General features: G+C 45.7%; 11 protein-coding genes and 1 non-coding gene across 21 annotated transcripts; 6 read left to right on the top strand and 6 right to left on the bottom strand.

Annotated features, from left to right (window-relative positions):
* Positions 1-25,963: 25,963 nt before the first annotated feature.
* Positions 25,964-32,817, top strand: LOC142401406 (uncharacterized). The gene is made up of 6 exons (XM_075486799.1): positions 25,964-26,008; positions 28,100-28,252; positions 30,790-31,254; positions 32,303-32,368; positions 32,605-32,655; positions 32,742-32,817. The coding sequence occupies exons 1-6, from the start codon at positions 25,964-25,966 to the stop codon at positions 32,796-32,798; spliced, it is 837 nt and encodes a 278-aa protein (XP_075342914.1). The 3' UTR covers positions 32,799-32,817.
* A 20-nt stretch (positions 32,818-32,837) lies between these two features.
* On the top strand, positions 32,838-55,973 carry LOC142401405 (uncharacterized). Its single transcript, XM_075486798.1, has 50 exons — positions 32,838-32,925; positions 33,024-33,314; positions 34,111-34,185; positions 35,298-35,345; positions 35,479-35,541; positions 35,639-35,731; positions 35,810-35,872; positions 35,994-36,038; positions 36,165-36,569; positions 36,812-36,844; positions 36,940-37,623; positions 37,730-37,762; positions 37,858-38,244; positions 38,351-38,383; positions 38,479-38,973; positions 41,779-41,811; positions 41,907-42,380; positions 42,516-42,548; positions 42,644-43,033; positions 43,126-43,155; positions 43,482-43,634; positions 43,950-43,982; positions 44,190-44,381; positions 44,494-44,538; positions 44,900-45,019; positions 45,124-45,171; positions 45,326-45,379; positions 45,619-45,705; positions 45,860-45,883; positions 46,608-46,628; positions 46,848-46,874; positions 46,963-46,977; positions 47,087-47,110; positions 47,240-47,284; positions 47,365-47,586; positions 47,732-47,908; positions 48,010-48,057; positions 48,138-48,185; positions 48,345-48,587; positions 48,659-48,937; positions 49,023-49,061; positions 49,271-49,879; positions 49,989-50,015; positions 52,184-52,540; positions 53,243-53,302; positions 53,602-53,667; positions 53,831-53,881; positions 54,012-54,035; positions 54,241-54,306; positions 54,706-55,973. The coding sequence occupies exons 1-50, from the start codon at positions 32,838-32,840 to the stop codon at positions 54,747-54,749; spliced, it is 7,044 nt and encodes a 2,347-aa protein (XP_075342913.1). The 3' UTR covers positions 54,750-55,973.
* An 8,893-nt stretch (positions 55,974-64,866) lies between these two features.
* Positions 64,867-72,822, top strand: LOC142401554 (LIM domain kinase 1-like). The gene is made up of 14 exons (XM_075487023.1): positions 64,867-65,160; positions 67,186-67,324; positions 68,322-68,431; positions 68,505-68,678; positions 68,833-68,938; positions 69,027-69,280; positions 69,354-69,630; positions 69,939-70,070; positions 70,143-70,202; positions 70,285-70,350; positions 70,436-70,622; positions 70,733-70,788; positions 70,967-71,124; positions 71,533-72,822. The coding sequence occupies exons 1-14, from the start codon at positions 65,117-65,119 to the stop codon at positions 72,071-72,073; spliced, it is 2,304 nt and encodes a 767-aa protein (XP_075343138.1). The 5' UTR covers positions 64,867-65,116; the 3' UTR covers positions 72,074-72,822.
* Positions 72,823-79,876: 7,054 nt separating this feature from the next.
* On the top strand, positions 79,877-103,835 carry LOC142401553 (septin-5-like). Its single transcript, XM_075487021.1, has 12 exons — positions 79,877-80,126; positions 80,748-81,110; positions 81,204-81,300; positions 83,761-83,847; positions 83,929-84,052; positions 101,101-101,235; positions 101,390-101,507; positions 101,649-101,750; positions 101,834-101,930; positions 102,078-102,228; positions 102,973-103,075; positions 103,172-103,835. The coding sequence occupies exons 1-12, from the start codon at positions 80,079-80,081 to the stop codon at positions 103,241-103,243; spliced, it is 1,497 nt and encodes a 498-aa protein (XP_075343136.1). The 5' UTR covers positions 79,877-80,078; the 3' UTR covers positions 103,244-103,835.
* Positions 103,677-114,408, bottom strand: LOC142401552 (max-binding protein MNT-like). Of its 3 annotated transcripts, none has more exons than XM_075487018.1 (6): positions 114,051-114,408; positions 111,258-111,903; positions 111,122-111,163; positions 110,752-110,863; positions 106,753-106,945; positions 103,677-106,641 (listed from the first exon to the last, which is right to left on the bottom strand). In XM_075487018.1, the coding sequence occupies exons 1-6, from the start codon at positions 114,319-114,321 to the stop codon at positions 105,905-105,907; spliced, it is 2,001 nt and encodes a 666-aa protein (XP_075343133.1). In that variant the 5' UTR covers positions 114,322-114,408; the 3' UTR covers positions 103,677-105,904. The 3 variants fall into 3 exon arrangements, with proteins under 3 accessions (XP_075343133.1, XP_075343134.1, XP_075343135.1); XM_075487019.1 differs by having other exon boundaries at positions 103,677-106,638; XM_075487020.1 differs by having other exon boundaries at positions 111,258-111,852.
* Positions 114,409-117,443: 3,035 nt separating this feature from the next.
* LOC142401550 (lissencephaly-1 homolog B-like) lies at positions 117,444-131,852 on the bottom strand. 2 transcript variants are annotated; one of them, XM_075487017.1, is made up of 12 exons: positions 131,687-131,852; positions 125,075-125,208; positions 124,572-124,819; positions 122,729-122,813; positions 122,549-122,623; positions 121,421-121,627; positions 120,564-120,732; positions 119,917-120,019; positions 119,579-119,807; positions 119,043-119,144; positions 118,816-118,972; positions 117,444-118,675 (listed from the first exon to the last, which is right to left on the bottom strand). In XM_075487017.1, the coding sequence occupies exons 3-12, from the start codon at positions 124,601-124,603 to the stop codon at positions 118,602-118,604; spliced, it is 1,233 nt and encodes a 410-aa protein (XP_075343132.1). In that variant the 5' UTR covers positions 124,604-124,819; positions 125,075-125,208; positions 131,687-131,852; the 3' UTR covers positions 117,444-118,601. The 2 variants fall into 2 exon arrangements, with proteins under 2 accessions (XP_075343132.1, XP_075343131.1); XM_075487016.1 differs by lacking the exon at positions 125,075-125,208.
* Positions 131,853-132,996: 1,144 nt separating this feature from the next.
* LOC142401549 (clustered mitochondria protein homolog) lies at positions 132,997-151,507 on the bottom strand. Of its 5 annotated transcripts, none has more exons than XM_075487013.1 (30): positions 151,290-151,507; positions 151,005-151,073; positions 147,109-149,397; positions 146,490-146,638; positions 146,233-146,404; positions 145,126-145,266; positions 144,919-145,049; positions 144,676-144,830; positions 144,141-144,266; positions 143,905-144,052; positions 143,723-143,815; positions 141,888-142,127; positions 141,624-141,796; positions 141,237-141,545; positions 141,035-141,153; positions 140,166-140,267; positions 139,951-140,051; positions 139,711-139,863; positions 138,490-138,552; positions 138,158-138,405; positions 138,000-138,084; positions 136,950-137,103; positions 135,995-136,134; positions 135,759-135,839; positions 135,537-135,662; positions 134,772-134,893; positions 134,599-134,692; positions 134,372-134,506; positions 134,220-134,293; positions 132,997-134,101 (listed from the first exon to the last, which is right to left on the bottom strand). In XM_075487013.1, the coding sequence occupies exons 3-30, from the start codon at positions 149,390-149,392 to the stop codon at positions 133,984-133,986; spliced, it is 6,036 nt and encodes a 2,011-aa protein (XP_075343128.1). In that variant the 5' UTR covers positions 149,393-149,397; positions 151,005-151,073; positions 151,290-151,507; the 3' UTR covers positions 132,997-133,983. The 5 variants fall into 5 exon arrangements, with proteins under 5 accessions (XP_075343128.1, XP_075343126.1, XP_075343130.1 ...); XM_075487011.1 differs by having other exon boundaries at positions 151,010-151,073; XM_075487015.1 differs by having other exon boundaries at positions 141,888-142,106; positions 151,010-151,073.
* Positions 151,508-153,269: 1,762 nt separating this feature from the next.
* On the bottom strand, positions 153,270-157,656 carry LOC142402038 (coiled-coil domain-containing 92B-like). 2 transcript variants are annotated; one of them, XM_075487487.1, is made up of 4 exons: positions 157,364-157,656; positions 156,940-157,116; positions 156,301-156,348; positions 153,270-154,434 (listed from the first exon to the last, which is right to left on the bottom strand). In XM_075487487.1, the coding sequence occupies exons 1-4, from the start codon at positions 157,401-157,403 to the stop codon at positions 153,683-153,685; spliced, it is 1,017 nt and encodes a 338-aa protein (XP_075343602.1). In that variant the 5' UTR covers positions 157,404-157,656; the 3' UTR covers positions 153,270-153,682. The 2 variants fall into 2 exon arrangements, with proteins under 2 accessions (XP_075343602.1, XP_075343603.1); XM_075487488.1 differs by having other exon boundaries at positions 156,940-157,112.
* Positions 157,657-158,882: 1,226 nt separating this feature from the next.
* On the bottom strand, positions 158,883-167,620 carry LOC142401546 (F-box only protein 40-like). The gene is made up of 9 exons (XM_075487008.1): positions 167,570-167,620; positions 166,793-166,815; positions 165,022-165,577; positions 164,323-164,807; positions 163,381-163,560; positions 163,038-163,279; positions 162,039-162,170; positions 159,274-159,589; positions 158,883-159,184 (listed from the first exon to the last, which is right to left on the bottom strand). Exons 2-9 carry the CDS (start codon positions 166,793-166,795, stop codon positions 158,978-158,980), a joined length of 2,121 nt encoding a protein of 706 aa, XP_075343123.1. The 5' UTR covers positions 166,796-166,815; positions 167,570-167,620; the 3' UTR covers positions 158,883-158,977.
* Positions 167,621-168,128: 508 nt separating this feature from the next.
* Positions 168,129-181,203, top strand: LOC142401547 (F-box only protein 40-like). 2 transcript variants are annotated; one of them, XM_075487009.1, is made up of 7 exons: positions 168,129-168,234; positions 168,316-168,348; positions 169,635-170,789; positions 178,568-178,854; positions 178,986-179,117; positions 180,202-180,520; positions 180,777-181,203. In XM_075487009.1, the coding sequence occupies exons 2-7, from the start codon at positions 168,346-168,348 to the stop codon at positions 180,993-180,995; spliced, it is 2,115 nt and encodes a 704-aa protein (XP_075343124.1). In that variant the 5' UTR covers positions 168,129-168,234; positions 168,316-168,345; the 3' UTR covers positions 180,996-181,203. The 2 variants fall into 2 exon arrangements, with proteins under 2 accessions (XP_075343124.1, XP_075343125.1); XM_075487010.1 differs by having other exon boundaries at positions 168,139-168,189.
* A 22,130-nt stretch (positions 181,204-203,333) lies between these two features.
* Positions 203,334-221,486, top strand: aifm5 (apoptosis inducing factor mitochondria associated 5). The gene is made up of 19 exons (XM_075487486.1): positions 203,334-203,352; positions 203,487-203,574; positions 204,906-205,015; positions 211,488-211,597; positions 211,675-211,719; positions 211,863-211,944; positions 212,385-212,497; positions 212,586-212,672; positions 212,772-212,863; positions 213,356-213,486; positions 214,532-214,647; positions 214,731-214,802; positions 214,887-214,950; positions 217,913-217,989; positions 218,131-218,248; positions 218,650-218,748; positions 219,026-219,101; positions 219,199-219,303; positions 220,615-221,486. The coding sequence occupies exons 1-19, from the start codon at positions 203,334-203,336 to the stop codon at positions 220,646-220,648; spliced, it is 1,638 nt and encodes a 545-aa protein (XP_075343601.1). The 3' UTR covers positions 220,649-221,486.
* A 3,342-nt stretch (positions 221,487-224,828) lies between these two features.
* Positions 224,829-224,900, bottom strand: trnaw-cca (transfer RNA tryptophan (anticodon CCA)). Its single transcript has one exon. It is a non-coding gene; the product is annotated as a tRNA-Trp (tRNA).
* Between the last annotated feature and the right edge of the window lie 200 nt (positions 224,901-225,100).

The following is a 225,100-nucleotide window of genomic DNA, read 5'->3' as shown; positions in this document are numbered from 1 at the left end:
CACTGAAAGGATCGGATTATTGGCTGAATTCCAATCAGACTGAGTTATTAAGTGCATGTAGACACCTTAATCTGACTAAGAATTGGATCGGATCGGATTCAGACCCCGAGATAACTGGGTTGAAAGTCACTCTAAACCTGCTTGTAGACGCTGAAGCACGTGGTGAATCAGACTTTGCGTTCTGCGCATGCTCCAGATGTTTTCCCGGGGTCGTGACCCGGAAGTCAAAGGAGACGATATTCCTGTTGTTGTCGCCGTCAGAAAGAAACAAACAACGCGATGGAGAATGCTCCGTTGGGCATCGTTTGTGCAACAAGCAGCTCATCACAGACCAAATGTAGAGGGACGTAGCTTCATCTGGCTCTGCGTTCTCCATCTTTCTCCAATGCCTGAGTTTGATTCGATTCATTTACCGCCATATATCCAAGGAGAATTACCCTCGCTCAGATAAGGAGCATAACCCAACTATAGCTGTAATCACATTAATGTCACCATGTAGCCCCACTGAGTGAGAATAGTTGTGAAACTGCTTGGGGAGAAGTCATGGCTGCATTGTAAGTGCTTGGAAGGTAATACCCAAGATCCCCTCCTCTGTTCAAAGATGGCTGAACAGGTAAAGTGAGTAGTGCTGCTTGTTATGGTAAATTTGATGTCTGCTAACCACTTGTCTTTTAAATGACACCTTGTTGTAGACCCAATGTCTGCAGACCATGTGTCTGCTGATTAACACAGAGACAAGAATCATTTCAATGACCATTGTTACCAGATTCTGCATCTCCCCAAAGTGCAAGACCGTCCCCGGGGGGGGGGGGGGGTGGCAAGGAGACAGTTGAAGAATACACACCTGAAAGAATCAAACCCTTCCTCCTGTATAAATGCATCGTATTTCCTTTGTCCTGGGTCTTTCTCCACCATGAACGCTGACTGGTGTTGACTGACCCTTCTGCAGAAGAGAATAAACACGTGGCCGGCCGGCAAAAACGATAGAGATCTCGATATTTCATTTCTCATCAGAGGTATTACGAAGCAAGGGAAGATTTTTTACCATGACAGTTTGGCGTTGTTTCGGCAGGACTCACGCACAATCGTTCGGGACGAGACACGGGAAGCGATTGGCCGTCCTGAACGTCTGTTTAGTTTTTAAGACGGGAGGGCTAACCGTGTAGTTGTCCTGAATCGTTGCCGCTGAGATTCCACGAACATAAGTCAGCGAAAAACCATCTGGTGAGTACTGAAATATTGACTTCTAAATTATTATTTCAAATTTGGGTTTTAGCATTTCCATTTCTCATGATCTTAGCAGGTGGCAAAGTTTTTACTGCTTGGGAACTTAAGAAAAATAAAGCAGGAGTGAATGTGTTTGTATATGTAGTTTTTTACTGCTTGTAAACTTAAGAAAAGAAGCAGGAGAATAATCAGTCGTATGACGCTTCCTAGTTAGGGTGGGAGGCAGGGTCCCCGTTGAGGGAGCGCGGCCTCCGGGGAGGGCCACTTGTTGACGTTATGAGAAAGAAATGTGGGGGAAAAAGTTTAAAATATCTAAATGTTTGGACGAATGAGTTTGGGTTCCCAATAGGGGGATCCTTTATTTTAAAAGACATATCAAAGTTAGAAGAAAAAACTGAAGAAAAGGGAACGGGAAATAATAAGACAGAACAAAATTCAGGCCCACACATCCCACTAGAAAAACACACATCAGATAGTTGGGAAGATTTAAGCCCCGTTATGAAATCATGTAAGCGTGCAGCCGATTAGCAAGAAAATCTGATCAATCTGTTTTCCTTTTTCTCACCTACGCTGCAGTGGTACAAGAAAGAAAGAAAAATAAAATGAAAAAGTGATATCTATGTGCACGCCCAAAGGAAAATCCAGCTGGTAACTAAAAGCACTTCTAAAAAACTTTTGTTGTTTGTCCAAAGAAAACACTGTACTCAAACAGCCTTACAGGAGGTCCCCAAGTCACTGTGGACCGTCGGTAAGTATGATGTTTTTCAAAGTTTGTGAAAATGTTGTCATCACTCCAAAATCAGACTTTAAACTTTGTAATTCAGTTAAACAAGACGCCATCGATAGAATACCACCATTCTTTGCGTGTCTTAAGACAGCAGGAGTCATTGTCCCAGATGATGATTCTCCAAAACGCACACTTTTATTTCCTGATAAGAAGATCAGAGATAAAGATCAGCCAACACAGTGGCGTGTTGTTTTTCAGGGTCTGCAAGCAGGTGATGCAGCCAATTAATACAAAATTTGTTTCAGTGGTCAACTTTTTCAGACATCTACTCTGAGGCTCCAGGTTTACACAGGAAGCTAATTCTGGTTTGCTTTCAACTTCAGCAGACGAGGCCATACATTCAGACGTCTGTTTCAAGAATACTGTGAAAGCCAATGAAGCGCTCAGACAGTCTTGAATCCTTTGTTTTCTCTCCAGACACTACTTCGTTACAATATGCTGATGACCTAAAGATTTGCATCCCACTTTGCAGGTCTATTCTCATGTAACTCTCCTGGTCCCACATGCTGTGTCCAGGATTTCACTTGAACAAAAGACTTCCCAGCTCTTCACAGCATGACGGCTACAATACAACACAATGCTTTTAGATAATCTGATGACAAACCCATTTTTCCATCATGACAGAAATTTCAGGTTGCAAATGCCTTGCTCACACTAACAACTCAGATCCTGTCTCGCTAGGAAATGTAGGCGCGGATGCCGCTGGCTGCAAACAGAGCGACACTCCAACACACTGATCCTTTATTTGTATCAATTCCTGTTACTATTCCCAACTTTCTTACAGCATCACAGCCCTTCGCCACACCACAGGAAAAGACGCTGCAGTGCCACACAAAAGGAAGCTGTGTGGTGTGGACCTGACGATAAATCTTTCCTGCCTAAACATTTCTTTCCTCACTTTGCATAACTGACACATGGGTTGAACCATGTGTCAAAAGGGGGGAATAGGGAATAATGGATGCCATAACCCAACACTGTTTTCACTAAAGGATTTTCAGATTTTCTTCAAGTTTCGTCAATCATGAATGGTTTGTGCAACGCATAACAGCTAAAACAAAACAATCACACCCACTCACCCACCACAGACAGACCATTTGAACACCTGATGATAGATTTAATAATTGCTTAGTAATAGATCGACATGTGGTCGAACTGAATTAAAGTATTCCCAGCAAAATACCAAAAAAAAGGCTCTGCTAACAGAGATTATTCCCAGAAGGGGAATACCAACTAGACTGAGGAGCGATAATGGCTCTCACTTTGTCAATTCTGCAATAACCCAAATTAATACATTTCTTGCTATTAACCTCAAACAACATTGTTTATAACACCCAGCCAGAAAATGACACTCTAAAATCAAATTAGCGTAGTGTTGTGAGGAAACGGGACTGCCATGGACAAAAGCCTATTGTCCTTATGCATATTAGAATAAGGAAAACATCTAACATACACATGAGACCCTTTGCAATTCTTTTACACACAGAGTCTGTAACCAGGCCACTCCATTCCACTCACACAAGGAAATATGTTACAATATTGCAAAACTTATTCTGTCTCTCTGTGTCAGCAGGTAAAATCACCACCAGCTTCCACATCACGCCATGACTTCCAGCCTGACCACTGAGTGGGGATGGAGGGCCTGAGAAGGAAGCACCGGCATTCCAAATGGTAACGAGATCCATTCCAGGGCCTTCTGATGACGCATACCGCTGTGAAGATGGCAGAGAACGACACGGGTTCACGCCAACCACTGAAGGAAGATCCCCGAGCCAACGGAGGAGCCAAGCTGCCAACCGGAACGACAGAGGAGGAGCAGATGACACAAGGACGAACGACAGAGGACGAACGACAGAGGAGGAACACACGCCGAGGATGAACAACACGAGGACGAATGGTGCAAGGACGCACAGACGCCAGAGAGGACGACGCAAGGAATCAACTCAATAAACGCCAACTAGACGTGTTTCAACAAACTACACCATGGCACGTATTGGTGTGGAATTAAATATCCAAGCTCGGATATGTACAAACAACTCAGTTATAGTCAATGGGCCACCCGACCCACATGACTCCCAACTTAACATGCTGTTAAATTTTAAGACGGTCAAGCGGACCTCTGGAACTGAAGACAACCACTCTGATGAATATGAGAACATTACCAGCATCATCAAACATATGCAAGATGCCATTCAACCCCCACCAGCAGTGAATGACTTTCTAGGCTAAAATCTTAGGGCCAAGGATGGCCAGCACGGTTTTTAATAATAATTTTCTTTTTGCTCTGCATCTTAATTCCATGCGTGTTAAAATGGCTGTTTGATGTGCTCATATCAAAGATGATTTACTCCTCCATGTATGTTCATGTGTATGCCAATAATGCCGACCAAAGTTCAACCTCTGTTCACATTCCTGACACCAAATCAGACTCTGATGATAACATTTTGTAAATGTTTATTTTTATTTTTATTTTTATTTTCTTTGTTTTGCTTTGTGTGGGTTTGGTTTGTTTGTTTGTTTTTATTAGGCCCGAGCAGCTAAGCGCTGCGAAGGCCTATTGTATCTGTAGGATTTCACTATTATTTTTTTTTTTTTTTTTCTCGCTTCTTTTCCGCGCGGAATCGCAAATTTGGAGGCCTGAACGTATTCGAAAACTCACCAAACTTTGCCCAAAATTGTCCCCCGCGTGAAACTGCAGGATTTTAATGGAGTCAAAAGTGGGCGTTGCCAAACTGCTCTATAGCGCCACCTAACGTGAGATAGCCCGAACCGTACGTCGTAGAGATCTGAAACTCGGTATGTATGTAGATCGCCTCACATCAAGAAAAAAAGTCTCTTGGAGGTATGCTCTAAAACGTACAAGGAGGCGGCCATTTTGGGTCAAAGGGCAAATTTTGGCCATTTTTCATATTTACACACCTCGCAGGAAAATTTTCACGCCCCAGGGATTTTGAGCTACGGACTTCATTTTTGGTCAGTATGCAGTTAAGGGATGGGGGCACAAAAGTTATCAGAAGACTTGAGTTTTTGAGCATGTTTAGGGGGCTTGGCCAAGCGGCGAACTTGGCGTACTCGCCAGTGTAAACGAAACGCTATATCTTTCACCTAAAAAGTTTAAACTGCACCAAACTTGGTATGAGTCATCCATGTTGGATGCATGTCAATCCTATGTGGTCATATGCTGACGTCATCTAAGCCCCGCCCCCTCAGAACAGGAAGTCACTTTTTTTACTTGGAAAGCTCCATTTCTGGCCCCCTTCACCTAATCACCATGATCTTGTGTCAGAATACAGATAACAAGTTGGTCTAACTTGCTTTAAAGCACCAAAAGTTTTCAGTTGAAGGCGTGGCTATGGCTGCTTGGTGAAGTCAGACATCACGCCGTTACCATACGTTTGGCTCTAAATTCTACAGTTTTTAGCCGAGATGCACCAAACTCACTGGGATCGATCCTAATCCACCCCCCAACAGGTGTGCAGTCCAATATTTGATGGGCGTGGCCTAATTCCTCCACAGCGCCCCCTAGTTCTTTTTCTTCTCCGTCGGGAATCGCAAATGGGGACACCTGAACGTATTCGAAAACTCACCAAACTTTGCCCAAAATTGTCCCCCGCGTGAAACTGCATGTTTTTAATGGAGTCGAAAGTGGGCGTGGCCAAACTACTCTACAGCGCCACCTAACGTGAGATAGACCGAACCGTACGTCGTAGAGATCTGAAACTCGGTATGTATGTAGATCGCCTCAAATCAAGAACAAAAGTCTCTTGGAGGTATGCTCTAAAACGTACAAGGAGGCGGCCATTTTGGGTCAAAGGGCAAATTTTGGCCATTTTTCATATTTACACACCTCGCAGGAAAATTTTCACGCCCCAGGGACTTTGAGCTACGGCCTTCATCTTTGGTCAGTATGCAGTTAAGGGATGGGGGCACAAAAGTTATCAGAAGACTTGAGTTTTTGAGCATGTTTAGGGGGCTTGGCCAAGCGGCGAACTTGGCGTACTCGCCAGTGTAAACGAAACGCTATAACTTTCACCTAAAAAGTTGAATCTGCACCAAACTTGGTATGAGTCATCCATGTTGGATGCATGTCAATCCTATGTGGTCATATGCTGACGTCATCTAAGCCCCGCCCCCTCAGAACAGGAAGTCACTTTTTTTACTTGGAAAGCTCCATCTCTGGCCCCCTTCACCTAATCAACATGATCTTGTGTCAGAATACAGATAACAAGTTGGTCTCACTTGGTTTAAAGCACCAACAGTTTTCGTTTGCATACGTTCGGCTCTAAATCTCACATGCATCATCCGATTTGCACCAAACTAGATATGAATGACCTTTGTTAACATCTAAAGAGCCCAATAGGATTATATTGTACTGTGACTCCAGTGCGCCCCCTATATCATTTAAACAGCTATATCTCCTTGAGATATCATCCGATCTGCACCATATTTTTTCTGCATCATTACGCAGCGGCGCTTGACACGTTGGCGTGGTACATTTCTGACGTCACTAAACCCCGCCCCCACAAAACTGGAAGTGGCGGTAACTCCTGTCTGGAAGGTGAGATATCGCTCCAACTTTGAACACGCGCCACTTGTGTCGTACTGTCGTGGACTGAAGGCGATTTGGGAGATTCGTCGCACGCTCCGCCCGATGGACGGGCGCGGGAGACGCGTGACTGCGTCGATGACCACGTCGGGACGGCGGTGCCGGCACTCAGGCGGTCGCAAGGCCGGAGCTGCGCTTGGCTGCGAGGGCCGTTATCACTGCTTGCAGTTCTTGTATTCCCATTATTATTTTCTCTCTTGTAGACAACCGCCAGGATGATATATTTTTCAATCTGTGTGAATTAGTGATAATCAGATACTTAAGTTATGACTATTTTTAATTTTGTTCCCTTTCATTTTTTTTATTCTTTTTTATTTTTCTTTAAGGTTGTTTTGTTTTCTGTTAGTGATTAGTTCTACTCAATTGAAAGAAAGTGGTTGATGATTTATAATTTTTATCTTTTTAAAATTCTATTTCAATATTGTTTTCCTTTAGTTTTTACATTATTTCATTTTATTCATTTTTTTTTTCTTAAGATTGTTTTCTATCAGTGATTAATTCAATCAAAAGAGGGGAATGTTATGGTAAATTTGATGTCTGCTAACCACTTGTCTTTTAAATGACACCTTGTTATTTATGTTGTTTGCCATGTGGACAGGGTAGACATAGCAACGGACTGCTCCGGAAAAATTCAGCCTTTTAACTAAATTCACCCCACAGATAGCTATTTTTACGCCACCCATCAATACAAAAACATCTTGGCTAGTGCTTTAATTATCTACCCACTAGTGATGGCCGGTAGGAGTGCGAAAGGAAGTAAGAAGGAGGACGCTAGCTTAACGCTAGAGGCTATCACCGAACTGCTTCAGCAGCATGGGGAGGATCTGAAATCTGAGTTCAAATCTTCGACCAACATGCTTAGCTCAAAGCTGGACCAGGTGCGGCAGGCCCTGGAGTTACAGGCAGAGCGAGTCTCCTCTTTAGAGCTCGCAACAGAGGATCTGGGCCAGCGAGTGGCTTACCTCGAAGACTCGTGTGCTGCTCTCCGTGAAAACAACGCCAAGCTAAAAGACAAAGTGACGGACCTGGAGAGCCGCAGCAGACAACAGAACATCCGCATCCTCGGTCTGCCCGAAGACACTGAAAGTGAGCGCCCTACTCACTTTTTCTCCAACCTTCTCTGCGAACTATTTGGGAAAGATGTGCTCCCGACTCCACCAGAGCTTGATAGAGCGCACCGATCTCTGGCAGCTAAGCGGCCCGTGGGTCGTCCACCTCGCCCGGTGATCCTTCGCCTGCATCGATACCTGACCAAGGACCTCATCATTCGAGAACCCAGGAAAAGAGGAAAGCTCGACTATAAAGGTGTGTCTATTCGTATTGTGGAGGACTACAGCCCAGATGTCCTGGCCCAACGTGTGGAGTATAAGGACACCATGGCGGAGCTTTACAATGGGGGCTTGAAGCCGGCTCTTCTCTTCCCAGCCCGTCTTCGCATTACGCAATCCAGCGGTGCCAAAAAACTTTTCGGTTCGGTGGAGGAGGCTCAACAGTTTATCAAAAGGCTTCCAAAACCACAGGAAGACCAATAAAGGAGCAACGTTCTACCGAGGGCTTACTCCAGAAACACAGGGGGGCTGCTTTTCCTCAGGGCGCAGCAGGTACTGTGAATATAGCCGGTTGTCATATTACCTTATTTCTAACTGACTTATTCTAGCCATCCTTTTGGTTGGTATTTGGACTTTATGTATGGAACAATAGCTCCATTATTACTTGTATGTTTTGTCCCAACACTATCTGGAGCCTCTCTCCAGGCTATCCCTTGTGGTTGCTTTAAATTGCATTACATTACTATTTTTCTATAGTGTTCGTGAAGGCTAGTAAAGTATGGTTTAAAAATCTATATTACTGTGGGGGGTCTACACCTACTTCATGCCCACTAGGAGCAGTGGTTAGTTTGCTATAGGTTAGTTATGTTTTTCTGACTCCAAATTGTTAGTTACTGGAAGAGCTTGCTGCCACATTGTTGTTTTTTTTTGTTTGGCAGCTGTTTATGTTTGGGGGGGATTTTTGTGGGGAGGGTAAGGTCATGGCCACACTGCCATCGCACCCATCAAAGTAAAGCTAACGCACAAACTCTGAAATTATGAGTTGGCATTTAAATTTTTTAAGTTGGAATGTCAAAGGTTTAAACCACCCAGTGAAGAAAAGGAAGGTTTTTTCCCATATTAAACGATTTAATACAGATGTGGCGTTTCTGCAGGAGACCCACATCAGGAGCTCGGACGGGGGTCGTCTCCTGGCATGCTGGAGGGGACAATGTTTTCACTCCCATTTTCAGACTAAGGCACGAGGGGTCTCCATACTGATTAGCCAGAATACTTCGTTTGAGGCCGAGAATGTGATGGCTGATAAACATGGCAGGTTTATTATAGTGAGTGGAAAACTGAACGGCACTCTGGTCGCCCTGGTGAATGTTTACGCTCCTAATATAGATGATGAAAATTTTTTTAAACAACTATTTTCTTCCTTACCTGACCTCAATATATACTCACTGGTTCTAGGGGGCGATTTCAACTGTTGGCTGGACCCAACATTAGACCGCTCATCCCTTAAAAGTAATGTCATAAGCAAGTCTGCATCAGTCATTCAAACCTTTTTATCTGAATATGGACTGTGTGATGTGTGGCGTACCTTAAACCCCGACAAGAGGGAGTACTCATACTTCTCACATGTACACAAAACCTATTCAAGAATCGATTATTTTATTACAGATACTAAATGGCTGCAACAGATACGTTTCTGTGATTATCAAAGCATAGTTATCTCTGATCATGCCCCACTCACTCTGTCCCTGTCCCTTCCTCACTTCCCACTAAGAACTGGACAATGGCGTTTCAATTCAACCCTGCTGTCGGATGAAAACTTTGTAAAGTTTATCCAAGATGAGATACGTTTCTTTTTTGCTACTAACTCTTCCCGAGAGACCTCCAGCCTTGTTGTATGGGATACCTTTAAGGCCTACATCAGAGGCCAGATTATTGCCTACTCAGCAAAAATTAAAAAACAGTCCACCTATGAACAGAACAACCTAATTCAGCAAATCAAAGAGGTAGATGTAAAATATGCTCTCAATCAGTGTCCTGAACTGTTCAAAAGGCGTGTTGAATTTAAAACAAGGCTTGACCTATTGACAACGCACTCGGTTGAACGTCTGCTTTTACACAACAAAGCCAAATTTTATGTGCATGGCGACAAATCCGACAAACTATTAGCAAATTTGCTCAAAGGCTCCAGGGCAAGGCAAACTATTTCTAGAATTCGAAAACAAGATGGCAGTATAGTCACAGATCATGGACAAATTAATGATGCATTTAGGGACTTCTATGAGGAGCTTTACAGCTCCCAATCACAAACCAATTCTAACATGACTGATGACTTTCTAGCTAAACTTCACATTCCTGCAGTTTCACTAGAACTTAAGAACAAATTAGATGAACCCATCTCCCAGTCAGAAATCTCCCTAGCAATAGCCTCAATGCAATCTGGCAAATGCCCGGGTCCGGATGGTCTCCCCTCAGAATTCTTCAAACAATTTTCAGAATTGCTCTCTGTGCAGCTCAGCTCTACCCTTACCGATTGTTTTAAACACGGATCCCTCCCTCAGTCATTTTACGAAGCTTGTATCACACTTATTGCAAAAAAGGGCAAAGATCCAGAGGAATGCACTTCATATAGACCTATCTCTCTCCTAAACACAGATGCCAAAATTTTAGCCAAAATTCTTGCCCGTAGACTCGAAACTGTTCTACCATCAGTTATTTCAAAAGACCAAACCGGTTTCATTAAAGGTCGGTATTCATATTTTAATATTAGAAGGCTGCTTAATATTGTTTATTCCAGCGCCACAGATTCGGATGAGTGTGTTGTCTCTTTGGACGCTGAAAAAGCCTTTGACCGGGTTGAGTTTGATTATCTTTTTGCGGTCCTTAGTAGATTTGGCTTTGGAGAAAAATTCATTTAATGGATTAAACTATTATACCAGCAACCGTCCGCCACAGTTCGTACCAATTTTCAGACCTCAAAACCATTTAAATTACAAAGAGGCACCCGTCAGGGCTGTCCTCTTAGCCCCCTGCTTTTTGATCTGGCCATAGAGCCCCTCGCCATTGCACTTAAAACCAGTGAGGAAATATCCGGCATTTGGAGGAATGGCATGGAACATAAGGTGTCGCTTTATGCAGATGACCTTTTACTTTTTATTTCTAAACCATCAACCTCACTGCCTTTTGCTCTAGATATACTTAGCCAATTTGGTCAGGTTTCTGGGTATAAGTTGAACCTTACCAAAAGTGAGCTTTTCCCCATAGGTAATAAAGTTGATATGTCAGATTTAGCTAATTTACCGTTCAGAATTGAAAGAGAAATATTCACATACCTGGGTATTACAGTGACAAAAAAACATAAAAACCTCTTCAAAGAGAATCTGATTCAACTGTTGAACCAAGTGAAGGGATCCCTCAAAAAGTGGACGCCCCTTTCCATGTCCCTTGTGGGACGTATCAATTCAATTAAGATGAATATACTACCCAAATTTTTATACCTCTTTCAGGGATTGCCTATTTTTATTCCTAACACTTTTTTTAATGAGCTGGACTCCATTTTTTCATCCTTCATTTGGCAGGGTAAACGCCCAATGCTTAATAAATTACAACTTCAAAAACCTAAACATCAGGGGGGGTTTGCATTCCCCAACTTCCGGTCTTATTACTGGGCCGCCAACCTTAGATGTGTAGTGTATTGGTATTTCTACCATAACCTGGACGGCTGCCCCGACTGGGTGGATATGGAGCTGCGCAGCGGCAGCAATATATCCATCCCGGCAGTGCTCTGTTCCCCACTTTCACTTACTACACTTAACCTTATTTCAAACCCTGTGGTGAAACACTCGCTGAAAATATGGGGCCAGTTTAGGAAACACTTTGAACTCTATGATTTTTCCCTCTTAAGTCCAATCGAACTTAACCATTTTTTTAAACCATCTGTTCAGGATGGGGTGTTCCTAGAGTGGCACCGGAGGGGGCTTATTCATTTTAAGGACCTTTTCATAGAGAAGAATTTGGCATCCTTTGAGGAACTTAGCAACAAATATGGTTTACCTAAATCACATTTTTTTAGATATTTGCAAGCCAGAAACTTTATTCGGTCTCACTTTTCAGGCTCAGTTTCCCTATCAGAGTGTACATTGTTGGAAACCATCCTATTATTGAACCCGACTCGTAAAGGGATGGTTTCGTGGCTTTATAATAAAATGCTGACCATGAAGGAGACCTCCTCACATAAACTCAAAACTTCATGGGAAGAAGACCTGCATATGACTATACTGGATGAGACATGGGCCTCTATACTTAAACTGGTGAATACATCATCTCTGTGTGCGCGCCATTGTCTCATTCAGTTTAAAATAGTACATAGAGCCCATCTCTCCAAAAGCAAACTATCCTGTTTCTATCCAGAAATCACCCCATACTGTGACAAATGCAAAACTGCCATAGCCACATTGGTTCATATGTACTGGTCCTGCCCCGCTCTTGGTCAGTTCTGGACAGATGTTTTCCGTACGATGTCCGGGTTGGCCGGAGTTGCCGTAACACCTGGCCCTCTTTTGGCTCTTTTTGGCCTCAGTTATGAGGGGTCGCCTTTACCAGCCTCTAAAAGACAGGCACTGGCATTCTGCTCATTGTTAGCGAGGCGTACAGTTCTGACCAGGTGGAAGGGTGCTGTTCCTCCAACTCACAAGCAGTGGTTATGTGACCTCATGTCCTGTTTGAAATTGGAAAGAATTAGATGCTCTCTTCAACACTCAACTGGTAAATTTGAAAAAATATGGGGGCCCTTTCTTAACTCATTTCAAAATATACAATAATCCTCTAGATCAATGTATTTTATTAAAGTGTGCTCTGTTTCTGTTTGGGATAAGAATGTAGTACGTGGACCTATTGGGCAGTGACCTGGGTGGGCTAAATGGGATTACTTTGTAGGGATTAATTATTTATTTTGTATATTATTTTATGTCTGTGCCAGATAAACACTTTGTATTCATAAACTGTATGCATAAAAGGAAAAAAACTTAATAAAAAGACAGTGATTTAAAAAAAAAAAAAATGACACCTTGTTGTAGACCCAATGTCTGCAGACCATGTGTCTGCTGATTAACACAGAGACAAGAATCATTTCAATGACCATTGTTACCAGATTCTGCATCTCCCCAAAGTGCGAGACCGTCCCCGGGGGGGGGGGGGGGGTGGCAAGGAGACAGTTGAAGAATACACACCTGAAAGAATCAAACCCTTCCTCCTGTATAAATGCATCGTATTTCCTTTGTCCTGGGTCTTTCTCCACCATGAACGCTGACTGGTGTTGACTGACCCTTCTGCAGAAGAGAATAAACACGTGGCCGGCCGGCAAAAACGATAGAGATCTCGATATTTCATTTCTCATCAGAGGTATTACGAAGCAAGGGAAGATTTTTTTCCATGACATGCTCATGGTGTTTCCACGCATCATCCCTCCTCTAGGAGGGCAGTGGGCCCGGAAACAAACTGCTTAGGACCACAGTAAAGAGATGGAGGTGTTCATCCGGCCACCAAACTACACCCAACCCACAAAGACTGCATCCCACAGTCATCCCAACGATCTCACATCCTGGTGGCAGACATCCTCAGATGTTCTTTGTCCCGACCGCTCAGAGCTTCTCTGTTGCTCTTTATGAATGTGATTTTAAAACTAGTCAAGGAAACCAAATTATCTAAAGCAATAAGTTTAAATATAGGTGAAAACCCTGCATGTCAACCAGAGAGTCCACCCACTGGAGGCTTTCTCTAACCATTTATGATGAAGGGCCCAGCCGAGCAGACAGCTCAGATAGTCTATAAAAAGATTACAGTAACTTCATTAGTTTTATTTTCTTTATTGCTTCTAAGAAACAGCCATCAGCACTGCTCATAGTTTCAGTATTTAGGTCAGCCTTTCAGCAGCCAAAATGTCTCAACTCAGTGTTTATATCACGGCTGCCCGATTGTGTCTGATTCTATGTATGGTCAGAAGGACTTATTGCAGGTATGCACCACAAGCAGCGTTCATATGTTCAGCTGCCAGTGTTTGAGTGGCAGCTTGCTCCAGTTGTCTCACGTCTTTCCTTTTGTTTTCCCTCACCCTCTGCAGAGTGATTCAACTTTCCTGTTGTGTTTTGGCCCAGACTCAAGGATCAAACTCCTTACAGTCATGGCTTTGGCATGCGCTGGCAACATGCACGTTTAACGTACACAGTTCAGCGCTTCACACACAGCCTTGTGTAAGGGAGAAGGCAGCTTTCAATGTGTACTTCTTGGGTTCAGACCATCAGGGTGGACAGAGATGAGTGTAATCGCAGCATTTACGCCATTAGAAAAGTTATGAAGCACAAATATAACATCATTTCTAACTTTTGGCAAATAAAAGTGAACAGACTAAATTTTCCTTTGTATTTGTCATTCGGCTGTCCGTTTACACTCTTCAGATTTGTCACTCAGCGAGCTGTATGCATTTTTCTGCAGTTCTGTGCATACTGGATGATCTTTTCCAGATAAATCCCTGACTGACTCTGACTCTGACTCTGACTCTGACCGATCATGTCAGACCTTTCCACATTCGAGCATGTCTCATGCACTCTGACAGCCATTGATGAGATGTTTCAACAGCACGATCCCAAAGCCCTTTTTTCACATGTGCTGCATGTTTTATTTCTCGAAGGCAGGCTTTTACAGTCCTGGTAGTCAAACATTACAATGCCTCTCTATGTTTATGCCAGAATCCCAACACCTAATGAAATATTTGTGATATTTCTGGAGCAAACACCACTTTGTTCCAGTGTTGCCTCTCACTTTGTTGGCCCGCAGTAATGACTGTAATTACTGTGTTTGCAGAGGCGTCGTCATCACACGGGTCAGTGGTGAGCTTCTCACACACAGACACAACAGCATCCTTTCTGTATGATACTCAGATGCAGACTGGCATAAACATATGGATGTTATGAGGCCTGTAAAGGCCTGGAGTCGTTGTTTTAAACCTTTTCAATTAAATGACTTTATTTGGTCTGATGGCTCTAATGAAAAGGACATTTGTTTGTTTCACTCGGCCCTCTTCAGGATGGACGCACAGGGCTAACACATGTGGCTCTAATGAGGCTGATGGTGAGGTAAAGATGGTCAAACATCACTTCAATGTTTCAAATCTAGTCCTTTTTTAAACCTAACCTTTCTAAGTGTCAGTTTTTAGTAACACAGCTCTGCCTGAATGAGCCTGATGAGCACCCACAGCCACTGACACACACTGCTTTGCTGTCACCAAGGCAGCTTTTTACCATCTCAGAAACATCAACAGAATTAAAGGTTTCCTCTCCCAAAAAGACCAGGAGAAACTCATCCATGCATTCATCTCCAGCAGACTCCATCACTGTAACGCTCTTTTAACTGGACTTCCCAAAAAGAGCATTAAACATCTGCAGCTCATCCAGAACCCTGCTGCTGGAGTTTTAACCCGGACTAAGAGATCTGAACACATCACAGCAGCTTTAAAATCTTTACTCTGGCTTCCAGTCAGTCACAGAATAGATTTTAAAAGCCTGCTGATGGTTTACATCTGTGATATGTTCAGAGAATATAAAGCCAGCAGAGCTCTTAGATCCAAGGACTCAGGTCAGCTGGTCCAGTCCAGAGTCCAGACTAAACATGGAGAAGCTGTTATGCTTCTGATCACAGTATTTATATTAAGGTCAAATGTTGCCCGAGGCCAAGTTTTTCTGCCTGACTGGTTTTGTCCCATTACAACAGCATGGATCTGCAGGGACAGTGCAGGTCCTAACATGGCCCGCCTGCAGTCCAGACCTGTCACTGAAAACATCTGGTGCATCATGATTTATGACAAATAGGTCCTGAACTGTTGAGCATCTACTGCATGAAAAAATGGTTCAAAAGGAGATGAGGAGAACACTTTTGTGATGCTGGAAGCAGATTCAGAATGAGCACATATTTAAAATAAATAGATTTCTTGGCATTAACCTCAAATAAAAGTTTTATTTATTTGCCAAGCATTACATTTAGTTTTTATTTAAATTTCCACAGCATCCTGCATTATGGAACTGTACAAAAAAGCAGAAGAGCCATCCATAAGAGGACAGAGAGCCATGTTGGTGCAGAGTTCTTCATTAAAAGCATTTAGAGTCAGTCATTTAATACCTGAGGTCTGCTATAAACCAGTAACTCAGCCTCAGGTATTTACTGTACAGGCTGAATCAGTGAGTCACCATGGAATAGATCAGTGATACAGCCCATTAGGTCTCATGTTATGCATCACGAGCGGTGGATTGATGGCATGTTCGAGGCTGAATTTATGACGTGATGATTGTTATTCTTATAGCCTCAGTGCAGTGAAAAATGTTTTCACTGAGCAGCCATAAAACAATGCTCGCTGAAATCAGCATGTTCACACAAACATCTGCTGGTCTCACATTACATGAGTGATGGACTTCACCTCTGCGCCGAGCTAAACAATTAAGCCCAATATTAGCTGAGGAACAGCACTCATGTGTGCGAGGCTTATTAATCATCTCACTGCGTGCTGTCAGCAGCGCTTCATTATTTACTGCGAGGGAGCAGAGAGCTGAACGTGCGCTCTCCATCAGAACTGCTCAACGTGTCCCTCTGCTAAGGAGATATCAGATCGGCAGCTTGTTTCCTTGGTTTTGATTCATAGTTTAAATCTTAATTTTTATTCTTATTCCAACCTACAAAGCCGTTTTTTTTCATGGTCATTGCCTGGACAATTTATCAGCCTGACATCTTACAGCATGTTGGACATCTCTGACCTCTTCATGATAGTTTATACATTCATCTGCGTTCATAGCTTGTAAAAGAATCAATAGTGCCATACATTTTTAAACTATACTTACCAGAGCGATTATTGGCTATCACATGTCACATGTCAGCGTCTGCCTCATTCTGCCTCTAAAATGGAGCGTTTGAGGGCAGTTTCCTGTATCTGGTACAATTATGCTCTCGCTCCTCATGAACTGCACCACAGTTCATTGGAAATGGACCAAGAGCTACGTTTTTTAGGTGGTGTAGATAGAATTTGATTAATCATTTTTAATACCAGAGCAAATAAAGAGAGCCAATGGAGAAAGTAATATCAACTGATAATGGCCGTAGACTCAAAGCCAGACTGCATGCTAACACAAAGAACACACATGAATGCTTGGTTACAGACCTAAACAAGGTAACCTCGTCACATGAATGCTTGGTTACAGACCTAAACAAGGTAACCTCGTCACATGAATGCTTGGTTACAGACCTAAACAAGGTAACCTCGTCACATGAATGCTTGGTTACAGACCTAAACAAGGTAACCTCGTCACATGAATGCTTGTCATGATTAGCTGCATCAGGTTCTCAGAACACCATCCGACGGATGAGCCTGTCGTCTGACTGGAGCCCTGTGATGATGTCAGCAGCACAATGAGATGACTTCCTCGCCATAACTGCCTCCATCTGGTCCTGCAGTTGTTGTTGATGATAAGGATATACTCATCTAGATTTGTCATCTTGGTTCACTAACTCTCACTTTAAGGAGATAAATGACCTCAGATTTCTCTGTGGGGGTTCTTATTGTTGAGGTTCAGTGTGTGCGGGCAGTTCCTTTGCATACGGGTCTGCCACTGAATCTGGTGGAGCAAGAGGAAGGGCAGGGGTGAAAGGGGAAAACTCAGGAGCAAGGAGGAAGGTTAGTCCATATTTAAGAAGATGGCACTGATGAAGTCCATCTTAAGCGTGTTTTTGAGTTGTTAGGCAAAAGAGAGGTGGGTGCTGGTCCATCCTTCTACAGTCACATTTAAAAAAAAGTACATTGTCACTCATTTCTAAGGTTTTATGTATCAGGATATATGTATATGAGCACCTCTATAAAAGCAGGAGGAACGACATCAGCACCGATCTTAGAGAAGCAACTGCTGCTGCCAATCAACCTGGGAAGAGTCGGTACAAATTACAAATGCTTTGGAGTCCATCGTTCTACAGAGAGAAATATTATTCACAAGTGGGAAACATTCAGGACAGCTGTCAGTCTGCCCAGGAGTGGACGTCCCAGCAAGGTCACCCCAAGGTCAGAAACCCAAGAGCTACATCTCAGACTCTGCAGGCCTCAGTTAGCATGTTAAAGGTTAAAGGTCACCGCAAGGTCAGAAACCCAAGAGCTACATCTCAGACTCTGCAGGCCTCAGTTAGCATGTTAAAGGTTAAAGGTCACCCCAAGGTCAGAAACCCAAGAGCTACATCTCAGACTCTGCAGGCCTCAGTTAGCATGTTAAAGGTTATGACAGCACAGTTAGAAACAGACTGAACAAGTATGGCTTGTTTGGAAGGGCTGCAGGAGAAAGCCTCTTCTCTCTAAAAAGAACATGGCAGCACAGCTTAGGTTTGCAAAGCTGCATCTGAACAAACCACAAGACTTCTGGAACAATGTCCTTTGGACAGAGCAGACCAAAGTGGAGATTTTTGCTCAGAATGCACAGGAGGAAACCAAAGCGTTCCAAAACCTGAATTTGCCCTGAGGTCTCTTCCTAATTGGACATGCCCAAAGTACTACACCTGGAAGGTGTACAGGAGCTTCCAACACAGATGCTCCAACTAAATGGCTGTTTGATGCAGAGGAGCAACCCTCCCAAATGAGCTCTGCCCTGTTCTTTAAGGGCTTCAGAACACGAATAAATCACATAATTGACAGCTTGTCACTCTCCTCTCTGTGATACTCTACTTGAGGCAACAATTTATCTTTCAGTCGCCTCAAACTCAGCTGCAAACTGTCATACAGCAAGCTGGACGTAACTTCTTTCTAAGGCCAACAAGAACCCATCATCTGCAAAAAGCAAGGATTATCTGGTGCTTTTTTGTGTTTGTGTGTGTCTGTATTCATGTGCAATATCAAAGTAGGCCTGGCACGAAGTGAAACGTTGACCTCACCCCCCCCTTACATCAGTCTGCCTGACAAAGGTTCAATGCAAAACATGTGATGGTGAGAGTGACGCACACACACAAACTTATCACTGAAGTGAGGGAACTTGGCAGGAAAAAAGGTTGGTCTCGTTTTCATGTGCTGGTATCTGAAATCCTATCTCTGACATCACGGAGAAACGGCCTTCTCCTTTACGCTGAGTTCACAGCCCCACTGCGAGCATGTGGGATTCTGACATTCCTCCACAATCTTAAGATTCTGGACTTCAGTCACATTATCAGAGTGGACACAAAACTAACACTGCTGATCCCTTACACACACACACACACACACACACACACACACACACACACACACACACACACACTGACTCAAAGTGCTCTGACCCCTCAGGTCTCCCACTTTATGTTGCACCAAGCTTTTCCTGTGACCCTCGTGTCTTTTTTTCTGCTCACTGCACACTGATGGATAGTCCCGTATATCCATATATCACAGCCCTGCAATGTTTATGTAAGGCGCTGCTCTTGATTTTGTGTTGTTTCAACCTTCCAGGGAGGCGAAGCCTCTCCCCTCCGTGCTGCGGGTCACCATGAGTCATGAGAAGGAGCTGCTAGTGTTGTGCGACAATGCTCTGCATCTGATGTGACGTTCCTCAGCTGTACTTTCTGACTAAAACATGTATTATCCTCTATTTATGTGTGTATACAAAAAACAAAATTGCTTGTTTTCTTTGTGTCTGTCTATGTGAAAAACACATTTGAGTTTTCCCATGTTATCATGATGTAATTCTGCCCTAATTACTTAATTAAGCCACTTAATTAAGCCACTTAAGTAAAGGCTTACTTTTTTCAGCTTTAACTGCCTTCAACATGTGGAATCACTATTACTGAACTGGAGATGAGCTACCCAGTGTCCATGTGCTGTTTGTCTGAAAAAGATCGCATGCAAGTCCACAGAGACGATTAAACACCTTTTTCCACATATACTGTCGTCTGTTTTATTTATCACAGTTGTCGTGAAGCTCGCCTTTTTCTCCGGGTAAAAGACGAAAAGTGCTGTTTCACTTTCACTAAAAAACAATAAAACTAGGGCTGGGCAAGTTAACTCATTAATTATTTAACGTCAATGTTGCTCACAGGCTTTTATTCTGTAAAAGTCTGTTGCTCACAGGCTTTTATTCTGTAAAAGTCTGTTGCTCACAGGCTTTTATTCTGTAAAAGTCTGTTGCTCACAGGCTTTTATTTTGTAAAAGTCTGTTGCTCACAGGCTTTTATTTTGTAAAAGTCTGTTGCTCACAGGCTTTTATTCTGTAAAAGTCTGTTGCTCACAGGCTTTTATTCTGTAAAAGTCTGCTGCTGTCTGCTGTGGAACAGGAAAAGAAAGTAATTGGCGGATCCACCAAACATGGAGAAGGGTACGGAACTTTTACTCGGCCGTTTTCATGTTAAAGTTCTTCCAGACGGCGGAGTCGACAGAACCAAAGTCATCTGTAAACACTGCCAAGTTGAATTGTCTTCTCAGCGTAGTAGTTCCAGTCTAAAATATCACTTAAAGGCAAAACACACAACTGATAGCAGCAAGTCATTCAAGGAAACAGACAGTGGAGCGAGGCTTCTACATAAAAACTACAGAAAGATGCTGATGTTAAAAGTGTGTTTGCACAACAAATGTTATGGCACTTTCATTCATATGGCAGCACATTTAAAATAAAGCTAAATGCTAAAAGCTATACACTACTTTTGGATTCATTTTTGAATTCAGCATACAAATGCGATTAATCGTGATTAATCAGGGAAATCATGTGATTAATTAGATTAAAGGTTTTAATCGTTGCCCAAATAAAACATCCATTTTCTATACCCGCTTAATACATCGATCGGGTCGGGGGGGGGAGCCTATCCCAGCCGTCATCGGGCCAGAGGCGGGGTCCACCTGGACAGGTCGCCACACACACACTCACACTAACTCTTAGGGAGAACTTTAGAGACTCCAATTAACCTAACATGCATGTTTTTTGGACAGTGGGAGGAAGCGGGAGTACCCGGAGAGAACCCACGCAGACACGGGGAGAACATGCAGACTCCACACAGCCGGGAGTTGAACCTGGAACCCTCTCGCTGACCATCACCCCACCGTGCAGCCCCCAATAAAACATGTCCTGTAGATGTTTTCTGTCGATATTATCTTTCAAACAGGGTGGCCGTGGCCCAGTGGTTAGAGTGGGTCAGATTGGTGAAAGATTGGTGGAACTGACAGCTGGAGGGGTGTCAGTCCACCTCTTTGTCACGGCCGAGGTGTCCTTGAGCAAGGCACCGTACCCCGTGCTCCCCGGGCTGTGAATGGCTGCCCACCGCTCCAGGTTGGCATCTGTCTCTGAGTGTGTCAGCAGGTTCCAACCTGGACGGGTTAAAAGCCGACGAGAATTTTGTGTTTGCATGACAATAAATCTGATCTGATCTCAATCAAGTTATTGATTTCTGATCAAACACAGACACAATAATCTCAACATATGTGCAAAGCGAGCTTCCATTGCCAAGCCTCTTATGAACCAGTCAGACAGCTGCATGGGGAAGGTCACGCTGACTGAAACATATAATTATGGTGTTAGGCTTTACGAGGAGGTGAATAACTCCCAGATGCACGATGCACCTGGCAGCATCCCACAGAGCGGTGGAAGATGAAATATTTCCAGGATGACATGTTTCTAAGGATGTGCACATGGGTGGGCTCATGTGCTAAAATGAGACTGTGAACGGCACCAGCAGCCTCGCTGTGGATGAATTTCTCTCAAACCAGTGCACATCTCCATGTTTCAGGCTGTCCTGCAGCTTTCCAGCAGCTTTCCAGCCTCCCTCTGCCTCTCTGCTTCTGCCTCTCTGCCTCTGCCTCTCTGCCCCTCTGCCTCTCTGCTTCTGCCTCTCTGCTTCTGCCTCTCTGCTTCTGCCTCTCTGCCTCTCTGCCCCTCTGCCTCTCTGCCTCTCTGCCTCTCTGCCTCTCTGCTTCTGCCTCTCTGCCTCTCTGCCTCTCTGCTTCTGCCTCTCTGCTTCTGCCTCTCTGCCCCTCTGCCTCTCTGCTTCTGCCTCTCTGCCTCTCTGCCTCTCTGCTTCTGCCTCTCTGCCCCTCTGCCTCTCTGCTTCTGCCTCTCTGCCTCTCTGCCTCTCTGCTTCTGCCTCTCTGCTTCTGCCTCTCTGCCCCTCTGCCTCTCTGCTTCTGCCTCTCTGCTTCTGCCTCTCTGCCCCTCTGCCTCTCTGCTTCTGCGTCTCTGCCTCTCTGCCTCTCTGCTTCTGCCTCTCTGCTTCTGCCTCTCTGCCTCTCTGCCTCTCTGCCTCTCTGCTTCTGCCTCTCTGCCTCTGCCTCTGCCTCTCTGCCCCTCTGCCTCTCTGCTTCTGCCCCTCTGCCTCTCTGCCTCTCTGCCTCTCTGCCTCTCTGCTTCTGCCTCTCTGCTTCTGCCTCTCTGCTTCTGCCTCTCTGCCTCTCTGCTTCTGCCTCTCTGCTTCTGCCTCTCTGCCTCTCTGCCTCTCTGCTTCTGCCTCTCTGCCCCTCTGCCTCTGCCTCTCTGCCTCTCTGCTTCTGCCTCTCTGCTTCTGCCTCTCTGCCCCTCTGCCTCTGCCTCTCTGCTTCTGCCTCTCTGCCTCTCTGCCTCTCTGCCTCTCTGCCTCTCTGCTTCTGCCTCTCTGCCTCTCTGCCTCTCTGCCTCTCTGCCTCTCTGCTTCTGCCTCTCTGCCCCACTGCTTCTGCCTCTCTGCCCCTCTGCCTCTGCCTCTCTGCCTCTCTGCTTCTGCCTCTCTGCCTCTCTGCCTCTCTGCCTCTCTGCTTCTGCCTCTCTGCCCCACTGCTTCTGCCTCTCTGCCCCTCTGCCTCTGCCTCTCTGCCTCTCTGCCTCTCTGCCTCTCTGCTTTGCCTCCATTCTCCTCTTCATCTTTTGCTCTCAGCGTTCGTCGCCCAGAGGGGTTCGTTGGCAGTCTGGAGGGGGGTGAGCAGCCCCTCGGCTCAAAGACGCCCATATATAGACAGCAGACGTTAGGTAAACGCTAGGTAGACGTTAGGTAAACTGAAAACAGGCCCACTCAGTCAGCTGCTCTGTGTGCAACACACTGATACGCTTCAGGTTGTGTGGATGGATGGAGGTGGACAGCAGGTGGATGGGTGAGACCGGGCCAGCTTGCAGTGATGATGCCTGTCAGACTTCATATGAATCACACTATTTACACACATTACCACACTGATGCTGTATTCATGTGAAGAATAACACCTTCACTTTGTTGAAAGGATTGCTGGCAGTAGGGTCTGTATTTCTGTGCCCAGTCTGGGAGAGTGGTTATTTCTTCTTATTCCTGTGGGACAACGGGCCAAATTCAGACAACATGATGTCACGTCTACAGGTTTGCACTCTAACTACAGTACAATAGAACTGCATTTCAACACTAATAACACAGATAATCCACTGATTGTTTTTCAAACTTCATAGAACACTAACCAGAAGAGTGTAAAGAGTGAAGCAGGTGTGGACTCCTCTGGATGGTCAGCTCACTGCTGCTTTGTCCCACATGTGTCACCAGCAGCTGAATGCATGAAGCTGTCTGTTGAGTTACTGAGGTCCATTCATGCTCCATACCTGCTTGTGCAGGGGGAGAGGCTGGAGCCCAATGACAGCTGGAGCAGACAAGCTCTAAACTCACACAGTTGTAAATGTGGTCATTTGTAATCACTCATGAACCTAACATGGCTTTGGATCAAGCTTTTGTGTCATTACTAAAACAAATAACGAGGGTTTGCAATAGAAACATACAGCTCCGAATCAGAGGGAAGCTGGGCCGATAGGAAGAATCCAAGATAAAGAAATAAACACTAAAAAATAGAAATAAATGTATATCCCCTTACACTTTGGGCCTCCAAATCATGAAAAAAATGTAAAAAATTGGGAATAATATACTTGAAGGAAATGAAGGAAAGGGCATGAAGGAAACCAAGAGATGAAGTGCTTAAGCTGCACCAGAGTGCTGAATCAGGAAAAAACTACCTCAAAAACAAACCTTTGAATTAAGGGTTCTGAAAGCTTGGATATTTTCCGGTTTGTCACCGTTTTCCACCCTGTTTTTAATTGTTCTGAATCAATGTAGGACTTCTTTAACTTTGAGAACACGAACAATAGTCTGATGCTCTCTCAGAGCTGATCACAACTCAGCCGGACATATTCTAACATTTATTTAGGAGGATCTGGGACCCATCCATCACAGGACGAGCAAACTCAAATCTACAGTTTTACAGTCCATCTCCCCAGACTTTCATGCCACACACAAACACTGGGACGGCCCGATGCGGGGAAAACAACAGCAGAACTCATGGCTGCACCGAACATGTTGGATTAATGTAAGTGAGTGTGATTACATCATCACCGTGAGGGGCTGACTGTAGTGGAAAGGTGCCCTCAGGATGCATAAACAAGTCGGATTTCTCTCTGTGTAGAAACTAACATGCTGGTTCCTCTGACACCCTCCACTGTTGGAGGCTCAGTGGAACATGTGTTACTTCTCATTTCACACTCAGTCTCAGGTTTAAGGCTGAGGGAATGGCTTGAGATTTGACTTCTTAGGCAAAGGATCAATTCATCTTTTATGAGTATGCTACAGGGGACAAACTGTAGTTTATACAAGCACTGGGCTCCAAATGCAAGGAATTTGAACTATTTAAGTTACATTTATAAATATAAATAGAATATCAAATACAAAAGTAACATATGGCTTGGATTAGCAATTCAGGGGGATCATAAGTCTGTTCTGTGCTTATTCTATGCCTTGACGTCACACCTGTATTAATGAGCACGGGATTAAAGCATGCATATGGCTTATGTACTTTTCATTCTCCCGTCATTCTTCAATTATTATTACTTCAGCATTAGTTCACTGCATACCTATGTAGTTCCATCAAACCCAAACACAATGCGTACCAGGTCCGAAAATGGAGCAATGAAACGACCCTTTAAGACCAATTATGGGGTAGCACTGCCTCACTTTCTGTATGACACACAAGATGTTCTGAGCCAAATGTGTCTGAGTGAAACTGATTCAGACTGTTCAGGTGCGCTGCAGCTTACCTGTGAGAAACTAATGGATTAGTTTGATTGGGTTTGATTACGAGGTGATTCTCATCAGCTACTTCTGGCTTATAAACTCCACTTGGATAGCCTTGGTGTTCATGAGCTATCAGTTTTAGGACTAAAAAGGATTTATTCAGACCTGATACTCTTATGCTCCCCCACAAGGTCAGAAAAATGTTAACTGTCCACTTAAAAGCTGTGAAGCTCCATTTTTCTTCCAGAGCATGAGCCCAGCGGTCTCCACGGGAGGATTCGAGTGTTTCTCCCATCCTCAGTCTCAGTAAGTGTGGGGGTATCGTTAGCTCATTTACCCCATCTGTTTCCAGGCTCATTACCTCCAGAGAAAGAAAATGTTTCAGCGCTCCTGCCAGACTCAGACTTCTGCCCTCAGGAACCAGGACAGGACCAAGCAGTCCAAACATGGAGAAAAAGCCCCAACAATACCACCAGTGGAAATAAAAGCCCTGATTGCTTCCAGGTATCCTGAACCGTGTGTCTGTCCAGCAGCTGGGACAGCTGGACGACCAAAGAAAACAACCATTTGTGGATCAAAGTGCTCTGGTCCTGACAGTTTACTCTCATTGGTTTTGTGACCTTTGCCCCCCCACCCACCACCATTCGTGACCTTCTCCAGGGTCTTCTCTCCTCCTCCCCCCTTATCCATCCCACCTGATCTCATTAAAGGATGTACTGTCAGCTGTCCAGGTATTGTCTAACTTTGAGGACGGGATGATTGCCAGACTGCTTTCAGTGTCAATGTTTTCTTTTGAATTAAACACGACACTACTTAGAAATCTGAAACACACTTCTGGCTCATAGTTTTTATGTTAGTGATTTGTAAAGAAGGAGAAAAGCAGTTACACTCTGTTTAGTTTTTAATACATAACTCATAGACCCTCTCTCTGAGCCCCCATCCACGTATAATCTCTCTTCTTGGCTGAAGCAAATCAGAAAAATGCAGCCCGACAGTCACTGGAGGGTTAAAACAAACCATTTCTGTTTAATAAGTCGCTCCAGTGTGTTTTCTCTCCCCCTTTCCTTGTCCATCTTTCCCTGTGCACCTCCTAACCAATTACATAGTATCCTGTTTTGCATCCTTGCACCCCTCCCCACCTTTTTTTTGTGCTCTCACACATTTTCCCTCCTTCTTCCTAAAGGCCATGTTGAGCCCTGATAGGCTTGCTGGGGATAAAACCTGAGGGCTGTGGGAGAAGAGGGACACTTTGGAGCGAGATGGCGAGAGGGACGGTGGCCACATACCTGCATGGAGTGCTTCTCCTGGCTCTGTGGAAACCCTCACTTCAAGGAGGTAGGTCCTCCACACTGCATGTGTGCACAGCTCTGCAGCACCTGTGGCTCACCTGACACATGCTGGCAGACACTCAGACAAAAGTTCAGTATCTTTTCAGTTTAAATTTGAAGGTGAAATTCGTCTCTGGACAGGAATCTGTGGAGGATGATGGACTGAGGCTGCAGCAGACGAGCCTTCCTTGTTACCTTCCTTCAGCTAAAGAGCCAAGACTCTAAATAAATATTCATTAGACATCTTTGTAAATGGTGCTGCTTTAACTTCCACATGCTTATTCATCTTTATGAAACTCTAGATGTTTTTCAGGATGAACTTTGCCCACTCATGTCCGTAAAGCTGTAAAACTTGTTCTCTTTGACCGCCCAGGTGTAATTTTCACATCAACTCAGTTGAGGCGTGAGTTCTTTTGATCCGGTTCTGTTAAATTGTAATTAGAAGCATGTGCTTCAGACCTCACGCTTCCACATCTTTATTTTATAGACTTTTTGGGGTTTAAGCTTTAAAGCGGATTGATGTGATCCTTTCAACACTTCCCGTTTTTTTTAGAAAAGATCTGCTGGTTTAAGAATGGCTTCACCGTATAATGTAACCAGTGAATAGCTGTTTAATTCTTCCATTTGGTTTCACTTAAATGCCCCGGCAGAGTATTTGCTGTGGAGTACTTTTATTTCTCAGTCAGTTTAAATTAGAACAACAGCAAGAATTACAGACACTTAAGTTTGGGAGGCTTCACAATGCTATCAGCATGCCAAACCATCTGGCCCATTGGCACAACTTTCCCGCTTCACCAATAACAGCAGCAAGCCAAAGTGCAACAGGTTATGCATCTGAGCTGCTTTCTGGGCGAAGTTCTGTCTTTGTCCTAATTAGAAGGAAGACAAGAGTGGAGCAAGCAGGAAATGAGATTCATGAACAAAAATATCTGACTCTGCAGTTATAAATGTCAGGATTTTATTTCCGTCATCCATCAGGATCTTCAATATCTGAGTGGTCATAACACATCTGTTGGTGAATCCATTCAGGTGTTTTATCTAAACACGATGAACAGTCCACAGAGCCACACCAGCAGCTTGGTGATGCTTGTAATGAAAGCCAAACTCATGGATGCTGTGTAAGTCATGATCTTTACAAACACAACATCTTATGTGATGGTGGCACACAAGGTGACAAAAGCAGCTAAATTGAAAGCTCATTGAAATCTAACAAGTAAAAGACACATTTCCATCTGAACCTTAAGCAGAAAATTAGACATATTTTGTCATTTCAATAATATCAATGAGATAATAATGATGATGGAGGAAAAACACCCCACCAGTGAATGTATTTGTTGGTGTCCAGCAGTGGATCCAGCCTGCAGAGCGGAATGACTGAGCAGCTGAGTTATTTACTGTGTGCTGCTGATGGACATGGCATTACAGTGAGATCAGTAACTCACATTCTGCAACAATCCCCACAGACGGACTGTGGGTTCTTAACAAACTTTTCCTTTTATAGACCTTCACTCTGCGTGCTTCTATTTTTAGCAAGCATGATTTGTGGGGCGCAACATAGGTGCAGAAAAGTGTGAGAATTCTGAGCAGAGACGCATGCCTTTTGGGTGAATCAGTGTTTGTTATCGGCTGCTGAGGAGCTCTGAGCCCAACGCAGAGCTGATAAGCACAGACGCACTCTTGTTCCCTGTGCTCGTGTGGCATCTGGGCCGATGTGTTTAGTTTAATCCTTCTGATTTTGACACATTAGATGGGTTAGGTGCAGGCAGAGAGCCGAGGATCATACGTCATTACCTCTGAGTGATTCTGTCATCTGTTAGGAGCTCAAAAAGAAAAAAAAACAGTAAAACACCAAACTGTTGTGTGTATAGAGCTGATACAAATGTCTGTCATTCATAACAACTGAGGTTTTTTATTGGGTTTTCATCTACATAAAGTTTACTGAAATTGATTCTGCCCCCAATAGGTGATGTATAAAAATTAATTATTTGAATACACTTTCCTGAAGAATGGCTGCATTGTTCAAGCAATGCCTTGAATCACGTTAAAGTGCTTTGTTTTTGCACATTGTGAACTCTAAGCTGGTCTCTGTGTGTTTCAGGTGTATTTGTACCAGGTGCCGCCGGAGCTGGAGCTACCACAGGAGCCGGCGCAGGACCTGGATATGGACCGGGTGGGACTGGAACGGGATTTGGTCCTGGAGGAGCTGGGACCGGTTTTCAGCCTGGTGGTGGAGGCGGACCAGGAGGGACTGGTGCTGGTCTAGGACGCTTTGGACCAGGCGCTGGAGGGGGTAGATACCGACTGTGTTTTCTGATTAGTTTTACCGACCATAACTGAAGTCAGACAGACAGAGTATGAGGGCTGACATGTTAACTGCTCCAAAGAAGACCTTTGAGATGCTGCTGTGCTCAAATTATACTGAAGTGTCAGTTGTTGGAGGAGTTCCAGGTTACGAGGCAGGCAAAACAGACAGGATGCTTCGAAGATAACTCATTCGACATGTCAATTCCAACCACAAAAACAAATACAAACGTAATATGTTGCTGTTATTAGTTTTCTGTAATGATGTCTGGTTCGTCTTCATCTATAATAAATTGGGCCTGATGCAACAACTGTTCGTACGAACAGATTTGTTCTTAAATCTTGATTTATTTAAGAACAAAGAGAATTTAAGAGAATTTGCGCATTCACCAATTTTTTTCGTATTTTATGTTTTCTTTCAGGTACGAACAGAATTTACAGTGATCCAGAGCTGTCGTAGGAGATTCTTAAAATAGTCCACTGTTATTCCCATCAAGTTTGCTTGACTAATGGATGGTATATTCAATTACTTTGAAGCAAACATAAATAAATATACATTTACCCCATAATCATGCTGACATTATTCTGTTTGACTTAAATTATGCACTAATTGAAGGTTAATTTGACTCTGTATTTAACAAGGTCAATGGGAAGTGTAACCAGCGGCTGACTTGCTACTTTTGGATGCCTTAGTGCATCAGGCTCTTGGAAGAGAGCTTGTGTTCCGAGACCGTGTAGATATCCTGCGGAAACAGACAAATGGCTGACATCGCGATTTAGATTGCCAAGGACTGTGCTGCTGCAAATATGCAGCTTGCTAGAGCCACAACTCCAGAGAAAAACACGCTGATCAAACCCAATTCCACCACACGTCCAGGTCATCATAGTTTAGTAAAGAGGCTATAAAAGGCAGAATAGGATATTGTCTCGTGTTTTTCATCTGCCATGGAACCAGACACTGTTTAAGCCTAAATGCAAACGTTGTGTATTTGGTGTAAGAAATGACAGTGGCCTGTAGGTAGGCGTGGGCGTTGACAGAGAAAATAATCTCTCACCACCCTCCACTTCATTCTCAGTTCTCCTGGTTGCTTCTCTGTCCCTGACTCTCCTCTGTGAGAATTTCCTTGTGTCCATGACCACGATGACGTCAATCCATCAGTGTGTAGTGTAGCCTACTACCCTTCGATTGGCAAAATGTGTGGGCTACTATCCGCTGATAAATATGACGTGCGGGCCGCAGTATCTTGCCTTCCACACGGTCCATTCACTGGACATGCACAGACGCACCCAATGCCTGCAAATACAACCTCTTCACTCTTTGGTAGACCTATGCAGGCTAATGTAGGTAACATGGTTGAAATATGGAAAATCGTGCCTATGTTATTCTTCCTTGGCACATCAGTCTTAGCGTAGTCTGAAGGATGTATATGGGAATATTTACAGGGGCACGTGGCCCAGTAAAAAGTGTCTGGTGCCTGCCACCAGCCTTGGATTTTTGGCCACTGGAACCTTTCAGAGTGAGATTGGAGACAGATCGGGGGTGTCTGAGTCCTCTGTGAGTCGTGCGCTCCCCTTGGTCATCAAAGCTCTCATCAGTTTATCACCCATCACATTACCATACACCGCTGTCCAACAAGTACAGACTAAGAGGGACTTTCATGCCATGGCTGGACTGCCAATCATAATCGGAGCAATAGACTGCACACATATACGCATCAAAGCCCCCGTGAGCTGAAGCCCAGGTGGGTGTGTCTCAAACTGCTCTATAGCCCAGAGAAGGCATGCTGCGTTTTGCACAATATTGCCATGAATGAGGGTCTCCCACTACCTGAACCAGCCCAGGCAGACAACATGCCAGAAGACCCCCCCTCATGGACCACCCCGTGAACAACTGATTGCACGGCTTTAGTTGCAGTCATCGAGCGCCTGGCCATGGCGAGACGTTTTTTTTAAGCCATTTTCATATGAAACCATTTCTTCTTTATTTCGGTGACATTGCGAACTACAGGTGACACGGAATTAACAGCACTCGTAATAACTTTCCATTTCTTGGCTTTAGCAGGTCCCGTAATTCCACTGCTGACACTGCTGAAAATGACAGATTTTCCTTTTTGGATCTCTGAAAGCAGAACTTCAGTCTCAGAGCCCCTAAAGTTGTTCTTTTTGCACCTTGATGCCATTCTCATGACTCAACACTTCCTGGCACAGGAGTGAGGAAGCACAGCCTTATATGGTATCATTTTGGGCGTGGAGTATATAAATCTACTATCCTCGTGCACATGCACTTAAATACGCACGGTTGGCATTCATCATTTACGCAGGTCGTTTACACACTTTTTCCAAAGTTAAGAGCGTTTGTTGAATCTGACGTGGCGTGTTCGTACGAGACCTTTGTACGAAAAAAGTGAGAAATTTAGAATAAAAATACGAAAATGTTCGTGTATGAGGCCCAATGTGTGATTTGACTCTTACTTCATTCATACTCAGGAGGCTACGGCGGACAAGGACCTGGGGGTGTTGGACCAGGAGGAGTTGGACCAGGAGGAGTTGGACCAGGAGGAGTTGGACCTGGAGGAGTTGGACCTGGAGGAGTTGGACCTGGTGGTGTCAGACCAGGAGGAGTTGGTCCTGGAGCAGTTGGACCAGGAGGGGTTGGACCAGGAGGGGTTGGACCAGGAGGAGTTGGTCCTGGAGGAGTTGGACTTGGAGGAGCTGGACCAGGAGGGGTTGGACCAGGAGGAGTTGGACCTGGAGGAGTTGGACCAGGAGGGGTTGGTCCTGGAGCAGTTGGACTTGGAGGAGTTGGACCAGGAGGGGTTGGACCAGGAGGAGTTGGACCTGGAGGAGTTGGACCAGGAGGGGTTGGACCAGGAGGCTATGGAACCGGGCCTGGTGGAGCTGGTCCGGGTGGTTTTGGACAAACAGGCACTGGTTCAGGTGGCCAAGGCACAGGTATTTTTCTCATAGACAAAGTTATTCATTAAATTTAGACCTCCCTTTCCGTGATAAGATTAAGTTACTGGGACTGGTGTCTCTTGCGCTCAGGAGCTGGTATAAAACCAGAACCAGTCTATAAAACATGAACTGATCACACACACAAACCCAGAGTGTACAGTGGAATACAGTAATGTAAATTAAGTTTCAAAGTAACATGGGATTAACTAATTCCAGCTCCTACTACAGACTAAAGAGTATATTTAGACCAATAATGCACAAATGGATAATTACTCTTAAAGGCCCAGTCATTTATTTCATGGTAAAAGTCATGAACACAACCAGCATTTGAAGGCACTATTCCATTATTAAACTTAACTCCGATATCAACTTACATCATCTTACTCTCAGCGGAAACGCTCTGCTCAGGATCTTTTCTCATATGGTTCCGTGCTCTGCTCCAGCACTGTAAATATTGTTCCTCTGTCTGCTCAGAGCAGCAGGATAAGAGCCGCTTACACGTACCATTATTTCATTTCCTCATTACCTCAAGCTTATAGGCTATTGTTGTGGGGCCACCCATCCTTACAAACGATAAAATATGGCGATAAAAGCTAATGCATTAGGCATGGGACTCCCTTGATAAAGGACGGAAGTCATCACGTCAGGCAGAAAGACTGATTTGCTTTGGAATTTAAGGCTTCTCTGTTTTTCATCCCCAAAACATGCAAGTTGCCCGTGCAGGATGACGAATACCTGTGATAATATCCAAGCGATTCGTAGAGGTTAAGCCTTGGCTTTGGGAAACCTTTTGAAATCCACCCATTGTGTCAGTGGATAGAAAATGGGTCAATGTAAGCACAGGAAACAGATTTGTATGTCACATTTTCCAGCTTACAAAAAGTCTGGCAACCTCAACCAAACCCATTTTTTTAAATTCAAATGACACAATGATGTTCACCCATTGAATGCGCCAAATAGTAGAAGAAGTAGTAGAATGAATGATTTACTGTACTGCATTCACACAAACAACTAAAAGAAGCACTCTACTGCTTCTCTTCACAAGAATATGGAGGCCTTGGAGCAGGGGGACTTGGGACTGGTGGAGGTCAGGGAGCTGGAACAGGCTCAGGTCAGTGGTTTCATTTGTCAACATATGTTGAGCCTCTTGTGCAACCTCAATATACATGTACGTCCTGGTTTGCTGCTGGATCTCTGGGAACCCTATTAGCACGATTTGCCTGAGCAACAAATAATGCACAAAAAACTCCTTATGAAGCAGTCCAACAGATATATTCATAGTAAACACACAAGAATATGCCTGCAATGTGATTCTTTTTAAGTGGTCAATAACCTTACCTGATTTAGGTGGCTATGGAGGATATGGAGGTGGTTATGGACAAAAACCTCCTAAAACAGGTACTTAGTATCTATATATTGGTATCATACACCTTTAATCTGTAAAATATGGGTGACCTTTCCATCTTTTTTTTTTTTTACCTTAGGTGGTGTGGGAACATCACTTGGAGGAACAGGTTATGGGCCTGGTGGAACTGGGTTAAGACCTGGTGGAGCAGGGGTTGGGCCTGGTGGGGCAGGATATGGACCTGGTGGGGCAGGATATGGGCCTGGGGGTGCAGGGGTTGGGCCTGGTGGTGCTAGATATGGACCTGGGGGTGCAGGATATGGGCCTGGTGGTGCAGGGGTTGGGCCTGGTGGGGCAGGGGTTGGACCTGGTGGTGCAGGGGTTGGGCCCGGTGGTGCTGGATATGGACCTGGGGGTGCAGGATATGGGCCTGGTGGTGCAGGGGTTGGACCTGGTGGTGCTGGATATGGACCTGGGGGTGCAGGATATGGGCCTGGTGGGGCAGGGGTTGGGCCTGGTGGTACTGGATATGGGCCTGGTGGTGCAGGGGTCGGGCCTGGTAGTGCAGGGGTTGGACCTGGTGGTGCAGGGGTTGGGCCCGATGGTGCAGGTGTTTGGCCCGGTGGTGCAGGGGTTGGACCTGGTGGTGCAGGGGTTGGACCTGGTGGTGCAGGTGTTGGTCCAGGAGGAGCCGGAGTCGGTCCTGGTGGAGGTATTGTCCCAGGCAGTGTATATAAAACATACATTATGTACCTAACAAATATTTTACATTCTTTAAAAGCAGAAAAACATTAAAGTCTGAATAAAGTACACATAAATCTTGTTCAGAATTTGCAACATGAAAGAAAATTATTAACTGCTCATCCAAAAATGAATGATACAAATAAGTCACTAAGTAAATAAACTGAGGTCTCAGAATCATCTGAAAATGAAACACTGGGGGCATGTCTGCAGAACACTAACATTTAAACATCTCAGAGCAGCGTGAATGAAAAATGTGTGCAACCCTCAAACTCCCAGAATGCATTGCTGGGAGTGTAGTAACTTCAGTAAGTACATGCACATACAGTTTTGTAACAGCAGCAATATGAGATTGTTGTCTTGGTACTTCAATCTATCATGCATAAGTCAGATTCTTTGAGATCTGTGGTGACGGGACATTTCAACTTCACTCTTGTTCTTACATTTCTAAAAAATTTAAGAAGACAGCGCTCATGTTCTGCAAATTCTGGCACCCAGAAAAGATGCATTTCTGCGATTAAGGCAGAACCATTCCCTAGAAACTTGCTCGCCCAAAGCTAACACACTGCAGTAGGCATATTTCTAATGTTCCAACAGCTCTGCTGCCCTTACACACTCAATCCCACTGCCTGAAAATCAATGAAAATTTGTTTAACAGCCCAACTTCACGATACAGTAAAAATCAGTTATTGACCTTTTAATGTCTTAAGCAACCATTAACACATTTATGTTAACCAATAAGATTTTTTTCCCCATTTCATTTCCAGTCCTGCCACAGACTGGTACTACTGGTGGAGGACCTGGAGTTAAGAGTGGTGGTAAAGCTTCTAAACAAGTTCCAGGTGAAACACTTCTTAAGATCACAATACATTAATCACTGCAAATGAGTTAAGTTTATAGTCTTGACCCTAACCCAGACTAGGTTGTCACATTACTAAAATATATACTCGAGACCAATTTCAATACAGCGGAGGAAAAAAAGACAAATCAAGAGGCATAAAATGTTTTCATAAAGAGCTTCCGATTAACTTTTTTCATTTGGGGTTAAATCAACTATAATATAGTAGCTAAGAAAGAAAAAATGGACAGACACATCTTATTGTCATCATTACTCTGGGACTGTCTTGCCACAAGAGGCTCTGAATGCACATACACAGGTAGATGAAGAGGTGTGCAGTTTTATTTGTTCAGCTGCTGTAGGAATAGATTTCTGTCAGCGGATGGGGGAGAGATTCTGTGAGCAAACCTAAAAACCAATGCTGTTGACAATCCCACTCCAGACACAATCAGTGGGGTCGGATTATTGGCTAAATTACAATCAGACTGAGTTGCTCTTTATTTGAGCAAGGGCAATTCTCCTTGGATATATGGCGGTGAATGAATGGGATCAGAGGCACAAAGCGTGTCATACCCCGGTATGATAGGTGGCGCTGTACCCATTCCAACTGTTGCTAATAGAGCCCCTTCCTGTTGACCTCTTCACCACCAACAACAACAACAAACTCAGGCATTGGAGAAAGATGGAGAACGCAGAGCAAGATGAAGCTACGTCCCTCTACATTTGGTCTGTGATGAGCTGCTTGTTACTCGATGCCCAACGGAGCATTCTCCATCGCGTTGTTTGTTTCTTTCTGACGGCGACAACAACAGGAATATCGTCTCCTTTGACTTCCGGGTCACGACCCCGGGAAAACATCTGGAGCATGCGCAGAACGCAAAGTCTGATTCACCACGTGCTTCAGCGTCTACAAGCAGGTTTAGAGTGACTTTCAACCCAGTTATCTCGGGGTCTGAATCCGATCCGATCCAATTCTTAGTCAGATTAAGGTGTCTACATGCACTTAATAACTCAGTCTGATTGTAATTTAGCCAATAATCCGATCCTTTCAGTGCCATGTATCCCCACTGACTGATATTTTTGGGATGTACTAACTGTTAGTATGGTGTCACGCAGGCATTGGGGTGCCTGGACTCTATCAAGGTGGATTTGTCCCGGGTCAAGGTGTGTTGGAACAGAAGAATCATATGGCAAACTAACAAATAAAAATATGTATTTAGCAATACAATTGTACATCACAGTGATAGATGGTGCGCACATACAGAGAAAGTTGTGTCTTCCAATATATTCTGGTCAGGTTTTGGAGGTCGTGGGGTTCTGCCTGGAGTCGCTACAGGTTCTGGACTTGGAACTCCGACTGGTGTGTAAGCATGCCCTACATTGATCAATCCTGATACAAAACATTTTGGGAAGGCAACGCCAACTAAATTCAAAAAGTGCAGTCTTATCTGTCACAGGGTCAGGAGTACTGGGTCAAGGCGGGGCAGGACCAGGAGGGGCAGGAGGAGCAGGAGGAGCAGGAGGGGCAGGAGGAGCAGGAGGAGCAGGCAGTATGTGTCCAAACTAAGTCCAAAATCAAGTTCACAAGCAGATCTCTTGCTCATTACCTTTAAATCTGCTCATCTTAGATGGTCGTGGACAACAGTTACCAGGGGTTTTCCGAGGTTACCCTCTCATATCACCAAAATCAGGTACACCAGAACCAATAACGGCGAAAACTCTGCATATGCATGTTTCAGTACATGATTATAATGATACATGTAAGGAGAGAAGTCTTCCAAAATATAAGTATATTCAATGTTTCCAATCTAGGGGCGGGCAAATCAAAGAAACCAGGCAAAGCTGCAGCTAAATATGGTAGGACATTTTAGCAAAGGTGTCAAGCTCATTTTCATAATTTGGATTACTGTCATTTAAAAGGTAAATACTGAATGTTGACATTTTTATACACTGACCTCATGTGTTTTGTTTTGGTTCCTCCAGGGGGGGCTAGAGCTGGAGGAGGTGCACTTGGTCAAGGAGGCACTTTAGGGAGTGGAGCTGGAAGACTTCCTGGAGGAGGAGTAGGAATCACACCTGGAGTGGGAGGTGGAACAGGAGCTAGACCCGGCTTTGGAGGAGGTGTTGGAACAGGAGCTGGACCTGGCTTTGGAGAAGGTGTTGGAACAGGAGCTGGACCTGGCTTTGGAGGAGGTGTTGGAACAGGAGCTGGACCTGGCTTTGGAGGAGGTGTTGGAACAGGAGCTGGACCCGGCTTTGGAGGAGGTATTGGAACAGGAGCTGGACCCGGCTTTGGAGGAGGTATTGGAACAGGAGCTGGACCCGGCTTTGGAGGAGGTGTTGGAACAGGAGCTGGACCTGGAGTAGGCAGCAGCATACCTGGTTTAGGTAAATCTTGAGATGTCAAAGGACATTAAGAGAACCATTAAAGAACTTTACCCTATAATAATGTATTTACAATTTCTGGAATATTTTTTTATAAATATACCTTTCACTTTCAGTCTTATATTTTAGCAACTGTACCCTAATTAGTTTTGAGAATAAGACAGTAAAAGCTTGAGCTTGTGCATTAATTCACGTTTTATTGCATTACCAAAGGAATGGGCCTTATTTCTTTATATGTATTTCAGGGTATGACGCCAATGCCAAAGCGCGTAAATATGGTAAGACTAATCTGATAATTCAACACCTTTAAACCACTGTATTACTATAAAAGAATATCACAGTAAATAAAACGTGACGGTTCTGCTCTTAACAGGTATGTTAAGTGGGGCACTTGGAGGGCCAGGGTTGGGAACTGGAGCAGTAAGGCCAGGAGGTGCAGGTACTGGCTATGGACCAGGTGGAGTTGGACCAGGTGGAGTTGGACCAGGTGGAGTTGGACCAGGTGGAGTTGGACCAGGTGGAGTTGGACCAGGTGGCGCAGGCACTGGTTATGGACCAGGTGGCGCTGGAACTGGCTATGGACCGGGTGGAGTTGGACCAGGTGGAGTCGTACCAGGTGGCGCAGGCACTGGTTATGGACCTGGTGGCGCTGGAACTGGCTATGGACCGGGTGGAGTTGGACCAGGTGGAGTCGGACCAGGTGGTGCAGGCACTGGTTATGGACCTGGTGGTGCTGGTACTGGCTATGGACCAGGTGGCACAGGCACTGGTTATGGACCAGGTGGCGCTGGTACTGGCTATGGACCAGATGGAGTTGGACCAGGTGGCGCTGGTACTGGCTATGGACCAGGTGGAGTTGGACCAGGTGGAGTTGGACCAGGAGGCGCGGGCACCGGTTATGGACCTGGTGGTGCAGGAACTGGTGCAGCTGGGGGTCCCACAGGCGGAAGACTGGGAGGTGGAGTTGGCCTTGGAACAGGTGCAGGTCCTGGCTCAGGAGTTGGTTTTGGTCCAGGTGTTGGCACTGGATCAGGAGGAGCAGGAACCGGAGCTGGAGGTAATTAGTTTTGAGAATAAGACAGTAAAAGCTTGAGAATGTGCATTAATTCATGTTTTATTGCATTACCAAAGGAATGGGCCTTATTTCTTTATATGTATTTCAGGGTATGACCCCAGCGCCAAAGCTCGTAAATATGGTAAGACTAATCTGATAATTCAACACCTGTAAACCACTGTATTACTATAAAAGAATATCAGAGCAAATAAAACATGACGGTTCTGCTCTTAACAGGTATGTTAAGTGGGGCACTTGGAGGGTCAGGGTTGGGAACTGGAGCAGTAAGGCCAGGAGGTGCTGGTACTGGCTATGGACCAGGTGGTGCAGGCACTGGTTATGGACCAGGTGGTGCTGGTACTGGCTATGGACCAGGTGGCGCTGGTACTGGCTATGGACCAGGTGGAGTTGGACCGGGTGGAGTTGGACCGGGTGGAGTTGGACCAGGTGGCACAGGCACTGGCTATGGTCCAGGTGGTGCAGGAACTGGTGCAGCTGGGGGTCCCACAGGCGGAAGACTGGGAGGTGGAGTTGGTCTTGGAACAGGTGCAGGTCCTGGCTCAGGAGTTGGTTTTGGTCCAGGTGTTGGCACTGGATCAGGAGGAGCAGGAACCAGAGCTGGAGGTAATTAGTTTTGAGAATAAGACAGTAAAAGCTTGAGAATGTGCATTAATTCATGTTTTATTGCATTACCAAAGGAATGGGCCTTATTTCTTTATGTGTATTTCAGGGTATGACCCCAGCGCCAAAGCTCGTAAATATGGTAAGACTAATCTGATAATTCCACACCTGTGAGCCACTGTATTACTGAAAAAGAATATCACAGCAACTAAAACGTGACGGTTCTGCTCTTAACAGGTATGTTAAGTGGGGCACTTGGAGGGCCAGGGTTGGGAACTGGAGCAGTAAGGCCAGGAGGTGCAGGTACTGGCTATGGACCAGGTGGTGCTGGTACTGGCTATGGACCAGGTGGAGTTGGACCAGGTGGCGCAGGCACTGGTTATGGACCGGGTGGTGCTGGTACTGGCTATGGACCAGTTGGTGCTGGTACTGGCTATGGACCGGGTGGAGTTGGACCAGGTGGAGTTGGACCAGGTGGCGCAGGCACTGGCTATGGACCGGGTGGTGCTGGTACTGGCTATGGACCGGGTGGAGTTGGACCGGGTGGAGTTGGACTAGGTGGCGCAGGCACTGGCTATGGTCCAGGTGGTGCAGGAACTGGTGGCGCTGGTCCCACAGGCGGAAGACTGGGAGGTGGAGTTGGTCTTGGAACAGGTGCAGGTCCTGGCTCAGGAGTTGGTTTTGGTCCAGGTGTTGGCACTGGATCAGGAGGAGCAGGAACCGGAGCTGGAGGTAATTAGTTTTGAGAATAAGACAGTAAAAGCTTGAGAAGTAAAGTAAAGTAAAGTAATTTTTATTTATAGAGGACGTTTAAAACAGTTTCCACTGACCAAAGTGCTGTACATATGATATGGCTAAAAAATAGAAAAATAAAAGCAAATCAGAACAAGCAAAATATAAAAGCAAACACAAAGAGAGTAAGAAAGACAAATACAGAAATACAATTGACAAATAGACAGCACTAACAAATGAATAGCAACAGAACAGAAGACACTTGAATATAAAGAGAGGAGAGAGATGGAAAGCTAGGAAGCAGGGAAGGCCAGGGAGTATAGGTGGGTCTTGAGCCTTGATTTAAAGGTGGTCACAGAGGGAGACAGTCTAACATCTGGGGGAAGACAATTCCACAGATGTGGGGCTGCTACTGCAAAAGCTCTATCGCCTTTTTGCTTGAAGCGGGTGCGGGCCACAGAGACAAGACCCTTGTCGGCAGATCTAAGGGACCTAGATGCTGAGAGGGGATGGAGGAGGTCTGAGATATATGAGGGAGCCAACCCATGCAGTGCCTTATATACAATCAGCAGGACTTTAAAGTGGATCCTAAAGCTAATGGGGAGCCAGTGTAAGGAGGCCAGTACAGGGGTGATGTGTTGATATTTTTTGGTGCCAGTTAGCAGCCTTGCAGCTGCATTCTGTACCAATTGCAGACGAGAAAGTTGGGACTGGGGGAGACCAAGATAGAGGGAGTTGCAATAATCTAACCGGGATGTAACAAATGCATGAATTACTGTTTCTAAGTCCTTGGGAGACAGGGAGGGTTTGAGATGGGAATTAATTCTCAGCTGATGGAAGCTACTCTTGATAACAGAGCTAATCTGCCTTTTAAAACAGAGCTCTGAGTCAATGGTGACACCTAGATTTTTGGCATGTGGCTTGACAAAAGGGGAGAGGAGGGCTAATTGTCCTTCGATCAGGGGCCTAGCTTTAGGAGGGCCAAAAATGATGACCTCTGTCTTACCATCATTTAGCTGAAGGAAATTACTACTCATCCAGCGCTTAATATCCTGGAGACAATCCAGAAGAGGCTGAATGGAGTTATCAGATTTTAGGGGCAGGTATAGCTGGGTGTCATCGGCATAAAAGTGAAAAGAGATGTCATAACGCCGGATGATGTCGCCAAGGGGGAGCATGTATAAACAAAACAGCAAAGGGCCCAAAATGGAGCCTTGCGGGACCCCATAAGAAACAGGAGCTGAGGAGGAAGAGGAGCAACCAAGGGATACAGAGAAGGTTCTGTGTCTGAGGTAGGAGCTGAACCAGAGTAATGCTGTCCCCTTTATGCCTACCCAGTCCTCAAGACGGGATAGGAGGGTGTTGTGGTCCACAGTATCAAACGCTGCACTGAGGTCCAAAAGAACCAGGATCGCATTTTGACCTGAATCTAAAGTGAGAAGCAGATCATTGGTGACTTTTAGCAGAGCCGATTCAGTACTGTGGAGTGTTCTAAAACCTGACTGGAAGGGCTCAAGGATGTTATGCTCAGTCAGGAAGGGAAGCAACTGGGCCAGCACTACTTTCTCCAGTACCTTGGAAAGGAAAGGAAGTTTAGAGATGGGACGGTAATTATTTAAAGAATTTGCATCCAGGTTGGGCTTTTTAAGCAGGGGTTGGACCACTGCATGCTTAAAGCAGGCAGGGACAGCGCCAGATGTCAAACAGGAGTTGACAACTAACTGTATGGAAGGGCCCAGCACATCAAAAGCATCTTTAAAAATAGAAGAGGGGACAACATCACCAGGGGAAGATGTGGGTTTCATACAGAGGACTATGTCCTTGAGATCTGCCAGCGATACATCAGCAAAGTGACTAAAAGTAAATAAAGGGCCTGAAGACACCTTAACTGCGGGGGAAGGCAGAGGAGGGGGAGAGAACAGTGCTCTGATGATTTCAATTTTATCAATGAAAAATGTCTTAAATTTCTCACAAGCATCAGCATTTGTGAAGGGAGCCGGTGATAGTGGAGGGTTGGTGATTTGATTAATAGTGTGAAACAGGATTTTGGGTCTGTTAGCATGTTGATTGATAATATCAGAGAAGTATTTAGCTCTGGCTGCTTTGGCAGCTGCCTGGAAGGATGCTAAAGTAGATTTAAAAATGTCATGGGAGATTGTAAGACGGTCTTTTAGCCATTTCCTTTCAGCTCTCCGGCAGGCCTGCCTGAGTGAGTGGGAGGCATCATCTAACCTAAATTTTGGGCGCTTATGACAAAGAGGAGCTACCATATCCAGAATGGCTAGGCAGGAGGAGTGGAAGAGAGCAACAATATCATCTGGGCTGGATGAGACAGAAGAGGCTGAGGACATGGTAGTAGCAATGGACTCTTTGACAAAAAGTCAGAGAACTGAGCTATTGACTGAGAATTTATACAGCGAGAGTAGCGGCCAGTAGCTTTAGCCGCCTGCACAGGGTTAGAGATGACAAAGTTAAATAAAACAGGTAGATGGTCAGAGAAGGACATTTCCTCAACCATAATATTGTCTACAGAAAAACCATAAGATAAAACAAGATCAAGGGTATGACCTAATATGTGGGTGGCTTGATCAATATGTTGACTGAGACCAAATGCATTCATAGCATCACAGAACTCTTTTACCATTGGCTTATCTGGGCAGCATACATGAATATTAAAATCACCCAGTACTAGTAACCGGTCATGCAATGACACAAAATGAGAGAGGAAACCTGAAAATTCAGCATTAATTCATGTTTTATTGCATTACCAAAGGAATGGGCCTTATTTCTTTATATGTATTTCAGGGTATGACCCCAGTGCCAAAGCTCGTAAATATGGTAAGACTAATCTGATAATTCCACACCTGTGAGCCACTGTATTACTGAAAAAGAATATCACAGCAAATAAAACGTGACGGTTCTGCTCTTAACAGGTATGTTAAGTGGGGCACTTGGAGGGCCAGGGTTGGGAACTGGAGCAGTAAGGCCAGGAGGTGCAGGTACTGGCTATGGACCAGGTGGAGTTGGACCAGGTGGAGTCGGACCGGGTGGCGCAGGCACTGGTTATGGACCAGGTGGTGCTGGTACTGGCTATGGACCAGGTGGAGTTGGACCAGGTGGCGCAGGCACTGGTTATGGACCAGGTGGTGCTGGTACTGGCTATGGACCAGTTGGTGCTGGTACTGGCTATGGACCGGGTGGAGTTGGACCGGGTGGAGTTGGACCGGGTGGCGCAGGCACTGGTTATGGACCAGGTGGTGCAGGAACTGGTGCAGCTGGGGGTCCCACAGGCGGAAGACTGGGAGGTGGAGTTGGCCTTGGAACAGGTGCAGGTCCTGGCTCAGGAGTGGGTTTAGGTCCAGGAGAAGCTAGCACAGGACCAGGTGGAGCAGGAACCGGAGCTGGAGGTAATTCATTTTGAGAATAAGCATACAACGGTCATTTTAATATATCATCGACAGTAATAGCTTGAGAATGTGCATTAATTCACGTTTTATTGCATTACCAAAGGAATGGGCCTTATTTCTTTATGTGTATTTCAGGGTATGACCCCAGCGCCAAAGCTCGTAAATATGGTAAGACTAATCTGATAATTCCACACCTGTGAGCCACTGTATTACTGTAAAATAATATCAGAGCAAATAAAACGTGACGGTTCTGCTCTTAACAGGTATGTTAAGTGGGGCACTTGGAGGGTCAGGGTTGGGAACTGGAGCAGTAAGGCCAGGAGGAGCAGGTACTGGCTATGGACCAGGTGGAGTTGGACCAGGTTATGGACCAAGTGGTGCAGGCACTAGTTATGGACCAGGTGGAGTTGGACAAGGTGGTGCCGGTACTGGCTATGGACCAGGTGGTGCAGGCACTGGTTATGGCCCAGGTGGTGCCGGTACTGGCTATGGACCAGGTGGAGTTGGACCAGGTGGAGTTGGACCAGGAGGTGCCGGTACTGGCTATGGACCAGGTGGTGCAGGCACTGGTTATGGCCCAGGTGGTGCTGGTACTGTCTATGGACCAGGTGGAGTTGGACCAGGTGGTGCTGGTACTGGCTATGGACCTGGAGGTAAAACAAAAGACAAAAATACATTTGAATAAAGAACAATCTAACTTCCAACAGATCCTTTGTCACTTTTAAAAATTGTGATGTATTTGCAGGTTATGCGGGTGCCAAAGCACGGAAATATGGTAAGATGCAACTTTCACTAAATCTGAATTTTCATTAAATCTATATCAACAGACAAAAATGTAGTCAATTTGAGCTTACCGCCTGTCCAGGGTGTTCCCTGCCTCTCACCCAACGACAGGTGGGATAGGCTCCAGCCCCCCGCGACCCTAAAAATTGGATTAAGCGGGAATATAAAATTAATGAATTAATTAATTAATCTGAGTTTACAGAGCTATGCCCATCAAATCCCTGTCCAGCTATAATGAATTATTTCATTGAATGTTGTTCACTGGTACAGTCCTGTGTGGGTAGTTCATTTTGTTTCACCAGTTCTTGATGTATGTAGGTGTTCCTGGGGGAGCAGGAGGTACCCTTGGTGCTGGAAGACTTGGGGGTGGAGCTGGGCCTGGTTCTGGACTCGGGGCAGGTGGGAGGACACCTGGTTCTGGTGTTGGAACAGGAGGTGGACCAGCTGGCTTTGGACCAGGCAGTTCTGGAGGTACAGACAGAAAATCTTTTTTCCTCAGAAACTATACATAAAAGGAAACAGAAGAAGAGATTGAAGACGGAAAAAGGATTGCTATACTTAGTATGGACGTGTACACAAACTACTCACTAACAGCAAAGACTGAGGACTAATTTGCTACATTCCACTTCTGCCAACTGCTTTTCCTTTTAGTAGATGTGTTTGATAAATGTCTTCATTGTTTATGTTAAAAGTTAAGTTAGTTGAGTTTTAAGAACTTATGAATTGAGCGTGTCGAAGCACTCTGTAATGTGTGTATCTTATAATTCTCTGGTGTTTCTTTCACAGGATATCCTGGGGGAGCCAAGTCTCTCAAATATGGTGCGAATTCCACATTATTTTAGAATAAAACCTGATTAATGTATATATGAAATGTATGTTAGAGTGGGCACTGTCTCTAAAATCAATAACAGATGATGTTCCAGGTAAAACAATTCTCGGTCCATGTTTTTTCAGTGACAGAGTGAGACTGAATATATTTAAAACCTTTGACAGAGATAAACTTCTCACACACTTGCTCCTCCATAGGGCTTCCTGGTGGTGGTGGAGCCCCTGGATCTGGTCTGGATGGAAGATTAGGAGGCCCAGCAGCAGGTGGCTATGGACCAGGGAGTGGAGTAGTCTTAGGGACTGGCAGAGGATACGGGCCTGGAGGATACGGACCAGGAGCTGGATCAGTGGCTGGAACTGGTTCCGGACCAGGGACTAGATATGGAACAGGTTCAGGGGAAATTCTATTTGTCAAGATACATTTTCTAAGCTTCAGCTAAGCAAAATGTTTGACATTCATAAGAGCAATTCAAAGTATGTCTTTTCTCATCTAATGTTACAGGTGGCTATGGACCAGGAGGCTCCGGGACTGGCACTCGAGGTCCAGGTTGTGTTTTCAAAAGTCTATTTCTATCAATTTGATTCCGTGACATTAAAAATCTTAAACTTATCTAAATATAAATTGATCCTTTATTCAGCTCCAGCAACAAGATTTCTTGCTTGAAATTCAAAGAGGGAAATGTGACACTCTTAATCTTTGTTTTCGTCACCTAACTGTCATATTCTCCTACATCTTATTGTGATCCTCAGGTTACGGTACAGCTGGATCTAAGGCTGCTAAATACAGTACTGTGAAGTGTCACGTGACTGGGCCAAACAGAAAATAATGTTTACCATAGTATGGTAGTTTGTATGGGAAAATAGAGCTGCTTTTTAACATCATAAAAAATGTGTTCTATAAAACGTAGGGCAACCTGGTGCAGTTGTACCTGGGGCGGGAGCAGGGACCGCCTCTGGTGTTTCAGTGAATGGCACCAGCACCAGCACCGGCACCGGCAGCAGAGCAGGGACAACAACTGGACCCAGTGGTAAGCCTCGGCTTTGTTGATGGAGGATACCCACTGCAGCTGCTGTGCATTTACAATTATTAATCATATGATGGATGTGTGGTAACCTACCTCTGTTGGATCAGGAGGAGGACTTGGAGTCACAGGTGGCACACCAACACCAGCATCAACAGGTAAAGTATCCGCACAGTGTGACAGTAAACACGCAAACAAACCCAAACAGGGCCCATATCTCATCAATACGGTTACTCATGGGTTTGAAGCCCAAAAGCTGTACCACCTGCTGTTAATTCATTACATAACATAAATATTTGCTCCTCATTCCAGGTGATGGTGGTGCTGGCAGTGTGATAGAGGGGTCTGGAATTCCTGGAGGAGAAGGTAGGCAAACTTTTCTGGATTCTTGAAAACTTTTTCTCACCTCCAAAATGTCCACAGACTTAACTGAGTGACTAAGTAATTGTTATAAACCTTCTAACGACCTGACGAGATGGCACTTAGGCTCTGTGCCCTTGACCTTAGAAAAAAATAAATAAATAAAAATTTAGATTTATTTGAAAATATCGTGCTACATTTCACGTTAAAAAGTGTCCAAATGTGGCCCGTCAATGTTTGAACAGGAGGCCCTGGTGCAGCTGGCAGACCAGTGGGAGGTGAAGGAGGTGGTGTGAATGGAACAGGAATCCCCATCAGAGGAGCACAACCAGGTACTTTCATCATTCACACGGCCTCACAGTAACAAAATACAACTGCAGTGTACGCTAACTTATCCATATACAGTATTAGTGACACATGTTAAAAGCAGCTAGCTCATGTGTTTTGTCTTCCCTCTTTTTCTTTTTGACCTCCTTTACAAAACAGAACTCAATGGGACCACATTTCCAGGTGAGAGACTCAAAAAGCTGCCTCTCTTTGCTTCCTGTCAGATGGACATAATGTAGATTTCACTTGTATTTGTTGCATTTCACCCGGGTGGCGTTTGTCAGACAGCGCCACCCTGTGGGATCTATAAAGCTCGTCACTTTTTCACTTACTCCTCCCTATTTTTTAAGGTGTAGAAGAAGATTGCTGGAATCCATAGATATATTCCGCCATTTTGGATTATTACGAAAAGCTTTTTTTTCTCCCCTACAAAAATTTTCCTACAGTTTTTTTACTAAAATTCAGTGACAGAAATGTGTGTGTTCATTCATTCATTCATTCATTCATTCAGTGAATACCACACATGAAAAGGACTTTTGCAAATCACGAGACCGATGCACATTTGAATAGCTGTGAAAGTCACCCATGAAACACCTTGGTACAACACACAAGCATTTACGCTGTGTGTTACAAAGCATCCACGTTTAAACACATTCAGCTCACACCTCACTGGTGCCATTTTAGGGCGTAAATAACAATGGAAAAAACAAAAAACCTACATTTTTCCAATGAGTACGGTATTTTTACAAAGTCATAATATCCCCACTGCAGTTTGATGACATTAAGAGGAATCTGAACTAAGTTCTTACAAAACATTTATTGAAATGTCAGCAAGGGATCAAAAAAATGTTCTTCTGTATGTCCTGGAAAAAAACCAAACCGACCCTTTTGTTCTGATATCCTGCAGGTTCCACAGGAGCTACCCCGGGTAAGTTAGCATCGAGCATAATGAACACGTAAAGTACAGCCTTATTTCTAACAATAAGAGAAGCTGAAATATCATGGGCATCATTTGAAGAGACACGCTGTCAGAGTTTCTCTTCCTCTTCCCTTCACAGATCTTTCATCAGAGGTTAAAACATAGCAGAGTGATGCTAGTTACTGACTGAAGTACAAATATAAATCATATACATTTCTGTCTTTACAGCTGGTGGTGAGGCTGCACAACCAAGTGGTACGTGAACCTCCATCAATCATTAAAGTAAAGTAGAGATGTTTGCCCAGATTCCTCTTAACAATATTTTTGCTCTTGTTTCAAACAGCTGGGACAGGAGTTGGTAAGTCAAGCTTTGAGACTCACTTTAAAAAACCAACATTAGCAGCGGCTGCCCTGTAGTTTCTATTGAAATTACTAATATACTGTCACTCTGGCGTCTCTGAAAACAGGTGGAACGAGAGCTCCCCCTGGAGGTGAGATTCACCGCTGCACACTCACAGTGCTCACTCATTCACGGCTTATACTCTACACTGCTTTGTTTCAGATTCAGCAAACAAACCCAAGAACTAACTTTCCTCGTTTCACTTTCATCATGTTTGCAGGTTCTGGTGGTGCGCTGCCTGGAGCCAAACCTCTCAAACCTCCTGGTAAGTGAACTAAAGCTTGTGTTCAGGTTTTAGGAAAATGAACAACAGGTAGGGTGATCATTTGGTCTTCTGTCTGAAAGGTGTCCCAAGAGGTGATACACCAGGTGAAGGAGAAGGAGGACCTGATGGAGAGAGAGGTGGCACAGCTGGAAGACCAGGAGGAGTCGGAGGGAGTCCTACCACCGCAGGGGCAGCAGGTGGTGTAGGCGGAGTGGGTAGGGGAGACAGTCCTGCCACTGGAACTGGAGTTGGCTCAGGGGGTGCAGCTGCTGGAGTAGGAGGAACACCCAAACCACCCAAAGGTGCCGTGTGGATGTACATTCATAATTAGCAGCATAGCATCTACCACACAAGTCCAGAGAATAGACAAACAAAAAGTGATAAAGGATTGAAAATCTTCAGCCACTGAGATAAAATACATCATCTGAAAAAAGTCCTTTAATGTAGGATCTGAAGGGACTGCGTCAGGAGGTGCAGGCCGTGGACCTGGTGGAGCTGGTGGGGTGGCAGGAGGAGCTGGAAGTGGACCTGGGTCAGCTGGAGGAGGTCCTGGAGGAGCGGGCTCGATACCTGGAGCTGGTGGCCCCGGCGGAGTTGGAACAGGAGTCCCAAAACCTGGAAAAAGTGAGCCGCAGTCACGCTTTGATCATCAAAATGAATTTGAAACGATTCTATACGCCTACAAGCTTTTATAATTTCTACATCTCACACACTATCTGTCACAGGTTATGGAGCAGGTGGAGCTGTCGGAGCTGGAGTTTTACCAGGTGGAGGTATGCAAAGTAAGACTCTTAAGTTCCAGCAGGCGGACGGCTTAAACCTTCTAACAGAATATTTCTTGTTTCCAACTCAGGCACACGCTATCCCACTGGAAGACAAGGAGCAGGAAAAGCAGGAAAAGGTTGGATATAATAACTGATCAAATCATTTATAGAAATATAATTTCATTTTCAGATAAATAAAGTAGTTTTTCATTTAATTTTATAAACTCTTAACAGTCTATTTAGGCTTCAGCAGTAAAAGCAGATTTATAAAACACTGTTTTTAATCCATTCATCAGTATATGGGACTCTTGGCACAGGAGGCCAGGCAAGGATTGGGCCTGGAGGTTATGGAACTGGGCCTGGAGGTTATGGAACTGGGCCTGGAGGTTATGGCACTGGTCCTGGAGGTTATGGCACTGGTCCTGGAGGTTATGGAGGCAGAGGCATTGGTGGTCCTGCAGGTACTGGGACTCTTGGAGTTGGAACTGGTTCTAGATATGGCACTGGTCCAGGAACTGGAGCTGGAAAACCATCAAAAAGTATGAAAAAGCTGAACAAATACATATTAAACTTCATAAAGATCACTGAAAATTAACAGTATTTCTTTTAGGTTATGGAGCAGGACCTGGTGGCATTGGGGTTGGGCCTGGTGGCCATGGAACTGGACCAGGGGGAGCTGGTACTGGTCCAGGTGGGTTTGTGCCCGGTGGTGCTGGTGCTGGCAGTTACGGACCCGGAGGTACGGGCCAAGGTGGGTTTGGGCCCGGCACAGCAGGCACAGGACCAGGTGGTGTCGGAACTAGACCAGGTGGATTTGGACCTGGTGGATTAGGGGGTGTCTATACTGCTGGAGGTCAAGGACGGGGGACAGGAAAACCACCAAAATCAGGTCTAATAATAATGCCTCTTATCACTTTATCAATAACATTTAATAAATTCTGTGACATATTCAAGCTATGAACTTCTTCTGATAGGCTATGGATCATCACTGGGAGGAGCTGGCTATGGACAAGGTAGGACGCCCCTTTACACAAAATGTGAAGAAAGATATTCATCTTTAAAGGTAGAACTATTGGAACTAGCTTGTTGCTAAAAAACTGAGATGGGTGTGAAAGTTTTGAAAAGAACACGTCAAACAACAAGCAAACAACCCTTAAGTTGTGTAGGCAGTACAAAACATCTGGACAGGGCCCTGTTAAAGGTCCCTATGGCTGTTTTTCAGGTGCAGGAGCTGGACCAGGTGGAGCCGGTACTGGACCTGGCAGATATGGACCAGGTGGTGCTGGCACAGGAACAGGTGGCTTCGGACCGGGTGGTGCTGGTACTGGACCTGGCAGATATGGACCAGGTGGTGCTGGCGCAGGAACAGGTGGCTTCGGACCGGGTGGTGCTGGTACTGGACCTGGCAGATATGGACCAGGTGGTGCTGGCACAGGAACTGGCGGCTTTGGACCGGGTGGTGCTGGTACAGGAACTGGCTTTGGACCGGGCGGTACTGGCACAGGAACTGGCTTTGGACCGGGCGGTACTGGCACAGGAACTGGCTTTGGACCGGGCGGTGCTGGTACAGGAACTGGATTTGGACCGGGCGGTGCTGGCACAGGAACTGGCTTTGGACCGGGCAGTACTGGCACAGGAACTGGCTTTGGACCGGGCGGTGCTGTCACAGGAACTGGCTTTGGACCGGGCGGTGCTGGTACAGGAACTGGCTTTGGACCGGGCGGTGCTGGCACAGGAACTGGCTTTGGACCGGGCGGTACTGGTACAGGTACAGGAACTGGATTTGGACCGGGTGGCCAAGGATTAGGAAAAAGGAAACCCTCTAAATCTGGTGCGTTGGGGATCTTAAGAGCAGAACTGTAAATCAGGTCTGAATTTTAGTTTTAAATAATTATTATTTGCAGAACAATGACCAAACACATTTTCCTTCTTTTTTTCAGGTTATGGGGGAGCTGGTTATGGAGCAGGTGAGGTTTGTTTGTTTGAATTTGAATCTGCAAATAGGCCGGGGAGGCTTGGGGCTTGGCCCAGGCAAACCAGTGTGGAGTAGAGCAGGTCCCAAGGAGAAGAGAAAGCTAGTTGTTGAGCAGGTTCGTAGACAGGAGGAAATGTTAAGGCGTGCAAAGGCAGTGGCTCAGGTAAGGAAGGACGGTGGTTGAATTGGGAAGGTGTAGAGAAGAAAAAGCTTAGTTGGAAAGAACTGTGGAGTATGGATGAAAGGAGTATTAGATTTTTGACAGGGGCAACATATGATGTATTGGCAACTCCCCAGAACCTAAAACTCCAGGTAAATGGAGACCCGTTATGTTCATTATATTAAGGTACTGCAACTCTCAGGCATATTTTGTCAGGTTGTAAGATTAGTCTGTCACAAGGCCGGTATACATGGCGACATGACCAAGTATTAAGAAGTTTAGCTGCAGGTATTGAAGATAAACGAAGGCAGGTAAACTTAGGAGGGTCTAAGGTGAAGAGTTGCAATTCAGTTTGTTCAAGAGGGGGAGAAAGTTAATAAGACAATAAGGAGGCACGGCAGCTTGGAGGATGCTTGTGATTGGGAGATGCAGGTAGATTTAGGAGATAAGCTTGTTGTTCCCCTGGAAATAGCCTCTACAAATCTAAGGCCTGATATAGTCTTGTGGTCTAGGAGTAGAATGAGAGTCTATTTCATATTTTCCTTAGGAGGAATTAGTAGCAGAAGCCTATGAAAGGAAAAAGCTTAGGTATGTGGAGTTGGGGGCAGAAGCAGAGCAGCGAGGATGGAAGGTTAGAATCTGTCCAGTGGAAGTAGGATGTAGAGGATTTGTTTCAAAGTCTGTTGTCTCATTGTTGAGGGAGCTGGGTGTAAGTGGACAGAGTGTGTGGAAAATAGTGCAGGAAGTGTCAGACGAGGCAGTAAAGTCCAGTCAGTGGATTTGGATTAGAAGAAGCAATAGCAGCTGGGGCCCAGCAGGGGCAGCACTTAGGGTAAACAGACTTTTGAAAAAGCAAAGAAGAAGTTCAAGATATGTAAGTGGAGGGTGTGGCCCATGTGAGCCTTTTGAAACCAAACGGCCATTTTAAGTGAGTTGGCCTGTGTGGCTTTTTATTTTCTGGCATTTTTAGTGATTGTAGGACTGTTTAGGTGAGTTTGTCTGCTGAATCTGCTAGTGTGTCTTGTCCTGCCTCCACCTCTGGCACCCTCTATACTTTCATTACCCCCTACCCTAACCAGGGTTTGCATCCCCACTCCGCTGTGACTGGTGTGCAGTTGGTGAGAGACTGGGGTAGCTTGTGGTTGTGAAACATTTTTTTTGTTGTGATGTGAGGAGCAGTGTTGGCTGGCATTAGGGGGGTGACTCTGGGACGCCAGTGATCATTGGCTGTGTTCGAAACCGCCTACTACATACTACATACTTGCAAACGGCATACTCATCGATCAGACAGTATGCAGAGCGTTTACACACAGTGCACTTCACTCCTGCCCGAGCCGAAATCAGCCAGCCTGAAAAGCTGATTTTGCTTAAGCTATAAACTCTGTAAATATATAACTTTAGCAACATTTGAAACATTTTCAGGCGAGAAAATAGTCATTTAGACCCCCAAGGTGTTGAAAATCTGACAAAATACCGGCTATTTACAATTTTGTTCCCACGAATTCGGCGCTAAAGCTAGCCGCAGTGAGCAACGCACTTCCGGTTATGCCGTTTTGACTGCTCTCGTCCCGTTAACGGAATTTGACTGTTCAAATGGCGATGGGCGACGTCACGTTACGTTGCATCTTGGGTAGTTTGAGTGTGACAAGTAACCTCATGATGAATATTCAACATTTCGGTGAATCTAGTATGCATCTAGTGTACATCCGGGAACTTAAAAAAGTATGACTAGTAGGAATAGTAGGAGAAGTAGGCGGTTTCGAACACAGCCATGGTCTAGCCTCCTGGAGGTGTCGTGGGCCCAACTAGACGAAACACAGATGAAAGGAGGTTCCTACCTGATAACCCCAATGACACGTTGCTCACTGCTCAGAGATCTATATTATAGGAATTATATGGAATTATTCACTGACTCTGGTCCATTTTTTCTTTAGCACAAGTTTCTTGTGTTTACCTTAAATGGAATAAAGCTGTTTTATATATTTAAATCTTTTGGCCAGCAGGAGGCTTGGGAGGAGGAGCTGGTCCTGGTGGAGCTGGAGCTAGGCCTGGAGGCTTTGGCCCAGGAGGAGCTGGACCTGGAAGCTTTGGCCCAGGAGGAGCTGGACCTGGTGGAGCTGGAGCTGGACCTGGAAGCTTTGGCCCAGGAGGAGCTGGTCCTGGAGGCTTTGGCCCAGGAGGAGCTGGACCTGGAGGCTTTGGCCCAGGAGGAGCTGGACCTGGAGGCTTTGGTCCTGGTACTGGAAGTGTCTCAGGAGGTTTTAGACCTGGCATGGCTGGCAGATATGGACCTGGTGGCCAAAAGCCTCCTAAATCTGGTTATGGTTCATCTCTGGGTCGGACTGGCTATGGACCAGGTGAAATTCTCTTACATTATCAGAAAGGTTTTGATCATTTTGTTGCTGGCTTTTAATCCTTCCACCTTCAAGGTAGAACTGCTTTCTTTACAGACCATCAGTAGGTCAGGGTGATGGCAGGAAGATCCTGACCGACAAATATAACTCGGGCTTTGCCACACATGAATCCCTGCTGACAGTGTCATTTTCACACATGCACCACTGTAAGACCTGTTCCCACAAGTGAAAATACATATATATACATACACATCATCAACAGTATTAATGAAAGAGTGCTTCAGACAATTTCCTGCTCTAATCACACATGATCGGATTATCCCTCATACTCTGTAACAGGGAGCTGGCAGCGTAAGCTCAACTCTGCACAAATGTTCCGTCTGGACTCAGATATTTTGTGTTCCTGCGTACAGGTTAACAGCAACAAAATATTTCATGGCTGCAGTGCATGTGTGAAAACAGCTGAAGTAAATCTGTTTGGCAGCATGCCTGTGAGTTCTGCACTAGATGTACTCTGACCACAGCTCTATGCTGAAATCAGACACCCTCAAAAGCAGTTCCTCATGCCAGAATTGATCATTATCGTCGTGAAGTGTTCAAAACAAATACTGCATTACTATGCAGATACATAAAAACCTTAAGACTAGTTAAGAATTCAAAGTATTGATCAATCTAGTATATATTAAACATGTCTGTGCCCACCAGGAGGTGGAGGAGGAGGTCTTCCTGCTACAGGAACAGGAGGTGTCACTGCAGGAAGGCCAGGTGAGTTTAAAGAAAAAAGCCATAACTATAAACGTATAACGGATCACAATGTTTAAATAAAGCGTGGGGACACTTCACATTAAAGCAAACTCCGCCATCACCCAGTTATTCAGATTATTATTCCCTTCCTTTATTTATAGAAAAGGACGTACAATACAAGCTTCCCCTCATTTTCTTGGTCTCTAATCTGTAAAAGGTTGTAAAATGGTGTATGACAATGAGAATCTGCTCTGCTATGCTTTATTGATGTCTTCTGAGCACTTGAACAGTTTCTTATCAGAACTCACTTGTTTGTTGAGGTGGTACAGCAGGAGGTCCTGGAGGAACAGGCCAAGGCATAGGAGGGGGAGCAGGTGGCCTGCCAGGTGAGCTCAAACAGGGCACAAAATAACAGTCACTTATATGATGATACCTGCATTTTTATATGCTGGGGTTTGTAAATAACTACACTCACACCCTGCCTGTCTGCAAGTTCAGACAGAAATCAATAAAAGTGTGTCCCAGACTGTAATGCATGCATTGTTCCAGCAGGGGGTGCTGGCCCTGGCTATGGTGGCGTGGCTGGAGGAAGCTATCCAGGTAGGACTGACTTTGTCCACATCACATGCATGTTTACAGACACACGAGAGGAAACCTGAAAGCACTCTCATTCAGTCCAAAAGTGTTGCTGTGCGTTGTAAGACTTGTCTTTCCTGTCACTGTCCTCTAGGATATGCAGGGACTGGACAAAAATGTAAGATCACTCACTTTGTACTTTGAGATTAAGCATATTCCGACATGTTTGAGTGTGCCGACACAAAAACGGACCCGTAATGATGAAGGAAAGCACCTGGTCTGTTCCGGCTTATTTTAGATCAACTAAAAATGACCACAAAAAGATTGGTCTCAGTTTTTTATCATGCTCGTTTTATATGACTGTTTATTTTCACGTCCTCCAGCCAAAGCACAGAAGGCCGCCAAATATGCAGCCATGCAGGCTTTACTTGGAGCTGGAGGCTACAGAGGTAAGAAAATCCCACAGACTGCATTACTTAACAGCAAGCCATGCTATCATTTAGACCATTTGAGAACGTCCTCCATCTTAGCATCGAGCTCTTCTCACTTAGAAAGTAAAAAAATACAAAAACACAGCAGTTTGGCAGGTTCTCTGAATCATCAATTGCAAACATTTTCTGCAGAACTGACATGTTAACACCTCACCACATGGCCATAAAGCCACAAATACAGGAGCTTTGTGGCTGGGCAGATATTCTAACTAAAGATGGAGGAAGACGAAACAGCCGGTGACTTCTCTTTGCAGAATGGGAGCATGCTGCCGTGTTACAGACATCGTTAACAGCGTGCACGGTTCCATGGAAGTGGTGTGTCATGTCAAGGATCATTTTCTCTATTCTGGTTTGTAGGTGGCGGCTGTCAGGGTAAATTCTGTGGCCGGAGGAGGAAGTGAGCAGGAAAGGAAGTGACCTCATTGAAGCAACAGTGGTGCTACAGCCTGATCACGGACTATAAATGTCTTGCCTGCCTTCCAGAGCCAAGGCCTCAACACATTTCACACGTCACATGTCCAGGCTCTCTTTTATCATGAGAGCTGGTTCTCAGCCTGTTGGGAACCTCGGTTCTTTTTGTTATCCACACAGATGCTGAGGGGTCACACAGTGACGAGTTGTTATGAACATTTGTTTTAAAAAGAATCCTTTCCCCTGCTGAATCTCCTTGTAACTCTGTGTGAATCCTGGGGACAGAAGGAGTCAGCTTTTTCCTTTTCTTATCAGTTTGTCTTTATTGTTGCTGCATGAAATATGAGAGGAAGCGCCCGATGCCAAGGACTCCCTCAGGGCAGCTCCTTCAGACCCGCCTGCACGCTGACATGCTGTTTAGACCAAACTTTGGGACCCGTTACACTGAGTTTACCTTTGGTTTTAATTTGTCCCAGCAATAGATTCACCATTGATGGCTTTTACGTCACACCTCACACTTGGATAATCTTCAGGGCACAAAAACGACAGACAGCTGGTATTTTTAGGAACAATGAACCAAAAGAAGAACATGGAGGTTTTTTTGGGTGTGGTGTTTTGACTGGTCCTTATCTGATCAGCTGAAATGCAGCCTGCGTTCTGACCTCTGTCTCTGCATCCACTCACATTTAAGACTGGTTTATAGCTAAACAACACAAAAGAGTTGGAACATTTGGGTTCCTCTGCTGTTATGAGGATGCATTTGTTCTGAGAGAATGACGTGGCTTTGCTTTAGCTTTCACATTTGCTGTTGATAAAAGCCTTTATACTAAATGTGGGATAATATGACATGATGGTGCAGTCCAATGACATCTGAAGAGTACTGATTGCTGTGTTTTTCTTCTTTTGGTGTGCCTCCGTAAACACTGTTGGAAACATTGCTCACGTTTACTAGACTTTTTAAATTATGCTGAGAAATGTATTTAGTCTTACTTCACTACTTTGTGATGAACAGAAGTGCTTTGTTTTCTACATTGTCCTAAATGTGTGGCAGTCTGTGATGTCATGAGGATTTAAAAAAGCCTGTAGCTGAATCTCATGTCTATTTGAGCTTACATTTCTGTATGTGTTGTGTAGCTCAACGTGTTTTTATGATGTGGCCTATGAAGAAAATGATGCACTTTTTGTACTTTTTCTCTGAAATAAAGAGATGACCGACAGTGTTCTGTTTCAGCTTATTGTTTTACAGCTGCCAGAATAATCTACCACACTTGACATCAATGTGAAACAACAAGGGCTTTTGGCTAAAGGAAGGGGAAGTATGCAGAAGTTTGAATGAACATATCTGTCTGTAGGGGCCTTTTAAAACCACAGGTGTGGATAGGAAACGCAAAGCTGCGATCTGGGCATTCAGAGCCCGTCTGTTTTCACGGTGACTCATTTCAAGCAAAACATATTTACCTACTGCTGAATAAAACCTGCCGCAGAGGGCTGCAGGTTCATGTTTGGGCACAGAGATCGGACGACACCAGTTGGTGAGAAAGAATCCGAACTTAATGCAAAGCCTCGGTTTAGTTCAATGTGAAAGAGCGTGTGACTGCTCTGAAAAGGGATAAATAAAATATTATTTCATTTCATAAAATTAACAGAAGCAATGACAGTGTGACGGTGGTTGGACAACTAAGAAGGCTGAATTAATTGTTGTTCAAAGAATTAGGCTGCAAACATTTTGATGGAGCGTTCCAGTGTAGTGCAGCATGATGGAGGAAAGGAGTGGGTGACGAATGACCAGTTCAGAGGTGGAGACTTCTTGAGCCAGTATATCATTATATGCTTGATGTTTGCCGCATGGAGGCAGTAACCTTTGGAAAAAAAAAATCACCGGATTTTAAATAAACAATTGTTCAAATGCGTTCAAATTGACAATATGAGTTTGAAATGCTCTGGACTCTCACTGTTGGTTGCGACAGCTACAATCAAGTTAAATCCATCCAGTGTTACACCTGCAGTATTACAGCTGCAGTATTACACCTGCAGTATTACACCTGCAGTGTTACACCTGCAGTGTTACACCTGCAGTGTTACACCTGCAGTGTTACATCTGCAGTGTTACACCTGCAGTGTTACATCTGCAGTGTTACACCTGCAGTGTTACACCTGCAGTGTTACACCTGCAATGTTACACCTGCAGTGTTACAACTGCAGTGTTACACCTGCAGTGTTACACCTGCAGTGTTACACCTGCAGTGTTACACCTGCAGTGTTACATCTGCAGTGTTACACCTGCAGTGTTACATCTGCAGTGTTACACCTGCAGTATTACAACTGCAGTGTTACACCTGAAGTGTTACACCTGCAGTGTTACACCTGCAGTGTTACACTTGCAGTGCTACACCTGCAGTGTTACACATGCAGTATTACACTTGCAGTGTTACACCTGCAGTAATACACCTGAAGTGTTACACCTGCAGTGTTACACCTGCAGTAATACACCTGAAGTGTTACACCTGCAGTGCTACACCTGCAGTGTTACACCTGCAGTGTTACACCTGCAGTGCTACACCTGCAGTGTTACACCTGCAGTGTTACACCTGCAGTAATACACCTGAAGTGTTACACCTGCAGTATTACACCTGGGGGTATTCCTAGAAGCTGGCTTAGCGGTAAGCCTGGCTTATTTCGCTACTTCTGGCTAAATTTAGCGAGAGTTCCGTTCCATAAAGGTGGTTTATTTGAACGCCCGCTGAGTAACCATGGTAACTTATGCTGCTGAACTAGCCTGGTCTCGGGCAGGCTAAAGTTAAGCTTAGCTTAGCTGCAACTCAAAAAATGTCCGAACGGCTGAAACGGACTCCGGAAAGAAATGTTCACCAAGAATTCTGTGTTCCCGCAACTCATGTGTTGTCTAAAAAACGAAGCAAAAACTGTGGTTATCATATCACCACTTTCACTGTCTGGAAAAATCAATCAGTCGGTGCCAGTGCAACTAAAGAAACGCAACTATACACACGCATTGAACATGAAATTAAATGAGAGAGAACATGGTATTCATTAAAACTAATCAATACCTAACAAACATCCGATCCACACCCACGTAGGACCAGACTCAGAAACATGGGGCACAGGTAATAATGTTAATGATACAAATTATTTGTACAGTCAAGGACTGTACAAATAAGATATTAGATAAAACGCAGGAATTAAAACATCTTACCATATTAAAAATATGACCTCTGTCCTTTCAGGCTGCTGCTCCACATTTACAGTAGCCGATAATGTAAAACAACCTACTGGCTGAAGGATTTGCATTAAGTTCATCATCTCCCTCAGGCTTCCCTAATGTTATCGGTGCACTACACTGTACCCATGTACGCATCCAAGGCAAGGCAATTTTATTTGTAGAGCACAATTCGTACACAAGGCAATTCAAAGTGCTTTACAGCTACACAAGAAGGCAATAAAATCATTCCAAAAAACAAAAAAATTATTAATTAATTAATTTAAAAGTGAAGAGTGCAGATAAAATACTTTCAGGTGTCATATGCTCATCTAAATAGAACTGTTTTCAGTCTAAATTTAAATATTGTGACATTGTCCAGGCCCCTGCTGGACCCGTGGAGGCTGACTATGTAAACCGAACATTTTTCCATATCCTAAATGTACAGGTACACTTGGGGATAATTGTCCATAGACTCTGAACTGGATTTCTCATTTTGAAAAACACCACATCAACCCCTTTGAGTAATGCTGAGCAATGTTACATTTATGCCCTGTGAAAGCTCATCATTGACTCCTATCCTCCGAGCATACAGATGATCTGTGATGGAGGTCATTTCATTTCCAACATTGAGGCTAAATGGCCGGGATCAGTTCATGATTCTAGGATGTTCCGAGCATCCTCACTGGCACAGAGGTTTGCACAAGGCGCAAGAATTTTACTTACCCGAAGGAGTGTACTTTGAAGTAAGGTGTAGCATAGGCAGAATTTTGGTAATGTAATGAGAGGTCAGGTGTAGAGGTCATCTTAAGGAATTTAAAGTGCTCGTCATACTTTATTATAAATAGCCATATAAGGCACATATTGCATCAAATTGCCTAAAGTCTTAACACATGTATATCCATCCAACATTTCTCTTATTCTGCAGGAGAGTTCAATGGTGTCCTGCTTGGGGACAGAGGCTATGCATGCTGGCCGTACCTCCTCACGCCATATCCTGATCCAGGAACAAGGGCATGCACATGCACATGCACATGCTAAAACAAGGGCACGGATAGAAATGACCTTTGGCCAAATTAAATACAGGTTCATTGCTTAAAGTTCTCAGGCACCATGGCTGACTTCTGACAGAGCCATCTTAAATTAATAGTATACTTCATATTTTATACATTTTGTCTTGTGGACAACTTTTCAGGCTCAAGTCTTTTCTTCGTTGAGTTCTAGTGCCTGAAAGGACTCAGTTTCTCCTGACACAGTGAGGGACCTATATACAGGGACACATATTTCCTTTGATCCTTATTGTTGTGTGAGTTAGAACTTCTTTTCATAATTTAGCATTGACACAGTAGCAGTTTAAGTCAGAGCAAGTGTAAGAAGGCTAAATGGACAGAGATGATTTATAACTTTCCACACGTCAGGTCATGGCACCCCACTGTGAATATAAATGGAAAAAACACATTTCTAACACGTTGCATGAACCGCACAATAATGACAAGTTTGAGTTCAAGTTGTGTTGAATTGTTTAATTATTATTACATGTTTCTCAAGCTGTGGAGAGAAAACAGAATTAAATACAGTTCACAACACGAAATTCTCCTTTATCTGAATTTATACTAACATCCCTCTCCAGTTTCATAATCTCTAGCTTGATCTTTTTTATTTTCAGTTTCTTCCATATCTAGTTCGGTGCTCTCTTTATTGGACAAACACATTTCTTCAAAGGCTACTTACCACTCTGAAATATGTTCCTGTACTTTACCTTCACCTGCTGCCAGGTACGCTTTTGGCTGTTAAGATTGTTCCTGTTGAGATGTAACAGAGAAGAATTAATATGTGGGTCACACACTCACGATAATATAGTCACTACAGTATGATGATGCGTGTCGATTATTGGGTTATTAATAAACTGAGCAGGGCCAGTATATTTGTGCTGTACATCTCATACAGAGACAATTCAGCATGCTTTATGTAAACACATTATAACACAAAGAGGAGAGTATAAATACATGAGGAAAGTAAAATGAATGTCAATGGTATGAAACTTTCATAACTTACGCATTTAGTCTTTTTGCAGTTGTTAGCCATGCCGTTTCTTCGCTTTATTGATCGCAGCTGTATTACCATTTCTGGTGATGACCCTTAAAATCCTCATACAGCTCCATAAGCATTATTTGTTCAGCTGACGAAAAAATAACAGCTCTTGTCTTGCTCTTTTCACACAGATCTCCGTTTTTGCAGGTGTATTACTCGTCAGGGCTTCTTACGTTCCTCGTGAACTCGCACTAAGCTAGGCTATGTAAGCCTCGCTTGGATTAGCCTCACCGAGATGCAGCTAAAATAATTTCGGGGAACGACTTGAGGCTTAAATGGGAGATGGCGCTAGTTCAAGCGACGCTTTCCGGCTATAGCCTGGCTTTCTTTAGCTACTTTCTAGGAATACCCCCCTGAAGTGTTACACCTGCAGTAATACACCTGAAGTGTTACACCTGCAGTGTTACACCTGCAGTGATACACCTGCAGTATTACTCCTGCAGTGATACACCTGCAGTGATACACCTGCAGTGTTACACCTGCAGTGTTACAACTGCAGTGTTACACCTGCAGTGTTACAACTGCAGTGTTACAACTGCAGTGTTACACCTGCAGTGTTACAACTGCAGTGTTACACCTGCAGTATTACACCTGCAGTGTTACAACTGCAGTGTTACACCTGCAGTATTACACCTGCAGTGTTACACCTGCAGTGCTACACCTGCAGTGTTACACCTGCAGTGCTACACCTGCAGTAATACACCTGAAGTGTTACACCTGCAGTGTTACACCTGCAGTGTTACACCTGCAGTGATACACCTGCAGTATTACTCCTGCAGTGATACACCTGGAGTGATACACCTGCAGTGTTACACGTGCAGTATTACACCTGCGGTGTTACACGTGCAGTATTACACCTGCAGTGTTACACCTGCAGTATTACACCTGCAGTGTTATACCTGCAGTGTTACAACTGCAGTGTTACACCTGCAGTATTACACCTGAAGTGTTACACCTGCAGTGTTACACCTGCAGTGTTACACCTGCAGTATTACACCTGCAGTATTACACCTGCAGTGTTACACCTGCAGTGATACACCTGCATTGATACACCTGCAGTGATACACCTGCAGTGTTACACCTGTAGTGTTACACCTGCATTGCTACACCTGCAGTGTTACACCTGCAGTGTTACAACTGCAGTGTTACACCTGCAGTGTTACACCTGCAGTGTTACACCTGCAGTGTTACACCTGCAGTATTACACCTGCAGTGCTACACCTGCAGTGATAAACCTGCAGTGTTACACCTGCAGTGTTACACCTGCAGTAATACACCTGCAGTATTACACCTGCAGTGTTACACGTGCAGTATTACACCTGCAGTGTTACACCTGCAGTGTTACACCTGCAGTGTTACACCTGCAGTTTTACACCTGCAGTATTACAGCTGCAGTATTACTCCTGCAGTATTACACCTGCAGTGTTACACCTGCAGTGTTACACCTGCAGTATTAATTCAATTCAATTCATTTTTATTTATATAGCGCCAAATACAACAAATGTCATCTCAAGGCACTTAGATAGTAAGTCCAATTCAAGCCAATTGGAATTCAATTAATTAATAATAATCATAATTCATAAAATAATCCAATTCGTTCATATAGAGCCAATTCAAAAACAATTTCCTAGCTAAGAAAACCAACAGATTGCACTGAAAACTTTTTGTTTTTCGGTCCAATCTCCCGGCCTGAGCGTGCCAGAGGCGACTGTGGAGAGAAACGACTCCCTTTTAACAGGAAGAAACCTCTGGCAGAACCAGACTCAGGAAGGGTGGCCATCCGCCTCGACCAGCTGGGGTTTGAGAAGACAGAAAGGGGGGGGGGGGGGGGGGGGCACCGCGACGGCGGCACTGTAACACCATTCAAAGGATATCTGTTGGAACAGGGAAACACGAGTTAATGACCACAATAATATCACATATACATAAAGAGAGTAAAGTGAGGAAAGGTGTGTCAGATGAGGCCCCCCAGCAGTCTAGGCCTATAGCAGCTTAACTATGGGATGTTTCAGGATCACCTGAGCCATCCCTAACTATAAGCTTTATCAAAAAGGAAAGTTTTAAGCCTGGACTTAAAAGTGGAAAGGGTGTCTGCTTCCCGGACATTTGCTGGCAGCTTATTCCACAATAGAGGGGCCTGATAACTGAAGGCTCTGCCTCCCATTCTACTTTTAGAAACTCTGGGAACCTCAAGTAAACCTGCAGTTTGGGAACGAAGTGCTCTGTTAGGAAAATATCTTACAATGAGATCTTTAAGATATGATGGAGCTCGGTCATTAAGAGCTTTATATGTAAGGAGAAGAATCTTAAATTCTATTCTGAATTTAACAGGGAGCCAATGAAGAGAAGCTAAAACTGGAGAAATATGATCTCTCCTGTTAGTTCTCGTCAAAACTCTGGCTGCAGCATTTTGGATCAACTGAAGGCTTTTCAGAGAATATGTGGGACAGCCCAATAATAAAGAATTACAGTAGTCCAATCTTGAAGTAACAAATGCATGAATTAGTTTTTCTGCATCACTCTGAGACAAGATGTTCCTGATTTTAACAATATTACGAAGGTGAAAGAAGGCAGTCCTAGAAACCTGTTTTATATGCGAGTCAAATGATAAGTTCTGGTCAAAAATAACTCCAAGGTTCCTCACTGTAGAACTAGAAGCCAAGGAAATACCATCTAGAGTAACTATATAGCTAGACAATTTCTCCCTGAAACGCTCAGGTCCAAAGATAACGACTTCAGTTTTGTCTGAATTTAGAAGCAGACAGTTCTGAGTCATCCAGGTCTTTATGTCTTTAAGACATGCTTGTAGTCTGACCAACCTATTGGGTTCATCTGGTTTTATAGATAAGTACAGCTGAGTATCATCAGCATAGCAATGGAAATCTATGCCATGCTGTCTAATAATGTTACCTAATGGAAGCATGTATAAAGTGAAAAGAATCGGTCCAAGCACAGAACCCTGGGGAACTCCATGACTTACTCTGGTGTGTGAGGAAGATTCTTCATTTACAAGAACAAACTGAAATCTATCAGATAAATATGATTTAAACCAGCCTAATGCAGTTCCTTTAATCCCAATAACATGTTCAAGTCTGTGTAATAAGATACTGTGATCGACCGTATCAAATGCAGCACTGAGATCCAACAGGACAAGCACAGACACAAGTCCGCTATCAGAGGCTAAGAGGAGATCATTGGTAACTTTCAGCAGTGCAGTTTCTGTGCTATGATGCACTCTGAATCCTGACTGAAACTCTTCAAACAGATTATTTCTGTGTAAATGATCACAAAGCTGAGCTGCAACTATTTTTTCAAGAACTTTAGACATAAAAGGGAGATTGGATATAGGTCTATAATGAGCCAACACTTCTGAATCAAGAGTAGGTTTTTTAAGTAAAGGTTAATTACAGCAACCTTAAAAGTCTGAGGTACATATCCTGTCAACAAAGACAGATTGATCAAATCCAATATGGAAGTGTCAATTAATGGGAAAACCTCCTTGAACAGTCTGGTTGGGATTGGGTCTAAAACACAAGTTGATGGTTTAGAAGAGACTATTGCTGTTGTTAGTTCAGAGAGATCAACTGGGCAGAAGCCGTCTAAATACAAATCAGGTTCTAAAGATACTTCTAAAGCTGCTGTACTTGATGATACATCACTGATAATAGTGGGAAGGACTCCATCAATCTTCTCTCAATTAAAGTATTAAAAGTATTACACCTGCAGTGTTACACGTGCAGTGTTACACCTGCAGTGTTACACGTGCAGTGTTACACCTGCAGTGTTACACCTGCAGTGTTACACCTGCAGTGTTACACGTGCAGTGTTACACCTGCAGTGTTACACCTGCAGTGTTACACCTGCAGTGTTACACCTGCAGTAGATGTTTTTTTTAAACAACACTCCACATGTTACAGTTTACAGTGTAGGAGCAACCAGTCCCTCTATCAGTCAAGTCTTTGAAACACAAACATGACAAATTACCCAACGATGGAAACTGAAACCACATGAGACCCGTAAAGGAAACTGACACAAAGGTGCAACACTGAAACAACAAGTCGGGAACATCTTTTGTAGGAAAGGGTCTCTGGTGACATGTCCTGGCCCAACACTTCGGACGCTTGATGTTGATTCTTCCTTTAATTTGTCATTGGTACGTAAGTTTTATCACACGGCCTTCTGAAGGGCCCGTCCACACACATGCACCAACACCTGCTTCTGTCCGTCAGTTTGCAGTGAAGGCTGCCCGCACCGCGTCATCAGAAACTGTGCAGCATATGTGCTATACCTCTGCTATTATTTATAGTCTGTAGCCTCCACCAACTGTATCAGTAACTGGAATCAAACAAAAAAGAGAGAAAGAAACAACAACTGTGCTGATTATGTTCATGACTTTGCTCTCACGTGGACGTGTGGACGACGAGAACTGTACACCCAACAGTATCAATGGGTTTGTTCTTCTAAGTCTGAGTAGTTCCCCATTCTTTCACTATATTCTCCCTCTTTGTGTGATGAATGGAGTCCTTTACTGTGGGATCTGGACAGTGCAGTAATTGGAGCATTCATGAAGAGATTATGCCTGTGCTAATGGGAAGAGGGCTGATTTCAGAACACACAGACTCACAAGCTCCCACACACCACTTCTGAGAAAAACACACAACAACCAGCTCACAACCTCGACCCGAGTTCGGCTCCAACACATTTGGAGAGCCTTGCTGAGGAGTGTAACTGTATCTCACAGAAGTCTGCATACTGGAAGCAAGAGAAGGGGAGGGCGGAGCAGAGCGTCTATACTGGGATTGGTCTCATTTCCAGGAGCCAGCGGGAGGCAACCAGCCGGCCGGTGTCAGCGGATCAGAGCTTTTTTCTCATGCAGCTCCTCTGCACACTGAAGAGAGGATACTGGTGCACAGGAAGCATTCACACGCATGGAGAGAGAGACAACGCCTGCTACCGGTTACAGCAGAGGGCGTGCATCAACCAACCAGTTCCTCGCCTAACCGGGTGGATTGTAGCCCTGTGTGCTGTGAACCAGGCAACGGGCCCGGCAGAATGTCACGACGGGACCAGAGGTTCCGGAGAGGAATGAAGGGACGGTAAGAGCGTTAACTCGTGAGATGGGTGAGAGTGAGAGAAAGAAGAGAAGCAATGAAAGAGTGAGAGGAAAAGAAGAGAAATGAACCGAAGCGCAACTTCTCCATGTACACTTCCTCAAACTGCAGACACACAGAGAAACACAGAGAAACACAGAGAAACACAGAGAAACACAGAGAAACACAGAGAAACACAGAGAGAAACAGAGAAACACAGAGAGAAACAGAGAAACACAGAGAAACACAGAGAAACACAGAGAGAAACAGAGAAACACAGAGAAACACAGAGAAACACAGAGAGAAACAGAGAAACACAGAGAAACACAGAGAAACACAGAGAGAAACAGAGAAACACAGAGAAACACAGAGAAACACAGAGAGAAACAGAGCGCAGGCTTCAACATGGACCGCACACACACACATCAGGTCTGAATGAAACTAAAACAGTGAGAGGAGTCGAAAGGTGTTCAAAGAACAATCACTTCAATCTACTCCCTCTGCTCTATATTAACATGTAACCAGTGTTCTCATCTTATCAGCACGCAGCATCACTGAGAAGATCTGCATGAAACAGCAACTCAGAACCGAATGTTTCCTTGTTGAACAGTTTCTGAAGGAAGTCCGTCAGGTCAACAGAGAGAGGAAGCAAAGCAGGACAGTACGTCATTAGATTCTCACCATCTGGCATAAGGTCCTGACAGCGTTACAGGCTGGACGTACAGCAGGTGACCCTCACAGGCTTTATGGGTGGCTAAGAATAAGACTCGATATGTAGCCAGCTGAAGGGAACGGGAGAGGAGAGGAGGAATTCTCTGGATCCACGTCCTGGCTGAATCCAGAGTTTTCTCACAGCCAGATGTTCAAGCGGGATTGCAGATGTGAGGCTGGAAGGTTCCACATCCGAGGCCAGCAGCACAGTAACAAAGACAAGAGGACAAAAATAAACCGGCAGCTGTGTGAGGGCTTTATTACTTCATTATTTCCTGAGAGAAAAGGAGTCAGACGGTGTTTCTTATCGTTAGAAGGAAATGTGTGAGCATTTTCCTGAAGGAGCAGCAACTACAGCAGCTCTCTGGAATAAAAACACTAAAGGGGAACACCGTGTAGATGTCACATTAGACGACGCTTCAGCATTTCTGCCACCTCATGCTGTTTGAAAAGATGACACAATTGTCTACTTCTTTTATAAGAAAGAAAAGTTTGACATCAACCCAAACGTCTGATGAAAGTGAGGAAGTCTGCGTCCGTCCCCCTTTCTTCTCAGTACAAGACAACCTTTCATTCCCCATTTTGAGAACAATGTGGCATTTACAGTTAAGGTTGGGAGAGAGGAAACATGGATCAGTACTCGGTTCAGGAAGTCACCTCCCACTCCGGTCGCAGTGCCGGCGAGATAAGGGAGGAGGCGTTTTATCATTCTGCTGTAACCAGGATGCCACTGAAAGTTTCACTTTTTAAAAGTCTGAAACTGAATGTGTGCAAGGAAAAAACAATGTCTCTGTGACTAAAGTCAGAATGTTTCTACTTTGCTGAGTTTTTTTGTGCAATCTGGAGTGTTCCTGATGTGCAGCCTCACCAGAGACCTTACATAAAAGGCTCCTTCTGCAGGGGCCAATAATCATGTGGCTCCTGGCTGAATGTTCACCTTGAGATGGACTGGCAGCCTTTCAGGAGAGCACTCTTCCTTTCATTCAAAGTCAGCTGGGACAGCCTCCAGCCCAACGATAGAGAATCAATTTACAAATATGCTCTCTGTCACTGTTGCACAAGCAACATCTATGCATCATCATAAAGAGGCCGAGGACAGCTAAACTGAGCATGACTTAGGGTCACACTGACCTGGAACTGCGTTCCTGTCAGTGACAATCTAACGGTTCAGCTTTCCTTCCAGGACTCGTGTTTTCCACGCTGATAAAGCTGACCTCACTGTCTGACAGTCTAATCTCATCTGAACCCTTCTCCTGCTTCCTCCTTCTCATTGTGGCCCCGCTCTGCTCTCCATCTTCACCGCTTTCCTCTTATCTGTAGGTGTTGTGAATGCGAGTGTATCCTGTCTCACTGGTACTATGAAAGAGAGGGGCAGCTCTACTGTAAGAAGCACTACTGGTCCCGCTTTGGAGAGCACTGCCACGGCTGCGAGGACACCATCGCCACAGGACTCGTCATGGTAATGTGATAAAGTGAAAACGTCCGCTTTTTTCTCTTTAGGTTAGTTTAAGTTCTTTTGATTTAATAACAGCTCTGATTTTTAAAATTATTTCAGCACAAGATTAAAAAATGAGGCTAGAAAACACACAGCTTTACGGTCCTTTAACAGCTGAAAAGTGGATCCCCCGCTGGTCCCCTGCTTTGAAGAGAGTCTGGAATGGAATTGTATAACTACATTATAATTCATTTATCCGATTGAATTAACAAATACAAATGTCAACAGGTCCAAAATTGTCTCTAAAATTAAAATAATCAAATTTCATAGTTTTAGGTTTTTGTTTTATTTCCTCTGGGCTATACTGAGTAAAGATTGATATTCATAGAAAATGTCTCCAACCGTCTTTCTATAAAAGTGTTAGTCGCGGCCCTTACTTTGGAATATTTGTACAATAATATAATAATAGGCTCTAAAGTGTACAATTGTCGGATTACCATTACCACCATTGTCAGCTCAATATTATCAGTGTAACTTTATTGGATAAATGGAATAATCCACACCTGAACCGGCACTTCACCAGCTGCAGACATCCTCGTGCACGCACCTCAGAGCCCCACTTCCTGACCACTTTTACCCTCCAGACATTATATTGTAATGCTGAATAACATTTCATGAATATTACTCACAACACAGAAATGAAACATTTGAAAATCGTAGCCACATTTCTTTGGTCCTGCTCACTGCTTTGACTCAAAACTCCCAACCTTACGCTGGATGATAAGAAGAATCACAGTGAAGGATCTCAGCATGCATTCAAAGCCTTCCTGTCTCTCTTTTTTCTTTTTGCTTCTCAAACTGGAGGATATCCTCTGAAAACATCCTTTGGGCAGGAATGAACCAGAAAGAGCTTTTACGTTTCAGACGTGCTCGGCCTGACCCAACCAGACGTCCTCTTGTGCTGCTGCTGCTCCGGCCTCAGCGCTGTGACTGACAACAACACCTTTTTATGTGTAACCAGGTTGCAGGAGAGCAAAAGTACCACCCTGAGTGCTTCACGTGCATCAGCTGTGACATGGTGATAGGAGACGGGGACACCTACACGCTCATGGAACGCTCAAAGCTGTACTGGTAAATACATCCTGAAGGACGGAATAATGAGTGCTTACAACAACGACAGTGACGTGTTTCCTTCTCTTCTCAGTGGCCACTGTTTCTGCCAGGGCGTGGTACCAGCTGTGAGGTCCACATCTCCCCTCACAAAGTGTCCCCACATGGTGGCGCTGGTGTCCCTCCCTCCCCATGCGGCGGGCCGACGGGGCCTTACCGTCACCGTCGACTTCAGCCAGGACACGAGCCCGCTGGTCACTGTGACAGAGTGAGTTTAAAAGATCTGTGGCGCTGAGCGGCTGTGACCTGGTCCGGTGACCTCATGGTCCGGTGACCTCATGGTCCGGTGACGTCACAGCTGGCAGATGGTGGGCAGTCTCCCTCCTTTCCTCTACCCGTCCAACCATGTCAATCTGCTTCAGGTTGGACTCGGCTGTCCTCTGCCCTGACCTGCTGTCTTCTGTCCACGCTGGGGATCGAGTACTGGAGGTCAACGGCGTCCCTGTCCGCAACATTTCTCCAGATGAGGTATCATGAGTACAACACATGTGGCTGCCTCATGAGTGAGACCAAAGAAAGCCTCAGCGTGGTCGACAGCTCAAACTTCTGTCTGCAGATCGACCGTGTGATCCAGGACACCCGCAGGCCGCTGCAGCTGACCATCGAACACAGCCCGCAGTCTCCTCACGGCCCCCTTCAGGCAGACGCTCCTCCGGATAGCATCAGCCGTCCTGACTCCCGAGTCCGAGACAAACTATCCCCGCAGCTGCCCAGTCTGGAGGAAGAACCGAGTCCACGGGAGGAGCAGAGGATGAGCCTCTCACCACCTCAGCACCAAGGAACCACAGGGATGCGAGCCAGACACATTCTGTAAGAGCTTATATCTCAGCTTACTTTCAGTCACTTCTCCCCTTTGCTGACTAAGTTTTGTCCTGATTCTCAGGCGCAGCTTCAGTATAGACAAGTACCCGCTGTCCCCTGGAGCACTTTCACTGCTGTCCCAAAGAAGGGACATGGTTCGTTCAGAGTCTCTTCGTGTAGACCCCGGAGAGCGAACACACCGCATCTTCAGACCCTCAGACCTCATCCACGGAGAAGTGCTCGGCAAGGGCTGCTTCGGACAAGCTGTCAAGGTGACGCACCAGGAGACGGGCGAGGTGATGGTGATGAAGGAGCTGATACGCTTCGATGAAGAGACGCAGAGGACATTCTTAAAGGAGGTGAGTGGGGAGGAAGAGCTCACCTAAAAGGCTCAGATATGGATTTAGGAGGGTGCTGCAGAGCTTTTACGTAACACAGCAGTTTGAGCTGGGACACTCGACTATCTCAGGAAAAATATTAGCTCACAACACAACATGACTGGGCATAAAGAGAGCTGCTCCCATCCCAACCCTGACCCAACTGCTTTTTATTGCTCTCATTAAGAATCAAGAAAACGTCTCGCTTTCAGCATCTGAGATGTTTTCTTTGTTCCAAAGTGAATGACACATCATATGTGGATGAAACTAACACGACGTGTCCTCCTCAGGTGAAGGTGATGCGATGCCTCGACCATCCCAATGTTCTCAAGTTCATTGGACTGTTCTATAAAGACAAACGAATACATTTCGTCTCCGAATACATCCAGGGTGGAACTCTACGTGAGACTATCATAAAAATGGTGAGTTGGGATCAGTTTTTATTGTTTACTGTGTTCCCTTTAGGAGTGTTGGTCACGATTTTCTTGTTTTAGGACAAGGATTTTCCTTGGAGCACAAGAGTCGGTTACGCCAAAGACATTGCAGCTGGAATGGTGAGTCTTGGTCAACAAGCTAAAGGGATACGAATACCATCCCAAAATGATGTTTAATGCACACAACATCTGTCCTTCAAAGGCATATCTACACTCCATGAATGTTATCCACCGAGATCTGAACTCATACAACTGCCTGGTCAGAGAGGTGAGCGTTCACTTCCATGCCTACATGTAGTAGACAGTTCCCTCATTAAACGGCCCTAAGATGTCTGCATCTCGCCCTCCTGCAGGACCAGTCGGTGGTGGTGGCAGACTTTGGACTGGCCAGGCTGGTGATGGAGGAGAGGAACCAGAGCAGAACATCTTCTCTGGAGCGGCCGCCAAAGGGGACGCTGTCAGAGCTGCGCAGACCCGACCGCAGGAAACGGTACACCGTGGTGGGAAACCCGTACTGGATGGCCCCGGAGATGATCCATGGTGCGCTTATGGGGACTTTATGACCTTCAGGAGCCTCTGATTAAACATAACATTTCTCCATTAGTGAATAAATGTTTCACTTTTTCTAACATTTCCTCTCTCACTCTCAGGTAAAACCTATGATGAGCGCGTTGACATATTCTCCTTTGGGATAATGATATGTGAGGTACGACCACCCGTCTAGACAGAAATGTTTAGAAACTTTTGTAAGAACTCGATCTATAATAAACCAAAATTTGTGGGGCTGACTGAAGAATGTGATGAATTCCTGTGTAAAAACGGGTGTTTTTTTCATTCATCCCACATCAGTTTTAAAGCTAAGCACTGTATGCATCTATCCTCAGATCATCGGTAGAGTGAGCGCTGATCCTGACTACCTTCCTCGAACAAATGACTTTGGCCTAAATGTGGCAGGTTTCCTGCAGCAGTACCACCCTGCACAGTGCCCCCCGGCCTTCCTGCCGCTGATCGTCCTCTGCTGTGACATGGATGCTGATAAACGGTATGATGGAGGACAAATCCAACAACTTCACTCCACACTGATGGAGTGCAAAATATCAGCTTTGCGTAATTATTGCTCAATTTTCCCAAGTTTTATGTTGTTGAAATCATGTTTAACTTATTGATCAGTTACCAGAGCAACCAATAGCCGAGCCCCATGTATCAAATAGGCACCTCATTAAAGAAATGTTTCCATAGTTTGGAGTAAGAGGGTGGGACTCAAATCTATGCCATTGGCATTAACGTCACAGTGCTGTGGTGATATAATGCTGTTCTTTTAGTTTTACCACTGCAGACACAAAGTACTGAGCTTATTTTTCGTGTAGGACAACAGAACGCATTAACCACACTGCTGTGGTGCAAAACAGACAGCTTTTAACTCCTACTGTTTCCATTCTTTCTCTTTCAGTCCCTCATTCTCAAAGCTGCAGGAGTGGCTGGACAACCTGCTGATGCACCTGGACATCAGTCTGCCTTTGCTCTCCGAGTTAGAGCAGGTCTGCAGAGACTTTTGGAAGAATCACAACCACCAAAACCAGGGCAGCGCTCTCGTTTCTCACGAACAAAGTTGTTCACAGCAGGAAGGATGGAGTGCCAGCCCGACACCGTGTTCAGACAAGCAAAATAACCCCACAGAGCCAGACCACGTCCCTCAGAGCCAGAGGAGCACGCCTGAAAGTCATTTGGACACAAATGACGATGGCGACCACAATGGGAGAAATGGATCAAAAGACCCAAACCAGTCGCGTCACAGGTCTGCAGGCGCAGAGTCGGGAAAGAGTGAGCGTGAACCTTACGAGGACAGTAACATCCCAGGTCAGCCCAAAGCCCAGCAGGAGCCCTCACAACTGCTGCAGGTCCAGGACTCGCCACTAGGTCGGTCAAACGGGCCCAGAAGGACATGCAGAGTGCTGTGGGACAGATCTACAGAGGACGACTCTTTCCTGTGAGCGCTCATCTAAAGGGACACATCTGCTGTACTGAGCCCCGAGCTGTGGAATAAACATGTTTTATGAAGACATTCGTGCCCTGTCCAACCATTTGGAGACAACTTATTTATGATGCCGTATGTGCGTGATTACGCACTGAAGATCTGCACAAAATGAATCACTGCACATTCACAAAGGCTGCTTAAAGGCTGCTTAAAGTCTGTTTTGCATCGCCTTTGGCCTCATATTGCTCCATGCACCAGAACTTTGGTGGCTGCAGCTAGAGCTCAACTGATTACGGATTAAGCTGATACTTTGGGAATTTCTTGTTTTATTCGGGCCGCACACACAGTCCAGTATTCATTTCTTTCCACGTAAGCAGCTACTGAAACATATTTCGAAACAAAAGAAATAATCTAAATCCCCCAAATTATGTAAATTTTCTCTGGTGAAAAACATCCAATATGTAACAGTGACACTGTTTATGAATGAACCTCGAAGACATCTTTGAATTCCCCTAACCACAATTTCTCTTCACTTGTTGGCCCAAAAAATGTTGTTTTCCTGGCAGATTTATCAATTGGGCTCTAGTTTCAGCTTTGTTCAGAAGCTGTGAAATACACGTCACTTTATACTCAGCTATATTTATCAGAATGCCTTATTTTCTTATTTTCTCTCCAGACAAATGTCAGACCCCATGCAGCACACTGTGCTGTGAAGCTACAACTAATAAACTGTAGATAATACAATAAAAGATATGGATACATTCATACGACTGAGTTTAAATCACTATTTAGCAATAGAAAATGTATTACAGAAATATGACAAATTAGACACCTGAAGCCTTTGTAGGGGATCCAGTGGCTCTGTTATGAGGTGGGGGTGTCTTGTCAGAAGACTTGCCGTGCAACGAGGGTCACTACAATTAAAAACATAACTACTGGAAACGGTCACATTTTAAAAACATAAAAACTGGAAACGGTCACATTTTAATAACATAACCACTGGAAACGGTTACATTTTAAAAACATAACCACTGGAAACTGTCACATTTTAATAACATACCCACTGGAAACGGTCACATTTTAAAAACATAACCACTGGAAACGGTTACATTTTAAAAACATAACCACTGGAAATGGTCACATTTTAAAAACGGTCAAATTTTAATAACATAACTACTGGAAACGGTCACATTTTAAAAACAATCACTGGAAATGGTTACATTTTAAAAACATAACCACTGGAAACGGTCACATTTAAAAACGGTCAAATTTTAAAAACATAACCACTGGAAACGGTCACATTTTAAAAACATAACCACTGGAAACGGTCACATTTTAAAAACATAACCACTGGAAATGGTTACATTTTAAAAACGGTCACATTTTAATAACATAACCACTGGAAACGGTCACATTTTAAAAACATAACCACTGGAAATGGTTACATTTTAAAAACGGTCACATTTTAAAAACATAACCACTGGAAACGGTCACATTTTAAAAACATAACCACTGGAAATGGTCACATTTTAAAAACGGTCAAATTTTAATAACATAACTACTGGAAACGGTCACATTTTAAAAACAATCACTGGAAATGGTTACATTTTAAAAACATAACCACTGGAAACGGTCACATTTTAAAAACATAACCACTGGAAACGGTCACATTTTAAAAACATAACCACTGGAAACGGTTACATTTTAAAAACGGTCACATTTTAAAAACATAACCACTGGAAACGATCACATTTTAAAAACATAACCACTGGAAACGGTCACATTTTAATAACATAACCACTGGAAACGGTCACATTTTAAAAACATAACCACTGGAAATGGTCACATTTTAAAAACGGTCAAATTTTAAAAACATAACCACTGGAAACGGTCAAATTTTAATAACATAACCACTGGAAACGGTCACATTTTAAAAACATAACCACTGAAAATGGTCACATTTTAAAAACGGTCAAATTTTAATAACATAACCACTGGAAACGATCACATTTTAAAAACATAACCACTGGAAACGGTCACATTTTAAAAACATAACCACTTGAAACGGTTACATTTTAAAAACATAACGACTGAAAACGGTTACATTTTAAAAACATAACCACTGGAAATGGTCACATTTTAAAAACGGTCACATTTTAAAAACATAACCACTGGAAACGGTTACATTTTAAAAACATAACCACTGGAAACGGTCATATTTTAAAAACATAACCACAGGAAATGGTCACATTTTAAAAACGGTCAAATTTTAAAAATATACCCACTGGAAACGGTCACATTTTAATAACATAACCACTGGAAACAGTCACATTTTAAAAACGGTCAAATTTTAATAACATAACTACTGGAAACGGTCACATTTTAAAAACAATCACTGGAAATGGTTACATTTTAAAAACATAACCACTGGAAACGGTCACATTTTAAAAACATAACCACTGGAAACGGTCACATTTTAAAAACATAACCACTGGAAACGGTTATATTTTAAAAACGGTCACATTTTAAAAACATAACCACTGGAAACGATCACATTTTAAAAACATAACCACTGGAAACGGTCACATTTTAATAACATAACCACTGGAAACGGTCACATTTTAAAAACATAACCACTGGAAATGGTCACATTTTAAAAACGGTCAAATTTTAAAAACATAACCACTGGAAACGGTCAAATTTTAAAAACATAACCACTGGAAACGATCAAATTTTAAAAACATAACCATTGGAAACGGTCACATTTTAAAAACATAACCACTGGAAATGGTCACATTTTAAAAACGGTCAAATTTTAATAACATAACCACTGAAAACGATCACATTTTAAAAACATAACCACTGGAAACGGTCACATTTTAAAAACATAACCACTTGAAACGGTTACATTTTAAAAACATAACCACTGAAAACGGTTACATTTTAAAAACATAACCACTGGAAATGGTCACATTTTAAAAACGGTCACATTTTAAAAACATAACCACTGGAAACGGTTACATTTTAAAAACATAACCACTGGAAATGGTCATATTTTAAAAACATAACCACAGGAAATGGTCACATTTTAAAAACGGTCAAATTTTAAAAATATACCCACTGGAAACGGTCACATTTTAATAACATAACCACTGGAAACGGTCACATTTTAAAAACATAACCACTGGAAACGGTCACATTTTAAAAACGGTCAAATTTTAAAAACATAACCACTGGAAACGGTCAAATTTTGACATAACCACTGTAAACGGTCACATTTTAAAAACTTAACCACTGGAAACGATCACATTATAAAAACATAACTACTGGAAACGGTTACATTTTAAAAACGGTCACATTTTAAAAACAACCACTGGAAACGGTCACATTTTAAAAACATAACCACTGGAAACGGTTACATTTTAAAAACATAACCACTGGAAACGGTCATATTTTAAAAACATAACCACAGGAAATGGTCACATTTTAAAAACGGTCAAATTTTAAAAACATAACCACTGGAAACGGTCACATTTTAAAAACTTAACCACTGGAAACGATCACATTATAAAAACATAACTACTGGAAACGGTTACATTTTAAAAACAATCACTTGAAATGGTCACATTTTAAAAACGGTCACATTTTAAAAACATAACCACTGGAAACGGTTACATTTTAAAAACATAACCACTGGAAACGGTCATATTTTAAAAACATAACCACAGGAAATGGTCACATTTTAAAAACGGTCAAATTTTAAAAACATAACCACTGGAAACGGTCCAATTTTAATAAGATAACCACTGGAAACGGTCACATTTTAAAAACTTAACCACTGGAAACGATCACATTATAAAAACATAACTACTGGAAACGGTTACATTTTAAAAACGGTCACATTTTAAAAACAACCACTGGAAACGGTCACATTTTAAAAACATAACCACTGGAAACGGTCACATTTTAAAAACTTAAGCACTGGAAACGATCACATTATAAAAACATAACTACTGGAAACGGTTACATTTTAAAAACGGTCACATTTTAAAAACAACCACTGGAAACGGTCACATTTTAAAAACATAACCACTGGAAATGGTCACATTTTAAAAACGGTCAAATTTTAAAAACATAACCACTGGAAACGGTCACATTTTAATAACATAACCACTGGAAACGGTCACATTTTAAAAACATAACCACTGGAAACGGTCACATTTTAAAAACATAACCACTGGAAACGGTCACATTTTAAAAACATAACCACTGGAAACGGTCACATTTTAATAACATAACCACTGGAAACGGTCACATTTTAAAAACATAACCACTGGAAATGGTCACATTTTAAAAACGGTCAAATTTTAAAAACATAACCACTGGAAACGGTCAAATTTTAATAACATAACCACTGGAAACGGTCACATTTTAAAAACATAACCACTGGAAATGGTCACATTTTAAAAACGGTCAAATTTTAAAAACATAACCACTGGAAACGGTCAAATTTTAAAAACATAACCACTGGAAACTATCACATTTTAAAAACATAACCACTGGAAACGGTCACATTTTAAAAACATAACCATTGGAAACGGTCACATTTTAAAAACATAACCACTGGAAATGGTCACATTTTAAAAACGGTCAAATTTAAAAACATAACCACTGGAAACGATCACATTTTAAAAACATAACCATTGGAAACGGTCACATTTTAAAAACATAACCACTGGAAATGGTCACATTTTAAAAACGGTCAAATTTAAAAAACATAACCACTGGAAACGGTCACATTTTAATAACATAACCACTGGAAACGGTCACATTTTAAAAACATAACCACTGGAAACGGTCACATTTTAATAACATAACCACTGGAAACGGTCACATTTTAAAAACATAACCACTGGAAATGGTCACATTTTAAAAACGGTCAAATTTTAAAAACATAACCACTGGAAACGGTCAAATTTTAATAACATAACCACTGGAAACGGTCACATTTTAAAAACATAACCACTGGAAATGGTCACATTTTAAAAACGGTCAAATTTTAAAAACATAACCACTGGAAACGGTCAAATTTTAAAAACATAACCACTGGAAACTATCACATTTTAAAAACATAACCACTGGAAACGGTCACATTTTAAAAACATAACCACTGGAAATGGTCACATTTTAAAAACGGTCAAATTTTAAAAACATAACCACTGGAAACGATCACATTTTAAAAACATAACCATTGGAAACGGTCACATTTTAAAAACATAACCACTGGAAACGGTCACATTTTAAAAACATAACCACTGGAAACGGTTACATTTTAAAAACGGTCACATTTTAAAAACATAACCACTGGAAACGGTCACATTTTAAAAACATAACCACTGAAAACGGTTACATTTTAAAAACATAACCACTGGAAATGGTCACATTTTAAAAACGGTCACATTTTAAAAACATAACCACTGGAAACGGTTACATTTTAAAAACATAACCACTGGAAACAGTTACAATTTAAAAACATAACCACTGGAAACGGTCACATTTTAAAAACATAACCACTGGAAACGGTCGAAATTTAAAAACATAACCACTGGAAACGGTCACATTTTAAAAACATAACCACTGGAAACGGTCAAATTTTAAAAACATAACCACTGGAAACGGTCACATTTTAAAAACATAACCACTGGAAACGGTCAAATTTTAAAAACATAACCACTGGAAACGGTCACATTTTAAAAATGGTCACATTTTAAAAACATTCTCCCTTTTCATTGAAAACATAATAAAGTAGCCTATGAATCAAACATGTACGGAAGCCATAAATGGCCTTAGATACATACATTTTATTCCATCCGTTTTCCCATGATAACAAGATAATTAATTTGAGATCTCGAGAAAACGATCATTGTTTTTCTCGAGATCTGGGGAGAAAAAGTGGCCTCGAGAACCATCGGTAAATTAACTCATTATCTCGAGAAAACCATCAGAAAAAAGTTTACACTACGAGCTGGCAGATATTTACCATACCCGGTACATTACTTCAGTTAGCATTGCTTTTAGTTTATTAAAAGCTTTTTGGTTTACTGAACGTATTTTTTAAATGAAAAACCGGAATAAGAAGTTGATGACCTTTAAAAAAATGAAAATATGGGCTGAGATAAGGTCGGTATGGAAGTTTTTCTGTGCCATCAAAGTTTGAATACGAATTTCTAATATCGAATTTATACAGCATCAAAATCAGACTCTGAATTTGAAAAACCAACAGTGGAAAAAGAACCAGACTTAACATCTGGGTAAACAGGGAGAAGCAATCGATCCCTGTCGCAATTCATCAGATCAGCTCAATAGATATTGAGTAATATCTATTACTCAATTTTACTAACACAAATGGCAAATAAAGTAAACTCACTCACCGAAGCACCATCACCCGCGTTGGTGGACATGGCTGATCTGTCCAATGTAGCGTAACTTGATTGGCTGCCGCTGGATGAATTGAGACAGGGATCGATTGCTTCTCCCTGTTTACCCGGATGTTAAAGCTATGGCAGGTAATCCTAGAGAGCTAGCAAGAGAGCTAGCAAGATTCGAAAGTGTCCCCTCCTCTAAGCTCCACCCCCCCCTCCCCATTCCGTCAGTGCGTCATCCAAAGCCGGTAGAACCGCATGCGCACATGGAGCAGGGAGCCGGCAGAGGGGGGCGTAGGCAGAAAGCAGAGGCATCTGATTGGTTTTTGTAGGCGCTCCAATCCGAGATCAGCGGGACGCTGATCTCGGATTGGTCAGCTTTTTCTCAGTCCTGCAGCTGCCACAGAGGTCTGATTATTTTCGTCCCTTTTTCTAAATACATCTTGTATAGATTTCTCTCAGGACAGACGGACCATTTCACCCAGTATTACAAAATGTGTTTCTGAACAGGATTACCAACCATGCCTTTAAGTCTGGTTCTTTTTCCACTGAATTTTTTCAAGTTGATTTTTTTTCCACTGTTGGTTTTTCAAATTCAGAGTCTGATTTTAATGCTGTATAAATTCGATATTAGAAATTCGTATTCAAACTCTGATGGCACAGAAAAACTTCCATAGGTCGGGGTGTGCTGCGCCGGTGGTTAAATCATTTGGCAGGTATTCAGCATCGCTTTTAGTTTTCCAGGCACAGGAACAGGCTGAGTTCCACCTTACTTTGCAGACAGTCATGGAAGTTTAGGCTTTCTTCTTTCATAAGTTTCCTCATAAAGTTTTTCTGAAAATGTTCAAGAATCATTTCGCTCTTCTATAAACCCCTCGGGGCCTCTGGTCGGAGATGGGCATGCATGGATGCGCCCGCGTGCGCGCACACGGAGTGCGTCACGCGCAGCAGCCCTGAGCTGGGGACAGCTTGTAAACCGGCAGCAATATGGAGCACATGTCATCTCCGGTCAGGTACCGCAGCAGCCAGAAAGGTAGGAGCCCGACACCTGCACCCACCGCCGGGTTCTCTCTGCGGCTCTCTGAGGCTTTCAGAAACACCAGCCAGCTGCTTTACTGCAGCCTCAGTGTTCCTGCTGGCATATTCCGAAAGGTTCTTGTATTGAAGAGCTCAAGTCGAGCTATTTAATTGAATTATTATTCTTGTGTACAGTATTTTTATTCTTCCCGGTGTTGCTTGTTTTCCTCTGCTTGTCACATGTTTACTCAGATTCTGCCTCCTTTATTTTGCTCCAGCATCAGGTGTCTGTTCCATGTACCAGAAATGTGTCTGTTTGTTCATTCATTTTGCAAACTTGACTTTTTTTCCTCATGTTTACATATGCTGCCGTCTCTCCTCTCCCCCCAAAAAGCTTCAGCTTTCTCAGAAAAGCAGGTAGGAAAAGTTTGTAAAATAACCCTGAAGTGTAGTGTTTGTCACAGCTTGTGTTTCTGTGTTTAGGAGTTAAATCTCCAACCCCCCACCTAGAAGTAGAGCATTAGAAGCTGGGCTAAGCCTGCTGCAAGGTTCTCTGGGTAATGAGAGCTGACAGGATGGCAGATGAACCCTGATCAGACCAGCAGCAGTGTAGGCTACGCCATGGCAACGGTACGTTCTGCTGGTTCTCCTCGCTGCTGGTGTCGTATGGTGAAAGGAAAGTTCTCACTTTGGGTGTTGGGAGGCCAAACAGAAACACTGACTGAGCTCTGACTGATTTGGAATCATCGGAAATCCTTCCAGACTTAAAGATGTTCTTTAAGTAAAGAAGAGAAAAAAACACCAATTTAGGCTCGAGTCCATAGTCCCACTGAGTTGCAGCTTCAGAATGTCTGTCCTGGGGACAGATGGACGAGGGGCTTTGAGATATTCTAATGGGATCGCGGGTCAGATTTAATCAGCTGAGAAACGGGGCAGTCAAACGCTGCAGCTTAGGGCAGGAAGAATGGTTTGTCTTCGGTCTGCAGCGTCCTCACAGGGACCCTTTAGGGACCCTTTAGGGACCCTACAGCAGCCTCATGAAGACCCTCAGAGCTGTAGAACTTCTGGAATAAAAACGGTTCATCTTCATTGGTCGAAGTTTGAAAAAGCAAACAGGGTTTTCTTATCGCTGCGGTCTTGAAGTGTTTTAGTTTCCCACGCAGGTCAAAGGCTCCTCTGTAGCTGTCAGCAGTATTTATTATTATTATCATTATTATTATTATTATTCACCTCTGCTGTGTTCTGTGGCAGCCCTCCAGTCTGTCCATCGAGGAGCAGGACCTCCAGTTTCCTTACGCCATGAGGGATCTGCCTCCCGTCCCCAATGCTGCCGAGCGCCTCAGGACGCCAGAGGGAACTCCCACAGCAACCAACGGGAGGCTGCTCAGCTGTCCCGGGACCCCCCCTTTGCCCCGTCCCACCCCGCGCCCTCCTGTTGGCTCTCCAACGGTCCCTCCCAGACCAAGTCACGCAGCCCTGGAGCCCCAGTTCCAGCCCCTGTTCCAGCCCCTGAGGAGTCAGGTGGTCTCTCAGGTGTCTCTGGACTCTCCGCTCAGCCCCGCTTCTCGACCACGGAGTCCCTGGGGATGCTTCGACCCCTACGACTCTCCAGAGGTGCGTGACTAAACCTGTGTAATGTCTGCTTTAAAGGTTTTTCCATGAGGCTAACCCTAAACCGTGGCCTGGTGTTCCGTTTGTGCTTTGCAGGACCAGGATAAGGAGTATGTGGGTTTTGCCACGTTGCCCAACCAGGTTCACAGAAAGACCGTGAAGAAGGGTTTCACCTTTACCCTCATGGTGGCAGGTGGGTGCTAAACCTTTGATATGTAATGGCTATTACTTCTGTAGCGTTATTGGGCATTTATATATGCATCAAATATAAGGATTTATAAGACGTTCTCACTGTCTCAAATAAACCTTAAACCTGGAATTAAGGGCACCACCTTCCATTATTTTAACTTGCTTTAAGTTACAGTCAGGGAGGAAAACTGTTAAAATCTTACGATCCTGGTATGTTAAATTAATAATCAATTTAATAATCAATTAATAATCAGTCTCATATCTCGCTACTTTCGTGAAAGTTCTCGTTTGGTTGGACAGACATTACGTAAAGAAAGCATACGACACAATCTGTGATTATAACATATATATAGATATATGAACTGTTTATTACAATGATATGATCTTAGACATGAACCTTTAAAACAAACAGGAGATGCCTTGAATATGGGTGATTATATAAAACACTTAGTGAATGGAAAATAAAATATGGGGAATGGAGAGATACTGGATGTATTCAAATAGTTTAGGTTGGCTGACTATTTGAAGCTAAAGACTGACATTTCGGATTAATTTATCATTCTGTGAAAGCCTCGAGACATCCATCAAACCCACTTTAAGGTGAAAACGGGTCGGTCTTACTGTGCTGAAGTTCTGCTTAGTCAGCTCGGAACACGGCAGCGGCCACGCGGGGTCCGAGGGGATTTCTCTTCCGCTCTCTGGGCCTTCCTGGTTGTGGTGGACTTTAGCGGACTTCTCAGTTGCTTCTTTTCACCGGGAAACGGGAACGATGGTGCCGAGGGCTTTACTGTGGGATGATCAAATCCTCCGAGTGTCAGAGTTGGTCCGTTGCTTCTCTGATGAAGTGAACTTAAGTTCACAGAAGATTAATAAAAGGTTGCTTGAGTTGGCTTTCTGGGTAGGAAAACTTCATTCTGTTCTTATCTTTGTTCGGGTCTTTCTTTCTCGTCTCCGGGGTCTCACTGGGTTCTGGAGGGCTTCCTTCCGGTCGTCCTCTGCATCGCTCATCCTCACGTCCTTCCGCTCTCTCCTGAGATTATGGGAAAACTCCCAAACTCTGGTGAGCTCTTCTGTTCTTCTTAAGTCATCTCCAAATCTCTCTGAGCAACTGTGTTCTCTGTTCTGTTCTGAAACTCTGGGTTGAAACTCTTCTGGAACAAGAGAGTGTGTTTTTCGCGGGCTCTGGGTTTTGATTCTCGGAGGCGGGGCATGACGTAAGCTTACACTATTCTTTCAGCCAATGATATGCCTGAACTGTGGTGAATGTCTGCCTGGGTGTCTGTGTAAGACGATCTTAGTCATCATTTTATGTGGGGATTTCTGGATGAGACAAAGAAATTCTATTTCTCCATTACTCCGTCTCATAGAACATTTGTCTCGGTGATTCTGAAAACACTACATCTTGTTAAGATATGCAGATTAAAGATATAACATAGACTTGCAATATAAAGACATCAAAATAACACACAACGTAATTGATGATTATGACTTTCAAAATTCAGATGAATATCTATGAAATCGTGACATATGAATAGTGAACCACACAATGTTAATTTTCTGTGTTAACAATGGGGACACCAAACAAATACCAAATAGATACCGAAGGGACATCGTTAAAAGTTAATTGTTGCATATATCTTGTCCATTTTACTGAGTCCTCTGGGATTTAAATGTTCAACTAATCAACACTGCAGACCACTAGGGGGCAATGTGGTTCCATCAGGCAGGTTGGGCATTTTCCACCAAGATCAGTTCTTTGTCAATATTTAAGCCAGAATCGTACAAATTGTCTCTATATGCGTCTTGTGATCAAGCTGGAAACCTGAAAGAAATTGTATACGGTTATCAAACACATTTAATATAGTTTTAAGGTTCGACTAAAAGTGAGTCTTAGTGAAGTCTTCTCAGTTCGTGTGTAGCCATCTGGTCGGTTCTCTTGTGGGAAAGGGTGTTAAAATGTCAACTTCGATTTGTGGTGAAGATAAGATAGTAAGTCTCCCACCTCTCCAACAGAAAGATTCTTTGTTCATTCGAGTTTATCCCAATTTATGGCGAGCGTCTGTTGCGAGTTCGACTCCCCAAAAACTTTCAAAAGGGTAGAAGGTTGTCGTAAATTAGGCAGTTTCTGTCTCTCTTTCCTTTGTGGAAAGAAAATGAAGATCTGGTTTTTATCCACATACGTAAACATCCCCCATAGGAATGTTGGTTTTGTCAAAGTTTGAAAAACTCTTAATCCACACGGCACTGTGACTGCTACACTTCAGAGGAACCAGGTGACAGACTGATGCTGATGCAACACAACCCCAGAAAGGCTGCTTTAGGGTCACTTCTGCTCCGTCAACCAGCTAAAGCTGACGGATAAGTGCAGCTGCTGTTTCATGAAGCACAAACTCTGATTTTTGGCGAATCTTTTGGAGCTACGTTTGTTGGAAACAGTTTCTAACTTCCTCCTTTTACTCCGAAGGGGAATCCGGCCTTGGGAAATCCACCCTGATCAACAGTCTGTTCCTCACGGAGCTCTACAAAGACCGGAAGGTTCCTAACGCTGAAGGTGAGCCGCTCTGTCTGGTTCTCTGTCAGCGGCTGCAGGAGTTTGAACATGTTTGATGTTTGAACATGCTGTCGTCCGCAGAGCGCATCTGTCAGACGGTCAATATCCTCAAGCACACCGTCGGCATCGAGGAGAAGGGAGTCAAACTGAGGCTCAGCATCATTGACACGCCGGGGTTCGGAGACGCTGTCAACAACACAGAGAGGTGAGCAGCAGATTCCAGATGTAACATTAACATCCACTGTAAGGGCCTGCAGCAGCCCGACACATTCCAGATGTGGTGAACAGCCACTGTAAGGGTCTGCAGCAGCCCGACACATTCCAGATGTGATGAACATCCACTGTAAGGGTCTGCAGCACCCCGACACATTCCAGATGTGGTGAACATCCACTGTAAGGGTCTGCAGCAGCCCGACACATTCCAGATGTGGTGAACATCCACTGTAAGGGTGTGCTGCAGCCCGACACATTCCAGATGTGGTGAACATCCACTGTAAGGGTCTGCAGCAGCCCGACACATTCCAGATGTGGTGAACATCCACTGTAAGGGTCTGCAGCAGCCCGACACATTCCAGATGTGATGAACATCCACTGTAAGGGTCTGCAGCAGCCCGACACATTCCAGATGTGGTGAACATCCACTGTAAGGGTCTGCAGCAGCCCGACACATTCCAGATGTGGTGAACATCCACTGTAAGGGTCTGCAGCAGCCCGACACATTCCAGATGTGGTGAACAGCCACTGTAAGGGTGTGCAGCAGCCCGACACATTCCAGATGTGGTGAACATCCACTGTAAGGGTCTGCAGCAGCCCGACACATTCCAGATGTGGTGAACAGCCACTGTAAGGGTCTGCAGCAGCCCGACACATTCCAGATGTGATGAACATCCACTGTAAGGGTCTGCAGCACCCCGACACATTCCAGATGTGGTGAACATCCACTGTAAGGGTCTGCAGCAGCCCGACACATTCCAGATGTGGTGAACATCCACTGTAAGGGTCTGCAGCAGCCCGACACATTCCAGATGTGATGAACATCCACTGTAAGGGTGTGCAGCAGCCCGACACATTCCAGATGTGGTGAACATCCACTGTAAGGGTCTGCAGCAGCCCGACACATTCCAGATGTGGTGAACAGCCACTGTAAGGGTCTGCAGCAGCCCGACACATTCCAGATGTGGTGAACATCCACTGTAAGGGTCTGCAGCACCCCGACACATTCCAGATGTGGTGAACATCCACTGTAAGGGTCTGCAGCAGCCCGACACATTCCAGATGTGGTGAACATCCACTGTAAGGGTCTGCAGCAGCCCGACACATTCCAGATGTGGTGAACATCCACTGTAAGGGTGTGCAGCAGCCCGACACATTCCAGATGTGGTGAACATCCACTGTAAGGGTGTGCAGCAGCCCGACACATTCCAGATCTGGTGAACATCCACTGTAAGGGTGTGCAGCAGCCCGACACATTCCAGATGTGATGAACATCCACTGTAAGGGCCTTCAGCAGCCCGACACATTCCAGATGTGGTGAACATCCACTGTAAGGGTGTGCAGCAGCCCGACACATTCCAGATGTGATGAACATCCACTGTAAGGGCCTGCAGCAGCCCGACACATTCCAGATGTGGTGAACATCCACTGTAAGGGTGTGCAGCAGCCCGACACATTCCAGATGTGGTGAACATCCACTGTAAGGGTGTGCAGCAGCCCGACACATTCCAGATGTGGTGAACATCCACTGTAAGGGCCTCCAGCAGCCCGACACATTCCAAATGTGGTGAACATCCACTGTAAGGGTGTGCAGCAGCCCGACACATTCCAGATGTGGTGAACATCCACTGTAAGGGTGTGCAGCAGCCCGACACATTCCAGATCTGGTGAACATCCACTGTAAGGGTGTGCAGCAGCCCGACACATTCCAGATGTGATGAACATCCACTGTAAGGGCCTTCAGCAGCCCGACACATTCCAGATGTGGTGAACATCCACTGTAAGGGTGTGCAGCAGCCCGACACATTCCAGATGTGATGAACATCCACTGTAAGGGCCTGCAGCAGCCCGACACATTCCAGATGTGGTGAACATCCACTGTAAGGGTGTGCAGCAGCCCGACACATTCCAGATGTGGTGAACATCCACTGTAAGGGTGTGCAGCAGCCCGACACATTCCAGATGTGGTGAACATCCACTGTAAGGGCCTCCAGCAGCCCGACACATTCCAAATGTGGTGAACATCCACTGTAAGGGTCTGCAGCAGCCCGACACATTCCAGATGTGGTGAACATCCACTGTAAGGGTGTGCAGCAGCCCGACACATTCCAGATGTGATGAACATCCACTGTAAGGGTCTGCAGCAGCCCGACACATTCCAGATGTGGTGAACGTCCACTGTAAGGGCCTCCAGCAGCCCGACACATTCCAGATGTGGTGAACATCCACTGTAAGGGTGTGCAGCAGCCCGACACATTCCAGATGTGATGAACATCCATTGTAAGAGTGTTTAGCAGCCCAACACATTCCAGATGTGGTGAACATCCACTGTAAGAGTGTTTAGCAGCCCGACACATTCCAGATGTGGTGAACATCCACTGTAAGGGTGTGCAGCAGGCCGACACATTCCAGATGTGATGAACATCCACTGTAAGAGTGTGCAGCAGCCCGACACATTCCAGATGTGATGAACATCCACTGTAAGGGTCTGCAGCAGCCCGACACATTCCAGATGTGGTGAACATCCACTGTAAGGGTGTGCAGCAGCCCGACACATTCCAGATGTGATGAACATCCACTGTAAGGGCCTTCAGCAGCCCGACACATTCCAGATGTGGTGAACATCCACTGTAAGGGTGTGCAGCAGCCCGACACATTCCAGATGTGATGAACATCCACTGTAAGGGCCTGCAGCAGCCCGACACATTCCAGATGTGGTGAACATCCACTGTAAGGGTGTGCAGCAGCCCGACACATTCCAGATGTGGTGAACATCCACTGTAAGGGCCTCCAGCAGCCCGACACATTCCAAATGTGGTGAACATCCACTGTAAGGGTCTGCAGCAGCCCGACACATTCCAGATGTGGTGAACATCCACTGTAAGGGTCTGCAGCAGCCCGACACATTCCAGATGTGATGAACATCCACTGTAAGGGTCTGCAGCAGCCCGACACATTCCAGATGTGGTGAACGTCCACTGTAAGGGCCTCCAGCAGCCCGACACATTCCAGATGTGGTGAACATCCACTGTAAGGGTCTGCAGCAGCCCGACACATTCCAGATGTGGTGAACATCCACTGTAAGGGTGTGCAGCAGCCCGACACATTCCAGATGTGATGAACATCCACTGTAAGAGTGTGCAGCAGCCCGACACATTCCAGATGTGATGAACATCCACTGTAAGGGTCTGCAGCAGCCCGACACATTCCAGATGTGGTGAACATCCACTGTAAGGGTCTGCAGCAGCCCGACACATTCCAGATGTGGTGAACATCCACTGTAAGAGTGTTTAGCAGCCCGACACATTCCAGATGTGGTGAACATCCACTGTAAGGGTGTGCAGCAGCCCGACACATTCCAGATGTGGTGAACATCCACTGTAAGGGTCTGCAGCAGCCCGACACATTCCAGATGTGATGAACATCCACTGTAAGGGTGTGCAGCAGCCCGACACATTCCAGATGTGATGAACATCCACTGTAAGGGTGTGCAGCAGCCCGACACATTCCAGATGTGGTGAATATCCACTGTAAGGGTCTGCAGCAGCCCGACACATTCCAGATCTGGTGAACAGCCACTGTAAGGGTCTGCAGCAGCCCGACACATTCCAGATGTGGTGAACATCCACTGTAAGGGCCTGCAGCAGCCCGACACATTCCAGATGTGGTGAACAGCCACTGTAAGGGTGTGCAGCAGCCCGACACATTCCAGATGTGGTGAACATCCACTGTAAGAGTGTGCAGCAGCCTGACACATTCCAGATGTGGTGAACATCCACTGTAAGGGTGTGCAGCAGCCCGACACATTCCAGATGTGATGAACATCGACTGTAAGGGCCTTGAGCAGCCCGACACATTCCAGATGTGATGAACATCCACTGTAAGGGTCTGCAGCAGCCCGACACATTCCAGATGTGGTGAACGTCCACTGTAAGGGCCTCCAGCAGCCCGACACATTCCAGATGTGGTGAACATCCACTGTAAGGGTGTGCAGCAGCCCGACACATTCCAGATGTGATGAACATCCATTGTAAGAGTGTTTAGCAGCCCAACACATTCCAGATGTGGTGAACATCCACTGTAAGAGTGTTTAGCAGCCCGACACATTCCAGATGTGGTGAACATCCACTGTAAGGGTGTGCAGCAGCCCGACACATTCCAGATGTGATGAACATCCACTGTAAGAGTGTGCAGCAGCCCGACACATTCCAGATGTGATGAACATCCACTGTAAGGGTCTGCAGCAGCCCGACATATTCCAGATGTGGTGAACATCCACTGTAAGAGTGTTTAGCAGCCCGACACATTCCAGATGTGGTGAACATCCACTGTAAGGGTGTGCAGCAGCCCGACACATTCCAGATCTGGTGAACATCCACTGTAAGGGTGTGCAGCAGCCCGACACATTCCAGATGTGATGAACATCCACTGTAAGGGCCTTCAGCAGCCCGACACATTCCAGATGTGGTGAACATCCACTGTAAGGGTTTGCAGCAGCCCGACACATTCCAGATGTGATGAACATCCACTGTAAGGGCCTGCAGCAGCCCGACACATTCCAGATGTGGTGAACATCCACTGTAAGGGTGTGCAGCAGCCCGACACATTCCAGATGTGGTGAACATCCACTGTAAGGGCCTCCAGCAGCCCGACACATTCCAAATGTGGTGAACATCCACTGTAAGGGTCTGCAGCAGCCCGACACATTCCAGATGTGGTGAACATCCACTGTAAGGGTGTGCAGCAGCCCGACACATTCCAGATGTGATGAACATCCACTGTAAGGGTCTGCAGCAGCCCGACACATTCCAGATGTGGTGAACGTCCACTGTAAGGGCCTCCAGCAGCCCGACACATTCCAGATGTGGTGAACATCCACTGTAAGGGTCTGCAGCAGCCCGACACATTCCAGATGTGGTGAACATCCACTGTAAGGGTGTGCAGCAGCCCGACACATTCCAGATGTGATGAACATCCACTGTAAGAGTGTGCAGCAGCCCGACACATTCCAGATGTGATGAACATCCACTGTAAGGGTCTGCAGCAGCCCGACACATTCCAGATGTGGTGAACATCCACTGTAAGGGTGTGCAGCAGCCCGACACATTCCAGATGTGGTGAACATCCACTGTAAGAGTGTTTAGCAGCCCGACACATTCCAGATGTGGTGAACATCCACTGTAAGGGTGTGCAGCAGCCCGACACATTCCAGATGTGGTGAACATCCACTGTAAGGGTCTGCAGCAGCCCGACACGTTCCAGATGTGATGAACATCCACTGTAAGGGTGTGCAGCAGCCCGACACATTCCAGATGTGATGAACATCCACTGTAAGGGTGTGCAGCAGCCCGACACATTCCAGATGTGGTGAACATCCACTGTAAGGGTCTGCAGCAGCCCGACACATTCCAGATCTGGTGAACAGCCACTGTAAGGGTCTGCAGCAGCCCGACACATTCCAGATGTGGTGAACATCCACTGTAAGGGCCTGCAGCAGCCCGACACATTCCAGATGTGGTGAACAGCCACTGTAAGGGTGTGCAGCAGCCCGAAACATTCCAGATGTGGTGAACATCCACTGTAAGAGTGTGCAGCAGCCTGACACATTCCAGATGTGGTGAACATCCACTGTAAGGGTGTGCAGCAGCCCGACACATTCCAGATGTGATGAACATCGACTGTAAGGGCCTTGAGCAGCCCGACACATTCCAGATGTGGTGAACATCCACTGTAAGGGTGTGCAGCAGCCCGACACATTCCAGATGTGATGAACATCCACTGTAAGGGCCTGCAGCAGCCCGACACATTCCAGATGTGGTGAACATCCACTGTAAGGGTGTGCAGCAGCCCGACACATTCCAGATGTGGTGAACATCCACTGTAAGGGCCTCCAGCAGCCCGACACATTCCAGATGTGGTGAACATCCATTGTAAGGGTGTGCAGCAGCCCGACACATTCCAGATGTGGTGAACATCCACTGTAAGGGTCTGCAGCAGCCCGACACATTCCAGATGTGGTGAACATCCACTGTAAGGGTGTGCAGCAGCCCGACACATTCCAGATGTGGTGAACGTCCACTGTAAGGGCCTCCAGCAGCCCGACACATTCCAGATGTGGTGAACATCCACTGTAAGGGTGTGCAGCAGCCCGACACATTCCAGATGTGATGAACATCCATTGTAAGAGTGTTTAGCAGCCCAACACATTCCAGATGTGGTGAACATCCACTGTAAGGGTGTGCAGCAGCCCGACACATTCCAGATGTGATGAACATCCACTGTAAGGGTCTGCAGCAGCCCGACATATTCCAGATGTGGTGAACATCCACTGTAAGAGTGTTTAGCAGCCCAACACATTCCAGATGTGGTGAACATCCACTGTAAGGGTGTGCAGCAGCCCGACACATTCCAGATCTGGTGAACATCCACTGTAAGGGTGTGCAGCAGCCCGACACATTCCAGATGTGATGAACATCCACTGTAAGGGCCTTCAGCAGCCCGACACATTCCAGATGTGGTGAACATCCACTGTAAGGGTGTGCAGCAGCCCGACACATTCCAGATGTGATGAACATCCACTGTAAGGGCCTGCAGCAGCCCGACACATTCCAGATGTGGTGAACATCCACTGTAAGGGTGTGCAGCAGCCCGACACATTCCAGATGTGGTGAACATCCACTGTAAGGGCCTCCAGCAGCCCGACACATTCCAAATGTGGTGAACATCCACTGTAAGGGTCTGCAGCAGCCCGACACATTCCAGATGTGGTGAACATCCACTGTAAGGGTGTGCAGCAGCCCGACACATTCCAGATGTGATGAACATCCACTGTAAGGGTCTGCAGCAGCCCGACACATTCCAGATGTGGTGAACGTCCACTGTAAGGGCCTCCAGCAGCCCGACACATTCCAGATGTGGTGAACATCCACTGTAAGGGTCTGCAGCAGCCCGACACATTCCAGATGTGGTGAACATCCACTGTAAGGGTGTGCAGCAGCCCGACACATTCCAGATGTGATGAACATCCACTGTAAGAGTGTGCAGCAGCCCGACACATTCCAGATGTGATGAACATCCACTGTAAGGGTCTGCAGCAGCCCGACACATTCCAGATGTGGTGAACATCCACTGTAAGGGTGTGCAGCAGCCCGACACATTCCAGATGTGGTGAACATCCACTGTAAGAGTGTTTAGCAGCCCGACACATTCCAGATGTGGTGAACATCCACTGTAAGGGTGTGCAGCAGCCCGACACATTCCAGATGTGGTGAACATCCACTGTAAGGGTCTGCAGCAGCCCGACACATTCCAGATGTGATGAACATCCACTGTAAGGGTGTGCAGCAGCCCGACACATTCCAGATGTGATGAACATCCACTGTAAGGGTGTGCAGCAGCCCGACACATTCCAGATGTGGTGAACATCCACTGTAAGGGTCTGCAGCAGCCCGACACATTCCAGATCTGGTGAACAGCCACTGTAAGGGTCTGCAGCAGCCCGACACATTCCAGATGTGGTGAACATCCACTGTAAGGGCCTGCAGCAGCCCGACACATTCCAGATGTGGTGAACAGCCACTGTAAGGGTGTGCAGCAGCCCGACACATTCCAGATGTGGTGAACATCCACTGTAAGGGTGTGCAGCAGCCCGACACATTCCAGATGTGATGAACATCGACTGTAAGGGCCTTGAGCAGCCCGACACATTCCAGATGTGGTGAACATCCACTGTAAGGGTGTGCAGCAGCCCGACACATTCCAGATGTGATGAACATCCACTGTAAGGGCCTGCAGCAGCCCGACACATTCCAGATGTGGTGAACATCCACTGTAAGGGTGTGCAGCAGCCCGACACATTCCAGATGTGGTGAACATCCACTGTAAGGGCCTCCAGCAGCCCGACACATTCCAGATGTGGTGAACATCCATTGTAAGGGTGTGCAGCAGCCCGACACATTCCAGATGTGGTGAACATCCACTGTAAGGGTCTGCAGCAGCCCGACACATTCCAGATGTGGTGAACATCCACTGTAAGGGTGTGCAGCAGCCCGACACATTCCAGATGTGGTGAACATCCACTGTAAGGGCCTCCAGCAGCCCGACACATTCCAAATGTGGTGAACATCCACTGTAAGGGTCTGCAGCAGCCCGACACATTCCAGATGTGGTGAACATCCACTGTAAGGGTGTGCAGCAGCCCGACACATTCCAGATGTGATGAACATCCACTGTAAGGGTCTGCAGCAGCCCGACACATTCCAGATGTGGTGAACGTCCACTGTAAGGGCCTCCAGCAGCCCGACACATTCCAGATGTGGTGAACATCCACTGTAAGGGTCTGCAGCAGCCCGACACATTCCAGATGTGGTGAACATCCACTGTAAGGGTGTGCAGCAGCCCGACACATTCCAGATGTGATGAACATCCACTGTAAGAGTGTGCAGCAGCCCGACACATTCCAGATGTGATGATCATCCACTGTAAGGGTCTGCAGCAGCCCGACACATTCCAGATGTGGTGAACATCCACTGTAAGGGTGTGCAGCAGCCCGACACATTCCAGATGTGGTGAACATCCACTGTAAGAGTGTTTAGCAGCCCGACACATTCCAGATGTGGTGAACATCCACTGTAAGGGTGTGCAGCAGCCCGACACATTCCAGATGTGGTGAACATCCACTGTAAGGGTCTGCAGCAGCCCGACACATTCCAGATGTGATGAACATCCACTGTAAGGGTGTGCAGCAGCCCGACACATTCCAGATGTGATGAACATCCACTGTAAGGGTGTGCAGCAGCCCGACACATTCCAGATGTGGTGAACATCCACTGTAAGGGTCTGCAGCAGCCCGACACATTCCAGATGTGGTGAACAGCCACTGTAAGGGTCTGCAGCAGCCCGACACATTCCAGATGTGGTGAACATCCACTGTAAGGGCCTGCAGCAGCCCGACACATTCCAGATGTGGTGAACAGCCACTGTAAGGGTCTCCAGCAGCCCGACACATTCCAGATGTGGTGAACATCCACTGTAAGGGCCTCCAGCAGCCCGACACATTCCAGATGTGGTGAACATCCACTGTAAGGGCCTCCAGCAGCCCGACACATTCCAGATGTGGTGAACATCCACTGTAAGGGTCTGCAGCAGCCCGACACATTCCAGATGTGGTGAACATCCACTGTAAGGGTGTGCAGCAGCCCGACACATTCCAGATGTGGTGAACATCCACTGTAAGAGTGTGCAGCAGCCTGACACATTCCAGATGTGGTGAACATCCACTGTAAGGGTGTGCAGCAGCCCGACACATTCCAGATGTGATGAACATCGACTGTAAGGGCCTTGAGCAGCCCGACACATTCCAGATGTGGTGAACATCCACTGTAAGGGTGTGCAGCAGCCCGACACATTCCAGATGTGATGAACATCCACTGTAAGGGCCTGCAGCAGCCCGACACATTCCAGATGTGATGAACATCCACTGTAAGGGTGTGAAGCAGCCCGACACATTCCAGATGTGGTGAACATCCACTGTAAGAGTGTGCAGCAGCCCGACACATTCCAGATGTGGTGAACAGCCACTGTAAGGGTCTGCAGCAGCCCGACACATTCCAGATGTGGTGAACATCCACTGTAAGGGTCTGCAGCAGCCCGACACATTCCAGATGTGGTGAACATCCACTGTAAGGGTTTGCAGCAGCCTGACACATTCCAGATGTGGTGAACATCCACTGTAAGGGTCTGCAGCAGCCCGACACATTCCAGATGTGATGAACATCCACTGTAAGGGCCTTGAGCAGCCCGACACATTCCAGATGTGGTGAACATCCACTGTAAGGGTGTGCAGCAGCCCGACACATTCCAGATGTGATGAACATCCACTGTAAGGGTCTGCAGCACCCCGACACATTCCAGATGTGGTGAACATCCACTGTAAGGGTGTGCAGCAGCCCGACACATTCCAGATGTGGTGAACATCCACTGTAAGGGTGTGCAGCAGCCCGACACATTCCAGATGTGGTGAACATCCACTGTAAGGGCCTCCAGCAGCCCGACACATTCCAGATGTGGTGAACATCCATTGTAAGGGTGTGCAGCAGCCCGACACATTCCAGATGTGGTGAACATCCACTGTAAAGGTCTGCAGCAGCCCGACACATTCCAGATGTGGTGAACATCCACTGTAAGGGCCTCCAGCAGCCCAACACATTCCAGATGTGATGAACATCCCCTGTAAGGGCCTCCAGCAGCCCGACACAATTCCAGATGTGATGAACATCCACTGTAAGGGTCTGCAGCAGCCCGACACATTCCAGATGTGATGAACATCCACTGTAAGGGGGTGCAGCAGCCCGACACATTCCAGATGTGGTGAACATCCACTTTAAGGGTCTGCAGCAGCCCGACACATTCCAGATGTGATGAACATCCACTGTAAGGGTCTGCAGCAGCCCGACACATTCCAGATGTGGTGAACATCCACTGTAAGGGCCTCCAGCAGCCCGACACATTCCAGATGTGGTGAACATCCACTGTAAGGGTGTGCAGCAGCCCGACACATTCCAGATGTGGTGAACATCCACTGTAAGGGTGTGCAGCAGCCCGACACATTCCAGATGTGGTGAACATCCACTGTAAGAGTGTGCAGCAGCCCGACACATTCCAGATGTGGTGAACATCCACTGTAAGGGTGTGCAGCATTCCGACACATTCCAGATGTGGTGAACATCCACTGTAAGGGCCTCCAGCAGCCCGACACATTCCAGATGTGGTGAACATCCACTGTAAGGGTCTGCAGCAGCCCGACACATTCCAGATGTGGTGAACATCCACTGTAAGGGTGTGCAGCAGCCCGACACATTCCAGATGTGATGAACATCCACTGTAAGGGTCTGCAGCAGCCCGACACATTCCAGATGTGGTGAACATCCACTGTAAGGGCCTCCAGCAGCCCGACACATTCCAGATGTGGTGAACATCCACTGTAAGGGTCTGCAGCAGCCCGACACATTCCAGATGTGGTGAACATCCACTGTAAGGGTGTGCAGCAGCCCGACACATTCCAGATGTGATGAACATCCACTGTAAGGGTCTGCAGCAGCCCGACACATTCCAGATGTGGTGAACATCCACTGTAAGGGTCTGCAGCACCCCGACACATTCCAGATGTGGTGAACATCCACTGTAAGGGCCTCCAGCAGCCCGACACATTCCAGATGTGATGAACATCCACTGTAAGGGCCTGCAGCAGCCCAACACATTCCAGATGTGATGAACATCCCCTGTAAGGGTCTGCAGCAGCCCGACACATTCCAGATGTGATGAACATCCACTGTAAGGGCCTTGAGCAGCCCGACACATTCCAGATGTGGTGAACATCCACTGTAAGGGTGTGCAGCAGCCCGACACATTCCAGATGTGATGAACATCCACTGTAAGGGTCTGCAGCACCCCGACACATTCCAGATGTGGTGAACATCCACTGTAAGGGTGTGCAGCAGCCCGACACATTCCAGATGTGGTGAACATCCACTGTAAGGGCCTCCAGCAGCCCGACACATTCCAGATGTGGTGAACATCCATTGTAAGGGTGTGCAGCAGCCCGACACATTCCAGATGTGGTGAACATCCACTGTAAGGGTGTGCAGCAGCCCGACACATTCCAGATGTGGTGAACATCCACTGTAAGGGCCTCCAGCAGCCCGACACATTCCAGATGTGGTGAACATCCATTGTAAGGGTGTGCAGCAGCCCGACACATTCCAGATGTGGTGAACATCCACTGTAAGGGTCTGCAGCAGCCCGACACATTCCAGATGTGGTGAACATCCACTGTAAGCGTGTGCAGCAGCCCGACACATTCCAGATGTGGTGAACATCCACTGTAAGGGCCTCAAGCAGCCCGAAACATTCCAGATGTGGTGAACATCCACTGTAAGGGTGTGCAGCAGCCCGACACATTCCAGATGTGGTGAACATCCACTGTAAGGGTGTGCAGCAGCCCGACACATTCCAGATGTGGTGAACATCCACTGTAAGGGCCTCCAGCAGCCCGACACATTCCAGATGTGATGAACATCCACTGTAAGGGTGTGCAGCAGCCCGACACATTCCAGATGTGATGAACATCCACTGTAAGGGTGTGAAGCAGCCCGACACATTCCAGATGTGGTGAACATCCACTGTAAGGGTCTGCAGCAGCCCGACACATTCCAGATGTGATGAACAGCCACTGTAAGGGTCTGCAGCAGCCCGACACATTCCAGATGTGGTGAACATCCACTGTAAGGGTCTGCAGCAGCCCGACACATTCCAGATGTGGTGAACATCCACTGTAAGGGTTTGCAGCAGCCTGACACATTCCAGATGTGGTGAACATCCACTGTAAGGGTCTGCAGCAGCCCGACACATTCCAGATGTGATGAACATCCACTGTAAGGGCCTTGAGCAGCCCGACACATTCCAGATGTGGTGAACATCCACTGTAAGGGTGTGCAGCAAGCCCGACACATTCCAGATGTGATGAACATCCACTGTAAGGGTCTGCAGCACCCCGACACATTCCAGATGTGGTGAACATCCACTGTAAGGGTGTGCAGCAGCCCGACACATTCCAGATGTGGTGAACATCCACTGTAAGGGTGTGCAGCAGCCCGACACATTCCAGATGTGGTGAACATCCACTGTAAGGGCCTCCAGCAGCCCGACACATTCCAGATGTGGTGAACATCCATTGTAAGGGTGTGCAGCAGCCCGACACATTCCAGATGTGGTGAACATCCACTGTAAGAGTGTGCAGCAGCCCGACACATTCCAGATGTGGTGAACATCCACTGTAAGGGTGTGCATCAGCCCGACACATTCCAGATGTGATGAACATCCACTGTAAGAGTGTGCAGCAGCCCGACACATTCCACATGTGGTGAACATCCACTGTAAGGGTGTGCAGCAGCCCGACACATTCCAGATGTGATGAACATCCACTGTAAGGGTCTGCAGCAGCCCGACACATTCCAGATGTGGTGAACATCCACTGTAAGGGTGTGCAGCAGCCCGACACATTCCAGATGTGGTGAACATCCACTGTAAGGGTGTGCAGCAGCCCGACACATTCCAGATGTGATGAACATCCACTGTAAGGGCCTGCAGCAGCCCGACACATTCCAGATGTGGTGAACATCCACTGTAAGGGTGTGCAGCATTCCGACACATTCCAGATGTGGTGAACATCCACTGTAAGGGCCTCCAGCAGCCCGACACATTCCAGATGTGGTGAACATCCACTGTAAGGGTGTGCAGCAGCCCGACACATTCCAGATGTGATGAACATCCACTGTAAGGGTCTGCAGCAGCCCGACACATTCCAGATGTGGTGAACATCCACTGTAAGGGTCTGCAGCACCCCGACACATTCCAGATGTGGTGAACATCACATGTAAGGGCCTCCAGCAGCCCGACACATTCCAGATGTGATGAACATCCACTGTAAGGGCCTGCAGCAGCCCAACACATTCCAGATGTGATGAACATCCCCTGTAAGGGTCTGCAGCAGCCCGACACATTCCAGATGTGATGAACATCCACTGTAAGGGCCTTGAGCAGCCCGACACATTCCAGATGTGGTGAACATCCACTGTAAGGGTGTGCAGCAGCCCGACACATTCCAGATGTGGTGAACATCCACTGTAAGAGTGTGCAGCAGCCTGACACATTCCAGATGTGGTGAACATCCACTGTAAGGGTGTGCAGCAGCCCGACACATTCCAGATGTGATGAACATCCACTGTAAGAGTGTGCAGCAGCCCGACACATTCCACATGTGGTGAACATCCACTGTAAGGGTGTGCAGCAGCCCGACACATTCCAGATGTGATGAACATCCACTGTAAGGGTCTGCAGCAGCCCGACACATTCCAGATGTGGTGAACATCCACTGTAAGGGTGTGCAGCAGCCCGACACATTCCAGATGTGGTGAACATCCACTGTAAGGGTGTGCAGCAGCCCGACACATTCCAGATGTGATGAACATCCACTGTAAGGGCCTGCAGCAGCCCGACACATTCCAGATGTGGTGAACATCCACTGTAAGGGTGTGCAGCATTCCGACACATTCCAGATGTGGTGAACATCCACTGTAAGGGCCTCCAGCAGCCCGACACATTCCAGATGTGGTGAACATCCACTGTAAGGGTCTGCAGCAGCCCGACACATTCCAGATGTGGTGAACATCCACTGTAAGGGTGTGCAGCAGCCCGACACATTCCAGATGTGATGAACATCCACTGTAAGGGTCTGCAGCAGCCCGACACATTCCAGATGTGGTGAACATCCACTGTAAGGGTCTGCAGCACCCCGACACATTCCAGATGTGGTGAACATCCACTGTAAGGGCCTCCAGCAGCCCGACACATTCCAGATGTGATGAACATCCACTGTAAGGGCCTGCAGCAGCCCAACACATTCCAGATGTGATGAACATCCCCTGTAAGGGTCTGCAGCAGCCCGACACATTCCAGATGTGATGAACATCCACTGTAAGGGGGTGCAGCAGCCTGACACATTCCAGATGTGATAAACATCCACTGTAAGTGTCTGCAGCAGCCCGACACATTCCAGATGTGGTGAACATCCACTGTAAGGGTCTGCAGCACCCCGACACATTCCAGATGTGGTGAACATCCACTGTAAGGGCCTCCAGCAGCCCGACACATTCCAGATGTGGTGAACATCCACTGTAAGGGCCTCCAGCAGCCTGACACATTTCAGATGTGGTGAACATCCACTGTAAGGGTGTGCAGCAGCCCGACACATTCCAGATGTGGTGAACATCCACTGTAAGGGTCTGCAGCAGCCCAACACATTCCAGATGTGATGAACATCCACTGTAAGGGTCTGCAGCAGCCCGACACATTCCAGATGTGATGAACATCCACTGTAGGGGTCTGCAGCAGCCCGACACATTCCAGATGTGATGAACATCCACTTTAGGGGTCTGCAGCAGGCCGACACATTCCAGATGTGGTAAATATCCACTGTAAGGATTTGCAGCAGCCCGACACATTCCAGGTGTGGTGAACATCCACTGTAAGGGTGTGCAGCATTCCGACACATTCCAGATGTGGTGAACATCCACTGTAAGGGCCTCCAGCAGCCCGACACATTCCAGATGTGGTGAACATCCACTGTAAGGGTGTGCAGCAGCCCGACACATTCCAGATGTGATGAACATCCACTGTAAGGGTCTGCAGCAGCCCGACACATTCCAGATGTGGTGAACATCCACTGTAAGGGTCTGCAGCACCCCGACACATTCCAGATGTGGTGAACATCACATGTAAGGGCCTCCAGCAGCCCGACACATTCCAGATGTGATGAACATCCACTGTAAGGGCCTGCAGCAGCCCAACACATTCCAGATGTGATGAACATCCCCTGTAAGGGTCTGCAGCAGCCCGACACATTCCAGATGTGATGAACATCCACTGTAAGGGCCTTGAGCAGCCCGACACATTCCAGATGTGGTGAACATCCACTGTAAGGGTGTGCAGCAGCCCGACACATTCCAGATGTGGTGAACATCCACTGTAAGAGTGTGCAGCAGCCTGACACATTCCAGATGTGGTGAACATCCACTGTAAGGGTGTGCAGCAGCCCGACACATTCCAGATGTGATGAACATCCACTGTAAGAGTGTGCAGCAGCCCGACACATTCCACATGTGGTGAACATCCACTGTAAGGGTGTGCAGCAGCCCGACACATTCCAGATGTGATGAACATCCACTGTAAGGGTCTGCAGCAGCCCGACACATTCCAGATGTGGTGAACATCCACTGTAAGGGTGTGCAGCAGCCCGACACATTCCAGATGTGGTGAACATCCACTGTAAGGGTGTGCAGCAGCCCGACACATTCCAGATGTGATGAACATCCACTGTAAGGGCCTGCAGCAGCCCGACACATTCCAGATGTGGTGAACATCCACTGTAAGGGTGTGCAGCATTCCGACACATTCCAGATGTGGTGAACATCCACTGTAAGGGCCTCCAGCAGCCCGACACATTCCAGATGTGGTGAACATCCACTGTAAGGGTCTGCAGCAGCCCGACACATTCCAGATGTGGTGAACATCCACTGTAAGGGTGTGCAGCAGCCCGACACATTCCAGATGTGATGAACATCCACTGTAAGGGTCTGCAGCAGCCCGACACATTCCAGATGTGGTGAACATCCACTGTAAGGGTCTGCAGCACCCCGACACATTCCAGATGTGGTGAACATCCACTGTAAGGGCCTCCAGCAGCCCGACACATTCCAGATGTGATGAACATCCACTGTAAGGGCCTGCAGCAGCCCAACACATTCCAGATGTGATGAACATCCCCTGTAAGGGTCTGCAGCAGCCCGACACATTCCAGATGTGATGAACATCCACTGTAAGGGGGTGCAGCAGCCTGACACATTCCAGATGTGATAAACATCCACTGTAAGTGTCTGCAGCAGCCCGACACATTCCAGATGTGGTGAACATCCACTGTAAGGGTCTGCAGCACCCCGACACATTCCAGATGTGGTGAACATCCACTGTAAGGGCCTCCAGCAGCCCGACACATTCCAGATGTGGTGAACATCCACTGTAAGGGCCTCCAGCAGCCTGACACATTTCAGATGTGGTGAACATCCACTGTAAGGGTGTGCAGCAGCCCGACACATTCCAGATGTGGTGAACATCCACTGTAAGGGTCTGCAGCAGCCCAACACATTCCAGATGTGATGAACATCCACTGTAAGGGTCTGCAGCAGCCCGACACATTCCAGATGTGATGAACATCCACTGTAGGGGTCTGCAGCAGCCCGACACATTCCAGATGTGATGAACATCCACTTTAGGGGTCTGCAGCAGGCCGACACATTCCAGATGTGGTAAATATCCACTGTAAGGATTTGCAGCAGCCCGACACATTCCAGGTGTGGTGAACATCCACTGTAAGGGCCTCCAGCAGCTAACCTTAGCTAACCTTAGCTAATCTAACTCTAACCCCAGCTGGAAGCACATAGAGGACTACATCGACCAGCAGTTCGAGCAGTACTTCAGGGATGAGAGCGGCTTGAACAGGAAGAATATCCAGGACAACAGAGTCCACTGCCTGCTGTACTTCATCTCTCCGTTCGGCCATGGGTACGCTGACGCTGCTCCTGAAGATAACAGTGCTGCCTCAGCTGTAGCTGTAGCTTTAGATTTAGCTTTAGCTTTAGCTTTAGCTGTAGCTGTAGCTGTAGCTGAGGCAGATGTTTTGAGCTCATGTCTGAATGTTTGTGCTCTCTGTCGCCAGTCTTCGACCTCTGGATGTGACGTGTATGAAGGCCTTGCATGAAAAAGTCAACATAATTCCTCTTCTGGCCAAAGCCGACAGCCTGACCCAAGCAGAGGTCTGCAGAAAGAAGATGAAGGTAGAGGAGCACTTCCATGTTGAAGTGGGGGGGTTCATCCATCCCTCCTAACTGCGTCATGTAAACCACCTTTTGTGTTTTTCTGCCTCTCCACCTCTAACCTTCCTGTTTGGCTGTGTGCACACTGTGCACGTGTTCCAGATCAGAGAGGAAATCCAGCAGTTTGGGATAAGCATCTACCAGTTCCCAGAGTGTGATTCTGACGAGGACGAAGAGTTCCAGACTCAGGAGCAGTTTCTCAAGGTTGGGCATTGAATCATCATCACTGGTCATGGTGTAAATGTGGCCCCAGCGCTGACAGCTCAGTGTTTTACACCCCCCTGCAGGACAGCATACCGTTTGCTGTAATTGGGAGTAACATACAGGTGGAGAGTAAAGGACGCAAGTTCAGGGGCCGCTCCTATCCCTGGGGCGTGGTGGACGGTAACGCACGGCACATCACTTCCATTTGATTCCACCTGGTTTCAGTTGGTGTTTCACCCTTTCTGTGATATGAAACTCAGTAAATATTCAGTGTGTTCATGCTATGCTGTTATTGGCTGCTGTTCATGCTCTGCTCTGATTGGACAGTGGAGAACCCGGTCCACTCGGACTTCCTGCTGCTGAGGAACATGCTGGTGAGGACGCACATGCAGGATCTGAAGGACGTGACGCGAGAGACGCACTACGAGAACTACAGGGCCGAGTGCATCCAGAGCATGGTGCAGGAGAAGAACCGCAGGTGGGCGGAGCCAGCAGGCACAGACACAACCTGACTGGTTGGTTGGTTCTCGCTGTAAAAAGTGGCGAACAGGAAGAAATCCCTCCAGCAGGGGTGGAGCAGTGATTTTAAATGTGGGGGTGTTACAGGGGGGGCACATGAGTGCCACATCAAGCCCAGAGACCCGACGCTGAAGTTGGCATCCGATTCGCAAATTAAATGGATGGGCATAAAGGGCAATTTCACTGCATTTTTTGCATTTTGATCGCCCTAAACTAGGTCCTGTATGGAAACTACAATAGTTAGACTGCTCAAATCTGGATGGAATTATTCTAAAGAGGCTGTAGATTCAGTAAAACCTTGTTTTGGATTTGTGAAACCTTTTTCTGATTTGTAAAAATGCAGAACAGGGCCATTTTACTGCTTTTTTTTTTTTTCATTTTGATCACCCTAAACTAGGTCCTGAATGGAAACTACAATAGTTACACTGCTCAAATGTGGATAGAATTATTCTAAAGAGGGTACAGAGTCTTTAAAACACATTTTATGATTTGTTAACACTTTATTTGGTCATTGAAAATTCAAAAAGGTGAAATCATCTTACTGTAAAAGTGGGGGTGTCGAAACACCCCCATCCCCCACGGTTGTGACGCCCATGCCCTCCAGCAATGTTTTTCTTCTTCTGGTGGCTGGAGGCACTCAAACAGCTCATGTCCTTCCCTGTGTGTGTGTGTGTGTGTGTGTGTGTGTGAATATGGGCTTTAGTTTGCATGAAAGGTATCGAGAGGGGAGCGTGGCAGACTTTCCTCTTCCTCTGGTAGACGCAGACACTGAGAAGGAGAGGCGGATCTTGGAGAAGGATGAGGAGGTGTGTATCTTCCCCTCCCACTCACTCATTCATTCATTCACTCGCTCACTCGGTTACTGAGGTGATCGATGCCTTTCTGTGTGTCCTCGTCTGCAGCTGAGGAAGATGCAGGAAGTTCTGGAGAGGATTCAGGAGCAGATGCAGCACAGCCAGAGAGGCAGCTGCTGATTCTCCCATGATGCCCCACAGCAGGGCGGACCACCAGAAACCAGTAGAAGCCCCCCAGTGTGGAGTCTCACTTCGGTTCATGCTCAAACTTTAAGTAGTCGCTGTTTCCATGTTGTTCAGGAGGACTGCAGCAGGTGGCGCTGTTTCACAGGGGACGGAGTTAATGTTTAGTTGTTAGTGCACCCAGAGACAGAAAGTCTTTGACTGGAAGTGTGTAAATATTAGTCCCAGAGCTGCTTATTAGTGATAATAAGACCAGACTGTGTTGGTTTTCTATCGGCTTCATCTTTAATGCTTCGTTCCTCGAGTCGACTCGTCTTTTTCTATCTTTGTTGTTGCCATTTGTTTTGTTAAGAAAGTTAAAAAACTATTAAAAGCAAAGCTTGTGCAAGATGAATGTTTAGTGTCAGTGAAAACCCAGGAGCAGGACGTGTTGTAAATGTAATAAGATTTATTAAGAATCTTTATTATTCCATCAGCATAATTCTTCATCATTAATATGTTTTATCCATAATCATCATTGTTATCAGTGGACAGTTGGATCTAAAAGGCAGCCCAGAGTGTACAGGCGATGTATAACTTAAAACTTTCTCCATAGGGAAAACATGTTTTTATATTCATATATAATATCAATGTAGCATGAGGTCCAAGATTCTGCCCACGTTATACAGTATTGTACATGGTCCCAAAAATAAACAATAAAACAGAACTTTTTAAAAAGGGAAAAGAACAAAACTGCAACCTACATGCAAAATCAAACCCAAACGGAGCCGTGCATTTAAGATGCAGACACTCATATGCTGGAACATGCGTACAATCACAGATCTACAAAACTTTCATACCTACAAATATTACAAAACTTAATATTAGACATTGTTATGCTTTCCAAAGACTTTTTTTTTTGTTATTTACTTTTTCCACTCCATGTCTCAACTCACAAAATGGAAAACCCAGAACATTAAAAGAAGAAGAGGAGGAGATCATCTTCCATTCACTCGATGAGTTTCGTGTTCTGCTGTCACAGTGTTGGGGGGGAACGGAGTATAGGCACACACGATAGCATCCCACAAACCTCTGTAAAAAAATAACCTGCTGGCAGCCACTGGCACGCCGTCATGCACGGGGCAAACTGCCCACCCCAGAAACAGCCATGCTACAGGTACGACGGGGTCGGCTGGAGTCCAGAATGTGTCCAACAAACAGACGTACAGAACAGACCCACTCTGACGGGAGGCGGGACACAAATGTGCACAGAAACACACCACATGCACGGAAACACAGCTTTGGGCTCCACAACACATTTCCCATTTTATCAAGTAGAAAAAATATCGGCTGAAATTTGAATATATATATATATATATATATATATATATATATATTTTGTTTGTTTGTGGGCTTCACATCCAAGCTTTTCTTCAACGAGCTCCACTTTCTGCTGGATCATAACTCCAAGTGCTTCCAGGCTCCCCTGCAGCTGTCACAGCCCTCCATCACATGACCACAGCGTGTTATGTTAAGTCCTGTTACTGCGGTGTGGAGCAGCAGGGGGCGCTCCTGCATTAGAAAGATGCTCGTAGCGTGCTGAGGGAGCAGCAACAGGAGGTGGAGAGGAAACCCGGCGCTGAAGGTCAGAGCGGGTTCGGGGTGAGCGGGAAGCTGCAGCTTCTGGTTCTGACCCGCCTACCACAGATGATGCCGAGCAGAGGAATGATTTGGAAGCTCTTTGGCTCCAGAAGAAATGGTTCCAGATTAAGCGCTCAGAGCTGTGGCCTTTGATTCTTTAGAAAGCAGAGGACAGAGGAGAGCTTCTCACTGTGGGACAGCTGGAGTGAAGTCCTCCTACATTTAACTACATCCATTCCTTAAAAATATATATATGAACCCTGATCTTTCACTTCTTGCTCTGCTTCTTTGAGTGCGTTCATTTGAAATCTTCCTCAAAGAGTAAACTTTGTGTGGAGAAAACCAGCAACTGTTGCCCCAGTGAACTCATATCCGGGGCAGCTCAGCAGCTGCAGAGAACATGAAAGTGCCCCTGTTGCCCCCACGGGTCCTCAGAAGCACAGAGCAAAGTGTTCCAGTTGTCCAGCTTTGATCTGGTTACATTGCATTAAAATCCACAGATTTGCCCCCCCCCCCCAACGGATCAAAGCTAAAGCAAAGCGGAGAAAACCTGCAAATAAAGCGAGGCTCTTCCCGTCTGCTCTGCGTCCTCAGCTGTGAGCTGCGATCCAAGCCCCGTGTGTCATGTATGAGGACCAAAGACCCCACTGAGACCCCTCTAAGACACATCAGGGACACATCAGGGACGTTTGACCTCTGTGACGTCTCACCTGAGCTGAAACGGGAGCGTTCTGTAGCCCTAACCCTGCTGCCTTCCCCTGAATGAGTGAACACATGAGGGTGAACCCTGGAGGCCTGAGTGAGCTGAGCTTATCATGTTAGTGCTTCTGGTTGCAGAGGAAGGAGAGAAGGGAGGAAGAAGGGTCAAACAAAGTTCCTGTCTCTGTCACAGTCTCACAAACAGAGGCCCGACCCACCGAGCCTGCTCTAAAGTTCGTGTTCACAAACTAACAGAGCTGTGATATTCAGATATTCTGTCAGATTCTCTGCTTCCTGACAGGAGTGAACTTCCCAAACTTCTGCGTCTGTCGGTCTTCTTCAGGCCAGTTTGAGCGTGCTGACGGGGAAGGTTGGGACTGTAACCATGGTGACGGGGTTGAGGACAGCAGCCTGTCCGACCAGCTGCGGGTGCGGGGCCAGTACCGCCGTGGGTTTCCCTAGCGACGGGCTCTGGGTCACCATGGCTGCGCTGGTCACCTGGGCGCCGTTAGTGTTAGCTTGAGGGTTAGCCTGGACGTGCGGCAGCGCGTGGTGGGTGAAGGTGTGAGTGATGTGGCCCACCACGGTGGGCTGGGACACAGACACGCCCTGCGGGTAGAGCGTCGGGAGGTGGGACGCCAGGGGAGCGCCGAGGTGGGCTACAGGGTGGACGGTGATGTGTCCGATGGGCTGGGCGGTTATCTGCTGGTGGGCGGCGGCTGGGGGGGCGGAGGGTGTCGGGCCGGGCGAGGGGGCGATGTGCGTCAGGTGTTTGGCTGGAAGGGCGTGGTTAACAGCCTGGATGACCGAAGGGTGGGAGACAGCTGCATGAGCGATGACGGTGGGCTGCACCTGCACGGCTGGGGGGTGAAGGGGATGCAGGGGGGGCGGAGCCTGGGCTGGAGCGGGGGCGATGGCCTGAGGTGGAGAAGAGGCGGCGAGGACCCCAGAGAGCGGCAGAGCGGCGTGCTGGAGGGCCAGGTGCGGGGGGAGCAGCGCCTGGGCGTGTAAGATGGGAGGAGCTGAAGGAGCGGGAGCGTCTTCGTCCATGTCCTGCTCGTAGTTGTCTTCTCCTTCTGTGGAAAACGGAGCAAAGCGTCATTACAGCAGCAAACACAGCCTGAAACAGTTCTCCTGAATGTTCAGGACATGCGTTCTTTACAGATACAAAGCCAGAAATCTTTCACCTGAGGCGGTGGATGTGGAGGCCTGGTCGTCCTCCGGCTGGATGGTCTGACGGAGGACCCGGTCGATCTCCGTCACGTCCATGCACTGGCTGAGCTCGTTCTTCAGCTCCGCCAGGCGCTGCTGCGTAGCGATCTTCTCTCTGGCCAAGCGCTCCATCTCGTGCTCGTACTCCTTCTCCTTTCGCTTCAGAGTCTTCCAGGGGAGACACAGGCAGCAGAGCACGTGTGAATGCACAGCCAAGCGGCTTCCAACAACCATCCAATTCTACTCAGTCTACCACAATCTGAAGGGATAAAATGACTTTCTGTACAGGAGAGCCGAAACGTGGGCGTCTGAGGTCAGAGACGAGTCAAAAACCCGTCTCTATGGGAACCAAAACATGTCAAATTTTTCATTAAGACCGCAGGAACCTGTCAGATTCTGAGTGTTTAAACCAGTTCACCTTGTGTTCACAACCTTTAGTTCATCCACCTGATTTATTCTAAAGCTGCTGCTGGAGAGAGCCAGCAGGGCAGCAGATCCCAGTGTTCAGATTAACCAGGAGCAGAGTTTCATCAGCAGCTCGTATAAAAGGAAAACGTATTCAGAGCAGAGCAGAGCGGATACGGACAGCGTCGGGTTGGATCTGCAGTAAAAACGGACAGAAAAATACGCTGACGCTGCAACACAAAGAGGAGTTGAGTCCAACAACTTCCTACGCTGGCAGCACAAAGGTCACATGCTGCTGTCAGGGTGGCGTCAGCTTAAGCCCCTCCCATTTCCTGGATTTGCTTTCTGAGCCATTAAGGGAGAATACTTCCCTGCTGCGTATTCTAACCACCAATCACTCAGATTCATTACCAGCTCCATGTCATTAGATTACTGCGGCAATTATCCCCATAAATAAAGTATGACTCCCCGATATAGCAAGGACACGCGAGTTCCACGTGATTCTTAATTAAAGTAAGAGAAAGCGGGGCTGAGCATACAGAAAGGAAATTAATCCGAGGAAGGGGAGCTTTCCCCAACACACCATCTCTGTGACCCACTTTCTGCGAGTCAGCTGACGCACCAACACCAAACGGCACAACAGGCTAAGGACATTAACGCAGATTACCAGGGAGGGCCGAGATGCAGGGAAGGAAAGGAAGAGGGGAGGAGCGGAGGAAAGGCGGTCAGGAGATGGAGAGCTTTGCACTGACAAACAGAAACCCATCGAGCTTTCTCTCTGCAGCTGCTCCACTTCTGGAAACTGAATACGCAGCAACGAAAAAACTCAAAACAGGGGAAATAAGAGAGTAGATGGAACATGAGCATATGGAGGCCCATGATCCCACTACAGGTTACTCATTTCAGTGAGCAAAGCTGTTTACTCGTGCACGTGATGGCCTTTCCTGCCTGCCACCAGACCTGAGGCCTCGTGTTCAAACACCTACAAAATGCTTTCATTTCCACACGCTTCAGACGGTGTAAAAAAGATGAAGGTGGCGTGAGAGTGCGTGGGGGAAGCCGGTGGGACGCCCTGCAAACTCTGGTCTGGCTCCAGAGATCCGCAGATTTAAAAGGAAAAGCAGGAAAATGGAAAGCTTCGTGTTGTATTTCAGTCACTCATGTCTCCAAGCTCACCTTTGTTCATCCTCTTTAACTCGTTGGAAGAGTCTTAATAATCTAGTTCAGTGTCGGTGAGGACCCGAGCAGGAAGCTCTGCGGCCGGGACGCAGCGCTGCCGTGGAGACACTCACTGAGGTGCTGGGATCAGGTGGTCCTCAGCTGTCTGCTTTCAGATTCTGTCTCATCTATTTATCCAGTTAACTATATAACGAGTGGCCAAATTTGATGTGAGGCATTTCATCTGAGGCAGAGGGGCAGATGAAGAGAAAATTGGCTGCAGAGCTTCCGGTTCCCCTGAGAAAATGAACGGTTGTGACCTCAGACACCCAAATATAAGCTGTGGAGTTCATCACCTTTCTCATTCTGAACATCTGCCGGCACAGGGAAGCAACGCACAGCATCTCTGCTGCACGCTAAGTCCCACGCAGAGACACAAAGAGGCTGCCCGCAGAGGAACGGCTTCTGACGTGCACGTGCGCCTCCATCAACATCAACACAGGGACTTCCAGCACAGGCCCAGACACCACGAGTCCTGCAGTAAATCACCAAGGAAACAACTGCCACCCGTAGCAGTTTCCTTGGCAACCTCCAATGAAGAAAAAACACATATGGAGCCTTCTGATTGGGCGAGGCGCAAGGGTACAACCAAGGGATGATGTCACTGGATGTACAGCAGTTGTGTGGATCACTCCCAGTGTCCTGTTTCTCCTCTGCTGCTCCGTCCCACCCCCCTTTCATCCTCCTCCTCCTCCTCCTCCTCCTCCTCCTCCTCCTCCTCCTCCTCCTCCTCCTCCTCCTCCTCCTCCTCCTCCTCCTCCTCCTCCTCCTCTTTTATCCTTTCTCTCTCAGCCCGTCCTCGCTAATCATTTAAAGGTGAAACTCCAGTTAGATGCTATCTGCTCTGACAGGTGTCCTTGCCTTCGTCTCTCGTCGAGCACGAGGACAAACGGAAGGAACGGACGTGGCCGCAGTCCTCACAGCGCCCACTGGCGCCGCAGCATCCAAGACGTTTGACAGAAACACCAACATGAGCCTTTTATCACAGAAACACCAGGAACCAGCTGACTACAGCGCCCAGGCAACCTGCCGCCTGTTACCGTGGTTACCAAGTGCTCAAGGGTGGCAGAGACAGCGGGGTGACACAACGAGAAGGAGGAGACGGAGAGATGGAAAAGCAGATAAAATTGCTGCTGATCTGTGCCCCGTTCCACCGTGGTAACCATGGAAACGCACCTGTCGCCCTCTCCCTCCCTCTCCCTCCCTCCGTGTGAAATCTGAAGTAGAGGAGCGGGTGGGTGGGGGGGGGGTGAGCCACAGGAACGTCACCAGGCTTCTTCTAGCCATGTGCTCAGAGCTCACATGGCTCAGAGAGAGACGGAGGTTTACGGGTTTACAGGAGGAGAGATGGGGAAACCAGGCCGGGGCAGGTGTGTTTACATGTGCTCCGGTTAGGATCCGGCTGTCAGGTACGTGCTGCACATCTCAGCAACACTGACCACGTAAATAAGGTTTTACAGGAGGACACAGCGGCATGTAAACACATCCTGTCCAAACAGAGGTGCTTATCGCTCTGATCATGTGCACAGGGGCGTGCACGTTGAGCTTTTTCACGCTCCGTGTGAGGTCCACATCCTGAAACCCGGGACACTTGTGTGCATCTTAACTGATCTACAGGAAGCCTTCTGGTGTGAAACAGTCCTGAGGATGTTCACTTCTTTTTCCCTCTATCATTAAACCTTTGTCTTCTCTTAAACGGGGCAGTAAATCCCTGCGAGCTTCTGATCCCTCTGAGGTGGTTTCTTCCTGTGAGCTCGCTGTCAGTCTGGTTTTGAACAAATTCTTTCAGCTCGCGGTCTAATTTAGCTCCTTCCACTGACTTTCCGTTGCGATTACACTGAGACTCATAATATCAAAGCTTCCACTCAAACAAAAAGAAAAAACAACTGAAAAACGCACCTTTCCAGGCTTTAAACACCCCGTAACAACCTTTCACATTCATGTCGGGTCTCTGCACATCGAGATAATTCCCCCCCTTCTCTGTCTAACTGTACATGAAGGCTTCATGGAGTCTGGGCCGTTTGCACTGGGTTAAATCAGACTAATGCAATCAAGAAAAGTAGAAACGTGTCCTCCAAGTGTGTTGCACTAAATAGTCATTACGTTGCACAGACTTGGGAGAACACTGGATTCATTCACCACTTTCTCATAAGCCGATTGGCTGCCAGATCACCGTCACAGCGCACAACAGAACCGGCATCTTGGATCGATTACACAGGACAAAGGGCCCAACAACAATTCATTCAGGGCCAGAAAAACGTGAAAACAAGCACATGAAAAACAAGATTTTTTAAATCTTTTTTCAGCCGTTTGCTGGGAACACTGAGAAATTGCATGGAAATCCTCTTTACCTGTATGTAACGCAGTGCACTGCGCAGAACGCTGAGGTTGGAGGTTTTCTTCTCATCAACATTAGGAACGTTCTTCTTCAAAGTCTCAAAACACTCTTTGAGATGTGCTCGCCTGAAGAGTCAGAAATAAAGTCACACTTTTTGGGATTCTTTGGCCAACGGTACAAATTCACTGTTAAAACATTTTAACCAAGATGCTGTGACTCAAAGAGGCCTCATAACTCCACTTTAGTTTGGGCTGGCTCAGACGGCCTGAAGTCACCAGCTCTGGGCTTACGACACTCTTTCATACCAAGCTCCACAAACACAAAGATGTGAATGTATGTGGTGGTCACGTTAATTCTACATTTCAGCCATCATGGTGTCTCACCTGTTCTTTTCCAGTTTATTGTGCACCTCTCTGGTCCCCGCACTGGAAACACAAAAGAAAACACAATGAACAAATGAACCGTTCACTAAGCCACTCTTTTACATGACCACCAACACAAAGACTTGCAGAAACTGACCCTCCTGGCCTCCTCTTCCCTTCCATCCCCCTCATGTCCTCTATCGTCACGCCATTAGGCCGCGGCTGAGGTATGGGCGGAGCCTGACGAGGCACCAGTGCATGATGAGAGCCGGAGCCGTTAGTGCTGATGGAGGCTGGGTACTGAATGTGAACTTGAGGCTGCGACAGGCTGGGCTTCACATCAATCAGCTGCTGACTCGGCTCTACTTTGATCTGGGAGGTGCACAACAGGTGCTGAGACGCCGGCGGCTGCTGCAGCAGCAGCTGTGGAGGGGAGCAAGCGTTCTCTTTTTTGACTGGTTGGGGGCTGTGGAGCGACGTCGCCGCCGCAGCGATCGGCGTTGTGAGCGGGAGGGGCGGGACAGAGGGTGTCGCAGTGACGACTGGGACCATCGGGATGACGGCGATGGGGACTGGAGCAGGTGGGAGAGAGGGTGGCGGCGGGGCGGGAGGGTGAGGCGGCTGCTGACTGTGAGCGTCATCGGCCCAAGCAATATGGTTGGCTTTGACGGGCTGAGACGAGGTCACAAGTTCCACGCGCCTCGCCTCGGCCTCCCTGTTGATGAGCTCCCGTTCCTTGCACAGCTCCTCTTCTGCACGAGAAGGAAAAATGAGATCCGTGAGGGCATGATCAAGGTCACACACTAAAGAAGTGAGAAAGACAGAATAGAGCACTGATTTACAACCTCACTTTAATACGATAAAAGAGCAAGAAAAACTCCACAGTGACCCGCTGGGCCTACAGCTACCTACAACCGACCGAGGTCAGAGGGACGCATCAGGGAGAGAGTGTGGAGAGAAGATTAACCGCTCTAATTGTGTCTGCATCTGTTTCCTGACCGGAGAGAACGGCCCCCGGTCTGCCCCCGGGTTAGGGTCTGTCCCCGGGTTAGGGTCTGTCCCCGGGTTAGGGTCTGTCCCCGGTCTGGACTGAAGTTGGAGCATCCGAGCAGCAGGAGAGGACTGATGTGCAGAAGTCAGAGACCAAACCAGAGGATGCACTTAGAAAATAAACCCAGACCCCTATGGCAGACCCTAGCATCCGGACTGAAAGCAGAGTGGAAAACCCTCAGTTTCCATGGAAACTGCAACATTAGAAACAGAAGATCCCAGGGATTCCTGAAACATGTGCAACATGCAGCCCAGCCGTTTCCAACTAAAATAATCCCCACCTGCCGAGGTGCCCGGCTGTGCACTGAGTAACACTTTCGTTTTCTCTCCACGTGAGACTGCAAACCCCTGATGGGGCAATTTCCTTCTCATCTAGGGCAAAAGTTCACCCCAGCCAAGGCCCGCTCAGTCAGATGCTGCCGTCATAGTGACATGCAAAGCTAAGTTAGACAGGCCCGATACTTCCAGAATAACAGCATTACTACTACTGAGTACACATCCTCCGACTGTCTGATGATAGTTACCCAACCGCACCAAAAACAGGACTTCTTATGGCTGCAGCGTCAGATCAGTGAGAGGATCTGTGCAGTCTGTGCTCAAACACAAGACAGCTGAAGGGTGGCTTCAGATCGAGTGGCAGACGGACAGAAAGGGTCGGTTCATGACGGGCATCTGCTGCCCAACACCAACTAAAATGGTACAACTGGGTTCTGGTACTGTGGGTCTGATTTCTGAATGAACAAGAAAACAAAACAAACCAGGAAGACTAAATAACTGCGCCCCAAACGGTTTGTTGTAGACTCCACGCGCACGCGTCCAGCTCACCAAACACACACCAACGTAAATTACATAACCCCCGCATTGAGGGAGGGTAGGTGGGGAGTTGCCCTACTTACCCCCCTTTCTGTCTGTCTGACCCGCCGCTGTCAGTCCAGTCGGCTGAATGGGAAGGGCGGGGCCGCGTGTGTGCACGCTCGTAGTTGTGTATCTAGGGGACGCGGAGGGGTGGGGGGTTGCTTTGGTGTGCACGTGGTTGCGGTGGGCGGCTCCTAGCACGCGGTAGGGTAAGTATGCAGGGGGGAGGGGGGCTGGTTTGTCTGACACGTCATCAGAGGAGAGAAACACAAAAGCCCCCCCCCCTTTCACCTAGTCTGGCATCATTACGTCACAACCTCTCGCTTTCAGGTACCAAGCAGAGGCAGATATTTGGAAGCTGCCACACAGATACACAAATTAGACTGTCTGAGCGCGTGAGGGCCCGCCCCCGTGCGCGTGTGTCATGAGATCGCTGAGCAATGTCAGGGTATTATGTAAAGAGCCCGCCACCGCCCTCCCGGTGCTCGATGAGCAAGTCCAAACTACCAAAGTGGGGCAGATCCACCGTAAAAGCCCCGGGACGTTGCTACCGTCCGTCACGTGTTCTTCAACTTATCCGAGCACATGGGTGCGCGTGCACCGCAAACACAGACAGCGGACTCACACTCAGGTCCGACATGGGACTAATATCACATTATTATATTATTTAAAGGCACCACCGGCCCTGGCAGCACGCTCCTCACACACACATGCGCGCGCGGTGAGTCACAGGAGTGTGTTGAAACTGTGACACACACACCCGTTCACACAAACCACGAGCGCGCAAAGTAGTTCAGAAAAACAACTTTGGCATTTCCGCATTCAGAGTGGACGTTTTGCGCATTAACGAGCCGCGCGGTGACCAGCGGCAGCTCCGCGCGGGGACCAGTGCAACACACAAAACCCACAGACGCATCATTTCGTCACAGGCGGGACAGTTGAAAACGGGACCCGCTTCCTCTGAAGCCTCCGCACACCCAGTTATTAGCCGTCACGGCCGCGCCGCGGCGCCGCGCCTTGCCGCGCCGCTCACCGCTCCACTCACCGCGGCTGCTCTGCTGCTGCTGCTGGGCCTGCCACTCCAGGTACCGGGCCGCCTCCAAAAGAGTGTCGATACTCATCGCGCGGAAACCCTCGCGGCAGGGGACCCGGTGGCCCGGGACGGAAAGAGGAAAAAGACAGAGTCGGTGTCCCCGTGTTACGCGCCGTGTGCACGGTTCACAGCCGTGCGCGCGAGCCGTTCGCCCCTTGTTTTTCTTCCCGGGAGCACGCGCGTCGTTTTTTAATCCGACCGGACAGAAAGCGGATCCTCGCATACGTTAAAAAAAAAAAAAATAGGATCGCAACAAGATGGCGATGCGAGCACGGGAATACACACAACAAGGCGAGTCGTGTTCTCGTCAAGGCCCCGCCCCCTCCTCCGCCCCGCCCTGTTACTACGGCAACAAACAAAACCCGGCGACCTGCCCGCGCGCTGCTCCTTCACGCTGCCGCGCTCATGTCCGAGCTTCGCTTGGAAAAGTAAAACTACAGTTGTTTTAAAGGCACTGAGAACCAACGGGCTCCCCGCACAGAGCTCCGTCTCCGCGGGATTCAGCCACCCGGAAGCTCCGCCGACGCGGACGCTGCTCCGTGTTTTGGGTCCAGCCGCGCGCCCGCAGAGCGTGAAGCCCGATCAGGCGGCGGCCAGCCAATCAGCGCTCAGGACAACAAGGCATGGTGCTGGTCCACATGGGCACCCGCCCGGCCTGAGCGCGGCTCATTTGCATGGCGAGAGCGTGACTGGCCACCCTGCTGTCTCGGGATCAGAGCTGTCAGTCAAACGCAAAGGGGCGTGGCTTACGGCTGCACACTGAGAATAAAGCAGCTGACCACAATGCACTGTGTGTGTTACTCTGAGGCTGATGTCCAGGCCTTTATGTTGCCCCCGCTCAGCATTAGGGGCCGTGCTGTCCATAGAAGTGCTTTTTAAGCATATATTAGGACTTTTTCCATTCCACGCCCACACTTTGTCTCACTTCCTCACAGGGAAGTCTCTGCAACAGCTTTCCCTCCCTCATGGTGTCCAGTTCACTGTGAATACTGTACCATCTCTGCTCACTAGTGCGTTACAAATGTTAGAATGTCAGTTAGAAGTGCTGCATCACTTGTGGCTCGACAGACCGGAAGAAACACTGCAACACAGCAGGCCTTCCAGAGATGATTAAGAGAGATGGTGTGAAGTCACAAGCGGGGGGGGGGGGCTTTAAATGTTCAGTAATGTTCAGTTTAAATAGGCTTCAGTCAGAGAGTGGACCCTCTAAGTCTTCTCCTTACGGTCGGACTCAGGAAATGATGCATCCATCTCTTGGAGGGTTCTTCACTTCAGCTCCTCTGAGAGCACGCTGGGTGTTGGCAGCAACAGCTTCCAGAAGCACACACAACCGGAGGCGGCTCCAGAACACCCGGAGGTGGCTCCAGAACACCCGAGCCGGCTCAGGAACACCCAGAGGCGGCTCCGGAAAGTCCAGAGGTGGCTCCGGAAAGTCCAGAGGCGGCTCCGGAACGCCCGGAGGCGGCTCCAGAACACCCGAGCCGGCTCAGGAACACCCAGAGGCGGCTCCGGAAAGTCCAGAGGCGGCTCCGGAACGCCCGGAGGCGGCTCCAGAACACCTGAAGCCGTATCTGAATCAGCTTTGGATCGCTCTCCTGGAGCCTGAAAGAGGGATCTACCTGCTGAAGAGCCGGAGTTCCTGAACCCTTCCTGCAGTTTGGATGTGAACACCCTCAAATTAAAGCTGAGCGTCTGTACTTCAGCTGCAGATAGATCATGCTGCTCGGTCTAATTGTATTCACATAACCCCAAACATCATTTAAAACATACTTGTTTAATCCAAAGCCCAAACAGTGATGATTTAGATTGTTCTGTTAATTTCTGTGGCACCATTTTACAAGCCATCCAAACAGCGTTAAACCACTTCAGTTCCTTGTTGTAGATGATAATCTCCTGCGTGACGTGCACGTGACCACTGCCCACTTGTAGTCGGTGCAAAGAGGAGGCCGTTTATTCCCCGCAGAGGGAAACGGTCTTGTCAATAAGTGATGCCACTAGAGTGCGCCACATCCTGAAATATCCCCCCTCAGGCCTGGCAGGGCTTACAGTCACAGTGGGGCTCCTGAGGCCGTCCTGGGTGGACGCACGGATGCACAAATTCACCTGCAGCCGTCTGCATCTGGGATGCTTGCATTTAAAAAGTCTGTAGAAAAAGAGCCTGCCATGCGAAGCTCTGCGTTGGTTCAGCTCTGCGGCAGGAACTGAGGTCTGCTGTGAACACTGACCTTGAAACCTCTCAGCAGATCCTCATCATGGCAGCTTACTTGGATCAGTGCCGGCTTACAACTTCCGCTGCTCCTTTCACTTTCTCTCTCAGCTATAATTGGAATCAACAGTCTTGTCAGAGGGAGAAATGGGTGACCCAGAAGCAACATAAATGAGAAAGTTCCATGTTTCATGTCTTCTGCCTGAGAGAGGTGGTGGGTGGATGTAGGCCAATGATTCTACTCCACCAGTTCCAGACTGAGGAGGGTCTCATTCAGTCCCATGAAGCCCCGTCTCACTTCTCTGTGCTCGACAGGGGGCTCCTGCATTAACCTTTCCCTTTCTGGCTGAGCAAGGTGTGGTAGCTGCAGACGCCGTCCTGGAAACAGTTGCCGGGATACCACGGAGCACAGAGGAAGAGTAATGGCCGTGTGAGCAGGTGTGTGAGCACAAACTGAGGCTGGGGTACCGTACATAATTGATAAGTGGGCCCTGCAGTGTGAGTAACTGGGCTGTACCTGAGCAAATGTCAGCTGTTATCAACCATCTTTGAAACGTCTTTTAGTGTTAGTGCTCCATCCAAACTGTACGAGGGACCGCTCTGCTCCACCCAGTCAGCAGCAGAGATCTGCTCTGCCCAGAGATGCTCACAGCGCTGCGAGTCAGGCTGCCATCTATGCATAAATAATAGCTGCTGTCTGGAACTAAAGTTTTCGTCTACTGACCCATTTTCCTGGAACAGCTTCACTCTGGTTAGGTGGCTGTCACAGTAAAAACTGATGACTTTTTTTAAAGGAACACATCCTTTTTGTTCTCTTCTCAGCAAAGGCACAGGGACTCTGCTGCTCTTTGTCAGCAAACGTTAGTTAGAAAAAGAGAAGCAAATGCCCGCGGATGGATTCAACTGTATTTACACACAGGTTAGGAGTCAAGAGGCTCTTTATTCTCATTCAAAGCTGTAGATCACGACTGCATTACCCCCGTGTTCACATCTGCCCCTGCGACGCGGAGCAAAGTAAAGCAGCGAAGGGTGGGCTGCAGGATCCCACCTCACTATGAAACCTGAGGTGGTCCCCGCCTGAAGCCTCCCCTCATCCCACATCTCTCTCCCTCCTTCAAAGGAAGCACACAACAGAGGAGTTATATTTACAGAATTTTATTTCATTATGTTGCAAACAATGACATCCAGATATATTGACACACAACTTTTACTGTGCGTGTATGTGTACTTGTGAGTGTCTGTGTGTAGAGCAGTGAGACCACAGAAAGCTGAATGAAAGTCCTGCGTGAGGGAGCCCTCGATGGGTTTACAAGGCAGAGACAGAGGGCGATTCTCTGGGGTGACATTCACACACACACACACACACACAAACCTCTGAAAAGGTGAGCCAACTCCTCCTCCGCTACACACACCTTTGCTTTGGGGCTTGTGCCTGTGCTCTCAGCAGCTTGTGGATCATTAAGGTCCAGTGAGTGTCAACTAGAAAGCAAGTTTGTTAAAAGATGAAAAAGTATGAAAGAACACAATGGGCGAGAAGCCTTTTCCTCCCCTCTTCCATCGGAGCAGAGGGAGTACCAGGGTTCTCCTGTCGTAACATACAAACACACACACTCACACGACGGATAAGCACATGTACACTCGTCCACCAAATCTCATGTGAATAACTGAGAAGCTGCTGAACGTTTCCTTCACTCCTCTGGACAGATTCTACCTTCTCTGAGCTTCTTCACACCTTCTGCTTCACCACCAACGCAGTGACAGCCCACAGTGATGGAGGCATGGAGCAAAAGAAAACTAAACACAACCTAAACCCCTGCAGCAGGGGGTGGCTTTGCTTTGCGTGCACCGTCAGTCAGCCAGAACCCAAAGACATTTCCCTTCCACCAGACAGCGAGTCATCACAACAGTATGCACATCTGTAAATCTAACGGTGTTGAAGTATTCTTGTTGTTGGAGTCACCATGCAAAGATATCTATCTTTTTGAGTGTGTATGTGTCAGAGATTGCGTGACATTTATTAAGCGTACCCTACATCCAGAATAATTTACACAAAAGGACAATAGTCATCTTAATAGGGCTGGACCGATGTAGAGGAGGGAAGCGAGGAGAGGCGGCGAGGAAAGGGTAAAGCGCCTTGGTCAGCTATGGTTTGGAGTGCGAGAGTTGAAGGGCTGGGCTCGGCTAGGCGTCTGAAGAGAGGGAGGAGGGTGCAGGGGAGGGTGGGGGAGGATGGGGCTCTGGGGACTTATTTTGGGGAGTTGGTAGGAAGCAGGGCGGGACAAAAGCTGGAGACAGTCTCAGCGGCACTCCCAGACTTTGACTGTCTGATCCACACTGCCTGTCACCACATAGGGGGCAGTCTTGTGGAAATCTGCAAAAGAGGAAAAAAAGAAAAAGATCAGAAAAGGGCTGCATGTTTGCCACGAGGCTGAGTTTAATCGGGAGTGCAGAGAGCTTTTAAAAGCTCGCCTCCTTCACACAGCAACAGGCGTTAAATCAGCTGCATCTCACCCAGAGAGGTAACAAAGTGTTCGTGGGCACACAAGGTCTTCATGCAGCGTTTGTTCTTGTAGTCCCAGATCCTAAGGGTTTTGTCATCAGCGCAGCTCACAATGAATCGTCCTCCAGGATGAAACAGAAGCCCGCGCACCCAGTTGTCATGTCCCACCTGAACACAGCAAAGCCGTTACCCACCGAAGCCTCCACCCTTCATATAAACCAACACTCATTCTGCTCACCAGAGTCATAAGGCACATCCCAGTGCTAACGTCCCACATCTTAATGGTTTTATCTCTGGAGCCAGAGAGGAGGAAGGGCCCAGGTTTTCCACTCTTCTTACTCTGGAAAGCAGACGGAGGGCAGACGTGACGAGCAGCATTGGGCTACTTCAAAGACAAACGTGTTGAAAAAGATGTTTCCTCAGAGATAAAGCAGCAGAGCACCTGCAGCAGCAGGTCTCAGACACAGTGACGTGGTTAACCCGCCTCCCTTTTCATCATTTAGAGCAGATTAAAGGACATCGAAATCAATTATTTCTGCTTCTACTTACATTTCACTCCTACCAGCTTTTGGGGAGCAGGGATATAGAACCCTGTCAGACTGTGGGTTGTTCTCATTAATTAACCGAGTCATTAGCTGATATCTTAAAGTCAACTCCCTGAAGCAGTGAAGATGAGAAACATTCTAACGTGTTGATGTTAGCATTCATACCCGTCACAGCCTCACAGAGCTGCAAACAGAGCTGGAAACGCAGGAAAGCAGCAGTAATATTCACCTCTGAGCCTGTAGCTTCCAGGATGGTGGGGTGAGCGCTGTCAGGGGCCCAGGCAATACACTCCACCACATGTTCGTGTTCCCGCAACTCTGCTTTGCATTCCTTGGAAGCAACCACCCAGACACGAACCGTCTGGTCATTGGAGCAGCTGGCAATCAAAGAGCCGTCCTGATGAGGGCGGACCATCCTCACCCACTCCCTGTGGCCTGTAAATGTCTTCACGCAGTACCTACAGGCGGACGCACCACAGGGAAACTTTCACCACAGATAAACTGCATCCACCAGTTAAATGGAATCTAAATACTGGGGAGTCTGTGGTGAAGAGGTGAAACACTCACCCAGTAGCCACCTCCCACATTTTGATGGTCTTGTCTCTGGAGGCGGACACTATGTGGTCTCCGTTTGGCATGATGGCTACAGAGGACACATTGTGATCGTGACCTGGAAGACAAGAAGAAGTCAGCTCTTCAGTCATGTCACTGGTCTGAGTTCATCTTCACATCTAACCCTGACCCGTGTCAGGTGTTCCCAAAACATCTGGAATGACTAAAAATAAGACCGACCCTGAGAATAATAAAATATGTCCGAGCTGTCACAGAAAGACCGAAAGCTAGAAATCAGATCCCAGTTGGGATCATCTGTTAGTGAACCAGATTTTATTACATGGACGTTACTTTGTAAGCCAACCATTAAACTGTTGGACACCAGATGTCTGCACATCTGTAAACCGTTTACAATGTTTCAGTTCTTTTTAAACAAATTCACTTGATACCAGGAAAAAAAGGGGAACCAGAAATGAATCAAGTACTCAAATTAGAATGTTCTAAACTACTCTGACCGACTTTGTTCAGATGTTTGGCAACGTTTTATAAAAAGGACAAACGATTGCTGGTGCCGCAGACTGAAACGGTAAGAATTACAGATGCGTCACATGTGGGTCAGCCTGAACAGGTGCTCCTCCACCCCAGCAGGAGTAATGTCTCACCATGCATTGTTCGGACGCACTCAAACCCCTGAAAGTCCCAAAGTTTGATGCTCATGTCAGCCGAGCATGAAGCCAGCAGCTTTCCCGTCTGATCGAAGGAGATGTCCTGCACAGAGTCCGTGTGGCCTTTGAGGGTTCGCTCAAAGTCCCCAGCCTCGTAGTCCCACACCTGAAATCACACAGACAGACGGCGGTGAATCAAACACCCTCCAACTGCAACACACCGGACATAAAGTCATCATGTTGGGACAGATTGAAGGTTTTACACTAAATTCAAAGCCACACTGACCTGCAGAAACAAAAAAAAGCTTTAAAAACTTTACACTTTAAAACAGATGTTCAGTGCTCTGGGACTGGGCCTGACAGGACAAACATGAGCCCATCTCCAGACAGATGAGCAGTGACACAGCAGAAAAAAGTGAGGAAGGACAGGGAGCAAGAAGGGAGGAGGCGGGCGGAGGATAAAAAAGGCGAGCAGCGGAGGATCTGCAGCACAGCTTTGATGTGAATGGTCAGGGCTGCAGAGAATGTGTTGTGCTGCAGTGCTCACTGATTTAGCTCAGAAATGCTGCTGCACAGGCCTGAGAAACCTTCAGTCACAACTGCCACTGTGTACACTTTTCATGGTTCATGAGAGAGTTTTCACATCGAGCTGAAGGTAATAAATGAGGGAAAAAATGTAAAATTTTAAAAAGTACGGGGATGATACAGATTGGAATGATCAAATCATTTTGTTTCCTCAAACAGAAGAAAAAGGTGTGAGAACAGTTCAGAGCATATGATGAGCTGCATGAGCAGGGCTGTTACAGTGGAGCGGACCTGATAAGGATGTAAACCCTGCTCAGACACACACACACCTTGATGGTAGCATCCTCAGAGGCAGTGACCATGACAGAAAACACGGGGTGGAAGATGACACGCGTGACTGGAGCACGGTGCCCGCTCAGGGCGTATCTCTCAGGCGGACGGGGGATCCACTCCTTGGGGTCTCTCTTCTGACCCACAGGGCCTCCGTGTGTCATCTCCTCCTTTGCCTCATTCAGCTTCGACTCCAACTCCATCACCTGAGGCAGAGGCAGGGAACAAAGTGTTTACACCTGGAAACCTGGGGCAAGGGCAATAATGTCACCAATCTGTGACAAATATGGCGTTTGCTGTTGATGTCACATGTCTGTTTTGTCCATCCATCCATCCATCGGGGGGCTGGAGAGGCGGGGTCCACACTGGACGGGGCGCCGGTCCATCACAGGGCCACACAGAGACAAACCAGATACACAAACCATGCACGCTCACACTCACACCCAGGGACACTTCAGAGTCACCGGTCAGCCTAACATGCACCTTCACTGTGGCACAGTTCAGCCACGAAACCCCAAACTGAGCCTGTGAGCATGTTCAGTTCAGCTCCAGTCAACATGACAGACAAAGAGAGTTTGTAACAAGCTGTTTGGAGGAAATAAGTCCTAATAATTTACAGAAACTTTCACATAAATGTTCCCAGACTGAAGGAGGCTGCGCCCCGTAGCTCGAGCTGAGCCCCCTGAGCCTCCCATCTGCACCCACAGAGCTCCACGGGTTGGCAGGACAGACGCTACCATCACAAACACTCCACGGTCCCGTCTATACAACCGGGGGTTTCCCACCACCTCCACTGATGCACCAACGGATTCAAACAACTGCTCATGTCGGTGGTTTAAAGTTGTATTTTGTCCCGTTTAAATTGAAAAAAACAATCTATTTAAGAAAAGATGGTTTTAGCTGGCCCAACATCGACCGAAAGATTCATTAGAAACAAGACTTTTGTCATTTAGTGGTAAATTAACCAAGATTATTATCAACTAAACAAGAGAAATCGTTAGATTAATGGATTTAAAAAGAAAATAATCATGAGCTGCAATCCTGGATTTAACTCTGGATTATCATGAGATCCACCGGACAGGTTGAATAAAACTTTATTAATACACACCGTGAAAGACATTCCTTACCTTCTTCTGTAATCTGATAACAGAGGTCCACTTCTTTTCCAAAAGTCCTGCATACTTCTTATCTACATCTTCATTCTACAATCAAAGCAAAGACACAGAGGAAGGGATTCACTCTCATTCTTCACAAAATCTCATCTTGTTTTATTGATAATCACTATTTCTGTGCATCCGTCTCCTTACCATATCTAGTTCTGCTTCTTTCTTGAAGGTGGAATAGGCCTCCTCGTATCCATTGGACCGGAGATAGTCAGCTATAGCCCGATTTCTGGGGAAACATTGTGCCAGAAAATAGACTTTGTAAAGCACTGTGGTGCAATTTCATCATAATTTACCATTTAAGGTCCTCAGAGATGCTACATGTGCTCAACTTAAATGTTCAGTGGTGATGTCATTTCAAATAAATGAATTAAATATCTAGAAATGATCATACAGTCAAATTGATTTATTCTAAAAGAGCGCCGCCTCAACAGAAATTTGAGTTCCTCCTTAAAATGAGGGAGACCACGCCCCGTATAACAGATGGAAGCAATTGGGCTTCAGTTTTACTCATCCACCTTAAATGTCAGTCAGTTTGAGCAAGAGCCAAAACAAATGACAGCCCTTCACAGGGGAATATGAAATGTATGGAGCGAGTCATTGGAAAACAGTGTTTGGTGTTGCTATGGAAACTACAGAGGTGCTACAGAGAGCGCTGGGCTGGATGACAGCAGGAAGGCAACCCACAAACACACGGAAACTATCTCAAATATGCACAGACGTACACAAGCCCAGAGTTACAGAAGTGGTGGCACTTTTACAGGAGGCAGAGTAAATATTTCATGCGTAATGAGGCTAAAATTAGGCTGCAGCTCAGAGGCACTTTGAATGGCTCATAAATGCAGCCTCCATTCAACTGTCTGCAGACTTCACACATTCGGTCACACCTGGCACCAAGGTTTATCCTAATAAAGTCCTAATAATGCCCTAATAACGTCCTTAATAAAGTCCTAATAATGCCCTAATAACGTCCTTAATAAAGTCCTAATAATGCCCTAATAACGTCCTTAATAAAGTCCTAATAATGCCCTAATAACGTCCTTAATAAAGTCCTAATAGCGTCCCTTTTTAACCACTACAAATGTTGGAACAACACTCCTGTGTAATTGAACATTGAGGGTTTTTTTGCAGCCTGGACTGAGGTGCATACCATACGACCAGTCAGGTAGCAACCAGAGCTGCTCACATTAACCAGGCAGTAACCACATTAACCAGGCAGTAACCACAGTAACCAGGCAGTAACCAGTGCTCAGAGCTGCTCACATTAACCAGAGCTGCTCACATTAACCAGGCAGTAACCACAGTAACCAGGCAGTAACCAGGCAGTAACCAGTGCTCAGAGCTGCTCACATTAACCAGAGCTGCTCACATTAACCAGGCAGTAAGCACATTAACCAGGCAGTAAGCACATTAACCAGGCAGTAACCACAGTAACCAGGCAGTAACCAGTGCTCAGAGCTGCTCACATTAACCAGAGCTGCTCACATTAACCAGGCAGTAACCACAGTAACCAGGCAGTAACCAGGCAGTAACCAGTGCTCAGAGCTGCTCACATTAACCAGAGCTGCTCACATTAACCAGGCAGTAAGCACATTAACCAGGCAGTAAGCACATTAACCAGGCATCACTTTGGTAAGTTCCTCCTCCTTACCCATCCCCCTCACTTCTTTGCTCCCGTCATGCAGGATTATGAAATATTCACCAAGCAGCTATCAAGTGAAGCACCTTGGAGCTCACATCTCTTCACATCTCTTCACATTTCCCTCACAGATTTCACACACTCATAGGAGATTATTTCCTGACTCTTAGCAGATCACACTGCTGCTCGCCACAAAGGGAAAAACAGGCATCGTACATGTGTTCCCGTGGCCAAACTTTGCAGAATTAAACGTGTGCGCACATCTTCAGGACAGCCTTTCTCAGTGTACATGTCTGTTCCTGTCTGCATGTAGAATGAGCCTGTTTTCATACATATGGGGGCACTCACAGTTCATCTCTTTGTCTCTGTGACAGCACCATGGCGGCTGCTGCTCTCTCCCTCTCAGGGAGGTGAGGATGAGGCGATGTCAGGGAGTCTGGCTGGCTTTTTCTGTTGTTCCTTTTCCACCTGAGAGGCTCAGAGGTAGCACAGAGACACCTGCAGAGGGAGTTGACCTGGAGATGCTGCAGCTAACCAGGACGAGGCTCCACGAGTATTCACCGAGGTCCAAATGTCACTCGCTAGTCAGATGTCACCTTATGAGAAGAGGAGGAGAAAAAAGTGGGTTTTACCAAGGTGAAAAGCTTGTACATAATCTGAGAGAGAGACAGGGTACGAGACACGTTAGCAGGAGAAAAACAACAACAATGGCACTCTTCTTAGTAATGTAGGTTCTGAATCTGTTATTTTAAACTGAATGTAGAGAAGAAATGAACCCTGTATGCTGAGAGTAGAACAACATTTCCCAATAAAATGGCGTCCTTTGGTGTCCCATGCATCTGTGCCCTTACACATGCATCTTCAGACACGATGCGCCTCACAGCGGGACGTGGATGACTGCGTGGATGGAGGGTTCAAACAGAAGAGCTCCCGGCCAACACAACATCAGAGTGTTCAATCATTAACTGGGGACTTCTCAGCCTCACTGAAACAACACGTTTAAAGTTACATCTTAATGTTGAGGAAAACTGCAGGAAAACTTAAAAGATTTGTGCCATGACCAAATCATGGGACCAGTAAAGAGTCACAGGCTCTGAGAACCTACAAATCCAACAAGAAGCCAGTGTCTTACTAGAGGTGTCACAACACTAGAATTTAAAGCTCAATGCCCAGAAAAATACTAAATTCCTATAAAGGAATTAAATATAATCTATAGAGACTGAGGTGCTTGGACGGTGCAACAGTAACTGTTTTACCTTAACCTGTTTAAATCAATGCTTTGATGATTGAAAATGACCAAACTTCTGTTTTATTTTGAAGGAAAAATGTCAGTAAAGTAGCACATTACAATAAAACTGAACAAATCTCTTGATTTCAGCCCCTTCCATTAAAATCAAACATTTCTGTTGGGTTCATTATCAAAACATTTATCAGTAATGCTGTAAAGATGGAATAAATACGACTCCGTTGCTGCCTTCAGTTATATGGCTGACACGTCAGTGTCCCTTTCAATGAGGCTGTTAGTCTGCAGCAGGGGCTGTTAGTCTGCAGCAGGGGCTGTTAGTCTGCAGCAGGGGCTGTTAAGCCGGAGTTACAGTTGACGCGTCGCTCACGGCGGTGGCGGACCGTGACGTCAAAATGACGTTTCAGGCCTGGCGCTTGCCTTGAAAAGACGGCGCAGCGCGGTGTCGTGCACCAGTCGATTTTTGTAACTTGCCGGCGCCAACAACGACAAACCGGATGGACCGATGTGAGACCGGCTCAGTGAGGAGGTGTCGCTGCTACAGACAGCTGTACGAAACTGCAGTGAAACAGCACAGGGAGCACGTAAACTCCCAAAACTGGTGCACAGAGATTGGCAGAACTTTGGGGAAAGAGGGAGAGTTCTGTAAGAATGTGTGGAAGCAGCTACGGGACAGATACGTGAAGGCAAAGAAGAGGGCAGAGACTCCAAGTGGTGATGCCGGGGGCTTCAGACCTTCACCTCTTTTAACTGAATTAAAAAATTAAAATGATCCAAATACTGCAGCAGAAGGTGACCAGCCTAAATGACTGGCGCCCCATAGCCCTCACCCCCATTGTCAGCAAGTGCTTTGAGAGCCTGGTCAAAGGACTCATATGCCCCATGCTTCCCCCCACCCTCGATCCCTTGCAGTTCGCTTACAGAGCCAACAGGAGCACAGAAGATGCCATCGCCCACGTCCTCCACACGGCCCTCTCCCACCTAGAGGGCAGGGGCACCTATGTGAGGATGCTGTTTGTGGACTACAGCTCCGCATTTAATACCATAATTCCCTCCAGGCTAGATGGCAAGCTCCGGGACCTGGGCCTGAACACACCACTGTGCGACTGGATCCTGGACTTCCTGACAGACCGCCCCCAGTCGGTGAGAGTGGCTGGTCGGACCTCCTCCAGTCTGAGTCTCAGCATTGGGGCACCACAGGGCTGTGTCCTCAGCCCTCTCCTGTACTCCCTGTACACCTACGACTGCGTAGCGACACAGACATCGAACCATGTTGTGAAGTTCGCTGACGACACGGCAGTGGTGGGTCTGATTTCTGGCGGCGATGAGTCGGCCTACAGGGAGGAGGTGGCAATCTTGGAGCAGTGGTGTATGGCCAATCACCTCTCTCTGAATGTCAGCAAGACCAAAGAGATCGTGGTGGACTACAGGAAAAAGAAGGAGGAGCTACAACCAGTCACCATCAACGGCTCAGAGGTGGAGAGGGTGGACACCTTCAAATATCTTGGTGTAAACATTGAGAAGGACCTGACTTGGGACTGCCATGTGACCGCAGTTGTCAGAAAGGCCCAACAGCGCCTGTATGGACTCAGGCGCCTGAAGCAATTCGGCCTTAGACCCAACACCATCAGGGACTTCTACAGAGGCACAGTAGAGAGCCTCTTGACAGGCAGCTTCACATCCTGGTACGGCAGCTGTACGGACAGAAACCGCAAGGCGTTGAGGAGGGTTGTTCGCACTGCCAAGAACATCACCGGGTGTGAGCTGCCCAGTCTGGAGGACCTCTACGCCCAGCGCTGCCTGAACAAATCCCTGAGGATTATTAAAGACCCCACCCACCCCCATAAAAACCTTTTTTCCCCGCTAAAATCCAAAAGGGTGAAGGGATACAAGATCCTACCAACGCATACCAGCAGACTGAGGAACAGTTTTTTTCCCCACAGGCTGTCAGACTTTTAAACAACAGTGAAAACTGATATGCTTGCCTATGTTTATTTATTTATTTATTTATTGTTTTAAGTGTTTTAGGTTGTTTTTATCATGTTTTATTTTGTTTTTAGTATATCGGAGCTTCCAAGCGCAAAGTTTTTCACATGTATGTACCCACAGTGCATCTAAGTGATGAATAAAGTGAATCTGATCTGATCTATCATTAATGACAGTGTTCCTGCTCTTCATTGTTTTCTTCTCCACTTTCGTGGTTGTAGAGTAGCGGTAACCTTCACGTAGCAGCGCCACCTATGTGACGGAGAAGATTGCAACTACTGGCGCATCGACTTGCGCCACTATACATTACCGGCACAAAAACGTGACGTCATCAACACCGCTCGCGCTAGCAGACGCAGCAACCATGCTAGAGCCTTTAGTCTGCAGCAGGGGCTGTTAGTTAGAAGTTGAACACTGACAGCGTTATCCATGATAACGGGGCAAATGATTCTCTAATTACATAATCAGTTTAGCATGAATCAGTATCTGATTATTGATCTGTTTAACAGCCTTATTCCTGCACTTTGTGGCCCCGAGTTGAACATGGGGGGGGCGTATAAGAAAGACATAATTTTCAGGATCCATCAGCCATTCTGCGGATCTTCCCAGCATGACTTCAGCTATCCTACCGAACCCTCATCTTTAGTGTGCCAGCTCGTGACATATTTAGTTCCCATTTTTAGTCTTAATCTGACAATAGAGTGCACAGACCAACATTACATGTTGGCTCCAAACCAAAACACACTTTTCAGTGGCTGGAAGCTAATAAGAGTATTTGCTTCCTGAGCTTCAACTCTGCTGGAGTCTGGGGCTGCAAAAGCACTAAGCTGCTTAGCAGCCAGGCCAGACAACACAAAGTCTTCATGCCAGTGTGTTTCTCCGTGATAGAGAGCACAGGTCCCCCGTCCAGCTGACAGTGCAGTGGAAGAAAGGGACGGGACGGTAGCTAACAGGATTAACACCAGACATGAGGAGAGGACCTGAAATGGGCGCTGCCTTTGTCCGTGTACAGCACGACCCAGATTCCTTGAAAAACAAATAGCTGAATGCTGGTGACAACATGCCTTTTGTTTTCTGCACACATTTCTAAAATGCAGATGAACCTTTAATCTTAATGTAATCACGGCTGCCTGGACCATAACATCATTTTCCCAAAGATGTGTCTGACATATACTAACGAGAACCCCCATTTTAGATCCGCCCCCACGAGGAATTATTGAACTCTGAGAACAGAGCAGCGATTTTCAGGAGCGAGCAGAACTGTCTGTGTGGTTCAAAATAGCCATTTGACCAAACAGACGGAGCTCCAAACTCTTACATAACAAAGATCTCTGTGGCGTTTGCACCTGAACTTAACGCTCCGCATCACAAGAACCGTTTCAGAGGAACGCTTGTTCAAAAGGCTGTGAAAAATAAACCAGCGAAAATCTGAGCGAAGGGCTGGGTACATTCACAGTTAATGTATTCAACCGTCATCACGTTAAAAAGGTAAATGTAGGTAAACTAAAGGCTTAGTGCCCAACAGAGGAAACCCGATCAGTCACATGTCAAGAATAAAACGTTTCTTTAAAAGGAAAAACCAGAGGAGACGGGTGGGATGGAGCACACGGTCTCCCAAACAACAAAGGTTCTGAGTCACTTTGTTCGCATCACTAAGAATCTACCTCTTGTGAAATGAAGGAGACACAAAACTGTGGAAAAAGCACAAGTTTCAGCTCCGTGAGTCAAAAGGCTGATTAACAAAGCCCTGAGATCAGAGCGCTCAGAAGTTTGGCTCAGGTGTAATTCCACTCATTTCACTCGTATCCATTGAATAGATCTTCAGTGTTTGTTCACTGGGAATCACAAAAAGATGGAAGTTTGATAACTGAACTGATAATTAATGCTCCTTCAAAGTTTGAATCAAGCTGCCCTGCTCTTTCAACAACGGTGACCATACAGAATCACATTTAGTATTAGGTGCTGCTGAAGAAGGACACAACATGCAGGTCCCTCCTGCTCTATCCAGAAGTAGATTATTGGTTTACCGGGAAATTTAAAAACTAAATAAAGGCCAAGAAATGACTAAGCCCCCCCGTTAGGCAACAAACAGAATGGCGTAGCTGAGCCTCGTCTCTTTCCGACACAAAGGGAGTCATGTTCAAATTAGTCAAGTATATCGTACAGGTTTCACAATGACTATACCTCACTAAAAAACTAATTATCTTCAGTTTCAAATGATCTGCATTCTTTTCAGTTAGCTCCAGATTTCTGTCGGCATGAACTGTGACGAGCTGCAGAGCAGCAGCCTTTCTCACAGCCGAGCCCAGGCCAAACGAGTCCCTCCTGACACCAACTAAACCCAAGATAAATCACACATAAAGACAAGCTCACCTACCCGGCAACCCTTGCTATCTTATTACAATGTCCAATTAACCATATCTTGCAATTCAAAGGTTACTCTGCCTTTTAATAAAACATCCTGCAAGTGTTGTCAATGATAAGAGTGAAGATTAGACTGCGAGAGAACATCAGAACAGCTGAGACAGACTCCAATAACAATAAACTAAACAATAAAAATCTACTTAATACTTAAAGTTTATAGAGAGAAATTAAGCTGGCCCAATAAAAAAAAAAAAGAAAAAGAAAAACCAGTCCTGCGTCTTCCATCATGTGCAGAGCACAGAAGAGACAAGCAGAGTAACGTGGACAGGTTTGGGCTGAGGGCAACCTTTCCCTGTACCGTGAGCTCAAGAACAACCTGCCAACAACAGCGTTCACAACCAGAAACTAAGTTTAACCTTCATCTGCACAAATGAAAGAAAAAGGGAGCAAAGATCTTTTTCTGCTTTAGGCTTAAACATATTGTTCTGGGTTTTGCACATGTTGTTGTCTTTAAAAACACATTTTTAAATGCAGTTTTGTTTCCCTTCTCCCACAGGAAGAGCCATGTTGAAGATAGTCCAAGCACAGACTGCTACAGATGAAGCTGCAGCTCGGAAAAGTTGTAGGAATCCATAGCTTCCCTGCCTGACAAAAGAGCTCTAAATTAATCTCTTAAATTCAACATTTCACTGACAATACTGTTAAGAATGGTTGAATAAATATGTTTCACAGTAAACAGAAGAGCAAAGGGCCTCTGATCGATATTCGTCTTTTAAAAAAAAAAACTGATTGGAGCACCTTCAGCAGACAGCTTGCTTGCCTACTGTACAGTCATGCCAGCAGCGAGTTGATAATTACCAAGCATTCATTTACTGAGATGCAGTGCATAGGACAAAATCTGCATAGTTTTGTTTCGTCTCAGTATTTCCCATTGATTCCTCTTGGTCTCCACCCTAAATTCAATTCCTCGAACTAACCTGCAGTAACAGTTGAAAACGCCAACAATCAGTTAAAGCTATATCTATATGCTGTAGGAAAACAAGTGAGATCAACATCTGGCGTCTCTCTAAGATCCCAGGGACACAAGGGCAAAGTTGCAGCAATGGCTCAGCAACGCCCTTTCCAGCTAATGCTAGCTTAGCATTGTAACGCAGGGCTGTCAGACTGTGCACCCTGGATTTATACAACTAAAGACTCCACTCCAAAACACTTACAAGCCTTTTATTTGACAACAGATTCATCAACATGTCAACTCTAAACAGAAAATGAATTCACAATCAATCATTAACTAACAGATGGAATAGGATAAGTAACCCAAGTTTGATTAACGTTGTAGTCATCTTAGATTACACAACCTGTACAGAACAACAAAGGCTCAACTGTTCGAGCACAACGTCAAAAATGCTTCATGGTTTCCGGCAGACAGGAGGTCCCGCTTACACATTTTAAATTTTACTGTGACAGTGTCTGAGTTAGCTTGGCCGGCTAATGTACCACGTTAGCTCATCTATACAGAACTTCCATAAATAGGCGTAGCTAACGTTAGCCAAATGTTCAGCTAAGCTTCACAACAAGTGTTTCGATGCAAGTCATGCATCGATCGTGGGGTGCATAATTTATTTTTAAATCAAACTTGCATTTAGTATGATTGACTAAAATGACCCTGGCATTATCGTAATGTTAACTCTTTATGTAGATGGTTTTCACAATGACAAATATGCCTGTTAGATTAGCTTAGCTTTCGGCCTCTCCGCCATTTTGAGACAGGAACGGGTAAGCGCAGACACTGCAGGCAAATCGTCGTCAAAATAACGAGTCTTACTAAGTGCCAAAACAAAAAGAAAGGCTCGCGTAAAATCTTAGGACTTACCTTTTGACACATGGTGAATTATATATGCCCTTGACAGGTCTAAGTGTGTAACGGGAAGCTCTGGTTTGGATGCGGTATCGTGACTTTTCACATCACCCGGTCAGATTTTCTCCTCTCTCGGTACCACCGCATTCCCCCGGCCCTAGCTAACGGTCGCAAGTGGATATCGGCGGCGCGCACGTTGAGGTGGGCGGTGGCGCGCAGCGTGCGCACAACACGCCCTTGCGCTTAAAGGAAAATACACCACAAATATGAATTACGTATGTGTTTTTTCCTGCTGTGCGCTCGAAGTTTTGATGCGAAAAATTCAATTGTTGCCCAGAATGAGACATGATTGTCAAATGTCTGGAATCAGGTGATTTTATCTGTGCACAAGAAAAGCAGCAAGAGGAAAGACTTGTGCTGATCTCACCAGGAGACAAATCACGCACCTGGCTGTTCCACAGATGGTGGACAGGGCAAAGGCAGTAAGGGATTACATAGGAGTCCTGTGTTCATGTAATCAGATTACAAAAATGAGTACAAGAAATAGAGATTTTAGGAGGAAAACATTGTGTAATTAGATTACAGTACAGTTACTTTATGACATTTTTATTACATCTAAAGTTATGACAACAAAAACTTGAAACAGAAGGCTAGAATACACCTTGATTAAATGTGTTTAATGTATTTTTTCATCATATTTAAATATACACATCTGATAAACATGTATATTCTTTTTTTTTTATACTTTGTTTTTTGTTAATAAATCAGACTTTATTTTTTAAAAGTCCGCATCCGTGTCCTTCCCTTTTTTTTTTTTTTTTTTTTTTTTTTTCCCTTGTCCTGTCCAGCATTATGGCAGCAGAATTGTAATCTGAATACCGTTTATGCTAAACACATTTGCTATGCCAAGGGAAGCTTTATGAATGTAAAGCTCCCCTTGACGCCCATCAACTCCTCATTTTTATTTATTTATTTTTGTTACAATATTTAACATGATATGATAATAGTGCCGAACCGGACCGGGGGACAGAGAGATAGGGAATGCGAAGAAGAGAAAAAAAGAACAGAAACATGAAGAGACAAACATAAAAAACAATGAAAAATCCGACAACCAGCTGCTACACCTGTAAAAACAAAACTGAAGACGATTCACGGCTTTTGTGGGGAATCCAACCTTAGAAGCACCAGGAGCACCTGTAAGCAGACAAGCAGAGAACAAACACACAAACAAAAAAAAAACATGTATATTCTTAAATAATGCTTTTGTTTATATTAGAAATATAAGATTTTTCTTTTGTTTTTATGAGAAAGTGTTTGTAATTTTGACTGGAAACAGCATCTTAAAAAATAACCTCACAGGACTGGCACGGCACACCTGTTGTTTGTGCAGTTTTATATGACCAACTTTTCATTCAAAGCAGGAAAAACTTAACTTACACCTCCAAAAAAATGTTTTGAGATCAGGAAAATGAAACATGTATATTCCACAGAACTCCCAACGTTGTTCTTTCACAAAGGTTCAGTATTTTCAGTGTTGACCCAACTCAGAGTTTTGTGAAAAAGAGAAAAACACTTTAACAGAAACTGTAAAACTTGTATACTCGCTGCAGTGGTACGTTTGCAGATGCATGGCTGTAAGCAACACAGAAGTAGTATTTTCTTTTTTTCAATAACCTAAGGTTTAAAACATCTCTACAACACTTGTTCAAAGGGAAATCTGCTCATTTTCATTTTATTTGCTCCAGTTGGACAGCTTTTATTCACCATTAATGCAAATCATATACTGGCCTGCTATTACACATCCAAAACACACATTCATAAGCATGATTACAAAGCATAGAAAAAATTCACATAAATTGTCCAGAGAGAAGCTCATGGCACAAGTATGAAACCCAGTGGACACTTAGAGGATTACAAGATGACAGCACATAATCTGAAAAGAACAGGATTTGCACGTTCAGTACACGGTTCCTTTATTTTTGTCTCAGGATAATTGGTCTGAAACAAACTGTGCTTGTCCATTCAACCATCAGAATCATTGTTAATTACATTTACAGGTGACATACATGGGTTTTTTCCTGATTAAAAAAAGGGGTGAGTAATACGCCATAAAAGTTACAGATGGTTTGTCATAGATCCCATATATTTCAGAAGATTCTATATCCGGGCATAGATAGGACTAAACATCCAGTCTCGAAACATTCTCAAAGCTAACTTCACCTACACATCAACACCAGCTATTAGCTGCTTCTCATTAGCTAATGCAAAGACGTGCTACTCTAAATGTAACTTTAGTCCACAGTTAAGTGTTTTCATCTGTTGTCGGCAGTTTTCAGGCTTTTCTGTCTCATGAATTGACTTTCCAGGTCTTCTATTCTAACTTTTTCCTTTCCTTTCAGGTCATTCCTCAGGTCAGCAAGTTCCTTTGCACTGAAAAGGAGGACATGAAACACTTTTAGAAATGACCTTTTGTTAGAATATTTCAGGTGAGATGAGCGTTAATGCTAACTTCTGATGACTGTGTGAGGCGGACTGTTCCTGTGTTCACCTGAGGGGGATGAAAAGGATTCCACATGTCAGGTTGAGCTGTTGAAGGATATCAGGAAGGCTCGGAGTGGAAAACTGCAGAGGAAAACAGACGAGCTTTCAGTAACACATGACCCATTGCTTTTGTTGTCGTTCCTGCAGAACTGTGCAAACCTTTGGAGCTGGGATACAGGCACTCGGTGCGTCACTGTAGATGTGGTTGATGGCTTTCTGAAGCATCACAGCCTGCTGAGTGAGTTTTCTCAGGTACTCTGAGCTCTTCTTTGTATAGTCGTGGTTCTCACCAACCTTCAAAGGTGAAGCAAGGAATTCTGTGAGTTAAAATCATGAAGATCAGGCATGAAATCAGCACAAACAGCAGGCAGCATTTTAAAGCCCACCTGGCTCTTATACATGGAATAAGCCTCTTTCTCGTGCTGCAGAGCTGACCGAAACTCCCCTTTACTCTCGTACACGGTGGCGAGCAGATGGTGACTAGACCAAAGACAGACAGACAGATATGGAAGTAAAGAGGAATCTGAAGAGGAACATGATGACGATCGGCCGTACGTACCTCTGTGCATGCTTCAGGGATCTGGCACCATGGTATTTTACTGTTAAGTTTAAGGCATTCTGGAGGTACTTGAGTGAAAGCTCATATTCCATCAGTCCATAAAGCACTAGACCCAGCATGCTCTGTCATGGTGGAGCACAACAAGGATATTAACAAATCATTTCCAGCTGTAACAGCACTGTTTCACACAGAAACAGTGAGGATTGCTTGATCAAATACTTTTACCACATGTTTATTACAATCTTTGCTCCAGTTTTTAGTGTGGGAAGCTTTCTTTTATATATGTATAAATGTACACGTATGATTGCTGTTGGTTCTGTAGTTTAGCAGAGCATACGTTCATTCTGCTGCCTTGGATTTGTTCGTGACTTTCCCATACACCTGTTTAAAAACAGATGTCCTTTATTTCTTTGTTTTTCCTTATTTTATGTCGATATTGTGTGCACATCGTTGTGTGATACGTACTGACTGAACTTTTGCCCGTCCTGTACTCGTAAAATAAGAATTTTCTTGGTAAAACAGTGGTTATTTCGACTAAAATGAATAGAAAGGTCTTCCTCTTTGTTTCCTCTATTTTGTCAGTAACTGCAATATTTAGTTGAAAGACTCTCACAATGTGTTTTGAAGACTAGAAAGACTACATTAGACTGGATTAAACAGACCAAACCAACCTCACACATTCATGGAAATCTAAATCACTGTGGAACTGATTTTCGTGAACAGTAGGTCAGATAAAATACGATAAGAACGCTTTGCAACGCTTACATCCAGCAGCGCTACTTGTGGATGATCATCCCCACTAACAAGCAGGGTGAGGTAGCGAGCACGATACAGCAGCTGCAGAGAAGTGGAGTGGCAGCCTCCAGCAAAGCAGTACAGGGCCAGAGAGGTCTGGATCACAGGTAGAGTTCAGTGTTAAACAGCAAGATCATGGTGTTAGAGTTCAACAATCTCTTTGTGGACCCATGAAACAGCGAAGGAACTCACATAGTCTTGTATGGTCTGTGGATGGTCTATTCCTTGCACTCTCTCAGAACTCATAACTGCCTTTTCCTGGTAGCTGAGGGCCTTTGAGACGTGGATAGAATAAGAATAACATTATGAATTCTGTCATTATCGTGGGATTCAGAGGCTGCGTTTAACAGCCTGAGATACAGATGGTGATACAGAGGTGTTGAGCCCGGTTAAAGATGAGCAAACATCACGACAGAAATGATATTTACATCTGCATTTCCCCCCAAAACGTAGCTGAGCCGTCCCAAGAGGCGCAGGCACGTGCACACGTCCTCGTGCAGGATCCCACACACGCTGCTGAACAGAGTCAGGGCCTGGCCGATCAACTCATGACCGTCTCTCAGAAGCCCTGCAAAGCAAAGCAAAGAAGTGCTCTGAATATGAACAAATGGACGTCTTCTGTACACTCACTGCACATCAGGACTGGTATCCATTCATCAGCTGTCAGCAGAGGAGAACAGATGTAGAAACAGCTGCATGTGAAGGAGGCGGCCCAAGCTAAAGATGATAGCAGGCAGCTCGTGTAACCTTGTGTTCCCCCACGTCATTTACAGGCCGTAAAACAACATCCACAGTTTCTCCTCTACACAAAGAAGTAATTTATCTGATAATTATCCAGACTTCAGCAGCTGATTCACTCCAAATGATCCCCCAGCAGCGCTGCTAAATGTCTGCACGACTGTCTCACTCAGAGAACCGAAGCCACCTTTAACACAGGATGAAATCTGTGGGTGTTGGCCTGCATCTGGTGTCTGGTTTATTAGGGGATCCGTTGTTGGCGCAGACAGACATCAGCAACAACTGCTGAAAACTAAATGTGCTTTTTGCTTAGACTTCCTCACGCACATCAGAGGAAGTCAGATTTTAACGTTGTGCTTCCTGAACTCACTGAAACCCTCTGAACATCAGATGAGCTGGGAACAATGCAATGAACCTTTATATTGTTGTTGCCTGGCAACCGTGTCCTACTGAGTCACCTTGCTTGCATATTGTGGAAGTGCACGGACTTTCTGCATCAAAAACAAGACCTGTATGATCAGATGTATTTTTCCAGCTGCGTATCAGGTGATGCATTCTTAATAATAACTGCCTGATATATCACATCATGATGGTTCCTGCTGTCGGGCTTGTGTTCGTGCTTGTGTTCGCGCTTTCATCTCTCACCCTGCTGGACCGCCAGCTGTGCCTGCTGCACAAGCCGCGTGGCGTCAGTCGATGTGGGTTTGAGATGTTTGACCACGGGAAACATGTTGATGATGTCGTCCTCACCGAACACTGGCCTGTGACGGGACTCAAACACATACTCTCTCAGCTGCATCTGAAGACAGAGGGCAGAAAAGAGTGGGTCAGGTACACTTTCAAAGATTTGGTGAACCTGTGGCAGGGCTTTAGTTTTTAAGCACCTGCCAGACTTTGGCTCTGAAAAGTCCTGAAGCGATGTTAGCCCACACTGTGTGCTTCAAACATGCATCAAACTGCTGTGGGGGGATTTAGTCCTAATGGATTAGCTGCCTAACACGTAAACTATATGTTCATTCAGTGTTCTGCAACAAGTGCACTTTAAAGCCCTGTTCCCACCTACTGTAATGTGCAAAGGCCTCCATTTTGTTTCTAAGTAGTCAGACTTGTTTTCTTTAAAACTGCCGTTGATCAGTAGTTCTCCAGCTTTCAGGAGGTCTTTCATAGCTTTTCTTTGAACAATGCCAGCTTTTTAACTCATTTTCAATCAAGTCTTTGGACTTAGGAGTTTTGTTTGTCTGTTTGTTAAGCTACTTAAAACTGACCTAAGAAAAAATAAGCTTTAGAAACATCTACCAAGCAACAACTTCCTGTTTTTTTATTAGAAATCAAAGCTAAGTCCTCTGGAACCTTAAGCATAAAATGTGAGCTTTCTTTTCTCTTTTTTTTTCTGTCAGTGTTGCAAAATATGTTGCTGTGGCCAGAAAAGATGATGAAAAGATTTATTTATCTCATCTCAGAAAAAAATGACCAGATGACTCCAACAAGTCGATTTCATATCTTTTTATCTAAATATCTTGGCCGTGAAACACAGCTTGGATTTCAGGTAATAGGCTTGTTTCAGATATTTTAGCCAAATATCAAATCTTTTGACACTACAAAAGTTGTTATTTCTGGATAAATATCAGTTTTAAGCTCCAGAGTTTGCATAATGTCACATGCTCATGTCTTCCGGAGGCATGCTGGATGTCTCACCTGGATGCCTGTCTTCATGGCGATCTCTCTCAGAAGGGAGATCCTCTGAAGGTTGTGCCTCTGTATTACTTCCTCTAAACTTTCACTGAACACAGAGAGAAGTGAGTAAAATCCTACTCTACTGGAACACACTCCTGGGTGTGCGCACACACACACACCTGTTGATTGGATAGTGGTAATAATCCTCTGCCTCAGCCCTAATCCTGCTCCACAGCTCGCTGGAAGTCAGCTTCACCCACTCGCTGTCTGTCGACAGGCCGACTCGGCTGCCATGACTCCGGCGGCGGCGGCTCCGGCGCCGGGAGAGGAGCTCGTCGGAGCAGGAGTCGGACGAACAGGACGGGGAGCTCAGGAGGCAGTTTAAGAAGTGACTGACAGCTGCGGAGAAAGCTGCCGGTTCCACATCCTGCCGCAGAACGTGGTGTTAATATCAGAAAATCAATTATTATTATTAGTATTTGGTTGAGATGAATCCACAGAAACTGGGCACCTGTAGATATATCCTGAAGATGTGTTTCGCACTTCTGATGATGATTTCACTCAGAGAAATTCTCTGTGAGGAAACAGAAAGACCTTCATTCTCCAGCATCTTTCACAGATCTACAAATCTTTATCCAAGACATAACTTTTTCATTCTTTCTCATGAATATTGTATTTGTACATTTTTCCATCACAGTGTAAAAAAAACAGCATGATTTCATCATTTTAAGTGGAATAACAGAAATTATGATAAATAACTTTAGTCAGTGTTCTTTGGCTGAGAATTCAGATCTTATCATTCTGTAAAAGTGTGAAAAAAAGAGGAAATATCAGCATATAGTCTACAGTTTTCCTTATTTCTTTTCCTTTAGATTATTACAAATGTTGCTGTTTATTAGGTCTGAGAGGCTCCATCTTAAGCAATAAAAAACTGCATTCTGGGAGCACTTCTGTCTGAATTCACTCTCTCTCCTGCTCACATGCTGATGAAGTTCACATTTAGATACAGAGCTCATTGTTGTAGTTTGGTTGCACTAAATGAAGTCCAACTCGATGCAATAACTTTTCATTTCTTTTCCATTTTGCTTTGTTCATATGTTACCATGAACAAGAAATCCCATAACTGCATAGTTATGATGTGCCACAGGGGTTTGATCTACTATTTTTGAGTGGCTTTAGGTAATTAAAGTAGATTTTACCCTCCTCCCATGTAAAGTAACTGCTACACAAAGTAACCTACAAGGTTTCTCTGTTGATATTAAGCCTCATAAGTTCTGTAACTTTTACACAGTTAAACTGTCCCCAACAAGCCATACACTTAAAATACAAGTGGTGAAAGTATAAAGGGAAACAGGAGATATTAGTGTTCATTTCATCCTGTCTGGCTAAACTCCTCTAAGTGTTTGTAGTCGGTCCAAACAGCAGCGTCTTGTTTCCAGATATATTTACATCGACAGAACATATCTTTTACTTAAAAACGTTGCTTTTTACCACTCTGCTCTGTGGGGATGAAGAGCTCTTTCATGTGCATTAGGAAAACTGCCGCTCACTGGAACACTTTTTAATCGATGAAAATGCGAAAGAATGTTTCTGAAAGCTTTCTTATCTTGAGTGAATTCTGCCTTCTTTGCATAAAACAAGGGGAGCAACTGATAAAGGTTTGGTGAGTGCATTGGAGTCAGAGATGTTTGTATGAGTCTATGTTTAACTGCACGGCTCACAGCAGTTGTACCTGAATGTGGCAGAGTCTCCCTCTCTCCTCCATTTTGTCCAGCTCCTTCATTACAGCGCCCAGATACCGTGCATTCACCCCCCGCTGATGCAGCACTGAAACCAGGGTCGCTCCATCCATCGGCACCGCTGTGTGGTCCAGACAGTCCCTCAGCTGCCACACAGATAACACACACACACACACACCTCAAGCTTCACGGCCATGATGGAGGTGAGCCTGCTACTGCTGCACGTGACTCACCACTGCCGGAATCTGATTGGACAGCAGGAAAGCAGCCGCGTCCCATATCAGCCGTCTGTGACTCTGAAGCTCCTCGACACGATCAGAGGGGAAACGAACACCTGCAGCAAACAGAGACCCTTAACCACACGGCTCTGTGTGTGTGTGTGTGTGTGTGTGTGTGTGTGTGTGTGTGTGTGCGTGTGTGTGTGTGCGTCCTAATGCGTGTTCAGTACCTGGGGACAGGATATCAGGGTTGAAGCGGAGGTCAAAGCAAGAGTCGCTGACCGATCCAACAGCTTTGCAAGCTTTCAAGATCACATTTCTTCTCTGAGATTCTACAGAAAGCACAGAAATGAATGCCCTGATCACAGTCAGCTGACCTCAACCACTTTACTTGGTGTAAGCAATCAGAGGCAATAGACAAATAGGGGGGTATCAACAGGGATTAGGCTGATACAGTTGATACCCCCTGTATCAGTTGCCCATTGGCAAATCTTTTTGAGCTGAGTAACCATTGGCAACTCAGTTCAAAAAGATTTGATTTGCTGAAGGTTCTCTTAATGTTTCCCAGGTCAGAAACAGGAATAAACACAGAAAGAATTCACAAACCCTACGAGGTGAAGAAGTTTCAGTGAAATGGATTTATAACCTGAATGATTTCACAGCAGAATGAGCTCCTGAGAACATCTGAGCAGCACTCTGAAGCTGCATGAGAGCAACTTAGAGTTTCAATCATTAATCGATGCTTTGATGCTACAGCATCCCCTTAAAAAAGCAGCTCTACTTGTGAAATCTTCATTTGTAAGGTGCCTTATAAATACAGCTGGCATAGAACTGTACTTCAGGGGTATTAATAAGTAGCAGATTATTAATAAGTAGCAGATTATTATTAAGTAGCAGATTATTATTAAGTAGCAAATTATTAATACTCGTAAAATAAAAGTATCTCAGAATTAGACATTACAATGTCGGGCATGTCCGTCTCTGCTTTTGGCTGAAAATTCTTCCAAAAGCTCAGAAAACCGAAGCTAACTGACCTCTCTTCCTCCCTTTGCAAAGGGCCAGTTTCTGCATTTACTGAGTAATCTGGTCTTTTTCTTGCCTGCTGCTCCGTGTGCAGCCCCCAGCTCACAGGCCGCCTCCTCGCTCTGCTTTGGGGTTTCGTCCTGTTTGCCAGGCTGACTGAGCTCCTGGGACACCATCTGCACATAAACCTCGTACCTGAAAAACGGACGAGACATGAGACACGAGGACTACCATGGATGATCTTGCTGGTTTAAAAGAAGTTGTGCCCTGTTCCTGACCTGTGCTGGACGAAGGCCTCCATGAGCTCCGGTCTCAGGCTGGCCAGGCTGTGACGATGAAGATGTGGGAAGCCCAAGCTCTGGCACTCCTTCGGCACGTCGTCCGTCGTGTTTATCTCTGAAAACTGGAAGTTGGGATCCGGTGGGAAAGTCCGCAGAAGGTCCAAGATGTAAGGACGTCCATCGTTCCCGAAGATGCCCACAGTGGATATGCCTGAGCACAGCTCCACGGGAGTGTTGCTGTGGTCGAGTACCTGGTGACGCTGGATCCTCAGCGGTTTGCTGGTTTTATCCAGAAGCTCAAGAAACCTGCAAAAAAAACAACAACTGGTGTTTGATATAACTTCAGTGAGAGAATGTACTGTTTGATGTGCGTGTGTGTGTCACCTTGGGTGTGTAAAAACAGTTTTCCCATTGTCATTAGAGCCATAGACTATCTGATCGTGATTTTTCTCCAGGATCCCTGGAACAATCGTCTGTGCCACAACTCGAATGCCACGATAATCCACCACAGCCGTCCCGAGTGTGTAAAGCCCCTCTGCGTCAACAGATGAATACGCCTGCAGCAGAGCAACAAGGAACACAGCTTCTGTGAGGGGAAGCCTGTGTTTCCCCTCATCAGGGCAAACGCAACACTGGGAGGATCTGTACCTGCGCTCCACTCAGGTCGCACACGGGAGCAGCGTGAGCAGCGCTGTTCCCCCCCAGGGGTCCGTAGTGCTCAGACATGTCAAAGCCCTGGCTGAAGAAGAGGTTGTTCCACACAAACATCTGCAGTTGAGGCGACTCTCCCGGGTTCAGCGGCATAACGTTACCGTCGATGACAGCCACAGCACCTTGTGCGGCGGCAGCCACAAAGTCACTGTTGGTCTGCAGGAAGAGAAACACAATCTGGTCCCGGAGCAGGGGGGAGGATGGCCATTTATGTTTGTAAATAATAAGTTCTATCAATTTAGTTTTCTTTGGGCAGTTAGAATATACTTTAGTTAGTTTGGAATCAAAATCTGTAATTAATTTTTATATTTGAAATTGTTTAGAATATTTTGGTAACTTTTAGACCCTCCCATTAATTAGACAGATTAAGAACACACCGGGGGCATGTTGGAAGGGCTTTTTGTTTGTCAAATGTCCGGTGTGAAGATGGGAGGTTTTGGTAAAATGATTGACTTTTTGAGCTTGTAAAATCAGATTAAGTTAACTTACGTTTTTCATCTAAGTTGTAAGAGATTTTTAGTTATTGTTTTGTTCATATTTTTTGTTGGAAATAAACTACATATATTTTTTAAACAATCTAGTCTGAAGTGCGTGCAAGAATCAAACCACCTGTTTGACCCTTAGAAGGCCACGACAGATGGCTTCACAGTTCTGTCATTTAAAAGCCTTAGGAGGAAGGGTTAGGCTTAGGAGGAAGGGTTAGGCTTAGGAGGAAGGGTTAGGCTTAGGAGGAAGGGTTAGGCTTAGGAGGAAGGGTTAGGCTTAGGAGAAAGGGTTAGGCTTAGGAGGAAGGGTTAAGCTTAGGAGAAAGGGTTAGGCTTAGGAGGAAGGGTTAGGCTTAGGAGGAAGGGTTACGCTTAGGAGAAAGGGTTAGGCTTAGGAGGAAGGGTTAGGCTTAGGAGGAAGGGTTAGGCTTAGGAGGAAGGGTTACGCTTAGGAGAAAGGGTTAGGCTTAGGAGGAAGGGTTAGGCTTAGGAGGAAGGGTTACGCTTAGGAGGAAGGGTTAGGCTTAGGAGGAAGGGTTAGGCTTAGGAGGAAGGGTTAGGCTTAGGAGGAAGGGTTACGCTTAGGAGGAAGGGTTAGGCTTAGGAGGAAGGGTTAGGCTTAGGAGGAAGGGTTACGCTTAGGAGGAAGGGTTAGGCTTAGGTGGAAGGGTTAGGCTTAGGAGGAAGGGTTAGGCTTAGGAGGAAGGGTTACGCTTAGGAGGAAGGGTTACGCTTAGGAGGAAGGGTTACGCTTAGGAGGAAGGGTTAGGCTTAGGAGGAAGGGTTAGGCTTAGGAGGAAGGGTTAGGCTTAGGTGGAAGGGTTACGCTTAGGAGGAAGGGTTAGGCTTAGGAGGAAGGGTTAGGCTTAGGAGGAAGGGTTAGGCTTAGGAGGAAGGGTTACGCTTAGGAGGAAGGGTTAGGCTTAGGAGGAAGGGTTAGGCTTAGGAGGAAGGGATAGGCTTAGGAGGAAGGGTTACGCTTAGGAGGAAGGGTTAGGCTTAGGAGGAAGGGTTAGGCTTAGGAGGAAGGGTTACGCTTAGGAGGAAGGGTTAGGCTTAGGAGGAAGGGTTAGGCTTAGGAGGAAGGGTTACGCTTAGGAGGAAGGGTTAGGCTTAGGAGGAAGGGTTAGGCTTAGGAGGAAGGGTTAGGCTTAGGAGGAAGGGTTAGGCTTAGGAGGAAGGGTTACGCTTAGGAGGAAGGACGAGGAAAAGTCCTGATCCGTCTACCATCTAACTTTCATGAGGGACAGAGCTGAAAGGATGTTGCTGGAGGGCCTGTGGTGTCACCTTGAACATGCTCCTCTCTCTGTGCAGTCGCTCCTGCAGACAGTTCCTGGGGAGTTCTCTGCAGCCCTGCAGCTCCTCGTTCCATTCCCGGCTCTGAGGTCACAACACACATCCTCAACATAAGCATGGACAGCACCAGTTTGACTCAAATGCAAAACCTTTGCCCGTGCATGCGGTCCAACCTGGCCAGCTGTGTGCTCGTCCTGGCCCATTCGACTGGTGTGAGTCTCCTCCGCTCTGACGCAGTCCAGCGTGTGGTCTCCCTGAGGGGCGATCCAGCTGATCACCTGGAAAGGCGCCGCCACGCGCTCGTATGGGTGCTGCTGGACTCTAGTTCACAGCAGGTGATAGAAGACATTCTTGGGTTGCTTCTGACTGTAAGGTTTATTGTGAGGCGGTCATCTCTTAGTTTGCTCACCTCCTCTTCTGCAGGGCACCGAAGTTCTTCTTGAACGCAGGGCTGACTTGCCTCAGCAGCTCGACCAGAGAGTGACAAAGGATTTTGGGAACTGCAGGTTTGGGGCTAAAGTTGAAGGCAGTTGACCTGGGACAGTTGGAGAACAGTAAGTTTTAAAAGCACTTGTTGGGTGTGCAGCCCAGTCGACAGAGAAAGCCTTTCACGCTGTGTTTTGGGTCAGAATGTTACATCCAGACTCATTCTAAGATGAGAAACCTGGTGCAAGCACAGTACATGTCACATGCTCACTTGTGTAACTTTGAGAGGACAAAACATTTTTTTTAGAAGGACACAACAATAAAAAGGAGCCTGTCGGCAGCTTTGTGATCACTTTATCTCATGTTGTGCCTTGAGCTAAATGCTAATACAGTGCAGTCTCAGATATAGCACTACACACTGCAACATGATGCATTTTAAAATCTGTGGAATCATCACCACCTGGTGACAGCAGCATGAATCAAAGATCTTCTAATTTCAGATGCAGTTTGACACTTACTGGTTGAGGTAGAACCCCCGTGTTGAGGATGTGATGTTGAGCTCTTTGTCTTCCATGGTCAGGACCTGGATGTACATCAGGTCCCCGTGCATCCTCCTGTTTCCTGGGGGAGGGTTCCAGTTGCTCATGGTCAGGACCCGCAGGCACTGGAAAGACTGCAATGCCACCACTGTTTCACTGTAACTGACTACACGTTTCACTGAACAGCACGTGCACATTTTTGCATATTTGCGGATGCCTCACCTTCCAGTCATTGCTGACGGGCAGCAGTGGAGTCAGAGGGCGCTCCTTACATCCAGGGAGGATGTGCTCTGGAGGGCTGCAGTCCACGGACACTTTTTCAGAGGCTCGCCTCTTCCCAACACTGTCACTATCTGAAGGGACGAGTTGAAGGGTTGAAGGTGTGAGGACTTCCAGGAGAAAAGCTCAGACGGGAGAGAAGGGCATTACCTTTGTCTCCTCTGGTATATAAAGACAGGTAAGACAGCGAGCTGCCGTTGACGCCGTTGTATGCGTCCGTGGGATCCAGGCTCCTCAGGAGATCCCGTACGTGTCTGAGATGAAGACGGACATCACGGACGGAGTAAGAGTCTGAAACAAGAGGCCATGCTCAGAAGGTTTTACTCAAGTTTTCTCTCAGACTGGATTTGCATAGCAAACCAAAGCAACAATAAACTGTTTTATTCTCCATCTTTGAGGCAAAAAGTATTCAGTTTCAGCTTCTAAGAGAAGACATCAAAGCATTTAATCACTAGTGTCACTTAGATGGTTGCCATGGTTGACAGATTAAGAGCAGATGCTCACAGCTTGATCTTACACTGCCTCCTGAAGTGAGTGGTTATTGATCGTTGATCTAAAGCCCTATTCGGACGGGACTAGTTTAATGGGGGGACCTGGGGTAAAGTAATAATAACCGGGAAATCTAGTCCCGTCCGAACGCGCCACGTCAGTAAAGATAGCGGAGTATGTCGGTAAACTTTGCCGAGAATTCTACCTCCTGTGAAACGGTCCGGAGTATCTACCATAGGTAATACTAATCCCGTGCGAATGCGACCTTCGGTAATAAGTACGGAATATGTCGTCACATCCTTTTAAAGAGAGAAACAATTAGGTATGTCTGTTTGCAAATATGGAGGTTCTGGATGAAGCGCTGCGGACTTTGGCTTGCTTCGACCTGGTCGGCGCCATGTCTGTTTACAGATGGGGTTTACGGAAGTGAAATGAAGACGTGCATAGCATCCAGGATGTGACGGTTGTGCGTAACCAACAACTCCTCCCATGTTAGATGAATATTACAGGGATGTCTTGTCCCGTCCGAATTGGTCATTTCTTCTCCCTGGCGTCGTCTGGTTAACCAACATTACCAGACGTCCCCCCATTGAACTAGTCCCATCCGAATAGGGCTTAAGACACATATAAGACCTAACTTTAAAGTTTCATTTTAGAGGTTATACATCAGAAATATTTCAAACTAAAATAAATATTTCTGCAGTTGCTGCCGTCCCAACAACACATGTGATCATCACAAAGGGACAAAAGGAAGAAGGAAGCGGTTACCCTCCACCACCCTGATCAACGCCCCCTGCTGGATGTCCTGGATGGAGCGCAGCTCAGCCAGGTTGTCCAGAGCGGCGCCGCCCAGCTGCAGGGAGAAGCAGGAGCGGTGGCAGCTGAGCTCATGATCCATAAGAACCTGATGCAACTCGGCCACCAACATCTGTTCTGACACCTGGGAGCGCAGTGGACAGAGAGCTAGACTGGAGTGACATGAAGACAGAGTGAAGTATCTGTAGGAAATAGTGACTGTGAAGAACCTGAAGGTCAAAACTTTCTGCTCCAGGAGACTGAATTCTGACGGTGAGGCCCGTCTCCTGCAGATCAGCTATGTCTTGAGGGCTCGGCTGTTTTCTTTTCCCGTCATCACACAGCTCTGAAAGATCCTCCTCCGGGTTCTCTGGAGCTGCTGCCGACAGAGGAGACAAGAAGAGGGTGTGAGGATGAAATCTGTGTGCACTCTGTGGAGGAAAACCTTCCATCAGATTTAAAATGGGGATAAACTGTTATCATCACAGATGCATCCTGTTCAAAACTTCTTTTGGTGTGAAGTGCTAAATGAGCAAACAATGGCCAGATTTCCTGAGAGCAGGAAGCTGGTGATGAACAGCTTTTTTTAAGGCTTGAAGCAAAAGTTGGCTGTTTAATCCTCAGAAACTATCCTCAGGGATATGGAGGGTCCTCTCACAGACACACCAAGAGCTGGGAACATATCTGAAACCCACAGCTGCCCTGGTCTGTCTTTGCAGGACTTTAGACCTCACTCTGCTTCATTAAGCCATTCTCTCTTGGTTTTCCATCTCTACTTAGAAGTTGAATACAAATGATATATGAGGATATTGATGCACTTTATGTGGCGATATGATGAGATGCACACACCTGTGACACGCGGTGCTGCCAGAAACAGCCTGTCAACTAACAACATGGCCCCCTGCTTCATCTCAGCTCCTCCATCCTTCTCCACCTGGGTCACAGCGGTCCCAGCTGGGTCCCTCTCCAGAACATGCTGCAGACCCGTCCTGTTGCCATCCTCTTCCCTCTCCAGAACATGCTGCAGACCCGTCCTGTTGCCATCCTCTTCCCTCTCCAGAACATGCTGCAGACCCATCCTGTTGCCATCCTCTTTCATCTCCAGAACATGCTGCAGACCCGTCCTGTTGCCATCCTCTTCCCTCTCCAGAACATGCTGCAGACCCGTCCTGTTACTATCCTCTTCCCTCTCCAGAACATGCTGCAGACCCGTCCTGTTGCCATCCTCTTCCCTCTCCAGAACATGCTGCAGACCCGTCCTGTTGCCATCCTCTTTCATCTCCAGAACATGCTGCAGACCCATGCTGTTGCTATCCTCTTCCCTCTCCAGAACATGCTGCAGACCCGTCCTGTTGCTATCCTCTTCCCTCTCCAGAACATGCTGCAGACCCGTCCTGTTGCTATCCTCTTCCCTCTCCAGAACATGCTGCAGACCCGTCCTGTTGCTATCCTCTTCCCTCTCCAGAACATGCTGCAGACCCGTCCTGTTGCTATCCTCTTCCCTCTCCAGAACATGCTGCAGACCCGTCCTGTTGCTATCCTCTTCCCTCTCCAGAACATGCTGCAGACCCGTCCTGTTGCTATCCTCTTCCCTCTCCAGAACATGCTGCAGACCCGTCCTGTTGCCATCCTCTTTCATCTCCAGAACATGCTGCAGACCCGTCCTGTTGCTATCCTCTTCCCTCTCCAGAACATGCTGCTGACCCGTCCTGTTGCTATCCTCTTCCCTCTCCAGAACATGCTGCAGACCCGTCCTGTTGCTATCCTCTTCCCTCTCCAGAACATGCTGCAGACCCGTCCTGTTGCCATCCTCTTCCCTCTCCAGAACATGCTGCTGACCCGTCCTGTTGCTATCCTCTTCCCTCTCCAGAACATGCTGCAGACCCGTCCTGTTGCTATCCTCTTCCCTCTCCAGAACATGCTGCTGACCCGTCCTGTTGCTATCCTCTTCCCTCTCCAGAACATGCTGCTGACCCGTCCTGTTGCTATCCTCTTCCCTCTCCAGAACATGCTGCAGACCCGTCCTGTTGCTATCCTCTTCCCTCTCCAGAACATGCTGCAGACCCGTCCTGTTGCCATCCTCTTCCCTCTCCAGAACATGCTGCAGACCCGTCCTGTTGCCGTCCTCTTCCCTCTTTGCCTGCGTCTCATCTGTGAGGAGGACGCTGTGGTCTGCTGCATCAACAGTCTGACCTGTCAGCACAGATGTTCCAGCCACTTCTTCATCACTTTGATTACCTTGTAGTTTCTGGTCCTCGCAACATTCGACGGGCTTAAAGCTCTTCGGAGTTCCAGAGAAGCTATTGCTGGGTTTTACAGGAATGTTCTCATCCTTGAGCTCAGCCGGCACCTCTGAAGTGTTTTCAGAGTTTTCCTGAGCAGTCACAACACTCTGCTGCACCTTAGAGTCATTCTTTTCATCTGTGATCGACTGTTTTTGGAGCTCCATGTTTTTCTTGCCCATTCTCTTCAACAACTCGACCTCATCAGAACCCTCTATGTCCCCCCTGCCTCCAGAGTTGGTCCTTTTCTTTTCTTTCTTCTGTTTCCTGTTGAGTTCCAGGTCCACCTCTTTCCCTTTCTCACCCCAGGTATCAGGCTCTTCTGCAGCATCAGTGTGCACTTCTCTCTCAGTAGTCTCATCATTGCATTTGAGTATCTCTGTTTGTGTCTGAACTTCTGCCTGAGACTGAGTCTGAGTCTGCACCCCCATCCCGCTCTGGGTCCCAGCTTCAGTCTGTGTCTCAGCCTCAGGGTAACCGCCCTCTCTGCCCTCTCTGCCCTCTCTGCCCTCTCTGCTGCTCCTCTCGTGTCTCTCGTCTCCGGGCTTGTCCACTCTCAGCCCTTCCTCCTCTTCAGACACCAGCAGACACACCATGGGTTCCACCAGAGTCACCTCCCCGCTCGGGTTGCTGCTCAGAATGATGTCAGGATACAGGAAGTGCTCTGGTTCGAGGCCCGGGTTAGTGGTGCCGGTGGACACGGTCAGCAGGTCGTCCTCCAGGCTCGGCGAGTCACATTCGCTTTCTTCGCTGGACAGCAGAGGGGATCGGTCGGCCCCACCCTGATCCAGAGCATTCTGACACTTAAAGAAGTTTGAGAGTCTTTGGCAGCACAGGAAGATGTTTCCCATGGTGCCTTGAAACGCAAAACAGAGACACAACTGTCTGGGTAAAGGAGAAAATATCACAGGGATTTCATTTAGGTTTTCCAACTTCTTCAGTATCTAATAAGAACAACAGGCACATTGTAGGAAAATGTCTACCAGATCTACAATATTACTCTGTAGGTGAGCATCCATTGTAAAGATGCTACTCATCATGGTTTTCCTGTGAAGCAGAAAGTAAAAGAAATTTGGGAGAGAAAAGGGGGGAAAACTGCCAGAATCTCTCCTCCCTTCCATCAGCCAAACGTGGGCGGGTTCATGCGCTAAGAAGAGATCCTCAGCAACAGGAAGACCCTCGCTTTACCCGATATATACCCCATATTGGGACCTTTTCCTCCTTATACTCCCTCGTCTGATACTGTCTGAAAAGATCATCAGCTGGTTAAGTCTCCTGCTGCACGTTACATTTTCCAAAGCATAAAAATGGAGCTAAGAGAGTGTGAGAGTCTGGTTTCCCAGAAAACTGGAGTTACAACATGCAGAGACACAAGCCCAGCTCCACAGAAGATGGGACGCTGCGTAAAATGTGAATAAAAACAGAATAAACCAATATTCTGTTCACAAAATAACACATAAAAACATAGAAAAAGTCAAAAGAATTTTGGTTATTCATTTAGTTATTGAAACAGGGAAACAAAAGGTTGGAAAAGCAACTCGGACTGAAAAGAAACAGGTCAGTAAAATAACTGGGTATAAATGGAGCACCTTAGAGAGGCAGAGTCTCTCAGGGGTAAGGATGGGGAGAGGTTCTGCAATCTGCAAAAAACATTTTAAGAATAAGGCTTTGAATTTTCCATAATCTACACTACATTATAGCATGGAAAGATTCAGAGAAACTGAGAGAATCTTTGGTCATTGGTCATGCATGCTCCTTCCATCTTAGAGCAATATCTGCTCCCATCCAGACGACGTCTTTTTCAGGGGAGGCCTTAGATATTTCAGGAGGACAATGCTAAGCCGTACCTCATCGTAGAAAAGTCCACTGAAGACACAGGATTGTTGAGCAGCTAGCATCATATATCTGACAGGAATGAGGCAACTTTCCTGTTCTCCTCAGTTCTCTGACGTTCGCAGACGCTGTCAGAAGAGGAGGAGGCATCAAACAGGGGCAAATGTGGCTGTGTGCAAACTCTTTTTTGTTGTTGTTGCTGCCATCAAATTCAAGATGAAGGTATGTACTTCCTGAAATAGTCAAATGTCTCACTTTCATCATTTTCTATTTTTATCTGTGTTCCATTGTTAATAAAATATTGTCTTCTGATCATTGTATTCTGTCTTTGTTCACATTTTATACAGCGTCCCAATAAATATTGCCTTGAACAGCTTTAAAATAACAAAACGCTGCCATGATGTAGAATTGTACTCCTGGGTGACCCCTGGCTGGGAGGAGAAACTTGAATCAAACTCTTCATCCCGCTCTGTCAGCCAGGTGTTAAATCATTCCTTAAATCTGTTCGAAATAAGCAGCTCGGAGCAGACACTGCCATGTGTGAGCGGCACACATGAACACAAGCAGCTTAGAGCCTTTAACAACAGCTGATGACAGAGCAATTACAGCGTGTTCCCACAGCAGTGTCACCTTACATACACTGGAGCACCTTGGAGACTAAATCCCATCAGATGGAATGATGATGGATATGTGAGAATCCTGCAAGACAGATAAAAAGGTGGGCTGAGAATCTTTAGTTCAACAGAAATCACCCTAAGACTTCATAAGCACGTCCAAATCCAGACAGCAGAGACTCTTAGCACATGCAATTCTATTTCTGTAGAAGCAAACTACAGTATTAAAGCTCAGAAGAACACAAAAAGAGAAAAGTGCCATCAGTTTCACACATGCATGTGATAGAGCTGTGAGTCCTACCATCCCGTGTGGAAATGGGGGATTTCTGCCAGTCTGTGTCATCTTCTCCAAGATCCTCTGCTTTCCATCCTGCTGAAATCAGAGAGCAGAGTTTCCCAGTTCCTCTAGTGCGTGAGTGTCCCCTGTCCTTGCTGCATGTTACACAAACCGTGTGTGTCCCAACATGTGTGTCTGCCCTTCATGGGCGGAGAGAGAGGAGCTGTGGCGGAGCGAATAGGTCCTCCTCTCACACGGCAGTACCCGCCCGGGTCCAGCAGGGGGCAGACTCTCTGCTACATGATGTCACTTCCTGTGTTCAGACCAACCCGTGCACTCCTCTGTGGGTGGACACATTTTATTGCCATCTACTGGCTAAAGGTTACATTGCCCTTCACCTCTGGTCAAAGCAAGAAACATTTCCCCTAAAATGAACACATTTAGAGTAAATTACCCACAATTCCTGTGAAGGCGATGTAATCTGCTGGGTGACAATGTGCCAAAAAACACTTTTTAACACAAAGATTTTGTAAAAACAAATCTGCGGCGCCATTTATGCTTGTTGTAGTTGTAAAAGACGAGGAAAAAAGATGCAGATCAGTTGCAGAAACATCAATCTGGATTATTAACACATTAAACGTCCACTGAAGCTACATGTTGCAATGTAAGGAAACAGGAAAAAGCCCAAAGTCTTCAACAGTATTTCATTTAAAAAAGTTGTGTGAACATATGCAGGAAATGCTTCTGATGTGTGAAGGAGGACTTTCAAAAACTGCCTTTGATTTTCACTGGGAGTGTATTTCCTATTACGTATCATACATATAAGTAATGGCCTAAAATGAGCCCGGTCTCATTCTTTGGGCCATCCCCAGCATCCATGCTGGAACACGTCCAACAGAAAAGCCTTTCAGCTGGTTGCTGAGGCATTTACCGGTGAGGGCTCCTGCTCATGCATCCCCTCCTCAGGCAGAGAATGCACCAACAAGCCTCTCTGCAGTCGCTCTTCATTCACTTTGTGGCATGAGCTGAAAAGCACGTCTGTGGTTGCCATGGCAGCGCTGCTTTTACATTCTGAGCACGGTGGCCAAGCCCGCTGTGGGAACGCTGTAAACAGTTTCTGTTAGTGCTCAGTTTCACTGAGGTAGCATCACATCAGGACTTTTTGTTTTCCAACATGTGCCAATAAATGAGTCATAAATAGAATTATTTATGAATAATTACAGCTCATTAGTATGTTCCTGTTCATTTAAATTACATCTCACTTCATCAAAGTCATTTTCTTCCCATAAAACCACAGATGATCTGGAGAAGTTTCTGCCTTGTGTGCACACTCACCCAGAGGAACCAGAGAGAACACAGATTTTACATCAGATTCTCTAACGCTGGTTAGACTGCTCCTTCTGAGAGTCTCTGAACTCACCTAAATACCCATTCCACAGAATTTACCATGCAGAGGCCCAGAGTTAATCAGAGAAATGATTAACACAGGTGTTTGTGTATTGTACATGCATTGTAGTGATACAATTTATATTTCCTTGGAAGGCTGTTAACTGTGTCAGATCTGTTTTTATGCAGTGACATTTTGTATGGATGAGACTTGGATTTTCTGCCAGTCAAGAATCAGGGCTGCAGTGCCACCCTGTGCAGAGGCCGGACCCATCTGGGGTACTTTGGACTTGGGCTTGCCTTCTTGCTCAGCTTCCTCTGCTGTATTCACACCCATGTTCAGGGCTGTTTGATCATCCAGGACACAGGCCAGCACCAGATCTGTGTGGCCTTTAAGATAACCACCTGTCTGATCATGGATTCTGTTTATAGATCTGACCAGGCTTCAGAACAACCGGAGAAATAGGAATGAAACACTATTGGGGCATCATACAAAATAAACTGGGCTCTATAACAGCTGTGGTTCAGAAGGAAATGTCTCCCTGTGTCCTGATGAGTGAAAATGTCCTGTTCGAATCTTTTGCTCATCGCTGTAAACAGACAACATGACAACAGAAATGCTGTTTTGCCTTTACTAGGCACATTGCATGGATTTAATAAAGTGCAAATCATACAAAATGCCCCGAAGCTTTCTGGAGTGATCCCCTAAATCTGGAGTACAGGTACTGCAGTGAGAAAGCAGCCGCTTTGAACGATACAGTGAAAGGGTTCATTGATCCAGAGGCAAGGCTCCTCATTACAGGCAAAGCTGTGATCAACAGTGTTCAAATGAAAAGGCATCCATATGAGCCCCTAATCTGTCTATTCACACCTTCAAAGTGCACAACCCACGTGACTAACCCGATAAATACATCCATCTGTAGGTATCTAACTGCCTCTGGAATCTACAGCCTGGTGTTTGTCTCCTCTGAACCTGCCTCTGGATGAAAGGCTGAAATCTGCTGGAAGACGCCGCCGCCTCTCCGCCTGTGTCAGAGAGCCGTCTCTCCTTCCCCCGCGCCCATGTCCACCCGCCTGGGCACCCTGCTGTCCTCTATGTCCTCCCACTCGTCCTCCATGCCCTCTGCATCCTGCGATCTCATTGGTTGGCTCAAGCGAAGGAGGCGGTACCTGAGGGGCACCAAAAAGAGGGCGGGGTCAGGCATGGGGTGTGGCCTCTGGGGTGATGTCACTCTCTCTTGTGGGACACAAGCTCTGACCCTCTCCTCCCTCAGGCTGATGCGCCTCTTTTTTCCAGCATCTGGTTGGTCCGGGGAGATGGGAGGAGGCGGAGACAGGAGCCAGTCCTCACCTTCGCCGTCTCCATCCTCTTCCTCCTCCTCCTCCTCCTCCTCCTCCTCCTCCTCCTCCTCCACCTCCTCCTCCTCCTCCTCCTCCTCCTCCTCCTCCTCCTTTCCTTCGGCTTCCTGCTCTCCCTCTGCAGCAGTCCCTGCACTCTGACGCTGCTGGAAAAGTTTTAACCGTGCGCTGTGAAGTTCGTGGTAGAGGGTTGTCGTGGTGACGTTCTGGCGTTGAAGCTCTCGGTTCAGCAGCGTGATCTTGTGACTGCGGCGTTTCAGCTCCTCCAGAAAGCATCGCTCCTCCTCCCTGAGGCTCCTCCCGAGTGCTGAGGCCCGCGCCCTGCCGGCTCGCAGCTCCCCACGCGCAGCAACCATCATGCACTGCTGGCGCTCCAGGAGGCGCTCTGCTGCCTCACATCGTGCTGCCAGCTCCGCCTCCTCCTCTGACAGACACAAACATACACAAATGCAGTTTCTATGGAAACCATCTCCAGAAGAAAATGCCATAGTTGTTGAGAAAATATGAGTATGTCTGCATTGAGCCTTTCATGTGCCTCATTAATCCTTTTCGTGTGACATTTCAGGCATTTTTCCTGAATCTGCTTTGGCTCCTCTTACAGTTGTGAGATGCAACACCGCTATCATAAAAACACATTTCTGTGTGAGCCTGCACATGTGCTGTCATAAAAACACATTTGTGTGTGAGCCTGCACATGTGCTATCATAAAAACACATTTGTGTGTGAGCCTGCACATGTGCTGTCATAAATACACATTTCTGTGTGAGCCTGCACATGTGCTGTCATAAAAACACATTTGTGTGTGAGCCTGCACATGTGCTGTCATAAAAACACATTTGTGTGTGAGCCTGCACATGTGCTGTCATAAAAACACATTTGTGTGTGAGCCTGCACATGTGCTGTCATAAATACACATTTCTGTGTGAGCCTGCACATGTGCTGTCATAAAAACACATTTGTGTGTGAGCCTGCACATGTGCTGTCATAAATACACATTTCTGTGTGAGCCTGCACATGTGCTGTCATCAATACACATTTCTGTGTGAGCCTGCACATGTGCTGTCATAAAAACACATTTGTGTGTGAGCCTGCACATGTGGTATCATAAAAACACATTTCTGTGTGAGCCTGCACATGTGCTGTCATAAAAACACATTTGTGTGTGAGCCTGCACATGTGCTGTCATAAAAACACATTTCTGTGTGAGCCTGCACATGTGCTGTCATAAAAACACATTTCTGTGTGAGCCCTGCACATGTGCTGTCATACATATAAATTTATGTTAAAAACACAGAAAGACGCCATTAAAAGCCCACAAAAATGCCAACCGACCATGAAGCAAACCAGTGTGGTGCAGGGGGGTAAACAAAGTGGAATTGTGGTATCTCAGCCCCTGGGTGCTCTGGGTCTGTGTCACGCCCAGGAATGTGCAGAAAAACAGTCAATCTACCCAAAGCGCGTGGAAGCACGTAGGTTTAGGGTTCACAAACTTTTTTATGTCATTACTTTAAAGCGACACGTCTTTCAAAACAGAGACGTCATAATAAACACAGGCAGAGACCAAGAGATTAAACAGTGAGAGGATCATTTTTTATGCTCCAGTTTGAAACTGGTGCAGATCTAATAACTGCTCAAAGTGTTGAATTGTACTGAAATTGCAGTTACATAATGAATATGGGGTCCAGTGCAGCTTCACTAACATCCAAACACAACGTTTGCAGGGATTATAACATGAAGAACCCACTTTCACAGGGGGTTAGTTACTGATTAGTTAAACAAAAGTTTTCATGATGGCACGATTTTTAAAATCAAACCAACTCGAAATGAATCAAATTACTTGAAAGTGTCTCACTTTGTGTTTCATCTTTTTTTGCTAAGCCGTATATAGATCTTAAAACTTCAAATGTGTGGTTAATAATTTAACAAAGACTGACCCAGTTAGGGCCGAGCTCAGGACCTTTGGGCCATGCCTGTCCAGTGCTAGAACTGAGCCATAAGTGTCAGAAGTAGCCAAACTTAGGCCCAAGCATGCCTGCCATCCAGTTCAGAAGCCCGTCGTATCTAATGTGGACAGAATGTGCAACGGCTGACACCTGATCTGGCCTTTATTACTGTCAAGTGTCATTGCTTTGATATCGGTTTCCAGTAATGAAGTCGCTTCAACTGTGTACCCCTGTGAAACAATCCTTCTCTGTGCAGTCTGGTCTTCCCATTTATAGATATGATACACAATATCAGTTCTTCCAAGATGCACTTTTCCTGTTGTCAGCAAAGGTTTGTAATTCCTCACCTGCTGTGCTTCTGTCAGGGAATCTGGAGTCCAGCTCACAGCTTAGCTCTGCACACAGTAAGAAAGGACATTAGAACATGAGACAGGGTGGCAGAGAGGCATGCATGTTGGAATATCCTAGATCCAAGTTAGATTTTAAATCTGAACCCCATGTGAAGTCGGATTAATCTGACCAGCCCTACATAGAATTCCTGCTACCTGCTGCTCAGGTAAACAGCAGTTCCATGATTTTTTAAACATCTGGGAGAGCTCAGCTTTGGTTGAGTTTCACTGTAAATGAGGGACGGCCGTCCCTCCCCAGGGTCCTAAAGAGGAACGCGTCGCTGCACATGTGTGAGTGATGATTTCAATTCAAGAAAAAAAGACAGAAAGTGAAGAAACAAAAGACAATCAGGTAAAGCGTGACGTTTTGGTGGTGGTCGGTATTCCGGATAATGTGTGGCTGCTGTTAATCGCTCGGCCTTTGTTTAACAATGAGTTCAAATAATTCTACAATCATTTTTAGTTCAAACTATTGGCCCATAGGGAATAACAAAAGCAGCTACTAGAGCGCCAGTTAATGCCCAAATAATTTATTGTCATGTTGACAGCGTGGTCCCCCCCAGATGAATAAATGTGCGCCCCTGCAGGGAGCCTGACCGTGGCAGCGCCTCTTCAGGTGGGTGATCTCCAGCTGCAGCCCCGTCAGCATGGCCAGGTGCTCCTGCTTCAGGAAGGCGATGCCCCTCTCCACACTGGCCACCTGCAGCTCCAGCCTCCCGGCATCCATGGCAGAGAACCCCCGCAGCCTGAGCACATGCGCTGGTGGCTGGCTGTCTGGAGGAGAAAAGCAGGGACACCGGAACACTGCTCAGGAGAGAAGATGCTTATATTCTTGTGTTTGTCCGCTCATTGGCGCCACTACATCATATGTGGCTGCGTTATCAGAACACGCGCACATTTGTACATGCATGAGGCATCCTCTCTAATTTCACCTCTTTTATGGCCATTTGTGCACGGCTGTCAGCATCTAGCTGTGGCAGTGCTTTAAGCCCCATCCCTGACATCCCTGAAGGTGGCCTACCGTGATGCGGAAGCGCGATCTGCTCCAAAGCCTCTCTCATGGATGTGCGTATGGCCTTGGACCCGTATGTCTGTCCTCGATGCAGCAGAGCTGCAGAAGGGGAAACAAAGACCCGATCCCTCTGCAAAACCACGCTGGTTAGATGTTCTGCAGATATGTTGCTGTTCTCCTTTCTCAAAGTGGGAATGAATCCTGCAGCAGCCGGATAGGAATAACCTCCTGGTAACCTTCCGCTGTGACGTGCAGTGCGGCGCCGCGCTGCGCTCACAACAAAGCAGCCCGGGATGAGGAGTCATCGGTGCCACCGAGGAGGAGGAGGAGGAGGAGGAGGAGGAGGAGGAGGAGGAGGAGGAGGAAGGGGAAGAGGCGGGGTTTCAAGATGGCAGCAGCTGCTGCCCACCAGAGAGAGGCAGATAAGGAGTGAGTCTGATTACCAGATACTGGCTACTCATCCAGACAGAAGGGAGCAGAAGTGTTGAGAAGTTCAAAGTGTGTGGAGCTGAACAGCAAAGCAGTCCTGGCACCTGCAAGAGTTCAAATCTAAAAAGAAAAACACGGATTATTGATTGATCATTATTGATTATTGAAGCTGGCTCAAAGCAGCAGCATTTGAATGAATGAAAAAGAAAGTTGACACATTTACAGATGGTTCTTCTCGTGTGTCTCAGATCCAGCACATGAGCATCTATTTTAATGCACTGACACAGTTTCAGCCTGTGTCAGTGAAAGAAAAGCTGAATCTTAAACCTTGAGTTATTGGAGGTTCTGAACAGAGAACATCCTGAACTGATATTTCTCTTTATGATAAACATCCCAGCCAAATCAAATGTCAGAATATCAAAATCCTCCCAGTGTTCACAGCTCAAACAGGGGGCATCCCCACTCAGTCGTAACATTTATGTCCACGTGGAACTTCCTCCAAGTCACTCAACATATCCTTGGATTCATTTGGAAAGATCCTCTAAATTCCAATGGTTTTGCACTTGATTCTGAGGGGAGTAACACACTCAAATGCCCTATTTCCCAATTAATTTAATGCCTCGGGTATAAACAGAAAGGTTCTGTTTTGGAGGATGTAAATAAAGATACAGCACTGAAGGGAAGTTTGTTAAGATCTGCAGAGCAGCATGGAATAAAGCACTGAATGTGTGTCAGCAGTGCAAAGATTTCTGCATTTTATATGGCACATGATGCCTCGATGACTCAGCATAAAAGCTCCATGACATTTTCATCAGACTCCTGCTTTCTTCTCAGCTCCCAGTTTATATTCCCCAGAAGGGTTTTACATCATGTATTGAACTCAGAGCAACTTAAAAGTGAGGGAAACTGTGGGGTTCAGTGCCTCATCCACAGGCAGATTAACTTTAAGCATTTAAGTGTAGATTAAGGAGGCAAACCAGCAGAAGCCCGGAGCCATTCACAGCAATGTGTTTGTGAATCATGAAAAAAAAACTCAGACCAGACACGGTGCAGTGCAGAAATCAGAAGTGAACACAGGCACTCATCAAGTGCAGTTGCATTGAGTTTATTGGGCTTTGGGACATGCTGATCTTTGCACAGAATCCTTGGATCTGTGATCATCTTCAGTGAGCAGGTTTTCCTTTTTCTTTTTCTTCAGTGTTTGTTTGCTGTGAAATGATTGATGAGGCTGGGGTTTTTCTGGCCGCTGACCTGCTTCTCACTCAGGCTGGGCAGAAGAACCGGCTCACTGCGCACCGAGGTCTGGTAGAAAGGACAGACTTTCAGATGAGCAGATATCAGAGGGACGTCTGCCATGTGCCACGAGTCCACTGAAGAGAACAGGTGACTGAACTCCCACACCTGAAGAGAAACAGGAGCAGAGTCATGAGGACAGGAGGGAAAGACTTGGATCAGGGACGTGATGGTTCAGTGCCTGCTGCGGATCTCACCGGCCTGGCCTTCCACCTGGCTCCTCCGTGGGAATAAGTCTTCTTCTCCCAGCGCAGGGTGACCATCCCTCTGTCCTGCAGCAGAGAGGAGCACACCTGCCTCATCAGCTGGGACACCAGAGCCAGCTGGGACAGGGACAGACTGTCCAGGAAACTGGCCATGTGGCACAGCACCTCGTAGGGCAGAGAGCTCAGAGAGTCCCCCCCTCCTTCAGCTTTCCTCTGACCGGCGGGCGAGCCGGCAGCGCTGCTGGCTGAGCCGTCATCTGGCGAGGGTCGGATGGTCGGACGCAAATTGAAACTCCTCAGCTGCTGACTGTGAGGAGAAAAGGAAAGAGGATTATATAGTCCACTTTGTGCTGAGTCAGCCCCTTTCTCGTGCTGTTCTAACTGTAGTCTGAAACTCAACTCAACTTTATTTATAAAGCTCTTTAAAACACCCGTGGCTGAAACAAAATGCTCTACATGAATAACAACACGAAATATAAGCCATAAAACATAAGAACAACATAAAAACAATCATAAACAATAGCAATATTAAAACAATAAAACAATAACAGAATCAGAGTCTCATGCTGGGTTAAAAGCCAGGGAATAAAAATGGGTTTTAAAAATGGACGGTGAAGGGGCTTGTCTGATGTGAAATGGGAGGTCGTTCCACAGAAACGTCACAAACGTGTCCCCTGGCACCCTGACAGTGTACAGACGTTTCATCAGTCAGACAGACAGAACTTCCCCTGTAGAAGGTGATTTTCTTACCTGCTGAAAACGCCCGATCATCCTCCTCACCGTACAGCATTAGCCTCCTCTTCTGTCTGAGCAGCTGGATTTTAGATATTATCAGTGAAATATGCACCAGAACTTTAGCTGTTAACTCTGGACTGTAGTTCACCTGTGAAATATTCCCTTTTAGGCTCCAATAATTGGGCATTTGTGGATGTGAAAACAGGTGTTTTTTGACAGGATTGGTTTACTTTGGTAACATTACTTCAGTTGAAGTTTACAATAACAGCTGCAGTCCATGCTTGGGTGGAGCAACTGCAACGATGAAAGAGTTATGAACAACACAGTCTCCAGCAAAGCAGCAACCTTGTGCTGCCCATCACCGAAGGTGGGACTACCTGAGTATCTGGGGCCTCATAATGAAGCCCTGCTGCATCAGCAGCTTGCTGCCCCTCTGCCCCGGTGAGCAAAGAGTTCTGGGTGAGGGAACATGTGGACATTTCATACTTATATTAGCCACATCTGAGATCCCTGATTGGTCAGTTGTTGACTACATTTTGAGTCAATGGCCAATCATGGCTTGTTGTGTTATGAACCCCACGTTACTGAGGACCCAGGCATGGCCACCTGGAGGATGCGTTGGCGGCATGAAGAACTGTTTAAGATGGAAGCGTTTTTAGCTTTTTTAGCTTGTGTAAGTGCTGTTGTCTGTTCTTTAGCTTTGCCATAAAACAACATACTATAAGTCATGGTGGACAAAACGCTGCTGTTTGATGGAGTTCTTTAGTTTGAACTTTCAATAAAACAGCATATGACCAATGTGTTGTACCACCTGTGAGGGCTAAGTGCTGTTAGCTTCTGAAGGACTAAACCCTTTTCTTCACTCTCCATTGTTTCCTTGTTCTAATGTTTTGCTGCCTCTTGTAGTCAGTCTCAGAAATGCCAGGAACAATCTGCGCTGTGGGCTTCTCTTATTGTGTTGCTGCTGATTTGCCTTCCAACTCTCTGACCCTTCTTTAAAAACAAAATCTGGTTCAGTTCCCTCCATCATTCCCAGCCTCAACAAGCCTGGTTTGGACCCCGATAATCTCAACAACTACCGGTCAATTTCCAGCCTCCCGTTTCCTTAGCAAGATCCTGAAAAGAACAGTGGCCATTCACATCCATCACTATCTGTCCCGCCATGAGCTCTACGTACCCCTACAGTCCGCCCACAGATGACCTTCTTTTGGCCGCAGACTGGTTATGTCAGTATACTCATCCTTCTGGACCTCTGCAGCTTTTCACACAGTTTCCCACTCCATCCTCAAGGCCCCATCCTCGGCCCCCTACTTTTCACAGTTCCATGCTCCTCCCGGGTCAGATCATTCATCGACACGGCCTCACCTTTCATTACTACGCTGATGGTGCTCATCTGTGTCTGAGCACCTCACCACCAACCCCCACAGTCTCTGACCAACTGCCTACAAGACATAAAAACGATGACAATCAATATGCTCAAACATGGTTCCCACTGACTCATCCGTGCCTTAATCACTATTAATCACTATTTCATCAGAGTCCTGTTCGGGGCTCCCAGCAAAGACCTGGACAGGATCCACTATGTGCAAAACTCTGCAAAAGAGTCCTCACCCCCACCCTTATCCACCTTCACCGGCTCCTGGTCGAGCTCTGCATGGACTACAAACTCCTCCTTCTCACCTTCATATCCCATCCTGCCCGGCCTGGCCCCCCAGTGACCTCAAATTATTATTATTATTATTATTATTATTATTATTATTATTATTATTTATTAGCTTTGCTCTGCTGTTGGAAGCAAACTTTTCTCATCTTTCCATCTTAAGCAACACCAGCAAAGCCAAGCAGTGGACCAAGAGTTTCCTTCCCAACGCAGAACAGTGAACACAGAGCTGTCCATGTGAGTCCATCTTCACATATTAAGCAGCTGCTGATCAGCCATTTGTTTGACGTAATCTGAAGTCATGAGTTCATTTAAGGATAGATACTACAGTGGACTGTGGATACGTGTGGGTTGTGCTCACTTGTAGGTGACGGTGGCTCTGTGTGTGGAGGGCTGAAACCTCCTCTGGGTGTAGGTGCATCCCAGATAAGCCAGGGGGCACCTCTGCTCAAACCATCCACTCAGGCCGGTCTGGATGTCACTGTGAACGTTCCTGATAGGAGATGAGAGTTCATACAATCATTACACACGGCCACATCGATACAGTGAATAAAAGTCTCTGATGGAGGTGATGTTAGTAAATCTCATTTTGATTTTCTTCTGCACCTTGAGTAACTTTACGACTCGTTTTATTTGGTAAAGCTTGCTTTCCCTGGGCATTATGTTAGCTTTGTTTCCTGTTCTTCTCACAGGTGCCATGTTAGTCATTATCTTCCCCAGAAAATATGTATGAGTATGTTCTTTGCTAGATATTTGTTCCAGTCTTGTCTCTTCATCTGTCATTTGGATGTCTGTTTTGGGCCTTGGAGTTCCTGCCATGTGCAGCGGCTTTATTTAAAATCTTATTGTTGTTTCCTCTCAGATACACTGGAAAAAATGCTCCTCCAAAAATAAGAAAAAAAAACAACAAATACAAGACGTTTTGGCTTGAAATAAGCAAAAAAAATCTGCCAATGGAACTAGTGAAAATCGGCTTGTCAAGATTTCTTGAAATAAGATGTGATATTTGGGACTTTTGAGATAAAAGTGATCTTGAAATTAGCTTAAAAACCTCTTCAAATGTCAAAAAAGCTTGTTTCATATGATATGTGACTCAAAACAATTTGTTTTCAAGACTTTTTCATTTAACAAGATATTCAAGATGTATTTGTCTTCAAACAAGTCCCTATATCTGGCTGAAATAGTACTTGTTAGGCAGTTGTGTCTTATATTAAGTGTAATGAGATATTTTGACAAGAAATGAGACAAATATACTTGGTAAGACTTTGATTTTTTTCAGTGTATGAATTGGATTACTTTTGTGTCTGCATTTGGGTGATTATCACTTCCATGTTGGGATTGAGAGCTGAGTCAAACCCACCTGAAGTGTGTGGCAAACTCCCTGCGGTGGAAGGTGTGGCCGCAGAGGAAGGTGAACATGCAGCTGGTCCTGTTGTTTCTGCTGTTCACACTCTCTGCCTGCAGCTGCAGACACAGCTTCAGCGGCCTGTCCACCATCACCTCCGCCAGTGTCGTCATCCCTTTAAATGGAGCTGAGCGGAAAGAGTACGTCTGCGTTCCGATATCAACATAAAGCCCATCGGTGCCCTTTGACTCACTGATCTGCAAAAAACGAATGATTAGACAGAGATGCCTCTGCAGTTAGAAATCACGTACATCTCCTTTACTGCTGAACGGTTCCTGGTTTTTTATCCTTCTGGTACCTTGTGACCCATGACTGCCTTGTCAGCGTAGCCCTGCAGGGTGGCTGCTGCTTCATCAGAGAACCAGTCGTCCTCACTGACTCTGAGGTCCGATGTGTCCACACCTCGATCTTCAGTCAGCCCTTTGGGAGTATTTTCGTACAGATGAACCCGATGCCTGAAGTGGTAACTTTCAGGGACCTCCCAGGAAAAAATATGTAGAATCACAAGTTTTCATAAAACGTGGTCTGAAATGTGATGCTTCATTACTGCTGCAGCCTTCCATAAGCTTTAACATGAGATATCCCACACTCAGCACTTTACAGGGTTGTCTGGAGTAGGGATGTCACGATACCACACATTTAGTAGTCCATACCAATACCAGTGGAATTCCCCAATTCTTTACCACTTTGCCCCCAAAGTGAACGTTAACATGACTTAAACTTACCTTGAAGTCTGTGAATAAATCTGAATATCTGTCTTTGAGACACTTCACTAAAATGGAAGTGTTTCCTCCTTTCGTCTGAATAATCGTCCGAATCTATTACTAATCCCTGATCCTCCGCCTTCCAGACACTATTTTTCTCTCTGACAGGTCGAGGCGGAGCTGCAGCTGCCATCCTCCTTGTTCCTTTGTCATTTAACGGCACACTGGAACACTTGTAGGTGTTTCCTCCCCGGTACCAACGGTACCGACGGGACTGTAGAAAAACGAGTGCCGTCATGTTTGTGGAATGGTGGCATCGACTTGGTACCGAGGTACTGGTTCTCGTGACATCCCTAGTCTGGAGAGTTTATCACTGAGTTGAACAGTATGCTGAAAGGCAGCCAAAAAGCTTAAAATGTTCCCTCAAAGATAAGTGTTTTGGCTAAGAATGGAAAAGTGTGCAGGACAAGAAGGCCGTGGTTATCAAATGAAAGTATGGGCACATTTCATTCTTATTTTCATGGAGAACTCATCACCTTGAAAGAGCGCAGCGTCTGGACCGGGATGGGCTCCAGGCTGCCGTAGACAAAGTCTTTCTCCCTTGGGGTGCAGGCCACGATCTGGCCAAAGCTGAGCAGCATGCGCCCATGGTGCACCATGTACATGTTGTACTCCTGAGGGGTGAGCTGCTGCCCCAGGCGCTCCAGGACCCCCGCCTGCCACGGGGCCTGCCCGGTCTTACTTATGTCCCGCTCAGGGCAGCTTTCGGCTGCAGTGGAACCATCTTTCTCTGTGTTTTGGTGCTCTGCAGGTGCACTGTCCTGGTCCACAGCCTCTCTGGGACCTGTCCCGCTCCAGGTCTTTGCCTTCTCATCAGGTTTCTTGTGTTCTTTTGGTTTGTCAAGTTTTTCTTGAGCGACCTTACAGCCGCCTCTCTCCATGCTGAACATCATCTCAGCCAGGTTGTATTTCTCTTTGTCGATGACCAAACCCTGAGCCACACTGTTCTGGGAGCTTTCTTCTGCAAGGTTCAGAAAAACACAATGGGTTTGGAAAGGAAACACATATTTTTCTCATAAATGACTAATAAATGAGTTTGAATTTAAATCTGACCAAATGTGCAACAATCAAAGTGCATTGTGTGGGGACTTATGGGACTCAGGTTTCTCATCCTTTAGATGATCCTTTTAGAAAGTACTGATCTCATGTTGGACCAGAGCTGGACGATGGCTCACCTTCTGTGGGATGTTCGTGTGGAACTTCACTGACGAGCCCTCCGACAGCCTCTTCCACCTCAGCTTTTATTTCCTCCTCCTCTGCCTCTGCCAGCTCTGGATAGAGGGACTTCATTTTGAGGCGGTTGTATAAATCTGTCTGATCAACCATAGCCATGGCCATTTCTAGAGCATCTCCCTGTGCCTCGCTGTCCTTAAACACATTGTCCTGCAGGGCTTTAAAGCCATGTGGGTTTGTGTCATCGGTCGGGCGGCGGAGCCACTCCATGGAGCAGCTCACCACGCTGGCCGGGCACGCCTGGAGGTGAGCTGCCTGTGAGGAGCGGGGCATCTGAAGCGGGCAGCCGTACTCAGCATTGAGGCAGGGCACCCTGACGTTAGGGCAGAGCAGCAGGTGATCCTCCTCTTTGCACAGGTGGAACACAGCCCCGCAGAGCAGACGGCAGGGGACCACCGCACAGCACACCGACACCTCCACCCGAGCCCTGCAGCGCCGGCTGAAGCAGGAGTCACAGTGCACATGCTGCCGCACCCTGGAGGCTCGAGAGCGATGACTCTGGGTGGAAAACAAAGTTAAATGCAGTTGTGTGAGAAAGAAAGAACGCCCCTTCCAATTTTAAGATTTAACATGCCAGGACATGAAAAAAAAAAAAAAAAGGCATTTACCAGCATCCATCCATTTTCTATACCCGCTTAATCCAATTTAGAGTTGCAGGGTGGCTGGAGCCTATCCCAGCCTCATCTCAGGGCCACAGAGACAGAGCAGACACACAACCATGCACACTCACTCTCACTCCCGAGGACAGTTTAGATGAACCTAGCATGCATGTTTTTTGGATGGTGGGAGGAAGCCGGAGTCATTTACCAGCATTATTCGATTAGAAAATAAAAAGGCAAAATGCAGAAACAGTGTGTGATTGAACAGCTTGTAGAATCCAGTTCAGCTGCAGTAACTTAAACACGTCACTGAGGTTTGCAGCATGTGTTTCTGCACAGCCCTCTGGAGGTCCCACCACAGCCTCTCAGTCAGGCTGAGGTCTGGACTGATTCTTCTCTTCTTCACACATTCTGCTGTAGATCTGCTGCTGTGTTTGGGAACTTTGTCCTGTTGATGAGCCAGTTTCAGCCCAGCTTTAGCTGTCGGACAGACGGCCTCACATCTGACTCTAGAACACTTTGGTATCCAGAGGTGGACTCTGACTGCAAGGTGCCCAGGTCCTGTGGCCCAGATCATCAGCTGTGCATGATGACCGGACATCTCTACTTTGGTCTCGTCTGTACTATGAACATTGTATCAGAAGCATTTTGATATATTTATGTTCATTTCAGAGAGAAGAAGCTTTCTTGTGCCACCCCTAAAGAAAGTAATACTTGTTTGGTCCTGTTCTAGTGATCGAGGTGCTCATACATGCTGATGATGCCTAAGGAAGCAGTAAAGATTTGTTTAGTTCTTCACACTCTGCCTCTGCATTTTGGCTATTCTACAGGCAAATACTACAGGTTCTCAGTCAATTCTGAAAATAAAGTATGAAAGTATTGTTTTAAAAAAAAAACGTCTGTTTTCAAATTTCAAGTAAAGGACCAATCCAAAAGTTTTGTTTGCCTAATAGTTTAAGCAGCATGAATAGTTTCTTGTTTCATCTTGTGTGGGACTGCACGGTAAAGATAAATGAGCAGCTCCACAGCAGCCAGAATGAAAGAAAAGCTAACCGTGGCAAAGCCAAAATACATCCTGAAATGCACGGCGTATAATAGAAAGTCTGTCACTCACCATAATCGGCTGGTTTTGTGATCCTGAAGAAGAGACGGAAAGTATTAATCATTGGTAACATCAGCCCAAAACACCTAATCAAAGTGGTCACCTGTGACCTATGAAAAAAAATCAGTTTTCATTCATGATTTGTTATCACTGGTCCCATAAGCCTGATCATTATGTCAGATCAAGCACAAAGAAGAACACAGCCGTGCTGGCTGCTCTGTTAGGATCTACATCCTGACAGCATTGTGCTGAAGTGAAGCAGCTGTGCAGGTGACCATCTTAGCTTAGCAAATCACCATGCTAACATTTCCTAATTGGAGCTAAACAATGTACCAATGATGGATGGCAAGTCATTCCACCACCTTAGTCTTCATAATACCCCAGCTGTGGCCCCCCACAGAAACTTTAGCTAAATCCAAAGTCACTAGCTCAGAACAATGTCCTGAGCATGGCTGAAATAAAGGTAGGAATCTCTGAAACATTTAGTATAAATGCAATGTTTTCCCTATTCTGTTATTCAGTGAGCAGTCAGATTAGAGTCCATGTCCAGCAGCAGAATAAGACAAACTCCAGGATGCTTTTAGTCTTCATGCACGCCAGGATCTGGATGTACCATCATGCTTACAAGCATCCACAAAGAATCCTCTAAATGCAAAGCTGATGCTCACTGATAAATCTCAACAGTAAGTTGGACAAACACTAAAGCAATTAAAACATGTAACATCTACACTTGTTTCCCTGTATTTTCCGTTCAGAAGTAGAATCACAGGGGTTTCAAACGCGTCTTACCGGGTCGCCACCACAGACGTCTTGTTTGCCTCTTTGGTTCTATAATGTTCTTTTCAGTGCTGGCGCGTGCTTCTCAGTGGCAGGTTAAAATTAGCCAAGCAGCAGGTTCAGGAGGAGAAATAACTCCCCCCTCCCTCTGTTTCTTACGACTGCAGAAAACACAAGTTGTCCAACTTTATTTAAGACCTCTTCCTGTCTTCATTCAGTGGGCTGAGTTTATATAATAATGTGAGCACCTGTTTTTATTGCAGAATGAAAAGTTCATACTCTGCTGGAATCAATGCAAACAACTGGATTTGTGCACTCAAATCTCCACTAGAGGACACTGCCTGGGATTTAAATGGAGCCTTAACTTGTGGGGTGTGCAGGTTGAAATGAATTTCCAGCAGCAGCACGATATAAAGCAGAGGCAGCTTTCCTGATGTAAGTGGCCGAGAGGGCTGGAAACCAAACCGTATTTCTGACCAGCTGTGTAACATTTCTCGGTCAGTACTCAGCTCTATTTATAACATGCACACATAACAGACACGCATGCAGAACTCCTACTCTTTATAGGCACAGGACATAGTTCAGGGGGCTTGTTCCTCTGCTTTTCAACTCACACAGTGGTGAGCTAAAAGGTGCAGCTCACTCCTTCCTTTAACTCCTTTAACCCACAGGACACGGTAACCAGTCATTGTGTGTCCATGTGTGTTTGTTCCAAGCTAACTGCAGTGACAGACTTCTGTTGTTCTCTTTGTTTGCAGGACGGGCCTGCAGCTTCAGAAACCTGAAGGATGGTGAGCTTTTATTTTCCAACCCTTTTGTTTCCCTCTCAGTAGGTTTAAGGTTGCAGAAGTTAGTGCTCCGCCTTTATAAGGGCAGCATCATGTAGTGTGTGCTGTTTACATAAAAACTACATCAAATTTAAACCCTTTAGATGTCTTTTACATCATTTATGTTATGTAGTTATGTAGATCTGAAGACAGTTTACAGCATGTGTTTGTTATTAGTAACACTCCATCTGACTCTAGGTTAGATGGATAATTCAGCCAGATGTGCAACATGCAAATGTACTGATCAGTCATTACTCTTTGGCACCTGTGCTTTAATGTACTGGAGGCAGTGTTCAGTTTCCCTGTAGAAAGAGAAAAATAGAAAGCGTGACACCTTAACACTGAATCAAACTGGTCAGAAATCCACAATATCTTGACCTGTGATTGATTTGTGATCTGTTATCATCATTTCAAGTCAAAGTGGAGAATGTCACCTCTGGCATCCTCAGCAGGACTTTTACACTCAGTGGGGTCACATGGCTCTGAAAGGATCAGATTATTGGCTAAATTACAATCAGACTGAGCTGAGCAAGGGTAATTCTCCTTGGATATGTGGCGGTGAATGAATGGGATCAGAGGCACAAAGCGTGTCATACCCCGGTATGATAGGTGGCGCTGTACCCATTCCAGCTGTTGCTAATAGAGCCACTTCCTGTTGACCTCTTCACCACCAACAACAACAACAAACTCAGGCATTGGAGAAAGATGGAGAACGCAGAGCCAGATGAAGCTACGTCCCTCTACATTTGGTCTGTGATGAGCTGCTTGTTGCACAAACTCGATGCCCAACGGAGCATTCTCCATCGCGTTGTTTCTTTCTTTCTGAAGGCGACAACAACAGGAATATCGTCTCCTTTGACTTCCGGGTCACGACCCCGGGAAAACATCTGGAGCATGCGCAGAACGCAAAGTCTGATTCACCACGTGCTTCAGCGTCTACAAGCAGGTTTAGAGTGACTTTCAACCCAGTTATCTCGGGGTCTGAATCCCATCCGATCCAGTTCTTAGTCAGATTAAGGTGTCTACATGCACTTAATAACTCAGTCTGATTGTAATTGAGCCAATAATCCGATCCTTTCAGTGCCATGTGACCCCACTGAGTGAGGATCTTTAACTTTAATAAAGTTGTGTAGCTTTGAATGCAGTTTGGCAGCACGTGTTTGTTATTAGTGACACTCCATGTGACGTGGGCCTGATGGATGTTTCAGCCACACATACATGCAAACTGATCAGCTTCCGCCCTGTTTCAGAGTCATCGCTCTCGAGCCTCCAGGGTGCGGCAGCATGTGCACTGTGACTCCTGCTTCAGCCGGCGCTGCAGGGCTCGGGTGGAGGTGTCGGTGTGCTGTGCGGTGGTCCCCTGCCGTCTGCTCTGCGGGGCTGTGTTCCACCTGTGCAAAGAGGAGGATCACCTGCTGCTCTGCCCTAACGTCAGGGTGCCCTGCCTCAATGCTGAGTACGGCTGCCCGCTTCAGATGCCCCGCTCCTCACAGGCAGCTCACCTCCAGGCGTGCCCGGCCAGCGTGGTGAGCTGCTCCATGGAGTGGCTCCGCTGGCCCACCGATGACGCCCATTCCCATCAGAATACAGAGCTCCATGAAAACCTGGTCAGGGAACGAGAACTGGGGGGGTGTCTGGATCTGGCTATGGCCCTGAAAGATCAGGATCGTCTGTTTCACTCCATAAAGATGAAGAAGCTGTTCCCAGAGCTGACCAAGAGTGCGGAGGAAGAGGAGAGGGAGGAAGAAAGGAGGAAGAAGGAGAGGAAGAAAAAGGCCAACCTGGAGAAGGAGGAAGCAGAGCGAGAGGCCAGAGGTACCACCTGGAAGACTTTTAACATACATAACTTAAATTTGCCTGAAATAGAGGCTGAGGAGGAGGAAGAGGAGGAGGAGGATGAAGAGGATGTCGAAGATCAGCCAGAGTTAACTCAAGAAGAAAGGGAAGCTCTTGCCAGGGCGTCAGTGGATGCTGATTTGTTAGTGAACTACAACGCCTGGGAGCGCATGTTCAGCATGGAGATGGGGGGCTGCAGGGAAGCCACGGGGGGGGCTGCAGCCGGCAGAGGGCGGGCTAAAGGAAGGGGGGCAGGCCTGGAGGCTCTGACAGAGGAAGCAGATTCATGTGCAGGTGCTGCAGCATCCACGAGTGGTGCATGCACTGCTCCCCTGCTCCCCTCCTCATCCTCCTCTGTGGCTGGGAAAGCTAAGACGAAGACGTTTGTATACGAACACATGGAACCGATGAAGATCATCACCGTGCGCACCTTTAAAATCCCAACCAGCTTCTCTGCCAGGCACAACCGCATCCGCAATCCTGGTTTCTACAAGAAGGTGAATGAAGCTGTGGATACCAGCGACCTGGGGGTGGCGCAAGAGGACATGCCAGTGTGGGAGGAGGTTCAGGTGAGGCAACCTTCCACAGGGATGCCCCCAATACACCTGTAAAGTGATACCAACTGGCCTACAGCAAAAACAAGCCATGAGCACACTGATGAGTAAACCTTTACCTGAAGCTGAATCAGTATATGTTAATTAAACTTGTGTCCAGTTTAAATACCTTCCAGGCCTCTAAAGCAGCTGGCCCACCTATGTTTAACCCACCCAAATTAGACAGTTGGAGGCAGAGGAACTGGGAAACTCTCGGAAGTTGGAACTCAGAGCTTGGATTTTAGAGTCGTAGCTGGTGAGACTTTCTGAGCCAGAAATCTGAGTTTGGGGGGCCTTCTAGATTATTTTCCCCACTAACTCGGCCCCTACCTAAGTTCAAATATAACATTCCATGATCCTTGAGACAGAAAAGGTCAACCAGTCAACCAAACACCCTTCATTGTTGAGCTTCTTCAGAAGTTACACCAACAAAGGGGCTATTTGAGCAGAAGAATAATGTTCCATACAGCGTGGGAGCGGATTCAATTCAATTCATTTTTATTTATATAGCGCCAAATACAACAAATGTCATCTCAAGGCACTTAGATAGTAAGTCCAATTCAAGCCAATTGGAATTCAATTAATTAATAATAATCATAATTCATAAAATAATCCAATTCGTTCATATAGAGCCAATTCAAAAACAATTTCCTAGCTAAGAAAACCAACAGATTGCACTGAAAACTTTTTGTTTTTCGGTCCAATCTCCCGGCCTGAGCGTGCCTGAGGCGACTGTGGAGAGAAACGACTCCCTTTTAACAGGAAGAAACCTCTGGCAGAACCAGACTCAGGAAGGGTGGCCATCCGCCTCCACCAGCTGGGGTTTGAGAAGACAGAAAGGGGGGAGGGGGGGAGGGCCGCAGCGGCACTGTAACACCATTCAAAGGATATCTGTTGGAACAGGGAAACACGAGTTAATGACCACAATAATATCACATATACATAAAGAGAGTAAAGTGAGGAAAGGTGTGACAGATGAGGCCCCCCAGCAGTCTAGGCCTATAGCAGCTTAACTATGGGATGTTTCAGGATTACCTGAGCCATCCCTATTCAAGGTAAACACAAGAAACTTGTGCTAACGAAAAAATAAATAATAAAATAAAGGACCAGACTCAGTGAGTAATTCCCTATACTCCCTATATAGATCTGCTCCTCACACCACAACAACCATCTTTTTACAGCCACAAGCTACCTCAGCCTCTCACCAACTGCACACCAGTCACAGCGGGGTGGGGATGCAAACCCTGGTTCGGGTAGGGGGAGAAATAAAAGAGGTAAGATAAGCGGGAATGGGATTCAAACCCTGGTTCGGGTAGGGGGTAATGAAAGTATAGAGGGTGCCAGAGGTGGAGGCAGAACAAGACACACTAGCAGACACACTATAAGATTCAACAGACCTAACTATAAGCTTTATAAAAAAGGAAAGTTTTAAGCCTGGTCTTAAAAGTGGAAAGGGTGTCTGCTTCCCAGACATTTACTGGCAGCTTATTCCACAAGAGAGGGGCCTGATAACTGAAGGCTCTGCCTCCCATTCTACTTTTAGAAACTCTGGGAACCTCAAGTAAACCTGCAGTTTGGGAGCAAAGTGCTCTGTTAGGAAAATATCTTACAATGAGATCTTTAAGATATGATGGAGCTCGGTCATTAAGAGCTTTATATGTAAGGAGAAGAATCTTAAATTCTATTCTGAATTTAACAGGGAGCCAATGAAGAGAAGCTAAAACTGGAGAGATATGATCTCGCCTGTTAGTTCTCATCAAAACTCTGGCTGCAGCATTTTGGATCAACTGAAGGCTTTTCAGAGAATATGTGGGACAGCCCAATAATAAAGAATTACAGTAGTCCAATCTTGAAGTAACAAATGCATGGACTAGTTTTTCTGCATCACTCTGAGACAAGATGTTCCTGATTTTAACAATATTACGAAGGTGAAAGAAGGCAGTCCTAGAAACCTGTTTTATATGCGAGTCAAATGATAAGTTCTGGTCAAAAATAACTCCAAGGTTCCTCACTGTAGAACTAGAAGCCAAGGAAATACCATCTAGAGTAACTATATAGCTAGACAATTTCTCCCTGAAACGCTCAGGTCCAAAGATAACGACTTCAGTTTTGTCTGAATTTAGAAGCAGAAAGTTCTGAGTCATCCAGGTCTTTATGTCTTTAAGACATGCTTGTAGTCTGACCAACCTATTGGGTTCATCTGGTTTTATAGATAAGTACAGCTGAGTATCATCAGCATAGCAATGGAAATTTATGCCATGCTGTCTAATAATGTTACCTAATGGAAGCATGTATAAAGTGAAAAGAATCGGTCCAAGCACAGAACCCTGAGGAACTCCATGACTTACTCTGGTGTGTGAGGAAGATTCTTCATTTACAAGAACAAACTGAAATCTATCAGATAAATATGATTTAAACCAGCCTAATGCAGTTCCTTTAATCCCAATAACATGTTCAAGTCTGTGTAATAAGATACTGTGATCGACCGTATCAAATGCAGCACTGAGATCCAACAGGACAAGCACAGACACAAGTCCGCTATCAGAGGCTAAGAGGGGCTCATTGGTAACTTTCAGCAGTGCAGTTTCTGTGCTATGATCCACTCTGAATCCTGACTGAAACTCTTCAAACAGATTATTTCTGTGTAAATGATCACAAAGCTGAGCTGCAACTATTTTTTCAAGAACTTTAGACATAAAAGGGAGATTGGATATAGGTCTATAATGAGCTAACACTTCTGAATCAAGAGTAGGTTTTTTAAGTAAAGGTTTAATTACAGCAACCTTAAAAGTCTGAGGTACATATCCTGTCAACAAAGACAGATTGATCAAATCCAATATGGAAGTGTCAATTAATGGGAAAACCTCCTTGAACAGTCTGGTTGGGATTGGGTCTAAAACACAAGTTGATGGTTTAGAAGAGACTATTGCTGTTGTTAGCTCAGAGAGATCAACTGGGCAGAAGCCGTCTAAATATAAATCAGGTTCTAAAGATACTTCTAAAGCTGCTGTACTTGATGATACATCACTGATAATAGTGGGAAGGACTCCATCAATCTTCTCTCTGATAGAAACAATTTTATTGATGAAGAAGCTCATGAAATCATCACTGCTGAGAGTTAAAGGAATACCTGGCTCAGCAGAGCTCGGACACTTAGTCAGACTGGCTACAGCGCTGAAAAGAAACCTGGGATTATTCTTATTCTCTTCTATCAATGATGAATAATAAGCAGTTCTAGCTTTACGAAGGGCTTTCTTATATGTTATTAAACTATCTTTCCAGACTAACTGAGACTCTTCTAAATTAGAGGAACGCCACTGTCTCTCCAGCTTTCTTGCAGTCTGCTTTAAAGCACGCAGCTGTGAATTATACCAAGGAGCCAGCCTCTTCTGACTGATTACCTTCCTTTTCAGAGGGGCAACATTGTCCAGTGCTGTACGCATTGAAACTATAGTGCTGTCAACAAGAGAGTCAAGTGCTGCTGGAGTAAAGTTTAGGTAGTCGTCCTCTGTCATATCTGCACATGGCAGTGAAGAAAAGGATGATGGAATTAACTCTTTAAATCTGGTTACAGCATCCTCTGATAGACACCTTCTATACGTAAACTTCTTCTCAGAAACTGTATAGTCAAGTAATGTAAACTCAAAGGTTATCAGAAAATGGTCAGATAAGACAGGGTTATGAGGGAACACTGTTAACTGTTCACTCTCAATCCCATAAGTCAGCACAAGATCAAGGGTGTGATTAAGGCAGTGAGTCGGTCCGTGAACACTCTGAGAAAATCCAATAGAGTCTAATTGTGAGAATGCATTAAGCATTCTCACTATTAAGTTCCTGTTTCTCTTTATTATTATTCCGTATTCCATATTCTTCCGCCGTTTTTCGGCATTCAAATACTTCAGCATACTTTCAGCTATTTCAACAAATTTGGTATCAAAATGTTCAGCTCTTTCAGCTCTCGATGGGAAATATTTTTTGGTGTTTCTAACTTTTCAACTTTTTAAGATATTAAGCTTTTTGTTCAACTTTTTTCCCCATTAAAAGTAATGGTAAATCTTCAAATCCTTTCAAATCCTTTCAAATCCTTCAAATCTTAACTAGTTCAGCATACTTTCAGCTAGAGACACCATTCAAATTTTAAAATGTTCATAAGACATTCAGCTATTACAAAATGTTTCATCTTTTAAAAATATTCGGCCAATTTTTAAATATGACAGTTTCAAAAATATGAAAATTAAGTTCTTCAAATCCTTATCTTCAAATCCTTTCAAATCCTTCAAATCCTTTCAAATCGTAACTAGTTCAGCATACTTTCAGCTAGAGACACCATTCAAATTTTAAAATGTTCATAAGACATTCAGCTATTACAAAATGTTTCATCTTTTAAAAATATTTAGCCAATTTTGAAATATGACAGTTTAAAAAATATGAAAATGAAGTTCCTTCTTGGATTTTAGAGTGAGACATTCAGCAGTGCTGATAAGTTTCAACTTTTCAAACAAATTACTATAACTTTCATACAGTTTAACTGAGAGAAACAAATTATACCTTAAAATGTAGGTAAACTTGTCCTCTTTCAGCCAATGTAACTCACATGAACAGATTTTGAACTATGAGCCTTTAAGCTTGAACAACTTCTCAAATTCTGACGAAATCTGCCATTTTTGAATCAGCTTCAAGTGTTTCAAACTGCTTCCATTTAAATATAGTTCACTCCACAGATGTAAAACTACTTTGCTAACTTCTTCTAAGCCTTCTGCTTCTAACGATGTTGAAATTATTTTTCTAGCTGCTCAACTTTTCTCACAAAACGTATTTGAAGTCAGTGTTCGGCATCATTTCTCTCCCGCGATCGGCGGGCGGCTGTCTCATCTCTCCATATATGTTGTGTGTGTTGAAACTGCTTCGATTTAAATATAGTTGACTCCACAGATGTAAAACTACTTTGCTAAGTTCCTCTAAGCCTTCTGCTTCTAATGGTGTTAAAATTATTTTTCTAGCTGTTCAACTTTTGTCACAAGACGTGTTAGAAGACAGTCTGCGCCTCAGATTTGTCCCGCGGCTGCAGCAGCTGTGCTCTGTGTCTGTCTGTGTAGTCTTTAAATAGGTCATATGCACTTCCATTTTCACAAAACGACGTGGTCTAATGGTAACACTATCAGTTTTTCGTGCAGGTGGCCTGGGTTCAATCCCCAATATGTCAGATCAAAATTTTTTAATTTTTTTTTTATAACTATTTAAGCATACTTGCAGCCATTTCAACTGTTTCTAGCTTAAGTTTATCTTCAAATCCTTTCAAATCCTTCAAATCCTTTCAAATCTTAACTACTTTAGCATACTTTCAGCTAGAGACACCATTCAAATTTTAAAATGTTCAAATCTTTTAGCTTCTTAAGATTTTTTTAGCAAGGTAATTCAGCTCATGCATTCTCACAGCTGTTTCGCAGGAACAGCTCTTTCTAGTATAGAATTAAAGTTCATATTCAGGCTGTCATTTTCAACATCTACATGAATATTAAAGTCACCCACTACAATGACTTTATCTGTACTCAGCACTAACTGGGATAAAAACTCTGAGAATTCAGACAGAAACTCAGAATAAGGGCCAGGTGGACGATACACAACAACAAACACAAGAGGTTTCTGGGATTTCCACTTTGCGTGGGAAAAACTGAGAATCAGAGATTCAAAAGAGCTCAAACTAATCTTGGGTCTGGGACTGATGAGTAACCCTGATCTGAAAATAGCTGCCACTCCTCCTCCTCTGCCTGTGGTTCCAGGAACGTGAACATTTAAACAGTCAGAGGGAGTTGCTTCATTAATGCTAACATGATCCTCCTGCTGCAGCCAGGTTTCTGTAAGACAAAATATATCAATATGATGATCACACATCAACTCATTCACTACCAGAGACTTCGAAAGGAGAGATCTGATATTCAGCAAACCACATTTAATAGTTTGATGTTTTTGTTCAGTTAAAGTTTTTGTTTTAATAATTTCTTTTTGCACAAGAGGATTTGCTCCTTTTGTGTTAATCGATTGGGTGGTTAGCAGCAGGTGGGAAGCTGCAGAGAAGTGTGTAAGACTACAACTCTGCATCCTGGTCTGAGCCCTGGGTTGTCATGTTTTAGGGTGGCAAATAAATTCATCCATATTTCTAGAAATGAGAGCTGCTCCTTCCAAAGTGGGATGGATGCCGTCTCTCCTCATCAGACCAGGTTTTCTCCAGAAAGATTGCCAATTATCTCTGTAGCCCACGTTGTTTGCTGGACACCATCTAGACAACCAGCGATTGTAGGACGACATGCGGCTAAACATGTCATCACTGGTCAGATTTGGCAGGGGTCCAGAGAAAACTACGGAGTCCGACATTGTTTTGGCAAAATTACACACCGATGCAACATTAATTTTAGTGACCTCCGATTGGCGTAACCGGGTGTCATTAACGCCGACGTGAATAACTATTTTACCATATTTACGTTTATCCTTAGCCAGCAGTTTTAAATAGGATTCTATGTCGCCCGCTCTGGCCCCTGGAATGCATTTGACTATGGCCGCTGGTGTCTCTAATGCCACGTTTCTGACTATGGAGCTGCCAATTACCAGGGTTTTGTCCTCAGCGGGTGTGTCGCTGAGTGGGGAAAATCTGTTTGAAGCGTGGACAGGTCGATGGTGAACAACGGGCTTGACTTTAGAGCTATGCCTCTTCCTGACAGTCACCCAGCCACCCTGTAATCCTGGCTGCTCAGGTTCTGCTAGGGGGAGGCTAATTGAGCTAGCTACGCTAGGTGGCTCCACACTGGCTAAAGGGACCTGGCTCGCTATCGGTTGATTTTCAACAGTGCAGAGCCGAGCTTCCAATTCAGATAACCTCGCCTCCAAAACTACAAAAAGACTACATTTGTTACATGTACCATTATCGCTAAAGGAGGCAGAGGAGTAACTAAACATCTGACACACGGAGCAGGTGAAAGCAGGAGAAGGAGGAAGAGAACCGGTAGCCATGCTACGCTAGAGAACCAGACACACCGCTAAAAAGTGAGAATAAAGATCTGTAGGAGTGTGTTAGAACAGAACGGTAAGCTATAGAGTTTAACTATGCAAAATTGTGTAAGTTATAGATCGAAATAAAGTGATTAACCGTACTCCAAGCGGAGCAAGAAATTCCACAGTGCACAAGCAAGGTAACAGGAAGTGATGCAACACGTCTTACCGCAAAGCGTCACAGTGTCAGATCTGCAAGGGACATCTTGTGTTTGTTTCTCATAATTCATGCAGTTAAACATACATTAGGCTGTAAAATGTTAGACTCACAAACATAGCAATCAGAACACAGTGGAGTAAAAATGATTTTCAGCTGAGCTGGTAAAGAAGGAAGCACATTCTCCACCAATCCTGTAAGACGCTTCTCAACAATACAGAGAACTCAAAGACATTTCAGGGAATGTACGTTTAAACAAAGACGGCCTTTAACTAATAACCCACCGATAAAATCCCAAACTTTTATTTCAGAATGTTTCATCGGCTGTATTATGGTGAGCTCCAGCAAACTGTCATATTCATGTAGGTTTTAGAGATGTTTTGCTTCATGAGGGATGGTTTTCTGAAATGCGTTTTCTTTCGTTGCTTTTCTTTGGTCACACCTCAGAGCCACGGTTACCTGGTCAATGTGATACGGTAGATCAGATATTTGCTTCAGTTTTAAAGGTATAACACATCCAAAGGCATCTCGTTCTGCTTGATTTCCCTCTCAGGCCTCCCTGCTGTGCTGCCTGGAGAGGGAGCTGAGGGGTCACCTCATTGCTGAGAGCACAAGCACGGACAGTCTGCTGTCAGGCCAAGGCACACAGACCTACAACTTCCCCTCTGCTCCTTTCCAAAGAAACAGTTCGCTGGCGGACCTGACAGCTGTGAAACCTCTGGAACTGCATCTTCAGCTGCAGGTGGAGAGCGTCACCGGCCGGCACCACAAGGCAAACTCCGCCTTCACCTTCCTCTGTGGAAACACCTTCCAGCGCAGAGAATACGGCAAACACTACAAGTGAGTTTTAGCATTAATGTATTTCAAAGTAATTTCCCACATGAGAGGTAACACGAGCCAAAATATCCCATTACCATCAAAGATGTATCAAAATAATCCGTTTCTCTTCATCAATATGCTGCCAAATCCAGGAACATCCACAGTGACATCCAGATGAGTGTGAACGGCTGGTTTGAGCAGAGGTGCCCACTGGCGTATCTGGGATGCACCTACAGCCAGAGGAGGTTTCAGCCCTCCACACACGAAGCCACCGTCGACTACAAGTGAGACAAACCAATAAAGATCATTCAAAATGAAAGAAATGTATGAATGAATAGATGTAAACAAACTGAAACTGACATTTACAGCCTCAATTCCAATGACACTGGGGTTCTGTGTGAACAGAACACAAAGTAGAACCAGTCTTTATAGAAAATAGCACAAAGATATGATGTCAAACATGAGGGAAGATTTAAACTTATTAAAAATGTCAGCAACACATTTCAAAGTAAAGCTAAGTGTCATTTGCACAGCTAAAAGGCTTAGGGTTAGTCATTAAGGCATATTTGACAGCTGAGACGGGGTCCCTGCAACCCTGGGTGGAAAGGTGGTTCAGAACTGGATGAAAGTCATTAAAGCTTCACAACATTTGAACAAATGAATCACAACTTCAGTTCTCCAGTTTTAAAGGTAGGGTAGGAGATCCTGGATTTTGAGTCCAGCCAAGCTGCATTTTGAAAATACACAGGTAAAAAGTCCCAACCCTTTTCTTCACTTTCCCCCCGAAGGCACGCCTCTAGAGTACATGAACGCGCACGAGCACGAAGGTGCACGAGCGCTGTTCTGACAGCAAGCATCGATCGTTGCCGTATTTAGTATTTAGTTTATGCTAACTATACGTTTAATAATGCTAGGTGCTAGCCAAGCTGGCTCTAGTTTAGCTTCCTGCCAAGCTTCGTTCACGGAGCAGGGTACGCGCACAGGGGAGGGAGGAGCAGATTGCAGTTTGATAGACGTCATCAGTATCCAATCATTGTGAACGGACCGTTCACAATGATTGGATACTGTTTTTCCTAGATTGTACGTTCTAGAGGCCACTAAAACTTTTCATATTTGTGTCAAAACTTTTAATTAATTGGTTGCAATGGGGGTGTGAAGAGTATTTCAAGCAATATGTAAAAAAATGTTCCAGAAAAAGATCCCCTACCCCGCCTTTAAGCAGAGCAGAGCCAGGTCCTAATAACATAAAAAAAAGCCTTTTTTTATTCTTTATAGTAGGAGCAAGAAACCAGAAGTGTAGTGAGAGTGAGAGAAAACAGTAAAACTGGGAGAAAAATGCTGCTTATTCAGTGTTATCTTTGCTTTCAGTGAGGAGCTGGGCTGCTTCAGTCTGCATCCCACCACCACCTCCTCTCTGGGCGACACCTCCCAGAGCATCGTGGACTCCTCCACCACCAGGAGGAGAGGAGGTCCAGGAGGGGAGGACTCTCTGAGCTCTCTGCCCTACGAGGTGCTGTGCCACATGGCCAGTTTCCTGGACAGTCTGTCCCTGTCCCAGCTGGCTCTGGTGTCCCAGCTGATGAGGGAGGTGTGCTCCTCTCTGCTGCAGGACAGAGGGATGGTCACCCTGCGCTGGGAGAAGGAGTCCTCCTCACACAGAGGAGCCAAGTGGAGGGTCAAGCACAGGGTAAGCTAATAGCCAGAAGCATTTCTGAGGAGTTACAGACTGCGTGGGAGATGATTTGAGCTTTTATCTGTAAATACCGGAAAGTTGAAAGTATGTAAAGTAAAATAAAGAGAAACTTTTTCTTCAGAGGGATCTTCAGTGATAAATCAAGCTGAAACTAAACAAAAAGAGCTTTTTCAAATACGAGCAGGGCACGTGTTCTGATGCAAAATAACATCCAGACTGATCATTCAAGGCTCCCTGTTTGCTGCTGCAGGTATGGCAGTTCAGCACCTCCTTCTCTGCTGTGGACTCCTGGCGTTTCAGAGACGTGTCCCCCATCTCAGAGCACCTAAAGGCGTGTCCCTACAACGAGAAAGAGTCAAAGACGGAGAAGATTCAGCTGCCACGTATCCAAGACAAAATGCAGATCAACACGAGCTTGAAAGCTCCCTCACTGGTCGGCTTGCTGCAGCAGAAGAGGATCATGATGTAACAGATCTGCGCTCAGAAACCAAGAAGCTGGGGACCTTTGCTGTGTTCTCATCTCATTTTCCCCTGGACAAATGCCACAAGATGTGATACAGACATAAGTTTTGACACTAAAGCTGTGACAGTGATGCAAAGTCTCACAGCCCTTAATTTAGCGTTTGTGTCTAACTTTATTAACAAAGAATGTCAGAGGTGCACGTGTGCTGATGATGTACGAAATAAAGTAAAGAAACAAAGCAACAGATATCTGCTGTTTTTATTCAGTTGGAACGACAAATGTGAGCTTGTTGAATTACTTTAGTCCTGGTTTGCTCTCATGATAGAGATATGTGAGAATTAATTAAGGAAATAAGAATAAGTTGGGAGTCTGAATCAGAACTCTTGCAGCAGGAGAAGGAAACTAACCGTGCATAGTCCATGCCTTAGATAATAAATGTATTTTAGTGTGTATAATGGATGCAAATGATGTTTTTTCTCAGGAACTAAAAGATTTTTTTACACAGTTTCACCTTTCAGTCTCCTGCAGTGCATCAGAGCTACATCAGGTTATGTTATCCTGCTGGTTTTTGTGACACAAAACAATAAAAACAAATGGAATCGAGCCGGTTATTAGTTATTTACAGACCGATGAGAACGACTCCACCTGCGTTTGTGTTGTTACAGAGCAGGGGTCTCCAACCTTTTTCCCTCCGAGAGCTACTTTAACAAAATAAAAATGGCCGAGAGCTACTCGTGTTTTGTAACAGTTATTATCATCGCTCATTTTGAACAAACAAACTCAATAAGCCTTCTTTTCTGAACATTTACAATGTGTTACTGTCCACATATCACATTCTGTATTAAAACATCAAAAATAAAGAACAAAAATTGCATTCACAATAAAAAACATTTAGTTCAGTTCAATATTAAGCAGTGAAGGTGTGTGTGTGTGTGTGTGTGTGTGTGTGTGAATGTGTTCAGAAGTTCAGCCTTTTTAGCTAGTAAGATGACTGACATTGCAAGGAGTCAACAAGAGAGGTGTATGCTGGAGTGTATCCACTTAAGTTCACTCTTATGGAGTCATTTAAATGTTCATCAGTCAGTCTCGTTCTGAGCTTTGATTTCACGACATTCATGTCAGAAAAAGCTGACTCACAGAGGTATGTAGACCCAAACAAAGCAGACATTTTCAGAGCTGCTTGGTGAAGATTTTCATAATTATCTGGCTCTACCAAGCTCCAGAAATGCTGTGAATGCTGCTGAGACTTTAACTGCACATTGTTTTGAAGGTTTATAACCTCCATTTCCTCAGGATCAACACAGAAAAGTTCAGCCATCTGTCCTGGAATCTCACTTATGTCCACATTCATGAAAGGGTTGGCCATAAATGTCACACAGGGCTCAAGTTCGTCAAAGTCACTGAATCTGTCAGCAAACTCCTGTCCAAGCCTTGATAAGAGGTCACAATACTTGGACACATCTAAAACGCTGGCTGCACCTGTGTGACTGTCCAGCATCTTTCAGATAGAGGGGAAGTGCTGAAATCTTCTGCTTTTCACTTGCTGAATGTACAATGAGAGTTTTGCACTGAACGCCTTGACAGCACTGATCATGTCACATATATTTTTACCTTGCCTTGTAACTGTTGGTTCAGGTGGTTAATTTTCTTAGTTACATCGGTCAGGAAAGCAAGATCAAGTAGCCACTCTGCATCAGATAATAGGGTGGTGTCCTCTTCCCTCGTTTCCATGAATGCCTTGATTTCAGCCAGCAAGGAAAGAAAGCGCTGTAGTATCTTGCCCCGACTTAGCCATCTGACCTCGGTGTGAAGGAGGAGATCCCCATACTCCGCAGAGCATTCCTCCAGGAACAGCTTGAAGCTCCGGTGTTGCTTTGCCTTTGCTCGAATGGAATTGATGATCCTGATAACAGGCGGTTGACATGGTCAAATCCCATCACTTTTGCGCATATAGCCTGCTGATGAATGATACAATGATAGTTCAAAAACTTTGGAAAGTCCGGGTCCGCTTTGCAGTGCGCAATAAATCCGGAGTGACGACCTTTCATTGCAGGTGCTCCGTCAGTTGTTACAGACACCAGCTTTTCAATAGTGATCTTTTTTTCCACAAAGTAATCCTTTACTGCATTATAAATATCAACTCCCCTGGTTGTTGTTTTCAATGGGTGTAGCATGTAGGACTGAGGGCAGAGTAATTCTGTCATTTGTTTTCCCTTTCTATTTTTTTCTTTTTTGGTTATCTTCCAACCTATTCCGGTGTATGCGTTGTCCGTAACACGAACGTGATTGGTCCGCAGTTAAGTGCTGGCATCTAGATGGACACCTGGGGTCCTTGGGCAGGTAGCATTGCTCCTGTGTTAGCTGGGTGGCTGGCGGCGTTGGCGTGGCGTGTTTCACGATAAGGTATGCTGCAGTTTATCTTCCTTTTTACCGGGGATAGCCTTTGATGGGTACATTGCTGAGCATTAAATTATGTTGTTTGGTTGGTTTAGGGAGAAGTAGCGGGAGCCTCCTTCCCTACGCTCGCGGCATTATCCACTGCCTTGGTACCGAAAAATTGCTTGCGTTTGGCTGAGTGTGCGGCGTCGACGAAGGCACGTCTGCTTAGGCATCTGTATGGTGTGCGTCAAGGTATGCTACCGTTTTGGTTGCTGCCATGCTTTCTTGTTTGTAAGCTTGAACATTCAGCTGTATAATGCTCTCTTGCTCTCTCGCGCTCTCTCTCTGCTTAACCAGTGTCGGCCTGAGTAGTGGGGTTGCCTATGGAGCCTTCCCAACACTTGTGTGTTCAATGAAATATAGCCACAGGTATGTTTTAAATGTTGCCAGAAACAGTGTTGTGTTTTGATTACCCTGTTTTTCTCAATGTGTGTTACCACCACCGGGGGGGGGGGGGGGGGGGGGTGTTGGTAATTATGTAAAGGGGTGATTAATCAACTTCATAGTGAAGTTTTATTGACAATTTTGTATGATCTTGTGTTTTAAACGGGGGGATCAAACTGTTATATCAGTTTGGTAATGTTTCATTTGGTTTTTGTTTCTTTTTCTGTTCTGACCAGATTCCTATGCTGCGCAGTTCAGCTGCTGTTCTCTTATGTTAGTTTTGTGGAGTGCATGAGGCGGGTGTGTGCATGCTGCTAGCTGCTGCATTTTGGGTTTCATCCCCCCATGTTTGTCTGTTTATTTTGTCCTCCTGTGCAACACTTCCTACGGGAAAAAGTCTTTTTAATGTGTAATTTAATAAAAATGTGTATTTCTATACTTTTCTAAACATCCTTGTTGTGTGGGTGGTTGACAGAGTTCCCCTTGCTCTAAGAGTGTTAATCAAGGGGTGGCGTAGCCTACTGCAGGGGGCGCTGCCGCTACATAGTCTACCGTAGGGGGCGCTACATTTTGGCGTTGTCGGCAGGACCATTCCTGTGAAGTGTTGCATTAGGGTTCCCTTTTTGGTTTTTGATTTTGGCGCAGCAGTGTGTGTGTGTTTGTGTGTGTGGGTGTAGAGAACAGCAGCTGACAAGAAGATGACGGAGCTCCAGGAGCTACGCGATCGCCTGGAGCAGCTTCAAGTAGAAAATCAAAGACTGTCAAGTGCTAGAGGTGATGCTGCTCAATCTGGGCAGCGTGACCAGGTATTGTACATTCCCAGAGAGAGACGTTGTCCGAAATTCTCTGGTACTTCTGCAGGTGCCTCTTTATCGGTGGAAGAATGGGTCGAGGAGGCAGAGGGCTGCATTCGGGCAAGACAAATGTCCAATTATGAAAAAGCCATGTTTTTGTATAATCACCTTGAGGGTGAAGCCCGAAATGAAATCAAATATCGATCCACGGCAACTAGAGAAGACCCTGTGGAAATTGTTAAAGTCTTAAAAGAGGTTTTTGGATGTGCTAAATCTTATGTATTATGTTAACAGCGTTTTTTCGATAGGAAGCAAAAAGAAACCGAGTCCTTGTTTGAATTTTCACATGCACTAATGGAATTGATGGAGAAAGTTAAAATGTCAAAGGGTGACTGTATCACTGACCCTGATTTAGTTTTGCGGGACCAATTCTGTGAAAATGTCCATGACCCTACTCTGCGAAGCGAGCTTAAGAAGCTGGTGCGGGATAACGCACGTTGGACTATTTTGGATGTGCGGCGGGAAGCCATTAGGTGGGTGGAGGAGGGTCAGACCGGGCGTGAACGTGGCCATCGCACGGTGGTGCGTAACAGTGAAGCTCAGTACACATCGCAGTGTGAGGCCACCCTTGCGCAGACCTCTGAGCTAGCTGAGTTGAAAGGTTTGGTGCTAAAACAACAAGCCCAGCTAGATTTGCTAGTGAAACATTTGGGGCAGCCACATATGCAAAACTTCTGCTTCCCAGCCATACAGGGGGGGTCGTTTTAGGCGGGCATCTGATGGGCGACCAATTTGTATTAAATGTGAACAGGCTGGCCATATAGCTCGTTATTGTCCGACCTCTCGCCCGCTAGCTGGTAGGCCCACCCATCAGCCGTCTGTTGATGCTACTGCCGCACAGCCCCCTCATCCGTCTGTTAGCACCACCGGCTTGCCGGGAAACTTGTGACGCCCAGTGTACAGAGCCATACACTGGGGGGAAATGCATCTGGCTCTGTTTGTCTGCCCTCTCGTAGCCAGTTAGTCCTGTTTTAAATGTCAGCATGGGGGGGGGGGTAGTTGTCCCTTGCCTTGTGGATACTGGCTCCATGGTCACCACCATTACGGAGAGATATTTTAAGGAACATTTTGCACATTTACAGAGGAAATAGTGTAACTGGCTCGGCCTGAAGGCAGCAAATGGGCTGGACATACCGTATAGTGGCTATGTGGAGATGGAGATAGTGGTGTTGGGGCAATGTATTTCGGGGAGGGGGTGCTGGTAGTCAAGGACCCTGAGGATGCCGCATCTATGTACCGTAAGGCAGCCATACCAGGTATCTTAGGTATGAATGTACTTGGGGAATGTTACCAGGCCCTTTTTGAAAAGTTAGGCTCTCAGCTCTTTCATTCCCCTCTGATTGAATTGGCAGGCCCGGCGGCTCGACAAGCTTTGAAGCAATGTGAAAGGATCAAGGCCGTCGTCAATGCCATCAAGCCCTTTAGGGTCAGAGTCCAAGGGAAGGGATCGGTCTGCCTCAAGGCGGGTGCCCTTACCATGGTCCCAGTGTCATGCCCCCACCTGGAGACAGCAGATTTCCTGCTGGAGCCTCCCAGTTTCGAGGAGGAGCAGTTGCCGGAGGGTCTCCTGATGTCACCCACCCTCGTCTGTGCCCGTAAGGGACTCCTGTATGCACCAGTGGTGAATGTCAACCAGGCTGAAGTGTGGCTCCCCCCACGTCGTGTCATTGGCACAGTGCAGGCTGTGGCAGCAACTCCTGTCCGAAGTACACCCTTCACAGTAGACCCCTCCTGGGAAGAATGTTGTGCGTATGTGTCTGCTCAAGAGGTGTCTTCGTCGGTTGTCCCTCTTGACTATGTCCAAGACTTTGTTGGACTCACTCAGTAGCAGGCCACCCAAGCCCAGTCCCTTGTCCACAAGTATAGCAGTATATTCTCCCAGGGCGAGGCAGATCTAGGCTGTATCACGCTGATCACTCATGAAATCCCCCTGTTAGAGGATGCCCCTGTTCGCCAACCATACCGACGCATTCCGCCCTCCCAGTATGAGATGGTGAAGGCGCATATTCAACAGCTCCTGGACAGCCAGGTAATTAGGGAGAGCGCCAGCCCTTATTCTTCCCCTATTGTCCTTGTAACCAAGAAGGACGGCAGTCTTAGGCTTTGCACTGACTATCGCCAGTTAAACTCCAAGACTTGGCGTGATGCCTTCCCCCTCCCAAGGATAGAGGAGTCGCTGGATGTGTTGTCAGGGGCCAAGTGGTTTTCCACATTAGACCTTGCAAGCGGTTACCATCAAGTCCCAGTGGCAGAGAAGGACAAGTATAAAACCGCCTTCTGCACACCATTTGGCCTTTTTGAGTTCAATAGGATGGCGTTTGGCCTCTGCAATGCACCCAGTACCTTCCAGCGCCTCATGGAGCGTATATTTGGGGATTGTCGCTACCAATCTGTTCTCCTGTATTTGGATGATGTCATCGTATTTTCCTCCTCGGTCGAACAACACCTCGAACGGCTGGAAGAGGTGTTCCGGAGGCTGGAGGAGCAAGGACTGAAGGCTAAACTATCCAAATGCAAATTCTTCCAACGTGAGGCGAGCTACCTGGGGCACGTCGTCTCTGCTGAGGGGGTATCCACCGATCCGTCAAAAATGGAAGTGGTGAAGGAGTGGAGGCGTCCAGGCCACCTCGCAGAGCTCCGGTCTTTCCTGGGCTTTGCGAGTTATTATCGCCGGTTCGTGGAGGGCTTCGCCAAACTTGCAGCCCCCCTACACCAGCTGGTGGGCAAGCTCAGTGGGCCCCGGCGGAAAGGGAAGACTCCACCCACCCCTCTGGGCAAGGCGTGGGATGACGTTTGTGAGAATGCCTTTCAGTCCCTGAAGAAGAAACTGACCTCTGCCCCTGTGTTGGCCTATGCTGACTTCCAGAAGCCCTTCATTCTGGAAGTGGACGCTAGCCATGGTGGGCTTGGGGCTATCTTGTCGCAGGAGCATGGTGGAAAGGTCCGACCAGTGGCGTTCGCCAGCCGTGGGCTCAAGCCGACCGAGAGGAACATGAAAAACTACAGCTCCATGAAGTTGGAACTCCTGGCAGTAAAGTGGGCAGTTACAGAGAAGTTCCGAGAATACCTGCTTGGGAACCAGTTCACCATCTTAACTGATAACAATCCCCTTAGTCATCTCCAGACGGCGAAACTGGGTGCACTCGAGCAACGATGGGCCTCACAACTTGCCTCTTTCAACTTTGTCCTCAAGTACCGCCCAGGCCGGTGCAATCAGAATGCCGACGCCCTGTCCAGGCAGTACTTGGAGCGGTTCGCCTTTGGTACTGCGGTACCAGGACTGGGTTCCTTGACTGAGAGATGCCAGCTTTCGGCTCTGGAGGGCCACTGCGAAGAGGTTACTGCCTTGCCAGGGCGCATGCCTCAAGATCTTCAGAGACTGCAGGAGACTGACCCAGTCATTGGTCCTGTCCGGTTGCACCATCAAAAGGGGCAGTGGCCGTGCACTGAAGAACGTGAGTCACTGCCGCAAGCCAGTCGAAGTCTTCTCCGTCAGTGGGACCGGCTGGTGGAGCGAGAAGGAGTGATGTACCGCCTTTTTCAAGCCTCGAGTGGTGGTCCGCAGGTGCTCCAACTGCTGCTGCCCCAATGCCTGAAGGAGGAGGTGCTGCGAAGTGTGCATGACGACCAGGGCCACCAGGGAGCAGAAAGGACCCTTCAATTCCTGCGAGCCCGCTGCTTTTGGCCGAACATGGCTCAAGATGTGGAGCAATGGTGCCAGAGGTGCCAGAGATGCGTGCTGGGGAAGGCAGTACTACCGAAGGTGCGGGCTTACTGGGGCACACTACAAGCGAGTAGGCCAAATGAAATCCTTGCCATGGACTTCACTTCCCTAGACCCGGCAAGCGATGGCAGAGAGAGTGTGCTTGTCCTTACTGACGTCTTCACAAAGTATGCGCAGGCCATCCCGACCCACGACCAGAAAGCGACCACCGTTGCCTGTATCCTGGTGCAGCAGTGGTTCCACAGATTCGGCCCGCCAGCGCGGATACACTCTGACCAAGGGCGGAATTTTGAGAGCCTTGTGATCAAGCAGCTCTGCCAAATGTACAGTATTCAGAAAAGCAGGACGACTCCGTACCACCCACAAGGAAATGGTCAGTGCGAAAGGTTCAACAGGACATTACATGACCTGTTACGCACATTACCAGTGGCAGAGAAGCGGCGGTGGCCCCAGCACTTGCCACAGCTCACTTACGCCTACAACACCACCCCGCACCAGACCACTGGACACTCGCCATACTTTCTAATGTTTGGCCAGCACCCCAGACTGCCCGTGGACTTCCTTCTCGGGAGCAACCGTGCATCTCATGAGCATGACAGCCTGGAGGAGTGGATCCAAAAGCACCAGCAGAGCGTACATATGACCCAGGAACATGTCAGGCAACGGGCTGCCGACCAGGCGCGGAGGCGGAATCAGGGCCACGACGACCAAGTGAACGATGCCGGGTTTCGAGAGGGCCAGCTGGTACTTCTGCGTAATCATGCCCAGGGTCGGAACAAGATCCAGGACCACTGGCATGCCAACACTTTCCAGGTGTTACGGAGTGCAGGTACTGTGTACACCGTGGCTCCATTGGGCGGGGGATCCTGCCGGCAGGTCTATCGGACTGAGTTAAGGGCCGTACCGGATGGGTGGCAGTCGGAAACAGATGGGCACATCCGTCCCATGGCGCAGACCAAAGGACAGCGCATGGGAAGGAACCCTTCTCCCACAGACGCAGACCCAACTGATGGTATGGTGGTTCTGTACAGTGAGGGGGGGAGGCCAAGAGCACCCAGTTCCGATCAGACCCCCGGCCCTCGGAGAAGGGGAAGCCCTGGGAGTCCACGAGCCCATGTCTTGTACTGGAGCGGACCAAGCACAAGCCCTGCCCTCAGATGAGGTGCCTGGTCCGCTTGAAGATGCGCCCTTGCCCTTGCGGTGTACAACCCGAGTAACAGCAGGCTGCCATTCAAATCCCCACCATCTCCCACGGAGCTGTGTCGTAGCCAGTGGAGAGGGTGGCCCACAAGAGGAGGGCAACCTGGAGGAGGAGTAAGCTGTGATCACCGGGCCGCCGATTCAATTGGAGGGGGTGATTGTAGCATGTAGGACTGAGGGCAGAGTAATTCTGTCATTTGTTTTCCCTTTCTATTTTTTTCTTTTTTGGTTATCTTCCAACCTATTCCGGTGTATGCGTTGTCCGTAACACGAACGTGATTGGTCCGCAGTTAAGTGCTGGCATCTAGATGGACACCTGGGGTCCTTGGGCAGGTAGCATTGCTCCTGTGTTAGCTGGGTGGCTGGCGGCGTTGGCATGGCGTGTTTCACGATAAGGTATGCTGCAGTTTATCTTCCTTTTTACCGGGGATAGCCTTTGATGGGTACATTGCTGAGCATTAAATTATGTTGTTTGGTTGGTTTAGGGAGAAGTAGCGGGAGCCTCCTTCCCTACGCTCGCGGCATTATCCACTGCCTTGGTACCGAAAAATTGCTTGCGTTTGGCTGAGTGTGCGGCGTCGACGAAGGCACGTCTGCTTAGGCATCTGTATGGTGTGCGTCAAGGTATGCTACCGTTTTGGTTGCTGCCATGCTTTCTTGTTTGTAAGCTTGAACGTTCAGCAGTATAATACTCTCTTGCTCTCTCGTGCTCTCTCTCTCTCTGCTTAACCAGTGTCGGCCTGAGTAGTGGGGTTGCCTATGGAGCCTTCCCAACACTTGTGTGTTCAATGAAATATAGCCACAGGTATGTTTTAAATGTTGCCAGAAACAGTGTTGTGTTTTGATTACCCTGTTTTTCTCAATGTGTGTTACCACCACCGGGGGGGGGGGGGGGGGGTGTTGGTAATTATGTAAAGGGGTGATTAATCAACTTCATAGTGAAGTTTTATTGACAATTTTGTATGATCTTGTGTTTTAAACGGGGGGATCAAACTGTTATATCAGTTTGGTAATGTTTCATTTGGTTTTTGTTTCTTTTTCTGTTCTGACCAGATTCCTATGCTGCGCAGTTCAGCTGCTGTTCTCTTATGTTAGTTTTGTGGAGTGCATGTGTGCATGCTGCTAGCTGCTGCATTTTGGGTTTCATCCCCCCATGTTTGTCTGTTTATTTTGTCCTCCTGTGCAACACTTCCTACGGGAAAAAGTCTTTTTAATGTGTAATTTAATAAAAATGTGTATTTCTATACTTTTCTAAACATCCTTGTCGTGTGGGTGGTTGACAGAGTTCCCCTTGCTCTAAGAGTGTTAATCAAGGGGTGGCGTAGCCTACTGCAGGGGGCGCTGCCGCTACATAGTCTACCGTAGGGGGCGCTACAGGGAATAAGGTCAAAAACTCCTCTTTTGTGGAAAAGCCGTCAAACACCATCCGAATGAACACAGCTAGCTGGGCTGTATCACTGCGGTCCACGGACTCATCGCACTGAATGGAGAACCATTTGCACGTGTTAATGTCCGATTCAAGCTGTTTTGCCGCATCCGCAGACACTCTCCTTGCCATGGTATTGGCGCCAAGCTGTACATCGGCAATAGCAGACAAAATGTCCTCCTTATTTTTATGGTCCCTGAATAACGTTTCAGCCACCGCGGTCATGGCCTTCTTCACGATCCCGCCATCGGCTTTTTGTCAGGGTTGCGGTGGATGGAAGGGTGGACACGGATGCGGACTTTCAAAAAAGGGTGGATTTATTAACAACAAAACAAACAAAGTTCAAACTAAAGGCGCGGCAAAACCGGATTAAAAAAAAACGTAACTCTGGACCAAACAAACAAAGAACTTTCATGGCATGGCATGGAATGGAATAAATAAATACTTAGCTTTAGCCAGGTAGGTTGGGACAGACAGGTCATGAACGCTAACAGAGGTAAAGATCTGACAAAACTGACAGGGGATGCAGGAAACTAAATAGAGGGCTGGGAGTGATTGGGGAGTGAGTGCAGCTGAGGGGAATAAACAGGTGCCGTGAGTGAAGTAATTAACAGGGTGCAGGGAAAACTAAGACATGAACTGATACAAAAACATAACCTAAAACATGAAACTAAAAAACGTGAGTCCATGGGTGTGACAGAGCCCCCCCCTCAAGGGGTGGATCCCAGACGACCCCTAAGGAATCCGAGGGTGGGAGGGAGGGGCTCGAAGCCGGTCAGGCTGTGGACTAGAAATGGGTATGTGATACCGGCTTCGGGCAGCAGGAGGCGATGGTCTGGCGGACGCCCAGACCGGAGACGGCATAGCAGGAACAGGCAGTGGTCTGGCGGACGCCCAGACCGGAGACGGCAAAGCAGGAACAGGCGGTGGTCTGGCGGACGCCCAGACCGGAGACGGCAAAGCAGGAACAGGCGGTGGTCTGGCGGACGCCCAGACCGCAGACGGCAAAGCAGGAACAGGCGGTGGTCTGGCGGACGTCCGGACCGCAGACGGCAAAGCAGGAACAGGCGGTGGTCTGGCGGACGTCCGGACCGCAGACGGCAAAGCAGGAACAGGCGGTGGTCTGGCGGACGTCCGGACCGCAGACGGCAAAGCAGGAACAGGCGGTGGTCTGGCGGACGTCCGGAGCCCCGATGACGTGACAGCAGGTGGTGGTCTGGTTGGCACCCAGACTTCCCTCTGCGTGGTGGCAGGAGACGGCCCGGCGGACGCCCGGACCCCCGATGACGTGGCAGTAGGCGGTGATCCGGCGGACGCCCGGGCTTCCGTCGGCGTGGAGGCAGGAGACGGTGGTCTGGCGGACGCCCAGACTTCCGTCGGCGTGGAGGCAGGAGACGGCGGTGGTTCGGCGGACGCCCGGACCCCCGATGACGTGGCAGCAGGCGGTGGTCTGGTTGGCACCCAGACTTCCATCTGCGTGGCGGCAGGAGACGCCGGGGACTGTCCCACGGTTGACCAGCCATCCGGCGGGGTGGGAGCCCCCCCTTCAAGGGATGGATCCCAGACATCCCCAAAGTCTGAAGTCCGTCAGGCTCGTGGTCAGGGCCGGAGGCCTCTCGGTCGGGTTCGGGGTCAGGCCTGGAGGCCTCTCGGTCGGGTTCGGTGTCAGGGCCGGAGGCCTCTCGGTCGGGTTCGGGGTCAGGCCTGGAGGCCTCTCGGTCGGGTTCGGTGTCAGGCCCGGAGGCCTCTATAGCTGGGACCAGCTCTGGAACGGCTGGGACCAGCTCTGGAACGGCTGGGACCAGCTCTGGAACGGCTGGGACCAGCTCTGGAACGGCTGGGGACAGCCCTGGAACGGCTGGGGACAGCCCTGGAACGGCTGGGGCCGGGGCCAGCTCTGGAACGGCTGGGGCCGGCCCTGGAACGGCTGGGGACAGCCCTGGAACGGCTGGGGCCGGGGCCAGCTCGGGAACGGCTGGGGCCGGGGCCAGCTCGGGAACGGCTGGGGCCGGGGCCAGCTCGGTCGGGTTCGGGGTCAGGCCTGGAGGCCTCTCGGTCGGGTTCGGTGTCAGGGCCGGAGGCCTCTCGGTCGGGTTCGGAGTCAGGCCCGGAGGCCTCTCGGTCGGGTTCGGAGTCAGGCCCGGAGGCCTCTCGGTCGGGTTCGGAGTCAGGCCCGGAGGTCTCTCGGTCGGGTTCGGAGTCAGGCCCGGAGGCCTCTCGGTCGGGTTCGGAGTCAGGCCCGGAGGCCTCTCGGTCGGGTTCGGAGTCAGGCCCGGAGGCCTCTATAGCTGGGACCAGCTCTGGAACGGCTGGGACCGGCTCTGGAACGGCTGGGACCGGCTCTGGAACGGCTGGGACCGGCTCTGGAACGGCTGGGGACGGCCCTGGAACGGCCGGGGCCGGCCCTGGAACGGCCGGGGACGGCCCTGGAACGGCCGGGGCCGGCCCTGGAACGGCCGGGGACGGCCCTGGAACGGCTGGGGCCGGGGCCAGCTCTGGAACGGCTGGGGACAGCCCTGGAACGGCTGGGGCCGGGGCCAGCTCTGGAACGGCTGGGGCCGGGGCCGGCTCGGGGACGGCTGGGGCCGGGGCCGGCTCGGGGACGGCTGGGGCCGGGGCCGGCTCTGGAACGGCTGGGGCCGGGGCCGGCTCTGGGACCGGCTCTGGCCGGGGCCGGCTCTGGGACCGGCTCTGGGACGGCTGGGACCGGCTCTGGGACTGCTGGGTTGCTGGACACTGTGGCTGTGGCTGCTGGGTCCGGGGGCTGCGGGTCCTGGGAGTCTGAGGAAGAGGAGGGAGAGACGCCGTACAGCTCAGTTACCTCGTGCGGCTCTAAGCCAAAAACGTCCAGCGAGGCATCGCGCTGCACGGTCCCGGCGTGGTCCCATACGCCCTCCAAGAGGTGGTTCCACTCCTGGAGCCCCCGCTTCGCCGACAGAAAGACCAGGAGCTCCGCAGCCGCTCGCAGTCTGGCAAACGCGGAGTCCTGGTCGATGCTTCGCCACAGGTCACTATAGAGGTCCCAGAACCGGTCGGAGTCCGCCGCGTCCATTTTGGTCAGATCTTTCTGTCAGGGTGCGGTGGATGGAAGGGTGGACACGGATGCGGACTTTCAAAAAAGGGTGGATTTATTAACAACAAAACAAACAAAGTTCAAACTAAAGGCGCGGGAAAGCCGGATTAAAAAAAAACGTAACTCTGGACCAAACAAACAAAGAACTTTCATGGCATGGCATGGAATGGAATAAATAAATACTTAGCTTTAGCCAGGTAGGTTGGGACAGACAGGTCATGAACGCTAACAGAGGTAAAGATCTGACAAAACTGACAGGGGATGCAGGAAACTAAATAGAGGGCTGGGAGTGATTGGGGAGTGAGTGCAGCTGAGGGGAATAAACAGGTGCCGTGAGTGAAGTAATTAACAGGGTGCAGGGAAAACTAAGACATGAACTGATACAAAAACATAACCTAAAACATGAAACTAAAAAACGTGAGTCCATGGGTGTGACACTTTGTGCGCTTTGTTAAAATGTGTGCCACTTTAAACGAAGCCTCTGTTGCTGAATTGGCTTTCTTTGTCGGTTTTGTGAACAGAGACTGTTGCCGTTGAAGCGTTGTCTTCAGCTCCGTTATCTTGTCTTTTCGTAGACTGCTACCCGCAGGAAAGTCCCGCGAAAAGTTGCCGTGGACTTTGGTGAAATGGCGCTCCACATTACACCTTTTACTGACCGACACACTGGCACCGCAGATCAGACACACACACCTGTCGTTCACGTTGGTAAAACAAAATTCTGTCTCCCACTCTTGGTGAAAATGGTATGTTTTAATCCGCTTGTTGGTTTGTCCACTTGTTGTCGCCATCGTAAACTCCTTCTCACTAGCCTTTTTTTTGCATTCCTGCTTCTGAAGAGTGCAGACGTCTCTGCTTCCTCCTGCTGCTTATTGCTTTATTCGCTTTTAAATCATTTTACTTCTTTCCACAAGTCTTGGATATAATTTTATTCTTTTTCTTTTAATTGTATATTTGTAAACGGAATTAGCCCTCCTGTTTACAAAGAGAATCGGACAGAACAATGACTCCTAACCCTGCAGTATCAGTGAGCTGCACACAGTGTGAGCTACTCTTTGCGAAGGTAGCACAGCTCGAGAAGAGGATTGAAACGCTGCAAGACATTCGTAACAACGAGGAATTTATTGACTCTATTATAGCTCCTGCGCAGGCTGTGGAGCCTTCATGTGCCAAAGGACTAACTCAGATCTTTCTACACGGGATCACAGCTGATGTGGAATCTCACACTGCAGCCCTGGCTGACAAACTTCCCTGGATCTGTCCAAACGACACTGGAATATCTGGTGAAGCTTCCAAACCGGACGGTCCGACTGACATCTCCCACTGGAACAGTGTTGGTGCCAAACCCAAATCATCAACCCCAGCCAGGATCTGGTCTCATGTTGTCCGTCGCAGAGGTAAATCCAGCACCAAACCTAAACCTCCCGCACTCACTCCGCCACCTGAAGTTCTATTGCACAATAGATACGATCCGTTGACTCAAAATAGAGTGTGTGATGAGGAATGTAACCCAAACATGAAGACAAACAAAATAAATGGCCCCAAACCTCAGCCAAGGGCTAACCAGATCATCAGGAGAAGCCCAAATCCCACAACCAAGGTGAGGACTACGGAAGTGATCGACACCTCCACACAAAAAGCAATAGACACCATTCTAATCGGGGACTCTATAACACAGCATGTCAGAATGGCAAAGACGGAAAATAGAACTTTTTCTGATACATCAGTCAGGGAACTGATAGATATTTTGCCGACCATTCTGTCTACTCATCCAGATGGCACGAGGATCATTGTCCACACAGGGTCTTTTGATATTCTGAGAAGGAAGACTGGCTCTGAGATCCTGAAGAAGGATTTTTCTCTGCTGTTTGAGAGACTGTGTCACTATGCAGCACACCGGGTCTCCATTTCTGGCCCCATTCCTACTGTGGGTAAAGGAATTGAACTTTTCAGCAGACTTCTCGGCCTGAACACATGGTTATCAAATGCATGCATCGCCCATGGGATTAAGTTCATTGATAACTTTAATATCTTTTGGAACTGTAAGGAGCGTTTCAGACCTGATGGCGTGCATCCCAATCGAACTGGATGCAGATTACTTGGTGCACATTTACGTCATGCTGTTGGGACGGCAAACCCAAACATGACTGTACAGATTAGACTGAAGGACACAGCAGCGAGGCAAACAACCCCCAGCCCTCCCCCCTCACCAGACCCTTTACTCCACATCACCCAAGGTCTCCAAAGGATGTCTCTATCCCAGCCAGGACTCCAGCGACCACCATCAACCGAGAAACGCAGGGCACCCCCTCCTCCTCCTCTTACATCATCTGTCCTGGCAGAGCAGGGCACGAGGGGATGTGCAGGATGTTCAAGGAGCAGCACAACATCCAGAGTTCAAAACAAAGATAGCATGCCATGATGTGTTCAGGGTCCCTGCTATAGTAGTCCGACTACTGACAGCTGTTCTGAGAACAAGCTGGGACCCAATAGGATTCCTGTATTAGTTAGTAAAAGAAGGAATCGAAAACAGTCAACCTGCTGGGTGGATCTATCTAATCTGTTAACGGTACCACGTACAACTCAGAATACAACAGAGACCAGTGTAAACTCCACAAAGCTAGCCCTACTTAATATTAGATCTCTGTCTAATAAGTCACTGTTAGTTAATGACTTCATAATTTCACACAATTTAGATTTTCTTTTTCTGACAGAAACATGGTTAACAGAGAGCACAAGTGCTACTGTTCTTAATGAAACAGCCCCCCAAACTTTAGTTTTATGGATAAATGCCGAAATGGTAGGAAAGGTGGGGGGGGCTTATTTAAAGATACATTCCAGTGTAAAGAGATCTCATTTGGTGATTTCACTTCTTTTGAATATCTGAGTTTTATTTTAAAGGGTGTTCCTAAAATCCTGTTCTTAATCATTTACAGATCTCCAGGATACTGTGCAAGTTTTATTGATGATTTTTCTGAATTATTGTCTGTTATTTCGACTGATTTTAACCATTTTATCTTGACCGGGGATTTTAACATTCACATAGATAATATGACGGATGGTACTGCCAAAGAATTTTCTTCTGTGCTGGACATGTTTGGTTTGTGGAAACATGTAACAGAACCAACTCACCTTCGAGGTCACATTCTGGACCTGGTCATTTCTAAAGGTGTTGATATTTCTTCTGTTGTGGTTATTGATTTGGCCTTGTCTGACCATTTTTGCATTTTATTTGATTTATATATTACTCAGAATGTTCAAACAACCAGCTTCTCAGTTAAGAAGAGGTACATCAATGAGAAAACAAGTGCTTAGTTTAGGGAGGCCATAGCTATGTTACCAACAATGAGCGCAGAGTTGGTTGAAGGACTGCTGGATCATTTTAACTTGAAAATTTTTAATGTAATGGAAGCTGTTGCACCGATAAGAATCAAGAGCACCTTGATCAAACAGAAAACCCCATGGAGAAACACCACTATGGTCAAAAACCTGAAAAGAGAATGCAGGAAAGCTGAACGTAAATGGAGGAAAACAAAGCTTCAGATTCACTATGAGCTGTACAAAGAAAGCCTGCGTAGTTATAACAATGAGCTGTGCAAGGCCAGACAGCTGCATTTATCTGAAATGATTAATAAGAATGTCAACAATTCTCCAACTCTGTTTGCTATGGTTGAAAAACTCACAAATCCTCCTAAACAGTCAAACCCAGACCTCCTCTCCACAGAGAAATGCAACGAATTTGCCAACTTTTTTAGCCAAAAAATCAAAACGATTAGACAAAACATTAACGCAACACAGACAAACAAGAAAACTAATCTGTGTCTAAAACCTAGAAATAACTCTGACGTTATGTCACAATTTAATATTGTAGATTTAAAAATCCTAGAGGAAACAGTTCAGCATCTGAAATCAACCACTTGTTCTCTGGACATAATACCATCCGACTTTTTAAAAACTGTTTTTACCTCAGTAGAAAGTGATCTCCTACGAATAGTTAACAGCTCACTGGCATCAGGCATTTTTCCCAAGTCACTGAAGACAGCTGCCATTAAGCCACTCCTAAAGAAGAGAACTCTAGACGCCTCTATGATGAACAGCTACAGACCTGTCTCTAACGTCTCTTTTATATCCAAGATTATTGAGAAAGTTGTATTTAACCAGCTCAACGACTTTCTGAATGAAAGTGGAAGTCTTGATAACTTTCAATCAGGCTTCAGACGTCATCACAGCACTGAAACAGCTCTGGTCAAAGTGTTAAACGACATTAGGTTGAATACTGATGCTGGTAATGTTTCAGTCCTGGTTCTGTTGGACCTCAGCACTGCGTTTGATACTGTAGATCACAGAATCCTGTTGCACAGGCTGGAAAACTGGGTTGGACTTTCTGGAGCGGTCCTTAACTGGTTCAGGTCCTACTTAGAAGGCCGGAGTTATTTTGTTACTATTGGCAGCTATGAATCTGAGCGAGTGGCCATGACTTGTGGAGTCCCCCAGGGGTCAATTCTTGGACCTCTTCTGTTTAACTTGTATATGCTCCCTTTGGGTCAGATATTGCAGAATTTTAACATCAATTATCACAGTTATGCAGACGATACACAACTTTATGTGTCTCTGTCACCGGACGACTGCAGCCCAGCAGACGTACTGTGTCAGTGTCTGGAGGAAGTAAACACCTGGATGAGAGAGAGTTTTCTACAATTAAATGAAGACAAAACTGAGATCATTCTGTTTGGTAGCAAAGAGAAGAGGTTCAGCGTTGGTAAATATCTTGAGACTCAGGACCTTACAATCACTGACCAAGTTGGTAACCTCGGAGTGTTGATAGACTCAGATCTGACTTTCAGCAGCCACATCAAAGCTGTCACCAAGGCAGCTTTTTACCATCTCAGAAACATCAACAGAATTAAAGGTTTCCTCTCCCAAAAAGACCAGGAGAAACTCATCCATGCATTCATCTCCAGTAGACTCCATTACTGTAATGCTCTTTTAACTGGACTTCCCAAAAAGAGCATTAAACATCTGCAGCTCATCCAGAACGCTGCTGCTGGAGTTTTAACCCGGACTAAGAGATCTGAACACATCACACCAGTTTTAAAATCTTTACACTGGCTTCCAGTCAGTCACAGAATAGATTTTAAAAGCCTGCTGATGGTTTACAAATCCCAGAACGGTTTAGGCCCAAAATACATCTGTGATATGTTCAGAGAATATAAACCCAGCAGAGCTCTTAGATCCAAGGACTCAGGTCAGCTGGTCCAGTCCAGAGTCCAGACTAAACATGGAGAAGCAGCATTTAGCTGTTATGCTGCAAACAAGTGGAACAAACTGCCAGTGGAGATTAAACTTTCACCAAATGGAGACATTTTTAAATCCAGGTTAAAGACATTTCTGTTCTCATGTGTCTATGCATGAAATATCTTTTAACTTATCTAGACTGTTGCCTGTTTTTAAATTCATTTAAATGATTTTATTTGTTTCTCTTTATATTCTTTTATGTATTTTTAATGCTTCTTGCACTCCCTGCTGCAATGCTTTTATTTTATGTAAAGCACTTTGAACTGTTTGTACATGAAATGTGCTATACAAATAAATTTGATTTGATTTAGCCTAGCAAGCCAGACCTGTACAGCTTTTTATTGACGCTGGCTAGCATAAACAGTTGTCTTAACGACGCTCTGATTGGTTGTTGCGCAACAACCAAACAGAGCACCTCTGTCGTCACTAGGTAGCCCGGCCTCCGACCCCGCTCCTCACGATTTGATTGGCCTGATTAAGTTTCGATTTCAGTCTCGCAAAACGACCACAACTGAATACACCAGCCCGGTATGGCGTGATCTTTGTGCCACCAGGTTGAGCGCGCAGTGACACTGATTTGAGGGCACAGATCTATCTGAAGGAACAATCATTTTAAGCGTGTGCGTATGAATCTCACACACGCTCGCTCGGACACGCGCTCAACTCTGACAAACTGCTCGCTCGAACGGCTCACTCTGCTCGCGCTCGGCTCTATTTCTCTGCTCGCTCGCGGCTCTGTCTCTGCGCTCGCAACTCTGTTAGTTGTATGTAAATGAGCCACACCACCAGCCAATCACAGACTGGTAGTTTTCACAGACTGGTATTTGTGTGATAAATAATAAAAAAATAAAGAGGAAGAATTGTAATAATCATGTTAAAACTGGTGTAGTTGGGTGCTAGCTAGTTAGCCTACTGATTACTGTTGTAGGGTGTCACAAATATTTTAGAGAAAGAAACCTAACATCAACTTTTTTATTTGTTTCTCTTTATATTCTTTTATGTATTTTAATGCTTCTTCCACTCCCTGCTGCAATGCTTTTATTTTATGTAAAGCACTTTGAATTGTTTTGTACATGAAATGTGCTACAAATAAACTTGATTTGAGTTTGATTTGATCAAAATCTAAAACGGTAGAAAAATAAAACTACACCAGCTTAGGAAATTAAATGTTTGAAGTATTGAAGTGGTTGTTTTTACCTAGTAAGTTATGAACTATAGCAGCTGACCCACAGTGGGTTTTTTAAACTTTTAAACTTTAAACTGATCAATTGTGTTATTGGTTTAATCTGTAATGATTACTGGTTTTACAAAAAAATATAACATCTAGTTTAATTCCTTTAGGGTGATGGTAGAAGTTCAATTGAGTCTGCAGACTGCACTGATTGGCTGGTGGTGTGGCTCATTTACATAAAACTCACAGAGTTGCGAGCGCAGAGACAGAGCCGAGCGCGAGCAGAGTGAGCCGTTCGAGCGAGCAGTTTGTCAGAGTTGAGCGCGTGTCCGAGCACCTATGAGCGAGCGTGTGTGAGATTCATACGCACACGCTTAAAATGATTGTTCCTTCAGATAGATCTGTGCCCTCAAATCAGTGTCACTGCGCGCTCAACCTGGTGGCACAAAGATCACGCCATAGCCCGGGAGCAAATTCAAACACTGAATTTTTCATTGGGCCTTTGGCGAGCTACTTGGAAAGGGGTGAGCTACTAGTAGCTCGCGAGCGACGTGTTGGAGACCGCTGTTACAGAGATTTTGTTTCTCAGGTTAATATCACTGTCACTATGTAACAAACAAACAAACATGAAATATGATTCTCTGATATATCAAATGAAACGGGGTCGCAGTTTATATCACGTCCTCCCTGTTTTAGGGGATGTTTCCAAAGAAGATCAGTTCCTTCGAACTTTTTTAGTTCACTAATAATTTGAGACTGAACTGGTGACTCATAAGTAAAATTGGCTCCAGATGTTCTCCATGTCGTCTTTCCAATGCATTAAAGCTCCCGTTAAAGAAAAGAAAGTAAATTATAAATGGAGAGAAACACGTGTTGAAAGTCATAGTTCTGCAGGTTTGCAGCAGCGTGTCAGAAGTCTTATGACCCTGCTACAAAAGGATTAAATGTGAGGATAAATGTTTTACATCCCTGCTGGTTCAATTTGAATCAGCAGCTCAGTCACGAGCAAAGACTTGTCGGAAACTGTGTCCCGTCTTTGAAGTTTATTTAAGATCAACTCAAACACACACCGAAGGTGATGATGTGTTGTGTGAGATTAAACTGCCACACATATCAGAAGGTTTCTGAGAGCAACACACACATGTAAAGGTGGATAAATAAGGAACAAGGCCATGAAAATGAGTCTGAGGGACTCTGGAGAGCTTCACAGTTATTGTTAGCTGCATGCCACTTTTATTCAGTCCAAGTCCAATGACACTGCCATAGCTAACAGTGTTTGTGTGTCCTGGAAATGTCTTTCACAATGCAGATGTGGGACTTACAGAGCTCACGCAGCACAGCTGAATCTATTTAAAGCTGAAGCTAAACACACCTTCTTAGACTGGACAGAAATAAACTCCACACAGGTGAGTGCTGTTGGGCACATTAGCCTATCACAGTGCATTAAAGAAGCGATGCATAATCTAATCACATGTTTCTGACGTAACAGCCGACGGTGGAAAGGATCAAACTGGAGGAGTTGAAAGTGTAAGGACTCCCTCTGACATGTTGCAGAGTAAAATCTAACTGATGCTCTGACTGATTATACATTTGTGTTGCTCATTAAAATCAGATTCATTCGTATTTCAAGTGTTTTTCCTTTAATCTATTTGAATTCATTCGATTCATTTGCAGCCATAACAGAAGGGGTAGTATGTCCTCGTGATTTTTAGAAAAGCATTTGACCAAAATGAGACAGTTCAATCAGAAAACTTGTGTCATGATGACTTCCACATGTTTGGGGGTATTGTTTTATTTATTGGAGGTTTTCCTGGGAGGTAAGAGGTTACTTATTCCCATCAGCCTCTGCTTTCTGGGCCAGCATGCCTGCTGTGCAGCTCCTGTTGAAAATATATGTTGTGTCATGAGTGAAGAATCAGACGATACTGACCAAAGACTGTTGAAAAACTCAAGCAGTTCCAAACGATTAAAAATGTCATTTAAAGGAAGGGTGATGTAAAACAGTAGCAGATGAGCCTCTATCCCAACTTCTCTGGGAACGTTACTGCTATTAAATTTGCTATTATTTTCCAAATATAATGAAATTGGTCAGTGAAGACACTGAAAATCATTCATTTGGATCTTTGTCTGTTAAATAAAGATTGGAAATAAAAGAAAAGAGGCAGAAAGTATTGAATTGAGTTGAAGCGTGTACACCGTGTTTCCTCTTGGACGCAGCTTCTTCCATAACTACGACACATATGGACATCAGTTGTGAAAACAGAGGCGAAGAATAGAAGTTATCAAACCCAAACATTGACAGGGAGGGATTTTCTCAGCAGGATTTTGCAGAGCTGAAACTTGAAGCGGTGTCTGAATGATAGTATCAGCCTCTGGTTTTGTAAGTGGTGCTTTGTCGCCTGTTCATTCAGCGTTCAGCCTCGTCAGCCTTTCTCTATGCTGGCTATGACAAACAAAAGACCACCCTGATTGGAACCAATCCCTTTCTGTGGAACAATAACAGGGAGCAGCCTCTCTATCAAAACGCTTAATTCACTAGAGACACAAACGTAACTTTTGGTTGTCTTATCCCACCCAAACTGTGCACATTTTACAGCTTTCAGGACCCAAGAATGAGGACTGGGGATGGACCAGTTGCTGTGGAAACAGTCTCCTGTCACTCACCTGCTCAGAGGAAGTCAAAGTGACCTCAGGCTGCAGCTTTAACTGCTTCCATCTGACTGGTTCATGTTTTTGGAGCGGGTTTGTGTATCTCTGTAGTGTTACAGTTGAATGAGAGACATGTCTGGGACTGAACCATGTAAGTTCTATTTCTGTTGTTTCTACCGTTAACAGAGCAGTTTTTAAGAAATGAGAGTAGGCTCATGATCTGTGCTGAGGACTTTGGCTGAAGTTTTGGAGCTGGATTAACTGTTTTGGAAATGGTTTGTTCAGTGCGTGGCGACCTGACAGACTCAGATCCTGAGGATACAGAGGAGCTAACACAGATGGTGTGTCTGGAGTCAGACCTGAAGGATGGACAGTAAGAAAGGGGGGACATGTATTCACACCTGAAATCTGTGTCATGTACTCTGATCTGTTCCTGATATACTAAACTCATTGTGACCCATTTACAAACAAGATATAAAATGTCTCTTCAACAAACAGACAGAAGAAGCAGTCTATCACAGCCTAACAAAATGATTCAGTAACAGTTATCATGATTGATATTCAAAGCATGTACTGTAAATTTGAACAATTAAAAGGCATCAACCATGTGAACAGCTCAGTAATGCTGAGTTGAGATCTGAATGCTAATGTCAGGACTGCTTAAACTGTTAGCATGCCAACATTGGCTGAATAGCAGCCCAGTCTTATGGCAAATTAAAAAGCTTTTTCCCTTCGATACGTATATTTTTTCCTGGATCTCAATGGCACTTGTGCTTGCAGTGTGTTTTGTGCTGTTGGTGACACAGAAAGTGAACTGTTCCAACATGAGATAAAGGCTGCGAGCCATCGTGTGTCCTAACTCTGCCCCTGATCCATTATGTCCAGGCTCAGTTATCTTCTGTTTCATGTCGAGTCAGAAAAAGGTGATAGAGGGGGATAGATTTGTTCTGAATCACACAACAGACTGTGGTTTCTATAATACACACAGAGTGAACACGTGTGGCTGCTTTATGTTCACAAATGGTTGTTTTTGTCTGTCACACGCATTAATGTTAGGAACTGAAAAGAACCGCAGCTCAGCCAGACTGTGTTTCAGTAATAATTCTCATTATTAACATGCTCTGAAAACACTGCCTGCATGGCCTTTCACAAGCAGGTTCACATGCAAGTGTAAACGGGAAGAAAGGGGTTGGCTCCTTAGATTTTATAAAGGTCATGAGGATGTGGCGAATCAAGGGAAAATAGGATGAAACCGGATTATCTACACATGAACACTTTTAAAGCGGCACTTCTAACTCATAACCAGCGTACTTTATGTGTTAAAGAAGCTTTCAGTTATCAGACAGTTCTCAAACTTATGGTGTTCTTAGAAGCCTCCATTTCAGGGGCCATAAACTTATAAATGCTTGGTATTACTGCAGCAACCTGGCCAAAGAGCTGCATTTTAACATGTTTGCAGGACCCTGCCAGAAAACATCTGTGAATAATTTAAGAATCTAAGTCTAAACCAAAGCGTGAGACGGACCGAGCCTCGAGATTAGATGCTTCCACAGATTAAAAAAAGTTCCACACAGAGTTTATGAACAAGCCTGAAGAACAAGCGATGAAAGATCTCTATTGATCTCCAGGGCACATTATTCAGCAGATTGTAATATAATAGAAATAAGTGTGTATTTTGTGCACGTGTGTGTATGTGTTTGTAAGGATGATGGAGGTTGAAGTCGGACATCATGCCGTGCTGTTAACACGCTGTGAAGGAAAATTCAGTGCCCTTACCAACCAATGCACACACTACGGCGCGCCACTCAGCCAAGGTACTCCATTTACCTTACTTTACTTTATTTAGATGTATTTCACTCTTATCAAACCACATCTGTTGTTATTTAGATGTATTTCACTCTTATTGAGCCACATCTGTGGTGTTATTTAGATGTATTTCACTCTTATTGATCCACATCTGTTGTTATTTAGATGTATTTCACTCTTATTGATCCACATCTGTGGTGTTATTTAGATGTATTTCACTCTTATTGAGCCACATCTGTTGTTATTTAGATGTATTTCACTCTTAATGATCCACATCTGTGTTGTTATTTAGATGTATTTCACTCTTATTGAGCCACATCTGTGATATTTAGATGTATTTCATTCTTATTGAGCCACATCTGTGTTATTTAGATGTATTTCACTCTTATTGAGCCACATCTGTTGTTATTTAGATGTATTTCACTCTTATTGATGCACATCTGTGGTGTTATTTAGATGTATTTCACTCTTTTTGAGCCACATCTGTGTTATTTAGATGTATTTCACTCTTATTGATCCACATCTGTGTTGTTATTTAGATGTATTTCACTCTTATTGATCCACATCTGTGGTGTTATTTAGATGTATTTCACTCTTATTGAGCCACATCTGTGTTATTTAGATGTATTTCACTCTTATTGAGCCACATCTGTGTTATTTAGATGTATTTCACTCTTATTGATCCACATCTGTGGTGTTATTTAGATGTATTTCACTCTTATTGAGCCACATCTGTGTTATTTAGATGTATTTCACTCTTATTGATCCACATCTGTGGTGTTATTTAGATGTATTTTACTCTTATTGAGCCACATCTGTGTTATTTAGATGTATTTCACTCTTATTGAGGCACATCTGTGGTGTTATTTAGATGTATTTCACTCTTATTGAGCCACATCTGTGTTATTTAGATGTATTTCACTCTTATTGAGCCACATCTGTGTTATTTAGATGTATTTCACTCTTATTGATCCACATCTGTGGTGTTATTTAGATGTATTTCACTCTTATTGAGCCACATCTGTGGTGTTATTTAGATGTATTTCACTCTTATTGAGCCACATCTGTGTTATTTAGATGTATTTCACTCTTATTGATCCACATCTGTGGTGTTATTTAGATGTATTTCACTCTTATTGAGCCACATCTGTGTTATTTAGATGTATTTCACTCTTATTGAGCCACATCTGTGTTATTTAGATGTATTTCACTCTCATTGAGCCACACCTGTGGTGTTATTTAGATGTATATCACTCTTATTGAGCCACATCTGTTGTTATTTAGATGTATTTCACTCTTATTGATCCACATCTGTGTTGTTATTTAGATGTATTTCACTCTTTTTGAGCCACATCTGTGGTGTTATTTAGATGTATTTCATTCTTATTGAGCCACATCTGTTGTTATTTAGATGTATTTCATTCTTATTGAGCCACATCTGTGTTATTTAGATGTATTTCACTCTTATTGATCCACATCTGTGGTGTTATTTAGATGTATTTCACTCTTATTGATCCACATCTGCGTTGTTATTTAGATGTATTTTACTCTTATTGATCCACATCTGTGGTGTTATTTAGATGTATTTTACTCTTATTGAGCCACATCTGTGTTATTTAGATGTATTTCACTCTTATTGAGCCACATCTGTGTTATTTAGATGTATTTCACTCTTATTGAGCACATCTGTTATTTAGATGTATTTCACTCTTATTGATCCACATCTGTGGTGTTATTTAGATGTATTTTACTCTTATTGAGCCACATCTGTGTTATTTAGATGTATTTCACTCTTATTGAGCCACATCTGTGTTATTTAGATGTATTTCACTCTTATTGATCCACATCTGTGGTGTTATTTAGATGTATTTTACTCTTATTGAGCCACATCTGTGTTATTTAGATGTATTTCACTCTTATTGAGCCACATCTGTGTTATTTAGATGTATTTCACTCTTATTGAGCCACATCTGTGTTATTTAGATGTATTTCACTCTTATTGAGCCACATCTGTGTTGTTATTTAGATGTATTTCACTCTTATTGAGCCACATCTGTGTTATTATTTAGATGTATTTCACTCTTATTGATCCACATCTGTGGTGTTATTTAGATGTATTTCACTCTTATTGAGCCACATCTGTTGTTATTTAGATGTATTTCACTCTTATTGAGCCACATCTGTGTTGTTATTTAGATGTATTTCACTCTTATTGATCCACATCTGTGGTGTTATTTAGATGTATTTCACTCTTATTGAGCCACATCTGTTGTTATTTAGATGTATTTCACTCTTATTGAGCCACATGTGTGGTGTTATTTAGATGTATTTCACTCTTATTGAGCCACATCTGTGTTATTTAGATGTATTTCACTCTTATTGAGCCACATCTGTTGTTATTTAGATGTATTTCACTCTTATTGAGCCACATGTGTGGTGTTATTTAGATGTATTTCACTCTTATTGAGCCACATCTGTGTTATTTAGATGTATTTCACTCTTATTGAGCCACATCTGTGTTATTTAGATGTATTTCACTCTTATTGAGCCACATCTGTTGTTATTTAGATGTATTTCACTCTTATTGAGCCACATCTGTTGTTATTTAGATGTATTTCACTCTTATGGATCCACATCTGTGTTGTTATTTAGATGTATTTCACTCTTATTGAACCACATCTGTGTTATTTAGATGTATTTCACTTTTATTGAGCCACATCTGTGTTATTTAGATGTATTTCACTCTTATTGATCCACATCTGTGTTGTTATTTAGATGTATTTCACTCTTATTGATCCACATCTGTGTTATTTAGATGTATTTCACTCTTATTGAGCCACATCTGTGTTATTTAGATGTATTTCACTCTTATTGATCCACATCTGTGGTGTTATTTAGATGTATTTCACTCTTATTGAGCCACATCTGTGTTATTTAGATGTATTTCACTCTTATTGAGCCACATCTGTGTTATTTAGATGTATTTCACTCTTATTGAGCACATCTGTTATTTAGATGTATTTCACTCTTTTTGAGCCACATCTGTGGTGTTATTTAGATGTATTTCACTCTTATTGAGCCACATCTGTGTTATTTAGATGTATTTCACTCTTATTGAGCACATCTGTTATTTAGATGTATTTCACTCTTTTTGATCCACATCTGTGGTGTTATTTAGATGTATTTCACTCTTTTTGAGCCACATCTGTGGTGTTATTTAGATGTATTTCACTCTTATTGAGCCACATCTGTGTTATTTAGATGTATTTCATTCTTATTGAGCCACATCTGTGTTATTTAGATGTATTTCACTCTTATTGAGCCACATGTGTGGTGTTATTTAGATGTATTTCACTCTTATTGATCCACATCTGTGGTGTTATTTAGATGTATTTCACTCTTATTGATCCACATCTGTGGTGTTATTTAGATGTATTTTACTCTTATTGAGCCACATCTGTGTTATTAAGATGTATTTCACTCTTATTGAGCCACATCTGTGTTGTTATTTAGATGTATTTCACTCTTATTGAGCCACATGTGTGGTGTTATTTAGATGTATTTCACTCTTATTGATCCACATCTGTGGTGTTATTTAGATGTATTTTACTCTTATTGATCCACATCTGTGGTGTTATTTAGATGTATTTTACTCTTATTGAGCCACATCTGTGTTATTAAGATGTATTTCACTCTTATTGAGCCACATATGTGGTGTTATTTAGATGTATTTCACTCTTATTGAGCCACATGTGTGGTGTTATTTAGATGTATTTCACTCTTATTGATCCACATCTGTGGTGTTATTTAGATGTATTTCACTCTTATTGAGCCACATCTGTGTTATTTAGATGTATTTCACTCTTATTGAGCCACATCTGTGTTATTTAGATGTATTTCACTCTTATTGAGCACATCTGTTATTTAGATGTATTTCACTCTTATTGATCCACATCTGTGTTGTTATTTAGATGTATTTCACTCTTATTGAGCCACATCTGTGTTATTAAGATGTATTTCACTCTTATTGAGCCACATCTGTGTTGTTATTTAGATGTATTTCACTCTTATTGAGCCACATCTGTGTTATTTAGATGTATTTCACTCTTATTGATCCACATCTGTGGTGTTATTTAGATGTATTTCACTCTTATTGAGCCACATCTGTTGTTATTTAGATGTATTTCACTCTTATTGAGCCACATCTGTGTTATTTAGATGTATTTCACTCTTATTGAGCCACATCTGTTGTTATTTAGATGTATTTCACTCTTATTGAGCCACATCTGTGTTATTTAGATGTATTTCACTCTTATTGAGCCACATCTGTTGTTATTTAGATGTATTTCACTCTTATTGAGCCACATCTGTGTTATTTAGATGTATTTCACTTTATTGAGCCACATCTGTTGTTATTTAGATGTATTTCACTTTTATTGAGCCACATCTGTGTTATTTAGATGTATTTCACTCTTATTGAGCCACATCTGTGTTGTTATTTAGATGTATTTCACTCTTATTGAACCACATCTGTGTTATTTAGATGTATTTCACTTTTATTGAGCCACATCTGTTGTTATTTAGATGTATTTCACTTTTATTGAGCCACATCTGTGTTATTTAGATGTATTTCACTCTTATTGAGCCACATCTGTTGTTATTTAGATGTATTTTACTCTTATTGAGCCACATCTGTTGTTATTTAGATGTATTTCACTCTTATTGAGCCACATCTGTGTTATTTAGATGTATTTCACTTTATTGAGCCACATCTGTTGTTATTTAGATGTATTTCACTCTTATTGATCCACATCTGTGTTGTTATTTAGATGTATTTCACTCTTATTGAACCACATCTGTGTTATTTAGATGTATTTCACTTTTATTGAGCCACATCTGTTGTTATTTAGATGTATTTCACTTTTATTGAGCCACATCTGTGTTATTTAGATGTATTTCACTCTTATTGAGCCACATCTGTTGTTATTTAGATGTATTTCACTCTTATTGAGCCACATCTGTGTTATTTAGATGTATTTCACTCTTATTGAGCCACATCTGTTGTTATTTAGATGTATTTCACTCTTATTGAGCCACATCTGTTGTTATTTAGATGTATTTCACTCTTATTGAGCCACATCTGTGTTATTTAGATGTATTTCACTTTATTGAGCCACATCTGTTGTTATTTAGATGTATTTCACTTTTATTGAGCCACATCTGTGTTATTTAGATGTATTTCACTCTTATTGAGCCACATCTGTGTTGTTATTTAGATGTATTTCACTCTTATTGAACCACATCTGTGTTATTTAGATGTATTTCACTTTTATTGAGCCACATCTGTTGTTATTTAGATGTATTTCACTTTTATTGAGCCACATCTGTGTTATTTAGATGTATTTCACTCTTATTGAGCCACATCTGTTGTTATTTAGATGTATTTTACTCTTATTGAGCCACATCTGTTGTTATTTAGATGTATTTCACTCTTATTGAGCCACATCTGTGTTATTTAGATGTATTTCACTTTATTGAGCCACATCTGTTGTTATTTAGATGTATTTCACTCTGATTGATCCACATCTGTGTTGTTATTTAGATGTATTTCACTCTTATTGAACCACATCTGTGTTATTTAGATGTATTTCACTTTTATTGAGCCACATCTGTTGTTATTTAGATGTATTTCACTTTTATTGAGCCACATCTGTGTTATTTAGATGTATTTCACTCTTATTGAGCACATCTGTGGTGTTATTTAGATGTATTTCACTCTTATTGAGCCACATCTGTGTTATTAAGATGTATTTCACTCTTATTGAGCCACATCTGTGTTGTTATTTAGATGTATTTCACTCTTATTGAGCCACATCTGTGTTATTAAGATGTATTTCACTCTTATTGAGCCACATCTGTGGTGTTATTTAGATATATTTCACTCTTATTGATCCACATCTGTGTTGTTATTTAGATGTATTTCACTCTTATTGAGCCACATCTGTGTTATTAAGATGTATTTCACTCTTATTGATCCACATCTGTGTCGTTATTTAGATGTATTTCACTCTTATTGAGCCACATCTGTGTTATTTAGATGTATTTCACTCTTATTGAGCCACATCTGTGTTATTTAGATGTATTTCACTCTTATTGAGCCACATCTGTGTTATTTAGATGTATTTCACTCTTATTGATCCACATCTGTGGTGTTATTTAGATGTATTTCACTCTTATTGAGCCACATCTGTGTTATTTAGATGTATTTCACTCTTATTGATCCACATCTGTGGTGTTATTTAGATGTATTTCACTCTTATTGATCCACATCTGTGGTGTTATTTAGATGTATTTCACTCTATTTCACATCTGTAGTCTTTTGTGGAGTAACGCAACACATATCATGATCACTGTTGTCTGAAGCGAACCTTCCACCTCTGTATATGTAAACTTTGTGCACGTACGGGTGCGTGTGTTCAGGGATTTTGTCAGGCAACAAAGTGCGTTGCCCGTGGCACGGCTCCTGTTTCAACGCCCAAACCGGAGACCTGGAGGAGTTCCCTGGCATGGACTGTTTACCTTGCCACAAGGTAAAACAGAGACAGACAGAATGTTTGCTCACGAGGACATTTGTGGTCATTCTGATTGATCCTTTTCTCTTTCAAAGGTCAAAATCCAAAACAGCAAAGTGTATGTGTCTGTGAACAGAAAGGTAAGTAGACTGAACTCCTTCTTATTCAGATGCTGTCGGCTCTTTGTATCTCAGTTACTACATCACTCCATTCAGGGAGAAAATAAGGGAAATTCTCCTTTTTTCATGAGTTTTTAAGATATTATGTTTTCTGCATGATTCAGAACATCTGGCAGCAAAAAAGACTGCGGAGTATGGGAGCTGCAGTACCAGGAGTCAGCCACACAGTTCTGCTTCTGGGGGGAGGCGAGTATGGACCACTCAGCGTGCCTTTGTATCTATATAAAGCAAAGCCAAACATAGCTGCATCTCAGGCCATTAATTCTCTGCAGAGGATCCAATCAGAAGCATAGAGCACGCAAAAGTATTCCTTAAAACAATCTGCCACTAACTCCACCATTTTAAATGAATCATTCATGAAAACTTGTTTGCATTTACATTCATGGTAATCCTTTAAATCTCATTCTAAGCAAAAGTACCTCATCATCTGGAGACCTAGCTACCCATGTGTTACATCTGACATCACTGTGGTTAAAAAACGAGTCTGTGTTCTTTATTCTCTGTTACTGTGCGGATGAAATGAGGTCTCTAACTGGAACTGGTGAAATACAGGTAATCTGTTAGGGAGAGATTTTGGAGCATGATAATAAAAGGATCGATCAGTGTAACCGTGTGTTAACGCTCAGGAGCTGCATCACTGATCTGCGCCGAGACTCTGCGGCAGGAAAACTTTGGTGGCAGAATCATCATGGTCTCCCGAGAAGAGCTTTTACCTTATGACAAAACCCGACTGAGCAAGGTGCAACACTCTGACACAAACTCTACCAACTGTTGTTTGGATTTACGGGCAGCGTCTAAAAGCAGGAGGCCTTGCTCCCTGTTTGCAGGTGATGAATGTGGAGAGCAGCACTATTCTGCTGAGGGGGGAGGAGTTCTTCCATCAGTATAACATCGAGGTGTGGCTCCAGAAAGAAGTGAGTATTTATAACTGAGCTCATGTATAAAATGTGATCATAAGACAGGAATGTTCAGCCGTAAAGGTCACATGGTGAAACACGGTGCTGTGTTTACAGGCGATGTCCTTGGACACAGACAAGAAGACGCTCACATTTGACAATGGTTCAGTCCAGAGTTACGATCAGATGCTCATCTCAACAGGCTGCAGGTACACGCCCACACAAACGCCACATGAGCCCTGCAGCACCAGCTGATCTGCAGCACCAGCTGATCTGCAGCACCAGCTGATCTGCAGCACCAGCTGATCTGCAGCGTGTGCAGATGTACGACCCAGTTAATGAAACTCAGGACCGTTTAGATTCACTGTGTGGAGTTCTGAGCAGTTTCTTTGCTGCGTTGTTTTGATTTAACCTCGGATCAAACTCAGTAAAGTTGTATGCCACACACAGCAGATGGGACCCATCTTTCATACTGACACAGTTTAGCATCATCCTCTGTACCACAGACACTTGGAAAGACAGGAGCTTCCAAACAGATATATAAATGCTCTTCTGGTTGTAATCAGGGAACTGGGCCCACAGAATTTGGGTTGAACAGTTTTTTGAACCACAGCCAGCAGCAGGTAACTGTAACCTGAGGAAAGTTGTTGTAGCACCACTGCACTGCACTGCTCATGAACAGAGTTGTGGTCTGTCCTTAGAGCAAAGGGTTTGGATGTGCCCGGCATCAAGCTGGACAACATCAAGATGTTGGAGACGCCAGAGGACGCCAGGCAGATCCACGCTGTCAGTCTGGGCCGCAACGTCGTCCTCGTGGGAACTTCTTTTGTTGGTACTGTGGCTGCAGCGTGCAAAATATACACACACTTCCATATTTGTTTGAAATGGAATGTTTTGTGAAGACAGACTCAACAGCAATTTTTCTAATGTTCATTCCTTTTATGTACAAAGCTTAAAGGGATCATGGTGGGGATTAGTTTAGGCTTACTGTCGTGTTACCTTGCAATAACCTTCGCATTAGTTCTGGTGAGCCATAAGAATGTTTGGCTTCAGTTTGGTGAAGACACAACGGGTTGTTATTAGAGCTCAGTCTGAAAGACATTCTCCAGCCACTGGACCTCTGCCAGTGTTGCAGTTACTGGCTGTGTGTCGCTGTTACTATCTGAACCTGCGGGGCAGCTTCAGTGTGATGCACTGCCATGGCAACCATAACTGCACACAACCGCTGCAGGTGTGATGTCCCAGCGCTTAATAAATGAACGTGTCAGAGCCATAACTTCAGCAGCCGAGGCTTCAGCAGCAGCAGACCTAGGCAGGTTCTGCAGAGGTCAGAGGGAGAGCCCCTGAACCAGCTGTCTAAATGTAACAGCATAGAAACTGTGACTTTCCTTCCTTCAGGGGGCAGAGGACATCGAAATGGTGCTAATGCATACCTTACCAACCTTAAACTTTGCTGTGATGTCCTGGGCTTCACTCAAATCCCATGAAATAGAATAAAGATGAGCCCAAAACAGATTTAAATACATACAAGTATAAATAATACTGTCAGCTAAGTACTGAAAATGAACGTTTTAGGAAATGAAAAGCTTTTTTTCCTTGTTTTATTGTTGGTTCTGCTCGGGTTATATTTCTTAAAGCTTGTAGAAGAAAGGCTGCAGTGATTAAAACTTCCCGAACACAAACACATCACTGATTACATTTGGATGTTTTAAGTATCAGTAAAACATTGATCTGTTCTTTGCTTTTCTGATTTCATTTCAGCCCCTTTGGGAGTCCATACAGTACTTTTTCTTTCTCAGATTCAGAACCTTCTTTCCATTGTCTACCTCCTCGTTGCTATTTGCAGCACCAACCCTGATGCATTCGTTTCTTTTCAGGAATGGAAGTCGCATCTTATATGATAGACAAAGCCTCGAGCATCACGGTGATCGGGAGCAGTGCACTGCCTTACCAAAACACTCTGGGTCGGGAGGTGGGGAAAATCACCTTGATGGTAGGAGAGAGTGCTGCCTGGTATCCATTCAGCTCTTTCCTTTTGGTTCAGTCACTTGTGTTTAAACTCTTCTGTTTCTGCAGATGCTGTCAGAGAAAAATGTGAGATTCTTTATGAACGATAGTGTGATAGAGGTCAAAGGTGCGGATGGCAAGGTGAGATCCGACTCAGAGTGAAAGTGGACATTAGAGACATTCAGTTCTTCTTCTCATCCGTCTCATCGTCCTTTTTTCATCAAGGTGAAGGAGGTTGTGCTTAAAAGTGGAAAAGTTATCCCAACCGATGTTCTGATTGTGGGTATTGGTAAGTAGAATGCACTTTTTAACTCTGCTTTTCTGCTAATAAGTGAAAACTGGTGTTTGTTTAGAACGTGAACCATCTCTAAATAAGTTGTGAAGAACCAGCGTCGCTTTCACAGAAAATGATCACATCTGTTCATAAAGCAGCTGCAGCTGTTAAAATACGAGTTCAGATTCAGTGGCAGAAATGCCAGTTTTCCTCAAAGCAACCCAAACCAGTATTATTTTTTTTAAGGTTATTATCTTAACATGGTGAATAATACATATCTATTCACTGAGAGATAAGAAGAGATGATACCCCTTCCAAAGGAAAATGTTTGTTCAGTGTTGTTCAGAGGAGATCAGGTCAGCCTCAGTAATCCAGTCCAGTGTATAGATCCATCATATTTATCTTGTTTGATTGGAAAGATTTCTCTTAGTTTTCTGTCTCTTGACCATTTTGATCCACTCTGTAGCCAAACAGGAAGTAATCAGGTGTCCCACAGCAGCAGGTGCAGGTAACAGAAGGTGTATCTCTGCCCAGTGCGATGGAACTTCCACATTAACCCTGACTTTGGTCCTGCTTTAGACTGCTTCAGTTTCTGTTGCTTTAAATCTAACTGAGCACCTTTTCGCTGCTACAGTCCGATCAAATGTCCTTAAATAGAAAACATCATATGGTTAAGGAAACATTCTTCAGGCACTACAGATTCAACAAAGAGAGGGCTTTATTGCAAACATATCACACTGTCACACACGGGTTATATATATATAGATATAGATATGTATATATATCACAATTAAGATCATATAGAATATATATAAGTATCAAAGTGGTCACAGGTTGCTCACCCTCCTGTTCTCATTCTCATCCACATGAATCAGCAGGACTGGATGGGAAGTAATCGAGCTTTGCTGTGCGGGCGCAAGGAATTGTGCTTTTTTATCTCTCATAAAGGATGGTCCAGTGTGTCCTATGCAAAAGAAGACTGGAGCTCCTTTGATTAGCATCTGGAGAATTCAAACAACTCTCATCATGGCTTGCACTGAGATACTTGAGGTTGTTTTCAGTGAGATAGGCAGGTCACCTGATCATTTGTATGAGCTGCGTGGGCGAACCAAAGCAACCCTCATCAGGAGATCTATTTGTTGCTGTTGGCACGGCAGCTTCCAGATGAGACTGAATGAATGAGTTCAATCATAGCGTCTCTTTCTCTCCGACTGAATAACAGTAGCTGTCTTTAACTGAAGTGTGGTGATGACATTACTGTTGGCTGAGTGGAGCTGGGGGCTGAAAAAGGCTTGTGAATGACAGCTGGTGAAGAAGAAGCATAAGAGGGGTTGTCTGTCTTGCATTTGTCTTGATTCTCCACCTGAGAGAGAATCAGTCTGACTCTGATGTTAAAAGTTCTTTTGTTTTTCTTGTATTCTTACTGCTTTTTCGGTGCACAAATCAGTAACTGTTTTTTCACGTTTTGGAGCAGCAAATATGTATGAGGCAGTGGCGGCTGCTGACTTTTAAAACAGGGGAAGCCCATATTACGCGTTCAGGGTTGTAGTGGCTCGTGCCATCCCAAAGCAGAAGATAGCAAAGTTAAAAATAATTAGTTATAACAGCTGTGTGTAGTATGACAAGTATGCCCAGCAAATACACAGAAAGAAGGTATAGACTTTGAAAATTCACACAGCAAGGCCAAAATCAAGTATGATGGTGTGGAGGGGGGCGTGGTGCATCAGGTGCAGAGGAGAGGTGGAGAGGTGGGAAGAGCTCGGAGGACGGTGGGAGGGGAGATGATTGGCACACCTGTACATCGTCGGCTAGTCATTCTCCCCTTTATCAGTAGCGTGCTGGTCCAGGCGGAGAAGGGAGGGATGAGAGATCGAGGACGGGGCCAAGAGAACGGAGAAGCAAAAGACGAGCAGAGCAGGAGAGCGGGTGTTCGTCTTGCCGTTGGGCTGAGAACCTCGATCAGGAGATAAAAGTAATAAAAGTCATTGCAAACCAGACAACGGGCTCTGCGTGTGTGTTGGGTGAACCCACGGTGGCAAACAGACGTGTCACACTCCTCTCCACCTCTCCTCTGCACCTGATGCACCACGCCCCCCTCCACAGATGGAATCTAAGGCCTGTAAATGGCTGGATCTGTGGCTGGATCAGAATCTGTGGAGCATTTTCCCCTGTCATAATGAATACTTAGAGGATGTGTTTCTTATTTACAGTGTAATATTTACAAAAATGTATGTGTGTGAGGATGGAAATGGAAACGATGGGAAATGAGTGAAACTCCGACAGCACTTTCACAGACAACCAGTCTCTTTCGTACCCGCTTTGGGACTGAAGTTCCAGCGTGCTTCTCCCCGCTTAAAAATTCGGCTGCCACAGAATCTCTCATGATGGACAAACACTAACTCCAATCATCACGACACAGCCCCTCATATTGACACGCCCACGTCTAATCTACCCCCAGAGACGCCAGGCAGCCTCGGAAGTGATGAGTTTTTGTCGGTTTAGCCAATGATGACCTAGAATTGTAGAAAAAAACTCTCCTCTCCCGCCCCCTCCTGAAGCCGGGCAGCCCTCGGCTCAGAAGCCTGGCTGTTAGTGGCGGCTTCATAACATGATTTCCTCAGTGAACGGCGGCGATTTCAGAACAAATCACTTCATTAAGCTACAGGACAACATGTTGTAGTTATGAAAGTAAATGCAGTATTGGGCATATCTTGTGTTTTGTGAATAACTGTTTTATCGTCAATTTAACATTGAAGATGTAGCAATTTCGCCAGAGAATGGGAGAGGCTGCCCGGCTTCCCGTGTTGTCTCTGAATAGCCGCGGCTGGTATGAGGCAGTCATATTTATATAGCGCCAAATACAACAAATGTCATCTCAAGGCACTGAGATAATAAAGTCCAATTCAAGCCAATTGGAATTCAATTAATTGTAATCATAATTATCCTCCATTTACCTTCCTTTTCTTTCCTCCACCAGGCAGCCTTCCCAACTCAGAGTTCCTGAAAGGCTCAAAAATACAGATGAACTCAAAAAACTTTGTCCCAGTCGACAAGGTCAGCCTTTAGTCTGTTGTCTGTTGGCCTCTGTTGCATTGCTCCTTGTTTTTGTGCCTGACGATACTCCCTCAGGGTTGATGAACACATATATATAAAATCTTTGAACAACATTTCTCTGCCTGCATTGTCCTCCTGCAGAACATGCGCACCAACGTCCCTGATGTGTTTTGTGCGGGTGACCTGACCTCCTTCCCACTGGCGATAGCCAAAAACCGTCCGGTCAGCATCGGACACTGGCAGATGGCACAAGCGCAAGGTAATGGTGGAGAAAAGTAAATCCCAAAGTCATCCCAAAGGATGACGAGACCTCAGGTAGATATGTTGAATTATCAACATATCTATTTTTTCACCTTAATCAAACTGCCTCTGTCCAGAAAAAAACGGATGTTTTGAAAAGTTTAAAGTTATATGGTATTTTACAGGGAAGTAGGTCATGAGTAAAGCATGCAAAAAAACCTTCTCTGGGGTAAAGTGTTGGTACAGTGCAGACGGGCAGCAGAGCTGAGGGGCTGCAGCAAAGTCTCGAAACATCAACACAAGATTACAGCAAATCTTTGCTGTCATAATACTCACTGATTTTCTTCTGCCAGCAACATGAGCTGGCAGATGCAGCTCACTGCTTATTAGCATGTTAAAGCCTACTATGTTTTTGTCCAGGGAGGATAGCAGCTCTAAACATGCTGGGCAAGCCAGCTGAACTCAGAGCAGTTCCTTTCTACTGGACCGTCCTATTGGGTAAAACCATCAGATATGCAGGTAAGCACACAGACCGTCCCACAGGTGTGTGCCTGTGTGCTCAGACACATGATTCAGGCTGTCCGGTTGACACAGGACACAGAACACATGAACATATGCAGGCCCTTTTTAGTTTCTGTCAGTACCATGTGAAGTTATTCAATATATTCTTATTCTGATATTCCAGTCAGTATCGCTGCTGAAACTGTTGCTGAATAACTCTAAGTATGCAGAACGATGAATGTCAGCATGACTTTCCTTCATGCTAACTGGTGTGTCCACTCTGACTGTGATGCAGGTTATGGGGAGGGATACACTGAGATAATAATGAAAGGAAATGTACAAGACTACAAGTTCCTGGCTCTGTACATCAAGTAAGATGAACAATGGAAACAGATCCTGCTGTTGGAAACTATGGACCCGTATCCTCTTAAAGCGATGTCCAAATGTTTTCTGTGTGTATGTTTGCAGGAATGATGAGGTCATAGCAGCAGTGGGCCTCGACTTCGATCCAGCTGTGTCTGCGGTGGCTGAGAGGCTCTTTTCAGGAAAAGTTATCTCAAAGAAAGAGGCTCAGTATGTAAAATGATTCTGATCAGTCTGTGTATCAGATGCCTTCACACAGAGGGGGTTTATTTTTTACTGTAAACACACTGAGGGAAACCCGCCTTCTGATAGTGATCAAAGGGAAGAAAAGACTCGCTTAAAACCCATTCATGGTTCCACTTAACCAGATGTGCATCTTCTGGGTTCACTTATACACGGGCCTGCATTAATCTCCCATTCAGAAGAAAAACAACACATCAGACAAACTGAACAACGAGCAGAAGAACAACATGAACCCTTATTCTGTGAGGAGAACAGAAGAAATGCTGCTATCCACAGCGCTACATTAAAGAAGTTCAGGGACTGCAGACAGCTCATGCATGAGATGCTTCAGGGAGCTCCTGATACAAAATGCAGTGTGAACACAACCCTTTGATTGTTTAACACATGAATCACACCGTATATGGATTATTGACTCGTTATTCATCCAAACATCTAGCTTTGGTTCATATATGTTGGCTGATGATGGGAAACATCCCCTCAGAAACATCTCTATACTCTCAGTGTCACTCTGTGGGGTTTGCTCTCTTTCACTTCACCAAACAAAACATCATTTTATGTGTTTTTGTGTGTGTTGGTGTAACCGATAACTAATCAGTTACCAAGATATATAAACCAACAGATACATTTAGAAAAAGCCAAGCTTGATGTTTTGGTTCACTCCTTTTATATCAGTTTTACATCACATGGATCAAGGGCTCCTCCCTTCTGAATATGACATAATGAAGGATGTGTCCTACCTACAATGGGACGTAAAAACACCTTTTGGTGTTCTGTTCGTTGATCATTGTTTTCTCACACAGCAGGCGACTGTGAAAAGAGCAGAAAGCGTGTAAAACCTGCTCCCCACCAATCAGCAGACAGTCTGCTGGAGCAGTTAGCAGCTAAAGAGACGGATGTTCTTATTGGTCGAGACCAAACAACAGAGCGACGTCAGTCAGTTTTTCATTTAGAGGAACCGCATGCCCCGAATCACGGCTCAAAATGAACGCTGTGCCACTCTGGCCATGGCTGTGGATCAGCAGGTGGAGCTTTGCCTCCAACCAGAGGGTTGAGGGTTTGATCCTCAGCATCTTCACAGGTCAAAGCGGTTGAACCCCACGTTGCCCCAGATGTATTCACTGGTGTGTGACTACATTTGTGTGAATGAATGAGAAGCTCAGCATGTTGTAGACAAGCTTAAAGAGGTATTATATACTGTAGGTGTGGACCATTCTGAGATGGCTCAAATGTAATTTAATAGACTAACTGTGTGTTCCTTCTTCTTGTGCTCCCTGACAGATCGGATGATCTGAGCTGGCTGCAGCTGTCCTGATCCTCACTGTCCTCCACTCATGTCCACATGCAGCCACAGAGTTCTCCACACGCCACAGTTCTCAGCAAAGACAAGGAGTCCCAGGACCTTGATGAAGAAGTTTTATTCAAAGGAGACAGACTCCACCCCACAGTGAGGGTTACACTTGGTGTTGGGATTCTGTACGCTACGCAGTCAGCGCTCATGTGACGGGGAGTTCAGCGTGTACACAACAGATACCTCAAATGTATGCAGCTTTCTGGACTTCTTTTTAATCTTCTTTTTTTTTTTTAAATGAGTTTATGCTTCCAGGAGTAACAGTCAGAGTCCAGAGACATTACATGTGAGATGCCTCAGTGTGTTCATACCTAAAAAGCTGCGTAAACGGCCTTTAACTCCAACGGGTGACCTTAATGCCCACTGCGGCGGTGAACGTGGCGCGGTCAGTGAATCGGAGGCGGGGATTAGGAGAACAGAGAGGAGGTGGACAGCGCTTTGAAAAAGAGATGCTGAAACAGGCAACGATAACAAAGCACATCTACAGGGGCCGACGGGCCCTCAGCAAACAGCCAACAAAGGCCCCGTGACAAAGGCTGCACAAAAGAAATGCTGTGTTTTCCTCTCCTATTCCACAGTCAGTCTACTGGGTTATCATCGTCTTTACATGTCACTTTCTTTCAGTTCTTTCCACACGCTAAACTGAACAGTATTCAGTATATGGTTCTCATTTCATTTTCTAAGATGATGTTCATCATGTTGACACGGATGGGGGACACGTGTGCCATCTGTGGTTTTATACCACAGTATGCTCAAAATATGTAGTTTTGTTTTATTCTTTTTAAATGATAATCACGTGAGAAATCATCACATATTGGAAATTATTCTCCTTCTTCTTCTCATTTTTTGGTTCTTTGAAGCAACGCTGAAGAAGTTTGTGAACTTGAAAAGTACGTGCCTCTAACTCTGAGTTTTGTTCTGCACACTGAAACTGAAGCTGAGTGCCGGGGGATCAGAAACAGCAGGTCACAGCTTCGGTTTCCAGCCCCGCACCACACAACTTTTTGCTTTACAGTCGCTTGGCGTTTTTTGTGTGCTTCTGATGGCGTCTCCGTAGCCTCTTCAACATGACGACAAATCCACGTGTATGGCTGTAACGTGTGCAGGGCTCACACAGAGGCTGAGTTTATGACACAGGTGTTACATCTCACAAATGTCGGGGATCAAAGGATTGCTAAATTCTCCAGAGTTAGTCATTAAGACAAAGAGCCTAATGGTTAAGGATGGATTTCATCCCAAACTCAGCATTCCATTTCAAATTAATCTTGAAATACCATCCATCTTTCTGCTGCTTTTACTACCAAAAATCAGTATTGACTGATGTGATGTTTGAACATATAAATCATGCTATCAACAGAGAATGTATCAAGCTTGGCAGCCTGAACCCAGTCACATTGTCTGTCATTTGGCCTCTTTTCCTTTCCCAGTGTGGAATTTGCCTGATTTAAGACTAAGAAGTGACAAATAAGCTGATTATTAGTCCTCTTGAATTCAAAGCGACCCCCGTGGCCAGGATAGAAATGAACAGTGACGTACTTTTGTTTCTGTTTCACTTTGCCTACACATTAAAAACCATCTGAAGCCCAACACCTTTGTCTCTGCTGTGTTCTCATTCTGCCCCCTGCTGGCCACCAGCGGAAGTGTTTCTACAGTCCACTGGAACGTGCTGAGGGACAACAGAGGAGCAGACCTCAATCTAACCTTTTATGGGACTCAAAGTCATTTGTGTCCTCAGTAACTTGGATTTAGCAGCATGTGGATGCAGGTTGCTGAAAGCCTGTGTGCACCAAAGTCTGAAGGTTATGTGGAAATGTAGATAAAGCTGCAAATCCCTTGAACCACAGGGTAAATTCAAATGTTTCCAGTCGTTCCAAACGTTTTCATGGCGTCAAAGTCCAAATGAGCACATTATTTTTTCGACTGGAAACTGTGAGAACATTTGATGTTTGTATATTAGTATATTGAATGTGTGGTCTGAAAGATGCTCAGATCATTTCATTCACTTATTATCTACTCTGTAAATACTCTGAGACAGGACTGTACATCTCAGGAAATAACTGTCTTAGTCTAACTGAGTCCTTTTGGAGATGAATATTTCTGCTGCCGGCAGTATAAAAGGAAGACAGCAGCAGGCTCAGTGAGTAAGTAACAGGCTTTCCAAATGAGAGCTTTAGCTTCTACACACAGTGAAACGGCCAAGCTGAATTTTCATATTCTTACTTTGAAGAGCTCCACCTCCACCTCAGTGGTAAATATGATGGGCTTTAGTCTGATTCCTGAGATTCCAGCTTGGCTTCTTTTTTGTAACCAGCTACAAACTGAAAATAATAAATACCCCCTGAAGCTGGAAACAGCCCCACTCAGAAGGAGGAGCCCCTGTTCTTGCCACAGCTGTGTGAATATGGATGTTGTACATGACACGGAAACTTCTCCCCCACATCTCACACCAACCAAAGCATCACACCTCTGAACCAACAGTGACTTTAAGCTGAACCACTAATCTCACGACTGAGAGCACAATCTGCTTATTTCAGACCTGAGCTCAGGTGCAGAACTGATACAGACTTCAGAGTCCCTGGAGTCCCTTTCACTCTGCTCTCCGTGAGAGCGGCGTAACGCTGCCGCCTGTTGGCCCTGTACTGCTCCAGCCTCTTTGCCTCCTCCAGGGGGTCCTGCAGCACTCCTTCCCACCTCAGGCTCTCCCTGGCCTGGATGCTGGGCTCCGTCACATGTGCCACGGTCTCACTGTGGCTGGGCGTGAGGGCAGTCTGTGGATCTCTGTGCTGTCTTCTGCTCTTCTGATCGCTGCCGCTGCGCTGTGCTCTGTTCTTCTTACCGGCTGCTCTGAGCTTGGGGACAGGGCCCTGCCTCGTTCCCGGACCCCGAAGGGGTAGCAGCGATACTGGGATGACATCAGGAGGCAAAGATACAGCCAGAGGTTTCCCTGCAGGGAGAAAACACAGACAAGTAGGATCCTGCACACCACCAGAAACACCCAGGCTTAAAATGACTCGGGATGAGGAGTCCTAGAGCGAGGGAACTTGTGATCATCCACCAGACCAACATGCTACTTTTACTTTGTTTGAATGAGCACAGTGATACATTTCCATCATCTCAAATAACAATACTAAGATCTTTGTCCAGTCTGTGCGCCGTAATGCTGCTGAAAGAGGGTTTCAGGTCTTTGAGGCGTTTGACTTGGACACACAGGAGGTCGTACCAGTGTCTTTATAAATAAAATATATTATTATTATTATTATTATTCTGTGTGCACGGGCAGCTTGTACTCTGATTGCATGCTCTCTTTTTGTTCATTAGTTACATTTCCTGTGCTGTAACTTAGCAGAATAACAACAGCTCATCTTGTTTTGTAAGAGAAATGAAACATTTTCAGATACTGGGAATTTTTTATGGACTATTCATAAGAAACAGCCTTCAGATGTGGGATCTGAAAGCCTTACCTTTATTTTCTGATGCAGAAGTGGAAGGAGTTGCTTTCTTTCTTTTCTTCTTTTTCGTCTTTCTGAGCTCAAAGCATTTGGGTGGTTGGAGCAGCTTACAGTTTTTGTCCTCTGGCATGTTGGTGAGCAGTGCTCAGAAACGCACACCTGCAGGCTGACTAACTGGTTCAGGATCAACAGCTGCACACCGAGTGTCCGCTATGATTTCCAGGCTGTGTTGGTTTGTTCCCCTCCATTCCACAGAAAGTAAGTAAAAAGTGGGGGAAACGCCACCACACCGCATCGCTACTTTCCTGCTTGTTCCGGAACAAACATCTCGTTCAATCACACTGAACTGAGGGGTTGCCGTGCGACGCGTCTCCATGGTGACAGGATACACCCTCTCAGAAAAAAAGAGCCGTTTTGGTAACAAACTTGTAGCTCGGCTTAGATATGTCTTTAAGACGAGGAATACCGACACGTATACAAAAATCTGCTGCTTTTAGCTGTATTCCATCAAATATAATCATAAGTTTTGTGGCCCCGCATTCGTGTACTGTTTGTGAATACTTTGCTAATCTCTTGAAAAGTTGTAGGACGGTTTGATTCATTATTTGGCATTGGTGACATCATTTGTTTCAATACATCAACGAGAAGATGAGCAAACAGTGAAATCTAAACGGTCCAGAACAAAGATGTGTTCCTGACCCCGACGTGACTTGAACACGCAACCTTCTGATCTGGAGTCAGACGAGCTACCGTTGCGCCACAAGGTCTTTCAGGCCAGCCCGGGAATGGCGCTAAAAAAAATAACATTACTGGCAGGAGTCTAGGAGACGGTGTGACAGGTGAATTCTCTACAAGCCGTCACGTAACGTTTGACTGTACCTGTGTAAAGTCATTTCGGTAAAACGACACCTCAAACTACACACGTGACCCTCACATGACACCAGAGAGTTATTATCAGCTCCGGGCC

This window comes from Odontesthes bonariensis, chromosome 16, assembly GCF_027942865.1.
Source record: "Odontesthes bonariensis isolate fOdoBon6 chromosome 16, fOdoBon6.hap1, whole genome shotgun sequence".
Taxonomy (NCBI): Eukaryota; Metazoa; Chordata; class Actinopteri; order Atheriniformes; family Atherinopsidae; genus Odontesthes; species Odontesthes bonariensis.
The sequence above is the reverse complement of the archived record's forward strand: the minus strand, read 5'-3'. Positions and strand labels throughout refer to the sequence as shown.

Bases quoted from the DNA above. Each gene is read 5' to 3' on its own strand.
- LOC142401406 (XM_075486799.1), top strand. From the start codon at position 25,964: ATGGAGTGCTTCTCCTGGCTCTGTGGAAACCCTCACTTCAAGGAG. The intron at 26,009-28,099 runs GTAGGTCCTCCA...TGTGTGTTTCAG, and splicing joins GAAACCCTCACTTCAAGGAG to GTGTATTTGTACCAGGTGCC. The intron at 32,369-32,604 runs GTCAGTGGTTTC...TACCTGATTTAG, and splicing joins GGGAGCTGGAACAGGCTCAG to GTGGCTATGGAGGATATGGA.
- LOC142401405 (XM_075486798.1), top strand. From the start codon at position 32,838: ATGGACCTGGTGGGGCAGGATATGGGCCTGGGGGTGCAGGGGTTGGGC. The intron at 38,974-41,778 runs GTAATTAGTTTT...TATGTATTTCAG, and splicing joins AGCAGGAACCGGAGCTGGAG to GGTATGACCCCAGTGCCAAA. The intron at 42,549-42,643 runs GTAAGACTAATC...TGCTCTTAACAG, and splicing joins CGCCAAAGCTCGTAAATATG to GTATGTTAAGTGGGGCACTT.
- LOC142401554 (XM_075487023.1), top strand. From the start codon at position 65,117: ATGTCACGACGGGACCAGAGGTTCCGGAGAGGAATGAAGGGACG. The intron at 65,161-67,185 runs GTAAGAGCGTTA...TCTTATCTGTAG, and splicing joins CGGAGAGGAATGAAGGGACG to GTGTTGTGAATGCGAGTGTA. The intron at 69,281-69,353 runs GTAAGAGCTTAT...CCTGATTCTCAG, and splicing joins ATGCGAGCCAGACACATTCT to GCGCAGCTTCAGTATAGACA.
- LOC142401553 (XM_075487021.1), top strand. From the start codon at position 80,079: ATGAACCCTGATCAGACCAGCAGCAGTGTAGGCTACGCCATGGCAACG. The intron at 84,053-101,100 runs GTGAGCAGCAGA...CTCTAACCCCAG, and splicing joins GCTGTCAACAACACAGAGAG to CTGGAAGCACATAGAGGACT. The intron at 101,508-101,648 runs GTAGAGGAGCAC...CACGTGTTCCAG, and splicing joins TCTGCAGAAAGAAGATGAAG to ATCAGAGAGGAAATCCAGCA.
- LOC142401552 (XM_075487018.1), bottom strand. From the start codon at position 114,321: ATGCGAGGATCCGCTTTCTGTCCGGTCGGATTAAAAAACGACGCGCGT. The intron at 111,904-114,050 runs GTGAGTGGAGCG...TCACTTCTTTAG, and splicing joins GCAGCAGCAGAGCAGCCGCG to TGTGTGACCTTGATCATGCC. The intron at 106,642-106,752 runs GTGAAAGATTTC...CGTTTTCCACAG, and splicing joins CTCCACATCCACCGCCTCAG to AAGGAGAAGACAACTACGAG.
- LOC142401550 (XM_075487017.1), bottom strand. From the start codon at position 124,603: ATGGTGCTGTCACAGAGACAAAGAGATGAACT. The intron at 120,020-120,563 runs GTGAGACATTAC...CTTGTCTTCCAG, and splicing joins GTGCGTCCGAACAATGCATG to GTCACGATCACAATGTGTCC. The intron at 118,676-118,815 runs GTGAGATGCAGC...CCTCTTTTGCAG, and splicing joins ACACTTTGTTACCTCTCTGG to ATTTCCACAAGACTGCCCCC.
- LOC142401549 (XM_075487013.1), bottom strand. From the start codon at position 149,392: ATGGGAAACATCTTCCTGTGCTGCCAAAGACTCTCAAACTTCTTTAAG. The intron at 144,267-144,675 runs GTAAGTGTCAAA...CAACTGTCCCAG, and splicing joins CGGGGGTTCTACCTCAACCA to GTCAACTGCCTTCAACTTTA. The intron at 134,507-134,598 runs GTGGGCTTTAAA...TCACCTTTGAAG, and splicing joins ATTCCATGTATAAGAGCCAG to GTTGGTGAGAACCACGACTA.
- LOC142402038 (XM_075487487.1), bottom strand. From the start codon at position 157,403: ATGAGAGAGGCTTTGGAGCAGATCGCGCTTCCGCATCACG. The intron at 157,117-157,363 runs GTAGGCCACCTT...TTTCTCCTCCAG, and splicing joins GATCGCGCTTCCGCATCACG to ACAGCCAGCCACCAGCGCAT. The intron at 154,435-156,300 runs GTGAGGAATTAC...TGTGTCTGTCAG, and splicing joins CCCTGACAGAAGCACAGCAG to AGGAGGAGGCGGAGCTGGCA.
- LOC142401546 (XM_075487008.1), bottom strand. The intron at 163,561-164,322 runs GTGATGAGTTCT...TTTTCCTGGGAG, and splicing joins AGACGCTGCGCTCTTTCAAG to GTCCCTGAAAGTTACCACTT. The intron at 163,280-163,380 runs GTACCAGAAGGA...CGTTTTTTGCAG, and splicing joins AGGCAGTCATGGGTCACAAG to ATCAGTGAGTCAAAGGGCAC.
- LOC142401547 (XM_075487009.1), top strand. The intron at 170,790-178,567 runs GTGAGGCAACCT...TTTCCCTCTCAG, and splicing joins CAGTGTGGGAGGAGGTTCAG to GCCTCCCTGCTGTGCTGCCT. The intron at 180,521-180,776 runs GTAAGCTAATAG...TTGCTGCTGCAG, and splicing joins AGTGGAGGGTCAAGCACAGG to GTATGGCAGTTCAGCACCTC.
- aifm5 (XM_075487486.1), top strand. The intron at 203,575-204,905 runs GTAAGAAAGGGG...TGTGTTTGTAAG, and splicing joins TCAGACCTGAAGGATGGACA to GATGATGGAGGTTGAAGTCG. The intron at 211,598-211,674 runs GTAAAACAGAGA...TCTCTTTCAAAG, and splicing joins ACTGTTTACCTTGCCACAAG to GTCAAAATCCAAAACAGCAA.